The following is a 288,358-nucleotide window of genomic DNA, read 5'->3' on the forward strand; positions in this document are numbered from 1 at the left end:
CATCTAGGATTTTAACATTTAGATTGTATACTATACAGGCAGCATCAACTTTAAGCCAAAAGCACACAACCGTAGTTTTAGTCACTATGCTGCCTATGTCTGACTAGTAAGGGCCGTAACTGAGGCCATGGTCTGGGTGTTTTGTGGGGCTAGCACTGCCCCAGCAACAACACAGGACTAGGCTGCCAACATGCCTCAGCCATGAGATGGCACCCTGGGCCTGGTGGCGTTTGAGGAGCCCTACAAAGATAAGTCTGTAGCCAAGCTGAACCTTTTTGTTGCTACCCTGGTTTTTGGTTTTAAAATGAGGGTCTGGGATGTAACAAATAATTTTTTATTGGCCAGGCCCTGAAGGGTTTATGATGGCGAAAAGTGCCGAAGGATATACATAGGCCTGTTTCTTTTCAGTTACGTGAACATGTGAGGGAGGAGTTTGATTGCATTTGTCGTAATCAATTCAAGGTAATTTAATTTCATCTTGCCTTTAGAATGAATAGTTAGATGGGAATCCCATCGTTTTAAATCTTATATTTGTTGACAATTGTTATGAGGTACTTTAAAGGGGAAGTGGGGTCGGAAGCTCATATACAGTTTGACCTGTTCAATTTTTCCTACTTGTGATATGTTCGTGGACTGTATGTTTTCTTATTTTGCAGGTTGCGCGCTGACTCTAATTTGATTTTCGGGGATTCATTCATGCATCGGGGTGCGAAACAGACAAAAGTGCGGCCTGGTTTTTCCAGTGAAGCTGCAATCATTCGCTGGTTAGGATTCCGTGGTGTGATCTACTGCTGTATGTTGCCAGACGTACACCATTGTGTTTGACTTGAAAGGGCTTCAGACATTTTAGTTTTGTACTGTGGGGGAAATTATTTGGGAGCTTGTACTTTATAGTAATTAATTTGGGATATTCGATATAACATGTTACATCTCTGGTCCCTATTCCCAGGAAGGATTATACTATGATCAGAGACTGTTCCTCTTAAAGCATGGCATATGGCTAGGTTGGTCAAAAATCTCAATAAGGCCCATGTAAAGGTCAATTGAGAGATTTTGGCTTTCATGGCCCCTAATAGAGGAGTTGGCATGTGACAAATGCGTTTAGAGTCGAGGTATGGGAATTATTGGCTGAATGATGGGGCTCACTTGAATTCAGTGGGTATCGACCTATGGGCATTGGCAATTCAAGAAGGGATTGAGCGAGCTTTATTATTGTGGGGTACCTCGCAGGCTTGAGGTGTCAAGTCGTGCTCGCTGTGGCAGGTGGGGGTCCTTGGAGTCAGTTCTAAATTAGTTGGAGAGGAGTAAGGTGAAGTATGCCCCCCCCCCCTTTTTGGGTCTGGCACTTTATGGCTCTGATAGGATGGAAACCCTCAGAGCTGGTAGCCTTTATAAAATTAGGCATCTATAATGGCCAGTGATACTTCCAAGCTTGTGGGGTCAGCTGGGGGTAAAGGTAATACGTATGACCAAGTATTTTACGTGCCAGATTTTGGGGCTCCAAGGGCCTCCCCTCGTATTTATGTGTTGGTTATGTAACGTTTTTTTGCAATGAAATATATACATACATACAGATAACAATATACAGACAGGGTGTGATTAATTTGCACTTAAAGCAGTGCCAGAACAGGATGAGCAGAGAGGTAAATACTAAATTAGTCCACTGATGAGGGATGCAAAAGTTTTATGGTCTCTAAATTGGTGTCAGGGGGTCACCAGGCCAGTGTGTTATCTCTGCTCCAGATTTCTCATATTCTTCACTGATGTAAAAAGCTCCCTCCTAGGTTCAGTCCATACTTGATAGTGTCAAAGATGGTTATAAACTTGTGCTCCCAAATTCTTCTGTGATGTAGAGATTTGAAATAGTCTTTTAGTGTCGTAACCTTTATGTGTTCTATATTGTGTCTGTGACTAGAAAAATACTTCGCCACAGGTAATTCTGTATTAAAAAATAATAATTTCTATTCATTTTTGAAAACCTTGATTAGCAGTAATAACTCACTGTGAAAATTGGTGTGTGGACTTTGTACATTTAGCATCTATTTGGATAGGCACTGCCATAGGTATTTTGTTTTATCTTGGTCTCAGCTCTATTTGGCCCAGATATTTTTAATTAACAGGAGACTGCATTAGGTCAGCTCAGTTGTACAAAAAGCATAAATATTTTGCTGTATTTCTGCACCACAATCCGCAATGAAATCTGCACATGATTTTGTTGCAGTGGATTTAGCTCAGTACATTGAAATGAATAAAAACTAGAGATGAGCGAGCATACTCGTCCGAGCTTGATGCTCGTTCGAGTATTAGGGTGCTCGAGATGCTCGTAACTCGAGATGAGCACCACGCGGCACTCGTCTCGATTAAACGAGCACTGACCATTGAATTCAATGGAGCCGGCAATACAGCCGGCTGCATTGAAAGCAATGGGCTGCCGGCGATCGCGGGATGAATTGTCGGGAAGGGCTTAAATATATAAGCCCTTCCCTGCAATTCATCCAGAAATGTGTAAAAATAAAAAAATATATACTCACCTTGTCCCGGCAGAACGATGTTAGCCCATTGAATTCAATGGAGCCGGCAATACAGCCGGCTCCATTGAAAGCAATGGGCTGCCGGCGAGTGCGGGATGAATTGTCGAGAAGGGCTTAAATATATAAGCCCTTCCCTGCAATTCATCCAGAAATGTGTAAAAATAAAAAAATATATATATACTCACCTTGTCCCGGCAGACAGAGTTCAGCGCGGCTGGCCTGCAGTGGGTGTGAAGGGGGTGTGAGTCAGACATGCCCCTGATTGGCTCAGCGCTGAGCCAATCAGAGGCAGATCTCACTCACACCCATTCATGAATTCATGAATGGGTGAGTGAGTGTTTCCTCTGATTGGCTCAGCGCAGCTCTCAGCTGAATGACAGCAGTTCAGCACCACAGTGCAGGGGACAGCAGGAGAACACACGGCTGTGCCCCTGGCAGCTGAAGGGAGGTGAGTATCTATTTTTTTTTGTTTTTTAAATCACTTTTAATTCATTTCCAGGGAATGGCTTATATGTAAAGTCCTTCCCTGAAAAAGAATTCAGGTGTGCCAGCAGACCATTGTCTTCAATGGAGTCGCCGGCAGCAGCAGCGGCTCCATTGAAGAGAATGCCTGCATTTTTATTCTTTTTTACACTAAAATCTTTCTTTTTCAGGTAAGGGCTTATATTTTTAAGCCCTTCCCAAAAATTAATCCCGCGCTCGCCGGCAGCCCATTGCTTTCAATGGAGCCGGCTGTATTGCCGGCTCCATTGAATTCAATGGGCTAACATCGTTCTTCTCTGCCACAGCTGTTACAGCTGTGGCAGAGGAGAATGATCTTTATGCTGACAGTGCGGGGGGGGGGGGTCTCACTCTTGCCACTATTGTGGCTTAATAGTGAGACCTCGGAGCCTGAAATGCAGCCCTGCATGTTGCTCCTCGCCTGCCCTATCCATTTCTGTGTTTTTTACATGACTTTGGTGATTTGCTAAGATTTTCACAAATGAAAACCTTAGCGGAGCACCAGTCATATACAAAAATGCTCGAGTCGCCCATTGACTTCAATGGGGTTCGTTACTCGAAACGAACTCTCGAGCATCACTGAAAGTTTGACTCGAGTACCCGAGCATTTTGGTGCTCGCTCATCTCTAATGAAAACCCATTTAAATGCAATTTGCAATTAAATATCCACACCAAATAAAGCATGCTGTGGATTTGATAATCTGCAACATGACTTGAGTCTGTACATTTTTTTTTTGCTGCTAATGAACAAGGGTTTGAAAAAATCCCCTTTGCTAACATTGCACTGTACTTAATTGTGGATTTTTGGTGCAGAATTTTCCAGAGCTAGTACGCAGTGTGTCAAACCAACCTTAGGATGCTTATACACCTGAGAGAAAACTCAACCACAGAAGATTCCATACCAAAATCCATATCTAAGAGTTTAAACACACGGGCACATATGCAAACACGCTCATCACTATGAAGCATAGTTGCACATAAACCCGTGATTTTTATTGTTTTTTGAAACTATTCAAACTCTGTGCTATTGTGCGCAAGTAAAAAAAAGACGAAAGATAGGTCCTGCCCTATGTTTTCTCACATGCAGAAAAACTACAAGCAAGAAAGATAGGGCAAGTCCTATATTTTCTTGCCCGTAGTAATATCGCGCAAGAATCACACTAGTGAAAGCAAAACTATTGAATTCAATGGTTTTATTTAGTCACTTTTTGCGGCTGTCATTTTTTAAGCCTTAACAAGAAGATTTTGACATGAATTTGTCATGAAATTGCTTCTTATTTCGCCCTTAGCAAATCCATCACGATCCCATGGCAAATTCACAGCAAAAGTGTTAGACATGCGGATATTGGTGCAGAATTTTTCACCAAGTTTGAAAGCATCCTAAGGGTGCCTACCCACTGGCAATTTTTTTTCCTGCGATGCTAAATTGCGTTTTGCGTTTTTTCTGAAGAGCAATTAGCATAGAATGTGTTCTTGTCCATTTGGGGTTTTTTTTTTTTCGTTTCGTTGCAATTTTTCACATAGGAACTGTCAGTTGCATATGTCTCCTTATTTTTCTCTTAATGCACCCATGATTGTCAATGGAAATTAACGAAAAACGCCGCAAAAAAGGCGCGGAAAACGTGCGGAAACCGCGCGAAAAATGCTGCATTTTTCACGCACGAAAATCGGCAAAGCCAGTGGGTAGGCGCCCTTAGTGTGATTCCACATAACTCATTTCTTTTTAAAATGCTACTGAAGCTTTTGAATCAGTTTTGGAGTTAAAGACAGAAATGGATCCAGCAGGAAGGAGAAGTATAAGCCCTTCCTTTATATTTCTGTGTCTCTTAAATCTTCTTTTGGCTTTGGCTAAAAATAAAAAAGGCATGAAAAACTGGCCAAAAAGTGCATTGTTTTTTTTTATTTTCAAAAAGGTTTATATTGAGTATTTTCACAGAATTAGAGTGGCATATAACATGGGCAAGCGCGATATGGGACCATGAATCCCACCTCCATATCACGCTCCCAACTAAGAGAAATCCGAATGGATGTGAGGTGTTTTCATGTGAAAACAGCCTTGCATGACTTCGGGGATGCAGGGATCCTCCGTTGCGGCTGTCACAGCTGCGGCAGAAGATCGCAAAGTTTCTCCCATTGAAAACAATGGGGCAGCAATGCGAGATCTCGCAGCCAGATAGAACATGCTGCAATTTGTTTCCCATGGGGCCATGCAGGAAAACATTACTTATGTGTATGACCCTATTCAAAAGAAACTTGAACTGTCTGAAGACTATTGAGCAGATTTATGAAAACAGTCTAAAAGAAAAACTGTCTTTGTTGCCCATAGCAACTAGTAACCAAGCAGCTTTAATTTTTAAAGAGCGCTATGAGAAATGAAATTGAACTGTGTTTGGTTGCTATAGGCAACAAAGATAGTTTTTGCTTTACACCCGTTCATAAATTCCCCTATAATTGTTGTATTATCAATTTCATTCCCAGAAATTTCTGCAAATGTAATGTGGACTGTAATATGTGGGGTCAACTCATCAAATAAAGGGGTTCTTAGATGTGATCCTTATCTCCATCCAATAGCCACACATTACATTCAGTGTCTTTTGCCACACTTTTTGCAGCAGGGAGGTAGAAATACTAGAAGGTGCCCCCAAGTTCAGTCACATTCTGCATGTAGGCAGTGTAGCAATGTACCTTTACATAAAGTGCAGCAACAATTCACCAGTAAGTGCATGTCACATACAGTAACTTTTAATCACACTACTACTTTGCTGACCCATGTATATGTAGGGAGACCAGGTTTGAGTTTGTACTTTAATGAGCTCTGTTATAGTTCCTATAATTATGTAATTTGGATGGAACAAGGACAACCTCTATTGGCCGTCATACATTACTACAGTTTGTGTTTTTCTTTATGGACTGTTATATGTGACTTCCCATTGACTGCAGAGGTCAGGTGGGAGATCTGGAGGACTTGAGATAATAGAGAGCTGCAAGCTAGAGAGCACTTCCAGTGGTACTAAGCCTTAAGAGAGACTGTATTGCTGGAAGAGAGAGCTGCCAAAGGAGTTAGCAGTCTGCTTGGGGAGCTATGGAGGATGTGACCTGAAGAATTTGTGCCTCTTACAGAGGGACAATGACACAAGAAAGGAGGCAACTGGTATTTGAGAAGCACAACTCCATGACACTCCAGAACCGATATGGCTGAGAGAACAAAGCTGCAGGGAATACAGCTAAGCAGACTGCTATAAAGGATTAATATCATCCTGTAGCTCTGCGAATTGGGTTACCCCCATCAGATGTCTAAAGATGTCACCTACATTATGGTACCAAACATTCTGGAGATATGTAAGTGAAGTGTGTACTGAGGAAAAGTTGTAATGTGTGCACACGGGTAGTGACTTAAACGCAGGCCTAGTGGTTAAAATATGAGCTTGAGCCCACACCAGAGGAACACATGTTCATCTGCAAGTAGACAAGTTATTGAACAACAGCTATGTTACTTTCAGACTGTGGAAAGCCGACTGCCATTGCTGGGTTGAAACGTTCAGTAGAACTACCACGTGTTCTACAGTTGAAGTATGTTGCTGATCTTTGTGATTTATTAAAGACTGTTACCATACCCTATCATAAGAGTTGTGCATAGTGTTAGTTAGGTTTTCTAATGTTTCTGAATGCCTGCATATTGCTTATCCATTAACAGTAGCTTCTACTGCCAACTTAATCTCCAAACCCAATCTGAGCTTTTAGCAAAGTTCTACCCCAAAACATTGTTCTACAGGTTTGGTTCACTCTAAACTAGGCATGAACACTTACAATTTCAATTCTATCCGTTCAGTCGTGTCCGGCTCTTGAGTACTCTGTAAGCCAGTCCTCTCCATGTTTCTCTATTCCCTATGGATGCTTTCAATTGATGTCTATTCCCGTGTCCTTCTTGGTGGTATCCAACCAATGTGTCTTTTGTCCTCCGTTTCCTTTTACCACTGACCATTCCAAGTAGCATCTCTTTTTGCCTGAACACTAGTGTATAACACTGTCTAAGAACCATAAAAGCCCTGTATAACACTCTCAGAGTCTTATACAGGGTTTTTATGGATTTTAGACAGTGTTATACACCGGCAGAACTGAACTTTTCAAGCGTTTGTTCATCACTACTGTGGATCTAAAATGTGTAGCATACGTCAATTTCTGTTCTAATTTTTCTCTGCGGCACATGGATAAGAGTTGTTAAAAGACCTATTGAAAGCCAGAGGCATTCTATTTTTCTATAATCTCATTAGATAGACTATTTGGGGCAATCTTAAAATTGGTGTTAGTACTGCTTGACTCTAGTACTCTACTCTTATATTTTTGGATTCATGGAAAGTCACATGTACCCAATAATGATACAGATAAAAACTACAGCTCGCCCTGCAAACAACTAGCCCTCATACAGTTCTACCGACAAAAAATAAAGTGTATGCTGATTTTGTTGAACAAAAAACTCTGCAACAGCCGTCTGGAGGGGTCAAAGGATACAGCAACGGTGTATCCCATTGATGGCTCTGGCAATCAGCTAACCGTCTGGGGTAACTGCACCACTCCTTTCATTTTTTGATTTACTGTATACTTTATTCGTAGTACAACACTTACCATTTACCTGACTCTTATTTTGGTGAGAAGCCACTCCATAGTCTAGTCAAAGGATCATGTGAGTGCAAGACATAGTCATATCCTTGTGGAAGTTTCTCCAGTTGCATTCTGTTCTGTTTTCAAGGGACTCGTATCTTTGTGATCTGTAAAGAAGAGTCAACAAAAGTTGAACTCTCTACTTGTTTATAGTTAACCATATCTTCCACAACTCAAAATACTTCCCATCACTTTACAGTTTTGGTATGGTGCCATCATTAGTGTTGAGTGAACCAAAATAATGGAACACTGTTTTGGGTCAAACTTTGCTAAAAGTTCCGTTCAGCACAAGCTCGAACCAAGCTTTTAGTAACGTTTTGGCCAAAATAGGGTTTTACTAGTTTGGTTTATTCAACACTAGTCCTGAATACTGGTGAATAGCACTGTCTAAAAACCATACAAGCCATGTATAACACTCCCAGTTGGATACATTTTTAGTTTGCTTAGAATTAATTCAGACTGGACCAAACTTTTGCAAAAGTCCGGCGCACAAGCTGAACCAAACTTTTCAAAAGTTCTCTCCGCCTAGTCTTGTTGCTTTTCCATAACAAAATAGCTCTAAATGATACAAGAAGATGTATTTGAGCAGAGACTTCCACTCCATCCCATAGAACTATGCTGCTCTCTGATGTACTTTAAGAGGTCTGCAATACTTGTCATGGAAGATCTCCCCCCTTCTTTGAAAGAAAATATGACAATCTACAAAATGTTTCCTTCATACCTACTATGGCTAGCCTTTTATTCTGTGTTATGTTAATACATATTGTAAGTATATAGTCAGCTTGTGCAATTAGCATAGGTGGTTATACCTCCAATCCAGAGCTGCTGTTGGCTCATGTATCACTTTTATAATGTAAGCAAGTGACCAACTAGTTTATGAACTAATACTGTATATAATGTTTCTTCTGTCTTCCCTAATTTATCCTAATAATCCTCCATGTTATACATTCTTCACCCTATACTGGCATGGCCTATTTTGAACTTGAGGATGCAACAATTGAATTGAGTTCATCTCAACTTTTCAAAAGCCATAACTTTTATATTTTTCTATTGGCATGGTCATGTGAGGGCTTATTTGTGAGTGGTAAGTTGTAGTTTTTATAGGTACCATTTTTGGATACATATAATGTATTGTATACCTTTCATTATTCTTTTTTGGAAGGCAGGGAGAAAAAGCACATCAATTCTGCCATTGTTTTTTTCCCACAGCGTTACTCATGCAGCATAAGTAACATGATAAATTATTTCTGCGGGTTGGTATGATTAGGGTAATACCAAATTTATGCTTTTTTAGGTTTTTCCACTTATGCACAATGCAAACTCTTTTTATAGAAAAATATATATATTTTAAACTTCACTGTATTCAGAGTCCCATAATTTGTTTATTTTTCCATCGACAGACCTCTGTGAGGGCTTGCTTTTTTGTGTGACCAGCTGTACTTCTTATTGGTACCAATTTCAGTACATATGGCTCTTTTGATCACTTTTATTGCATTTTTGGGAGGCAAAATGAACCAAAAAGCATTTTAGCTCTTCCTTTGCTTTTTAAAATTGCATTTGTTATGTAGGATAAAAAGTGTGTTGAATGTATTGTATGGGTCTTTATGGATGTGACAATACCAAACATATGAGTTTATATTCTAAGAGGAGAGTTCACAGAAAGAGTTTTTATTTTTTTACAATTTTCTTTATGTTTTAAAACCTTTTTTGTTATATCTCTGTAGGTGTGCTATGATAATTCATATACTGCAATGCATTATCACTTCTCATAAGGATCACAAGCCATGGCTGAACTGGACACCATTGTCTGGCATCCGGCTGCCATGACAATCTATCAGCCCTACACGATTACATGGCACCCTCCCTCTATGAACAGTTTACATACCGTGATCAACATTGATCACTGCATGTAAGAGGTTAAAAGCAGGAATCAGTGTTCTCACTGATTGCCTCTGTTGCAGTGGGAGGCCGGCGATCATTCACAGCTAGCACCCACTGCAGATGACGTGGGCACAGAAGCTGAGCCCATGCCATCCATAGGACGTAACTTTTTACGCGGGTACCCCTTCCCAGTCAGGACATACATTTTCGACCTTGGGAGAGAAGGGGGTAATGATAATGATAGCAGTTTATTGTTCTTGTGTTCCCTTGATGTTGGGCATCCTCAGGGTTTGGTCTTGGGTCCTCTCTTCTTTTCTGTTGACACAGCTCCTATTGGGCAGACCATCAGCAGATTTGGCTTTCATTACTATCTCTAACCTAATGACACACCATTATAGATGTAGCAATCTTTAACATGACTAGCGTTTCATGATAATTTCATTTACAGCATTGTAGTAGATCCTAGCTAAGTTATCATAAAATGTTAAATGGCAAATTAATGTATGCTACATCTGTATATGGTTCTTCCGGTGAAATCATCCCATGATTACCGCAAATACCCTACCTGATGTTTCTATTTCAGTGTATTGCACTACCATAACTCCGAGGCAGCACGGCTGCTGTTTTGGGATTATATTTAATTCAGATAATTCCTTCATTCTCTGTATGCAATCACTTGCTTGCTCATTTCACCTGCACCTCAAAACATCTCCAGAATCTGCAGTTTTTCATTCATTCTCATCTTGACTACTGTAACTCATTAGTGATCGGTCTTCCCCTCACTAAACTATCGCTCTCCAAACCATCCTGTAGCAGCCAAGCTCACCTGTCTGCAACCTTTCTGCTACACCAATGCCTCTACCCTGTGCACTGGTTGCCATCCACTGTAGAATATAAACTCATCACTCTCATACATAAAGCTCTCCGCAGTGCTGCACCACCTTATATCTCCTCCATCATCTCTGTCTACGATCCTACATGTGCTCTCCATTCTATCTGAGCCTCTCCCTCCCATCGCCAACACTTTTCCTGAGTTGCACCAGCTCTCTGGAATGCGTTACCTTGGACAATCAGGTTAATCAAAAATGCCCACAATTTTAAGTATGCCCTAAAAACACATCTCTTTGGGGAAGCTTAGCACATTCTTTAACCTAACTCTTCTCCATCTACTTGTCTTCTAGATTCTTCCTCAGGACCTCATCCCTTTATCCAACAGTAGCCCCCATGTTTCATGTACTCAAAGGCATTTCATCTCTGTATATACACAGAAACCGGCTGGTGACTAACGCATGCAGATATATATATATATATATATATATATCCCATTTATATAAAAAATGGCTGAACCATTGTCCATAGATTGTGAGCTCTTGTGAGCAGAGCCTTCATTCCTCTTCCCTCTAATTTATAAGGTGCTGCAGAATATGTTGGCCCTTTCTAAACAAAGATTATTATTTTTGCCTTTTCTTATTAATGAGCACTACTTCAATAAGCAGACGTATAATTTAATAGTGTGCAATGAGTCACTGTTCTCCTATATACATGTTGTGTAGATTGCAGTACATGAAATTTACATAGCTGATAATAGAAATATGATTGGTAAATTGTCCTTGACAAATCTATGCAAAATGTCATTTAATTACACAACTTTATCTTTTAGAAGCCATATTTTCCATTCACTGATATATGGTTCTCATTGTGCTTTGCTTTGTGAATCTAATGACTGCAGGATGTACTATTAAGCCTGCTATTTACATTATAGTGGGTATTTTTTCCAGAAAAATCATTACAGATTCTGAAGTCTCTTTCATTACTTGAAAATTATTAGCTACACCCACTTTCCTATTTATTCTTTCCCAGTAATTGAAGACTAGTTCTATCATTATATAACAATTATTATAAATCTAATGTGACCCTTGTTATATTGTTCCTATGAATTATCAACTGGATTGTTTCTAATAAAGCTCTACTTTATTTGGAGTGCTGGAAATAAGCAAAACTTTTTCTGTATTTTGGCAAATTCAGCTTTTCTGTTCTGTACTGTTCTGTGGTATTTGTAGTGCGCAAAGTGTGGTGAATAACATTTATTTTATGCATGTACTGTATTTTGCAGTTTTTTGCCTATCGGTTTACAGCATCAAGGTCTTTTACATATATAAATGATTGCAAGGCCTTTCAAAGATAGAAAACAACAGCGCAAAAATGTTCTTATCAGTGCATTGTGCTCTGCTTGTGTCTCAGATAGAAAAAAAACTGGAATTTTGTGACTGCAGAGCACCAAACTACACTATTTGCATTATGCTATCAGTGCTGCTTACCCTGTGCACCAAAACTATATAATTATTTCGCAGTGTGTTATGTCTGTACCAAAAATGGAATACTGTGAGCATAGTGCACCAGAATTATGCTTATTACTTACAGGTATTGTAGAGGTGCATTACATGGAATGACCTGTAGAGGGTGATAGACAGGCATTCTGATACCTGAGGTGAGAGAAATTACCTATGGGTGAGGCAGGAAGTGAGATAAAAGGATCAGTTCCTGCCACACTCAGGGGAAGGTTAACAGCGCAGCAGAGGTGCTGCAGGCTGGTGGTCTAAGGTGGATCAGCAGAGGCCTGCATCTGACAGGGACGACAACCCTGGACTCACACCCAAGTGGATTGCAGATAATATGGGCTTTGTGATATACTGTATATGTTTGCTGTATTGTGAATAAATGCTAGCAGGCACCAGATTTAAAGAATGTCAAGTCTCCTGGAGATGGTTTACATGTGCGGTGCCCATTTTCCTAACCGAAAGATTGGTGATCCGCAGGCAAGTGACCCCAACTTGCCCCAGTACCCAAGACTCATTAATGTATGCAGGGAGCAAAGTCTAGCCAAACTGATCTGACCTGTCAGAAGAACTACTGTAGAACAAAATGTTAAAAAAGTTACTGCTACTTATGACGGAAAAGTGACAATCAGGAAAGGTATCGTTTCTCCTTAGGAGAGCATCTAGGAGGTGTGAGAAGACTTTTAAGGCCATCCATGCTCCTCTGGGAAATATGCAAATGGGAAGATGAAATCCTATCTCTATAGCACTACCTATTGGAACATAAGTGTAGTCGGCAGCAGCACTCTAGGTAACCTCCAATGAGAGGGGAAGCATAAATCAGGGTAAAGCATATGCACGCTCTGTTAATGGATTAGGACTTGCAATCCACATAGATCCAGAAATATTCTATTTCAAGAGCAGCATCCGGGGTGCCAGACGAATCAATACTCACATCCTATACGGACATGTTCTTTATTTAAATCCACAGAAAGACAACGTTTCAACCGCAGTCTGCGGTCTTTGTCAAGTCAAATATGTGAGTATTGATTCGTTTGGCAACCCAGATGCTGCTCTTGAAATAGAATATTTCTGGACCTATTGGAACATAGATAGCATTCTTGCAAGTCAATGTCAGACTTTTAGAAAGGTGTTAGAACACAAAGAGCGCCGCAGCTTGCTGCACATGGGGTTTTGTAGCCACGGACCAGCCATAGTACTCATGCTGACCCTTGTTTATCTATGAAAGTGACTATTATGGACACATGGGCATAATAACTTGATCATGAAGCAATTGAAGAAGTTGGCCTGTTGTGATGAATCACATTTTTTTACACTATGCCCGGGTGCTTGTGAGTTTACTACCTAAATATGGGATGGCACGACAGGAGGAAGACAAGCTGTTAGAGACTGTATGATGGTTTGGGTAATGTTCTGCTGAAAAGCCTGAGGTCCTGGCATCATGGGGATATTACTTAGACATGTACTATACCACCTACCTAAACTAGTACACCCCTTCATGGCAACGGAATTTCCTAAGGGCAACCGCCTCTTTCAGCAGAATGTTGTGTCCTGACACTATGCAAACATTGTTCAAACACGTTCAGTGGTCCTGTAGCGTTCATGTTTGAGGGGTCACAGCTGTTTTGACGACATGAAGAAGACCCAGACAATATTAGGTAAGATGGTTTTAATGTTTCCCACTGTTTCATTGATTGGCCTGGCTGGGATTCCCTAAGTTATTCTTACATTGTATGAGAGTGACTGGCAGTAGTGTAGCTAAAGGCTCATGGGCCCGGCTGCAAAAGTTTATCTTAGGGCCCCCAACTTCTCTTAACCCGTTAATGCAGAGGCGCAACGTGAAGCTCCTGCGCTCCAATGCAAAACCTGTAACGGGGCCCCCAACTTCAATGCTTTATTCATAGTACCGGGCTCCCTATATGGAGAAGAGAGGCCTTATATGCCCCCTAAAGTTCCTGGGCTCGGGTGCAACCGCAACACCTGCACCACCTATAGTTACGACAGTGGTGTCTGGGACTTCTTATTCTAATCTCTCTCCTAATATTTTCATTTTACAGAGGAAGTCCTGGGAAAATTGCAACCTGCAAAATCGAGGTCCTAAATTCAAATCTGATCAAGATGGCATCTGAAAGGACTTTGCACACTGCCCTTATGCTTGTGTGCGTTCTCTTAGTTTATTCATTTATATAACACCAACATTCTATAGAGTGTCATCACTCACATTACTTCCTGTCCCCACTGGAGCTCACAAACTAAATTCCAAATGAACCTATAGGTATGTTTTTAGGAGTGCCCGGAGGAAACATATGCAAACACTGGGAGAACATACAAACTCTATGCAGATATGGTCCTTAGCTAGATTGATACCCAATACCCCAGCAATGCAAGGTAACAATGCTAACCAGTAAACCTGTGTGCTAACTGCCTCTTCTGGGTACTTTCCAAAAACATAAGTTAATAAGCTTCATCTAAATGTGAGACCATTGGTGTATGTAAATAATTAGATTAGTTGCAATCTGTGTATCACCTTACAGAACACGTTGACATTACATAAATATACAGATAATAAAGCCTAACAGAATATCTACAACTGTGTATCTCAATCTGCATATTCCTGGTAAGCCCATATTGATCTCCATGTGAAATATTTTATGTGTGGTCATTATTTTTTTCTTCTAGAATGATTTTCAGAGCACTCAAGAACTTATTAAAAGATTTTCTAACTATTAGAATTAGAGCATGTAGCACTTCATTTTAATGGGATTTACTTAATTTGTCATTACAGGAATGATATTGTCATTAGACATTACTTTATCTGCTCTACTGTAAATGAGATGTTTGGTTAACTACATGTAATACCAGTGATAACCACAAGAGGGAGTTCCTTGATAACGGTTTGGGAGATGGAATATTTCTCACTTTCTAAACTCCAGATCTTGCTCATCCAATTTGTTTTCAAATTCCAAATTGAAATTCCAGAGCAATGAGTTGGCATCCACGTGTGAGCGCTTTGTTACAAATCACAATAGGTGATGCTGTGGCCCATTTATGAGCATTACTGCAGCTCAAGATGCACCCTTATGGTTTTATTTCTCCGCAGAGAATTTGATAATACTTACATATAGTGTTTCTACAGGTCTCTTAAATTTTACCATAACCTACAGTACATCTACAGATGCAGCAAATGTTAACTTGACATTTACCATTTATCTTAAATACAATGTACTACAATGCTGTAAATTGAGTTCAACAATTGTTAAATGCAGTTAACAGTCTGTAAATGCAGGCAAAAACATAGTTTGATCCATTTGCATCTCATATCAGCATTAGATTTTTTTTTTTAAGTATAGATATAGCAAAGCTGAAATTGTGGTTTCACTATGTAAATGTCTATATCGCACACTGTGGTATTCAACTGAGTTTGTACTGCAGTCACACAGTAAGGGAAGATGCAGATAATAAATTGTGGCATCATGATGAATTGTGTCAAAGAAAAACTAAGAGATGAGCTAACCTTTTCCAAATTTGGACAGACTCTGCTACATTTGTGTGTCCATGTTTGATGCTACTTTTCAGTGTAAAAAGTAACCCCTTTGATCTTTTTCATGTTCTATTATTAGTAACATTGTATCACAAATGTTTTAACTAAGATCAACAGAAAGTAAAACCTTAAAGGGGTTGTTCCGCGAAAGCAAGTGGGGTTAAGCACTTCTGTATGGCCATATTAATGCACTTTGTAATATACATCGTGCATTAAATATGAGCCATACAGAAGTTATTCACTTACCTGTTCCGTTGCTGGCGTCCTCGTCTCCATGGAGCCGTCTAATTTCAGCGTCTAATCGCCCGATTAGACGCGCTTGCGCAGTCCGGTCTTCTCCCTTCTGAATGGGGCCGCTCGTGCCGGAGAGCTGCTCCTCGTAGCTCCGCCCCGTCACGTGTGCCGATTCCAGCCAATCAGGAGGCTGGAATCGGCAATGGAACGCACAGAGCCCACGGTGCACCATGGGAGAAGACCTGCAGTCCACCGTGGGTGAAGATCCCGGCGGCCATCTTCGCAAGGTAAGTAAGAAGTCACCGGAGCGCGGGGATTCGGGTAAGTACTATCCGTTTTTTTTTTTTAAACCTCTGCATCGGGTTTGTCTCGCGCCGAACGGGGGGGCTATTGAAAAAAAAAAATAACGTTTTGGCGCGGGACAACCCCTTTAAGGCCTCATGCCCACGGGGAAAATCAGGCCCACTACGTATTCTCCATGGAGAATCCATAGCGGGTCCCTCCTGCCCCGCGGACATGAGGGCTGAAAATAAGAATAAACTTACCTGCAGCGGACTGTGCAGATCTTCTCCTCTTCGGGGCCGGATCTTCTTTCTTCGGCCGGCGGATGTGCTCGGCACGCCGGCAGATCCGCCGGGCCGAAGAAAGAAGATCCGGCAGAGAAGAAGAGAAGATCTGCACGGTCCGCTGCAGGTAAGTTTTATTCTTATTTTAGGTCTCCCGCGAATCTGGACGACTTCCATAGGCTTCAATAGAAGCCTGCGGGAGCCCTCCCCGCGGGAGACCCGCACGAAAATGGAGCATGTCCGGATTTTTTCATGCTCCATATTTTTTTTTAATTCACTTTTATTGACCATCCGCGGGTATTTATCTACCCGCGGGTGGTCAATGCATCCCTATGGGGTGCGGATCCACGTGCGGGAGAAGAGTTAAAATCCACTGCGGATTTTAATTCTTCTTTTCCCCGTGGACATGAGGCCTTAGTGTCAAAGTGAAAACAATTCTCCACAAAGTCATCTACATTCATTTAAAATATTGCATACAAGATAAATGATTGCATAACTTTTCACCTGTTCATATCAGTACTTAGTAGGGGCAACCATGGGATGTTTGTATGGGTTTTGGTTTGTTTTTATGGGTTTCAATTGGCTTTACACATGTGGATATTATATTTTTCCCTCCTTTCTCTTTTACATAATTCCTCCAGCTCAGTCAGGTCCCAATCCATTGTGATTGCTGTGATTTCCTGAAGCACAGGGTGATTGTTGTCTGAAATCTGACTGTATAGACAAGTACAAACTGACCGCATACATGGGTTCGTGTAATGGCTGCAACACTCAGACCCCCGAGGTTCTACTGAACCAAATGTAAATCACTGCAGGTCATTAGTGTTGAGCAAACTAAATCAGTAGAACCCTATTTTGAGTCAAACTTAGCTAAAAGTTCATTTTGGTATGAACCTGAACCAGGCTTTTAGTAAAGCTCTATCGAAAACGGGGTTCTATTGGTTCAGCTTGCTCAACACTAATCCTGAACACTGGTGTATAACACTGTATAACAGCCATAGAAGCCCTATATGATATGTATATCTCAGAGTGTTATACAGGGTTTTATTGCTCTTAGTCTTATACACTAGTTTTAGGGGTTTTATTGAACTTCCTGTTCGGTTTGAAATAATTCGGACTGAAACAAACTTTTTGCAAAAGGATATGCCATGAAACACTCATAGATTCAAGACAAACCTCTGGGTTTTTATCTTTGGACTCCACCTTGACCCACAGTCTGAGTAAATATGGCAGCCAGAAGTGGTCAGGAATTATGAAAACAGACAAGCAGGCTGCACTGCGCTGTTTCTGAACTCCCTTTGACCGGTCTCACACAACCAGATTTGAATTGCGGATTCCGCAATCGTCATCCGTGCGGGCGATGCGTGGTAGTACGTGGGCATTGAAAGGCATAGACTTTTGCTGGTTCACTCAGACATGCAGGTAGGAATTGCATATTTTTCGAGTGGAAGAAAAATTGCAGCATGCTCTATTTTAGTGTCGACTCTGTGAGTTGATCTCTATAGATACGTGCCATCTGCAGTGCATACACAATTAACATTGCGTATGGATGCCAATTGCTTGCAACTTGCTAGGAAGAAAGACAAAGACTCACAGCGGTCGTGAGAGTGATGTTCTACTTGCTGATGTCTTTCCCTGCTTGCCATCTTTCTTCTGCACCGACGATATTCTGTCCATATGCGTACACCCACGACCATTCGCAATTTGTTTCCGTGATCACTCGCAGGTCTTCTGCTGTGGATATCAACAAGCAGAATCCGCCCCGTTCAGGTGAGCCGGGCCTTACACATATAGAGAAGTTATGAAAACTATGTAAGGCAGTTCACTGAGCTATTTCCGTAACTGCAGACCACCCAGGCACCTTATTTACAGGAATATTCCCATCATGTTGGCCAAGATGGGAATAACCCTTTTAAGGGTGGTCCGACTCTCCCCCTTTTAACATCACACTGTTTTTAAGTTCAGTATTCTGTAATGATTAATGATTTTACCTTAATAGAGGTTAGACATCCATTTTTATGGTTCAGAGCTCCAAATACCCTGCATAGTCCTAGTGTTAAATGCTAGATGTTTACAACCATCACTAGAGGAAGATTAGGAACTCTTTGATCATAAATAAAGGAATGCAGCCACAAAACACTGTTGACCTAAATATGCATCATTCTGGTGATCTCCTCATGCTTAGAATCATAGAATGGAGTTGGAAGGGACCTCCAGGGTCATTGGGTCCAACCCCTTGCTCAGTGCAGGATTCACTAAATCATCCCAAACAGATAATTGTCCAGCCTTTGAACACTGCCAATGAAGGAGAACTCACCACCTCCCATGGCAAACTGTTCCACTCATTGATCACCCTCACTGTCAGAAAGTTTTTTCTAATATCTACTTTGTGTCTCCTTCCTTTCAGTTTCATCCCATTGCTTCTAGTCTTTCCTTGTACAAATGAGAATAGGTCTGATCCCTCTGAACTGTGACAGCCCTTCAGATATTTGTAGAGACAGCTATTAAAGGGGTTGTCCCGCGGCAGCAAGTGGGTTTAAGCACTTCTGTATGGCCATATTAATGCACTTTGTAATGTACATCGTGCATTAAATATGAGCCATACAGAAGTTATTCACTTACCTGCTCCATTGCTGGCGTCCCCATTGCCATGGCTCCGTCTAACTTCAGCGTCTAATCGCCGGATTAGACGCGCTTGCGCAGATGGGTCTTTTCTCTTCTGCTTGGCTCGGCATCATCGGCGTTCTGGCTCCGCCCCCTTGTACGCGTCATCGCGTAGCTCCGCCCCGTCACATGTGCCGATTCCAGCCTCCTGATTGGCTGGAATCGGCACATGTGACGGGGGCGGAGCTACGCGATGACGCGTACAAGGGGGCGGAGCCAGAACGCCGATGATGCCGGAGGGAGCCGAAGAGGAAAGACCCATCTGCGCAAGCGCGTCTAATCCGGTGATTAGACGCTGAAGTTAGACGGCACCATGGCAACGGGGACGCCAGCAACGGAGCAGGTGAGTGAATAACTTCTGTATGGCTCATATTTAATGCACGATGTATATTACAAAGTGCATTAATATGGCCATACAGAAGTGTATAACCCCACTTGCTATCGCGGGACAACCCCTTTAAGTCTCCTCTCTGCCTTCTTTTTTGCAAGCTAAACATTCCCAGATCCTTTAACCGTTCCTCATAGGACATGATTTGCAGACCGCTTACCATCTTGATAACTCTTCTTTGAGCTTACTCCAGTTTTCTATGTCTTTTAAAATTGTGGTGCCCAGAACTGGACACAGTATTCCAGATGAGGTCTAATCAAGGAAGAGTAGAGGAAAAATAGAACCTGTGTGGGAAGACCCCAGTGGATTTCAAGTCCATCTAACATCTATAAAGATATATTAGGGAAAAAATCTGTACAAACTTTTGCTGTTATTCAAAGAAAAAAAAAAGCTGGATATTTAGTTTACCTGTCTTAGACCTCTCCATGTATATATGTGACACTGTGTTATTTGTTGTTGGAAATATAGTAATTCGCACACCTTCTAGGTACATGTTTAATTTATTCTACAATCACATGGAACGCTTTGACTGCACACTGGGCGATCTTCACTTGCCTAATTACTATATTTCTCCAACTGTAAGACTCACCCTCGGCTTAGACAACAGAAAATTGAAACAAATATTTCATACTAAAGAAAACTTTTCTGGTGATCTAAGGAAGTGGAAAGGTCAACATCATTAACTCTGGTGGCCTAGTACATTGCCTCCTTTCTTGGCACTCTAGGGTTTATTGGTTAACAGCCGACTCCTGTTAAACTTAGTATAGTGTGTCCTCATCTTTTTATTCCTGATTGCAAATTGCCCAAATCTATGTAGATAATTAATTTCAATTTGCTATCCATGTACATGTCTGCATAATGTATCTGCGTGCTTTGCTTTATTTTTTTACTTTATTATACATGTTTTCTGTGATTCTAAGTATTTTTTACTCTGTGACATTATCCATGATTGCTGTGCTGAAGTCAGGAAGAACAGCAGGAGACACAGGTCTCTCTAGAAGCTGAGTGTCAAGCTTCAGCACTTTTCCAAACCTCTGGCATCATGGTGCCTAGGATGTGAGTGCTGATGCCAGGAGAATGGGCGTTGATGTTGCAGCTTCTGATTGGCAGGAAGCGGTCACCAGACTTCCGCTGTAGTGATACATTTATTATACGTCAACCCACAGCTTGTATGAATACTGGGTTGGCTGCACCCAATTTCCCATGTGTATACCTCTTTTACTACTTTATCACCAGGATGCATAATTAGGATAAGTACTTTTCCACAACCGCTGCACTTAACTGCGACTAGAGTAGCTCCACTGCTTTTTCTACACCATATCCACTAACATGACTTCCGCTGTTGACAGAAATCAGAGAAATCATAAGGCTGTAGCTCTTGCTAGGGTTGAAGACAGGTGAATACCCTTTGTTTTATTGTTTTTAGCCATTTAGCACTAATTTTAAAATATGACTTTATAACAATACAATCTTTTTAAAGTCTCCAAGACATACATAGTAAGATAGTATGTAAGGCCAAAAAAGAGCACGTCCATTCAGTTCAGCCTACTCCCCCCCCCCCCCCCGTTGATCCAGAAGAAGGAAAAAAACTAGAATGGTAGAGTTGGAAGGGACATCCAGGGTCATCGGGTCCAACCCCCTGCTTAGTGCAGGATTTACTAAATCATCCCAGATAAACATTTGTCCAGCCTTTGTTTGAATACTTCCATTGAAGCAGAACTCACCACCTCCCGTTGCAACCTGTTCCACTCATTGATCACCCTCACTGTCTAATATTTAATTTGTGTCTCCTCCCTTTCAGTTTCATCCCATTACTTCTAGTCTTTCCTTGTACAAATGAGAACAGGGCTGATTCCTCAGCACTGTGACAACCCTTCAGATATTTGTAGACCGCTATTAAGTCTCCTCTCAGTCTTCTTTTTTTGCAAGCTAAACATTTCCAGATCATTTAACCGTTCCTCATAGGACATGATTTGCAGACCGCTCACCATCTTGGTAATTCTTCTCTGAACTTGCTCCGGTTAGTCTATGTCTTTTTTAAAGTGGGGTTCCCAGAACTGGACACAGTATTCCAGATGAGGTCTGACTAAGGAAGAGTAGAGGGAGGATAATGACCTCACGTGATCTAGACTCTATGCTTCTCTTAATACAAAATTGCATTTGCCTTTTTGGCTGCTGCATCACATTGTTGACTCATGTTCAGTCTATGATCTATTAGTATACCCAAGTCTTTTTCACATGTGCTGCTGCTTAGCTCAATTCCTCCCATTCATAAACGGATGATGGGAGATCTCTGTATTGTCACTTGATATATTTATACATCGTTATTAGGTCGTCCCTCAGACTTCTTTTTTCTAAACTAAATAATCCCAGTTTTGATAACGTCTCTGGGTATTGTAGTCCGCCTATTCTGTTTATTATTCTATTAGCCCATCTTTGTGCCCACTTAAGCTCTGTTTGTGCTTCTTGAGTACCGGTGCCCAAAACTGTTCATAATATTCCATGTGTGACCACTCTGACCAGTGACTTGTAAAGAGGAAGAACATTGTTCTCGTCATGTGCCCCTATACCTCTTTTTAATGCACCCTATGATCCTATTTGCCTTGGCAGCAGCTGCCTGACACTGGTTGCTTTAGGTAAGCTTACAGTTAACTAAATTCCCCATGCCCTTTTACATTTCAGTGTTACCCGGTGGTTTCCCATTTAGTGTGTAATGGTGACATGTATTTCCCTGCCCATGTACATAACGTTACATTTATCAGTAGTAAACCTCATTTGCCACTTTTTTCCCCGAACCCCGAACTTATCCAGAACCTCCTGCAACCACATTCTGTCCTCTCTTGTGTTAATTACTTTATATAGTTTTTATCCTCTGTAAATATTGACATTTCACTATGCAATACCTCTACCTGGTCATTAATAAATATACTAGTACCAGTGTTTCTAGTGGTGCAATGCACCACTTACTAATATAATATAGTGAAAGGGATTGGGGTTAATCAAAATATTTCTGTGCAATATTTATGAACTTCAGCAGCTTGCTGAGGAGACATGTTGGCTTGTTGCTTTTGCATATCTGCTGCACGAGATATACAAATTTCAGCTGTTGGCTGAGGTGAAATCATGGCTTGTCGCTGTGTCATATAAGTTGCATTAGCTTCACAGCAGCATTGAGTCCTTTGTAGTGACATGTTTGCACAACAGTGATGGTTTCTTTCAACACTGGACAATGGTTGACGATTAGATGAAGGCTGGCCTGGTGTTGGCGGCATTAAACATTTTGAAAAAATTTTTAAAAACTGATCAATATTTGACCTTTATAAAAAAAATATTCAGAAGCAAATACCAATGAAAACATTGATGACATAAGGTTGTAATGTCATCTGGAACACGTCCAATATGCGGATCCGGATTACGAACATGTTTCAATACACTCAACTGAATGGCAAAAAGCAGCGATTCAATTAAAGAAAAAAAAAAGATAATTAAGCAAACAAAATGCCACACAGGGTGCCTTGTTGTAAATATAGCCATGATAAGGGATTAGGAAAATGGATTTTCTAAACTTGACAACACCTTTGAAGAGTTTTAATTAATTTTCAAGAGTATCTTTATTTAGATTCCTTTACCTGTTGAAAAATAAAACCAAACCATGTCCATATGGTATACTATTTACTATTATGTAGACGATATACATTTTCTGGGCCAGTTGATTGGTGGATATAAAAAGTGTCAACCATTTGCAAAGAAAAGTGCAGGCTGAAACTGCTCTCAAATAAAAATACATAATGGGAGTATATAAAATCTAACATTGTGTCTCCTCCTGAATGAGTTCATCCAACAGAAATGATTGTACATGATAAATAAAAACATACTTCACAAAATTCCTTCACTTTGCAGGCTTTTAGTATCGGTGGAATTACAGTAATTCAGCCATCTCTTTCTTTTCAGATCACTAACGTTCATCTTTTAATCTCTACTGATGCACATTGTGATTACACCTCGAAAGATGTGATGTCGGAGAAACATTAGGTATGTTCACATGAAACACATGAACCATTTCAGATTAGGAGAAATCCACTATTTTATGGATTTTAAACCAGTCCATTAACTTTGTATTGCATAAAACTAGCAGGTTGGGTTTTTAATTGAATGGGTTTGCACTTTGAAGTCTTCTATAACACTTGCTGTCTCAAGTAAGAACAATAGAAGTTAATTTTATTGTGTTCTCCAAAATATAATATTATAGATTGAGAACATTTGCTTATGATTAATCAGCAAGAACTATTCCTTCCTAGCTATAGCTTATATTGTTACCTTGTCATCTTTGTCTATAAGCGTCTGATCATTGAACCAGCTATTGCTAATCTGGAAACAATGTAGTAAAGTTACCTTTCAGTGGGTTTTGTAATGTTTGTAATAAGCAGCAATGATGCTTTTAGTCCCCTCGTTTTTCCTTTGCTTTCATCTGCGTTCGATAAAGAAAATTGGTCTTGTATTTTAGAACCATTGGTTTACAAGTTTTAAGTGTTTGAGTGTATATCATAACTTTTTAAGATCTCTTTCACATAGTTTTACCTGCATTTTATAACAGATGTAAAAATGGTGTTTCAATGGCTTTTTTTTAACCCCTTCCCACCACAGGACGTAAATGTGCGTCCTGGCAGGGTGGTACTTAACACAACAGGACGTACACTTACATCCTGTGGATACCACAAGATCAGGAGGGATCCTGTGCTATCTGGCAGTGGGAGCCAGCTGTCACCGATAGCCGGCATCCTGCTGCAACAGTCAGGGTCTATTGGGACAGCAACCCCCACTGTTAATCCCTTCCCTGCCTTGATTTATGTGGATCACGGCAGGTAAAGGGTTTGCAGAGGGAGTACGCTCTCTCTGTGATGTCATCCGACTCTTGCAATAAAAAATTGCGGAGAGCCTGACAGGTTGGCATGGTAACAGGACGCCAGATACAGGCGTCCTGCATTGCCATTGACTATGAACGCTATAACAAGCGATAAGGCATTATAAGACAGAAGTCCTGCAATGCCTTATCATAGCGATCATAGATGCTATTGTACGAGTCCCCTACAGGGAGATAGAAGGTGTAAAAAAAAAAAAAAAAAAAAAAATGTAGAAAAAGAAAAATCCTTTTTTGAGTTTTTTCCCATATTAGCATAATTTAAAAAAAAAACGCATATTTGGTATCGTCGTATCCGTAAGGACTAGAGATGAGCGAACGTACTCGGATAGGCACTACTCGTCCGAGTAATGTGCCTTATCCGGGTACCGCTGTGCTCGTGCTCAAAGATTCGGGACGCGCCGCGGAGCGGGGAGCTGCAGGGGAGAGCGGGGAGGAACGGAGGGGAGATCTTTCTCTCCTTCTCTCCCGGCCGCTCTGCCCCGCTCCCCGCTCCGACTCACCTGTCAGCAGCGGAGCGCCCCGAATCTTTGAGCACGAGTACAGCGGTACTCGGATAAGGCACATTACTCAGACGAGTAGTGCCTATCCGAGTACGTTCGCTCATCTCTAGTAAGGACGCGTACAAGAAATTGAACATGTTTTTCATCCTGCACAGCAAAAATGTAAACAAAAACTTCTAAAAAATGCTTATTTTTTCATTTTGCCTCCCAAAAAAACATGATAAAAGTCATGAAAAAAGCTGTATGTACTCCAAAATGGTACCAATAAAACCTACAGCTAGTCTCACAAAAAAATAAGCCTTCACAGAGCTCCCTCCATGGAAAAATTAAAACAAGTTATAGGACCTTGAATGCAGCAATTTACAAAAAAATAATAATTTCCAAAAAAAAAGATTTTTATTGTGGAAAAACCTAAAAAAAAATAGAAGAATTTTGGTACCGTTGCAATCGTACCGGCCCGCAGAAAAAATGTATTGTGTCATTTATGCTGCATGATTAACACTGTAAAAAAAAAACCTGTGGCATTTCTCTCCCTGCTATCCTTAGATTAGGCAGTCAATAGTAGATTAGCAGTGGTATGCTGCCTTAGACCCAAGCCAATCTGCTGTTCCCCAGGCCAGTACACTCATGCATTGAGCTGATTTCTGCAGGAAGCAGATAGCTCCATTTTCACTGCAGTGGCCAGGCTAAGTATTACAGGCAAAATTCCAGTTCACTTAAGTGGGAGTTTGGCCTGCAATATTAAGTCTGGCCTCTGCAGTGAGACCTCAGCTGTCTGCTTCCTGCAAAAATCAGCTCAGTGAACAAGTGCACTGGCCTGGTAAACATTTCATCAGAGGGAGTCCTGGGCAGTAGACCGATGCTAATCCACAGGAAGCAGACAGGTCCGTACATTGTGCAGTGGCCTGAGTTGGTTTTGCAGTCTGAGTCCCATTCACTTCAATAGGACTAAGCATGCAGTATTAACCTGGGTCACTGTGCAAGCTGTTTGTGCACCACTAGATGTGGGACAACCCCTTTAAAGATTGCTAAGACATGTTTGAGCAGTGATCCCCTAGCAAGGAGTCAGAATGCAGATCAAGTGGTATAACCAAAGGACTAGGACAAAGTTGACATTTCAGTAGCAAAGATGTTGCTAAGAAAATTAGCAGCACAGCTATTAACAACTGACCACATAATGAAAACTTTTCCCAGAGTGCTTAGAATTTGCAGATCATCCATAAACTTACATTTGAGGGAACTACAGGAAAATAATTGAAAAAAAATGCCATTATGGGGTTTTTTTTCATTTTTTTACTGAACAAAATAAGAAAACTCTTACTTTTAGTCAAAGACTCTATTAATAAAAAGGAATTATCACTAACTGGCTCTGGCACTCTTTGTATTCAGAGCACTGGATCGGGGGAGGAGCAGCAACATCATGCTATGCAACATCACACAAACGTCGGAGACTCAAGTGGGCTGGCAGCAAGTGCGGGTGAATGTGCTTTCATTAAGCCCCTACCACCAGCTGGAATATTAGGAGTGGCGCTGGACAGCCATAAACATGCACTAAGGCACACAAGAGGTCTTACTACTAAGTGGAGCCACAGAGGTTATTTTTTTATTACTAATGGTGTACACAGGGGTCGCTATTACTATTTGAGGCTGCAGAGGGGGTCATTATTACTATTTGGGGCCACAGTTGTCTCACTATTAGTATTTTAGGCCACCAAGGGGTTCCTGTTACTAAGTGGGGGCACTTAGGTGGTCCTCTTTTTACGTGGGGGCACCCAAGTGGTTCTATTGCTTAATGGTGACTTTAGATTAAGGAAAAATAAAAATCTAAGGCATGAGCTGGTGTGTACTTAAAGGAGATGTCCCGCGCCGAAACGGGGTTTTTTTTTTTTTTTAACCCCCCCCCCCCGTTCGGCGCGAGACAACCCCGATGCAGGGGTTAAAAAAACCACCCGCACAGCGCTTACCTGAATCCCGGCGGTCCGGCGTCTTCATACTCACCTGCTGAAGATGGCCGCCGGGATCTTCTACCTTCGTGGACCGCAGCTCTTCTGTGCGGTCCACTGCCGATTCCAGCCTCCTGATTGGCTGGAATCGGCACGTGACGGGGCGGAGCTACACGGAGCCGCTCTCTGGCACGAGCGGCTCCATAGAAGACTGCTGAAGACCCGGACTGCGCAAGCGCGGCTAATTTGGCCATCGGAGGCCAAAAATTAGTCGGCTCCATGGAGACGAGGACGCTAGCAACGGAGCAGGTAAGTATAAAACTTTTTATAACTTCTGTATGGCTCATAATTAATGCACAATGTACATTACAAAGTGCATTATTATGGCCATGCAGAAGTGTATAGACCCACTTGCTGCCTCGGGACAACCCCTTTAAAGAGATTACACACTGTGGGTATGATGTCAACCTGGGTTGGCTGCTCCTGACCTGCTTTATGCCAATTAATTATATCATTGGGAAGATCTCTCTAGTCCCAATGATCCTGCAAACATTAGAATCTACAAAACAATACCCCTTTTTTAACTGAGGATGCTCCTCTCCTCTTTTTTTCATCCTATCACTATTACTAAGTGAGGGCACATAGGGGACCTTATTGCTAGGAGGTCTTATTATTAAGTGGGGCCACATTGTGGGACTTTTTATTAAGTGGGGCAACATAAGAAGCCTTTCTACTAAGTGTTGCCACATAGAGGGTCTTATCACTAAGTGGAGCCACATGGGGAGTCCTACTACTAAGTGGGAAAACACACAGTGTCCTGTTATTTAGTGGGGCCACAGAAAGGGTCACTATTAATAAGTTGGATTATAGTAGGGGCACATTGCCACTTTGGGGGCACTGAAAAGTTGATTAAACTGTACAACAGCAGGATGGGGATAGTGTTCAAAGGTGAGTCATGGCTAGAAGAAGTCTCAATGGCGGTCTGAGCCCAGAGAAAAGAAAACTGAATGCGGACAACTCCATTACATCACCTGTCATCACCAGTGATTACATCACCTGTAATCACTGGAGGCAACTGCACTCTAATTACTATCACTGTGTAAAGCTGGTATTTGAGAATATTATATAGGAACTATTATTATTAACCCTCGGAGGAGAATAAATGCAGTCTCAGACAGTTTCTTAGTACCACGGGTCCCTAGGAATGGTTAGAGCCCAGCAAACTTTACTTGGAAACTTTGAATAATTATTACAAGGCAGTTTACTTATATACTTCACAGTGCAGGTAGGATGTTAGTCTTCAAAGCGTAGTACCTCCACACGGCTCTCACAAGCTCAAAGATGCACATGTGTGAACAGTGGTTATTTTCTCTTGTAGTACCTCCACCCAGTCTGAAAGACGCAAGGGTGTGTCAATTAAAGGGTGTACCTCTGCGCGCTGATCTAGGCTGAAGACGGCCACATAGGAAAATCAGACCGTGAAGTACTACCTCTGCACTGGCCTTGAGAAGAAGTAGTTACTTACAATTTGCTCTCTCTCGGGGGCTCATTCCACTGACATCCCACATTCAAACAGCCTGGGATATCTCTCTTCCTCCTCCATCTTCACCACAAGAAGGCTGAAGGTGCCGCCATGTGGCTCTGTGTTTGGTGGTAGCAGACAAGATGGAACTTCTTTTCCCCCTCTCAAACACTCCTATTTATACCTTCTCTCATACCATGTGACCTGACAGACTTGTTGAATTTACATGCAGGCTTTGAATTTTAGAGACGTTAACCTCTCAAGTGCCGCAGCTGTGCAGCACACATACTGTAAATGACAAGACAAGCTTTGCACAGTGCATCAACATAGGACAAACATGTATGACATTTATGGAGGGGACCAGGATGATGTGCTGGACCACTGCACTTCAATATGCAAACAGCCAAAATGCTAAATGAAGGAGCATTGCACAGGTGCAAGGTACTGATGAACAGCCACTCACACACCTTCCTTATACTGTGCAGTTCACCATGCACTGATACATATTGATAAATACAGATAAATACGAGGTATTGATTATTATTGTGGCCGAAATACAGAAGCTCACAAGCCATGCCAAGGTTCCTCATTTACTTGTGTAGGGACTCATATTTATCAGTATGTATTAAGTAACATACAGTGCAGCTTTGCACTTTGGGGGAGCCCAGGGTGGCAGTGCCAGTGTAGTTCACCTTTGGAGTGCAGGGCAGCCTGCTGGATTTAAATATGGTGTCATAAATAGGTTGTAGGCCTGCATGGTGAACTACATGTACTGTGTGGCCTGACACCCTGTATATGCCTTTTTTTGTGCAGGAATAGTGCCCTACACCTATCCTATGGAAAATTGATAAAAGTCAACTATGAAATAAACCCTTTAAGAAGGAGCTAAAACTGGAAGTCCAATTTAAAGGGGCTATTAGCCCTTTTTAAAATTGATAGCCTATCCTTGGGGAAAAAAATGGCAATATCCGATTAGTATCTGTTCAGTTGAAAAAAAATGTATAAAAGGTAAAAACAGATCAAATACTGTTGGCATACAACTGTAATGTTATCTGGAACACATCTGTAATACTGTCGACAGACAGACAAATAGACAGAGCACCAGTACAGCTGGTTTAGTTTAAACTGCCCCTCGGGATGCTGTCTGGCAGTCCCCTCTCTCCTAGGTCTCTTACCAGACTCTACCGGAGCAGCGGTGCCTGTCCAGACATTTGACAGTTCCCTGACTCTAAGGTTTTCGTCACCAAACCTGACCCGAGCAGGAACACCTAGTCAAACTACCCCAACAGGTCCCTTACTCTAAGGTTTTCGTCACCAAACCTGACCCGAGCAGGGACGCCTGTACAGGGTCTTCCTTTCCCTTAGGGCAACTCACTGACCTCGCCAACCGGCCAGTACTCTCAAGACAACAGGTTGTGAACATTCCTTTTATATCTTATGACAGGTTCTTATCGAGTGATCGAGACTTAAAGAAATACCTATCGAGCGGGTCCAAACTGATCGGCCTTGACACGGCCCACAGGCAAGCCTGAACTTAGCCACACAGGTATAGATAATTAATTTATCTTACCGTGTTCTGATGATTTTGTTGGGCCCGCTAAGTCCAAGGTTGCCTATGTCCGCCGTATCTTCTGTCCGAGATGTTTGGAACCTATCGATCACTCCCCGTACGGGCCACCAGCTGTCGTGGATTTCCTTTGTGGAACCACGGCTTACTCTATTTGGAATGTTTACACCCTTCCAGATTAATTCTGAATTGATAATGCGCATAAGAAGTTTTCACACTGACACAGGTTCAGCATGTACAAGCTTCCTCAATTCTGCTTTAATGTTGTGCGCGCAGCCTCTTTTAAAGAGTGTAACATATCTGCCCATCTGGGCTGGTCAAAGATTACATAGATACAACGTATTGTTCAATTATTGGATAAGCATCTTGCAATTCTTCCATCCTCCGGTCATCTGTGATTGGCCATCAGGTGGTGGATGAAATGAGTGGGTTGTCTTGGACCCACGTGTGGTTCCTTCGATATGATTGGATGTTACATCATGAACTATAAATTGCACAAACCTCCCATGTTATTTGCATACGTTTCCAGTAAAATTGCTTGGGTAATTATTGCGGTAGCTGTTTCAGACTGCGGTTATCTATGTCTGAGTTATACTTCTAAATTTACAACACAGATGGAAAATGTAACATGTTTACACTATATATTATCTTGTCAGCGTTTTGAGAACAGAAGTTTCATTAAAGGAAGTATTGCATATTGCGTAAATGTAAGAACAGAAGGCAAACATGACATTTGGTTATACAGAATGTTAAATTCACAAATGTCCACTACCAAAGGCCCACAGTCCGAAATATAGAAATATTGGGTTTCCACTACAATACAGATCCTTGTTTCGAATGTGTTACAGTACGCTTGTCTGAAACTGGTCTGATAAAGAAGTTTTTTTTCCCTGACTCACCATTTGACTATTCTAGCCAAGTTGATGGAAGAATTTAGTTTGATTATTTTCTTAAATTTCTCAAAAGTGAATTGCATGTCTTCGAGTACCCGCTACCCACACATGGTGGGAAAATCCACACCTAAATCCACATACCTTTTTTGAATTTGACATGGCTTTTCGGGAAAATTGCTGCAAACTTGATAATCTGCAGTGATTTTGCAGCAAATTCATGTCAAAATACACAAGTTAGACACATGAATTTTGGTGTGGATTTTCAGTGCAGTGCATATACAGTGCCACATATAACAATATACCCTAAGGCCAGGCTCAGATAAGCGTACCTTGCAGTGTGTGGGCTGCGAGATAGATGTGACTGGCACACAGCCATCTGGGTTATGGGCTGCCCACGCACATGGGCTATGGGCCGCCCATCGTCATGTACTATCTTTGCATCTATGCGTGCGCAATACGTGCCAAAATAGAACATGATGTGATTTTTCTAGGGCAACTAATATACAGAATTCATATGAGCAGCAACATGGCCACCTATGTGATATTGGTGCACGCAAAACCCACACATATAATGCACAATTACCATAAACTCGTGTAAGACAGCCTTTAGTGTGGCTTCACACAGTTTTTTTATTTTGTTTTTTCAAAGCAGCTGTTTTTGTGGCAGTTTTTCTTGAAATCCCTTGAGCCAAAGCCAGAAACGGATTCAGCAGGAAGGAGAAGAATAAGTTCTTCCTTTTCATATTACCCATATTTTTTGAATCCTCTTCTGACATTAGTTCAAAAAACTGCCACAGAAACTGCAGCCTGAAAAAACCTGTGTGTCTGAAACTACCCTTAGAAATCCATCTACCAATGAGTTAAAATGAACATCAAACCAAAATCTATAGCAAATTCCCAAAACTCAAACTAGTCAAAAGTATTAGGTTTTCTGTACTTTTAAACAAGCGCAGCTTATTACATACAAGGAAACAGAACTTTTTGATCTTTCAAAGTGCAAATCAAAAGAAAAAAATGCCCATTTTCCTTTGCCGTTTTCGAAATGTGACATATATGTAAGTCACATCACAGGGGTTTTTGTATGGAGCCAGCTCAGGGATTCAATTCTCCCCATTAGTGGTGGGTTCCAGGTGTGTTATACATCTGAAACCCACCTGCAAGTGTCAGGGCTGGAGCTAGCTTCTATCAATGCTGTTTAACCTCTTAGATGCTGTGGTCTATAGAAACCAATATCGGTATGTGGTTAGGGTAAGTTGTTTTACAAAGAACAACTGTCAGAACAGTCATCACAGTGATGATCACTCATTGAATGGAGGTGGATCGTGCTAGAGATCTTTTCTGGTCAACCACCTCCTTTCCAAAATAAACAGGCAGTCCTTCATAGATGAAGGACTGCCTGTTTACATGGGCTGACAGTCACTCAGTTTTTAGATGAGCTGAAAACTGAGCAACTACAGCCAGTGGTTGAATCTTGCTCACTTGCCCTGCCCTGCAAACATCAGCTGTGATGTATTTGTCCCCTGCAATGTGATTGTGGAAGACTAATAGATTCCTATGGCTGCCAGGGCCTTGAAACGGCCAGAATCAGGGTTTAATGGAGAATTGTGAAAGACAATACACTGCTATACAGACGTATTGCAGTGTATCATACCAGTGATCAGGAGATTGCATGGTAAAAAGTTTAAGAACATTTTCAACAAATAAAAAAAGAAAAAAAAAGTTAAAAATACCAGAGAACCCTTTTTCTATTGATGACATAAAACAATCTAAACAAAACTATTCACATAAACAAAAAAAAAATCACGTATCATCGAATCCATGAAAAGCCAAACTACCCTCAAAAATAAACCCTTACACTCCATTTGATGGAAAACTTAAAAAATATGGGTGTCATAATGTAGTTTTCTTAGATTTTTTTAACCCCTTAATACTACAGGACGTAAGTTGACATCCTGGCTGAATGGAACTTTACATGACTGGACGAAAATTTATGTCCTGTGGATGGCGTGGGATCAGAAGCTGAGCTCACACCATCCCATAGCAGGAGCCGGCTATTACTGATAGCTAGCCTCCTGATTCAACAGCGGGGATAGATAAGAACAGCTCTTCCTGCTGTTAATCTCCTACATGCCACAATCTATGTAGAGCGCTCCCTCTGTGATGTCATCGGCCCTCCGCAATGTAATTGAATACTGTTAGAACTGATAAACCAGTTGAGTTTATGTGATCTATAAAGAATGGCTAAGGCCTTAGTCACACGGGCATTTTTTCGCGCGATTTGCGGATCGCATGATGGATGTGCATCCGCAAATCGTGTGACCGGGGCCCAAAAATCGCCCGAAAATCTGCTCCTAGCTGTGTTTCATTAGAAACGGGCCGGAGCTGTCCAGCGCATTGCATTCAATGGAGCCGGCAATACAGCCGGCTCCATTGAAATCAATGCGCTGCGGGCGAGCGCGGGATGAATTGTCGGGAAGGGCTTAACCCCTTAGTGACCAAGCCTGTTTGCGCCTTAATGACCAGGCCAAATTTTGCAAATCTGGCACGTGTCACTTTAGCATGGAAAAACACCAGAAAGGTTTTGCATATCCAAGCGGTTCTGACATTGTTTTTTCGCCACATGTTGTACTTCATCTAGGCGGGAAAAAAAGACCGATAGAATTTGTTTTTATTTATTAAAAGCGCCAAAATTGGGAAAATTTTGAAAAAATCGTCATTTTTTCACATTTCCAACTGCAATATCTCAAATATGTGCAAACATAATATAGAAACTTTTGTTAAGATATATATTTCCATCCGTTTACTTTATTTTTGGTGCACATTGGAAAAACTTTCATTTTTTTTAACCATTTAGGAGACGTACAAATTTAACATTACTTTTCAGCATTTTGAGGAACACTTTGTTTTCCTACACCAAACCAAGATTGGAAAGGCTCATAGGAGTCAAAATGATAGATACCCCCACAAGTGACTCCATTTTAAAAACTACACCCTTTAAGGTATTCACTGAGGGGTGTCATGAGTATTTTAACCCCACAGTTTTTTTTTAGGAGTCAATGCAATTTAGAAGAGAAAAACTAAAATTTCATATTTTTGCAAATATGTCATTTTAAAGACAGGACTTTTTTCTATAGTACACATGAAAATTAGGATTTGCACCCCAGAATGGATACCCCTGTTTGTCCCGTGCTCAGAAACATAGCCATTATGGCCCTAATCTTACGTCTGGATGCACAATGGGGCTCAAAATGAAAGGAGCAACCGGTGGCTTTCAGAACAGAAATTTTGCTTGAAGGAGATTTAGGCCCTTTTGCACACTTGTAGAGCCATTCAGTGACCAAAACGATGGGGAACGCCCACAAGTGACCCCATTTTGAAAAGTAGACCCCTTAAAGAATTTATCTAGGGGTACGATGACTTTTTTGACTTTATAGTTTTTGAATGAATCTAAGCCAAGCCAAAGGAAAAAAATAACGATTTTCATTTTTTCGGTAATTCTGTCATTTCAAAAGCAGTTTTTTTTGTACCGCACATATATGAATGAAGGCTTGCACCCCAAAATGGATACCCCTGTTTGTCCCGTGCTCATAAACATACCCATTGTGGCCCTAATCTTACGTCTGGATGCACAATGGGGCCCAAAATGAAAGGAGCAACCGGTGGATTTCGGAACAGAAATTTTGCTTGAAGGAGATTTAGGCCCTATTGCACACTTGTAGAGCCATTGAGTAAGCAAAACGACGGAGAACGCCCACAAGTGACCCCATTTTGAAAAGTAGACCCCTTAACGAATTTATCTAGGGGTACGATGACTTTTTTGACTTCACAGTTTTTGAATGAATCTAAGTCAAGCCGAAGGAAAAAAATTACGATTTTCATTTTTTGGGTAATTCTGTCATTTCAAAAGTAGTTTTTTTTGTACCGCACATATATGAATGAAGACTTGCACCCCTAAATGGATACCCCTGTTTGTCCCGTGCCTAGAAACATACCCATTATGGCCCTAGTATTACGTCTGTATGCACAATGGGGCCCAAAATGAAAGGAGCAACCGGTGGCTTTCGGAACAGAAATTTTGCTTGAAGGAGATTTAGTCCCCATTGCCCACTTGTAGAGCCATTGAGTGACCAAAACGATGGAGAATCCCCACAAGTGACCCCATTTTGAAAAGTAGACCCCTTAACGAATTTATCTAGCGATATGATGACTTTTTTGACTTCACAGTTTTTGAATGAATCTAAGCCAAGCAGAAGGAAAAAATTATGATTTTCATTTTTTTGGCAATTGTGTCAATTTAAAAACAGTTTTTTTTTGTACAGTGTACGTAGGAATGAAGACATTCACCCCAAAATGGATACCTCCGTTTGTCCCGTGTTCAGAAACATACCCATTGTGGCCCTAATCTACTTAAAGGAAACATAGCTAGGCCTATAATGGAAGGAGCACCTGTTGGATTTCAGGGTACAACGGAATAAATTCCAGTCCCCATTGTCCACTTGTAGAGCCATTGAGCGGCCAAAATGATAGAGAACTCCCACAAATGATCCCATTTTGAAAACTAGACCCCTTAACAAATTCATCTAGGGGTGTACTGCGTATTTTGACCCCACATTATTTGAATGAATCTAAGCAAAGCAAAAGGAAAAAATTACGATTTTCATTTTTTTGGCAATTTTGTCAATTTAAAAACTGGTTTTTTTGTACAGTGTACATAGGAATGAAGACGTTCACCCCAAAATGGATCCCCCCATTTGTCCCGTGTTCAGAAACATACCCCTTGTGGCCCTAATCTACTTACAGGACACATGGCTAGGCCCATAATGGAGGGAATGCCCGCTGGATTTCAGGGCAGAACTGAATAAATTCCAGGCCCCACTGCCCACTTATACGGAAAAAAATTTGACTTCCTAAAAATAATCCCCCCTTCCCTCCTGCCATCCCCATTTTTTGGCATTCCCTAAATATTAGATAAAGGTAATAATATAAACTGCGTTTTATGTCCGAAGACAGGGGTAATTACGGAGGCTGGTTGGGTTGGGCACATGGGGCAAGAAAACCGGGTATCCCCCCTCCTCTCATGTATTTTGGGGGGTATTTCGTGACCTCAGTGGTGGGGATGGGGTGTAAAAAGTGGCGGTCTGTGAGGCGTTCATGTGTCCGATACCATTGCAAAGCAATGGTTTTAAAAAATCGCCGGACGCATGCGCATGCTCAAATCGCGCGAAAAAACGCCCGTCTGACTGAGGCCTAATGCTGATGACAGGGAGTATATGTCGGTTGCACTCTTTTTCACGTATTGAGTTCTCCCTAATTTTATCCTCTCTTTTTGGTGAATTGATAATTCACTCTGTTGTCCTTTCTGACAACGCACCCATTTCATTGGAGATTCAATTGGTCCCCTCTCAGTGCCTATCAAAAATATGGAAGTTTCCCACATATTCAATGGACTCTGAAGATTTCTCAGCCTATTTGAAGCTCTAATAGAGTAATCATGCAGATAAAAATAGGGAACATGAGGAGGACATTGCGCTGTTCTGGGCAACCTCCAAAACTGTCATGCGAGGCCAAATTGTAAGATATGATTCCAACAGAAAGAAAAATATATAGAGGAATTTACTAAATTGTACATCTCCTTATTGGCGGTGCAGAAAGAATACACAGACTCCCATACTATACATTCTTCCCATTTACTGGATGCATTCTTACAAACCAATTCACATTGGCTGGTTAGACTAATGAAAAATAGATTTTATAGATGGGGTAATCGCATAGGCTGCTTGTTGGCAGGTCTCGCTAAACAACGGCAGCCTCAGAAACCTATTTTAACCTTGAGACACCCAACCACAGGTGAACTCATCAGTAAAAGCAAAGAAGTGGAGCAGATACTTCAAGACTATTTTGAGGATCTTTATAGGGTGGACCCAGCCAATATGCAGGACATACATACTTTTCTAGACATTAGAATGCTTAACCTCATGGCAGGACAAGCACACATGTTGAACACTGAGATACAGTAGGAGGAAATGTGCAACGCGATTGCGACAGAGCCAGATGGGTTCTCAGCAGAATATTATCATTAAAAGCCATATAGCGCTCAAAGCACTACAACAGCCAAGATCAAATGGAAGGATTAACTTTGTACATATCAAAACCTATAATTTGGGGGGACATGCCCGAATCATCCAAGACTGGCTATGCTCCTCATCTAACTTTACGAATCTAGCTTTGCAACAATGACTATTGTCTCTATATTCGTCCTTCACCTCCTCTATACAGAATTGTAAACCATTTACTGCATGCAGGGCATGGAACAGGTTACACCCTGATAGCCGGGCATCTTCTCTTGTGTCTCCTCCACCTATCTTTTATACACAATTCCAATTTTCAGAATAGTTCGTACCAGATCTTTTATAGCATATACTTTGTTTCAATTTGGTAGTGAAACTGCTAAACAAAAAGGAAAAACGCATTATGACATACATGTAGATTAGACAGAAATTACTCTCAATTACCGATACCACTCTTTTCTTATTTACAGGCCAGACAGTATGTTCAACGATGCATCCGAGAGCTTCGGGATATACACTGGAACTCAACAGGTGGCAACTGTATGTCTAGACCAACAGGCACACAGGGTTTAATCACCAGGCTATATTCGTAGTTTGCAAGAGTAGGACGACACTGACTCCAATGTTGGGAAATGCTCAGTAGACACCCCTGAGTTAACCCCTTCATCAATCCTTAGATCCATGGAGCCTGCTCACAGGTACCTGCCCTTGGTCAGATTTTTGAAAATGAGGCTGCAAGTTTTTCATAGGGCATATTTAACACCCTTATGGGAATATCATATGGACGTATATAAAACTCCAAGTTGCTTTAAATGCAACAAACAAAATACCAATCTAAATCATTGCCTGTGGACGTGTCCAGTCAAACAGGCCATCTGGACACGGATTCATACTTACAGTACTTCACACTTAACAACCTTTTGTCCACAAGAACCCTTATGGGCCAGCTTTTGGTATTTAAACCCTAGGAAATACCACTGTATCGGGAGGGGGTCAGGAAATGGTTGGACTTCATAGGTGCAGTAGGACTGAAGGCTATCCTGCAGACGAGGTTCCAGCCAACTACACCCCCTTTTAGGCTATTTCTTGACAAACTAGCATTTGTGTTCCAAATGGATTAAACTGAAATGTCACTTTTTAAGGAAAGAATTTTGGAATCTTTCTTTGCCATGTGGAGGAGGTTCATCCAGGTGCTACCTCAGAGAATTAGACATAAGCTCAGGGACTTTTTTTATTTCACGTCTTAGTGGCTGGGAGAACCACCTCTTTGATAATGTTTTGAACAGATGCCTTGGGTTGTTGTGGGAGTTCCGCCTCTACATAATCAATTGTAAGGGTGAAATTATTTTACTTAGTTTGTTTCTTATCGGCTACTGGGAAAGTAGTTAAGGTCCTCCTCTCTCTTTTAGGCCAAAGGAACATTATATTGATGATATAAAAGTAGGTTTGACTATTTGTGCTCTTAGTTTTGTTTAAGTCTTTGTTTGTATTCATATTTTGCTCTAGTTGTAAGCACTGAAATGGCTATGAATGCCTGCCAAGTAATAACAATGAAGTCCTTCTCACTCCTTCTCACTATGCTCCGCTCTATTGGTCTAAAGGACACTGCTCTCTCCTGGTTTTACTCCTACCCCTCTGACCACTCTTTCATCTTCATTCCAGTGTCTGGCACAATCATAACCCCCAGACAGCATGCCTGCTGCCTTGGGGTCACTGGACTCTGACCTCTTCTTTATCCCCCACATCCAATCTCTGGCCCAAACATGCCTCATCCACCTCAGAAATATTGCTAAAACATGGCCGTTCCTCACCATGGACACGCTGAAGACACTCGTGGTCATCCTCATCCACTCCCGACTCGACTACTGCAACTTGCTATTCCTTGCCCCACCCCCACCCCCCCGCGTACCAGACTCGCCCCACTCCAATCAAAACTAAATGTGGCAGCTAGGCTCATTTTTCTATCCAGCCATTATGCAGATGCCTTCGCACTATGCCAGTCATTGCATTGGCTGCCCATCCACTGCAGAACTAAATTTAAACTCCTCAACCTCAGCCACAAAGCTCTGCATGGCACCGCGCCACCATACATCGCCTCTCTCCTGTCCATACACCACCCAGCCCGCTCACTCCGACCTGCTAACACACTAAGACATAGCACCCCTCTAATATGAACCTCACATGCTCGCCTACAAGACTTCACCAGAGCAGCACCCATCCTTGGAATGCTCTACCCCAAGGCATCCGGACAATTCCCGACGCACAAAATTTCTGATGCGCCTTAAAAATGCACCTATTCAGGGAGGTATCCCAAATCCCCTGACCTAGTCTCCTGCCCCTCCCTACGGCTCCCCACACCTTCCACCCTGCCTATCAGATACAACCTCTACCCCTGCACCTCCTTACCGCCCCACCCGGTTTGCTTTCTAATAACTGATTTCCACATGAAATCCCCTACTGCCCTTGTTCCCCCATGCCTCGCTCCCCCCACCCCTTGTTCCCCCTGTATCACCCCCACCTCGTTTGTTTCAAACTGATTGTATCTCACATTGTAATTGTTGTACTGTTTGCATTTAGCCCATGCTTGAAAGCGCTGCGGAATAAGTTGGCGCTATACAAATAAAGATTATTGTTATTATTATTATGGCAGATATTTTCCAAATTGAGTATCAAAAATCTGATGTGGTGTGTGATTTTGGGAAGAAAAATTACTTGCTTGGAGCCTAAAACTTGTAAATTCAATATTTTACTGAAAATCATATATTTTGAGTGCAAGAATCAGTTTTCTTTGCTTTATTAATTACTAGAGATGAGCGAACGTACTCGGATAGGCACTACTCGTCCGAGTAATGTGCCTTATCCGAGTACCGCTGTGCTCGTGCTCAAAGATTCGGGACGCGCTGCGGAGCGGGGAGCTGCAGGGGAGAGCGGGGAGGAACGGAGGGGAGATCTTTCTCTCCTTCTCTCCCGCCCGCTCTGCCCCGCTCCCCGCTCCGACTCACCTGTCAGCAGCGGAGCGCCCCGAATCTTTGAGCACGAGTACAGCGGTACTCGGATAAGGCACATTACTCGGACGAGTAGTGCCTATCCGAGTACGTTCGCTCATCTCTATTAATTACATGTAAAGTGATTAACTAATATGCAGCATTGAAGTAAAGCTCCACCTTCAATTAATTTAGCTACATAGTTATCAAATAGGCTAATCTAGCCTCCGCTGACAAATTTCCACTTTGAACAATCTCAACTTAATAGAAGGGCACCTTGACCACCCACAGCCAGTTCTAATGTGAGGGGAAACTTGTCAGTAAGTGTCCGATTTTCCTGCAGTGCTACCACATAAAATTTGCAGTATTTTACAATTCAAATCAATGGCTTGTGTAATGCAAGAGAGTACAGGTCATTGAGAGTAAGAAATGTTTTTTTATAATTGTTCTATCTAGTTAAAGGATGAGACTCTTGAGCATAGGATCCCCTCGAGTAGCTCACTTTATTAGGGGTTATATGGGTCATATTAAAACTATTCCTATGAGAGTCAGTATGGGTTTAATGCACTTTTGCTCTGCCAATATGCTCTCTACCTGTTTGGGGCCCACCTCTATGAGTCACTGTCTCTGTCCATGCTTATATGTATATTGTCCATGCCTGTCCATGCATTTGCATGGCCACCTTGCAATGTGGCCTCTCCTCATGTAGCATTGCCACATGTCTTGAAGGACCTGTTGCAATATTTTTCAGCTAAAGTGGGGTTATGTTCATGGGATAACCGTATTTAAGCTTCGCCATGTTGCAGAATACTTAATTAGCATTAATTTAGATTCTAATAAAAAATATTTTATATGTCAAATTAGTTTTCTGTTTCCAGAAAAAGTCCTCAACTGATACTTTTAGTAGAATTGATATGCACATATAGTTATAAAGTTGCAAAGGAAGCACAGACTCGGTGTTCATGGCATGTGCCTTAGGGGTTGCTCTTTATAAACTAGTGGCTTCAGGCCTGTCATTTATTATGTGCTGATAAAACTGAAAGGGCATTAAATGTGTAACTTGTATTTCTTATTTTACAGTGACCTGGATTTTTCTGGCATTTTATATGTATATATTTATGATTGTTGAAGAGACAAGCCAGAGACTTAGAATTAAATAAGTGATTGCAGTTTTGTCTGTAGCAGGCATGATGCAAAGGTCCTGTCTATAAGCAGCACACATCCCAGGTCTAAGTGCATTTGAAGGTAGAAGAGAGTGTGATAAAGTAGAACGACAAGAAGAGGGAATCTACGGATAGGATGGAAGAAGAAATTCTACAGCACAGTAATACTGTATTTTCCCTTCCAATATTGCGATATCAATTTACAAAAATACATTTTAAACTGCTGCTAGAAAGTTTGTGATCCATTTAGACTTTTTTTCTGCATACATTTGACTTAAATGTGCTAGGATCATAAGTATGGATAAAAAGAACTCAATATAATAAAGTGTTCATTTATTTATAGATTTAATTACCCAACATTAAATGCTTTTCTTGAAAAAAATGTATCTGCTTTTACACTTATGTAACCCCCTTGAGTAACAATAATGTCAATGAAACATTCATAGTAACTGTTTATCAGTTTTGCATATCGACTTGAAAAAACTTTTACCACAAAAAAAACATCTGCTAAATACACGGATCTTGGGTACCTTTAATGCAAAAAGAACATTCAATAATAATTTAACTAAAACATTAAAGGAGTTCTCCAGCTCTTAAAAATTGATTACCTATTTTACCTACTTTAAATATAAGCCCTTCCCTGAAAATCAAGTAAATGAATGACAGGCTGGAGCTGCCTGTGATTGGCTGAGCATCTCAGCCAATCACATTCAGCTGTTTCAGCAGGCGGGGATTTTAAATCCCCGCCTGTTGATAGATCAGCACCACAGAGCAGGGGACAGCAGGAGACGACGCGGCTGTGCCCCGGTAGCTGAAGCAAGGTGAGAATTTTTTTTTTCTTCAAACCACTTTTACTTGATTTTCAGGGAAGGGCTTATATTAAAAGCCCTTTCCTGAAATCAATTGCCGGCAGCAGAATCCTTTACCGCAGCTGACATGTGTGACAGCTGTGGTAGAGAATTGAAGAATTCCTCTGCTGCATTTGTCACAGATGTGGCAGCAGGGAGTTCTTTTAACTAGCAGGAAAGAAACATCTGCTACACGCAGCAGATGTGTTCTTCATCCCCGCAGGGGTCACGGCAGTGGCGGACAGGTAAGTACCGGTATATATATATATTTTGGTTTTTTTTACACTAAAATCTTTCTTTTTCAGGGAAGGGCTTATATGTAAAGCCCTTCCCTGAACAACAATGCAGGGGGTGCCAGCAGACCATTGTTTTCAATGGAGCTGCCGGCAGCAGCCATGGCTCCATTGAAAACAATGTTCGCATTACCTATGGTGCATGCATGTCCTATCTTTGCAGGCACACGCCTGTAAAGCACAGACATGTGAACACACCATAGGGAATGCATTGTTGCAACTAGAAGTGTGTTTTTGTGCGTGCATATGCACGCACAAAAATGCACTCGTGTGAAGCCACCCTTATGCTGCAAAAAAGAACTTCACTTTCTTGCCATGTGGTTTGAGTTCATGCCAAACCGAAATTTAGCAAACTTCAACCCAAAACAGAGTTCAACTGTTCCAGTTCACTCAACACTACATAGCACTCTGGTGCAGCATACAGCATCTCCCAATAGTATTCTGAAATGGTAACCAAATGGGACCCAAGAAGCTCCAGAATGAAACATACTGAGAGTAACGCACAACTTTGTACCATGCATCAAAATCTAGCTTATACTCTACATCTAGTTTTGCATTAGATAATCCAGAAGGTGGTGCTATCAGGTCTGGCAGACGTGGGTGTTGTCCTGCTTCCTGAGTCTGCTTCACTTTGTTCCAGGATCCCTACAGTTACTTAGTCTGGCTTCTCAATCCAGCTGGAGGTGATTTGCAATCAACCTCCTATTTAACCCCCACCAGACTTTTCCCAAGTGTTGTTGTGTACTTTGTTTCATGACTGCCTGTTAGCTGCTGTTAGTTAGCTGCTGCAGCTATTCTGTCTGCATCGAGTTCCATGTGTGTGTTTATGCTGGATGGTATTCTGCTCCTGTGTGAATCCATCTTTCTCCATGTTCTGCTGCTAGTTCCTGCAGCTTGTTTGCTATTTCTCCCCTGCGTCTCTTACTTCTGTTTAGGCTTGTGTCCTATCCTTTCCTCACGTTCATTTCTCCATACCTGCTTGGCTCGGTACAACTCCCTCTGGCTTCCATTCGTCACAGGTAGGTAGGGAGGACTAGGAGTTATGGATAGAAGAGGTGGCCTGGACCTCCCCACCTTCAGGGGTACCTCCAGGTAAGGGACACTTAGCCCCTTCTCAGTTCAGAGTGAGGTCCATTCACGTCCCTTGTACTGAGTCCCAGCTTTTGCGCAGTCTCCTCCTTAGAGTCAGCTGTCGATCCTGCTGGGTGGTTTAACTCAGCAGGATGACACGGTGGATCCACAACCGCATTGTTACAGTGCCATTTCTGCGGGTAACTTTATCAAATTAGGGGCGTTGTGCAGGATTGCTAATATAATATCCTTTCTGATCTGACCAGTATTTCACCAACAAATTTTAGCTAATTAATACTTTATTTGATTAGATTGACTTATTACCACTTCATAATCATAGTAAGAGGAAATATACAAGTCGTACTCTTCTGAGAAATGTAATACTTAGGTTTGATTATACATTTGTTTGTCATGACTGTTAGAACTGTGATTCTCAAAGTGTAGCTGTACTAGCGGCCTTAATCCAACAAGAGAAATCTCCATTCATAGTCTTGTTATATAAACTGTAAATTCAAAGCTGATTTTTTTTTGCTTTTTCCAAGGAAAGTTCCTCTTTTTTGGCTAAGGCCGGCTGCACACGGCCATAATGGGCTCCGCCACGGAATTCCGCAAATAGAGCATGCCGCGGGTGAGTCCGGGTGATTTTACGGTGCGGAATTCTGTGGTGGAATTCCGCACTGTAAGCATTCAGTTATTAGGTTCAACAGAACCTAATAGCTGCGGGCAATGCAGCGGATTTCCGCCGCGTAATATGCGGCGGAAATCCATCCGTGGGAAGGAGGCCTAAGTCTTATTGTGTAAATAATTTATTTTCATAAAAAAAACAAGCAAGAAACAAAAACAAACAGAAAACAGATGTTACCCTTAGGCTGCCTGCAGACAGCCGGGTCGGATGCGGTCCCCTGCCCCTGCAGACGGCCGGGTCGGATGCGGCTCACCCGCTCCCGGCGTCTTCATTCTCTGCTATGCGCCGACCCGTCGGCGCATGCGCAGAGAGAAGCTGGCCAGTCACCACTGACATTTCTGTGCAGGCCTCTGCGAGACCTGCACAAAAACAAAACATGCCGCAATTTGTTTTCTGCGTGTGATTTCACGTGGAAAAATCGTGTCCGTCTGCCTGGGATTGTGTTTTCTAATGAAATCCTATGGCAGCGCCCACGGGCAGAAATTCTGTGGGAAATCCCGCCGCGGAATTTCCGCCTGTGTGCATACATTGCAATGCACTTGAACTGTTATATATCTTGCACTTGAATCCTATAGATTTGAAATGTATACACATGTAGCAAACATTAACTTGACATTTAATGTGTTATGATAACTAAATTACAATGTAATACAATACTGTAAATCAAGTTACCGCAATGCACTAGTCATGTTATAGATTGCAACAACTGTGTTGTGAGGCTATTCATAGTGAATTGAATCACTGCAGCATTGGTAAACTAGTTATCTATTTAATTATACACTCTTTATAAAAAAAATCAAGCACCTAGAAGTTGTCATTTTGCTGCAAAATTCAGCATGCAGTTACATCTCAGGCAGATATCCAAAGTATTAACTGAACAGTCTTCCTATCTGAGGCCCAAAAAGTGGTTTCACTCTAGGCCTATAAAAAGGCTTTCAGAAGATAGTGAATCTCTTTTTTCTTTTTGTAGAGCTTGTTGACCACTAGTCATGCCTCTATGATGCAATTGAAGATATTTGGCCCAGTTAACAAAATTTGAGAGAGGGTGCAATATTGGAATATGAGAAGCTGGAATATTGGAATGCGAGAGTTGTATTGAGAAATTGCGTACCATTCTGCCATTCTGACCAGACTGTTAGGATTTGTTGGGACCAGTGGATGGATGAGGGCACGTACACAAGACAACTGGGCTCAGTACACCCTCGACAGACCAGCAGTAGAGAGGATTGTATAATCATCCAACAGGCACGAGCAGCTCCAACTGTTTAATTGCTCACTATCCAGAGGTGTCGTGGATTTCCTTTTGTGTCCACCGACTTGATCAATTTGGAATGTTTACACCCTTCCATATTAATTCTGAATTGATAATGCGCATAAGAAGTTTTCACACTGACACAGGTTCAGCATGTATAAGCTTCCTCAATTCTGCTTTATTGTTGGGCGCGCAGTCTCTTTTATAAGAGTTTAACATATCTGCCCATCTGGGCAGGTCAAAGATTACATAGATACAACGTATTGTATAATTATTGTATAAGCATCTTGCAATTCTTCCATCCTCTGGTCATCTGTGATTGGCCATCAGGTGATGAACGAGATGAGTGGGTTGTCTTGGACCCACGTGTGGTTCCTTCAATATGATTGGATGTTACATCATGAATTAGTAATTGCCTAAATCTCCCATGTTATTTGCATACGTTTCCAGTAAAATTGCTTGGGTAATTATTGCGGTAGCTGTTTCAGACTGCGGTTAACTGTGTCTGATCTTTACTTCTTCTAAATTTACAAAACAGGTGGAAAATGTAACGTATTTACACTATATATTATCTTGTCAGCGTTTTGAGAACAGAAGTTTCATTAAAGGAAGTATACATATAGAAATATGTTCTTACATTTATGCAATATTTGTATCAGAACATGTTATACAGAATGTTAATTCACAAATGTCCACTACCAAAGGCCGACAGTCCAAAATATAGAAATATTGGGTTTCCACTACAGACCCCCCTTGAAACTATCTGTTTCACTAAACTCTCCCTACTCCGTCCCACCCCAATCCCCCACCGCTGACCCTAGACTTGCATTGTGCTGTAGACTGGGGCTATCACTGCCGTGGGGGTATAGGATGGTTCGACATCATCATATTCTGGATCCATGATGACGACGTTTGCGCTGACAGTGGGGTTTTTTGTTGGACACCAGAGTGAGACAGGTGGACCAGGCAGTCATCAGGGTCGGAATACACTGTATGCAACAACAAACGGAAATTAGGACAATTATAATGGCAACAAATATAATTAATAACTTCTTTATCAGGATAAACTCTAGTGTAGAATGTTTTGAAAACTCAGTAGAGTGGCGGTCTTTCACAACTTTCGCTTAGGCTGTAAATGCCCCTCCGATACCTAGCTGTGGGTTCATGGCAATCGGGTCTTTGGTACATGTGGAGGTCTAGGCTACCACCTGGAATCTCTAGGCATTAGGTTAGGAGAGGTGCGGCTTTTACTATTTCAGGTAAACACTGCATAACTTGTGTGGAACCCGCCTTCTTGACGCTACCTCGATTCATCCACAAAGACTGCAAAATTAGGGCTATCTAATGCCTGATCAACATGACCGAACCCCTGTCTCATTAGTAAGTGCATGATCATATCTATCAGTCTGGAAGGACAAACTACAAGGGGATTATTCCCACTTCCCTTTTCCAGAGGCGGCAAGGTAACAGGACCAGGGGCGTTGTAACAGCGGCATGTTGCGTGGCATGAGCAGAGTGCACTGCTGATAAAATAAAGCAAAATCTTAGCGAAAAACCTATCACAGTGTTCTAAATACACAATGTTTTAAAACTTATTTTTTCTATTCTGCTGTTAGGTATGTACCTAACTGAGGAAACAGACTAAGGTTAGATCTTTTTAGTTAGTGCGGTCAGCTTCCTAATGGCAACTGCATCTTTACCCGCGGGTCACATTTTGTCTGGAATGTAGGTACAAGTCTCCCCTATCATCTTACAGACACTTCCCTTTTTGGCTAAAGTCGTACCTAGTGCCATTCTATTTTGAAAAGTCATAGTCGAGGTAAGTCCTATTGGTCGACTAGTCCCTATAAGGCATCTCTAGTATAATTTATAAACCGCTGCTAATTATAATAAACATAATTAATCCAGTCAACATTTTATTTACCATAATGATCAGGAAAATGGACTCGAATCTAGCTTTAACGTGGTCTCTAATTTTTAAAAACTCGTCAGGTACCCCTTTGGCTGTCCTACGACGTCAATGTACACGTGTAGGTCAAAACTACCACCAGGAGCCTCTCTTCTCACTCTAGTGTGCTGTTACAATGCTAGTAGTGTGCACAGGTACGCACGGCGTGGGACTCCCTGATCTTCACCCACACCAATGTCCCTCCTGGAGATAGCCCGGATGGTGGACACGTCCAGGCCGCCTACACTGACCCTACACTACCTAGTGACAACACTGGAAAGAACCGCCATACCTATGCAGACTATAATGATAGACCAACATGACAGAATAACTACAGAACACAGCAGAGTTGGATCAAGATAGAGTAACTATTTGGTGTAACCTCATTATCCTCAATGCTGCCTGACAGGATGTGGAGGAGCATAAGGGTTTTACTAAGGCACACTCCCCTGTCCAATTACCTTCCAGACATGATGTCACATTATTTCACTTATGAAGTGTGTACCTTCGTTTACCTCATTCACTTCCGGTACCCTGTATCTGTAGATTACCTCATTCATGAGCTTCTGTGTGGCTACCTGCTCATTTACCTTAGTATCAGGGTGGGCCTCCAACCTGAAAAAGACTCAAGCAACAACAAGCACATATTCATACTCCCCAACAGGTGTGAGCTGAATATGGTCAAATTGGCAATCTCTGAAATGGGTAGAGTGGTCCAGGCAAGTGTTATATGGCCACCTTACTTCTGTCCTAACTCGCATATGGCAAAGATCATGTAAACTGGACAAATGATGCAGCAGCTACAGGGAACCCAGGTGTCACCCATTCTCGTTCAGTGTCGACATCATTGCTGCTTTTGATTCTGTGTACCAGTTGGGCCATCATGGGGGACAGGGACCTCTGTAGGCAAGTCCTGTTGATTGTTCGCCATACGCCGTCCAGTTCTGTTGCTCCCATCTTTTAGCCCATTTTGCTTTCCTTCCTCGTTGGCTTGTAACTGTAGAGTCCTTAGCATATCAATGTCCAAAGTTTTGTCAATGTCCAAAGTCTTTATCAAAGTACAAAGGTTTTATCAATGTCCAAAGTTTTTATCACTGACTCATGCTGTCAGTATCTTTTCTTCTTTCTTCCACGGCTTGAGGGCCGCTGCCTTTGCTGTGCTGTTGGCAAGGGTGTCGTCTCTCGCTTCTCCATTGTAGAAATCGGTGTGAGCTCTCCATTGCCAGGTAGTAGTAGTACGGTTTCCATGAGACTCTGCACCGCTGCACCATTCTTAATTGGCTGTCCTACTGAGATAACAAGCTGTCTGGCCTTCCATATTGGGCCATAATCATGAGCTATGCCAAATGCATACCAGGAGTCAGTGTAAAGAGTTGCAACCTTACCTTCTACCACTCTACACGCCTCAGTGAGGGCCTTCGGTTCTGCTTCTTGCACTGAGACATGCGGAGGCAGAGCTTCTGCGTTTAGGACATCTTATTGTGTGACCTCTGCATATCTGGTTCGGAGTCATCAATCCTCACCCTGGTACCATCTACAAAAGAAAACTCAAAATATGCATCATTAACAGTAGATTCTAATAACAGTTTTTGTCAGAATCTTGTTGCACAGAATTTTAAAAAATTTAAAAAAATAGCTGATCTGCCATACTCAGATCACCTATGCCTCCCCTCCCCCGTTTGAACCAGAATACCTGATTAAAAGAAGAGTAGCCGGGTTCAAGGTAGTACAACATTGGAAAGAAATATTGGGGGAGGCATGGAAAGAGCACATTGTAGCCGGATCTAATAGGCCAGAGATAAGTGCTTGGGTTGCACTTGCATGAGTATGTTCTGGATGTCATTTGGGGTGTGGACCACTAGGGGGTAGTCCAATACCAACTTAGAAGATTTGTCAGCCATTGCCTGTACTGCTGCCACCGCACAAACACATGAGGGAGCTCCTCGAGTCACTGGATCCAACCTCATGGAGTAGTATCTCAGTGGCCGTGGTTGTCCTCCGTGCTTTTGTGTCAATACTGTCGTATGGGCGGCAGTATGAAACAAGGCCCAGAAAGGTGCGGAATTTGGCAACTGGTGTAGGTACAGGTATGGCCTGGCCAGGAGAACAACCTTTCTTGCAGAACTTGGTTAGTCTTTGGAGGCCTCCAGGCCTTACAGCTTCTGCAAGGGAAATTAACAGTGAAATTGTGGCTGGTCGGCAGTTTTTCCAAAGCATCAGCACACAGCACCTAACATGCATGGCTGACCCTTCACCCCCCTTTTTTTTTTTTTAACCTAGGGGGATACTGTTTAACCCAGGGGTGTGTATCTGGGTCTCGCATATATTATCATGGTGGGTACATTCAATTTCCCTACGTCTGCCTTGTAGGTGGCCCATAATTTGTCAGGAACCGTGGAAAGCTGAGTTTGAGACAGGAGAAAAAAACAAAACTTTTTCTTCCTGGCTAGCTATGATTCTTACCCCCCTCCCTTATACAAGGGATGTCCCATTTACGTATACTTGCATCATCTAGCTCCACCCCTCTGAGTGTGTCTGTATACCTACTTCCTTATTTTCTCATTCAACGTTGGCAGTCCTCGGATACATATCACAACCAAATAAAGTCTTATGCATCACACAATTTACATTTTACAAATTACGGGTCAATCTGCCCCGTTCCTCCTGTGGATACCTGGCCTTATCATTACCTGCTTGCTTCCCATTCTTCAGCTTCTCTGCAGCAACCTACTTCCTTTACACCTTACTCCCTGTAATTTAATTTAACTTTTATTAAATTTTACTATTTAAACTAGTTTAAACTATTTAAATTTAACTTCCCTGGGACTGCAGCACCAGTAACTTCCTCTTTTTACAATCTCTCTCTCCTGTGACAGCCCCTCCCTTTTCTAACACAGAATGGAAAGGCACAGAAACAGGATTATAAAGGAGAACGTGGCTAATTTTCTTTTACAACAGTTTTTGTCCCAGACTCGTTCCTGGTCGTCCTTCCGGTGACCGGGCAGATGCAGTCTTAGATAACAGGCATCTCCATCTGATTGGTAATGTACTCTTATTCATTTATTGTGTGCCAAAGGTTGCTGAGTGACTAAGATATTATTCTATCTCCCTATTTACTGAACTGTTATATTGAACGCTGGTGTCTTTGGCATGCATTGGTACTGACGCCATTCCAGCCCGCCTTCTCTCCCTGTGACTGACATACAGGGAAATTCTAACGTCTAATGTATAACTACTATGTTGTAACTTTACGGTCACAGTTGTGATTACAATTGAAGTGGGGATTTGGCAAACATAGATGTATTTTCTTGTGGGCATGGTGGGTTATGCAGTTTGTTACAGTTTGTAACTTTGTATTCTTAAAAGCCCCCACAGGATGTGAGTGGCATATAACTTTTTACATTTGTATGACGGACACATAACAAAGATTAGATTACATAACAAGACATACGAACAGTAGTTATTTGTCACAGCACATGAATTTACTTTCTCTTCTATCATTTCTTACATTCAGTGTTACAGCACTTCCTCTTTTTAAATGAAGTAAGCAGCCTTTTTTTTTCTCACTAAACAAATTCAGTTAACCCTTTTTATACATTCACTTACGGGCACAAGGCTATACTTTCAACTTTCAACAATTCACAGTTTAGCAGTCCGCCTTTATTAGAAGGGATCCAATCATGAACATCTAACCTATAAAGTCCAAACTCTCAGCGCGCCGCTGTGTACAGTGCATTAATCTTGGCTATAACCCAGCCAATGCGTTCTCACTGCCGACAATCCCTTCTTACAGTTGAGCAGGACTGATGCTAATTCTACATGATAGACAAACAGACTATTTCTATATAAACAACTCAGCAGGATTAGCTCTACACAACAGACAAGCACACTAACTTTATATAAAGGACAGGTAGGACGTTTAAACGATAAACAAATATTTTTGGATTGCCACCCTCGAGCAGTGGACCATAACCACACCGGTGGGCGGGGTAGGGATTATTCTGACTACAGATCTCCCATCCGAGGGTACTAATCGTCAATAACAATCCTTTTTGGCAATTTGGGCAAGACATGGGTGTACACACACAGATAAACAGAGCACCAGTACGGCTGGCTTAGTCTAGCTGCCCCTTGGGATACGCCAGACTGAACTACTTCAGCCTGGATGTCTGACAGCCTCTCTCACCCCTGGGCCTCTCCACAGGCCCCCCCCTTTCCAGGGCAGAGTCCCTGCTCAGACGCCTGTCAGCCTCTCCCCCCTCCTGAGTCGCACCAGAGAGTCAGTAGTATCCTAACTTTACACACTTCCCAGGATTAGAGTCCCTGTACAGACCACCTGTTAGCCTCTCCTCCTTGAGTCCCTACACGGGTCACACCCTTAGGCAACAAGACTTCACCAACTCATCAATACTCTCAAAACAACAGGCATGTAAACATTCCTTTTATATCTTATGACAGGTTCTTATCGAGTGATCGAGACTTAAAGAAATACCTGTCGTCGTGCGGGTCCAAACCGATCGGCCTTGACACGGCACACAGGCAAGCATAAACTCAGCCACACAGGTATAGATAATTAATTCATCTTACCGTGTTCTGATGGTTAGTTGGGCCTGCCAAGTCCAAGGTTGCCTATGTCCGTGTCTTCTGTCCGAGATGTTTGGAACTTATCGATCACTCCCCGTACGGGCCACCAGCTGTCGTGGATTTCCTTTTGTGTCCACCGACTTGATCAATTTGGAATGTTTACACCCTTCCATATTAATTCTAAATTGATAATGCGCATAAGAAGTTTTCACACTGACACAGGTTCAGCATGTATAAGCTTCCTCAATTCTGCTTTATTGTTGGGCGCGCAGTCTCTTTTAAAAGAGTTTAACATATCTGCCCATCTGGGCAGGTCAAAGATTACATAGATACAACGTATTGTTTAATTATTGGATAAGCATCTTGCAATTCTTCCATCCTCTGGTCATCTGTGATTGGCCATCAGGTGATGAACGAGATGAGTGGGTTGTCTTGGACCCACGTGTGGTTCCTTCGATATGATTGGATGTTACATCATGAATTAGTAATTGCCTAAATCTCCCATGTTATTTGCATACGTTTCCAGTAAAATTGCTTGGGTAATTATTGCGGTAGCTGTTTCAGACTGCGGTTAACTGTGTCTGATCTTTACTTCTTCTAAATTTACAAAACAGGTGGAAAATGTAACGTGTTTACACTATATATTATCTTGTCAGCGTTTTGAGAACAGAAGTTTCATTAAAGGAAGTATACATATAGAAATATGTTCTTACATTTATGCAATATTTGTATCAGAACATGTTATACAGAATGTTAATTCACAAATGTCCACTATCAAAGGCCCACAATCCAAAATATAGAAATATTGGGTTTCCACTACAGAGGTAGGTGCCATCATTTTTACAGGCCCTTGTGTCTGTCAGAACCATTTCCAGAAACTTGGCTGAAGGACATTTGGTCTCATGGCACCCATTACATGTACTGCCTTTGACACCCACCCAACATTGCCTTTTTACAGTGATAAAACTGATAAAACAATAAAACTGGACTGTTTAGTTTGGCACTGTCGATGTCTGTATTCGTGTCTGCAGACTTAGGGGGGACTAACTTAACCTATGGTGTGGAGTGTCACACTGTTCCCACTGCTGGTGTTATGGTCATGGGGGGGAGATTGAATATGATAGTCGGTCACCCGTAGTATAGAACTAGGGACAATGACAGCTCAGTGATATATTCTGGACATCCTGCAGACACATGTGTTCCTCTCATGGCAGGCCAGAGGCATTTTTCAGCAGGATAATGCTCAGCCGCACACACAAGGGGGTCACAGGAATGTCTCCACGACATTACCACACTTCTGAACGCCTTCCAGATTTATTGCCAATAGAACATGTATTGGACGATCTGGGGTGCCAACTTCACCAGCCTACAATATGCACGATATAGAGGCTCAGTTACAGCAAATGCGGACTGATATGCTGCAGGATACCATACGGAACCTGCATGCCTCCATTCCTGCCCATATCACATCTTGCATCCAAGCTAGAGGTGGCACAACAGGGTCCTAGAGCCTCCCTTCAAGTGATCAGTTTTCTGCAATAGCTACTCCGAAGCATGGATCATGCATAGCCAGGCATCAATCACATAGGAAAGAAAGTTGTCCAGCTCCATGGTTAGTAAGTAAAAGTATATTTATTGGAGACAAAATTCCAAAGCAGCTTGTCTTCCCACATGCAAATGAGTTTCAATTCAGACACTTTAGAGACATCCTTCTTCATTGAAGCTAGACAACCCTCTTTTTCCTTAGTGAGACAACCCTAAGGAAGGGATTAACTTTATTGCATAGTTGCTGTAAGGTAACTAACCATTGTCACTATCTTCCTTCCTCCCCTCCCAACCCCACAGTGCTCCTATCAGTCCCTGTACCCATTATTGTTCACAATCCAATTTTGTGATCTCAAGCATACTGTTCATACATCAATGCAATATAGTGTCAATTTGGCATGAAAACAATTGCTTTAAACTATGTTTTAAGTCCAAAACTTTATTTTCATCTTTCCCTTCCATGCCCTGCACATAGCACAATGCACAAATTGTAAAGAATTTAATCATTCCCTATCTCCACTAGAGAACAAAATCTAATTGTTTGACCTTAAACATACATACACACATATGTGCTACTGTCAATTTCATATGGAGCCAATAACTTTTCACTAATTTTTCTTAAAGTGTAAAAGGAAACAGCATTACACATGGAAAACATACAAATTCCACAGAAATACTGGTATGGTCAGATACATACATTACCAGTGAGAACATGATTGTGCTACAGTACAGTATTTTGCTTATTTTTATGATGCCAATTATTATTGCCCCATACTTTTTGCTGGATTTCTTTGTTCTCAAGGGAGAAAAAGGTTTTATTATTCGAACCATGTTTGGGACTCCTTTTTTTTATTGCTGTCACCTTTATTATGGAGCCAATATGGTATTCCTTCCTGTAAAGTTGTTTACATAGGAAATATTAGAGGCATTATAAGAGAGCGATCCCCTAAACAGCTGCAAATTTGTGAAGTGATTTACACATTTAATCTTTTGTATATGCAATTCCCCTTAGATGAACAGCAACAGCTGTAATGTCCTATGTGTTATTGGGTAAGTCATAGGAAACCAGATTTATTTGGTTGATATACTTTAGCTGTTACAGTCACTAGAATCGCATGTTGAAGTATGTATTTTTACATGGTATTGTTCAAATGAAGAATATAGCATATTTTATGAATTTTCGCATCTGACACTTCTACTTGTCTTTTCTAAATTACAATTAGCTTATTAAAATCTATATTTGAGTAAACTGGCATATTTCCATTATTTTTTGGATAGTTGAACACAATATAATATGTGACATTTACTAAAAGTTATTGTTTCACTTGTACAAAATTGGTTTGCGGGAGTCACCCCTGACATCCAGTACTTCAGGTACATCCCTGGCAACCCTCATATTCATACCAGCTTTAATTCCACATAGCATCTGTTCTGATTAATCACTTCAGTGTTATCCTTTATTAACCCCTTTGCACCAGCAAGTACCCAATCGTGTAAATGCAGTAGAGATAGGGAGGGCACAAGAGGTTTGCCTGCAATGTGGGTGTCCTCTGTCTACTACTGCTGAAACTCTGCTGCAATGACTAGGTCTCAAAGATACAGCAAGAGGGCATTCAAACAGGCCATACAATCACACACGTTTAGTATGTTGTAAGCCATACAAAACTCGCACAAAAGTAGAGTCCATTCTTTTCAATGGGTCTATTTACATAGGTTATTTTTCTCTCGCAATGATGGTGCGAGATGGAAAAATTGCAGCATGTTTTATTTTCATGCGAGGAAATTTCAAATCTCAACGTCACAGAAGAATTTTGGAAGTACAAGTTTATAACCATCTTTGATACTCTCAAGAAGGGAATAAACGTCAAAGTGGTCTTTTTGTATCAGTGGAGAATATGAGAAATCTGGAGCAGAGATAACACACTGGCCCGGTGACCCCCTAACACCAATTCAAAGACCATAAAACTTTCACATCCCTTATCTGTGGTCTAATTAAGTATTTACTGCCCTACTCATCCTGTTCTGGTATTGTTTTAAGTGCAAATTAATCCCACCATGTCAGGTTTGAAAGTTCACTATAGCAGCCTGTATTTTTGTTAGGCATTAACCCCTTAGTGACCAAGCCTGTTTGCGCCTTAATGACCAGGCCAAATTTTGCAAATCTGACATGTGTCACTTTAACATGGAAAAACACCAGAAAGGTTTTGCATATCCAAGTGATTCTGACATTATTTTTTCGCCACATGTTGTACTTCATTTAGGCGGAAAAAATAGACCGATAGAATTTGTGTTTATTTATTAAAAGCGCCAAAATTGGGAAAGTTTTGAAAAAAATCGTCATTTTTTCACATTTCCAACTGCAATATCTTAAATATGTGCAAATATAATATAGAAATTTTTGCTGAGATTTATATTTCCACCCGTTTACTTTATTTTGGGCGCACATTGGAAAAACTTTCGTTTCTTTTTAACCATTTAGGAGACGTACAAATTTAACATTACTTTTTAGCATTTTGAGGAACACTTTGTTTTCCTATACCAAGCCAAGATTGGAAAGGCTCATGAATGTCAGAATAATAGATACCCCCACAAATGACCCCATTTTAAAAACTACACCCCTTAGTGTATTCACTGAGGGGTGTCATGAGTATTTTGACTCCACAGTTTTTTTTCAGGAATTCAAATTAGAGGAGAAAAAGTAAAATTTCATATTTTTGCAAATCTGTCATTTTAAAGACAATTTTTTTTCCTATAGTTTACATGAAAATGAGGATTTACACCCCAAAATGGATACCCCTATTTATCCTGTGTTCAGAAATATACCCATTGTGGCCCTAATGTTATATCTGAGTCCACAAAGGGGCCCAAAATTAAAGGAGTAGTCAGTGTCTTTCAAAACAGAAATTTTGCTTGAAGTCCTTTTAGGCCCTATAGCACACATGTAGAGTTCTTGAGCGCCCAAAACCATAGAAAACCCCCACATATGACCCCATTTTGAAAACTAGACCCCTTAAGGAATTTATCTAGGGGTGTACTGCATATTTTGACCCCACAGTTTTAGAATGAATTCAAGCCAAGCAAAAGGAAAAAATTGTGATTTTCGTTTTTTTGGCAATTCTGTCATTTTAAAAACAGCTTTTTTTGTACAGCACACATATGAATGAAGACTTGCACCCAAAAATGGATAACCCTGTTTGTCCCGTGTTCAGAGACATACCCATTGTGGTCCTAATCTTATGTCTGGATGCACAACGGAGCCCAAAATGAAAGGAGTAGTCAGTGGCTTTTAGAACATAAATTTTGCTTGAAGTCCTTTTAGGCCCCATTGCCCACTTGTAGAGTTCTTGAGCGCCCAAAACCATAGAGAACCCCCACAAATGACCTCATTTTGAAAACTAGACTCCTTAATGAATTTATCTAGGGGTGTACTGCGTATTTTGACCCCACAGTTTTTGAATAAATTCAAGCAAAGCAAAAGGAAAAAATTAGGATTTTTGTTTTTTTGGCAATTCTGTCATTTTAAAAATAGCTTTTTTTGTGCAGCGTACACATGAATAAAGACTTACACCCCAAAATAGATACCCCTATTTGTACTGTTTTCAGAAACATACCCATTGTGGCCCTAATATTATGTCCGCATGCACAACGGGGCCCAAAATGAAAGGAGTAATCGGTGGCTTTCAGAACATAGATTTTGCTTGAAGTCCTTTTAGGCGCCATTGCCCACTTGTAGAGCTCTTGAACGGCCAAAACCATAGAGAACTCCCACAAATGAAGCCATTTTGAAAACTAGACCCCTTAACGAATTTATCTAGGGGTGTACTGTGTATTTTAACCCTACAATTTTTGAATAGATCTAAGCAAAGCAGTAGGAAAAAATTACGATTTTCATTTTTTGGGCTATTGCGTCAATTTAAAAACAGGTTTTTTTGTACAGCACACATATAAATGAAGACTTTCACCCCAAAATGGATACCTCTGTTTGTCCCGTGTTCAGAAACATACCCATTGTGGCCCTAATAGACTTACAGGACCCATGGCTAGGCCTCAAATGAAAGGAATACCCGTTGGATTTCAGGGTACAACAGAATAAATACCAGGCTCCATTGCCCACTTATAGAGCCATTGAGCGGCCAAAACTATAAAGAACCCCCTCAAATGACCCCATCTTGAAAACTAGACCTCTTAACGAATTCATCTAGGGGTGTACTGTGTATTTTGACCCCACAGTATTTGAATGAATCTAAGCAAAGCAGAAGGAAAAAGTTACGATTTTAAATTTTTTTGGCAATTTTTTAAATTTAAAAAGTTTTTTTGTACAGTGTACATAGGAATGAAGACGTTCACCCCAAAATGGATACCTCCGTTTGCTCGTGTTCAGAAACATACCCATTGTGGCCCTAATTTACTTACAGGACCCATGGCAAGGCCTATAAAGGAGGGAACACCCATTCGATTTCAGGGCACAACTGAATAAATTCCAGGCCCCATTGCTTATTTGTACGGAATAAAAATTGACTCCCTAAAAATCCCCCCACACACACACACACTCCGCGCCCTTTTCGGCATTCGCAAATCTTAGATAAAAGTAATAATGTGAACTGTGTAGTACTTCCGAAGACAGGGGTAATTACGGAGACTGGTTGAAATTGGCCCATGGGGCAATAAAACCGTGTATCCCCCCTCCTCTCATGCTTTTCGGGGGTACTTAGTGACCTCAGTGGCTGGTATGGGGTGTAAAAAGTGGCGTTCCGTGAGTCTCCGTAAGCTTGCGGAGGTGCGGCGGTCTCACACAGAAGGCGCTCAACGAGCTGCTCCTGGAACTGCATGAAGGCAAGCGTTCCCGGGGCTTCTTGTAAATTACGTATTACAGGTAGCGGTCTGAATAACGCCGTGCTCACGCAGCCATAGGCAGAATCCGCTTGCGGAGGCCCGCAGCAGATCTCATCTGTGAGCCCGGCTGTGACCCTGCGTACGGCCGCGTAATGTACTGCGCATAACTGCCTACTCACACAGGCGGTCATGCGCAGTAGACCTTTTTTGTTGTTTGCATTTCCCGAACCCTCGCTTAGCGATGACGCGGGTACCCGCAGCCCGTATACAAAGTAGTTGCGCATGGGCTGCGGGTATATCCGCGAACCATGGAGCACAATGGGCTCTATGTTGCAGATAGCCGTGGTAAAATAGAACCTGCTGCGTTCTCTTTTCTGCGAGTAGATTACACAATTCCAGCCCACTAATGTGGGCGGAATTGTGTAATCCAATGCGATTGATCTGCGTATTAGCGCGGATCAGACGCATGCGGAATCCGTAATTCCTATCCGGTCATGTGAGACTGACCTATGTTAGAGCGCTACTTTTTTATAACGTGACCGGCGACCGCTCAAAGAGGCCACCTGTCACTGCTCCAGGCTCTCGGCGACCATTGGTCGCTGAGAGCAAGGAGATTTTAAATTTTCTGGGCTCCCCGACTCCTGCGCATGTGTCTGGCTTTTTGCCGGCAATCGCATGTGCAGAATTCGGGAAGGTTCATGGAGGAGGATCGTGTCGGGGTTCAAATACGCAGGCCTCTGGTAAAAAGTTTCATCTCCTCTCACCGATCGCATCGGTGAGGGGAGATGAAACTTCAAATTTTTTTTTAAACTTTTACGTGATTGCCATTATTGGATAATGGCGAACACGTGATCAGGAACCGCTCACCGCGGCCCCCCGTGAAATCTCCATGTTCTTGGCTACGTTTTGTAGCCAGGAGCAGGGAGAATTTAAATTATCCTGGCAATCCACAGCTTTTGCGCATGCGTCCGCCACTTTGGCGACGAGCGCGTGCGCAGAAGCTGGGGTAAGGTCCGCGGATAAATCCGGGGACCTTATGTACGTACTTTCATCCTCCTTCACGGATATGATCCGTGAGGGGAGATGAAACGTACGCTTTTTTAACTTTTTTTTTACTTTTTAAAACTTTTTTTTACTTTTTTTTTTTACTTTTTTACATTTTATTTTACTTTACATGATCACTGCTATCCATTGGATAACAGTAATCATGTCCCCAGTATAATCTCTCTGCTCCTGGCTACACATGGCAGCCAGGAGCAGAGGGATTTTGAATTTCCCGGGGCTCGAGCCCCTCTGTGCACGCGCCTGATGTCAATCATCAGGCACGCATGCGCAGAGGGGGACTTCGGGTCCCAGAACACCGGGGACATCGGCGGACCTGAGGTGAGTATTTTCACCTCCCCTCATGGATCCGATCCATGAGGGGAGGTGAAACATTTACTTTTTTTTACTTTTTTGCACTTTTCCGCGATCGCCGGGCCTTCTACGCATGCGGCTGAGGTAATGCCGCCGGGCCTTCTGAGCATGCGGCTGACGTAATGCCACCTGGCGCGCATGCGCAGAAGACCGGCTTTGGGGCCCGCAGCGGCAGGAGAGCGGGGAGCAGTGCAGCGGACCTCGGTGAGTAATTTCAGCTGCCCTGATGGATCCGATCCATCAGGGCAGCTGAATCTTTAACTTTTTTTGTACTTTTATTTACTTTTTTGCGATCGGCGCTATCCATTGAATAGCGCCGATCGCAATGCCGGGGGGGGGGGGGGGGGTCCGTACAGCCCGGGATGACAGCTCCATGCTGTCGGCTACCTGCAGGCACCGACAGCATGGAGCTGTCACATCCACATCCCAAGGGGCTTTATTCTCTGCAGGACACATGTTTTTACATCCTCAGAGAATTATGCCCACTTGGGAGAAGAACGTAAAAACACTATGGGCTGGTCGTTAAGGGGTTAAATGGTATCATATCTACAAGACTATGTGGCTTCTCTTACTGAGAACAATCACATTTTGCTTTGTGCTAACACGGTACCAAACTTTTTTGTTTTTATACCTAATAGAGGTAATGGTACCAGAATATACCATACACAAATATAACTGAAACATCTTCTGAAGAAATTGGCACAACTGGACAGCACCTTTTTTTTTAAGCAGATGCAAGAAGGAACATTTAATTCCCAAAGGCCTTTGCCTAAGAAATCCCATTCCACACACTTATAATACCCTTTATGCACAACATGTTTGCTACAGGGCTTCTTAGAGACTGCAGAACCACCTTATCCATATCTTCTGCAGCAACAAGGAAAAGGCCCTTATCTATACAAACTTTAGGCAACACACTTACAGAGGACTTGAAACTGGAAATGTAATGCTATTACACAACAATATGGTTGTGCCTAATTAAGAACAAGGAAAAGAAACCCCAAAGACTTTGACTCAGAGCAGGCCTGTATCCAAACACTGATCAGGAACAGAACTCCCAACAGGACACAGGACCATTTGTCATCTTCCAACCCCACTAATGTGGAGCTCAGTGTAATCTCCAGGGGACTTTCATTCTGTCCTACTAAAACGCTTGACAAAACAAAACTCTACAGTTGATATGAAGGAATATTTCAGGAGACTAAGACTGAAAGAGTTCTTCCATGACAAAGAGGACACAGGACTTTCAAGCACTCAAACACAGGAGAAACTAGGGGCCAGGAAGAGGTTTGATTGGACACCCCCTCCTGGCCACAACCCCATTTTGGACAAATTTATAGACTCCTTTAGGCATGTGGTGCAATCTACTATACTGGATAAGCAGAAAAAGAAAGCATTAAATATCAAAATGCTGGAAAGAAGGGCCATCTATGCACTCAAAGACAACAAAGAGATCAACATTAAGCCTTTAGGTAACGGTGGTGCTATAGTCCTCATGAATACATCTGACTACACGAAAGAGGCAGACAGACAGCTCACGGACACCAGATACTACATCAAGCTGGATTAAGACTCGACTCAAAAATATGTGAGGGAATTGAAAAGGGTCATCAGAAGCCTGTCTGTGGGCTCCACAAAACTTTTGGACTTGATACCGAAGAACCCTAGGATTGGTATATTCTACATGCTTCCCAAACTTTGTAAAGCTGGCAACCCAGGGAGGCCAATTATCTCAGGTGTGGGAACCCTCACTGAAAAAATCAGAGGATGGGTAGAAGGTGTCCTCAAACCACTGGTGAGAAATACATCTAGCAACTTGCAGGACACCACGGTCCTACTAAACAAACTGTCAACAATAGGTCCCCTCCCCAATGGCACCATCCTGGCCACCATGGATGTGGAATCCTTAAACTCCAACATCCCACATGAAGATGGACTGACCGCCTGTCAGGCACACCTTGAGGCCAATGGGGTTGCCTCTAAATCAGTATTACAACTCACAAAAATGGCAGAACCACGAGATTTCCAGCGAGATTCCGCCCTGTGACAACCCAGTCATATGCTATAACTTTGATACATGCAAGCAATTGAATTGTTAGGTCCTCTAGCGAGGAAAACAAAGAAAAAAAAATATGTAAAAAATACAATTTATAAAAAAGTACACAGAATTTGTTTCAATGTAACTGTATTAACTTGTAAATAATGAATATATGTATGTATAAAACTGATGTGTTATTTATGTGTTAAACAGTTAATATTTTAAAATGACCAAAAATATGGAATAACATTTTTTTCATTATTCCTCTTCTCCCAGGAAGGAAAAAAAGTTAATATGTACACTCTAAAATGGTACCGATGAAATGTATAGTTTGTTCCACAAAAATGGCCCTTGCATAGTTCCTTTAATGGAAAAATAAAAACATAATGGGTCTTGTAAAAAGATTTAAAAAAAAAAAAAATTTAAGATGATTTTATTGTACAAAAGTGAAAAACCATTTTAAAATCCTGTATACATTTGGAATTGCCTTAATAGAAGCAACCTGCAGAGCACAGTTAAAATGTTATTAATAGCACTTGATGAATACCAAAAAACAAACTAAAAAACAGTGGTGAATTACAGTCACAATTCTTATTCTTTCTTCCCCAAATAAATTGATAAACGTTCTTAAATACACTATATGTACCTGTTAAGAAAATTGTAGATCAATGTATCAGTTAATTGTTTTTCTATTAGATTGTAGACTACAAAGATATCGCATGCTGCTAGTATAAGTAGTGAAGGGGTTAAACGAAACATTTTCTATACCAGTGAATGGTACGGGATGAAGACAGACAAAAGATAAGACAATCTCCCAGACTTCCCCCTTGCATTCCTTTTCACTAAATTATAACAATTTCTTTGTATGTTATAGTTACACCCTAAAAGATGTAACTTATGTAAAATATTTTAGTTGTATCCCATCATGTATTCTTATTAATCTTGAAGGTATATACTTTTGTTGTGATGTCATTCATGGTATATAAACCACATGTACCTTTAAATACATTAGAAATCATTTGATACCGCAACAAGGCTGGTGTGATTTGTATTTCTCCTGGGTCCAGACTTCTACACAAGATCTAATTGTCTACTCCTTGGTAAACACATAAATTCTCCTTACAGTACCCTAAAATAGAGCCATTAATGATGCAGCTTGTCAAGCAAAAAAAGCTCTTGAATGGCTACATTGATGGAAAAAATTCAAAAGCTATGACATCATCATGCTGTGATGAAAAAAAAATTACTCAGACATCAAGGCCCAAAATAGCTGCATCCTCAAGGGGTTAATATTTAATAATATTCCACGATGCCAATTGTAGATGCCATCTGTGGCAATGTCCCAAATGTTTCACAAGATTAGACTAATAAAGATATTATGGGAGCGTGGTGGATTAGGAGATGAACATTTCAAAAACTTACACAGGTAATCCAAAATGAAAGTAACAAAGCCGTAGCGCAACACTGGAAGAGTCACTATAGATCTTAAATTCTTTCATTTACCTCTCCTCCGAGAATTATTCCAGAGAAAGCTTAAAATTATACTGTAAAATGTCAACCCAGGTAAACTAAATATAAAGTAACAAATCAATAGGGAATTGTGCATTATAGTGGTGTTAATATTTAATTTCAACATTGCTGAATTCTTTTAAGACAATTCTAGAGAACATTTTAAATAGTACAGATTGTTTCTACTGCACTTATTTGTGCTTTTTGTCCCACTCATATAGAAAAAAAAAATTAAAGGGCGCTCAGGTGTACCACAAATTTAATGTTGATGGAATGACAAGTATATAGCACAGAAAAAAACTTATGTGAGGGGGCAGTAGAACCAGGGGCGTAACTATAGGGGATGCAGGGGATGCGGTTGCACCCGGGCCCAGGAGCCTTAGAGGGCCATAAGGCCTATCTTCTCCATACAGGGAGCCCAGTACTATGACTAAAGCATTATAGTTGGGGGCCTTGTTATAGGTTTTGCATTGGGGTCCCTATTCTTCAAGTTATGCCTCTGAGTAGAACCTTCTATCTGCCCCCTTCCAGGTCTGCTTCTCACAAGCACTTGCTCCAATATAAAGAAACCAGGCAGCATCGGTTTATAGATGAAGACTTCATCAATTGTTTTATGTGCTAAAATTTATAAAGCTACACATGCAACCTTTTCGAGAGGTTTTCAATGATTGCCTCCTTTCTCAAGCTGTAGCTGCTTAGTTTCTTTGCATGAGGGCTAATGACTATAACAATTGGACCTGGAAGGGGGCAGAAAGGTTTTACTGCCCCTCACATAAATAAGTTTTATCTGTGCTATGTACTTGTAATTCCATGTATACGTTATATGATTTTCCTGCACCAAGCACCTTGGTTCTGCGGGTATTGATACTGGCACTGTTTAGTTTGATGGCCAGAGTGGATGGAGGATTGCAACTGACCACTGGCATTGTCACTTTTGCTCTTGCGGCTATTCAGTGTGAAGGTGGGGCTACACTAGGCTACCACTGTCATACCAGGTTATTCTAACTATACCTTTTTTTCTCTATTGAAGCCCTGTTTAATCTTTTTCTATACAGTACTATGCAAATGTTTTAGGCAAGTGAGAAAAAATGCTGCAAAGTAAGAATACTTTCAAAAATAGAAGTGTTACTAGTTTATTTTTGTCAATTAACAAAATACAAAGGGAATGAATAAAAGAGAAAGGTACATCAAATCAATATTTGATATGACCATCCTTTGCCGTTAAAATAGCCTCAATCTTCTAGGTACACTTGCACACAGTTTTTGAAGGAACTTAGCAGGGAGGTTGTTCCAAACATCTCTGAGAACTAATCACAGTATAGTAATGAGTGTCTGTAGGCATATTAGAGGTACATTGCAAGTTTGGGGCTGTATTTCAGCAAATGGATTTGAAGATTTGGCCAGAATTATTGATGATGTCTGCAATTCTTAGGAATACAGGATAAGTTATGTTCCGTAAATCTGCCAGGGCTTCTACCTTGGAATACAGGTATATATTCTTCATCCCTCTACTGCCACCAATGATTTTAATATTGGAAAACCCCTTTAAATGGTCACTGAGCTTTCAATAAATTTTGCATACATCAGTAGTACAGGTGAATAGAGATGAGCGAGCACACTCGTCTGAGCTTGATGCTCGTTCGAGTATTAGGGTACTTGAGATGCTCATTACTCGTGACGAATACCACGCGGTACTCGAGTCAACTGCATTTCCTTCCCTGCATGTTTAGCGCCATTTTCTAGCCAATAGACATGCGGGGAAGGCATTACCACTTCTTGCTGTGACGTGCCAGCGCTATCCCAACCCCCTGTAGTGAGTGGCTGGTGAGATCAGGTGACCACCGAGTACTTAAACTGGTCCCGCCCGCGGCTCACCTCAGGCGCATGCTGGCAGAGGTTAGGGAAAGTGCTGCTGCATATACAGGGATAGTGTTAGCGTAGGATCCTGTCTTCAGGAACCCCAACGGTCCTTCTCAAGGCTACTCCTCATCATGTGCTTATAGTTGTGGCTGGCTTGAAGCAGTAGTGCACCAATTTTTTTTTAAAGCATCTCGGGCTGTGCAAGCCATTTCAGCTATAGCGTTCTCAGTCTGCAGTGTATTACGCAGAGCTTAGGGACAGAGCTGCCTATATAGGGAAAGTTTTACAGGACTCCTCATTCTCTGTGCAAGAACCCCAACGGTCTTTCTTAGGGCTATATCTGACCGTGTGCATTATAGTTGTGGCTGGCTGGGAGCAGTAGTGCACCAACTTTTGTATTACACATCTAGGCCTATTCCCAGCCTTGCAGTTATATCGTTCTCAGCCTGCAGTGCCTTACAAGGAGCTCTCACCGTGAAACTGCACTGTAATATTTCCTGGGCCACTGCAAACTATTTCAGTTATATCACTCTATGTCTGCAGTGCATTAGACAGAGGTCTCACCGCTAAACAGTACTCTAATATTTCCTAGGCCACTGCAAAGTATTTCAGCTCTGCCACTGTGCAGAGCATCTCACAATACCCTTTCCGTGGTGGGGTTGAGATAGCCGCAATTACCAGCACTATCCACTAGCTTTAGAGTCTTCTCTCACTCCATACAGCCTCTCTTATCTACAAGTTTCTCTGAGCGGTGAATTACCCCTAGGTATCAGCGCAACACAGCGGGTTAATTTTTTTCTAGTCACAGCATAGAGCCTATCTACAAGTTTCTGTGTGTGATGAATTAGCCACAGTTGGCAGTGCTGTACAGTGGGGTAATTCATTTGGGCCCTGCTCTATTCTTAATCCACCATGATGAGAGGTAGAGGTAAGGGTCGAGGACGTGGACGTGGACGCGAATGCGTATGCGGACGTCCAAGTGAGGATGTGGGCACAGGCCAAGTTCCTGGGCGTGGTGAATCACAGCCGGCTGCTGAGGGATCAGGTTTCTTGGCTCCCCAGCTTCATATCCCAATTTGCGGGTCCGCGTGGTAGACCTTCATTACAAACAGAGCAGTGCCAGCAGATCCTGTCATGGATGGCAGAAAATGCATCCAGCAATGTATTGACCACCCAGTCTTCTACGCAGTCCACTACTCCCAGCCTAGGGACTGCAACTCTGAATCCTCTGGCTGCTTCTCCTTCCTCCCAGCTTCCTCACTCCATGAAAATGACATATTCTGAGCAGGCAGACTCCCAGGAACTGTTCTAGGGTCCCTGCCCTGAGTGGGAAAAAATGGTTTCTCTCTCACCTGAGGAGTTTGTCTTGACTGATGCCCCACCTTTGGAAAGTTCCCAGAGTCTGGGTGTTGAGGCTGGGGACTTCCGGCAACTGTCTCAAGAGCTTTTTGTGGATGATGATGATGAGACACAGTTGTCTGTCAGTGATGTAGTAGTAAGGGCAGTAAGTCCAAGGGAGGAGCACACAGAGGATTCGGAGGAAGAGCTGCTGGACGATGAGGTGACTGACCCCACCTGGTTGGCTAAGCCTACTGAGGACAGGGCTTCAGAGGGGGAGGCAAGTGCAGCGGCAGGACAGGTTGGAAGAGGCAGTGTAGTGTCCAGGGGTAGCGGCCGTGCCAGAGCGAAGAATCCCCCAACTGTATCCCAAAGCACCCCCTTGCAGAGGGTTAGGTGTTCAAAGATGTGGATGATTTTTAGTGAGAGTGCGGACGACCAACAGTGGTGTGCAACCTGTGTCACACCAAGATCAGCCAGGGAGCCATCACTACCAGCCTCAACACCACCAGAATGCGCAGGAATATGATGGCCAAGCACCCCACAAGGTAGGATGAAGGCCATTCACCGCCTCCAGGTCACACCACTGCCTCTTTCCCTGTGCCACAACCTAGCACACAGATCCAATCCCCCTCACAGGACACAGGCACGAGCGCCTCCCGGCCTGCACCCACACCCTCACCTCCACCGTCCTCCTCTCTACCCAGCAATGTCTCTCAGCGCAGCATTCAGCTGTCGCTAACACAAGCATTGTCGCCACCCACCCACATGCACAAGCATTAAACGTGCACATTGCCAAATTAATCAGCCTGGAGATGCTGCCTTACAGGCTTGTGGAAACGTAGGCTTTCAAAAACATGATGGCGTCAGCGGTCCGGCGCTACTCAGTCCCCAGTCGCCACTAATTTCCCCTGTGTGCTGTCCCCGCCCTACACCAGCACGTCTCCCGCAACATAAATCGTGCCCTCACCAATGCGTTTACTGGGAAGGTCTACTTAACCACGGACACGTGGACAAGTACTGGCAGGCAGGGCCATTATATCTCCCTGACGGCACATTGGGTGAACTTGGTGGAGGCTGGGACCGAGTCAGAGCCTGGGACCGCACATGTCCTACCCACTCCCAGAATAGCGGGTCCTACCTCGGTGCTGGTATCTGCAATGTTTTTTGCCACCTCCTCCAAACCCTCCTCCTCCACCACGTCTACCTCTCAATTAAGAAGTGTGAGCACGTCGCCTGCAGTCGGTAGCCCGCGGCACGGCAGCACAGCGGTAGGAAAGCGTCAGCAAGCTGTGCTGAAACTAATCAGCTTAGGTGACAAGAGGCACACGGCCCCTGACCTGTTGCAGGGTCTGACAGAGCAGACCGACCTCTGGCTTTCACCTCTGAGTCTCCAACCAGGCATGATCGTGTGTGACAACGGCCGTAACCTGGTGGCAGCTCTGCAGCTTGGCAGCCTTGCACACGTGCCATGCCTCTGCTCCATACAACTATTGGGTGTCAAAGCTGGACACGTGGCACGAACTTGCACTGTACGCCATGGAGGTCCTGGCCTGCCCTGCCGCTAGCGTCTTGTCAGAGAGGGTGTTTAGTGCAGCTGGGGGAATCATCACGGATAAGCACACCTGCCTGTCAATTGCCAGTGCCGACATGCTTACACTCATAAAGATGAACAAAGGCTGGATTTTCCTAGACTTCTCTTCTCCACTAGCGGAAAGCAGTGGAACCTAATGATTCTTCTCGCTGCAACAGGAGAAAAATGCTTCCTCTATCACCACAAAAAGGGGGAATTAGCTTTGTCAATCACTCTTGGATAATATTACTCCTCCTACTCCTCCTCCTAAAACAGCATGTCATTACGCTGAACTGCCAATTTTTCTGCAGCCCAAAAAGCTCTGTTTAAAAGTTTTTTACAATTTTTCAAAGTTTCAAAAGTATTTATACTTTAACAGAAATCAATTTTTTTCACAGGGCTGCCTCAAGTCTCTGTTACAAATTAAGCAACAGCGAGCTGTATCTTTAAAAAATGTTTATGGGTTTCACCTACCCTCGCGGTTGAGCAATTTTACAGGGGTACACTTGTACTCTTGGTACACCAATGTTTCAGGGGTTCGCCTACACTCTTGCTACAGAAATATTACAGGGGTTCGCCTATACTCTTGCTACAGAAATATTATTGGGGTCCGCCTATACTCTTGCTACAGACATGTTACAGTTGTCCGCCTATACTCTTGCTACATAAATGTTATTGGGGTCCACCTATACTCTTGCTACAGAAATGTTACAGGGGTCCGCCTTTACTCTTGCTACAGAAATGTTACTGGGATCTGCCTATACTCTTGATACATAAATGTTATTGGGGTCTGCCTATACTCTTGCTGTTGCTACGGACTGTTAGGTGGGTACAGAGAAAAGACTGGGAGTCCCTAAAAACCACCCACCCCTCTTGCCCTACCTACTTGCCTCGACCTGGCTAAACCTAGGGGGACAACTGGGCAGCGGTCCCTATACTGTCTAGGGATAACCTGATACTACTGGGGAAAAAGGAGCAAAAACTAAGGAAGATACTACCACAGAGAAACACAAAAGGGTTAATCAAAACTACAGCAAGGGAAAGCAAGGGTTAAAGCACAAGGACTAAGAGGACCAGAGAGACCTAGCTAACCTCACTAGATACAAACAAACATTGGCAATAAAACTTGCCAGCTGCTGCCTCTTATCCCTAGCAAAGGAATAGAGCCAAATGACATGCTGGTGGGTGGAGGAAGAAGACCCACCCACTCACATCAGAAAAGGCTCCCAGATCCGCGTGGCCGCCCTAAGGGAACCGGCGCTGGACCCGGAAGGAAGAACGCAGCTGGACAGGCATACTGCCGAGACCAGACCGTGCTGCTGGTAAGTTTCCTCCTAGCACAGACATGTTACAGGGGTCCGCCTATACTCTTGCTACAGAACTGTTATTGGCGTCCGACTATACCCTTGCTACAGAAATGTTACAGGGGTCCGCCTGTACTCTTGCTACATAAATGTGATTGGGGTCCGCCTATACTCTTGCTACAGATATGTTACAGGCATCCGCTTATACTCTTGCTACATAAATGTTACTGGGGTCTGCCTATACACTTGCTACTGAAAGGTTTGAGGGGTTCACTTATACTCTTGCAACAGAAATGTTACTGGGGTCCGCCTATTCTGTGGGTGCACAAAGGTTTCCCCCTTGCGGTGTTCAGCTGCCTGACACCTACACAGAATTAATTGTGTGGGGACACATGGATTTCCCATAGCTATTTAACTCACCGCACCTTGGGTCACACAAGGTGGAGGCTGGGACCGAGCCTGACCCAGGGCCCGCTCATGTACTTCCCTCACAGAGTATTGTGTCTTCTACCTCAGTCATGGTTTCTCGGCCTTATTATGCCACTTCCTCCTCCTGCTTGGGGTCTGGGGATCAGCGGTGGGCAACATGTATTTTCTCTCGAGTTACCACAGTTATCTGAGACAGTGGTTTGGGCCAAACAAAAGGAGCAATACTGCATTAATGAGACGTTCACAGCTGTACTAGCATCTGTGTCTGCTTGAGACCCACGATTACTGAGGGTGTGGGCAGAGGCCAAGGTCCTGGGGGGGAAGAATCAACTGTGCCAGGTATGGCCTGTGGAACATCTTTGTTGTTCATCCAGTCTTTGGAGTGAGGAAAGCAACAGTTACTGATTTAAAGAGACATTCACAGCTGTACTAGCATCCGAGTCTGCTTTCTGCCCACGATTACTGAGGGTGGGAGCTGAGGCCAATGTCCTTGGCGGGGTGAAACTGCCTTGTTTGGGTGCACTGATTTCTTTATGTGTAATACCATCTTTGAGTTTCATGGACTCGCCTATGCTGTGCACAAAAACTTCCCATTGCATTGTTTTACCTATCTGGCAGAAATACACTGAGTGACTTGGCTAGGGCGCAGGTGGCTTTCCCATTGCAGTGTTTTACCTATCTGGCACAAATACACTGAATGACTAAGGCAGGAGTGTGGGCAGAGGTCCTGGGCGGGGTGAAACTCTGCCATGTTTGGACACTCTCTTTTCTTCCTGTTTAATTTTGTCCCTGGGTTCCAGGGGCTCGCCTATACTGTGGGTGCACAAAGGCTTCCCCATTGCATTGTTCAGCTATCTGACACATACAAAGAATGAATTGGGCAGAAATGTGGGCCGAGGCGGAGGTCCTTGGCGGGGTGAAACTCTGCCATGTTTGGGCACTCTGATTTCTTCCTGTGTAATACCATCTTTGTGCACCGACAGCATAGGCGAGCCCAAGGAACTCCCATTGCGGTGTTGAGCTATCTGACACCTACACAGAATGAATTATGTGGGGACACATGGATTTCCCATTGCTATGTAACTCGTGGCACCTTGGGTCACACAAGGTGGAGGCTGGGACCGAGCCTGACCCTGGGCCCACTCACGTGCTTCCCACACAGAGTATTGCTGCATTGCGGAGATGTATAGAAGTGCTGGTACCTGAGTCCTCTTTATGCCCACATTTGCGGCTCCTGACAATTTTGTGACGGAGGTGGGACGGCATTGGAATGATGATTGTACGTCAATTTATCATCAATTCTCAACAGCATTGTGGGCCACACTTTCAAAGAGGGTCGCTGCCTAGCCCTGCCAACCCTCTGCAGTGTGTGCCTCCGGTTCCTCCTCATCCAGTACGCACTTATAAATAGACATGAGGGTGGTGTGGCTATGAAGCGAGCGTGTGGCATGAGGCCAGCTGAACACTGCGCAGGGAAAATTTTGTGTGCGCTGTGGACGCAGGGTCATGCGGAGGGTTGGACAGCAAAGCCAGCATGTAACCCAGGAAAAGAGGCAGCGGTGTCACCCGCAGGCAGTGATTGTCCTTGGTTGCAGGTAGTGTGGTGCTTAGCTAAGATGGGCCAGCGCGTGTGCCTTGCTAATGAGGGTTTGTCCCAAGTAAATTGTTAGGGAGGTGACCGCCAGGCTCTTGCCCCCATTTTGGTTTAATAGTGGGAGCCTCAGATGCAGCCATGCATGCTGCCCCTGCCCTTCCCTATCTGTTTCTGTGGTGTTTCCATGACTTTCGGATGTTTTTTTCTGGTGTTTGACAAGTCATCACCTATGCGGAACATCGGTCCCATACAAAAATGCTCGAGTTCCCTATTGTCTTCAATGGGGTTTGTTACTCTAAACGAGCTCTCGAGCATTACGAAAAGTTCGACTCGAGTACTGAGCACTCAAGCATTTCCGTGCTCGCTCATCTCTACAGGTGAACTTTGCCTTCCATTCTAAACTGTACCCTAACTCTCAAAAATACTAGCCAAATCCATCCGACAGGCCAAGTTATATGGCAGGAGATTTTTCAAAAGCAGCATCCTGGGTGCATTAAAGATCAGCTTCATTCCTCCATTAAGTAATTGAGTCAGTCTTTCTCAAGGCCAGATTACATGCTACCCATAGACGTCGATGGAAAGAGGAAGGTGGAAGAGGAGCCAAAAGAGAGAAAAACAGAGAGACACACTGAGATATGCAGTTTTAGCTAATGGCAAGTATTTTGCTTTTAGCTTTTCTGTATATTCTGTGGTTGATTTTTCACGCACAAGGTTATTGATAGATATCAGACCCGTCATGTCATTAAACACCTAGCATGAGTTTCATCTTGCATTAGTTATCTGATTAATGGCCCAGGTATCCTTTTTCAATTTTGACATTATTAACACCTCAGAGATGCTTGGTTTATTGCTGATTGTGTAAGGGTAGCGGAGTGGATTTTTAGAAGTTCTATGGAACATTTTGTTAAAGTTCAGGCACTCTATCTGTGATTACATGACAGTAGTTTAGGGACTCTCTTTCAGGTAGATATTGCATCACAGAACTGACAGAATGGATAGAGAATGGCCCTTGTGCCTGATCCATAACAGTCATTGCCTGTTACATACATTTCAAGATTCATTCCAACTATGAAGATAATCGAAGCAGCCGACAGTTACCCTGCAGCTGCATGGATTTATGATGCTACTGTCAAGGAAATGAGCCGAAATGACACAGTAGCTGGCTTTAGCTGCAAATAATGTGATAGGCTGTACAGAAGTACTGTAGCAGCTGCTGTCATTGCAGGTAATAGGCTATAAAGAAGGCTGATAGCAATACCTGTCATTTTTTAATGGCTGACTTCACTGAAGAGCTTTTGTGGCCTTTAACATGGAGATAATATAAGATACAACAAATTTTACAGCTTTCATGTTGCATTCATAATTTATCTTTAGAGTACAACCCAACAAGGACAGTATTTGCCAACACAAGAAAGTGCTCAGCTGCTCTATAACTGTCTATTCTGAATATATGCTTAGTGGTTATTAAATCTTTATCTTACTATTACTTAACAAGAATCATAAATCCCTAATATGTGTTACAAGGGCTTTATACTGTAGAACATATTACTGAATAGCGGCACGCAAGAGTGGAAAGCTGGATGTAATGAAACGGTCAAGCTCAAAACTGTATGGGTTTGGAATAAAAGTCAGCAAAAACATAGAGAAAGGTAATTGTGAATGGTGCATTTTATGGTGATTGTGTTTAGTTTGGGATTACATACACTGAAATCTAGTTCTGTTATCTGGTAATTATCTAATATGTGTGTTATATCAATCTCCTGAAAAACCATAAGACATGCAAAAGGGGTTGAGTAGCGTTGGAGAAAATCCTAATAATGTTCAATATCACCTATTAACCAAAAAGAGAATTCTCAACTTTAGATTTTTTTTTTCTCATTAGAGAATATAGTTTTACTGCAAATGTAAATCTCTGTTATAGCTTCCATTGTCTTGAATGATAAAAAATACAGTTACAAGAATGGGAATAAACAATTTTCACCGATAGGTAAATCTTTGAACCAGTAAACAAGTCATCTCTGGTAGTCATTGAACTATTCCTTCTTAAAGGGGTTGTCCCGCGCCGAAACGTTTTTTTGTTTTTTTTTAACCCCCCCCCCCCCCCCCCCCCCCGTTCGGCGCGAGACAACCCTGATGCAGGGGTTAAAAAAACAAACCGGAGAGTGCTTACCTGAATCCCGGCCGTCCGGCGTCTTTATACTCACCTGCTGAAGATGGCCGCCGGGGTCTGCTCCCTCCGTGGACCGCAGCTCTTCTGTGCGGTCCATTGCCGATTCCAGCCTCCTGATTGGCTGGAATCGGCACGTGACGGGGCGGAGCTACACGGAGCCGGCATTCTGCACGAGCGGCCCCATTGAAGACAGCAGAAGACCGGGACTGCGCAAGCGCGGCTAATTTGGCCATCGGAGGCCGAAAATTAGTCGGCACCATGGAGACGAGGACGCCAGCAACAGAGCAGGTAAGTATAAAACTTTTGATAACTTCTGTATGGCTCATAATTAATGCACAATGTACATTACAAAGTGCATTAATATGGCCATACAGAAGTGTATAGACCCACTTGCTGCCGCGGGACAACCCCTTTAAGACCTCCTGCACACAGGTGTAATTGCATTGCCAAGTCGATGACAGGCGTCCGCTTCCAGACTCTGCAGCAAATACAGCCCACAGAATTCAAAGGCAAAATGCCATTTCATCTACATGAGCAGAAATCAATTGCGATTTTCCGCTCGCGGAGAATAAATCGCAGCATGCTGTGATTTTGTGCAGGTAACGCTTGGCCGGCTTCCATTGAACTCAATGGAAGACGTCTGTTCCTGCAGCACTTCCGCAGTGAGCACTGCGGAAGTATCGCGGGATACATGTCACCCCCCCAGCGCCGGCATCTTCTGTACATGCACAACGGAGTGCAGGTAGGCACATCTGCAGCATGTGCAGAAGCCGACGGACAGGTAAGCTAGGGTCAACGGCTGGGCACCAGGCTCTGCTGCGATAATCCCACATGTGGGGTCCGACCCACCCATGTAGAGGAGGCCTAATAAAGATTAAAGGGGTATTCAGCCTTTAAAAATTGCTTGTCTACTCGCAGGATAGGCCATCAATATCCAAAGGGTGGAGATCTGCCCCTTGGGATTTCCGCTGATCAGTTGATTACAGGGGCTGAGATGCTGGTGTATGCCCTGTAGCCCTTTCAAAGTTTACAACTGAGCATGGACCTGTTGATATTCAGAATGCCATATTATTTCTAGTGTCAGGTCTGAACTCTACATTCTTCTCCCATTAAAGTGAATGGGACAAGCCTGCAGTACTAATAGTCCCTAGATACTATTTAGTGCCTATATAGTACAGTTTTCTGAGTACAAACAGGTTTGTGCTCAGATGTAAAGTATGAAAATAATGAGGTGGTTGCACAAGCTCCTCAACCCCTTCAGTCGTCTAATCGGCTCGGATCCCGAGGAGCGGATCCCCACCAATAACATATTGATGGTCTATACTGAGGGTAGAACAGCAATTTTTAAAGGTTGGATAACCCCATTATTATACATTGTTGACTCAGCAGAATGGGCATGTTCATAGGGAGATCAGGGATGTTAGTTAAAGTGCCGTGCATATTCCCTTATGACTTGAAATGATATACGGTAGTAATCAGTTTCTATAGGTGAAGATTACTTGCCATTTATTTTGTTTAGTGCTTGCTGCTTTTTAGCTCAGCTATGTTACATAAGAGCTGTGATCTGTGACTACAGTTAGTGTACAGGGAGTCTGAGACACACCCATGTCCCATTATTAGTTCAGGCGACCGCTCCCACTTCTGCAGCTTCGCCTGTGTAAGCATAGACCCATCACGAGCATCATAGATTATCACACTGATGCAAATGAGCCTATGGCCACTCTCTCACACATCTCTTTTTAGTGCGATTATCGCGGCGTCCCGAGTGCCACGCTAATGGCAGCACAACACTCTCATTGATTTTACTGGTGCTTCTCCAACCTGCACTTGAATTTGATGTTTGTAATGTCAAGCGTTGTCTGTTCTATTTTTCAGCACTCTTGCGTTTTTTGACGCATCCCATCACAATGATGGGGTGCGTTAAAAAATGCTGTAAAATGTGTTCAAAAATGCAGCTCGAAATCGTAGTAGAATGCCATGGTTCCGAGCGACGTTTTACTGAATTCATATGTGAGTGTGGCCTAACTTAACACGTTTAGAACTGAAATATGTTTCAAATAACATATCAGTATAGTTTCAAATTAAATTACTAATAATTTTGATAAGTTTTGAAAAGTGTAACTCTTTCAATAAAATGAGTGCTAAATGAGGTTTCTGGTTCTGTAGCCTCTTAAGGGTATTTTCACATGGGTGCAATATGAGGTAAATTCTACACCAAAATCTGCAGAGCTACCTGTGGATTTTGATAGGTAATTGAATATAGATTAAATCTGCCTGCAATTTAGTTAACCCTGCAGATTTTAGTGCAGAATTCCATGGTGACAGCTAAGGCTGTGTCTTTTGGTGCACTGTGGTAGAATATTTCCACACTTGTGAAAGCACCTAAGAAGTTGTGGCGGATTCAGAGGCGTAACTTGAAGCTTCTGGGCCCAATGCAAAACCTGTAACAGGGCCCCCAACTGTAATGCTTTATTCATAGTACTGGCCTCCCTATATGGAGAAGAGAGGCCTTATGGGCCCCCTACGTCCCCTGGGCCCGTGTGCAACCGCATCCCCTGCATTCCCTATAGTTACGCCTGTGGCCGGATTTAAAAAAACAATCTCCATATCTTAAAAAACATAGCCACTCTAGTTCAGATGTTTTGTCACATACAGAGCCAATGCTGTATCTGTAAAACACAAGCAACTGCTGCTGTATAAATGTGGTACTACAAGTTGACCATGTAATACATGGTCATGCCAAAATCTTCAGAGTGAGAATAAGTCCTTATGGTTCCAAGTGTGCTTTGTGTCCTCTATAATATATATATCCTAACAGATCCTATGAAAATGGGTTGTCCTTATGGTTTTGAAAGGGATACCAACTTGTATTAGAGGATTAAAAGAAATTAATGTTAATTAAGAATGATAATGCACATAAGGACCAGAATTATGACATATTATTAGGTTTTCTGGACTACTGGACGTCTATATTAATACTTAGCCAGGTAAATACTGTGTGATTAAAGGAATCTAACTGTATTATAAACCAACAGAGGACTTATTCGTCATTTATTAAAAGGATATCATGACTTTAAACCTTCTCACATTTGAGATACGTCTCATTTTTCGAACAGCTTGATGTAGTGGAATATAAAGGTCTTAAGAATCGGAGAAACATATCCTGTCTTAAAATGTGTATATTTGCTCCAAACATGCTCCATAAATCTTTGAATCCTTTTTTATTAATGCAAATTTGTTTTTAAATGCTGTTTCAACATTTTTGTAAATAAAGAACATATCAAGATAAAATGAGCCAGTTATCTAGCAGTGTAGCTTAGTGTTGCCTCAATTTGAGCTTTACGTATGGCAGTTTTCATTCTCTTTAATCGTTTTCTCAAGTCATTCTTTATAATCACATTTTTATAAAATGCAATAACTTTAACTTTCTCATTACTTTCTCTACGATTTGCACTATAATGTTCACTTTGTCAAGATTTAAAGTATGTGTGTTCAGTCTTGGAAAAAAAAAAGTGGCCAAATAAAAATGCAAGAAATTCAAGGCATCTTTGAAATGAGTGCACTGCAGTTGTTTATTACTGCATGTTCTAGTATGCTACTAAAAGATATGTATTTGTAAGAAGAAATAATTATTCAGCAGAAGAGCCGAGGTAATGCAAAGAAACTGTCAGTTTAACATCAGCTAATCACTGTGGAATTGCTATCCAGGACTAATTTACACTTATTCCGCATTTAAAAGTGAGTTTACTGTGCAAATTTAGATTATTAGAATGACGTCCCTTGAGCAGGGGGCTGGACCCGATGACCCTGGAGGTCCCTTCCAACTCTACCATTCTAGGATTCTATGACTATAGCCAAAAATAGCTATGAAAGTAAATCTATTTGTATGGCAATTCGTACTGTGTTGATCCAGAAAAAGTACATGGATCAACAGAGGTGAGCAGCCCTTTCCCTTTCCATTAGTCGTACTATATCACAGTGTAGAAGAACTTGCTTTTGTAGTACTCATACTCACATTTATTGAAAGGCTTACATTTAGGGAGCACTTGGGCTGATTGTAAAAAAGGCTTCACACTGTGTAAGGCCAGCTTCACATAAATGTTAGTCCAATTTTGTGTACAATAAAAAGCATTTCGAGGCAAAGAGCATCTTCATTAGTGAAGCTAGAATACAGGCATTTATTGCCTTGACCAATGTTGCAAGGGGTAGTACCGTGTTTCCCCAAAAATAAGACAGTGTCTTATGTTAATTTTTGTTCAAAAAGGTTCAACTTTTTTACATGTATAACTGCCTGGACACTATTTAAATTGGCTTTTTTAATTAACTGTTAGCAGGGCTTAATTTTGGAGTAGGGCTTATATTTCAAGCATCCTCAAAAAGCCTGAAAGATCATTTGCATCCTCATAAATTCTGGAAAATCATGCTATGTCTTATTTTCAGGGTATGTCTTATTTTCAGGGAAACAGGGTAGAACAGGCACCAGCAAATGCTGCAGTTGTTGCCTAGACCAATGTTGGAGGTAGTATAACTGATACTAATTGTAATGTTTACACCACAACAGCATTAACACTGCAATGTGTGCCTGTTCTACTACCTCCTGCAACATTGGTCTAGGCAACAACTGCATCCCAGCTTTACCGACAAAGAGGCTCTCCACCTTTAAAAATACTTTATTGCTGGTATTCTACATAATAAAAAGAATGATCTTCACTGACTTGCCTAAAGTATAGTCTTTGGAAGGCTGAACCATACACCAGGCTCTTTTTTTCACAGTTGTCTTATGTTATTGTCTTGTCATGCATGTACAGTTTATGTTTTTCCTATAGACTGTAACTCCGTTAGAGATTACTGGGTGACATAAACAGAAGCACAGTCATACTTTTCTTTCTTATGATCATGCTACATTATGGCAACATATGTTGTTGTGAATTTAAGACTACCACTTCCCTCTGGTGGCATTATTGATGGAAGTAGTGAGGTAGGACAGTGCTAACACCGGTAAGAGACATCAGTACAAGCTGCAGTATATGAGTGGAACGGGCAGGTACAGATGGTGACGTCACCACTTTTGGCTTCTCCGCGCAATTCTGAAAAGGGAATCCAGAAAAACAGCCACGGGGAAATGGAGAAAAAGGAAGAATTATTTTTTGTATGCCCACAGGAAGCCCACAATGACTTTCTAGTTAAGAGATTAGATAGTTGCTAAGAGCCTCTATACAATATACTTCCCAATTACATTATCTATAAATATTTACCAAAGATGACCCTTGCATAATTATATATCCATTTATCTGACCCTTTTCTATACTGTTTGATAGTTTCCCCATTCTCTTATCAACCATTAAAGGGGTTTTCAGAGTTATTTATTTTATATAGCTTGGGCTCCTCATGCCTAAAACTATATAAAATAAATATACTCACCATGACAAAGGTCGCATCTGACAGGTGATGTCACCAAACCAGAAGGCCCGGTGACGTCCTGTAAACCTGTCACACGGACCTCTAATGTAGAAGCTCCCGGAAGGTTTACGGGACATCATCAGTGACGTCCCTATCATGCGTTATATTAGCTGTAGCAGTCACATGGATGAACAATCCATGTGATGGCTGCAGCAGTTGTAAACAGAAGACTGGTGGCCCGGGAGAGCATGGTAGGGGAGCATCATGCCAGTGATAGGTGAGTAGTGTGCTTTTTTCTGTAGCCTGCTCTCCCTACTGCCACTAATGACCTCAGACAACCCCTTTAATAAATTGACACACCTATACCTCTCTAACATCTGAAAGGATTTATCAGGCTTTGCATGTGCACTCTATTCAATCCATTTGTAGTTTCAAAGGTTTTGCTGGAATTGTGAGCTAATCTGAGTATTGTATATTATGTCATTTCAGATAAACCGACCATAATAATAACGCGTAACAGTGACAAGTTGTAGATAAGTTACGTATGAAAATAATATGTCAGAGAAAGATAGTAGAATGTAGGCCTGCACTGAAAAAATTACTGAACGTCAAGGGCAACATGGCAGTGCAACCCTAACTCGATTTCTGTACCAGTGATTTGCAATGATGGCTTGGCTTGGCCAAGATTAATTTAAAAAAAACAAAAAGAACTAATTTTTCTAGAAATAGTCCAGCAGTGGTCCATAGGCTGTGGCTGACATTTCAGCTCATTCCCACTCAAATCAATGGAGCTGAACTGCAGTACCATTCCCAGTCCATGAACAGATGTGGTGCTCTTCCTGGTAGAAAAAAAAGCAAACTTCTTTTTATCCTTCACCACTCCTTTGATGACGGAAAATATGTTTTAAAAATTCAATTCTAAGGCTCCTAAATATGTTTTCCTAACTATACAATGGATGTGTAAAATAATCTAGACACTCAGTGTGTCTGCGCAGTAACAGAATCTGATGTATTCAGAGATTACATTTCAGCATGCAGTTTTTCTGTTTATCTATCATGAATTTCCTCATCTATACTTCTGACATCAGATGATTTTATCGATGACTGATTTTCTTCTCGGCACACAGTGTCTGCATCACTAATACCTTCATAGTCTCTTCAGCTGCCAGTCACAATTTAAATTACATTTAAGCCCTTCCTCTAAATAATAAAATGCTGACTACAGATAATGACTCATGGATAAATGAGTATGATCATCAAGAGAAAACATGATCGCTAGATAAATAAATGGAGGGATAGATAGAATGCAGAATACCGTATATATGTATTTATTAACAATTTAAGCAGGATTATTCTTCATGTTGCTGGGGACAATGGAATACATAGGGGATGTATTTAAAATGTATTTAATTCTTATTTTGAACATTAATTTTAAATATGTGTATAATAAAAAAATACTTGTGCTATGAAAAATGTCTACTATATTGTAAGGTCTTTATTAAAGGATAATAACTAGAGATAAGCGAACGTACTCGTCCGAGCTTGATATTCGTGCGAATATTAGGGTGTTCGGGATGCTCGTTACTCGTAACGAGTACCACGCGGTGTTCCGGTTACTTTCAGTTTCCTCTCTGAGACGTTAGCGCGCTTTTCTGGCCAATTGAAAGACAGGGAAGGCATTACAACTTCCCCCTGTGACGTTCAAGCCCTATACCACCCGCCTGCAGTGAGTGGCTGGGGAGATCTGATGTCACCCGAGTATAAAAATCGGCCCCTCCCGCGGCTCGCCACACATGCCTTGTGAGTTAGCTGAGGGACAGTGCTGTTCTATTGGAGTTGCTGTAGGGAGAGTGTTTGTAGTGAGTGTAGGCTTCAAGAACCCCAACGGTCCTTCTTAGGGCCACATCTACGTGTGTGCAGGCTGCTGTTAGCAGTGGAGAAATTTTTTTTTCTTCTCAAAATCGGCAGTGCAGAGCATTGCACCCGGCATTAGGGACAGAGGTGGTGCTTAGGCAGGGAGAGTGTTAGGAGTGAGTGTAGCCTTCAAGAACCTCAACGGTCCTTTCTAGGGCCACATTTAACTGTGTGGAGTACTGTGCAGGCTGCTGTTAGCTGTGTTGCTTTTTTTTTTTTTTCTCAAAATCGGCGGTGCAGAGTATTGCACCCTGCGTTGATACTACAGGCACAGAATTGTGTAGGCAGGGCCACAACACAGTTATTAGTCATTGAATAGGCACAGTGGGCCTTTCCTTTTAAACAAAAGGGAAAAAAGTATATTTGCCCTGCCTCTGTCAGTCCTAAGGGCTCTGTGTACGTGTGTGCTGCGTGGAGAACGTAAAAAAATCAGACGCAACCAGCTGCGGTTGAGTGCAGCCTTGCGCCAATTTCTTTCCTGCCTGGGAAATACCTGCTCTGCCACAGTTAATAACTCTGCAACAGTAAAGTTCTGTGACACTTTTGCAGGGCCGCAACACAGTTATTAAACTTATTATTCATTCACTAGAGGCAGTGGGCCTTTCCTTTTAAACAAAAGGGAAAAAAGTATATTTGCCCTGCCTCTGACAGCCGTCAGGGCTCTGGGTACGTGTGTGCTGCGTGGAGAACGTAAAAAAATCAGACGCAACCAGCTACGGTTGAGTGCAGCCTTGCGCCAATTTCTTTCCTGCCTGGGAAATACCTGCTCTGCCACAGTTAATAACTCTGCAACAGTAAAGTTCTGTGACACTTTTGCAGGGCCGCAACACAGTTATTAAACTTATTATTCATTCACTAGAGGCAGTGGGCCTTTTCTTTTAAACAAAAGGGAAAAAAGTATATTTGCCCTGCCTCTGACAGCCGTCAGGGCTCTGGGTACGTGTGTGCTGCGTGGAGAACGTAAAAAAATCAGACGCAACCAGCTACGGTTGAGTGCAGCCTTGCGCCAATTTCTTTCCTGCCTGGGAAATACCTGCTCTGCCACAGTTAATAACTCTGCAACAGTAAAGTTCTGTGACACTTTTGCAGGGCCGCAACACAGTTATTAAACTTATTATTCATTCACTAGAGGCAGTGGGCCTTTCCTTTTTAAAAAAAGTTAAAAAATTATATTTGGCCTGCAGGCTTGCGCCAATTAATTTCCTGCCTGTGAAATCAAATCACTGGTAATACAGCATGCTGAGGGGTAGGGGTAGGCCTAGAGGACGTGGACGCTGCCGAGGACGCGGAGGGCCAAGTGAGGGTGTGGGCACAGGCCGAGCTCCTGATCCAGGTGTGTCACAGCCGACTGCTGCGCGATTAGGAGAGAGGCACGTTTCTGGCGTCCCCACATTCGTCGCCCAATTAATTGGTCCACGCGGGAGACCTTTATTAGAAAATGAGCAGTGTGAGCAGGTCCTGTCCTGGATGGCAGAAAGTGCTTCGAGCAACCTATCGTCCAGCCACAGTTCTGCGCCGTCCACTGCTGCAAATCCGAATCCTCTGTCTGCTGCTCCTCCTTCCTCCCAGCCTCCTCACTCCACTACAATGACACATGCTCAGGAGCGGGAAGACTCCCAGGAACTGTTCTCTGGCCCCTGCTCAGATTGGGCAGCAGTGGTTCCTCTCCCACCAGAGGAGTTTATCGTCACTGATGCACAACCATTGGAAAGTTCCCGGGGTCCGGGGGATGAGGCTGGGGACTTCCGCCAACTGTCTCAAGAACTTTCTGTGGGTGAGGAGGACGATGACGATGAGACACAGTTGTCTTGCAGTGAGGTAGTAGTAAGGGCAGTAAGTCCGAGGGAGGAGCGCACAGAGGATTCGGAGGAAGAGCAGCAGGACAATGAGGTGACTGACCCCACCTGGTGTGCAACGCCTACACAGGACAGGTCTTCAGAGGGGGAGGCACGGGCAGCAGCAGGGCAGGTTGCAAGAGGCAGTGCGGTGGCCAGGGGTAGAGGCAGGGCCAGACCAAATAATCCACCAACTGTTTCCCAAAGCGCACACCCTCGCGCCATGCCACCCTGCAGAGGCCGAGGTGCTCTAAGGTCTGGCAGTTTTTCACAGAGACGCCTGACGACCGACGAACAGTGGTGTGCAACCTTTGTCGCGCCAAGATCAGCCGGGGAGCCACCACCAACAGCCTCACCACCACCAGCATGCGCAGACATATGATGGCCAAGCACCCCACAAGGTGGGACGAAGGCCGTTCACCGCCTCCGGTTTGCACCGCTGCCTCTCCCCCTGTGCCCCAACCTGCCACTGAGATACAACCCCCCTCTCAGGACACAGGCACTACCGTCTCATGGCCTGCACCCACACCCTCACCTCCGCTGTCCTCGGCCCCATCCACCAATGTCTCGCACCGCACAGTCCAGCCGTCGCTAGCGCAAGTGTTGGAGCGCAAGCGCAAGTACGCCGCCACGCACCCGCACGCTCAATCGTTAACCGTCCACATAGCCAAATTTATCAGCCTTGAGATGCTGCCGTATAGGGTTGTGGAAACGGAGGCTTTCAAAGCTATGATGGCGGCGGCGGCCCCGCGCTACTCAGTTCCCAGTCGCCACTACTTTTCCCGATGTGCCGTCCCAGTCCTGCACGACCACGTCTCCCTCAACATTGTACGCGCCCTCACCAATGCGGTTAGTGGCAAGGTCCACTTAACTACGGACACGTGGACAAGCACAGGTGGGCAGGGCCACTACATCTCCCTGACGGCACATTGGGTGAATTTAGTGGAGGCTGGGACAGAGTCAGAGCCTGGGACCGCTCACGTCCTACCCACCCCCAGAATTGCGGGCCACAGCTCGGTGGTGGTATGTTCGGCGGTGTATGCTTCGTCCACTAAAGCACCCTCCTCCTCCTCCTCCTCCTCAACCTCTGTCTCGCAATCTAGATGTGTCAGCAGCAGCAGGACGTCGCTAGCAGTCGGTGTCGCGCAGCGTGACAGCACAGCGGTGGACAAGCGTCAGCAGGCCGTGCTGAAACTACTCAGCTTAGGAGATAGGAGGCACACGGCCCACGAACTGCTGCAGGGTCTGACAGAGCAGACCGACCGCTGGCTTGCGCCGCTGAGCCTCCATCCGGGCATGGTCGTGTGTGACAACGGCCGTAACCTGGTGGCGGCTCTGCAGCTCGGCAGCCTCACGCACGTGCCATGCCTGGCCCACGTCTTTAATTTGGTGGTTCAGCGCTTTCTGAAAAGCTACCCACGCTTGTCAGACCTGCTCGTAAATGCGCGCCGGCTCTGCGCACATTTCCGCAAGTCCCACACGGACGCTGCCACCCTGCGCACCCTGCAACATCGCTTTAAGCTGCCAGTGCACCGACTGCTGTGCGACGTGCCCACACGATGGAACTCTACGCTCCACATGTTGGCCAGGCTCTATGAACAGCGTAGAGCTATAGTCGAATTCCAACTCCAACATGGGCGGCGCAGTGGGAGTCAGCCTCCTCAATTCTTTTCAGAAGAGTGGGCCTGGTTGGCAGACATCTGCCATGTCCTTGGTAATTTTGAGGAGTCTACCCAGGTGGTGAGCGGCGATGCTGCAATCATTAGCGTCACCATTCCTCTGCTATGCATCTTGAGAAGTTCCCTGCAAACCATAAAGGCAGCCGCTTTGCGCTCGGAAACGGAGGCGGGGGAAGACAGTATGTCGCTGGATTGTCCGAGCACCCTCATGTCTATATCTCAGTGCATTCAGGAGGAGGAGGAGGAGCATGAGGAGGATGAGGAGGAGGGGGAAGAGACAGCTTGGCCCACTGCTGACGGTGCCCCTGCTGCTTGCCTGTCATCCTTTCAGCGTGTATGGCCTGAGGAGGATGAGGAGGAGGAGGATCCTGAAAGTGATCTTCCTAGTGAAGACAGCCATGTGTTGCGTACGGGTACCCTGGCACACATGGCTGACTTCATGTTAGGATGCCTTTCTCGTGACCCTCGCGTTGCACGCATTCTGGCCACTACGGATTACTGGGTGTACACACTGCTCGACCCACGCTATAAGGAGAACCTTCCCAGTCTCATTCCCGAAGAGGAAAGGGGTTCGAGAGTGTTGCTATACCACAGGACCCTGGCGGACAAGCTGATGGTAAAATTCCCATCCGACAGCGCTAGTGGCAGAAGGCGCAGTTCCGAGGGCCAGGTAGCAGGGGAGGTGCGGAGATCGAGCAGCATGTACAGCCCAGGCAGTGCAACAGTCTTTAAGGGCCTGGACAGCTTTATGGTTCCCCACAAAGACTGTGTCACCGCTCCCCAGTCAAGGCTGAGTCGGCGGGAGCACTGTAAAAGGATGGTGAGAGAGTACGTAGCGGATCGCACGACCGTCCTCCGTGACGCCTCTGCCACCTACAACTACTGGGTGTCGAAGCTGGACACGTGGCCTGAACTCGCGCTGTATGCCCTGGAGGTGCTTGCTTGTCCTGCGGCTAGCGTCTTGTCGGAGAGGGTGTTTAGTGCGGCTAGGGGAATCATCACAGATAAGCGTACCCGCCTGTCAACCGACAGTGCCGACAGGCTAACACTCATCAAGATGAACAAAGCCTGGATTTCCCCAGACTTCTCTTCTCCACCAGCGGACAGCAGCGATACGTAAGCAATACGTAGGCTGCACCCGCGGATGGAAGCTACGTTCTCTCTCACCATCCAAAACGGGGACATTTCTGCTTCATCAATCTGTGTCTAATATTCCTCCTCCTCCTCCTCCTCCTCCTCCTCCTGCTCCTCCTCCTGAAACCTCACGTAATCACGCTGAATGGGCAATTTTTCTTAGGGCCACAAGGCTCACTCATCTAATTTTTCTAAACAAATTTTATATGTTTCAATGCTCTTAAAAGCGTTGAAACTTTAACTTGAACCAATTTTTCATTAAACTGGGCTGCCTCCAGGTCTAGTTACCACTTAAGCCACATTAACCAAAGCGATTAATGGGTTTCACCTGCCATCTTGGTTGGGCATGGCCAATTTTTCTGAGGTACATTAGTACTGTTGGTACACCAATTTTTTGGGGCCCTCACCTACAGTGTAATCATAGCAATTTGTATGTTCTTCGCCTGCACTCATGGTACAGAAGTGTGTGTGGGGTTGGCCTACACTTTAGCTACATAAATGTAACTTGGGCCTTGGCTATACTGCAGCTACTGAAATGGAACTAAGACTGCGCTCCCACTATACCGCTGCTTCGGAATTGTTACTGGGGCCTGTCTTGAGTGCTACTATTACTGACATGGAACGAAGACTGCGCTCCCACTATACTGCTGCTTCGGAATTGTTACTGGGGCCTGTCTTGAGTGCTACTATTGCTGACATGGAACGAAGACTGTGCTCCCGCTATGCTGCTGCTTCGGAATTGTTACTGGGGCCTGTCTTGAGTGCTACTATTACTGACATGGAACGAAGACTGCGCTCCCACTATACTGCTGCTTCGGAATTGTTACTGGGGCCTGTCTTGAGTGCTACTATTACTGACATGGAACGAAGACTGCGCTCCCGCTATACTGCTGCTTCGGAATTGTTACTGGGGCCTGTCTTGAGTGCTACTATTGCTGACATGGAACGAAGACTGCGCTCCTCCTATAATGCTGCTAGTGATATGTTAGTGGGGCCTGTCCTAATGCTACGGCTGAAATGTTACGAATTATGGGCTTTGCCTATACCGCTGCTAATGGTATGTCTCTGGGGTGTGGAAACAGAGGCTTCCCAAAGACATGATGGCGGCGAGGCCATTTCCCACCAACGCGGTTACTGTTAAGCTGCATATAAACACGGACACGTGGAGAGGACACGTAGTGCCTCAAAAACATCCCCCTCCTCCTCCAACAGGGAAAACATTCTTGGCAAATGCCTTTGCATTGGTTCGTCTGGTGGCAGTCCAAGAATTTCACCTTTACCGACACTACAAGAGAGCCCCCCCACCATCCCCCCGCCACGGCCCACTTAATCCTGGCCACATTCCGAAAACCAACAAAATAAAACCGCGCTACTAGGTCCGCAGTCACCACCACATTACCACCAACGCGGTTACTGTTAAGGTGCATATAACCACGGACACGTGGAGAGGACACGTAGTGCCTCAAAAACATCCCCCTCCTCCTCCAACAGGGAAAACATTCTTGGCAAATGCCTTTGCATTGGTTCGTCTGGTGGCAGTCCAAGAATTTCACCTTTACCGACACTACAAGAGAGCCCCCCCACCATCCCCCCGCCACGGCCCACTTAATCCTGGCCACATTCCGAAAACCAACAAAATAAAACCGCGCTACTAGGTCCGCAGTCACCACCACATTACCACCAACGCGGTTACTGTTAAGGTGCATATAACCACGGACATGTGGAGAGGACACGTAGTGCCTCAAAAACATCCCCCCGCCACGGCCCACTTAATCCTGGCCACATTCCGAAAACCAACAAAATAAAACCGCGCTACTAGGTCCGCAGTCACCACCACATTACCACCAACGCGGTTACTGTTAAGGTACATATTACCAGTCTGACTGGGGCATGCAGATACCTTGACAGAATAAATAGTGTGTGGCACATAGGTTCCCCATTGCTATGCCCACGTGTGCAGCTCCTGATGGCGGTGGCACAGGATTATATTTCTCATTGCTTCTGTACAGCATTGTGGGCTATCGCCCCACCACTTTTAAAGAGGGTCGCTGCCTAGCCGTGCCAACCCCTCTGCAGTGTGTGCCTGCGGTTCCTCCTCATGGCAGACGCACTTATAAATAGACATGAGGGTGGTGTGGCATGAGGGCAGCTGAAGGCTGCGCAGGGACAGTTTGTTGTGCGCTGTGGACACTGCGTCGTGCGGGGGTGGGGGGGGGGTTGGGCAGCATGTAACCCAGGAGAAGTGGCAGCGGAGTGTCATCCAGGCAGTGATTGTGCTTTGTTGTAGCTAGTGTGGTGCTTAGCAAAGGTATGCCATGCTAATGAGGGCTTTTCAGAAGTAAAAGTTTTTGGGATGGGGGTGGCCCCACTCTTGCCGCTATTGTGGCTTAATAGTGGGACCTGTGAACTTGAGATGCAGCCCAACACGTAGCCCCTCGCCTGCCCTATCCGTTGCTGTGTCGTTCCCATCACTTTCTTGAATTGCCCAGATTTTCACAAATGAAAACCTTAGCGAGCATCGGCGAAATACAAAAATGCTCGGGTCGCCCATTGACTTCAATGGGGTTGGTTATTCGAAACGAACCCTCGAGCATCGCGAAAAGTTCGTCCCGAGTAACGAGCACCCGAGCATTTTGGTGCTCGCTCATCTCTAATAATAACATTATCGTTTGTGGCCTCCCATCCAAGGCTGCCTGAACACGGCAGAGCCGGATTCCACATATGGAATCCAGCAGCGTCATCTGGCCCTGGCAGCAGCAGCGTCCGCGCATACTTGTCTTCCTTTCTCTTCATCTGCACTGCGAATGGTCCACATGGCTTTTCCTAAACTCCTGCTTCTCCCACGTCATCGCCTAGTAATGAGGCAGAATCTGCGACCTTTCCGCAATGTCAATTGATTTAAATGGAAGCAGTCCGCACGGAATCTGCTCAAAAACAGAACATGCTGCGATTTTTCCTCAATTGGTTTCTGCTCGTGTGCAGCAAGAATCACTTTTCCATAGCATGTTATGGATGGTATTTGCTGTGGAACCCTGAGGCAGACACCTGCCCCAGGTTCCACAATGCAAATCTGCCCGTGTGCAGGCGACCTAACACTCTTGCACCCCTCCACTTCATCCCTAACTCAAGCCCGGCTAATCCACCTCTACCTTTAGGGACCTGACTGCCACCCTGACTCTCCCTAGTGGGTGACAGGAAATGTGGCAGAAGATAGATGTTACTTGAATTAACGTACCATAAATGTACAAGGAACTAGATATAACAACACTCCAGATTAAGTGTGAAAGCAAGACATGATTTATCTGAGCAGAGACCCAGGACTGAACCATAAGCTGCCAAGTTAAAAACCCCTTCAGACTGGTGTCTTCTGTGAGGAGGAACCAGAATAAATGTGCATCGACTGATTGGCAGCTGGGATACACACCTCCTGCCTCAGTGCTGACATGTCCAACAATGTAGTTTGCTGTTCTGAAACAGTGATCGCATAGGAGGAGGGAAGGGAATACCTACTGGGTTTACACTTTTAAAGTGGGTTCCGGGAATTTTATTATTGATGACTTACTCAGGGTAGGTGATTAGAGTTGAGCGAACATACTCTGCCGAGCTTGATGCTCGTTCGAGTATTAGCGTACTCGATGGTGCTCGTTACAAGAGAGAGAGAGAGAGAGAGAACACGAACCAAGAAAAAAAAAAAAAAAAGCTTGGGAACAGGTGTCCCACATACAAAAATGCTTGAGTCTCCCATTGTAGTCAATGGGGTTCGTTTCTCGAGTAGAGCTCTCGAATTTTATGAAAAGTTTGACTCGAATAATGCGGATCCGAGCATTTGGGTGCTCGCTCATCTCTATACGTGATCAATAGCAGATTGGCGGGGGTTTGCTGCTTGAGAACCCAACAGATCAGCTGATTGCCGGCCCTGCTGTTGGTCCAGACAATGCTGGACCCCAACCATTGATGGCTTATTCTGAAGATAGGTCCTAAATAGTAAAAGTTCCAGACAGACCTTTTTAAGTCAGAGCAACATGACCATGCCAAAGTTGAAAAAAATAATGAATCTTCTAAAGCTCCAGTTACTCTATAGTCAATACAAAAAAATGAAGACCAAATAACAGTAGAAACAGAAAGAAGTTATCAACCATTTTCACTTATATTTTATACAATTTTATATATATATGATTTCTGAATTTTTCTTAGGTCTAAATACAGCCTGGGTGTAGCTTAGGAATAGTAATTCTAGGAACATCAACAAAAATTAATGGTTTTACATAAGTCTCATTAGTGATCTGGATGTCATTGAAGTACATTTTTTGAACTTGACTGTCTGTCCCTCAGATATGAAATATATTCCATGTGATTATGTAAACTTGAATGGAAAACATGTCTTTTTCAATGACATATCCTTCCCATTTCATTCTAATGAGTAAATGTTTCAAATTCAGCATCAGTTCCCGGACGGCTCACTCTGTAACCTTTACATTCAATTTGAAATATATCTTACAAACCAAGAGCGATACACCATAGGTAGGCTTTGTACTGTGCATGTAAAGGAAGACCCATTATTCTTAACTAATTAACACCAACGTGATGTATAATACTATATGAATAGTACTGTATAAGAGGAAGTAAAAACATTTATGTTTCTAATAGTTTCCTTTCAATGACCTTAAATATGTTAATTTGTCTTTGATGAAGTGAGACTGTCAAGCAAAATGGTCAACATCCTCATTATTTATGGGATTGCATTTTTCTAGTAACAATCCTTAATCTAGATGAGGCATAACCTTGTCTACAGCAGTTCTCTGCTTAGTATGTCTAAAATAATGTTGATGCTGCTGTGCTATGCATGTCATTATGGTCCTGTTTCAGTAGCATCCTACCAGCTTTCATCATTTTACTCATTCTCACAAATTTACAAATTTGATGTGGTAATTAAATATACTATTGTCTATTGTATTATAGAAAAGTGTAAGCTATGCAGTATTTTTGGGAAAAACACCACCACTGTTTTTGATGTAATTTTTTAAGCTGAAGTTAGAAGTGGATCCAGCATAAATGACAAGTATAAATTCTATCTTTATATCTTTAATTCCTTTTGAATTCATGTCTGGCTTTGACCAAAAACACTAAATGAAAGACAGCCATAAAAAAATACAAAAAAAACCTGCTGTGTGTGAAACCACCCTTGCGGTGCTGAAATAACAGTTCCATAAAAGCCCAAATAATATTAGCGTACATTCCCAAAGTGACAACATACAGTGTTTAAATGCTAATACTTCATATAATGCCAAAATAAGTACTTAGCAATATCTAAATGAAATGCAAACTAATATACATGGATGTCTTAAATATTTTTACAATTTTATACTACAGTAATATACTATATACATTTGGCAATTGTTTTAGCCTTTATGTGGCAGATGGGTTCACAACAAAAAGAAAACCTCAAATTCATTCAATTGAATGTAGTATAGGGGCATTAATGTGGAATGAAACGGTATATGAATATATACAGTGTAATGAATTTATGTATTGTAATGAACATATATATTGAACTGTATATGCATGTCTTAAAGGGGTTGTGCCAGGAATGCAAACCCTGTTCATGAACATCACAGTATGAGGTCCGTCATTCAGGATTTCTCTCTATGACCTACAATAGAGAACTGCTCTAGAAATAAGCCATCCTTGTGCAGATGTACAGCAGCACTAAGCAGTTTAGATGTGAGTTCCGTAGCTGTGAGACAGTAAATACCTACAATAAGTTTTTATCTACAGCTTTATTGCACCTACTGTAATGTGCAAATGTTTTAGGCAAGCTTGGAAAAAAATACAGCAGAGTAGGAATGCTATCAAAAATAGTATAGAAGTGTTAATAGTATTCTTGTCAAATACCAAAATACAAAGTGACTGAGCAAAAGAGAATTTTAAATCAAATCAATATTTGGTGTGCCCACCCTTTGTCTTCAAAACAGCATCTATTTTTCTAAGTACACTTGTGCACAGTTTTTGAAGGAACTCTGCTGGGCGGTTTTTTATGTTAAACATCTTGGAGAACAAACTACAAATCTTCTGTAGATATCGGGATGCTCAAATCCTTCTGTCTCTTCATTTAATCCTAGACAGACTCGATGATGTTAAGATCAGGGCTCTGTGCAGACCATACCATTACTTCCAGAACGTGTTTTTCTTTTCACTGAAGAGAGTTGTTAATGACATTATCTGTATGTTTGGGATCCTGCAGCAGAATAAATTTGGAGCCAATCAGATACCTTCTATTTTTTTTTTTAAAATTCTTATTTTAAGGCATTTTTCCACACCTGCCTAAAACTTTTAGTACAGTATTGTACATTGCAGATGTTATTCTAACTTAACTCTTAACACTTTAAGAAAATATTCTGTGCTGTAGTTTTTTCAAATTTCAATAGCTTTTCAATGTCTACCGTTGTTGTAAGATAAGGCAACACCGTTTTTAATGGTTTAAGATAAGATAACTTGCCGTAGAATGTTATCATGGTCACGTTAAACTTTGGTACATCTGTACAATAGGTTAGCCATTCATCCAAATGGCTATCCAGTAATACTACATTTCCTGTTCAGCATTTGCCTGTTAGTCAAGGGCGCTGGAAGCAAGACCCACACGGACCAGCTGTTTGTCCCTGGTGCCGCATTCTGACAGTGAGTTTACAGGGGCAGTATAGATCCACGTACAAGCTTTAGAACAGTTTACTGCATGGACCTTAAAGCTAATAATATTAAAATATAACTTTTATTAGGGAAGATTAAAATAAGAAGAGGGAAGAACAAAACATACGAATAATAGATCGTGTGAGAATGATACTATACAGAAACAATTGCCACACGTGTATTCAGACCAATTAGGTTTGAGTCAAATTGAAGGACTCAAACTACTGAGTCTAGTTCAAGAACCATGACCCGGTCTATAAAAATAATTGGTCAAGGAAACATGACTGTAATGGTAAGTCTTGTTTGTCGTGTGTCAAATCATTAGCGAAAACTTGACACACGTACGTCTGTCGTGTTGATGAAACCACTGACACACGTAAAAAAGGAATAAGCGTTACCCTTCGCGTTTCCCCCACCTTGTGGGTTCCTCAGGGGTACCAATACGTTATTCCAGTGGTATACTGGATTGTGGCTAAAGGATAATTTCTGACGAGAACACAGAGTACTCTAAAGCTAATAAAGTTAGATACCCAGGGCTCAAAATGTGGAACTGTCTGTGTGTGGCTATGATAACACAGCCAACTTGCAGTTGTGGATTAATTCACAAATGCAAGATCTTCAAGACAGACTTAAGCAAAATGCCCAAGTCGTGGTGAAAACCACACACGTGATTGCTTGGCAGACGTGATGATGATCACGCATAAGATTGCTTAGCAAGCATTTACTATTCTCAGAGTGGAGAGGTTTAACCCAGGATGATGAGCCTAGGTTAAATAGCCGTTTAGATATTAAAGAGAATCCTTAAAGTACTCTAATATAGTGCAGCAGATGAATTCTATCTATGATAGTCCTTTTAGTAGACTAGAACCTGCCTCTAGAGTCTTAGAAAAAGATTTAAATCAAATAAATGAAAAAAACGGTGGCATGTCAGTCCTTGTGGTGGGCTGACAGCAATGGCTTTAAGGCTCACCAGGTTCTTTTTTATTTGTACTGTAGATGACTTTCAATCACATTGGATTAGCACCTGGTATTTCATTTTAGGAAATACTGACAAAGTCTTTGCTTTACTTTTGTGTGTATTTATAGTTTCACAGGGGCTTTACACATTAAATAAAGACACAAAGACTGGCTATTGACAGTGTTCTTCTCAAGAAATATTGGTTAGTGTGAACATGTATTCTTCTTATTCTCCTCCTCTGGAGAAGAAAGAAGTGTGGTGGCTCAGTTGTTAGCACCGTTTTCTTGCAGTGCTGGAGTTGTAGTTCAAATCTGACCAAGGGAGTATGGAGTTTTTTAAAGTCTATGCAGATGTTGTCTTTGATTAGATTTGAACATAGGACCTCCATTTGAAGACAATAGTGCTAACCACTGAATCACATTAATTGAACAGGCACCTCCTCCAATTTGGGGCTATTTGTCAGCATTAGGGACCTTCTGTAGGCCAAATTAGTGAACTTGATTTTTACTACCATTGACCTTAATGTAAATGGGGATCAGGTAATCCTGACTCCTTATTATTTTTGTAAAATCAGGCCGACTACTTCTGACCCAATTAACACTGAGGAACACAACATTTGGTGCCTAAGATGTTAGAACATTTTTTGGATATTTGTAGGTCGTAGATTCTGAAAATGGCATTTGTTTTTGCTGATCAGGCCTCCTTTTCACTACAAACTATTTTAGTTCAATATTATACCACCATTAACTGTTAATAACTAGAGATGAGCAAACACGCTCGATAAAGGCAGATACTCGAGCGAACATTGCTCTTCTCAAGTAACTGCATACTCGTCCGAGAAAAATACGTGAATGCGGGGGGGGGGGGAGAGATCCCCCCCCCCTCCACTCCCCCTGCCCCCCGCATTTGCTCGGACGAGTATACAGCTACTCGAGAAGAGTGATGCTCGCTTGAGTACCTGCGTTTACCGAGCGTGCTCGCTCATCTCTATTAATAACTATATTATTTAATAATATATGTTATGGGAAGGATATATTCCATGAAGCTTAGAAAACAAACTACAAACAAAAGTTTCTTCATTGGGACTTGTGACTGAATCCTCGTTACTGTGATTTCCCATGATGTAATATTTCTGGACATTCACATTGGGTGCTCCAGTGTAGATCTTTAGCTCTGCTGTCCCACAGATATAGAAAACATGGGTACTTCATGTACCCGCCCTGCCCTAGAAGGAAATTCACCATTTTCAAATCCCCACAGATGATCCATTGTGATCGTCATACACTATTTTCTGTAGGTCTGTGGCTATTGTTACCTGATCTTCCCACATACTAACTTAGTAATCAATAGGAATTGACCTGAATCTGTTTCCGTTATGTAGAAGTACACATTTCAGGCTGTATTTGGAGCTATCTAAGAACAACCACCATTCACTAGGTGTGTATTTGTTCACATTCAGTTCCATGAGTAAGCCTTGCACATTGTTGCAGAAAACAAAATTAGTTTCTTTTGTGAAGAATGACAGAAACCCTTCTTCTGTGTTGCGGTATACTGTGATTTTAGTTCCTGGTAACAGTAAACGTTTTTCTGCTAGCTAGGAGGCTAGCAACTCAGATGCTTTCTTTGGAGGACTTAGGTCTCTTATGAGGTCACTCCATTCTAGCTGATGAATGTCCTTCAAAATCACTGTCATGTTGCTCAGTATAGCTGTCTTTCTCACCAGCCAGTTGATCTCTTTCTTCGGAGAGCTCTGGAAGGCTGCCCAAGGCTTGTCTTGGTCCCCCAGTTTCACTGTGAGTAAGCTAAATAAGCTCTTTTCACAAAGTCTGTCATAGCTGGTCCTTGTTGAGGAAATGTGTATTCCCCACAGATGAAACAAAAAACATCAGGATGATGTACACATTTTCTTCTTGATGTAGCCATATCTATGTCTGTAATGGAAACAAAACACATATGAACATCAGCAAAATCAAGGATATAATGTACATGAACAATAAACAAATTCTGCTGCAAAAATTAAGTGATAATAATTAATAATATTAGCATTACCCCAAAAACTAGAGCTTATACAAAGAAAAGAACAGCATTTCTGGAATCAGTGGCACAAAAATACCCAGAAACTTGTTGTAAATTCCAGGCACCAAAAAATATATATTTTTTGTTCCCTAGTGTAATTGTGTAATTGTTTTTGTGCAAACAACTTTGAGAAGACCTCAGAAAATGTGTTAGATGTATAAAGCTGAGAAAGGCCACAAAAGACCTCATCAATCCATGAACAAATTATCTACAAATGGCCAAAATTCAGGACTGTTGCTATGCTTACTAGGAGTGAGCATCCTGCTAAAATAACCCCAAGACCACAACAGGCAATACAGAAAGAGTTGAGAAAGAACCCAAGAGTAACAGCAAAAGATTTACAGAAGACTGCAAATCGCAAAAATGTCTGTTCTTTTGTCTGCTAAAAAACACTGAACAAGTGTGGTGCTGTTGTAAAAAAATAAAAAAGCATTGTGGCCCATCTCAGATATCTATAGACCACCTAGACATTCCACAGTGTTTCTAAGAAAATGTTCTATGGACAAATAAAACAGAAGTGGAAATTAGCACAAATTCACAATGTCACCAAACCAAAAACTGTGAAGCATGATGGAGAGAACATCATGATTTAGGACGGCTTTGCTGGCTCAGAGCCTGGATGCCATGCAGTCTTTGAGGGAACGAGGAATTATAAGATGTAGTAAAACATTTTCCAGGAGAATGTAAGGGCAACAGTCCATGATCTCAAGCTGAATGACATTGGATAAAGCAACAAAAAATGACATAAAGCATGCAACTCAACTAAAAATGGTTGAAAAAGAAAAAAGATTTGTATTTTGGAATTGCCAAGTCAGTTTTGACCTTAACCCTATCCAGTCGCTATGTCATGAGTTGAAGAGGTCCGTGTATAGAAGGTATTCCAGCAATATTGATGAACTGAAACACATTTGAATAGAGGAATGGTCCAAAAGTCCCTATCAGCATTTTGCAAGTCTTACTTGCAATTAGAGGAAAAATTTAGTGGAAGTGATGACTGCTAAGGGTGCATCTACAGAAAATTGAATTAAAGGGTTCACTTACATTGTCTCCTTAAGGCGCATTTAGACGCAACAATCATCGCTCACAATTCGTTAAAAATGTTGCAACTGAGCGATAATCATTATGTGTAAATGTGCGCCCATCGTGCACTTTTCGTTAGTCGTTCGTTCATCGTTGTCTTTTAGTCAGCTTAAAATCCATTGTTTGGTAGTTCGCTTATCATTTGGTTCAAATGAAAATCGTTCAGTCGTTTAACCTTTTGGAATCCAATTATGGATTCAGGGTTTCCTAGGGAATTTTCTCTTTCTGCCATTATACAATATTGCCATCTGCTGGATAGAGCCAGTACTGCAGTATGTGACATGCTGGAGAGGCCCCAACAACAGAGCAGCCAGTAATATACAGTAAGAATGCCATGCCGGACGTCTTCTGACATCGGAGCTGTACAGCCTTTAATCAGAACGTTAGAAGATGTCAGACAGTGGATTGGAAAGGGTTAACGATTTTTACCTCATTTTTTTACCTTCACTGATGCACATGCCACTCAAACAAAGTATCGTTGAATTATCGTTTATCGTCTATTCTCCAACACCAATTGTTACCTTTAAATGGTCGTCTTTAAAAGCAAAGCCCTCAGTTTCGACACTTTTAACGAATGTTGAGCGATGATCGTTGCGTCTAAATGGACCTTAACACTGTGGATGATTACCTAATATGCTTAATAAAAAAAAACTGTATGTGTGCTATTATTCTAATTGGTTTACATTTGCCTATAATTGTAACTTACTGTAGATAAGAATACAGACAAATCCAAAGGGTTTACTTATTTTTTTCTGTATGTGTAATATTTTTAAATACTGATTTAAATATAAAACAAAGTGATCATTTCAGACTGTAAATATACATCTAAACAATATAGATGATTTCTTGCTAGATCTTTCTTTACATATGTGTTTTCCTATTTTCTTACAGTAAAAGCCGTCTACTTGGAAGATAATGAGTCTCTGCTGTAGAAACAACAAGCAATGATGAAGTCAAGAGTGGTAGAGGAAATCTGTTATGGGACTTATATCTAATTCTTGAAATTATTTATCCCTTAAAGCTAAGTATATAAAAATAAATGGAACTAAAGAGCAGGAGGTCTCAGTGGCCTTAACTTGGAAAATCTATTGTTGAAATATATTATCCTAAAAGAGCTAAGGGACTTAGTAATCTTGGAACATACAATTACTAAGACTAAGAAGGCATTGTCTCAGAAGAGAAAATGGTTCAATTTTCCATCATTTAATGAAACATCTTCAATGAAGGGCTCTGGAACAGTTTATATTTGTGTAAGGGGCCATCATAAATCTGGTCATCCCCCTCATGACATAGGACCAAGACAGTTCTCTGAATGCCTGAGGCATAAAGAAGCTGGTCATCCCTCCGGTGACTATAGGCTAGTCACAAGTCTGCATGTGCCTCAGGCATTATATATTAGATTGAAAGCTTCAAGGGGTAGATATTCCCTGTGAATGAATAATTCCGTATACCAATCTGCTTAGCCTGTCACAGCTATATAAAGACATAACAGTCATTGTCTTGGTCTCCAAGGCTTTTTATCCTACTTGACAAATTGTTCCTAATTATTAAATAACAAAAAAAGCTCTCTGCAGGATTAATTTCTTCATTCAGTGATTCCACTCTAAAAAGTAACTTATTTTTCATCAAATTTTAAGACCATGATATATACTAGGTCAAAGAGTGACTCCCAACAAATATCAATGATACTTTAAATACAGTCATTGAATGTAAGGACACAATAAATGTGATAATTAAGTATTTGTACTTAGACATAAATAATGTGCTCAAAGAGTTTCTGTAAAGTTGCTAAATAAAGTGTTCAATTAGAACTTATTAGCATGTCACGTGCCTTAAAGTATAAGCAACAGATCCTTGGAGATGTCAGCCATTGTTTGTGATGGGAACAGCACACTATTGGATATACAAGTTATGCCATTGCAGACAGGTCATCCATCACAAAGTGCAATGCAATGCATTGGATAGTTGAGTAATCAAAGAACATTCTATAGAGTGAATGGTATAGTTGGAAGGGACCTCCAGGGTTATCTGGTCCAACACCCTGCTCAATGAAGGATTCACTAAATCGTCCCAGACAGACGTCTGTCCAGCCTTTGTTTGAAGGAGGACTCACCAACTCCCATGACAACCTGTTCCACTTATTGATCACCCTCACTGTCAGAAAGTTTTTTCTAATATCTAATTTGTGTCTCCTCCCTTTCAGTTTCATCCCACTGCTTCTAGTCTTTCCTTGTACAAATGAGATTAGGGCTGATCGCTCTGCACTGTGACGGCCCTTCAGATATTTGTAGACAGCTATTAAGTCTCCTCTCAGCCTTCTTTTTTGCAAGCTAAACAATCCTAGATCCTTTAACCTTTCTTCATAGGACATGATTTGCAGACCGCTCACCAACTTGGTAGCTATTCTCTGAACTTGCTCCAGTTTGTTTATGTCTTTTTGAGATTGCAGTGCCCAGAACTGGACACAGTAATATTTCAGATGAGGTCTAAATAAGGAACAGTAGAGTGGCAAATCATGTTACTCCATCTTCAAATCAGATGGATCCCGTTAGTGGGCGTAGAGGATGCCTGAGGAATGCCTTTTGTCTGAGTGTGTTGTGCCAACAGTTAAGTATGACAGAGGTTCTGTCATGGTCTAGGGATATTTTATGTGGCATAGCCTCGGGTTCATTGGTTGCAGTGGCAAGAACCAGGAACACGAAGGTGTGCTTTGTCATTCTATACAATAATGTGCTGCCAACAATGAGGCAATACTGTGGAAATGGTCAGCAATACTTCCGACAAGACAAGGCGCCTTGTGACAAATCCAACACTATTTTACCTTAGTTTGAGGATATGGATATTCCATAATTAGATTGGCCTGCACAGAGTCCCAACTTGATACTTTGGTATGAACTGTAATGTGAAGTCGGGAAATATGAACAGCGTCCATCTCCAAGAAGTAGGCCACAGAAAGCAACCAATGTCTTTAGGGACAAAAGAGGCTCCACTATATATTAACATATGTAAATAAATACTACTTTTGACTCTTGATCAGGTGTCCAATTACTTTTGGTAGGGTAGTGTGTGTGTGTAATGGGGTTGACTGATTTAGAAAGCCATTTTCAAGTAGCATATTAAGCACTCTGGAGGGTCAATCATCTGATACTTTCTTCAATTAGTCAAAATAGATGACAGCTGTATAGAGAATCTCTTTCTTTGGAGATCCTAGCATTAAATGGACACCTAAGGATTATAATATGCACCATTTGATGCTTCATTACCCCTGTGTTGGTGCTGCATTAGAATTAGAATATTTTCTGAGATTCCAAGCTTTTGGGACAACCTGTGATCAGCCTTTATTTTGGGACTGTTCTAATAAAAAGGGACTGCTAGACAACCCCCTTCAACAGTGTTTAGGAAAAGCTAAGGGGGACCTAGCTGTAAAACTGAATGGAAACATGATTGGTCTTTTAGTTATTTATACAATGAATATTGCATGCAATCTAATTCCATCTACTGAAAATCTCTTTTTTAGCGTTGTCTATGTATTATAAGCGCTTGCTCAATTTGATTCGATTTTTGATATTGCATATTCTAATTGTAACTGTGTAAATGAAAAGCATATAGTCTTCTATCCAGGCCTTACTTCTCCCTCACTTAGATACTGAAATTTCTATCAGAAATGTAGCACAAAGGTATGGAGGCTTTATGGCAATGCTCCTTGGGAATGTATGCAATAGCTCTGCTCAAGAAGGAAATTTGCTATCTCTCTAGTGCCATATTCTAATTTTTCTCTCCTCCTCTTTAATCACTTGAGCTTATTCCTAGATTCTAATTGTCCACAAATCCCCAAAGTGCTTAAATTATTTCCAGTATTCCATAATGTTAATTTAGATCTAGATTTATGAGTGACTAATAGCATTTCAGCAGACAGTGACATGTTTTACATTACTGATGGGAAAATCTAGTCATATTGGTCACTTTTCTCAGTGGACCCACAATTATATATTTCTCCTTTATGTTCATCCGCAGACATTTTCAGATGAGGTGAATTACTCAGAATATTACTGTATGTTCCTGAAGGTTGGAAGAAAGCATAGATTTTGCAAGAGGTAGATCTAACCCATAGTGCCAGCCCCAATAAACAGTAGTGCTAACCAACGTGCCGCTGATCTGATCAGCAAAGAGCCAAGTCTATGTCTCTAAACCTAATACTTTTCTTTTTCATTTACTTAACCAATTTTACTGATGATTACAAATAAACAAATGTCAGATTTTTTCCTTGTCTGCAGGCAAATGATTAAGTGTTCACCCAATGTAATTCATCCGAGTGGGTGAAGTTATCTAGTTTGGCATTTTAGCGTGCCAATTTTCTTTTTTCCAAACTATTAAGCCTTAGATTTAATATAATAGTTCTCAAAAGTGCATTGTAAAAACAGAGTATAAAACACTAACAAGGTTGTATAAACCCAACCCATGATTCTGTTGCAAAGCTCAGTGAAAGGTGGCCTAAACTCAGATTAGCCTTCTCTACCAACCCTGCGAAGGGCTTCCCCTTTCCACCTACCTCTAATTTGCCACAGCAGAAAATTCCACAGCAAAATCCACTATATTTCCGCTATGTGTTCAGCTTAATGTTCACAAAAGTAATTGATGCTAAAAAATCTTGGGAAAATATCATATCACAAGCAAATTACCAGTCATAGTGAAGAGGGGCAAACGGGAGGTAGAGAGAAGCAGGGAGAGGCGGAAAGTTAGTGAGAGTGCTCCCTTCATGAATGCAGCAAACACATAAATATGATTGCACTTGATTGTTTTATTGCTCCCACAACATTTTGTTTTGCCATTTTAGCTAACAGGAGTATGGATATGTATCTGAAATATGATGTTATTATAAAGGGTTGCATATTCAGCTGACATATCCACTTTATAACTGTACTAGTAATTATTAGGAAATTATAGTAGCAGTGTTTCTGGTGGCGCAATGCGCCACACAGCTCTGCTGCATGTACATCACACACACTGCTCTGCTACATGTATGTCACACACACAACTCTGCTACATGCACGTCACACACTCACACAGCTCTACTACATGCATATAACACACACACAGCTCTTCTACGTTGCTTTCGTATATCTGCTGCACAAGATTTACAAACTTCATCTGGTGGCTGAGGGGAAATGTTGGCTTGTCGCTGTGTCATGTAAGCTGCATTAGCTTCATGGCGGCGTTGAACCCTCTTTGGTGACATGTTTGCATGACAGCGATGGTTTGTTCCAACACTGGACAACGGTTGACAATTAGATGAAGGCTGGACTGGTGTTGGCGGCATTAGCACTTGAGATGACATGATATCACATTTAAGAGATGTGAAGATAGTGGGGAAAGACAAAGCTTCAATGTTGTTAGTCAATATGCACCGCCAGCTATGTATGTGTAAAGGACCTGTGATGACATCACCATGATGTGATCAGGGGGTGCAGCTAAGAGCTGGTATGTGTAAATTTGTGAGGTGTCATTTATTGGAGGTTTGCAGCAGTCTGACAACCAGGTACAAACTGGCAGACTGAGTACTGCTGTATCCATAGCAACTGAGGCTGCAGGGGTTTGTGGAGGATGTAGTCCGCCCATAATCCCTCATTCACTGCAGAAGGAAGATAAAGGACCTGTGATGATGTCACTGTCATGTGACCAAGGGGACGGACCTAAGCCAGTAATAACTGACATCACAGGTGCTGTCAGGCTCTACATGTAACTCACACATCACACACACACATTGGATGGACAAGTGGTCATTAGTAGTTTGATAGTCGCCAATTTATTGACAGTAATTGGAATGCAGCTTTGGCTTTGACTGGATAATAGAGCAAGCTACATAAGGGCGCTTTGACATGTACTGCAATTTGCAGCGGAATTTGATGCAGCAGTAATCTTTACCAAAATCAACATGTCTAATGTGATGCAAAATTGGCAGAAGAATCAAGCTATTTTCAAGTCTACCTCAAGGTCTGTATGTCAGACATATGGATTTTGGTGCAACTAATTCCGATGAAAATTGCAACACATGTGAAAAAACTCTGAACCAGAATGTTTTCAAATGCACTTAATTATGTATGAATTTTCAGTGTAAAATTACAGATATAGAACTTTTTGTTTTTAGAGATGGTCTTTGCTATCTTTCTACATAATATACTATCATTAATTACTTCCGAAGGGTTGGTGATCCGTGGATTATTCTGGTTGCCAAATTGGAGTCAGGAAGGAATTTTTTCCCTTAAATGGGAAAATTGGCTTCTACCTCAGGCCTCATGTCCACTGCTAAATTGTAATTTAAAATCTGCAGCATTTTTCCTGCAGCGTGATCTGCGCCCCATAGGGATGCATTGGACACCCGCAGGTAGTTAAATACCTGCGGATGTCATTTTCCCCTGAGGCGCGAATCCGCGTGCGGGAAAACCCCCGCAGCATGCTCCATTTTTAGTGCAGGTCTCCCGCTGGGACGGCTCCCGCAAGCTTCTATTGAAGCCTATGGAAGCCGTCCGGATCTGCGGCACACCTGTACCTGAATTTCTGTCCCAGCGCAGTAGCGAGGGAGAGCAGGGGTTAAAAAAAAAATGTAGTGCCCAGTGCATGTGCGCGGCACACTGCCGGCATGCCGAGCACATCCGCCAGACTGAAGAAAGAAGATCCGGCCGCGACGGAGGGAAGATCCGCAGCGTCCGGACAGGTAAGTTTAATCTTCTTTTTATCCTCATGTCCGCGGGAAAGGAGGGACCCGCTGCGGGATTCTGCATGGAGAATCCGCGGTGGGCCGGATTTTCCCCGTGGACATGAGGCCTTAAAGGGGTGGTCTCGCGAAACAAAGTGGGGTTATACACTTCTGTATGGCCATATTAATGCACTTTGTAATATACATCGTGCATTAAATATGAGCCATACAGAAGTTATTCACTTACCTGCTCCGTTGCTAGCGTCCTCGTCTCCATGGTTCCGTCTAAATTCGCCGGCAGCTTGCTTTTTTAGACGCGCTTGCGCAGTCCGGTCTTCTCCATTCAGCACGAGCCGCTTCAGTGTGCTCCCCGCTACAGCTCTTCTGCGCATGCGCAGACGAGCTGTCACTGCTCGGGAGCGCGCTGGAGCGGCCATTCTGTACCTTCCTCTGTTAGAGGAAGGTGCAGAGCTGCCGAGCTGTCCGGAGAAGCCGTCCAGCTGTCCTGGTAAGTGATGGGCCGGGGGGGGCTGCCGCTGCGCCGGGGGAACTAGCGCTGGGCCGGGGGGGTCTGTCGCTGGGCCGGGGGGGCTGCCGCTGTGATGGGGGAACTAGCGCTGGGCCGGGGGGGGCTGTCGCTGTGATGGGGGGGGGGGGGCTGCGCCGGTTACCTTCTGCCTGGCGGTGGGTGACAGGTCGGCCGTGTTCACTCCAGGGGTCCGGTCGGCGGCTGCGGGGCGTCTGGTTGCCATGGAGACACAGCTGGTAGCGTCTCGGGAGCGCGCACGTCGGGCTACAGCAAGCGATGCGAAAAGAGCTGGCGGCCATCTTGGGAAAAAGTTTTATAAGTTGCTGAAACGCTGGAACGGTAAATAGAAACCAGCTAGGAAAGTAATTTACAGGGGTAATTAGTAATGTATGTTTACTTAGGGGGACTGGGCAAAAAAAAAATTCACTGCTTCCTCGAGACATCTCCTTTAATGGTTTTTTTTTTGCCTTCCTCTGGATGGAGAATCAATTCTATTAAATGAGGGCTCTTTCCTACGAACTCATAAGCATCTGAATGGGCGTTTTTCCGCGATCACGGCCAGCGTTTTTTCGTGAATTCACACAACTGCAAGTATAATTTTTGCGAAAAAATACGCTGTACCCCAGAAAACCCTCGCTCTGCCAAAATCCTCAGCATGCCTTCCAGTGCCTATATAGAGGCACCTGTAAACTCCCCCTCTCTTCTCTTTCCCTGCTCCCATAGGAGTCTATAGGACCCGCCAGTGTATATTGGCCAGAACATATTTCCTATGTTTTCGCTGAACGTAAATGCGCCGGCCAGGTATATGTCCTAGTTTTCGCGCTGCTGGCATATGTACGTGCCGTATATTCACCCGTGTGAACAGCTGCATTGGAATCCAATGCTTTACATGGGTACTGTATATGCACTCGGGCATGAAAACGCAACGTATATGCGCTCATGGGAAAAAAGCCTTAGGATGCTTTCACATGGGACAAGTATCAGGTGTCTAAGTGCCTAAGAGCCGTTCCAGTGATTATTACTCCTGTGTTTTCACACAGGTGAGATGATCGCTCACTGAATAGAGGTGCAGCTCGCTGGAGATCACTTCTGGCTGCCCACCTCCATTCAGAGTAAACAGGAAGTTTTTAGATAGATTAAGTGGTTTGCAGCCATAGTACACTTGAGCTCATAGACTAAAGGGACTTTTACATGGGACGCCAACCGCCTGCAATCCCTTTTTTGAACAATTACTTGGGCGACTATCACCTTTAATTTTGGCTGCAAACAACTTTGGCATTGCATGAAGCTATACTTCATCACCTATAGTAGTCGATAGAGTCATAATCTACCTGACTATGCTACCAGTTTTCTCCAGAAATTGGATTACGGAGGTATTCCTCATTACAAGCATTTCCTATTTGGAAAAATCTATGAAATCTATGAAAAATATATGATATCTGCACTATGGTGCTACATGGAGACACCCACAGAAGCTCGCGAAGGTCGGTAGCCCCAAATGGAATATGTGTATTAAGCCTTAGTAATTGTTTGCTGCATATTACAAAATTGTCTAATTGTTATCAGGATGGTTTTGCCTTGTTATATGGAGCAGTTTTCATAATCAGTGTCGGAGTTGGGTGACTTTGTAACAAACCATAAACATGACACCATGAATGTCCCGGTTGCCGTCCATATCTCTCATTACAGCTCTTTAGTATGACTTTCACAAATGACCCATAATAATTGTGCATTATGCATGAGTATATATATTTGCTAATCACTCTGTCCTGTACAAGATTTAGACTTGTCAAGCTCAACTATCCCAGTGCTTTTAGAGACTCTTTATTGCGTTACATTTTCTTGTAGATAGTGTGTTTTGAGAACTTCAAGTATTTCTTTGATTTTGACTGAAAAATTAGCACTTATATTGTCAGATAAAACCTGCAGTTACTGAGCTAGAAAGTGATTTTCTTCTCCTGCAGCTGCAAAATCAAGTGCCTTAGCTGAGTTAATGCTTTTCATTTCTTTTGCATGTGTCAGCATTAATAGAGGGAAGCTTCAATACAGACTACCATGTGAAGATGGTGCTGAGTAGTCTAGATTCTATTCTGTTGAAAGCGTTTTGCATTTTTTGGAATACCTCACAAAGGGAGACTTCAAATCAGGCTGAACTTCAAGCAAAGGTTAATGCTATTCTCTTTTGGGTTCAACCACCCACTTTGCTTTAGGTCACTGGTTGAGGCTAATGCATCACACAAGGGCTACTGCAAACTTGGCATCTACTTGATTAGGCTCCCTGCTGATCTTATACACATACCAGCTCCCTTGCCAAGTCAAATAACACATTTAGTGAATTGGAAATAAGATTTAAGTGGGCTAGCACAATGCAGCTTACCCTCTTATCTTTTACTGAATTCTTTCTTTTGAATTGAAGACTGTGAAAACTGCTCTTGTTAGAGGACTTAATCTTCATTTTTGCTCTACATTATTTGGAAACAGGTCAATTGAATGTTGGAACTACTAACTCCGCCTTCCCACAGAAAACATAGTGGATGACACGCCGATTTTATGAGATAAATTAGAGGCTCGGTAAAACGAAATGCATTTTAAGAATACATTTTCTTGTATTTGTATCTATTAGGCAATCTAATGGACTAATTCTAGTGCTGCAATAAAATGCATGCAGTCATAACTTACAATTAAAATATGGATGTGACTGATGGCATGAGAACACTCATACTGTAAACTGAGCCAGACAGTAAACTTTTGTATGAGAGGATATAACTTGAGAGGAGAACAACATATAGTATGTAGTTGGGATGTAATATTTTTTGTTCTCTTGGGTATACTGGCCTACCAAAAATAATTGGACACCTGAGCAAGGATCAAAGGTAGTATTTATTTAACTATGTAAAAACTTAGTGGGGCTTCTTTTGTCCTAATGACATTGGATAGTTTCTGTGGCATATTTTCTATTAACGTCTGATACACTTCAGCTGGTATTTCTCTCCATTCATCCTGCAAATGTCTGGTAAGTATTTGCCAAGAAAATGCATTGACTGATTTACATTGGTGCTAGGAGCATCATCATTGGACAGTTGAGCAATGGACAAACTTACTATGGAGTGAAGACTCATGATGCTTTATCTTCAAATCAGATGGATGTACCTGGGGTGTAAATGATATCTAGGGAATGCCTTTTGCCTGAGTGTTGTGCCAATGGTTAAGTACAGCAAAGGTACCATTATGGTGGGGAGGTGTTTTATGTGGCATGGTCTGGGGCTGTTGGTTGTAGAGGCAAGAACCATGAACACAAAGGTGTACCTTCACATTCTAGACAATAATGTGCAGTTGACAATGTGGTAATACTCTGGGAATAGTCAGCAATACTTCCAACAAGATAACATGCCTTGTCACAAATCCAACACCATTTTATGTTGATTTTGGGGATATGGATGTTCCACAATTGGACTAGCCTGCACAAAGTCCTCACCTAAACCGTATTGAACATTTTTTTGGCCAAAGTTGAACTCCAGGTCAGGAAATATGAACAACATCCATCTTATTTGAGAGAACTCGCCAGTTTAAAGGATGATTGGAGGGAAATACCAATGTAACTATATCAGACGTTAGTAGAAAGTATGTCATAGAGTATCCGATGTCATTAGGGTCAAATCAGCCCCACTAAGTATTAACTTATGTGAATAACTTCTACTTTTGCTTCTTGCTGAGGTGCCGAATTAATTTTGGTAGGATAGTTTAATATTGGATTGGCTGCCTTTTCGGTGAGAAATTGTTCACAACAATGTAAATAGAGTAATCCCATTTAATCTGGGTGTTTGGCTAGATAGAATAGAAGAATGGCAGTTACTATTCTGAGACAGAAATATATTCAGGACAGTTGACAATTTACTATCCTGACTCCTCTTGGCTGGTCAGACAAAGTGTACAGCTCATTGCACAGGTAAACCACCTCCAAACAGTTCAGTGGTCCCTCAAGTTACAAGAGCCTCAGTTTACAATATGTTCAATTTACACTGGTCTCTCCTGGGCTGTTGTTTGAGAACGCCAATCTATGTCACAAATGATTTGATGTGATTGTTCTCAGTAAGAGAAATCAAGTAATCTTGTAGATATGATACCTTTGCTAATTAGTTAGAACATGTGTTTCACTGGTAAAATTAGTGATTGACCATAGTGAACAACCAATAATGGGGTCAGAGGTAGAACCAATCAGCAGTTATTGCAGTGCTGAAGTACATGGCTGCATAGTAGCATCTCTCTCTTGTACTATGCTGTGTTTATTGCATTTCACAAACCCTTTGCCTGTGTTATACATGCTGCACTGCTCTCTACCTATACTATATGTGATGTCTACTTCTGCTGCAGGTACTATACTGCTGTGTACCAGAGCTACTTTATATGTACTGCACTGATGACTACCTGTGCTACAGGTACTGTACTGCTCTGTACCTGTACTACATAGTAACATATTATGCTAGGCTGAAAAACCACAAATGTCCATCCAGTTCAGACTCTTTCCACCAAACTCCCTTGTTGATCCAGAGGAAGGCAAAAAAAAATTCCTGGATTAACATTTGAGATCAACAACCCTTCTGGTTATTTAGTGTCTGTATCCTGTAATGTTGTAGTGCTCTAAAAAGATGTCTAGTCCCCTTTTAAACTCCTCTATCGATTTTGCCATCACTGCATCCTCAGGCAGAGAGTTCTACAGTCTCACTGCTGTTACAGTAAAGAACTCCCTTCTATGTTGCTGATGAAACCTTCTTTCCTCTAACTGTAGAGGATGCCCCCTTGTTACCGTCTTAGTCCTGGGTATAAACAGATTATGGGAGAGATCCTTCTATTGTCCTCCAACGTATTTATACATACGGGTAACTGTATTTTTTCTAGGGTGAATAATGCCATTCTTGATAGCCTCTCTGGGTATTCCTGTCCTCCCATTCCGTTTATTAATTTAGTTGCTCTTCTTTGAGCCCCCTCAAGCACTGCAACATCTTTCCTGAGCACCGGTGACCAGAACTGTGCACAGTATTCCATGTGAGGCCTGACAAGTGCCTTATACAGTGGAAGAATAATGTTCTCATCCCTCGCCCCTATTCCTCTTTTAACCCTTTCCAATCCAATTTCTATCCTGGTTTTCCTAGGGTACTTACTCTTTTTCTGCTGGTATACAACTGCGCTATATGCTGGCTAAAGCTAGTACTGCATGAGCAAAATAATATAGCTCAGAAGCGGTGCTCCAGTGGTGTACAGAGAAAGAACAGAGAGGATTGATGTATAGGGGGACTCACCGCAACTGAACCGGTCCTAAGGTTTAGGTAGTTAGTTGGTCAGTTAGTTGGTCCACGTGAGCCTCTTATATCAGAATTTGGTTGTTTTCCAGGTCAACGGTCCTAAGACATCCCAGGGGGAGAGCAGCAGAAGATAACTCCAAACATATGCGTTTAAGGAGGAAAAGGATATGCAGTCAAAACAAGAAAAAAATAAGAAAAAAATACTTCAGCGCTCTGTTAAGCTGTATCAGTGTGTATCAGGATCTTGCTTGTTTGGGGATGCCCGATCTCCTGGCACCCCTCACATCCAAAGGAGCAGAAATCCAGTGGAGAGGAACGTATCTTTATAGGTCAAATTTAATATATTTAAAACAAATTTACAAAATGCGACGCGTTTCGGCTTATGCCAAGCCTTTCTCAAGCATACAGAACAAGTTACAAAAATGCCTCTATTTATAGCAAGCAAACAAAATGGGAAAGAGAGAGGGGGAGGGAGGGGGGAGGAGGGGGAGGAGAGCAATTTATTCAGTCACTCCCCTCTTGGGCATTAGTTTCCAGTTGATAATATAATAAAGTGCATATAGCTCTCAAAAATATCTTACCCCTAGAATGTTGGTATCCTCTTGCCAGCATTGATCGCACATTGGATGGTCATAGTACTGCATGAGGTGACACATTGGTAGGCTCCGACAGCAGAGAGGCTGGCAATATACAGTAAGAGAACCCCGATGGATATCTTCCAACATCGGAGCTGTACAGCCGTAAATCATATTGTCTTCAGAGGTCAGACAGTGGATTGGGAAGGGTTAATGCACCCCAAGACTTTATTTGCCTTCGCAGCAGCTGACTGGCATTGGTTGCTCCAATTGAGTTTACAGTCCACTACTACCCCCAGGTCTTTTTCCTTATCACTTTTCCCTAGCAGTACCCCATTTAGTGTATATTGGTGACATCCGTTTCTCCTGCCCATGTGCATAACCTTACATTTATCGATGTTGAACTTCATTTGCCATTTTTCTACCCAAGCCCCCGGCTTATCTGGGTCCATTTGCAGCCACAGATTGTGCTCCATTGTATTGATTATCTTGTATAATTTCGTATCATCTGCAAATATTGATATTTTACTGTGCAGCCCCTCTATCAGGTCATTGATAAATATGTTGAACAAAATAGGGCCCATTACTGAATCCTGTGGCACCCCGCTAGTGACAGTGGCCCAATAAGTATGACACATTTATTACCACCTTTTTCTTTCTATCTCTCAGCCAGTTCTTTACCCAGATACACACGTTTTCGCACAGACCGAGCTGTCTCACTTTATGTATCAACCTATTATGCGGCATGGTGTCAAATTCTTTAGAAAAATCCAGATATACGGGATCAATAGACTCTCCCAGTTCCAGCCTAGAACTTACTTCATCATAGAAGCTGATCAAGTTGGTTTGACACGATCGCCCCCTCTTGAACCCATGCTGATGAGGAGTTATACCATTGTTTTTCTTGAGGCATTCCAGGATAGAATCTCTCAGAAACTCCTTAAATATTTTTCCAATTATTGAAGTGGGACTTAACGGCCTGTAGTTACCAGACTCTCTTTTTGACCACTTTTTGTATATTGGAACCACATTGGCAATGCACTAATCCAGTGGTACAACCCCGGTCTCAATAAAGTCCCTAAATAAAAGAAATAGCGATCTATCACGCCACTTTGTTCCCTTAGAACTCTTGGATGTATTCCATCTGGGCCTGTGAATTTGTCAATTTTAATCTTTTTTTAACTGACTACACTTCCTCCTGCAGGTGATATTTAGTGGGGGGTTCATATTATTCCTTTGCATCTCAGGTGACATTTCTTTTTCCGTCATGAATATACTTGAGAAAAAAACTATTTAATAGATTTGTCTTCCCTCATCATCTTCTATCGTTTCTCCTGCATTATTTGTTAAAGGGCCAGTGCTCTCAGTGCAATTTTTTTACTGTTTAAATTAATTGAAAAATAGTTTAGGGTTGTTTTTGCTCTCTTTGGCAATCAGTCTTTCTTTCTCCTCCTTAGCAGTTTTTATCTTTACCTTACATATTTAGTTTTTTTCCCTATATGTTTTCAGTACTTCTTCACTGCCTTCTTGTTTAAGTAATTTAAATGCTTTCTTTTTTTCACTTATTGCCCCCCTTACAGTCTTGTTAGACCACATTGGTTTCCTTTTATTTGTAGTTCTTTTATTTTTGAAAGGTATGAACTGCTCACATGAGGTATTTACTATATGTACTGCGCTGCTGACTACATGTGCTGTAGGTACTGTACTGCTGTATAGCTCTGGTACTTCTTTTGTACTTGGGGTCAGGATGGCTCCATTTTATTTTTACTGTACACTGCGTACTGGACAAGACTATGCAAAACATAAAAATTGATTACCCTATAGTCTAGCAGCACTTTCTAACTACATAAATTTCTAAATGAGTTAATTTAAAAAAAAATAAATAAATGTAAAATTTCTCACTTTTATCTTCTGTTATGTTTTATCGTGACTTAAATATCCAAATCACAGCATTCTTTTTTTCTTTATAATTTGCATTTTACACAGCGTCCCAACTTTTTTGGAATGTGGGTTGTACTATATTCTATCAAGAAATTATATTTGCATGTTGTATGATAAAGTTATTAACATATATCAGATAAACAAGTCATCCTATCCATCATTTATTTTTGTAATGGCAATATGGCACAAAATGTAGTTGTAAGATGTGTAATAAATGCTTTATATTGTAGGAAGAAGGATGGGGGAAATTTCCTCTATGAAATTAAATCTGCATTATTTAAAAGGAGAGGAAATTCCCATTTAATATATATGTGCTTTGGAAAGCAATTAATCCAGCAATAATAAGAATTTCAATGACATTTACACTTTTCCTCAAATAGGTTTAAAATAGTGGTCTGAGCCTTGTTTGAGCATTTAACTGTACTAAATTGGGAAGAAACCTGTATAATATTTCTGGACACTGTCTAGAAAAGGTACAACTCTGGAAACCTAAGCTAGTGTAGCAGTATGCATTTCATGATAAAACATATGTAAAAACAACTTTTTTATCTAACATATCCCACAGAGTACATATCACACGTTCCTTAGGCTGCATTCAGACGAACGTATAACGGCTCGGTTTTCACGCCGAGCCGATATACGTTGTCCTCGTGTGCAGGGGGGGGGGGATGGAAGAGCCGGGAGCAGGAACTGAGCTCCCGCCCCTTCTCTGCCTCCTCTCCGCCCCTCTGCAATATTTGCAATGGGGAGAGGCGGGGCAGCGGCGGGGCTAAGTTCCGAGAATTAGCCCCACCCCCGCCCCGCCTCTCCCCATTGCAAATAGTGCAGAAGGGTGGACAGGAGGCAGAGAGTGGCGGGAGCTCAGTTCCTGCTCCTGGCTCTTCCATCCCCCCCCCCCCCTGCACACGAGGACAACGTATATCGGCTCGGTGTGAAAACCGAGCCGATATACGTTTGTGGGAATGCACCCTGACAGCTGTAATATGCCAAGACTTGGATCAGCTTTACTGAGGGTTGGCAATACTTGGACTTTGGCAGTATTATGAATGTCTGAAATGGACCATAGGTTTGAAATACTGTTTTATCCCAGTTAAACAAGTAAAATGAAAAAAAAAAAATGCATGAAAGCTTACATATCCCGTAACATGGCTGATATATTTTCAGTGTCTTGACTAATTTGGTTCATGCATGTTGCAATAACAATAAATTAACACACTGAGAAAAAAAATTAAACTTGCTAATTAAACTGTTGACCTATTCTCATGAGTTAAACAGAACATTATGTATCTACTTATCATTCCACCGCAGAATTCTGCATCGTGAAAGAAAACGCAGCATGTTCTATTTGCCGCGGGAATACGCATGGCCGGCTTCCATTGTAGTACACAGCGTAAGTATCGCGTTAATACGCATCCCTGCCCACCGCCAGCGGCATCATCCGGCACTGCCGGCGCATCATGCAGTGTACTGTGCATGCACAAGGGCCCTCCATGTGGGAGGCATACAGCAGATCCGGAGTGGTGAGTATGAGGGTTTTGGGGGGCACCGTGGCGGACTCCACTGCGATATTCCGCTGGCGGAGTCTGTCATGGCCATGGGCATGAGGCCTAAATCTCCCCCTTTGAGTTTCACAGACTCCACAGTAATAGCGGCTGCAGGCTCCAGAAGCAAGCAACAACCAACTCTTTTTTGGGATGATGTTTTTAAGAGAGTGTATCAAAAAGTAAAAAACTACTTCACCTACTTCTCTAGATGGACACTGCCACATGTTTGCCCCAGAGGAAAAGCGTGGACTTCTGAATAAAAAGGTGGCAGATATTAGCGCAAAAACCTGCAAAATAACTTAATGTGTCAAATTTGCTATTGATAGCAGCTGCTTTGGAAATCAGGTCCCACTCAGGCTAAGGTAATCAGATGATCTCAGCTTCATTTCTAACATACAGCACTTTAATAGCATTTTAAATCAGGTATATTTTTAGCCAATAATCGAGATATCAGGAAAATTGTAGAAATTTCTTAGAATGTTATAAGACCATGGGTGTAACTCTAATAGGTGCAGAGGTTTGCGCTTGCACCAAGGCCCTAGAGCCCTAGTGGGCCCATAAAGGTCTCTCTTCACCATATAAGGAGACCAGTACTGTAAATGAAGTGTCCTAGTTAGGGGCCCTGTTACAATTGTGCACCGGGGTCCGGCAGCCTCAAGTTACGCCTCTGTATAGGACATTAGCTCTGCTATGTTATCTAGTTTTTTCAACATAAGAGCACATGCTATGACGTCAATTGCTTCTTAGTGCTTCTTCTGGCCATGTTATCTAGATAAGGGAGCCAAAGCAGTTACACCCTGTAGCTAAAAACCTTCTTAATATTTCAATAAATGTCTTCTTAAAGCTACACACACAATTTGATCACAACAAAGATGTGCATACAGACATTATATTAGCACCACAATGAGTATGTTTCCGCACACAGGACAAATGGGGGTATCTATTTTTGGTTGTAAATCCTCATTTTCATGTGCGCTATTGAAAAAAAATATGTCTTTAAAATGACATATTTGCAAAATAATGAAATTTTGTTTTTTGTCCTCTAAAGTTCTCCATAAACTCCTGAAAAACAACTGTGTCAAAATACTCCTGACCCCCTCAGTGAATACATTAAGGGGTGTAGTTTTTAAAATGGGGTCATTTGTGGGAGGTATCTATCATTCTAACACCTATGAGCCTTTGCAATCTTGGATTGCTGAAGGAAAACAAAGTATTCCTCAAAATGTTGATAAGTAATGTTAAATTTGTACGTCTCCTAAATGGTTAAAAAAAATCTAAAGTTTTTCAAATGTGTATCCAGAATAAAGTAAACAGATGAAAATATATATCTTATTAAACATTTGTACTGTATGTTTGTACATATTTGAGATATTACAGTTGAAAATGTGAAAAAATAAATTGTTTTCAAAATGTTCCCAATTTTGGCACTTTTAATAAATATACACAAATTCTATTAGTCTATTTTTACCACCTAAATGAAGTACAATATGTGGTGAAAAAAACATTGTCAGAATCACTTGGATATGCAAAACCTTTTTGGAGTTATTCTATGTTGAAGTGATACGACAGATTTCCAAAATTTGGCTCCACCACTAAGGCACAAAGAGGCTTCATCACTAAGGGTTTATATTGTACATCTCTATGGTGTTTACATTATTTGTTACCATGCACACATATTGTGAACCGATTTCTACAAACATGGTAAATGTGGGTGGCAATACGGTCCATTTACATATATTCACAGTGTTGCAAAAGGCATGGCTAGCATACAACTATGCCCTGCCCGAATACTAAACCATCCAATGTGTTTTCTAACAATTTGCTTCAATATGTGTAGAATTTCTACTATCAGTCATGGACCCTTCAGATTTGGGTAGCCAATACTGATATGGGTATATAGGTGGACCAAAAATTACAGAGAGAACTATATACTTGCACATAAGGTCAGAATTCCTTATTGTAAAATATATAAGTTGCCCACACATTCTTGACCATCCACAATGCACCCTCTGTACCATAATAATATATTCACATCTCTTACTCCAATTACTGCCTGTCATCAGCTTCCAGTTGCGACTATTTCTGTTCTTCTCCTGTTCGGCAGTTTACGTATGCAGGATTGTAACCCTAAGAGGTTGGACTGTGCAGGTCCAAAAGGAAAATTGTAACATTCAGTCTCTCTACCAGTGCCACTTGAGGTTGCGATCAGTGGACATGATTTCGGCAAAAAAAAAAAAAGATCAATAGGTGGGTCACATGACTGAGTGCAGTATAAGCAAGTCGCTGGATATGTGCATGAATTGATGGCAGCTTTTTTTATATGGCTGAGAAAACGCCTTTAATATTTGTACTGTGTGGTAATAACACTACGGGGATCAAGTAAGTGCTAAGGAGTAGAGATGAGCGAGCACCAAAATGCTCGGGTGCTCGTTACTCGGGACGAAATTTTCGAAATGCTCGAGGGTTCGTTTCGAGTAACGAACCCCATTGAAGTCAATGGGCGACCCGAGCATTTTTGTATATCGCTGATGCTCGCTAAGGTTTTCGTTTGTGAAAATCTGGGCAATTCAACAAAGTGATGGGAACGACACAGCAACGGATAGGGCAGGCGAGGGGCTACATGTTGGGCTGCATCTCAAGTTCCCAGGTCCCACTATTAAGCCACAATAGCGGCAAGAGTGGGCCCCCCGCACTGTAAGCGTAAAAGATCGTTCTCCTCTGCCATAGCTGTAACAGCTGTGGCAGAGAAGAACGATGTTTGCCCATTGAATTCAATGGAGCCAGCAATACAGCAGGTTCCACTGAAAGCAATGGGCTGCCGGCGATCGCAGGATGAATTGTCGGGAAGGGCTTAAATATATAAGCCCTTCCCTGCAATTCATCCAGAAATGTGTTACAATAAAAATATATACCGGCGTATAAGGCGACGGGATGTATAAGACGACCCCCCAACTGTCACCTTATACGCCGGCAATACAGTGGAGCAAAGAATAAAAATCATTACTCACTTCTTCTGACGTTCTGCGGTGCTCCTGCAGGCTGTCGCTCCCTCCTGGTCCACGGCAGAGCATTGCTTTCTGGACGCAGGGCTTGAAATCCCCGCCTCCAGAAACACAGCCAATCACAGCCATTCAATGACATCATTGTCATTGGCTGTGATTGGCTGAAGGCACGTGTGTTTCTGAAGGCGGGGATTTAAAGCCCTTCGTAGAGAAAGCAATGCTCTGCCGGGAACCAGGAGGGAGCGACAGCCTGCAGCAGCACCGCAGAACGTCAGAAGAAATGAGTAATGATTTTTATTCTTTGCTCCACTGTATTGCCGGCGTATAAGGTGACAGTTGGGGGGTCGTCTTATACGCCCCGTCGCCTTATACGCCGGTATATATTTTTATTGTAACACATTTCTGGATGAATTGCAGGGAAGGGCTAATATATTTAAGCCCTTCCCGACAATTCATCCCCGCGCACGCCGGCAGCCTATTGCTTTCAGTGGAACCTGCTGTATTGCTGGCTCCATTGAATTCAATGGGCAAACATCGTTCTTCTCTGCCACAGCTGTTACAGCTGTGGCAGAGAAGAATGATTTGTTTTCTATATGTTCTCAATGGGGTCGGCGCTGCTGCCGCCGGCCCCATTGAGCGCATATAGAGAAGAGAACAGAAATCGCAGATCGCACATAGGTGCGATCTGCGATTTCTATGGCCTTAAGAAGGACCGTTGGGGTTCTTGAAACCTAAAATCACTCCTAACGCTCTCCCTATAGCAGCTCCGGCACCAGCAGCACTTTCTCTGAACTAATGTCAGAATGCATCTGTGGCGAGCCGCGGGAGGGGCAGATTTTAATACTCGGGTGACACCTAATCTCGCTGGCCACTCACTGCAGGGGGGTGGTATAGGGCTTGAACGTTGCAGGGGGAAGTTGTAATGCCTTCCCTGTCTTTCTATTGGCCAGAAAAGCGCGCAAATTTCTCAGGGAAGAAAATGAAAGTAACCTGAACACCGTGTGGTACTCGTTACGAGTAATGAGCATCTCGAACACCCTAATACTCGAACGAGTATCAAGCTCGGACGAGTATGCTCGCTCATCTCTACTAAGGAGTCATTCAGACTGACAGTCTGTTCATATCAGTACAGTTTTGCATTTTGAAGCGTGTTAATGGTTTCCATGTAAGATATTTCTTTACATTCCTTACCAAGAAGAAAAAAACTACACTGCTCCAAATAATTAAAGAAACACTTCAATCACAAAATGAAATTTTAAGGGTAAAAACCTACTGATATAATTTGTATAATTTATTGAGAATAAAAAAAATATTATTCGAAACCAAAATCCTCAACCAATTAAGGGCTGGATTTCAAATCACCTAGAAAATCGATTTCTGCTGTGAATGCCAATCAAGCTGCACAGTGCTGGGATGTGAATACAGGTTCTATTACAGAACATCAAGCCCTCATGCGACCCTCATGAACAGGGCGGTATACAGAATTGTGCCATTGGAACACTGGCTCCAGGCCTCCTGATTCCCTGTGTTAACGGAGCACCTGGTTACCTGCTCTTCAACAGGCACAAAACACTGGTTCTCACCAGTTCAGCAGATCTTATGAGAAACAATGAGGCATAATTTTCAGTTTGTTAGAAAAAAACTAGAGATGAGCGAACGTACTCGTCCGAGCTTGATACTCGTTCGAGTATTAGCGTGTTCGAGATGCTCGTTACTCGAGACGAGTACCACGCGATGTTCGAGTTACTTTCACTTTCATCTCTGAGACGTTAGCGCGCTTTTCTGGCCAATAGAAAGACAGGGAAGGCATTACAACTTCCTCCTGTGATGTTCCAGCCCTATACCACCCCCCTGCAGTGAGTGGCTGGTGAGATCAGGTGTCACCCGAGAATATAAATCGGCCCCTCCCGCGGCTCGCCACAGATGCATTCTGACATAGTTCAAGGAAAGTGCTGTCTTGCTGGAGTTGCTATAGGGAGAGTGTTAGGAGTTATTTTAGGCTTCAAGAACCCCAACGGTCCTTCATAGGGCCACATCTGACCGTGTGCAGTACTGTTGAGGCTGCTTTTTGCAGTGTTGCACATTTTTTTTTTTTTTGTAAATCGACCGTGCAGAGCATTGCGTCCTCAGTCTGCAGTAATTTTACATAGTATAGGGCCAGTAGTGCTGAGGCAGGGACAGTGAAAAAGGTGAAAGACATATACTGTCTATATAGGCAGTGGGCTTTTCCAAAAAAATTTGGGAAAAAACATTCTATTTGGGCTGCCTGTGACCGTCCTGAGTGTACTGCGTCTCTGCTGGGGGTAGTAGTCCTAATTAATACGCAGCCAGCTAAGTGTTACAGCAGGCTTGCGCAAAATTCTTTCCTGGCTCTGCGTTGGCCGTTGCATCACCGCTGTCATCCTGTCCAGAGGGAAACAGTCTGCAGTAATTTTACATAGTATAGGGCCAGTAGTGCTGAGGCAGGGACAGTGAAAAAGGTGAAAGATGTATACTGTCTATATAGGCAGTGGGCTTTTCCAAAAAAATTTGGGAAAAAACATTCTATTTGGGCTGCCTGTGACCGTCCTGAGTGTACTGCGTCTCTGCTTGGGGTAGTAGTCCTAATTAATACGCAGCCAGCTAAGTGTTACAGCAGGCTTGCGCAAAATTCTTTCCTGGCTCTGCGTTGGCTGTTACATCACCGCTGTCATCCTGTCCAGAGGGAAACAGTCTGCAGTAATTTTACATAGTATAGGGCCAGTAGTGCTGAGGCAGGGACAGTGAAAAAGGTGAAAGATGTATACTGTCTATATAGGCAGTGGGCTTTTCCAAAAAAATTTGGGAAAAAACATTCTATTTGGGCTGCCTGTGACCGTCCTGAGTGTACTGCGTCTCTGCTTGGGGTAGTAGTCCTAATTAATACGCAGCCAGCTAAGTGTTACAGCAGGCTTGCGCAAAATTCTTTCCTGGCTCTGCGTTGGCTGTTACATCACCGCTGTCATCCTGTCCAGAGGGAAACAGTCTGCAGTAATTTTACATAGTCCAGGGCCAGTAGTGGTGAGGCAGGGACAGTGAAAGAGATATACTGTCTATATAGGTAGCGGGCTTTTCCCAAAAAATTTGGGAAAAAACATTCTATTTGGGCTGCCTGTGACCGTCCTGAGTGTACTGCATCTCTGCTGGGGGTAGTAGTCCTAATTAATACGCAGCCAGCTAAGTGTTACAGCAGGCTTGCGCAAAATTCTTTCCTGGCTCTGCGTTGCCCGTTACATCACCGCTGTCATCCTGTCCAGAGGGAAACAGTCTGCAGTAATTTTACATAGTATAGGACCAGTAGTGCTAAGGCAGGGACAGTGAAAAAGGTGAAAGACATATACTGTCTATATAGGCAGTGGGCTTTTCCAAAAAAATTTGGGAAAAAACATTCTATTTGGGCTGCCTGTGACCGTCCTGAGTGTACTGCGTCTCTACTGGGGGTAGTAGTCCTAATTAATACGCAGCCAGCTAAGTGTTACAGCAGGCTTGCGCAAAATTCTTTCCTGCCTCTGCGTTGGCCATTACATCACCGCTGTCATCATGTCCAGAGGGAAACAGTCTGCAGTAATTTTACATAGTCCAGGGCCAGTAGTGGTGAGGCAGGGACAGTGAAAGAGATATACTGTCTATATAGGCAGTGGGCTTTTCCAAAAAAATTTGAGAAAAAACATTCTATTTGGGCTGCCTGTGACCGTCCTGAGTGTACTGCGTCTCTGCTAGGGGTAGTTGTCCTAATTAATACGCAGCCAGCTAAGTGTTACAGCAGGCTTGCGCAAAATTCTTTCCTGGCTCTGCTGTGCGTTCCGTAAGCGAAGTCAGCCTCCAACCACAGGCCAATAAGCGGCACATTTAATTACAGCGTTCTGTTTTTGCACTACTGGTAATACACCATGCTGAGGGGTAGGGGTAGGCCTAGAGGACGTGGACGTGGACGCGGGCGAGGACGCGGAGGCCCAAGTCAGGGTGTGGGCACAGGCCGAGCTCCTGATCCAGGTGTATCGCAGCCGACTGCTGCGGGATTAGGAGAGAGGCACGTTTCTGGCGTCCCCACATTCATCTCACAATTAATGGGTCCACGCGGTAGACCTTTTTAGAAAATGAGCAGTGTGAGCAGGTCCTGTCGTGGATGGCAGAAAGTGCATCCAGCAATCTATCGACCACCCAGAGTTCTGCGCCGTCTACTGCTGCAACTCTGAATCCTCTGGCTGCTGCTCCTCTTTCCTCCCAGCCTCCTCACTCCATTACAATGACACATTCTGAGGAGCAGGCAGACTCCCAGGAACTGTTCTCGGGCCCCTGCCCAGAATGGGCAGCAATGGTTCCGAATCCTCTCCCACTGGAGGAGTTTGTCGTGACCGATGCCCAACCTTTGGAAAGTTCCCGGGGTCCGGGGGATGAGGCTGGGGACTTCCGGCAACTGTCTCAAGAGCTTTCAGTGGGTGAGGAGGACGTTGACGATGAGACACAGTTGTCTATCACTCAGGTAGTAGTAATTGGAGTAAGTCCGAGGGAGTAGCGCACAGAGGATTCGGAGGAAGAGCAGCAGGACGATGAGGTGACTGACCCCACCTGGTTTGCTACGCCTACTGAGGACAGGTCTTCAGAGGGGGAGGCAAGTGCAGCAGCAGGGCAGGTTGGAAGAGGCAGTGCGGTGGCCAGGGGTAGAGGCAGGGCCAGACCGAATAATCCACCAACTGTTTCCCAAAGCGCCCCCTCGCGCCATGCCACCCTGCAGAGGCCGAGGTGCTCAAAGGTCTGGCAGTTTTTCACTGAGAGTGCAGACGACCGACGAACTGTGGTGTGCAACCTTTGTCGCGCCAAGATCAGCCGGGGAGCCACCACCACCAGCCTCACCACCACCAGCATGCGCAGACATATGATGGCCAAGCACCCCACAAGGTGGGACGAAGGCCGTTCACCGCCTCCGTTTGCACCACTGCCTCTCCCCCTGTGCCCCAACCTGCCACTGAGATCCAACCCCCCTCTCAGGACACAGGCACTACCGTCTCCTTGCCTGCACCCACACCCTCACCTCCGCTGTCCTCGGCCCCATCCAGCAATGTCTCTCAGCGCACCGTCCAGTCGTCGCTAGCGCAAGTGTTGGAGCGCAAGCGCAAGTACGCCGCCACACACCCGCACGCTCAAGCGTTAAACGTGCACATAGCCAAATTTTTCAGCCTGGAGATGCTGCCGTATAGGGTTGTGGAAACGGAGGCTTTCAAAGGTATGATGGCGGCGGCGGCCCCGCACTACTCAGTTCCCAGTCACCACTACTTTTCCCGATGTGCCGTCCCAGCCCTGCACGACCACGTCTCCCGCAACATTGTACGCGCCCTCACCAACGTGGTTACTGCCAAGGTCCACTTAACAACAGACACGTGGACAAGCACAGGCGGGCAGGGCCACTATATCTCCCTGACGGCACATTGGGTGAATTTAGTGGAGGCTGGGACAGAGTCAGAGCCTGGGACCGCTCACATCCTACCCACCCCCAGAATTGCGGGCCCCAGCTCGGTGGTGGTATCTGCGGCGGTGTATGCTTCCTCCACTAAACCACCCTCCTCCTCCTACGCAACCTCTGTCTCGCAATCAAGATGTGTAAGCAGCACGTCGCCAGCAGTCGGTGTCGCGCCGCACGGCAGCACAGCGGTGGGTAAGCGTCAGCAGGCCGTGCTGAAACTACTCAGCTTAGGAGAGAAGAGGCACACGGCCCACGAACTGCTGCAGGGTCTGACAGAGCAGACCGACCACTAGCTTGCGCCGCTGAGCCTCCAACCGGGCATGGTCGTGTGTGACAACGGCCGTAACCTGGTGGTGGCTCTGCAGCTTGGCAGCCTCACGCACGTGCCATGCCTGGCCCACGTCTTTAATTTGGTGGTTCAGCGCTTTCTATATTTATGTACCGCCGGTGGCTTCCTGGCACCCACCCATGCTGTCGGTCCACACGGAGTTGTAACTGCATGTGTCCACTTCTAAAGAACCCCAGTCTGACTGGGGCATGCAGTGTGGGCCGAAGCCCACCTGCATTAAACATGACATTACCTCAGCTGTGATGGGCAATGCAATGGGATATATTTATGTACCGCCGGTGGCTTCCTGGCACCCACCCATGCTGTCGGTCCACACGGAGTTGTAACTGCATGTGTCCACTTCTAAAGAACCCCAGTCTGACTGGGGCATGCAGTGTGGGCCGAAGCCCACCTGCATTAAACATGACATTACCTCAGCTGTGATGGGCAATGCAATGGGATATATTTATGTACCGCCGGTGGCTTCCTGGCACCCACCCATGCTGTCGGTCCACACGGAGTTGTAACTGCATGTGTCCACTTCTAAAGAACCCCAGTCTGACTGGGGCATGCAGTGTGGGCCGAAGCCCACCTGCATTAAACATGACATTACCTCAGCTGTGATGGGCAATGCAATGCGATATATTTATGTACCGCCGGTGGCTTCCTGGCACCCACCCATGCTGTCGGTCCACATGGAGTTGTAACTGCATGTGTCCACTTCTAAAGAACCCCAGTCTGACTGGGGCATGTAGTGTGGGCCGGAGCCCACCTGCATTTAACATGACATTACCTCAGCTGTGATGGGCAATGCAATGGGATATATTTATGTACCGCCGGTGGGTTCCAGGGAGCTACCCATGCTGTGGGTCCACAGGGAGTTGTTACTGCATGTGTCTACTTCTAAAGAACCCCAGTCTGACTGGGGCATGCAGTGTGAGCCGAAGCCCACCTGCATTTAACATGACATTACATCAGCTGTGCTGGGCACTGCAATGGGATATATTTATGTACCGCTGGTGGGTTCCAGGGAGCCACCCATGCTGTGGGTCCACAGGGAGTTGTAACTGCATGTGTCTACTTCTAAAGAACCCCAGTCTGACTGGGGCATGCAGTGTGGGCCGAAGCCCACCTGCATTTAATCGGACGTTACCTCAGCTGTGATGGGCACTGCAATGGGATACATTTATGTACAGCCGGTGGGTTCCAGGGAGCCACCCATGCTGTGGGTGCACACGGAATTCCCATTGCGGAGTTGTACCTGCCTGTGACTATTTATAAAAAACCGCGGTCTGACTGGGGCATGCAGACACCTTGACAGAATGAATAGTGTGTGGCACATAGGTTCCCCATTGCTATGCCCACGTGTGCAGCTCCTGATGGAGGTGGCACAGGATTGGATTTCTCATTGCTTCTGTACAGCATTGTGGGCTATCGCCCCGCCCCTTTGAAAGAGGGTCGCTGCCTAGCCGTGCCAACCCTCTGCAGAGTGTGCCTGCGGTTCCTCCTCATGGCAGACACACTTATAAATAGACATGAGGGTGGTGTGGCATGAGGGCAGCTGAAGGCTGCGCAGGAACCCTTTGGTGTGCGCTGTGGACACTGGGTCGTGCGGGGGGGGGGGGTTGGGCAGCATGTAACCCAGGAGAAGTGGCAGCGGAGTGTCATGCAGGCAGTGATTGTGCTTTGTTGGAGGTATTGTGGTGCTTAGCTAAGGTATGCATTGCTAATGAGGGCTTTTCAGAAGTAAAAATTGTTAGGAGGGGGGTGGGGCCCACTCTTGCCGCTATTGTAGCTTAATAGTGGGACCTGGGAACTTGAGATGCAGCCCAACATGTAGCCCCTCGCCTGCCCTATCCGTTGCTGTGTCGTTCCCATCACTTTCTTGAATTGCCCAGATTTTCACAAATGGAAACCTTAGCGAGCATCGGCGATATACAAAAATGCTCGGGTCGCCTATTGACTTCAATGGGGTTCGTTATTCGAAACGAACCCTCGAGCATCGCGAAATTTTCGTCCCGAGTAACGAGCACCCGAGCATTTTGGTGCTCGCTCATCTCTACTGTATACAGTTAGTCCCCGACTTGCGAACATGTTCCGTTCCAGGAGCCTGTTCACAAGTCGATTTGTTCGCAAGTCGAACAAATGCTTGTATGGAGCAGGATCGCGTGTGGATCACGCTCCATACAACGTCGGGTGCAAGCTGTTTCTTACAGCGGACACCCGGCGTCAGCAGTTCCGATGAGCCGCGCCGCTTGTCGGAACTGTTAACACTTTAAATACCGCTCTGACAGTGGTATTTAAAGTGTTAACAGTTCTGACGAGCGGCGCGGCTCGTCGGAACTGCTGCCGCCGGGTGTCCGCTGTAAGAAACAGCTTGCACCCACATTCAGGGGGCCCGTACAGCGTCCCATGATGAGATCGCGGGACGCTGTGTGGTTGCTAGGCAGCCGGGGACCTCCTGAAAGGCCCCAGAGCTGCCTATGCAGAGTGGCCATCAAGCGCACGGCTTGATAGGCGCTCTGCATAGACAGCCCTAGGGCCTTTCAGAAGGCCCCCGGCTGCCTAGCAACCGTGATCTGACTGGACAGGCTTCTATCAGGCTTGATAGAAGCTTGTCCGGTCCCTGCACAGTATGATGTAATGCCATAGCATTACATCATACTGTGCAGGACAAATTGTTCGTATCTTGCGAAATTCGTAAGTCGAATGTTCGCAAGTAGGGGACTATCTGTACCTGTAAGCTGCTCTGGACCACTCATTTATCTTCATTGTCTTGCTAGTGCTAGGCCAGTGCTAGTCATGTGTCACATTGACCTCCACATATACCTCCAGCCCTCACCGACCCTGAAAGGCAGGAAGGGAATGAAGATGAGTGAGTGGCCTAGAGTGGCTTGCAGGGGGCTTTGCAGTAAAGGGTAACTAGCAGTAAAGGGTGAAGAAGGGGCAGCCTTACTATCTGGGGCTGAAAAGATGGCATTAACAAGTTTGGGGGCAGAAAAAGCAGCATCAATAACTACAGGGTCAGGGAAGGTGGCATTATTACCAACAGGAACAGAATAAGCATCATTATTAATTACAGGGGCAGGAAAGGCAACATTAAAAATGGGGCAGAAAAGACAGCATTATTGCCTACGGGGCAGAAAAAGCAGCATTATCGGTAACAGGGGCAGGAAATGTGGCATTATTAATTAGAGGGGCAGAAAAGGCGACATTATTGCCAACAGGAGCTGAAAAGACAGCGTCTATTATAATGGGGACAGTTTACCTGCATGGGTACAAAAGGTGGCATTTTAACCTACAGAGGTAGAAGTAGTGGCCTTATCTATTATAGGGGCAGAACGAGTGGCATTATGTATTACAGGAGAGAAGAGGGGCTGTAGTAACCTCCCCAAAATTATTTTTGAGACTATAGTCATTTCATAGATGGGAATTTTTCTACAAAGTTTGAGTTTGATATGATCTGCCAGTAGCATACTAAGGCTGGGTATACATACATTAGTTGTGTCAGGGCAGCCTTATTGTGCTGGAACGGTCAAAACTGATGCCATTTTGATGTATTTTAGGGTCTTGTCTGGTGTTTCTAGCCAGACAAAAAAATGCTGCTTTCAACATTTTTTCTGTCTGGTGCAGGAAGGCATCTGGCATCAAAACTGTTGTGCCAGATGCGATAAGCTGTCCCATAGACAACTATGGGATCGATTCTGGCACCAGTTTCCCTCTGGCATTTCACTACAATGCTGGAGGGAAATCGGCCAGCTGGCTAAGTTTATGAGAACTAGGACTAAAAGATGATTAGTCTAAAAATTGCTTCCACAATTACAAAATTCTTAGCGCTAAACCATGAGAGCATCTTCACAATCAAATATGTGTGAAATCATAGGATAACATATCATCAGGGGAACTTCGGATGTCACTTTCCTGGCGTGCTTTTTTTACCCCTCTCCAGCGCAAAATACACCAAATTTATCACATTGTTTCACGATGTTGATACATTTGTTGCATCTTTCAATATGTCCCTATACTTTTTGTGCCACTCATGTTCTGGAGTTCAATTGCTCAAAAACATTGAGACATTTTAGATTGTCTGAATTGATAAAACTTTCTAAAAAATCTTCTCATGCCCCACCCCCTTTTCTAGACACATTTGAAAAGTGTCTAATGAAGCTTATCTTCTTTTTTTGGTGCAAATCAATAGTACATTTGTTTATATTGACTTTAATCAACAAGATAGCACAACTTAAGCCAGAATTCTGGGACAGCACCAGTAATAAATGTGTCCCATTGACATTATCGACATTGTAGGATAATAGAATAGACTTTTTCTCAGTATAGGAAATCAATAGCAGATTGATGACCCCCGCAGATCAGTAGTTTGCCTGGGCAGTATTTATGTGCATGGAACTGTTTTTCTGTGGAAGCAGAGAGCTCCATATACTGCACAGTGGTAAAACAGTTATTGCAGTCTGAGTCCCAATTCACTCCAATGGGACTCAGCATGCAATACCAGCTAGAGCCACTGTGCAGTGTATGGAGCTGCCTGCTTCCAGCATAAAAACCGCCCCTTACATATAGTGACTGGTCAGAGGGAAAAGTGGGGAAACCCCTGCCAATCTGCTATTGATGACCTATTTGGAGTAAAGGTCCTCAATACCTAAAAGTGAGAGAACCCTTTTAAATCTGTCTAGAAAACCCACTCCACTGAAACCTCTCTATTTTACTTGTCACCTTTGAAAAGTGTAGTGAGAGGCGTAATATTTGTTCTTTTTCATAACCAGTTAATTTGTTTAAATTGATATGCACCAAAAAAGGCGCAATTTATGCCACAATTCTGTAGCAACGCCAGTAATACATGTGCACCGATATCATTACATAAAACATTCTTCAACCGAAAAAATAAAAACACTTAACTCACATATTGTTGGAATCTCTTGAACAACTGTTCTTTCAATGCAAAACGTTAAGCCACAGAATACAGAAACACAAAAAAGCGTAGACACATTTTAAAAACCCTGGACGGTATTAGGTCAACTGTGATAACCATGAATTTGTAATTAGCACTTTAAATTCCCGAAAATGTATTTATCACTTAACAACTCAGTAAAATGTTTACATATTTATGTGCTTTGAAAAGGAATGACTGTTTAATATACTTTTTTATATGCTGCTTGATAAATCATGCCCTTTTAATATTCTGTACACTGCCGAAATTCAAGTTAAACTATGGAGATTCTGCTGGAATGCATAAATGAGTCTTAATTGCATGTACAAAGAGCCAGATCCCTGAATTAGTGTGGATTAAAACATCATTTCACAGCCAAACAGAAACATGTTCCCAATCGCTGCACTTGAATTATTGTTATGTAGCTTGGGGCTTGTATTAAAATCACTGAATAATTGCAATCAGATTACTATAATCAAGTACTGGAACAGTAATTATAGGTTACAATCAGTTTAAGCTGCCCTGGAAGTCCAATATACTGATCATATGCATATTAAAAGTTTATGTTAGTGATAAAATTAATGAACAGGATTATAAGCTCCTGTCTGTGAGATATGTTACACATGTCTCGCTCTACACAGTTTGCTATTTGCATAGACAGGACATCTAATATGTTTACACGTTTAAAAGCTCCTGTACAACCAATCAATTTCTATAAGCAGTCAAGTAGGACATCAGTGAATCACCTGGAACATAATTACATTTCTCCTTAACCCATTATTTACTACACTCCGAGTTAATAATGTGTGAAAAGAGGCACTCTTAACCTTACGATGCCCATTTACAGGCAGTGCATTATCAATTATGGTCACATCTGCTGGATAAATATGAACAACATACTCTATATGAGAAGCGGCAAACAAAAAGCAGGATTTTTCTTATTTTGTCTCTTTAAATTTACTATTTATGGAAGTGATAAATGACTTTAGCAAATCGTATGTTTTATAATCCTTTTTCAGTCAATGAATCAGCTGCTAAGACTGCCGTATTGATGCAGAATAGAAAATACTGGAGATAAAGGAATAGAAACAAAGTCCACAAAAAACATCTCACTTCCTCCCATAAGGGCTGCTAAGCACTGTGTGCACAGATCAAATCCCCAGCAATAGGGATCCATAATATGGCAATACTTGAAAAAAAAGCAAAATCCAGCAATCACCAGTGAAGGTATTAAAAACTTCTGGTTTATTGGAAATTTTCTTTAAGGCTTCTTCACACAGGTGGTGCGATTTTCGGCCAGCGATCGTGGCTGCATCTCTCATTTTGTTGCCCATTCAGATGACCGGGCCTGAAGCGTATATATTCTGCAGCCCGGAATACTGTCAGGTGAGGGGAGAGAGTTTAGCTCTGCTAAACTCCCTACCCCTTCCCACCTTTTACCAGCTGCCGGCAAAGGAGGAGCGGGACGGGGCGGTAGCTATTGTGCTAATCTCCCACCCCATCCCATCCCCTCCCTTTACCAGCAGCCGTCAAGGAGTGGAGAGGAGGAGGGAGTTTATCAGAGCTGCTGCTAAAGTCCCTCCCACCTCCATTTGCCAGCAGCTCTCATAGGCTCCCATAGGAATCTATGGGATGGACAGTGTATTCCTGTTAAAAGACAGGTCCAGACCTATCTTTTCTGGTCAGCCTAAAAGTGGCCGGCCGGAATGTGCACCATATGTGTTATCTTTTCCAGATGGCTGATTTTACGCTCCCAAAAATTGCCCATCTGAACAAGTTTATTGGTATCCAATGCTTCAGATGGTCACGAGTTTCGGACAGCGTTTTATTTTGGCTAAATTGCCGCGATTAAATGTTCGTGTGAATAATGCCTTAAAAATGTGTAATAAACAGCATTAATCGAAGGACAGACATGCAGCTACGCATTTCGGCATTAAGCCTTCTTCATAATGTCACATAGGTGCCCATACGTACTGCCTAAAATACACACATACAATAATTACATGATTTAAATTTAACACAAAAAGATAAAAGCATATACGGGACACAGAGAAAAAAACAAATGGATTGGACAAGCAATGTGTGACTCATAAATCATTCATAATGTAAGGATATATCTTGTCTTATATTTAAGCCCTTAGGAACCCGCATTTGTAATATCCAGATCCACTTGGCTTACTGGCTTAATAACAGCCGCTTCATATCTCCTCATCTTTTAAGTTTAAACACCTTCTCAATACCTTGGAATACTAAAGTTGAAGTATCTCCACCATGAACTGAAGAGAAATGTCTAGAGGCTGCAGACTGCAGTTGAACTTTCGGCATCAGACAAATGTCTGCAGATCCGGACCTTTAACACAGTAGAAGTGTGTCCTACATATTGCAAATTACAAGACCTACATGTAATAAGATATATCACATTAAATGAGTTACAATTTATAAAGGAGGACATTTTATATTCCCAGTGTGTTACAGTAGATTTGAAAGAGGTGGATTTTAAAGCACATTTGCTGCTTCGCAAAGTCACTCACTGTCCACATGGAAAAAACCCATAATGGACAACCAAGTACCAAGTGCTAACTATAGTCTCTGAAAAGAACATGCTTGTTGACAAAAAAGAACCAAGAGTGCGTGCCCTGCTAGATAGAAATCTCAGGTTCCCTGGAAGTATTTTTTGTATTAACGGATCTTCCAAAAAAATGGTAATTGCTTACGAATAATTATTATAATATATCTAAATTGCATACTATATTCTGTGGAAAAAGATAATGGCTGATATTTCCAAAAATTGGTCACGCAGTTTTTAAAATTTTTTCAGGGGGGCCGCTATGCAATAAATTCTGTGCGTGCATTTTATTTAATAAAGTATGTGCTCTATAAAGAGTCCGTAAATCTATTAAGTTTGGACATGACTGTTGTTCCACTTCACAGTATGGGTCATTAGTACAATTTTGCTTAAATCGTATAAATTTTCCAACAGGAATGTTTTTTATTATCTGAGCACGATGACAAGATTTTGCTGCTACTACCAAATTAGAAGCTATTGATTTAAAAAAGAGACTAAGCAAAACCGTATTAAACGTAGAATAACCAGAGAGAGTAAAGGCCCTTTTAGACGCAAAGAAGATCGCTCAAAAGATGGCTTTTAAACAATTATTTTGCATAAACTACTAATTGGTACTAATGCCAATTAGTAGCTAATTAATGCATGTGAGCTGTCGGGAGCTGTATTCAGAGAACAGCGTCTGGTCTGTTCTCTGAATACATTCCCTTTGTTCTGTCGTAGGGCTGACAACTAAGACAATGTTATCAGTGCTCCCCTTGGAGAACACAGCGTAAAGTCCCTGCTATCAGCTCCTCTGCCAAACATTTACATGAAATGAGTATTACTCAAGAGATGGCTTTTGAGCACATTTTGAGCAATAATCGTTCTGTGTAAAAGGGCCTTTACATCCAAAAAATTAATTTGATTGGAATTCACATACCATGTAAAATATAAAATTCTGATTTATGGAAGTAAAAAAAATCTTGGACCCATACCAGAAGTAGCTCATCAATATAATTGCCATACCATCTGATATGGGAGGAAAATGGACTATCAAACAAAACATCCTCCTCCTAAATGGACATACATTTGTTAGCCAATAAGGGAAACATTTTCTTCCCATTGACACTCCACAAAAAATTGTCCATCGAATGTAAAATACTCGCATTTCAACAAAATTTCTACTGCTGACAAAATAAAATCATTGGCTGCTGGAGAATATTGACTGTAGGATTTCAAAAATCTGGATGGATATAATGTGATTACATCACAAAGAAACAATTCTAAAACTCCTGCCAGACCAACGTGTTAAAAATAGATACAACATGTTTTGTATCTTGAAGGAAACCTGGCAGTTCTTGTACTAATGGCTGTATGTGATGATCTATCCATTCTCCTAATCTCTCTCCCAAAGATCCAATACAAGAGACAATAGGTCTCAAGGGTAGGGAAAAAAACCCTTCATGGATCTTTGGGAGAAAGTGAAAAACTGGAGTTATTGCATGTTTTACATAAAGATAAACTCAGTTTTTGTTATGAATAGCAAATGTCTGTACTAGAGATGAGCGAACACCAAAATGTTCGGGTGTTCGTTATTCGGAACGAACTTCCCGCGATGTTCGAGGGTTCGTTTCGAACAACGAACCCCATTGAAGTCAATGGGCGACCAGAGCATTTTTGTATTTCGCCGATGCTCACTAAGGTTTTCATGTGTGAAAATCTGGGCAATTCAAGAAAGTGATGGGAACGACACAGCAACGGATAGGGCAGGTGAGGGGCTACATGTTGGGCTGCATCTCAAGTTCACAGGTCCCACTATTAAGCCACAATACCGGCAAGAGTGGGCCCCCCCCTCCCAACAACTTTTACTTCTGAAAAGCCCTCATTAGCATGGCATACCTTTGCTAAGCACCACACTACCTCCAACAAAGCACAATCACTGCCTGCATGACACTCCACTGACACTTCTCCTGGGTTACATGCTGCCCAACCGCCCCCCCTCCCCCCCACAGCGCACACCAAAGTGTCCCTGGGCAGCCTTCAGCTGCCCTCATGCCACACCACGCTCATGTCTATTTAGAAGTGCGTCTGCCATGACGAGGGACCTCAGGCACACACTGCAGAGGTTGGCACGGCTAGGCAGCGACCCTCTTTAAAAGTGGCGGAGCGATAGCCCACAATGCTGTACAGAGGCAATGAGAAATAGAATCCTGTGCCACCGCCATCAGGAGCTGCACACGTGGGCATAGCAATGGGGAACCTATGTGCCACACACTATTCATTCTGTCAAGGTGTCTGCATGCCCCAGTCAGACCGGGCTTTTTAATTCATAGACACAGGCAGGTACAACTCCCTATTGTGAAGTCCCTGTCGACCCACAGCATGGGTGGCTCCCTGGAACCCACCGGCGGTACACAGAAATATCCCATTGCATTGCCCAACACAGCTGAGGTAGTAATGTCGTGCTTAATGCAGGTGGGCTTCGGCCCACACTGCATGCCCCAGTCAGACTGGGGTTCTTTATAGGTGTACAGATGTAGTAAAAACTCCGTGTGCACCTACAGCATGGGTGGGTGCCAGGAAGCCACCGGCGGTACACAGAAATATCCCATTGCATTGCCCAACACAGCTGAGGTAGTAATGTCGTGCTTAACCCTTTCCAATCCAATTTGTATATGGTTTTCCTAGGGGGCTTACTCTTTTTCTGCCGTTATACAACGGCGCTATATGCTGGCTAAAGCCAGTACTGCATGAGCTGACACGTAGGATAGGCTCCGACAGCAGAGAGGCTGGCAATATACAGTAAGAGAACCCCGACGGACGTCTACCAACAACGGAGCTGTACAGCCTTAAACCCTAATGTCTTCACAGGTCAGACAGTGGACTGGAAAGGGTTAATGCAGGTGGGTTTCGGCCCACACTGCATGCCCCAGTCAGACTGGGTTTCTTTATAAGTGGAAACAGATGCATTTATAATTCCCTGTGGACCCACAGCATGGGTGGGTGCCAGGAAGCCACCGGCGGTACATAGAAATATCCCATTGCATTGCCCAACACAGCTGAGGTAGTAATGTCGCGCTTAATGCAGGTGGGCTAAAAATTCATTTGATTACACTGTAGGCGAGGGCCCACAAAAATTGCTGTATCAACAGTACTAATGTACATCAGAAAAATTGGCCATGGCCAGCCAAGAGGGCAGGTGAAACCCATTAATCGCTTTGGTTAATGTGGCTTAAGTGGTAACTAGGCCTGGAGGCAGCCCAGTGTAACGAAAAATTGGTTCAAGTTACAGTTCCAACGCTTTTAACCGCATTGAAACTTATAAAAATTGTTCAGAAAAATTATTTGAGTGAGCCTTGTGGCCCTAAGAAAAATTGCCCGTTCAGCGTGATTACGTGAGGTTTCAGGAGGAGGAGCAGGAGGAGGAGGAGGAATATTAGACACAGATTGATGAAGCAGAAATATCCCCGTTTTGGATGGTGATAGAGAACAATGCTTCCATCCGCGGGTGCAGCCTACGTATTGCTTACGTATCGCTGCTGTCCGCTGGTGGAGAACAGAAGTCTGGGGAAATCCAGCCTTTGTTCATCTTGATGAGTGTTAGCCTGTCGGCACTGTCGGTTGACAGGCGGGTACGCTTATCTGTGATGATTCCCCCAGCGCACTAAACACCCTCTCCGACAAGACTCTAGCCGCAGGACAAGCAAGCACCTCCAGGGCATACAGCGCTAGTTCAGGCCACGTGTCCAGCTTCGACACCCAGTAGTTGTAGGGGGCAGAGGCGTCACAAAGGATGGTCGTGCGATCGGCTACGTACTCCCTCACCATCCTTTTACAGTGCTCCCGCCGACTCAGCCTTGACTGGGGAGCGGTGACACAGTCTTGGTGGGGAGCCATAAAGCTGGCCAGGCCCTTAAAGACTGTTGCACTGCCTGGGATGTACATGCTGCTCGATCTCCGCACCTCCCCTGCTACCTTGCCCTCGGTACTGCGCCTTCTGCCACTAGCGCTGTCGGCTGGGAATTTTACCATCAGCTTGTCCGCAAGGGTCCTGTGGTATAGCAACACTCTTGAACCCCTTTCCTCTTCGGGAATCAGAGTGGGCAGGTTCTCCTTATACCGTGGATCGAGCAGTGTGTACACCCAGTAATCCGTCGTGGCCAGAATGCGTGCAACGCGAGGGTCACGAGAAAGGCATCCTAACATGAAGTCAGCCATGTGTGCCAGGGTACCTGTACGCAACACATGGCTGTCTTCACTAGGAAGATCACTTTCAGGATCCTCCTCCTCCTCCTCCTCCTCCTCAGGCCATACACGCTGAAAGGATGACAGGCAATCAGCCGGTGTACCGTCAGCAGCGGGCAAAGCTGTCTCTTCCCCCTCCTCCTCATCCTCCTCATGCTCCTCCTCCTCCTCCTGTATGCGCTGAGAAATAGACAGGAGGGTGCCCTGACTATCCAGCGGCATATTGTCTTCCCCCGCCCCCCGTATCCGAGCGCAAAGCAGCTGCCTTTATGGTTTGCAGGGAATTTCTCAAGATGCATAGCAGAGGAATGGTGACGCTAATGATTGTAGCATCGCCGCTCACCACCTGGGTAGACTCCTCAAAATTACCAAGGACATGGCAGATGTCTGCCAACCAGGCCCACTCTTCTAAAAGGAATTGAGGAGGCTGACTCCCACTGCGCCGCCCATGTTGGAGTTGGTATTCGACTATAGCTCTACGCTGTTCATAGAGCCTGGCCAACATGTGGAGCGTAGAGTTCCACCGTGTGGGCACGTCGCACAGCAGTCGGTGCACTGGCAGCTTAAAGTGATGTTGCAGGGTGCGCAGGGTGGCAGCGTCCGTGTGGGACTTGCGGAAATGTGCGCAGAGCCGGCGCGCCTTTACGAGCAGGTCTGACAAGCGTGGGTAGCTTTTCAGAAACCGCTGAACCACCAAATTAAAGACGTGGGCCAGGCATGGCACGTGCGTGAGGCTGCCGAGCTGCAGAGCCGCCACCAGGTTACGGCCGTTGTCACACACGACCATGCCCGGTTGGAGGCTCAGCGGCGCAAGCCAGCGGTCGGTCTGCTGTGTCTGACCCTGCAGCAGTTCGTGGGCCGTGTGCCTCTTATCGCCTAAGCTGAGTAGTTTCAGCACGGCCTGCTGACGCTTGCCCACAGCTGTGCTGCCACACCGCGCGACACCGACTGCTGGCGACATGCTGCTGCTAACACATCTTGATTGCGAGACAGAGGAGGAGGAGGAGGGTGCTTTAGTGGAGGAAGCATACACCTCCGCAGATACCACCACCGAGCTGGGGCCCGCAATTCTGGGGGTGGGTAGGACGTGAGCGGTCCCGGGCTCTGACTCTGTCCCAGCCTCCACTAAATTCACCCAATGTGCCGTCAGGGAGATGTAGTGGCCCTGCCCGCCTGTGCTTGTCCACGTGTCCGTTGTTAAGTGGACCGTGGCAGTAACCGCGTTGGTGAGGGCGCGTACAATGTTGCGGGAGACGTGGTCGTGCAGGGCTGGGACGGCAAATCGGGAAAAGTAGTGGCGACTGGGAACTGAGTAGCGCGGGGCCGCCGCCTCCATGATACTTTTGAAGGACTCCGTTTCCACAACCCTATGCGGCAGCATCTCAAGGCTGATTAATTTTGCTATGCGGACGGTTAACGTTTGAGCGTGCGGGTGCGTGGCGGCGTACTTGCGCTTGCGCTCAAACAGTTGCGCAAGCGACGGCTGGACGGTGCGCTGAACTACACTGCTGGATTGGGCCGAGGACAGCGGAGGTGAGGGTGTGGGTGCAGGCCAGGAGACGGTAGTGCCTGTGTCCTGAGAGGGGGGTTGCATCTCAGTGGCAGGTTGGGGCACAGGGGGAGAGGCAGGGGTGCAAACCGGAGGCGCTGAACGGCCTTCGTTCCACCTTGTGGGGTGCTTGGCCATCATATGTCTGTGCATGGTGGTGGTGGTGAGGCTGTTGGTGTTGGCTCCCCGGCTGAGCTTTGCGCGACAAAGGTTGCACACCACTGTTCGTCGGTCGTCAGGCGTCGCTGTGAAAAACTGCCAGACCTTAGAGCATCTCGGCCTCTGCAGGGTGGCATGGCGCGAGGGGGCGCTTTGGGAAACACTTGGTGGATTATTCGGTCTGGCCCTGCCTCTACCCCTGGCCACCGCACTGCCTCTTGCAACCTGCCCTGCTGATGCCCTTGACTCCCCCTCTGAAGACCTGTCCTCCTGAGTAAGCGTTGCACACCAGGTGGGGTCAGTCACCTCATCGTCCTGCTGCTCTTCCTCCGAATCCTCTGTGCACTGCTCCCTTGGACTTACTGCCCTTACTACTACCTCACTGCAGGACAACTGTGTCTGATCGTCATCGTCCTCCTCACCCACAGAAAGTTGTTGAGACAGTTGGCGGAAGTCCCCAGCCTCTTCCCCCGGACCCCGGGAACTTTCGAATGGTTGGGCATCAGTGACGATAAACTCCTCTGGTGGGAGAGGAACCGCTGCTGCCCAATCTAAGCAGGGGCCCGAGAACAGTTCCTGGGAGTGTTCCCGCTCCTGAGCAGGTGTCATTGTAGTGGAGTGAGGAGGCTGGGAGGAAGGAGGAGCAGCAGACAGAGGATTCGGATTTGCAGCAGTGGGCAGCGCAGTACTGCGGGTTGACGATAGGTTGCTCGAAGCACTTTCTGCCATCCAGGACAGGACCTGCTCACACTGCTCATTTTCTAATAACCGTCTCCCGCGTGGACCCATTAATTGGGCGATGAATGTGGGGACGCCAGAAACGTGCCTCTCTCCTAATCGCGCAGCAGTCGGCTGCGACACACCTGGATCAGGAGCTCGGCCTGTGCCCACACCCTGACTTGGCCCTCCGCGTCCTCGGCCGCGTCCACGTCCTCTAGGCCTACCCCTACCCCTCAGCATGCTGTATTACCAGTGATTTGATTTCACAGGCAGCTAATAAATTGGCGCAAGACTGCAGGCCAAATATAATTTTTTCCCTTTTTTGAAAACGAAAGGCCCCACTGCCTCTAGTGAATGTATAATCTAAGTTTAATAACTGTGCTGTTTTCCTGCTAATGTGTCACAGAACGTGAGGGTAGCAGAGTTATTAACTCTGGCAGAGCAGGTATTTTTTTTTCCAATTAAGGAAAGCAAATGGCGAAGCCAGCAGTAAACCGTAGCTGGGTGCGTCTGATTTTTAAAGGTTGCACACGCAGCCGACACGTGTCCACCGCCCTTAGGACGGACAGAGGCAGGACAAATAGAAATATTTTCCGTTTTTTTGCACCAAAAGGCAGCACTGCGTATATTCAATGAACATGAGAAGTTTAATAACTGTGCTGTTTTCCTGCTAATGTGTCACAGAACGTGAGGGTAGCAGAGTTATTAACTCTGGCAGAGCAGGTATTTTTTTTCCCAATTAAGGAAAGCAAATGGCGAAGCCAGCAGTAAACCGTAGCTGGGTGCGTCTGATTTTTAAAGGTTGCACCCGCAGCCGACACGTGTCCACCGCCCTTAGGACGGACAGAGGCAGGACAAATAGAAATATTTTCCGTTTTTTTGCACCAAAAGGCAGCACTGCGTATATTCAATGAACATGAGAAGTTTAATAACTGTGCTGTTTTCCTGCTGATGTGTCACAGAACGTGAGGGTAGCAGAGTTATTAACTCTGGCAGAGCAGGTATTTTTTTTCCCAATTAAGGAAAGCAAATGGCAAAGCCAGCAGTAAACCGTAGCTGGGTGCGTCTGATTTTTAAAGGTTGCACACGCAGCCGACACGTGTCCACCGCCCTTAGGACGGACAGAGGCAGGACAAATAGAAATATTTTCCGTTTTTTTGCACCAAAAGGCAGCACTGCGTATATTCAATGAATAATAACTGTGTTGTGGCCCTGTCTATACAATTCTTTCCCTGCAGTATCAATGGAGGGTGCAATGGTCTGCAGAGGCGATTTTGAGAAGTAAAAAAAAATGCAGCACAGCTAACAGCAGCCAGCACAGTACTGCACACGGTTAAATATGGCCCTAGAAAGGACCGTTGAGGTTCTTGAAGGCTACACTCACTTCTCACACTCTCCCTGCCTATGCAGCACTTCTGTCCCTAATGCCGGGTGCAACGCTCTGCAGAGGCGATTTTGAGGAAAAAAAAATTGCCACTGCTAACAGCAGCCAACACACAGCTATCAGTGGCCCTAATAAGGACCTTTGGGGGGTCTTGAAGCCTACACTAACTACCAATTCTTTCCCTACAGCAGCTCCGGTACAAACAGCACTGTCCTTCATCTAACTCACACGGCATCTGAGGCGAGCCGCGGGAGGGGCCGACTTTTATATTCGGCGGACACCTGATCTTCCCAGCCACTCACTGCAGGGGGGTGGTATAGGGCTTGAACGTCACAGGGGGAAGTTGTAATGCCTTCCCTGTCTTTCAATTGGCCAGAAAAGCGCGCTAACGTCTCAGGGAAGGAAGTGAAAGTAACCCGAACACCGCATGGTGTTCGTTACGAATAACGAACATCACGAACACCCTAATATTCGCACGAATATCAAGCTCGGAAGAACACGTTCACTCATCTCTAGTCTGTACACATGTCTGTAAATTCAATAAATTATGAAACCTAAGGTAAAATGAAATGGTTGGATCTGTTGTTAGTGGAAGATAAGTGTCCTTATCAGACAAAATGCTGAAATGTAATTTTTTTATAAAGTGAAGCATTAAGGACAAAAGACCCTCCTATCTAGTAGACTGTCTTGGCATTGGCTTAGCATTTACTCCAGTTGGTTCACTTGTCATATACTCCTTAAGCAGCCTCTAGTTCACTGAGTATCCAACACTTCCAGTGGACTCAGGCAGCATTCAGTTAACGTCTCAGAATTCATAGGGCAATTCCCTGCAATGCTAACTTTGTCTGCTCTCTTAGCAACTGCTGCTGTTCTACTCATCACACTCTATAAGAATTGTTGCTGGAAACAGCGAACCTGGTTAATAATCGTCCCATGTACACAGGCTGCCAACAGGGCACTGAGAGGCAAATCATTCACGTGTCGAAGTTGTTTAATTTTTAGTAGGGCTTAAAATCAAGCAACAGTGAACCTATGTAAACAGAAGCTGCTCAATATTTGAGCAACCCCTGTTTACTGTGAATGGAGGTGGATGGGCTGGAACAATCTTGACCCACTCCACTTCCATTCACTTCACAAATATTGCTGATTTGTAGGCACAGGAGCTATAGTTGGGTGGAAGTCTATGGGACTGTTTTTCAGGTGCTTATGCTCCCGACAGTGCTCCTTGTAAAGGTGCCTTAAATGATGAAACACATAGCTGTCATGCTTCTCCTTCCATCCATGCTGTTTATTACACATTTTAAAGAACATTTCCAATAAACCCAAAGTTTTCACCGGTGGCTACGGGATTTTGCTTTTTTAAAGGTTATAAAGGGATGCCTTTAAACAATTATCTAAAGAGTAAACTGCCTTTAAATAGTCTGATAAGCAGGCTGTTCTGTCTGACCTAATGTATTGATTGTGTCCTAAAGGATGCATATACAGTATATACACACTTGAATATACAGTATATACACATTTGGATACAAATGTGGATAACACAAACATGTCAAAAGGAAACACAAAAATGGGAGAAAGGGAACACTTAACCTTTTGATACAAGAGACCCTCCCTTAAAGCGGAGCACTCACCCTGATGAGGACGACCCCAGGTCAGGAATCTCTGTCAATTCTAACTTTTCCTAGATCATGACGTGGAATGATGACAAATTAAAAATATAAGCCCTTCCCTGAAATTCATCCAGAAATGTGTAAAAAGTAAAAAAATATATATTCACCTTGTCCCGGCAGACGGAGTTCAGCCGCGGCCGGCCGGCAGTTCTCCTGAACTGCTCTGAGTAGTATTCAGCAGCCGGGGATTTAAAATCCCCACCTGCTGAATGAGCTGCCTCTGATTGGTCACAGCCTCACCAATCAGAGGCAGCTCTCACTCACCCATTCATGAATTCATGAATGGGTGAGTGAGTGCTGTCTCTGATTGGCTCAGCGCAGGGACCAATCAGGGGCAGCTCTCAGCTGAATGACAGTTGTTTCTCTATCACTATAAGGCCCGTGTGACCGAGGCCTTATAGTGATAGAGAAACAACTGGCTGTCATACTCCACTGGTACTGGATTATCTTTCGGCAGTATAAAGATTTTGAAATCTGACATACTTGATTCTCAGTTCCCTCAACATCTGGGGAATTGTTCAGATGCACCTATATACTATACATTTGATTATTGGCAGATTGGGTTATTGCTTGCATCTCTCTACAATACATCTGTCACATCCATGCAAAAACCAGCAAATAGATGCAGAGAGCAGGGACAAGTAGATTGACATGTAGAGCAAAGGATGTAACAGAGTGGGAAGGCGACTCACAATGGACTGAGATAGAAATGGAAACCAGACCTAGATACTTCCACTAAATCTGCCTTTACTGGACCTGCTAATAGAGCTGAGCACTCACCTAAAAAAGGGAGACCCCACGGCTGGCACCTAAATTCTTTAACCGTCCATGTATATAAAATAGATGAAAAGGAAGATATAGGGGCTGGGTAAGACAGAAAAGGCAAATTAAATAAAGGTCAGAAAGATGAGAGCGACATTAAATTGTTCCAGAGGTAGAACTAAACAGATGAAGCCCTAAGTCCAAAGTCTGCAACAGAAGTTGAGACAAGAAGTACATAGAAGCACACGGACTGAAAGCACCTTACAACACAGCAGTTCTAGAATACTAATACATTATAAGAGTATAATAAGAGTATTGCTAGCATTCTGTGTTACACTAAGCAAGTGACTGATGGGCTGGCTGGGATGTTAAACATTTCAGTCAGCCAGTCTGCACCAAAACAGAAGGAAGGGGTTTATTTCTCAGCGTCTAACTGCTCATGCGCTGGTGGGTGCATCACGTGGTCCGGCGCTGAAGCCATGATGTCACACCGCACCCATGCATGCGCCCGGTGCTTGGAACGGTGGCAGCTCTGTGGCGACTTCAGTATGTTTGGACAGTTTAAAAAATAGCCAAAGTCTAACAAAGGCTTAAATGTATTCCATCAGTCAAATTGATATAAAGACACTTAAGATTAAGAGCTTAAGATTGCCTCCTCTACCAATACATAAGTTATGTCTTCTCACTTTTTTATTGGTTGTTATACATATTTTTCTTAAGTCTTAGTCTTACTTATGTGTCAATATTTTGGACATGACTAATACATTTAGAACATTTTGATTCATATGTTCTATAATCTAAATGTTATTTTCTCCAGGACATGTCATTCATGTTGGCTTAATCCTTCAGATTTGTCCATCCACTAAAAATCTATTTTTCTGGCAGGCAACTTTTATCTAAATTGTAATTTTATCAAGTTTTATGATAGTAGAATAAGGAAAATGCTTAACTCATATTTTCATTTGAAGTATATCTTTATTAAATAAATCTCAACTCCTTTGGCAGATGTATATTGAATTTAGTGTTGGCTTTATAAACTCTGATTTTCCATCTCCATGCTTGCTTAGGTCTCGTTCAGATAAGCATGGTTTACACGCTGCTACAACAGCGTGTAAATCACGCTTCTATAGCAACCAATAGGTTGCTATGGAAGTGCTCACACAAAGCTTTTTTACTAGCGCAGAATCTGTGTTGGTAAAAAAGATAGGACAGCGAGTGCAGACTTGCCTGCCAGCTCTGTGCTTTGGCGCTGTCTATGGTGCTGACCACCGACTCCTATTGGAGCCATGGCAGCACTCTGCCTCCAGCATGGACATGTGAACAGGCTGCTCAACGGAGCATTGAGCAGCTTGTTCACCACAGAATTTCTGCATGTCAGCAGCGTGCTTTACACACTGCTGTAGCAGCGTGTAAACCAAGCTTATCTGAATGAGGCCTTAGTGGGCTACCTTCTCCTGGTGTGACATAAAAGTTGTATGTGCTTTGACCACTTATACATCTTCTACTGTTTCCTTCTTTTTTAATGTTGTTTCAGTGAAACAATAATGGAGAGAAACTGCAACTGCATCCCCCTCCTCCATGTCTAGTGTTAATGTTTAATAGCCAGATTTGTTTTGGAGAAGTTACAGAAATTCTGCAGACAAAGAAAATGGGGACTCTAGGCTGCTCAAAGGTGAGGAAGATTACAGATTTCTCTAAGGCTGCCTGTCCACGGGCGTTGCGGTGTCCCGGGAGCAGGGCCCAGGAGCAGGAGTCGGCAGATGGATGTCCGCTTTCAGCCTATCTGACATGCTGCAATGATTCTCTGTTCGTGGACAGGGGGAGGGCCCTTTTCACAGCATTGCTGGATTATCGCCGCGGGGAACGCAATTCAATAAAGCCCATGGACAGGCAGCCTAATAAAATATCTGCCAAAAATTAATATTAGTGTTGAGCGAACTGAATCAGTTGAACACTGTTTTGAGTTGAACTTTGCTAAACGTTCGGTGTGAACCTCATGCAGTTCATCTCAGCCAAACCCACTAAAAATCTTTCTTTTTCTTTGCTCAGTGGTCTGCACTGTTGCCTTGCAGCACCGGGGTCCTAGGTTCAAATCTGAACAAGGACAACATCTGCATGGATATGTTGGTTTCTACAAGCATTAATTCAAACTCCATACAGATGTTGCTCTTGGTTAGATTTGAACCTAGGACCACAGTGCTGAAAGGCAACAGTGCTACCCACTGAGACAACATGCTACTACTTTCTCCTATTTCTTTCTTTTCATTCCAGAGGTGGAGGAGAAGTAGAACAAAGAGAAAAGAAAAAGAAGGAGGAATTGTATGACTCTTAAACAGTGCTATACACTAGTTTTAGGGGTATTTGTGAAGTTCCAGTTCAAACTAATTCAGACTAAACCACACTTTTTGTTGCAGTTTGTTAAATTAGCCAAACTAAAGTTTTTAAAAGTTCGCTCAACACTAATTAAAATATTTACATGTATAATACCATTGATGTATGCAAAACAAATTTGTAATAGGTACAATTTAAAGTAGAATAATTACACTATGACTATACAATTTTAAAACATCTATTTCTATTCAAACATATTATGTGTAACACTTTGTAAACTTTGGGTGGAACTAACTTCAGCTGTTTTTGAGGAAAGCTATATACAGCCTGCCCGATGCTTACCATGGGCTATCTTTGCAAGAGTGAAATGTAAATGACTCGAGACCCTTTCACACCTGCATCTGGGCTAGTCTGGGCTATCCATCTCTCTGCTGCACTTTTTAATCCATTTTTTTCCCATTGATTTCAATGGGGTTTCAAGAAGTGGAAAGCAAATGTAAAGGTTTGTATTTGTTTTTTTCCGTTCGGTTTCCAGATTTTTGGATGGAAAAATAGTGCAGTCTACAGCATTTTTGTCCAAAAAATGGAAACCAAACAAGATGGAAGATAGAGGAGGAGAACGTTTTTTTATTTTTTTTAAATCCAATTGGAATCAACAGGGGAAAGATTGATCTTTTTTTTTTTTCCATTTGAAAGCAATTTCTCTGGTTCAAAATGAAGCAAAGAGACAGAAAGCCCAAAGAGAGCTCAGACGCAGGTTGGAAAGGGCCCTTATTTTCTCTTTTGTTTTATAACTTTATTTATTTAAAATGTAAAAAATAATAGTCATAATAACAATTAAGAATCAAAGAATAATACAGAGACAGTGATTTTCTGATTTTTTTAGATAGTGCTGCAAAGTAAGCATAAGTTAGATGAGAAAGCGAATAATTATCCCTACACCATGTGTCACAATAAATAATTTTAATTGGTTTAACTTCAGGGACCATTACTGGCCTAATTAGATACATGAAAATACTACAAGTATTAAGAAATATCCTGAAGGGAAAAAACATTAGCAATTCTGTCATATGCATTTTGAGCAAATGCAAAGAATGAGACACTTTTTAGCGAACGATGTGAAAGGTTCTTCTATAAAGTGGTATGTGAATATGAGCATTTCAGATCCATCTTGAAAGTCATATTACAATACACAAGCCCTATATTGTGACCATACATAAATATTGTGCCCTATATTGTGACCCTATGAATATTTAATTAGAATTCCTTATTTATGTCAGAACATATTTTTAGGTCTACTTACAGCTATAATGCATCTACTTAGGCGCTACGGAATAAATTGGCGCTATACAAATAAAGATTATTATTACTTTGTTGTAATGCAGTGTATTACATTTATATTAACATGTGCAGAGCTATTACATAATGTTATAAGCTGCTTTAATTGACTAAAATAGTTAGCATTTGCAAAGTTAGTTGTAGAGGGCACCTTCAAATTTTTGGAAACTTTTTTCTATGTAAAAATAGCCAGGCTACAACTGTATAATATTATTACTAGGGATGAGCGAGTATACTCGCTAAAGCACTACTCGCTCGAGTAATGTGCTTTAGCCGAGTATCTCCCTGCTCGCCCCCTAAGATTCGGGAGCCGCCGCAGCTGACAGGTGAGTCGCAGCGGGGAGCGGGGGAAAGCGGGCGGGAGAGAGGGAGAGAGAGATCTCCCCTCCGTTCCTCCCCGCTCTCCGCCGCAGCTCCCCGCCCCGCGCCACCCCTCGAATCTTCAGGGACGAGCAGGGAGATACTCGGCTAAAGCACATTACTCGAACGAGTAGTGCTTTAGCGAGTATACTGGCTCATCCCTAATTATTGCATATTTTCCTGATCGGAATATCTGTCATCCATTAGTTTTCTGGTATGATTGATAGCAAGAGTGACAGTAGTCTATAATTTTGTCATGAAATACACTGGAAACCATGAGAGAAGTAAGCCAACTGTAAGCCAACAGTAAACTCACCAGATGGGCCAGTGGATTCTGGACCAGCCACCACCATAACATCATGCAAATTATTTAAAAGGGATACAAGGTCAGAATGGTCATGCCTGATGTTTTGTAGGATCAACCGATATATGAAGTGAAATTGCAGAACCTTCACAGCGCCAAGATATATTATATCCAATTTATTGTAATCCACAAAATTAAAGAAAGTCCATAGTGACGTGTTTCAGAGTTGAAAGCTCCTTCTTCACTGTGTCACAATGTGAACATGTGTACGATTGAGGAAAGGGCTGTCCACTCCACAATGCATTTCTATGGACATTCTTTAATGTTGTGGATTACAATAAATTGAATATACTGTATCCTGGCGTTGTGAAGGTCTTGGCATTTCCACTGAATATCCTTGGGGGAGCACAACACCATTATCAAGATTCGTTGTAAATCATGAGCAAATTAGGATTAGACCCAATAGTACTTGTGTAAACATAAACCCTAATCATGTCAACCCAGCTTAAAAAAGGGCAACTCGTAGTATAAAATCCCTAAACATCCTTAAAAAATTGCATTAAGGTTAATATTTCATATATAGGGATTACAATTTAATTACACTGCAAATTGTCTAATGAGGTTAATATGAGCATTTTCATATTAACTTTACTGTCTCGTGAGATCTGAGATATGAGACTCCTCAAACTATATAGGAAAGGTATTTTAATTGTAGTAAAATAAATTAAAATACTAGGACAATATAGAATATACTACAACTATCATATGTAATGTGATGTACTGTATATTTTCCAAAATTATTTCTAGACTATAAGTTATGCAATCTTATTTTTGAAGTCTGAAATGCAGTGAAAAATCTGTACATTAAAGGTCACATGTGAATGATAAGAAAGATGTCATTCTATAATCAGAGGTCTTAACCACTGAGCCACTGCACATAATCTCTTTCTGGCTTCTTTTTGATAAGCAAGTTATATTGATGAACTTCAAACAAGATAGGTTGAGATTGACCTTTTGGTGAACCCATCCGCATTTAGCTTTGTGTTACTAAATGACTAAGTAGGCTTATATTTACAGTTCAGGTAAAGGTCACTATCGGATAATAAACAAGTCATGGTGTGCCATTATGATGTAGTCACGTTATTGTACTTTCCTTCAAGCTGTACGGTGCATTTGTGACTTGCTCCAACTTTAATGGGAATCACAAGTTGCTGCAGTATCACAGATCATAAAAATTGCTCAAAGTGAAAATGACAAGTCATTGAATGCTTCATTACTAGATATGTAGGTGTGATTGCTGCTATTGGCTTCCACACTCATCATAAGCTTGTCTGCCCCTGTTCCATGCATTCATCCACCTATTTTTAATGTAATAATAATTTGCGAATGCTTTAAATATTTTTTTGTCATTAGGTAATATAATACAACAAATGAATTGGACCTCTACTGAGTAATAATAATAATCTTTATTTGTATAGCGCCAACATATTCCGCAGCGCTTACATAGACAGGGGGAATACAGAAAGACAAAAAGTACAAAAAATTACAGAACCACGGTTACATAGTAATCAATTAATTGAAACAATAGGGGTGAGGGTCCTGCTCCAAAGAGCTTACATACTACTAGTAATGGGGTGATACAGAAGGTAAAGGGCTGGAGATGTGCACAGTATGGCGGGGTGGAGAGTGAGGGATGCTATACACATAGACAATGGTCAGACATTTGGCCGTGTGACGGCAGAATCGGTATGACTGCAGGAGCGGTTTATGATGGCTAGCAGGGGATTGTAGTCAATAGGTCAGGGAGCATGTTATCAGGTGGAGTACAGAGGGGTTTGTTTAGGGAATGCGGGATGCCTCCCTGGAGAGGTGCGTTTTTAGAGCACGCCTGAAGTTCTGCGAGTCCTGGATTGCTCGGGTAGCCTTTGGTAGTGCGTTCAAGAGGACCGGTGCTGCTCTGGAGAAGTCTTGGAGGCGGAAATGAGAAGTTCAAATTAAAGGGGTGCTCAGTCTGGTTTCGTTAGCAGAGCGGATGGGTGATGGATTGAGATGAGGGAGGCAATATAGGGGGCGCTGCGCTGTGGAGGGCTTTGTGGATGAAGGTAGCGAGTTTAAATTGAATTCTGTATTTGACAGGCAGCCAGTGCAGTGACCGGCACAGAGTAGAGGCGTCCGAGTAGCGGCTGGACAGGAAGATGAGCCTGGCTGACGCATTCAGGATGGATTGGAGAGGGTAGAGTCTGGTGCAGGGGAGGGTGCTCTGATAGATAGCTTACAAGGCAGGAGTAAACCAGGCATTCTAGTAGTTTGGAGATGAAGGGGAGGTTTGAGATTGGTCGGTAGTTTGCAGCATCAGTCGCGTCCAGAGTCGGCTTCTTTACCAGTGGGAATATGATGGCGTGTTTGAAAGAAGAGGGAAAGATGCCAGAGGTCAGAGAGAGGTTGAATATAGTGGTGAGATGGGAGATGACCACTGGGGAGAGGGATCGGAGGAGGTGTGAGGGGAGGGGGTCGCTAGCGCAGGTGGTGGGGTGAGCAGAGAATAGCAATTTGGAGACTTCTTCCTCTGTCGTTGGTCTGAGTACAGACAGTGAGCAGGAGCTAGATGCAGTGCTGACAAGACTAGGGTCAGGGCTAGTCTGGGATTGGTAAGTTATTTCCTGACGGATGTCATCAATTTTCTATTTGAAGTAAGCAGCCAACTCTACAGCACTGAGATCCATCACAGGAGGTTGCAGTTTAGGGCTGAGAAGGGAGTGAAAAGTATAAAGAGCCGTTTAGGGTTGTGCAATAGTGAGGAGACTAGAGAGGTGAAGTAGACTTGTTTGGCATGGTGGAGGGCGGGGTTGTAGGTTCTGGGCATGAATTTGTAGTGGAGGAAGTCTGCGGACGTTTGCGACTTCCTCCATAGCCGTTCAGCACTTCTAGAGCAATGCCGAATGAAGCGTGTTTGAGGCGTGAGCCAGGGTTGCCGCATTCTACATGGGATGGCTCAGGTCCTGGGGGAGCGCCGCTTCATCCAGGGCATGTTGTAGTGAGCGGCAGCCAGGTTTGTGCCGAAGAGGAGAGAGATAGGGGACAGAGAGGACTGTAGGGATTCAGTGAAGTCCTGGGTGTGAATGGGCTTAAGGTTCCTGTAGGTACGGTAGGTAGGTGGGTCTGGAGAGATGTTAGGGAGCGTGACAGAGAAAGAGAGGAGGTTATGATCCGAGAGCGGGAGAGGGGAGTTTGTGAAGTTGGAAGCAGAGCAGAGACGGAGGAAGACCAGATCAAGAGTGTTGCCATCCCTGTGAGTGGGAGAGGCTGTGAGTTGAGAGAGACCAAGGGAGGAGGTGAGCAAAAGAAGCTGAGAGGCAGATGGGGAGTTGGGGTAATTAGTGGGAATGTTAAAATCACCTAAGATATGGGTTGGAATTTCGCAGGATAGGAAGTGCGGGAGCTAGGCAGCAAAGTGGTCCAAAAACAGGCGAGGAGCACCTGGGGTGTGGTAGATAACTGCTACTCGCATGGACAGTGGACAGAAAAGCCATAGCATATGTACCTCAAATGATGGAAAAGTTAGTGAGGGTACAGGGGGATGACCTGGTAGGTACATTTCTGGAAGAGAAGAGCACCTACTCCTCCGCCACACCTGTCATCTGGTCTCGGGGTATGGGACAACTGCAGGCCATTGTAAGACAGTGCAGCAGGGGAAGCAGTGTCAGATTGCTGTATCCACGTTTCTGTGAGAGCAAACAGATTTAAAGATTTAGCAGTAAAAAAGTCATGGATGGTGGGGAGTTTATTACATGCTGACTGGCAGTTCCAGAGCGCACATTTAAAGGAGTCAAGGAAGGGTATGCATGGGCTAGCAGTTGGGCTTGGGGATTTTATTAGTGAGCCAGGTAGGGGGTGATAGCTAGGAGCAGTGGAGGGTGGGCCAGGATTGGGAGAGATATCCCCAGCAGCTAGTAGCAGCAGAATAGAGAGGGTTAGCAGATGGTTAGGAGATTTATGAGGATGACTGTTATGATTGTTAGGGGGTTTGAGGCTAAGCAAGAAGGTAAATGCATGCGAGCTGTGCATAGGTGAGGACAGGAGAGAGGGGCTAATGTGAATAGAGTACCCCAGAATTTGGCACTTGAAAGAAGTTCTGAAACTGAGAGCAAGGATGAGAACAGAGGTGACAGCATTAGCGACAGCTTTGAAGTGTAAAGTATTTAGGCAGAGTTTAAGGCCTACCTATCTCCTACCCTGTCTTCTGCCATGGTCAAACTGCATCATACTTCATCTAGCCATACTTAATACAGTATTATATTCGCATGGCAGCCACCCACATGGCATGCATGCTTACACTTATATTATAGTGAAAGTTTAAGGTATGACTCGGAAACAGCTGGGAGTGGCTAATCAGGTTCCAATTGACTAGCCAGCTGACTTTAGCATTGCAAACCTAATGCCCGAAAGGAGGGGGGGGAGTGAAATTTATTGCTCCTTAGATAAGGAAAGCATCTCAGCAAGGATGGGTGAAAGATGCCATTTGGGGGAGGTGGATGGCAGAAATGACTAAAAGTAAAGTTTCATTTAGCCATAAATGAACGTACCAATGCAAATAGATGAAATTCAAAATACAGAATTCACAGCAGGCAAGCAGCACAGCTGATTTACATATGATGAGTACATATCAAGGGACATATCTGGAACGAATCAAACATATTTCCTTCCACAATTTTTATAGCTGATTATGCCTGGATAATATGTACTGTACTTTATTTCTCAGTTATATCCAAATCAAAAGTTTGACAAAAATTTATGTAATGCTCTGCAATATGTCTAGGAAAGAGTTTTGTGGTTCATTTTAATGAGAAGTGGTTAATTTATTTTTTATTTGTATTTTAAATACAATCAAAAAATAAATTACCTGGCCGAATGCTATTGATGAACTATCATAAGCGAAAAGGATGTGAAAAAAACTGGTACGGAGGTACAATCCTCCAAGCTACTAGAAGATGAAGATAAAGGTCCAATATGTGATGGTGAAAGCACTTCTTTTTTATTATTTCACAAATTAAAAACCAGCAATAGAATACGCGTTTCGGGGATGAACCCCTTCGTCAGTTCGGCTGGATAGGACTGGGTGATAAGTACAAATAGATAATGGAGGAGTGATTAACAAAGAAAGGGGAGGCAAAAAAAGGGAGGAGAGGGGAAAAAATAAACAAAATTCATATACATAATGAAATCTCACAAATGTGTCAATAAAAACGATAAATACGTAATAGAAACATCGATTTGAATAGTGATAAAATATATATGAGACAAAAACCAAAAACATAAATCTAAAAGAGAATATGGACATCCGTACATGTAAAATAACATGAAATTTCTACAAAACAAATATGTTAAAATAGGATGAAGACAATCCCGAGTTAGATACCAATCTTAAAAATGCGGATGGACTGAAAATCGTATGGTTGCTTTCAGCTGACCAGAATGACTACAGAATTAAAATGCATGTACAGCCTATTGGGAACATGATATGATAGCTACACCCAAGGGGGTGCATGTGAAAATGAGAAAAAAGACATCTATTGGAAAGCTACTTCAGAATTGTGTGCATTGACAGTATTGGGTTCACGTTATGTAAAGCGAAAAAAAAGGTTTGGTAGTGTGTTAACCAGTAGAGCAAAGTGTGACCAAGTAATCTTGCAGATATGATACCTTTTAATGGCTAACAAAAATACATGATGTTATAGCAAGCTTTCAGATCTTCAATGGATCCTTCCTCAGGCTTAATCCAACTAATTTGGATGGGATATATATATATATATATATATATATATATATATATACTTAATCAGTACACTGCTAAGGAATGTGACAATTTTATGATGTGTGTCATCTCTCCTTCAGACCTTCATATAAGGGAAATGGAACAATACTAGAGATGAGCGAGCATACTCGTCCGAGCTTGATGCTCGTTCGAGTATTAGGGTGCTCGAGATGCTCGTTACTCGAGACGAGCACCACGCGGTGCTCGTCTCGATTAAACGAGCACTGACCATTGAATTCAATGGAGCCGGCAATACAGCCGGCTCTATTGAAAGCAATGGGTTGCCGGCGTACGCGGGATGAATTGTCGGGAAGAGCTTAAATATATAAGCCCTTCCCTGCAATTCATCTAGAAATGTGTAAAAATAAAAAATATATATATACTCACCTGGTCCCGGCAGAACGATGTTAGCCCATTGAATTCAATGGAGCCGGCAATACAGCCGACTCCATTGAAAGCACTGGGCTGCCGGCGATCGCGGGATGAATTGTCGGGAAGGGGTTAAATATATAAGCCCTTCCCTGCAATTCATCCAGAAATGTGTAAAAATAAAAAATATATATATACTTACCTGGTCCCGGCAGACGGAGTTCAGCGCGGCAGGCTGCAGTTCTCCTGAACTGCTCTAAACAGCTGTGAGTAGTATTCAGCAGCCGGGGATTTAAAATCCCCGCCTGCTGAATGAGATGCCTCTGATTGGTCACAGCCTGACCAATCAGAGGCATCCCTCACTCACACCCATTCATGAATTCATGAATGGGTGAGTGAGGGCTGTCCCTGCGCTGAGCCAATCAGAGGCAGCCCTCACTCACCCATTCATGAATTCATGAATGGGTGTGAGTGAGGGATGCCTCTGATTGGTCAGGCTGTGACCAATCAGAGGCATCTCATTCAGCAGGCGGGGATTTTAAATCCCCGGCTGCTGAATACTACTCACAGCTGTTCAGAGCAGTTCAGGAGAACTGCAGCCTGCCGCGCTGAACTCCGTCTGCCGGGACCAGGTAAGTATATATATATTTTTTATTTTTACACATTTCTGGATGAATTGCAGGGAAGGGCTTATATATTTAACCCCTTCCCGACAATTCATCCCGCGATCGCCGGCAGCCCATTGCTTTCAATGGAGTCGGCTGTATTGCCGGCTCCATTGAATTCAATGGGCTAACATCGTTCTGCCGGGACCAGGTAAGTATATATATATTTTTTATTTTTACACATTTCTGGATGAATTGTAGGGAAGGGCTTATATATTTAAGCCCTTCCCGACAATTCATCCCGCATACGCCGGCAACCCATTGCTTTCAATAGAGCCGGCTGTATTGCTGGCTCCATTGAATTCAATGGGCTAACATCGTTCTTCTCTGCCACAGCTGTTACAGCTGTGGCAGAGGAGAACGATCTTTACGCTGACAGTGGGTGGGGGGGGGTCTCACTCTTGCCGCTATTGTGGCTTAATAGTGGGACCTGGGAACTTGAGATGCAGCCCAAAATGTAGCTCCTCGCCTGCCCTATTCGTTTCTGTGTCGTTTCCATCACTTTCTTGTGTTTTGCAGATTTTCACAAATGAAAACCTTAGCGAGCATCGGCGATATACAAAAATGCTCGAGTCACCCATTGACTTCAATGGGGTTCGTTACTCGAAACGAACTCTCGAGCATCACTGAAAGTTCGACTCGAGTAACGAGCACCCGAGCATTTTGGTGCTCGCTCATCTCTAAACAATACCTCTGCAGAGCCACCTATTGGATGGCAGCATTCCTTCAAATCAATTAATTAGTTTTTTATTTTAAAGAAGAATGATTGGTAAGAGAGACAATGCCAAGAGGACATCCCTCTTGACTCCCTTCAGACCTTTCATATTCTCCCGTGATGCAAGAATCCCATTCCAAGATTTGTATTTAGGTCAAGAGGGGTGTCGTCTCTGCATTTGTGTATATATATATATATATATATATATATATATATATATATATATATATATATATACCCCATCCAGATCAGTTTGATTAAGTCTGAGGGAGGGTCCATAGAAGACCTGAAAGCTTGCTGTAACATCATGTATTTTTGTTAGCCATTAAAAGGTATCATATCTACAAAGATTGCATGGTTTCTCTTACTGAGAACAATCCCACTTTGAACCTATTTTCACTCTACAGGCCTCTGAGTGTGCACTTAACAGCAATCTCTGCTGTTTCAGTGTTAATATACTGTATAGTTTACTCCAGTGATCTCTTATACTCGCGACTGAGCCCTTACATTATGGATACTGTGCTTATTTGTTCTATTTCCTATATTTCAATAGTCAACCACATGCAGGGTTCCAAAACTGGTACAGAAATAGTTGCCCTCTCAAGGTCACTTAACCAAACAACATAACTAGCTAAGTAATAACCAATTTTACATATGAAGATGGTTCCTTCCCCAAATTCCCACTGTATTCTGAACCAGTTCTTAGGCCTTTGTGCAACATCTATAATATAGTCCTCCAACCTTATATGCAGGAATTTACCATGATTAGAAGAAACATTGTTGCTTACTTCCAGAAAATGTGGTATGCCTATACAAAAGCTATGTCTGCTATTGCAGCTCAGTCCTTTTCACATCAAGTGAGCTGATCTGCAAGAGCAAACACAACTCATGGAAAGGTGTAGCATGGTGTTTGGAAGAAAGAGGCCATGTTTTTCTAATTCTAAAGAACCCCATTTAATAACATTAGTATCATGTAATGTAATAGAAGAACTGTTGGCCGGCATCGGGTACTATTTCCCAGACGCAACTGCAACATTTGCACCTCATATATTTACATATGTGGTTTTTAGAGATGAGCGAATGTACTCGTCCGAGCTTGATACTCGTTCGAGTATTAGCGTGTTCGAGATGCTCGTTACTAGAGGCGAGCACCACGCGATGTTCGAGTTACTTTCACTTTCATCTCTGAGACGTTAGCGCGCTTTTCTGGCCAATAGAAAGACAGGGAAGGCATTACAACTTCCCCCTGCGACGTTCAAGCCCTATACCACCCCCCTGCAGTGAGTGGCTGGCGAGATCAGGTGTCACCCGAGTATATAAATCGGCCCCTCCCGCGGCTCGCCACAGATGCATTCTGACAGAGATCAGGGAAAGTGCTGCTGATGCCGGAGCTGCTATAGGGAGAGTGTTAGGAGTGATTTTAGGCTTCAAGAACCCCAATGGTCCTTCTTAGGGCCACATCTGACCGTGTGCAGTACTATTGAGGCTGCTTTTTGCAGTGTTGCACATTTTTTTTTTTTGTATATCGGCTGTGCAGAGCATTGCGTCCTGCAGTAATTTTACATAGTCCACGGCCAGTAGTGGTGGTGAGGCAGGGACAGTGAAAGACATATCCAGTCTATATACGCAGTGGGCTTTTCCAAAAAAATTTGGGAAAAAAAATCTATTTGGGCTGCCTGTGACCGTCCTGACTGTACTGCGTCTCTGCTGGGGGTAGTTGTCCTAATTCATATGCAGCCAGCTAAGTGTTACAGCAGGCTTGCGCAAAATTCTTTCCTGCCTCTGCGTTGCCTCTTACATCACCGCTGTCATCCTGTCCAGAGTGAAACAGTCTGCAGTAATTTTACATAGTCCACAGCCACTAGTGGTGGTGAGGCAGGGACAGTGAAAGACATATCCAGTCTTTATACGCAGTGGGCTTTTCCAAAAAAATTTGGGAAGAAAAATCTATTTGGGCTGCCTGTGACCGTCCTGACTGTACTGCGTCTCTGCTGGGGGTAGTTGTCTTAATTCATACGCAGCCAGCTAAGTGTTACAGCAGGCTTGCGCAAAATTCTTTCCTGCCTCTGCTGTGCGTTCCGTAAGCGAAGTCAGCCTCCAACCACAGGCCAATAAGCGGCACATTTAATTACAGCGTTCTGTTTCTGCACTACTGGTAATACAGCATTCTGAGGGGTAGGGGTAGGCCTAGAGGACGTGGACGCGGGCGAGGACGTGGAGGCCCAAGTCAGGGTGTGGGCACAGGCCGAGCTCCTGATCCAGGTGTATCGCAGCCGACTGCGGGATTAGAAGAGAGGCACGTTTCTGGCGTCCCCACATTCATCTCACAATTAATGGGTCCATGCGGTAGACCTTTATTAGAAAATGAGCAGTGTGAGCAGGTCCTGTCGTGGATGGCAGAAAGTGCATCCAGCAATCTATCGACCACCCAGAATTCTGCACCGTCCACTGCTGCAACTCTGAATCCTCTGGCTGCTGCTCCTCCTTCCTCCCAGCCTCCTCACTCCATTACAATGACACATTCTGAGGAGCAGGCAGACTCCCAGGAACTGTTCTCGGGCCCCTGCCCAGAATGGGCAGCAATGGTTCCGAATCCTCTCCCACTGAAGGAGTTTGTCGTGACCGATGCCCAACCTTTGGAAAGTTCCCGGGGTCCGGGGGATGAGGCTGGGGACTTCCGGCAACTGTCTCAAGAGCTTTCAGTGGGTGAGGAGGACGATGACGATGAGACACAGTTGTCTATCACTCAGGTATTAGTAATTGGAGTAAGTCCGAGGGAAGAGCGCACAGAGGATTTGGAGGAAGAGCAGCAGGACGATGAGGTGACTGACCCCACCTGGTTTGCTACGCCTACTGAGGACAGGTCTTCAGAGGGGGAGGCAAGTGCAGCAGCAGGGCAGGTTGGAAGAGGCAGTGCGGTGGCCAGGGGTAGAGGCAGGGCCAGACCGAATAATCCACCAACTGTTTCCCAAAGCGCCCCCTCGCGCCATGCCACCCTGCAGAGGCCGAGGTGCTCAAAGGTCTGGCAGTTTTTCACTGAGACTGCAGACGACCGACGAACAGTGGTGTGCAACCTTTGTCGCGCCAAGATCAGCCGGGGAGCCACCACCACCAGCCTCACCACCACCAGCATGCGCAGACATATGATGGCCAAGCACCCCACAAGGTGGGACGAAGGCCGTTCACCGCCTCCGGTTTGCACCGCTGCCTCTCCCCCTGTGCCCCAACCTGCCACTGAGATCCAACCCCCCTCTCAGGACACAGGCACTACCGTCTCCTGGCCTGCACCCACACCCTCAACTCCGCTGACCTCGGCCCCATCCACCAATGTCTCTCAGCGCACCGTCCAGCCGTCGCTAGCGCAAGTGTTGGAGCGCAAGCGCAAGTACGCCGCCACGCACCCGCACGCTCAAGCGTTAAACGTGCACATAGCCAAATTTATCAGCCTGGAGATGCTGCCGTATAGGGTTGTGGAAACGGAGGCTTTCAAAGGTATGATGGCGGCGGCGGCCCCGCGCTACTCAGTTCCCAGTCGCCACTACTTTTCCCGATGTGCCGTCCCAGCCCTGCACGACCACGTCTCCCGCAACATTGTACGCGCCCTCACCAACGCGGTTACTGCCAAGGTCCACTTAACAACGGACACGTGGACAAGCACAGGCGGGCAGGGCCACTATATCTCCCTGACGGCACATTGGGTGAATTTAGTGGAGGCTGGGACAGAGTCAGAGCCTGGGACCGCTCACGTCCTACCCACCCCCAGAATTGCGGGCCCCAGCTCGGTGGTGGTATCTGCGGCGGTGTATGCTTCCTCCACTAAACCACCCTCCTCCTCCTCCTATGCAACCTCTGTCTCGCAATCAAGATGTGTCAGCAGCAGCACGTCGCCAGCAGTCGGTGTCGCGCGGCACGGCAGCACAGCGGTGGGCAAGCGTCAGCAGGCCGTGCTGAAACTACTCAGCTTAGGAGAGAAGAGGCACACGGCCAACGAATTGCTGCAGGGTCTGACAGAGCAGACCGACCGCTGGCTTGCGCCGCTGAGCCTCCAACTGGGCATGGTCGTGTGTGACAACGACCGTAGCCTGGTGGCGGCTCTGCAGCTCAGCAGCCTCACGCATGTGCCATGCCTGGCCCACGTCTTTAATTTGGTGGTTCAGCGCTTTCTGAAAAGCTACCCACGCTTGTCAGACCTGCTCGGAAAGGTGCGCCGGCTCTGCGCACATTTCCGCAAGTCCCACATTGACGCTGCCACCCTGCGCACCCTGCAACATCGGTTTCATCTGCCAGTGCACCGACTGCTGTGCGACGTGCCCACACAGTGGAACTCTATGCTCCACATGTTGGCCAGGCTCTATGAGCAGCGTAGAGCTATAGTGGAATACCAACTCCAACGTGGACGGCGCAGTGGGAGTCAGCCTCCTCAATTCTTTACAGAAGAGTGGGCCTGGTTGGCAGACATCTGCCAGGTCCTTGGAAACTTTGAGGAGTCTACCCAGATGGTGAGCGGCGATGCTGCAATCATTAGCGTCACCATTCCTCTGCTATGCCTCTTGAGAAGTTCCCTGCAAAGCATAAAGGCAGACGCTTTGCGCTCGGAAACAGAGGCGGGGGAAGACAGTATGTCGCTGGATAGTCAGAGCACCCTCCTGTCTATATCTCAGCGCGTTGAGGAGGAGGAGGAGGGGGAAGAGACAGCTTGGCCCACTGCTGAGGGTACCCATGCTGCTTGCCTGTCATCCTTTCAGCGTGTATGGCCTGAGGAGGAGGAGGAGGAGGAGGAGGATCCTGAAAGTGATCTTCCTAGTGAGGACAGCCATGTGTTGCGTACAGGTACCCTGGCACACATCGCTGACTTCATGTTAGGATGCCTTTCTCGTGACCCTCGCGTTACACGCATTCTGGCCACTACGGATTACTGGGTGTACACACTGCTCGACCCACGGTATAAGGAGAACCTTTCCACTCTCATACCCGAAGAGGAAAGGGGTTCGAGAGTGATGCTATACCACAGGACCCTGGCGGACAAACTGATGGTAAAATTCCCATCCGACAGCGCTAGTGGCCGAAGGCGCAGTTCCGAGGGCCAGGTAGCAGGGGACGCGCGGAGATCAGGCAGCATGTACAGCACAGGCAGGGGAACACTCTCTAAGGCCTTTGACAGCTTTCTGGCTCCCCAGCAAGACTGTGTCACCGCTCCCCAGTCAAGGCTGAGTCGGCGGGAGCACTGTAAAAGGATGGTGAGGGAGTACGTAGCCGATCGCACGACTGTCCTCCGTGATGCCTCTGCCCCCTACAACTACTGGGTGTCGAAGCTGGACACGTGGCCTGAACTCGCGCTGTATGCCCTGGAGGTGCTTGCTTGTCCTGCGGCTAGCGTCTTGTCAGAGAGGGTGTTTAGTGCGGCTGGGGGAATCATCACAGATGAGCATACCCGCCTGTCAACCGACAGTGCCGACAGGCTTACACTCATCAAGATGAACAAAGCCTGGATTTCCCCAGACTTCTCTTCTCCACCAGCGGACAGCAGCGATACCTAAACAATACGTAGGCTGCACCCGCGGATGGAAGCATTGTTCTCTATCATCATCAAAAACGTGGACTTTTTAGCTTCATCAATCTGTGTATAATATTCATCCTCCTCCTCCAGCTCCTCCTCCTGAAACCTCACGTAATCACGCCGAACGGGCAATTTTTCTTAGGCCCACAAGGCTCAGTCATATAATTTTTGTAAACAATTTTTATACGTTGCAATGCTCATTAAAGCGTTGAAACTTGCACCTGAACCAATTTTTATTGTAACTGGGCTGCCTCCAGGCCTAGTTACAAATTAAACCACATTAACCAAAGCGATTAATGGGTTTCACCTGCCCTCTTGGTTGGGCATGGGCAATTTTTCTGACGTACATTAGTACTGTTGGTACACCAATTTTTTGGGGCCCTCGCCTACAGTGTAATCCAATTAATTTTTTGCCCACCTGCATTAAAGCTGACGTTACATCAGCTGTGCTGGGCACTGCAATGGGACATATTTATGTACCGCCGGTGGGTTCCAGGGAGCCACCCATGCTGTCGGTCCACACGGAGTTGTAACTGCATGTGTCCACTTCTAAAGAACCCCAGTCTGACTGGGACATGCAGTGTGGGCCGAAGCCCACCTGCATTAAACATGACATTACCTCAGCTGTGATGGGCAATGCAATGGGATATATTTATGTACCGCCGGTGGCTTCCTGGCACCCACCCATGCTGTCGGTCCACACAGAGTTGTTACTGCATGTGTCCACTTCTAAAGAACCCCAGTCTGACTGGGGCATGCAGTGTGGGCCGAAGCCCATCTGCATTAAACATGACATTACCTCAGCTGTGATGGGCAATGCAATGGGATATATTTATGTACCGCCGGTGGGTTCCAGGGAGCCACCCATGCTGTGGGCCCACAGGGACTTCACAATAGGGAGTTGTACCTGCCTGTGTCTATGAATTAAAAACCCCGGTCAGGTCGGGGCATGCAGTGTGGGCCGAAGCCCACCTGCATTTAATCTGACGTTAGCTCTGCTGTCCAGGGCACTGCAATGGGATACATTTATGTACAGCCGGTGGGTTCCAGGGAGCCACCCATGCTGTGGTTGCTCACGGAATTCCGATTGCGGAGTTGTACCTGCCTGTGACTATTTATAAAAAACCGCGGTCTGACTGGGGCATGCAGACACCTTGACAGAATGAATAGTGTGTGGCACATAGGTTCCCCATTGCTATGCCCACGTTTGCAGCTCCTGATGGCGGTGGCACAGGATTATATTTCTCATTTCTTCTGTACAGCATTGTGGGCTATCGCCCCGCCCCTTTTAAAGAGGGTCGCTGCCTAGCCGTGCCAACCCTCTGCAGTGTGTGCCTGCGGTTCCTCCTCATGGCAGATGCACTTATAAATAGACATGAGGGTGGTGTGGCATGAGGGCAGCTGAAGGCTGCGCAGGGACACTTTGGTGTGCGCTGTGGACACTGGGTCGTGCGCAGGGGGGGGTGGTTGGGCAGCATGTAACCCAGGAGAAGTGGCAGCGGAGTGTCATGCAGGCAGTGATTGTGCTTTGTTGGAGGTAATGTGGTGCTTAGCTAAGGTATGCATTGCTAATGAGGGCTTTTCAGAAGTAAAAATTGTTGGGAGGGGGGGGGGGCACTCTTGCCGCTATTGTGGCTTAATAGTGGGACCTGGGAACTTGAGATGCAGCCCAACATGTAGCCCCTCGCCTGCCCTATCTGTTGCTGTGTCGTTCCCATCACTTTCTTGAGTTGCCCAGATTTTCACAAATGGAAACCTTAGCGAGCATCAGCGATATACAAAAATGCTCGGGTCGCCCATTGACTTCAATGGGGTTCGTTACTCGAAACGAACCCTCGAGGATCGCAAAAATTTAGTCCCGAGTAACGAGCACCTCCGAGCATTTTGGTGCTCGCTCATCTCTAATAATAATCTTTATTCGTATAGCGCCAAGTTATTCTGCAGCGCTTTCAAACAACACAGACAATACAACAATTACATGTGATATACAATCAGTTTGAAACAAACAGGGTGGGGGTGATACAGGAGGTACAAAGGGAGAGAGCGGGGAATAAAGCATTGGGGGAACACAGGCAGTACGGGAATTACATGTGGAAATCAGTTATTAAGGTAAGCAGGGTGGAAGGTGTGGGGAGCCATAGGGAGGGGCGGGGGGACTAGGTCAGGACTAGGTCAGGAAAGGTGCATTTTTCAGGTGTGTCTGCAGTTTTGTGTATCAGGAATTATCCGGATGCCTTGGGGTAGAGCGTTCCAGAAGATGGGTGCTGCTCTGTTGAAGTCCTGTAGGTGAGCATGTGAGGTTCGTATTAGAGGGGTGTTTAGTCTGAGTGTGGCAGCGGATTGGAGTGTGTGGGTTGGGTGGGGTGGTGTACGGACAGGAGGGAAAGAATGTATGGTGGTGCGGTGCCATGGAGAGCTTTGTGGGTGTGGGTGAGAAGTTCAAATTTAGTTCTGTAGTCGATTGGCAGCCAGTGCAGTGACTGGCATAGTTCAGAGGTGTCTGAGAAGCGGCTGGATAGAAAAATGAGCCTAGCTGCCGCATTTAGTATGGATTGGAGAGGAGTGCGTATGGTGCGGGGAAGGCTAATGAATGGTGAGTTGCAGTAGTCAAGTCAGAAGTAGCTGAGGGTGATAACGAGTGTCTTTAGCGTGTCTGTGGTGAGAAACGGATGGATTTTAGCAATATTTCTGAGGTGCAGGTGGTATGTTTGGGCCAGAGATCGGATGTGCGGAGTAAAGGAGAGGTCAGAGTCCAGTGTGACCCCAAGGCAGCAGGCGTGCTGTCTGGGGATTATAATGGTGCCAGACACTGAAATAGAGATGTTGAGGGGAGGTAAGTTGGAAGGTGGAAAGATGAGAAGGTCAGTTTTAGAGAGGTTATGTTTGAGAAAAAGGGAGAGCATAGAATTAGAGACAGCGGGCAGACAGTCGGTGATATTTTGGAGGAATGGTTCAGAGATGTTACAGGAGGAGGTGTATAGTTGGGTGTCGTCAGCATTGAGATGGTATTGGAGGCCGAATTTGCAGATGGTTTGTCCAATTAGAGCTGTGTAGACAGAGAAGAGAAGGGGACTAAGGACCGAGCCCTAGGGGACCCCAACAGCAAGAGGAAGCAAAAAGGAGATAGAGACAGCAAAGAAGATGCTGAAAGAGTGGTCAGAGAGGTAGGAAGAGAACCAGGAGAGAGCAGTGTCCTTTAGGCCGATGGAGTGGAACATAGTGAGAAGGAGGTCATGGTCGATGGTGTCAAATGCAGCCAAGAGGTCAAGGAGGATTAATAGGGATTAGTCGCCTTTAGACTTTGCCGTCATCAGGTCATTTGATACTTTTGTGAGGACAGTTTCGGTCGAGTGTAAAGGGTGGAAACCAGATTGGAGGGAATTGAGGAGAGAGTTATCAGAGAGAAAGCATGTGAGGCGGGAGTAGACCAGGCTTTCTAGTTATTTGGAGATGAAAGGGAGGTTTGAGACGGGTCAATAGTAGGCAGCGTCGTTCGGGTCGAGGGTTGGTTTTTAGCAGTGGGAATATGATGGAATGTTTAAATGAGATAGGGAAGGTGCCAGAGGCTAGGGAGAGGTTGCAGATGGTGGTGAAGTGGGTAATGACAGCTGGGGAAAGGGGCCGGAGGAGGTTAAAGGGAAGAGGGCTGCTAGCGCAGGTCGTGGGGAGAGCAGTGTAAAACAGCCTTGAGACCTTTTCCTCTGTCATTGGTTCTAACATTATAAGTGAATAGGTGATGGATGCAGTGCTGGGGATACTGGGATCAGCGCTAGCCATGCAGTTTTCGGAGATTTCTTTTCGGATTTTGTCGATTTTTTTCTTTGAATTAGGCAGCTAGTTCTCCAACACTCAGATCCATCACAGGGGCCTGTTCCTGTCGGCTGAGGAGGTAGTGGAAGGTGTCAAAGAGTCATTTGGGGTTGTGGGATAGTGAGGAGAAAAGACAGGTGACATAAACTTGTTTGGCGTGGTGAAGGGCTAGGTTATAAGTTTTAAGTATGAATTTGAAGTGGAGGAAGTCTGCGGGCAGCTTTGATTTTCTCCACAGCCGCTCAGTGCACCTAGAGCACCGCTGAGTGAACTGGTAAATCAATGCTGCGGCTCAGACAATTCACAAATCCTGCCTCCACAATGCAATGGCTGTGATTGGTTCTTTGACCGCTGCTCAGCCAATCAATGCAGTGCTCAATGAACCATTCACAGCCATCGCATTGGTTCATCAAGTGCTGCATTACTTGGCTGAGCAGCGCTTGAGAACCAATCAGAGCCATCACTTCCTGGAGGTGGGATTTATGAATCCTGTAACCGGGAAGTGATCTTCTGTGGGCAGCCGAGGATTGCAGGAAGCCTGCTGGAGCTCCGGAGAACAGCGGGAGGGGTGTCGACCAAGCCCACTAGGTAAGTATAATAAGACATCCCCTGAAAATAAGACCTAGCACCTATTTTGGGATGCAAATTAATATAAGACAGGGTCTTATGTTTGGGGAAACACAGATTGTATTTGATTTTTTGTTTGTTCTTTCATGTTTATTTATTGTTTCTCTCATTTTTTCATTGGCCCAGCTGAAAAGTACACAGGCAGTTGTTTAAGCATTTGTAAGTATACTCTAACAAGAGGCAATTTGACTAGACAGCACTAGGGTCTTGCAAAGGATCACAAACTGTCTGTCAATATTAATTCTAGACATATTCACATGACATGAATAGAAACGATCTTGTAGCAATTTTTAAAAACAGACAGCCCTGTTAAAGAATAATATAAGGAAATCTTCAAGTTAGTTTGCACAAAAACTCACAAGTGGCACCCATACAAATGACCAGTTCTGACTTTGACCTGGACACTACCATTTTCCTTGAATGTCTGAATCATTTTCCCGACAGTTCATGCACTCATTGGCTGTCTTCCTGAGTGTTCTTGATTGAAAGTCTTGGCCACCTTACATGAACTTCTGCAACTGGCCATTTTTTATTGGTGCCACTTGTGTGTCTTGAAGATTCTTATTACTGTTGACTCACACCATACTTCAGTGGCAGTCGCCTAGTGCTTTTGTGTGGACTCTTAGTGAAAACAGATAGAAAAGTTGATGACACCTGGGGATAGGAAATACTGCTCAGATGACAAGTTCTCAGTTTGTTTTGGACACTGACATTTTTCCTGAACTTCTGAATCAGTTTTCTGATAGTTGGTATACTCAATTGCTCTCTTGCTGCGTATTCTTGATTGCAAGCCTCGGCCGTCTCACGTGAACGTCTGTTACTGAACATCAGGATGATCTCAATTCTCTCCTGGATTGTTAATGGCATCTTTTGGTACCTAAAAAGACATAGGATTAATGTTTTCTATACAGCATTATTCAACATAACAACTTTATCAATACTCAACATGACATCATCCATAAATCAAAAATGGTTGTAGGTATTGCATCAATTTTTAATGAAATTCTACTTTTAAATCATGTATCCCATGACCCTCTTTCCATTTAAGTTTTTTTTGCTGAATTCAAGATCGCTGCCTCCAAGATGGCCGACAGGCACCACAACGTTTTTTCCTGCCCAACCAAGGTTTTTACAAAGTTTCCTACTTGTATCACTTTTTGTTCCGAAAGTATCCTGGGTGGCCCTGACCTTTAAATCACCAATTCTCATCATTTTCTTCCAATATTCCACAATTCAGGCCTCATCCTCCTACATCTTTTTCCAATAATCCAATCCTTATCCTCCTCTAAAGTGCACTACTATAGTTCTGCAGTTATTTACCACTGATAGAGCCTGCCCAGGTACACCTTCTGTCTCGCCTCTCTACTGCACTTACACTGACAGACAGTCCAGACTCCAGAAACCACAGCACCTGGCTCTCTGCCTGTCAGAGTAACGCTGCTGCCACATACTGTCGGGATGAAGGTCTTCTTCGGCCCGCTCACTGGGTGCTCTATGTACTGCTGTCCATTTGCCAACAAAGGGACCTGTGTCTTTGGCAATGCCACAACTGGTGTCGGGGCTTATTAGGACAGGAGTAAGGACTAGAGATGAGCGAGCACCAAAATGCTCGGGTGCTCGTTACTCGGGACGAAATTTTCGCGATCCTCGAGGGTTCGTTTCGAGTAACGAACCCCATTGAAGTCAATGGGCGACCCGAGCATTTTTGTATATCGCCGATGCTCGCTAAGGTTTTCATTTGTGAAAATCGGGGGAATTCAAGAAAGTGATGGGAACGACACAGCAACGGATAGGGCAGGCGAGGGGCTACATGTTGGGCTGCATCTCAAGTTCCCAAGTCCCACTATTAAGCCACAATAGCGGCAAGAGTGCCCCCCCCGCACTGTCAGCATAAAGATCGTTCTCCTCTGCCATAGCTGTAACAGCTGTGGCAGAGAAGAACGATGTTTGCCCATTGAATTCAATGGAGGCAGCAATACAGCAGGTTCCACTGAAAGCAATGGGCTGCCGGCGATCGCGGGATGAATTGTCGGGAAGGGCTTAAATATATAAGCCCTTCCCTGCAATTCATCCAGAAATGTGTTACAATAAAAATATATACCGGCGTATAAGGCGACGGGGCATATAAGACGACCCCCCCAACTGTCACCTTATACGCCGGGAATACAGTGGAGCAAAGAATAAAAATCATTACTCACTTCACCGGTGCTTCTGCGGTGCTCCTGCAGGCTGTCGCTCCCTCCTGGTCCCCGGCAGAGCATTGCTTTCTGGACGCAGTGGTTGAAATCCCCGCCTCCAGAAACACACGTGCCTTCAGCCAATCACAGCCATTCAATGACATCATTGTCATTGGCTGTGATTGGCTGAAGGCACGTGTGTTTCTGGAGGCGGGGATTTAAAGCCCTTCGTAGAGAAAGCAATGCTCTGCCGGGAACCAGGAGGGAGCGACAGCCTGCAGCAGCGGTGCAGAACACCAGGAGAAGTGAGTAATGATTTTTATTCTTTGCTCCGCTGTATTGCCGGCGTATAAGGTGACAGTTGGGGGGTCGTCTTATACGCCCCGTCGCCTTATACGCCGGTATATATTTTTATTGTAACACATTTCTGGATGAATTGCAGGGAAGGGCTTATATATTTAAGCCCTTCCCGACAATTCATCCCACGATCGCCGGCAGCCCATTGCTTTCAGTGGAACCTGCTGTATTGCTGGCTCCATTGAATTCAATGGGCAAACATCGTTCTTCTCTGCCACAGCTGTTACAGCTGTGGCAGAGAAGAATGATTTGTCTTCTATATGTTCTCAATGGGGTCGGCGCTGCTGCCGCCGGCCCCATTGAGCGCATATAGAGAAGAGAACAGGAATCGCAGATCGCACATAGGTGCGATCTGCGATTTCTATGGCCAAAGAAGGACCGTTGGGGTTCCTGAAGCCTAAAATCACTCCTAACACTCTCCCTATAGCAGCTCCGGCATCAACAACACTTTCCCTAAACTGTGTCAGAATGCATCTGTGGCGAGCCGCGGGAGGGGCAGATTTTAATACTCGGGTGACACCTAATCTCGCCAGCCACTCACTGCAGGGGGGTGGTATAGGGCTTGAACGTTGCAGGGGGAAGTTGTAATGCCTTCCCTGTCTTTCTATTGGCCAGAAAAGCGAGCAAATTTGTCAGGGAAGAAAATGAAAGTAACCCGAACACCGCGTGGTACTCGTCACGAGTAACGAGCATCTCGAACACCCTAATACTCGAACGAGTATCAAGCTCGGACGAGTATGCTCGCTCATCTCTAGTAAGGACACATCCAGCTCCTCACTTCCCTGGACACCACCGCTTCAAAAATCTGACTTCACTTAGCCAGAAAAAAGAGGGAAAGGCAGAGGGGTTTCAATGCCGCTGCCACTGGACCCCAAAGGACTCAAAGATATAGGGATTGCGCATAGTAGGCCAATTCTGGGATACTATTTTTTTCATTAAGAATGTCCTGTACCTTAGTTTTGTATTTTTTTTTGCATTTTTATATACATCTTTTCAGTAAAGGTATTTTCACAACTCCCTTTTCATACTTTGCCTAAAATAGGTCTTGTCGTTCTTTATAATACCTAGGTATTCTGGTACAATGACTAAGGAAAGAATATAGCAAAAAGACCCATTTTGTACTTTACCTCACACTCATGCACTCTAGAAATAGCCTTGGCATTCTATATAATGTACACGTTACCTGTAACATGTATGTTATTTTATATTTTTTACACATATGAATTTTACATTTCTTTATGGTGTGTATGAAACATAGTCACACTGTTTAACTGTTTTGCTCAATGTGTACTATTGGAGGTTTTGCCTATCATGCACCAATCTAAATTGTGATGTTTTACTTTTGAGTTAAGACTAGACACATTATATTGGTCTTTTCCAGCTTGAGATTGCTGCTTACAGTGCGAATTTCACAGTTCATTGCAAATTATAAAACAGCTTTTTTAAAATCCTGCTGACACTGAGGGAAAATAAGGAATAAAGATATATAAACTAAATGATTACATTAGGATTGTGCAAGAATATTCTCCTCAAGTTCACTGACTTCTAGGTATTAAAATTGACTCTGAATGTATTTACTTTCTGAAAACTTAACATTCTCAATAGATTAGTATACAATTGCATTCTACACTGTACATGATGATATGTTATTTGGCTTTAACCCGGGGCAGATTGGGAAATCAAAGTGGCCCTGGAAAAAAATTACAAAGTGGCCCCATGTTGTAGGCAGGCTCAAACCAGGAGCAAATGGGGCTAATATAAGTAAGTGTCAGCAAATCCTAGGAAGGTGTGACACTGCACAAAATGCGGGGAAAAGACCACATCATTAGCCTTAAATAGCCATTAAATCCATGAAAAGGATGTGTCACACGCCCATGTGAACTGGCCTGTGAGCGCACAAAGTACTGCATTATGTGCTGACACATGCGCAAATCAACCTCTTCACACCTCGTTCACGCTGTGCTGCGGTGAGTGTCTTTGCGCATAGCCTTGTGTGATGCCGCCCTTATTCAGATTTTGTGATTTGACTATAAGGACTCATTCAGACTGGTGTGGTACATTTCTGCATGCTATCTGTGTATTCAACGGACTTCACACTTGCAGCACGAAGACCTGTAATCCCATTAGGCTATCCACACATATATTTTTCACATGGATGAGAATATCCCATTCAAGACATCCATGAGAATCACACAGCATATGAACGGCATATGTGTGCTGTCTAATGTTTTTGGTATCTGATTTTGCGGACACTCTACAGACTTCCCTGTGTGAATAAGGACTAAGAATAATTGTAATGTCATCACTGTGTATTTTCATAAGCATATAGATGTGTCCTTCCTTATCTGTCCTCCTTACTTAACAGTGCTATGATCAGCAGAAATTCTGCTGCATCATTATCTCCTACTTTCTGGATTGTTGTTGGAGCAGTTTGCTTGTAATTGCTCGGACAGTTGACTGGTTGGAGGGAATTAGCTGATCACATTGCTCAACCTCCTTACAGACAGAAATGTCTTGCTCTTTTTCCAAGTCTTAAGTAGTTTGCCTAGGCAGTGTATTGTGCTTCTTGGTTTAAAGTCTAGTTTGTGTTTCCTAGTTTGTGTTCTGTCAGATCTTTTCTTGTTTTTTACTATCTGCTCTGGGTCATCCCAGCATTTGTTTCTTTAGCCTCTTGCCTGGCCCTACTGCCCTCCTATTCTCAAGGATAGCATTTTAAACAGGGTCATCCGTAGGGAATACATAGGGCTGTTTAGGGACAGTGGAGACTAGTGTTAAGGAACAGTGTCAGAGAGATTAGGGAGAGACATAAGGAGAGGCAGTAGTTATAATCTCACTTTCATACCATCTGTTCCAGTCTCCAGTCTCTGTCATCATCCTCCAGTGGTGATTTCCTAGTTGCATTAGTGTTCTACTTGTGTTTATACCTCTTTCATATCTATATTTCTTGTGATGTGTCATTGATAGACTTTTCGGCTCTATTGTAAATTCTGCCATTTAGCATATAGCCAGCATCAATACAGACACGATGCTGGCTATATGCTAAACCTTTACCTTTCCTTGATGCAGGAAAGTGGCATGAGATGTCCAGCTTTGAAAAATATATATTTATGCTACCTTGTAGGACTAGTGGAAAAGTTATGTTTATTGTATCGACCCAAGTGGAATTATAATGAAAACCACTAGAGATGAGCGAGCACCAAAATGCTCGGGTGCTCGTTACTCGGGACGAAATTTTCGCGATGCTCGAGGGTTCGTTTCGAGTAACAAACCCCATTGAAGTCAATGGGCGACCCGAGCATTTTTGTATATCGCCGATGCTCGCTAAGGTTTCCATTTGGGAAAATCTGGGCAATTCAAGAAAGTGATGGGAATGACACAGCAACGGATAGGGCAGGCGAGGGGCTACATGTTGGGCTGCATCACAAGTTCCCAGGTCCCACTATTAAGCCACATTAGCGGCAAGAGTGCCCACCCCTCCCAACAATTTTTACTTCTGAAAAGCCCTCATTAGCAATGCATACCTTAGCTAAGCACCACACTACCTCCAACAAAGCACAATCACTGCCTGCATGACACTCCGCTGCCACTTCTCCTGGGTTACATGCTGCCCCCCCCCCCCCCCCCGCACGACCCAGTGTCCACAACGCACACCAAAGTGTCCCTGCGCAGCCTTCAGCTGCCCTCATGCCACACCACCCTCATGTCTATTTCTAAGTGCGTCTGCCATGAGGAGGAACCGCAGGCCCACACTGCAGAGGGTTGGCACGGCTAGGCAGCGACCCTCTTTAAAAGGGGCGGGGCGATAGCCCACAATGCTGTACAGAAGCAATGAGAAACATAATCCTGTGCCACCGCCATCAGGAGCTGCACATGTGGGCATAGCAATGGGGAACCTATGTGCCACACACTATTCATTCTGTCAAGGTGTCTGCATGCCCCAGTCAGACCACGGTTTTTTATAAATAGTCACAGGCAGGTACAACTCCGCAATGGGAATTCCGTGTGCACCCACAGCATGGGTGGCTCCCTGGAACCCACCGGCGGTACATAAATATATCCCATTGCAGTGCCCATCACAGCTTCGGCCCACACTGCATGCCCCAGTCAGACTGGGGTTCTTTAGAAGTGGACACATGCAGTTACAACTCCGTGTGGACCGACAGCTTGGGTGGGTGCCAGGAAGCCACCGGCGGTACATAAATATATCCCATTGCATTGCCCATCACAGCTGAGGTAATGTCATGTTTAATGCAGGTGGGCTTCGGCCCACACTGCATGCCCCAGTCAGACTGGGGTTCTTTAGAAGTGGACACATGCAGTTACAACTCCGTGTGGACCGACAGCATGGGTGGGTGCCAGGAAGCCACCGGCGGTACATAAATATATCCCATTGCATTGCCCATCACAGCTGAGGTAATGTCATGTTTAATGCAGGTGGGCTTCGGGCCACACTGCATGCCCCAGTCAGACTGGGGTTCTTTAGAAGTGGACACATGCAGTTACAACTCCGTGTGGACCGACAGCATGGGTGGGTGCCAGGAAGCCACCGGCGGTACATAAATATATCCCATTGCATTGCCCATCACAGCTGAGGTAATGTCATGTTTAATGCAGGTGGGCTTCGGCCCACACTGCATGCCCCAGTCAGACTGGGGTTCTTTAGAAGTAGACACATGCAGTTACAACTCCGTGTGGACCAACAGCATGGGTGGGTGCCAGGATGCCACCAGCGGTACATAAATATATCCCATTGCATTGCCCATCACAGCTGAGGTAATGTCATGTTTAATGCAGGTGGGCTTCGGCCCACACTGCATGCCCCAGTCAGACTGGGGTTCTTTAGAAGTGGACACATGCAGTTACAACTCCGTGTGGACCGACAGCATGGGTGGCTCCCTGGAACCCACCGGCGGTACATAAATATGTCCCATTGCAGTGCCCAGCACAGCTGATGTAACGTCAGCTTTAATGCAGGTGGGCAAAAAATTAATTCGATTACACTGTAGGCGAGGGCCCAAAAATATTGGTGTACCAACAGTACTAATGTACGTCAGAAAAATTGCCCATGCCCAACCAAGAGGGCAGGTGAAACCCATTAATCGCTTTGGTTAATGTGGCTTAATTTGTAACTAAGCCTGGAGGCAGCCCAGTTAAAATAAAAATTGGTTCAGGTGCAAGTTTCAACGCTTTAATGAGCATTGAAACGTATAAAAATTGTTTACAAAAATGATATGACTGAGCCTTGTGGGCCTAAAAAAAAATTGCCCGTTCGGCGTGATTACGTGAGGTTTCAGGAGGAGGAGCAGGAGGAGGAGGATGAATATTATACACAGATTGATGAAGCTAAAAGGTCCCCGTTTTTGATGGTGATAGAGAACAATGCTTCCATCCGCGGGTGCAGCCTACGTATCGCTGCTGTCCGCTGGTGGAGAAGAGAAGTCTGGGGAAATCCAGGCTTTGTTCATCTTGATGAGTGTAAGCCTGTCGGCACTGTCGGTTGACAGGCGGGTACGCTTATCTGTGATGATTCCCCCAGCCGCACTAAACACCCTCTCTGACAAGACGCTAGCCGCAGGACAAGCAAGCACCTCCAGGGCATACAGCACGAGTTCAGGCCACGTGTCCAGCTTCGACACCCAGTAGTTGAGGGGGGCAGAGGCGTCACGGAGGACGGTCGTGCGATCGGCTACGTACTCCCTCACCATCCTTTTACAGTGCTCCCGCCGACTCAGCCTTGACTGGGGAGCGGTGACACAGTCTTGCTGGGGAGCCAGAAAGCTGTCAAAGGCTTTAGAGAGTGTTCCCCTGCCTGTGCTGTACATGCTGCCTGATCTCCGCGCCTCCCCTGCTACCTGGCCCTCGGAACTGCGCCTTCGGCCACTAGCGCTGTCGGATGGGAATTTTACCATCAGTTTGTCCGCCAGGGTCCTGTGGTATAGCATCACTCTCGAACCCCTTTCCTCTTCGGGTATGAGAGTGGAAAGGTTCTCCTTATACCGTGGGTCGAGCAGTGTGTACACCCAGTAATTCGTAATGGCCAGAATGCGTGTAACGCGAGGGTCACGAGAAAGGCATCCTAACATGAAGTCAGCCATGTGTGCCAGGATACCTGTACGCAACACATGGCTGTCCTCACTAGGAAGATCACTTTCAGGATCCTCCTCCTCCTCCTCAGGCCATACACGCTGAAAGGATGACAGGCAAGCAGCATGGGTACCCTCAGCAGTGGGCCAAGCTGTCTCTTCCCCCTCCTCCTCATCCTCCTCCCCCTCCTCCTCCTCTTCAACGCGCTGAGATATAGACAGGAGGGTGCTCTGACTATCCAGCGACATACTGTCTTCCCCGCCTCTGTTTCCGAGCGCATAGCGTCTGCCTTTATGCTTTGCAGGGAACTTCTCAAGAGACATAGCAGAGGAATGGTGACGCTAATGATTTCAGCATCGCCGCTCACCATCTGGGTAGACTCCTGAAAGTTTCCAAGGACCTGGCAGATGTCTGCCAACCAGGCCCACTCTTCTGTAAAGAATTGAGGAGGCTGACTCCCACTGCGCCGCCCATGTTGGAGTTGGTATTCCACTATAGCTCTACGCTGCTCATAGAGCCTGGCCAACATGTGGAGCGTAGAGTTCCACCGTGTGGGCACGTCGCACCGCAGTCGGTGCACTGGCAGATGAAACCGATGTTGCAGGGTGCGCAGGGTGGCAGCGTCCGTGTGGGACTTGCGGAAATGTGCGCAGAGCCGGCGCACCTTTACGAGCAGGTCTGACAAGCGTGGGTAGCTTTTCAGAAAGCGCTGAACCACCAAATTAAAGACGTGGGCAAGGCATGGCACGTGCGTGAGGCTGCCGAGCTGCAGAGCCGCCACCAGGTTACGGCCGTTGTCACACACGACCATGCCCGGTTGGAGGCTCAGCGGCGCAAGCCAACGGTCCGTCTGCTCTGTCAGACCCTGCAGCAATTCGTGGGCCGTGTGCCTCCTATCTCCTAAGCTGAGTAGTTTCAGCACGGCCTGCTGACGCTTGCCCACCGCTGTGCTGCCGTGCCGCGCGACACCGACTGCTGGCGACGTGCTGCTGCTGACACATCTTGATTGCGAGACAGAGGTTGCGTAGGAGGAGGAGGGTGGTTTAGTGGAGGAAGCATACACCGCCGCAGATACCCCCACCGAGCTGGGACCCGCAATTCTGGGGGTGGGTAGGACGTGAGCGGTCCCAGGCTCTGACTCTGTCCCAGCCTCCACTAAATTCACCCAATGTGCCGTCAGGGAGATATAGTGGCCCTGCCCGCCTGTGCTTGTCCACGTGTCTGTTGTTAAGTGGACCTTGGCAGTAACCGCGTTGGTGAGGGCGCGTACAATGTTGCGGGAGACGTGGTTGTGCAGGGCTGGGACGGCACATCGGGAAAAGTAGTGGCGACTGGGAACTGAGTAGCGCGGGGCCGCCGCCACCATCATACCTTTGAAAGCCTCCGTTTCCACAACCCTATACGGCAGCATCTCCGGGCTGATAAATTTGGCTATGTGCACGTTTAACGCTTGAGCGTGCGGGTGCGTGGCGGCGTACTTGCGCTTGCGCTCCAACACTTGCGCTAGCAACGGCTGGACGGTGCGCTGAGAGACATTGGTGGATGGGGTCGAGGTCAGCGGAGTTGAAGGTGTGGGTGCAGGCCAGGAGACGGTAGTGCCTGTGTCCTGAGAGGGGGGTTGGATCTCAGTGGCAGGTTGGGGCACAGGGGGAGAGGCAGCGGTGCAAACCGGAGGCGGTGAACAGCCTTAGTCCCACCTTGTGGGGTGCTTGGCCATCATATGTCTGCGCATGCTGGTGGTGGTGAGGCTGGTGGTGGTGGCTCCCCGGCTGATCTTGGCGCGAGAAAGGTTGCACACCTCTGTTCGTCGGTCGTCTGCACTCTCAGTGAAAAACTGCCAGACCTTTGAGCACCTCAGCCTCTGCAGGGTGGCATGGCGCGAGGGGGGCGCTTTGGGAAACAGTTGGTGGATTATTCGGTCTGGCCCTGCCTCTACCCCTAGCCACCGCACTGCCTCTTCCAACCTGCCCTGCTGCTGCACTTGCCTCCCCCTCTGAAGACCTGTCCTCAGTAGGCATAGCAAACCAGGTGGGGTCAGTCACCTCATCGTCCTGCTGCTCTTCCTCCGAATCCTCTGTGCGCTCCTCCCTCGGACTTACTCCAATTACTACTACCTGAGTGATAGACAACTGTGTCTCATCGTCATCGTCCTCCTCACCTACTGAAAGCTCTTGAGACAGTTGCCGGAAGTCCCCAGCCTCATCTCCCGGACCCCGGGAACTTTCCAAAGGTTGGGCATCGGTCACGACAAACTCCTCCAGTGGGAGAGGATTCGGAACCCTTGCTGCCCATTCTGGGCAGGGGCCCGAGAACAGTTCCTGGGAGTCTGCCTGCTCCTCAGAATGTGTCATTGTAATGGAGTGAGGAGGCTGGGAGGAAGGAGGAGCAGCAGCCAGAGGATTCAGACTTGCAGCAGTGGACGGTGCAGAGCTCTGGGTGTTCGATAGATTGCTGGATGCACTTTCTGCCATCCACGACAGGACCTGCTCACACTGCTCATTTTCTAATAAAGGTCTACCGCGTGGACCCATTAATTGTGAGATGAATGTGGGGACGCCAGAAACGTGCCTCTCTCCTAATCCCGCAGCAGTCGGCTGCGATACACCGGGATCAGGAGCTCGGCTTGTGCCCACACCCTGACTTGGGCCTCCGCGTCCTCGCCCGCGTCCTCGCCCGCGTCCACGTCCTCTAGGCCTATCCCTACCCCTCAGCATGCTGTATTACCAGTAGTGCAGAAACAGAACGCTGTAATTAAATGTGCCGCTTATTGGCCTGTGGTTGGAGGCTGACTTCGCTTACGGAACGCACAGCAGAGCCAGGAAAGAATTTTGCGCAAGCCTGCTGTAACACTTAGCTGGCTGCGTATGAATTAGGACAACTACCCCCAGCAGAGACGCAGTACAGTCAGGACGGTCACAGGCAGCCCAAATAGATTTTTTTTCCCAAATTTTTTTGGAAAAGCCCACTGCGTATATAGACTGGATATGTATTTCACTGTCCCTGCCTCACCACCACTACTGGCCGTGGACTATGTAAAATTACTGCAGGACGCAATGCTCTGCACGGCCGATATACAAAAAAAAAAAAATGTGCAACACTGCAAAAAGCAGCCTCAACAGTACTGCACACGGTCAGATGTGGCCCTAAGAAGGACCGTTGGGGTTCTTGAAGCCTAAAATCACTCCTAACACTCTCCCTATAGCAGCTCCGGCATCAGCAGCACTTTCCCTGATCTCTGTCAGAATGCATCTGTGGCGAGCCACGGGAGGGGCCGATTTATATACTTGGGTGACACCTGATCTCGCCAGCCACTCACTGCAGGGGGGTGGTATAGGGCTTGAACGTCGCAGGGGGGAGTTGTAATGCCTTCCCTGTCCTTCTATTGGCCAGAAAAGCGCGCTAACGTCTCAGAGATGAAAGTGAAAGTAACTCGAACATCGCGTGGTGCTCGCCTCTAGTAACGAGCATCTCGAACACGCTAATACTCGAACGAGTATCAAGCTCGGACGAGTACGTTCGCTCATCTCTAATTATTATAATTACTCTACTTTATCAGAAAAATACAGAAATAATTTCATAACCATAACATCATGGACAATAAATTTAGACTATAATTCAGGACAATTGGTGTACAGCATAAAAAATTTGCCATCAAATATATGAGTAGCACCTAAAGAAAACTTGTCTTGCAAAAATAATGGCTCGAGCAACTGCATCAACCTAAAAATATTTGTTATGTAGCAAAATGTATCACTTTTATTCTGTATTAAATTTGATTTCACAAATATTTCTGGAATTACGGGATGGTTTTTCTTTTGGATGAATGTCGAAATATACACTACCGTTCAAAAGTTTGGGGTCACCCAAACAATTTTGTGTTTTCCATGAAAAGTAACACTTATTCACCACCATGCGTTGTGAAATGAATAGAAAATAGAGTCAAGACATTGACAAGGTTAGAAATAATGATTTGTATTTGAAATCACATTGTTTTTACATCAAACTTTGCTTTCGTCAAAGAATCCTCCTTTTGCAGCAATTACAGCATTGCACACCTTTGACATTCTAGCTGTTAATTTGTTGAGGTAAGCTTGTGAAATTGCACCCCACGCTTCTAGAAGCATCTCCCACAAGTTGGATTGGTTGGATGGGCACTTCTGGCGTACCATACGGTCAAGCTGCTCCCACAACAGCTCAATGGGGTTCAGATCTGGTGACTGCGCTGGCCACTCCATTACCGATAGAATACCAGCTGCCTGCTTCTGCTGTAAATAGTTCTTGCACAATTTGGAGGTGTGTTTAGGGTCATTGTCCTGTTGTAGGATGAAATTGGTTCCAATCAAGCGCTGTCCGCTGGGTATGGCATGGCGTTGCAAAATGGAGTGATAGCCTTCCTTATTCAGAATCCCTTTTACCCTGTACAAATCTCCCACCTTACCAGCACCAAAGCAACCCCAGACCATCACATTACCTCCACCATGCTTAACAGATGGCGTCAGGCATTCTTCCAGCATCTTTTCATTTGTTCTGCGTCTCACAAACGTTCTTCTTTGTGATCCAAACACCTCAAACTTGGATTCATCCGTCCACAACACTTTTTTCCAGTCTTCCTCTGTCCAATGTCTGTGTTCTTTTGCCCATCTTAATCTTTTTCTTTTATTGGCCAGTCTCAGATATGGCTTTTTCTTTGCCACTCTGCCCTGAAGCCCAAAATCCCGCAGCCGCCTCTTCACTGTAGATGTTGACACTGGTGTTTTGCGGGTACTATTTAATGAAGATGCCAGTTGGGTACCTGTGAGGCGTCTGTTTCTCAAACTAGAGACTCTAATGTGCTTATCTTCTTGCTTAGTTGTGCAACGCGGCCTCCCACTTCTTTTTCTACTCTGGTTAGAGCCTGTTTGTGCTGTCCTCTGAAGGGAGTAGTACACACCGTTGTAGGAAATCTTCAATTTCTTAGCAATTTCTCGCATGGAATAGCCTTCATTTCTAAGAACAAGAATAGACTGTCGAGTTTCAGATGAAAGTTCTCTTTTTCTGGCCATTTTGAGCGTTTAATTGACCCCACAAATGTGATGCTCCAGAAACTCAATCTGCTCACAGGAAGGTCAGTTTTGTAGCTTCTGTAACGAGCTAGACTGTTTTCAGATGTGTGAACATGATTGCACAAGGGTTTTCTAATCATCAATTAGCCTTCTGAGCCAATGAGCAAACACATTGTACCATTAGAACACTGGAGTGATAGTTGCTGGAAATGGGCCTCTATACACCTTTGTAGATATTGCACAAAAAAACAGACATTTGCAGCTATAATAGTCATTTACCACATTAGCAATGTATAGAGTGCATTTGTTTAAAGTTAGGACTAGTTTAAAGTTATCTTCATTGAAAAGTACAGTGCTTTTCCTTCAAAAATAAGGACATTTCAATGTGACCCCAAACTTTTGAACGGTAGTGTACATCTGGAAGACACAATAGAGGAATGAAAGATTTTATGTAAATAGTAAGAAACATTGTATGATGGAAAAAAAGATTAATTTTATGAATCTTTTATTAATTGATAATAATTAATATAGTTAATAATTTATGAATTAATAATTTTATCAATTTATGCACTAGTAGTCTAATTAATGGGGTTGTCTAGGGTCCAAAACCTATTTTGAGATCCCCAAGGGACTTTCTTTACACACAGTTTTTTGTTTGTCTTTTTCTTTAAAAAAAGCAAGTGAAAATACCACTGTTTCTTACATGCATTTCCATCTGATGTGTTATAGTACCTGCATTTTTAATGTATTTTTGGTGAAATTTTTCATGGTAAAAATCACGCAATTCAAAGATAATATGACTCTTTGATTCCCATTATTTTCAATGTGAAAGAGGCCACAAAAATTAGACTTTTTAATAAAAAGAATAGATGCCAGACAAAATGTATGTACAGGAAAAATTGTATGCATAAAAAAACTGCCACCCAAAAATGCATTTGCCTAACAATCTGATTGCTTCTTTAGGCCTTAGTCAGACGGGCGTTTTTACGCGCGATTTGCGCATGCGCATGCGTCCTGCGATTTTATAAAACCATTGCTTTGCAAGAACGATGTTTGCCCATTGAATTCAATGGAGCCGGCAATACAGCCGGCTCCATTGAAAGCAATGGGCTGCCGGCGTGCACTGGATGAATTGTCGGGAAGGGCTTAAATATATAAGCCCTTCCCTGCAATTCATCCAGAAAAGTGTTAAAATAAAAAATATATATATACTCACCTGCTCCCGGCAGCCAGAATTCCGCGCGGCCGGCCTGCAGTGGGTGTGAAGGGGGTGTGAGTTAGACCTGCCTCTGATTGGCTCAGCGCTGAGCCAATCAGGGGGCAGGTCTGACTCACACCCCCTTCAATGGGGGTCTGAGCCAATCAGGGGGCAGGTCTGACTCACACCCCCTTCAATGGGTGTGAGTCAGACCTGCCTCTGATTGGCTCAGCGCTGAGCCAATCAGGGGGCAGGTCTGACTCACACCCCATTCACACCCACTGCAGGCCGGTCGCGCGGAACTCCGGCTGCCGGGAGCAGGTGAGTATATATATATTTTTTATTTTAACACTTTTCTGGATGAATTGCAGGGAAGGGCTTATATATTTAAGCCCTTCCCGACAATTCATCCCACACTCGCCCGCAGCGCATTGCTTTCAATGGAGCCGGCTGTATTGCCGGCTCCATTGAATGCAATGCGCTGGACAGCTCCGGCCCGTTTCTAATGAAACGCGGCTAGGAGCAGATTTTCAGGCGATTTTCGGGCATCGGTCACGCGATTTGCGGATGCGCATCCGTCATGTGATCCGCAAATCACGCAAAAAAACGCCCGTCTGACTAAGGCCTAAGGCTGCAGTCAGACGAGCGTTTTTTGCACGCCTATGTGTGCAAAAAAATCGCGTCTATTAGAACCATTGGTTTCTTATGAACTCTTCATATGTCCGTTTTTTAGAGGTGAAAAAGATAAGACATGTGTGTCTATAATATGCGCCGGTAAAGTCCATGCTGTGCGTAAAGACAATAGGATGCAGGCTGGCAGCCCTCGCTGCAAAGATTTTTTTTGGGGGGGGAAGGGGGGTTGAAATATAAGCCCTACCACGAAAATCTTCCCTAGCTGTAGAAAAAAAAAAGTTAACTCACCTAGACGCACTATCCGGCTCTTCTCCCTGTCCCCAGTAGTCTTCTTCTGTATTCTGGTGGCCAGGGATTGAAAAATCCCTGCCTCCAAAAAGCGCTGCCTGTGATTGGCTGAGCGCTGTGACTAATCAGAGCAGCGCTCAGCTGACATTCAATGGCTTAGCACTGTCTCTGATTGGTCACAGTGCTCAGCCAATCAGAGGCAGCGCTTTCTGAAGGCGGGTATTTTTTCAATCACCGGCCACCAGAATACAGAAGAAGACTGCCGGGAATGGGAAGAAGAGCCAGACAGCGCTTCTAGGTGAGTTACATTTTTTTAAAATTTTTCCTACAGTTAGGAATGATTTTCGGGACAGGGCTATTTCAAGCCACCCCCTCTCCTCCTCCCTGAAAATCATCACTGCAGGGGTTGCCTGCATCCCATTGCTTTCCATGGGGCAGCAGCAGCGCCGGCCCCATTGAAAGCAATGGGATAACATCACGGTCCTCTGCCACAGCTGTGATAGCTGTGGCAGGGGATTCCTTCATCGCCACGGGAAGTCCCATCATCACTGAACACTGTGACAGTGCTGTCAGTGTTCAGTGATGAGGGGACCTTCGTGGAGCAGCTGTGCTTCTACAAGCACAGCTGCTCCAGTGAGCGGGCATATGCAACTTTGCCTGTTGAAGGCCTGAACACACTATTTTGGACACATGTTGAAAACATGGAGCTTCAGTCACGCACATTTTGCACATCTGTGGAGCACATTTTTTGGTGCACATAGGTGCGCAAAAAAAACACTTGTCTGCCCAATCCCTAAACAAGCACTTTTTAAAGGTCAAAAAAACACCTGTAAAATGTGGATTTATCAAATCATCAGTTAAGGGAGAATAGTGGCAGTACAAGGCCCTCATTTATTAAGTAAAATGGAAAATGGGTAGAGAGTGGCTACAAAGACTGCCTTTCATTCTGTTAATTCTGTTGTGCAGCATATGGACAGCCCATTGATTGAAGTATTGCTTCATTTCCCCTGTGTTGGCACTGCCAAGTTCTTCCACAGTTTACAGCAGATTGCTGGTAGTTTCAACCACTGGACACCATGTGAACAGCTTAGCGGACAACCCCTTTCAATGTTTTATAGTATTTTATTGTCTTGTCTCATTTTTGCTAATTATTTCTAAATAAATGAATGAACTAGATAGGTTTAGCAATGAGCGCAGCATTAACTTAGTCTAAGACATTACACTCAATTGCAAACAATTAAAAGCAGAATACATGAGGGTCAATGAAAGACGTAAAACATTTTCAATAGTATCCTGAGAACAATTTGATCAAAATTAGCAAACCTCTTAGCTTTAAGCATAAAAGATAAACCAAAGCTAAAACTTCACAAAGAAAGGAATTAGTTCTATATTTGATCATACATTTACAGATTTATTTCCAATAAGTCTAATGAGAAGTAGTTGCTTTAAAAGCACTCGCTTTACAGCCATGGGCAAGGGTAGATTTTATATATAGGTCATAACATTTATAAAAGTGGCATAAATAAGATAACTGCCTCTAATGTTTAATAAAATAGAAATGTCTCATTGTATCTTTGGTTTTCATTTGGTTTAAACTAGTCACCTGCTTGTATACTGTAACTGATTACCGGAAAATATTTGTCAAGCAATGGTCATTGACATATCTTATTTGCCCCTGCTGACCTAGTTTTGCACCTGTGAAATATTCCTTTTCTTCTGGTGTTCAAGGGGTTAATAGTATAGTCAGCGAGGTTATTACACATTTCTATTCCAGAGTCAAATATAAAAATTTCTATTATAGGGACAATTAATTACATCTTAAAATGGCAAATGTGCATCCTTGTCAGGTAGAGTGTACTCTGATGGCCTTTCCTCAAACACTGAATGTGGAGATTTGATCTCTTCTAATGGTCCTGAGAAAAGGGTAATTACGCTATGGTCAAAGCTAATTTGCTTTCTGCCAGATGAACTGTTGTATTTTATTGTACGCTGACATTTTAAAGTAATTACAGCACTGTTGACCTTAGACAATTCTAGTTGTATCGCTGTCTACAGCTGCAGTGTTCTACCTTTGGCTGCCAGACAGAGCCTGTAACGAGGTAATGACACGGACAAAGAGCACCATATGGGTCTCCTTTGAGGTATACAAAGCCCAGTGAAAGGAAACAAGAAAATTCATCTTAACATCATCATTACAGTCACACATCTATACAGCTATAGAGAATGCCATTTCAGGGGGAAAAAAAAGATTCGGAATAGTTTGTGTCCTTAAATTTCTTTCTCTTTTAAATGGCAGTATGCATCGAGAAGCCACAGAGGTCAGGTAGAGCAGAATGTGATGGACGAGTCTTTTAGTCACCTGAGTTCAAAGGCTAAAGACTATTGATTGGGATAAAAGCCTCGGCTCTTATGTACTGTTAACAACAATCCAGGTTGTCTGAAACCTGTGCAAATTATTATGATAACAGAAGAAGACCAATCCGGTTTAAGTTGCACATAAGAATAGAGATTGACTAAATTAGATATTCAGAAATTGAAATTAGAGTATAATTAGCAGGAATGTTCGAATGGAGGAAGTGCATGCTTTTACGATTGGAAAATAATTTTATCTCAAAGTATGGTGTATATTGATTGTAAAGTAGAAAAACACAAATGTGACATTTGTGCAATGCAATCGCGGAGAGGTCACCGTAGGAGAATTAATTCAGTTGTCAAGTAATTATTTTCTTTCGCTGAGATACACAGGGGACAGTAATTACAACACAATTTTTTACTTAAATTGCAAGCAAGGGCAAGCGAGTTGTAAAAGAGACTTTTCAAAAAGGAGGAGGATTTTTATTAAACTGTTTTCAATCTCAGTAGAACAAGACATCATCATGATGTATATTATAAGATCTCACAATATTTTTAACTAAGGTACTCTTAATTATGGTTGTGTCTTGTTTTTGCCACCATTTTTCTAAAACTACAATGTGGGAATAAACTCTACATCTACTGCCAACTTCTTTCATATTGAAGCAGCTGATTTTGCAGCCAGAAACTGTGGCCAGTCAGCCCACTCTAGCCGAAATGTTTCCCCTAACTCGTGGAGCGCGGAGTACTTTTTTTCTTTTTTTGAACTCCTATTTCCCAGAATGGGCTGCAATTACTACAAGGTCATATCAACAGTGTAAGCTAATTAAAAACATTAGACCAATCTATCGTCTATCTTTAATAAAAATCAATGAGAGCAGATGCCTCTTATTACACTTCCAGCTCTTCATTGTGGTCAGGACTGGACATCCAGCCCTGACTGCAACAAGGAGCTGAAAGTGTGATAGGAAGCATCTACTCCCATTTGTTTCAATGGGAATAAAGATGGCTGTTATATTTCTAGTGCTGACCAGTAATAATGATGTCTGGCTCACTGCACTGCCAGCAGAAAGATCAGCAAACCGCTGTCAATCAACTATTGATGACCTATCCTGACGATAGGTTATCAATAGTTAAAGTCTTAGAATAGCTCTTCAAGTGATACCATTGATTACCACAACTTGTTCAAAAAACAGGGCTTAATAGGAAGACATCCATGCAGACTCCCCTTCGTCTGTCAGGCCAATTAAATGTCATTGTCAGTATTGACAGTGGTATCTAAATGGCAGGGTTTATCTCTAGTCATGGCTATTGGGGCTAGAGGTCAGCCGTCAGAAACATTAAAATTACATGACTGTTATATTTACTAACCACATAAAAAAGAAAGGTTATTAACACACATTTTGATCAAAATATGTAAGCCCAATTGTCATGTTGAGGTAACCTTGTGTATATGGGACTTTACAATGACAGACCCACCTATCTTGCTTCTTCCCTTGTGTTGAATGGACCAAGATTTTAAGAAAAGTATTTAGATCTGATCAGAATAGGAAAACATGGATAACTAAAATTGGACATCAACAGGAAGACCGCAAACAAATATACATACTGTAGTGTACAAGTGGTAACTAAAAACAGGAATTATGTGACCTATGTGACCAGGTGCTGGGGGAAAATTCTTAAAACTGTTGTTTCATACAGAATACCAGTCTTAAACTAAAGAGTAAAATGTTCTAAATATATTAAAAAGTATGTGCCTTTTAATAAATTTGGGGCATGTTATTCTGTCTTAAAGCCACAAAATGAAATCAAATCATGCTAATAGTAGGCCTAGATTTGTGCCACCTTTTGCACCATTGTTTTGTTTTAAACTTCATCCATTTTTCAAGCTATTGTTGACCATGTCCCCGACCGCTAAACCCCAGCCACTTTTCTCATATTTAAAAAAAAAAATGATGAGCGCTTAATTTATGCCTTTTTTACACCACAAATATGGTGTAAAATTGGATAATAAATGATCTCCATTGAGTCTTATAATTAGAGATTAGTGAGTGACCTTTTCAAAAGTTCAGTTCAGGTGGGGGGCCAAATTTCGTCAAACAGTTCTGTTTAGTCTGAGTTACACTACCAGTCAAAAGTTTTAGAACACCTCAATTTTTCCAGTTTTTATTGATATTTAATGTTTAATTATAGCACTAGGCACAATTTAAACAGGAAAAGCATCCTGGATTACGTGAGCATGTAATGGAAACCACCATAATCCAGGATGCTTTACCTGTTTTAGTTGTGCCCAGTGCAATCTCCAGAAGGGCCCCTGTTTCATACATCCCTGTAAGGAAGGTGCAACAAGATTAAGGGCACTTCACCTGTGACACTTGTTATGTTATATATCTAATCAAATGTGGATTCAGTTACATTGGTCAAATGTCACAAAAGATTAAAGAATGTGTTTTCAAACACAAATCTGCTATCTGGACCAAATGCCTTGACCTTCCTATTCCCTACCATTTTATTTCACATAATCACAAAATAGAACAATAATGTCCATGGGCAAAAGAAGAATTAAAAACTGCAGCGGATTTTAACTCTTCTCCCGCCCGCGGATCCGCACCCCATAGGGATGCATTGACCACCCGCGGGTAGATAAATACCCGTGGATGGTCAATAAAAGGGAATAAAAAAAAAATGGAGCATGAAAAAACGTGACATGCTCCATTTTCGTACGGGTCCCCCATGGGGACGGCTCCCGCGGGCTTCTATTGAAGCCTATGGAAGCCGTCCGCATCCGCAGGAGACCTAAAATAAGAATAACTTACCCGCAGCGGACCGGGCCCGTCTTCTCTTCTTCATGACCGGATCTTCTTGCTTCGGCCCGGCGGATGTGCCTGGCACATGCGCGCGGCATGCCGCCGACGTGCTGAGTACATCCGCCGGCCGAAGAAAGAAGATCCGGCCATGAAGAAGAGAAGACGTGCGCGGTCCGCTGCGGGTAAGTTAATTCTTATTAATTCTTCTTTTCAGCGCTCATGTCCGGAGGAAAGGACGGACCCACTACGGATTCTCCATAGAGAATCCGTAGCGGGCCTGATTTTTCCCATGGACATGAGGCCTAAAGGTTCCAGGTGATTGAGTAAATTCCTCCATCCAGAGGGGGCAGTGATTGCCTTGGTGTTCGACATGACCATGAATTAAGATGGATTAAGGAACTGGACACTTTGCACCATAACAGACTCAATCATGATTATCTATAAAACTGTTTAGATTTATTAATGTTGTCTCTTTCTCCTATGTAGGTCTCTTCCTCCTCGCTCTTCTTTGAGAAAATTGCCCCCCGTTCAGGTGAACCCTATGTTCCCCTTCCCTCACATTTGTTATTCCCCTTTACCTTTCCCCTCCTGCTTTTTTTCTTCCTTTTTTAGGTCTTGGGGTCTCTTCTTTCCCCTCTTTTCTTTACCCTCTTTGAATTCTTTTTTTTCATTGTTTGATGTGTCATACACATTAAATATCATAAGTTAAATTTGTTTCCCTCTTGCTTCCCTTTTCTTTCATGCAGAGCCCATTCCTCAGGAATTACTAGGTAAAGTCTAACGCCTTTCTATATATTTTCTCATTTGTTACTATTGCCCCTACTCTTCACCTATTCTACATTTTATTGCCTTTTCTTCTTTCTTATTTTCTCATTCTCCTTACATGTGTTGTCTTTGTCTTTACTCCGCCCAAATCTTCTTGCTTTCTTTGAGTATTTTCTTACTTGTAACTATTGTCCATGTCCTTCATCTATTCTGCTTCCATTGCCTTTTTCTCTTTTATTATGCTCTTTACTTTCCCTTTGTATTGCTTCCCTCTTTATTTCACCCATTACTCCATACTCTTCCTTGTTTGTTGCATTATACACCACTCCCCTTCTCTCTCAGACATGCACCATCCAACATATGGCCGCACTTTACACAGGGCTTCACCACTTCCGGCTTCATGGCTCTAGACCATGATGTCATTTTTGATCCACGTCAGCATGATCACATATAATTGGAATTTTCCTCTATACATCGAGCATTCCTACACTCCTGGCAACCAGTAATCCTATTCTCATTACAGGCATCTGATAGTTGACTTATTTTTTATTCGCTCCACTCTGCTATTCTTTCAGATTATTTTCCTAACTCTACTCCCTTGGTTCCAGCCTACCTTGTGCAAATACTGTAATTAACCCTTTGTATACTTCTGTGGCTGTCGATGTCTGTTTTTTTCTATCTGTGCTGGATGAGTTCCAAGATTCTCCTTTGGTTTAAATGGCTTTCATCTGGTTTCCTCAGGTTTTAGCAGAACTTGCACTTCCTAATTTTGTGTTTATCTATTTAATTATAGCCTCCTTTCAATTGGGATGTTAGATCACAGCCCATGCTCCGGACCTTCACTACTTAGGTGCGACTTGTTATCCAGTCCAGTATAATCCATGACTTTTTAATACAAGTATTTTCACATGCATATATATTACTATGTATACTAGCTTTCATGTTAGGTTCATTGTATCCTTGTTGGCTTGTAAGACTTGTTCTGTTTCTATAAAATTGAGATGTTAACGCAATTTATTTCTCTTTGCATTGTTCTTATATAGCTTAAAAAGGGTTGCTAATAGAGATGAGCGAACGTACTCGGTAAGGGCGATTTCGCAATCGAGCACCGCGATTTTCGAGTACTTCACTACTCGGGTGAAAAGTACTCGGGTGCGCTGTGGGTGAGCGGGGGGTTGCAGCAGGGAGTGAGGGGGAGAGGGAGAGAGAGAGGGCTCCCCCCTGTTCCCCGCTGCTACCCCCCACTCCCCTCTGCAACCCCCCGCCCCACAGCGCGCCCGAGTACTTTTCACCCGAGTAGTGAAGTACTCGAAAATCGCGGTGCTCGATTGCGAAATCGCCCTTACCGAGTACGTTCGCTCATCTCTAGTTGCTAACCAAAAATGTTGTCTTCTGGAGTTGCAGAATAAAAATTACGTATCTGCATTAATATATGTTGGTGCTTGATCTCTCTATTTTTTATGTTATATAAACCTTTTGCCAGTGTGGCTTTTTAGCTGAGCACCACATTCACACAATTTCTGTGGTTGTGCTACTCTATCTCTTAAGTTACACACTCAGGAATCATTCTTTCTTTCACTCTAGGGCATACAAAAACCCAGCGCGATGTACCAAAGATGTCAAACTTTGATTCATCAGTTCAGAAGACCTTTTTCAACTCTTCAGTAGTCTATTGCAGGTGCTGATTGGCCCAGTCAAGTCTTTTTTTTAATTTTGAAATCTTTATAGTGACTTTCTTACTGATACTCTACCTGTCTAACCTGCAGATAGAAATCTTCTCTTCACAGGTGAAATGGAAACTTGTTTAATTTTTTAGTTTCAAAAGGTTTTTATTAGAATAGCGTAATCTGGACCAAATATAGTTTATGCAACAATAATCCCCACAGAGGGGTTTTTAAAGTCAAATTTTCAACTGCTAAAACAATCAGTTATATATGCAATTCTAATATACATTTTCTTCAATTTTCTAGACTTTAATGTGAAATATAAGCTATACTTTGTATTATAAATTTCAACAATAAAACGTAACTAAATCAAACTAAGTTCATTATTAATTAGCTAAAGACTTTCAACGGGTTTATGATAAAATATCTATCTGTGACCTAACAACCAGGCCGCTTTAGGTCAAAAGGAGAGTATGTTGGAATCCTGGGATATCTACTAACTCTATCCATGGTCCCCACACTTGCCCATATCTTTCTAACGTATCTGACCTTTAAGCATGTAGCCTTTCGTATAGTGCAGTCTGCGAAATTCTATTCAGCACATCTTGAAAGGAAATCTGTGGCTGTTTCCATCTGGCTACATATATGCACTCTAGCCACCATACAGATATTTTGAATCAATTTATGTACTTGATCTTTACTCTTTGGCAGACGATCTCCTAGGAGAAACACTGATGGAGATTTTTGGAATGGACCTATAAGAAGTCTATGGATAGGCCTATCCATCTGAGTGCAGAGCCAAGCCGCCTCAGGACAGGTCCACCAAATATGTATCTGAGTTTCTATCTCTGTACACTTCCTGAAACACAAGGGTGATGATGTTGGGTAAAATTTGTTTAATCTGACAGGTACCAAATGAGTATGGTGCAGGATTTTTAAGAATGTTTACATCAGGGTAACCTGGTGGCTGCCTTTAGAGATTGTTTCACAACAGTGGTACCATCTTTCCTCTGACAAGTTAATTTCTAAATCCGTCTACCATGTTAGCGTAAACATTTGCCTTCACCCATTGGGTTATTCAAAATACTGTAAATTAAGGACAAAGTTCCTTTTGTCCTACAAGGCTTTTTACAAAGGTTATACTTAAAATGAATGTTTCTCCATATTCACAGTGAATAGTAAGTAAGTGGGCTAGTATTGCACAGATTGGAAACCAAAGGACTATTTGACCACATGAAATCAGGAAATATGTGCAGAATTATTCTGGATGCCTCGAAATCCAGCCACAGCCATATCTCCCCCCAGAGTCTCAATCCATTGTGCAGTTCTAGCAGCTGTGTAATATTTCATTAAGTTTGCGATAGAAAGACCCCCTTGTCTTTTATGGTAATGCGTTATAATATTCTTGATTCTAGGGCATTTGTCAGCCCATATAAATTTAAATATAAGTCTCTGAAATTAGTTAGGACAACCCTGGGGACTGGGATAGACAGAGTCCAAAAGAGATATAATATACGTGGAAGCAGATTCATTGTAATAGAATTTTGAATCCTTCCCACACAGGACAAAAGCGGATCATCCCATTTAATTAATTCAGAAGACACCTTCTGTATTAAGGGGAGTAATTTTATTTATATAAAGTAAACAGGGAAGTGGTCAGGTTGATGCCCAAGTAAAGCATATAATGGACCCTATGCTGAAAGCCAAAATTCATTTCCACTAGTTTTATTAAGGAGGACGTCCCATCAGATTTGGCATAGATGTTAATGGCTGGGTTAGTGTAACCAGTAGATCATTTGCGAATAAGCTTAGCTTATATTCCCCCCCTCCCCCACCACCCTTCCAGGCTAACTCGTTTTATATTGGGGTTTTGTCAATCGCTATTGCCAAGGGTTCAATCGCTAGCGCAAAAAGGGGACACCCTTGACGTGTGCCCTGTCTAATTGAAATAGGGGTTTCCTTATTAGTAGGGAGATTTAAAAGAGTGAAGGGTGTAGAATAGGGCGACTGAATGGCTTATCTGAATGCCCCACCCAAACACCATTTGTTGTCATATATAGTACAAATAGTCCCACGACAGGGAATCAAATGCCTTCTCTATATCTAGAGCCAAGAGAGTCAGGGGAATGTTGCTATTTTGTGCCTGATCAGTAATATTTAAAATGTTTGTAATATTATCCGGGGCTTGTCTATGTGGGATGAACCCCACCTGATCCTTATAGATCAAATCAGGAAGAAATTGATTTATATGGGTCACCAGAATAGTCAATATTCATCAGTGAAATGGGTCTATAATTTTTAGGAGGAAGGGGATCTTTATTAGGTTTAGGGATCACCATTAGATTGGAGTTTAGGAATTCTTGGGGTGGGATGTCTCCATTAATCAAGGTCTGGAGCATGTTCTGTAGAGGCTGAATAAGTATGTCCTTATATTTTTTATAATAAATGGCTGTAAAGCTGCCCAGGCCCGGAGTCTTTTCCAATTTCAAATTGTCAATGGCCGAGCTATTTCTTCAGATGTGATGTCTGTGTTCAGCAATTCCCTTTTGGCTTGAGAAATGGTGGGTATTGGGAGGGACTCCATGAAATTGCGCGCCATAATCTCAACACCTCCTTTATGCTCCTTGTATAGTGATGCGTAGTATTTAGCAAAAGTGTTATAAATCTTATCTAGGCTGTTGGTGGTGGTATTATGAGGAGTGTATAGCTTAAAGACCGAGTTCAACCTTTAACTATCTCGCAATTTGGTTGCTAGTAACCTGACCAGTTTATTTGCATATTTGTAGAACTTATATTTAGTTCACTGGATTGCCAGCTCCACCCTTTTTGACAAAAGGGCATTGAGCTGCAACTTAATATTTTTGATCTCCTTGGTCGTCGCCCGTGAGAGAAGGCATTGGTTATAGTTTTCTAACAAAAACAGCCTTATTTCCAGAGTCAGAAAAGCTTATGACTTTTCCTTTTTCCTTTGAGAAGACAAGCGTATAAGTTGTCTTTGGATATAGGCCTTATGAGACAACCATATCTATTGAGGTTGCATCTCGGGGTTAGAATTAAGATCACAGAAATCAGAGATCTGATTGGAAATTTGACCCAAAATGGATAAGGGCTTTGTTCAACCTCCATCTAAATACAGTTCTAGTTGCCATGTCACAATTAATCTCAGAGAGTATGAGGTTGTGATCCGACCAAACAGTCTGGTGGTCATTAGATGGGGCATGAGGGATTTAGATATCAATATATAATCGAGTCTCAAGTATGTCTGACTCACTGGTGAAAAGAAGGTGCATCCCCTCTTATTTCTATGAATCTCTCTTCAGCTATCTGCTAACATCAGCAGGGACAATTTATTCTCCCAGTCCTTCTGTTGTTACACAAAGAATCTGTCTTAGTATTTGAACTATCCAGGGTTGAGTTCAAGGGGAAATTAAAATCTCCTGCCCATAACTTCTTATATTGTGGACGCGTTAGAAGCTTTTTAGCAATTAACCACATTGTGGGCCAGGGATTCTCCGAGGGAGCATGCATATTAATTATGGCCAATGATTGATCATGTAATTTGCCCAAAATAATACAAAATCTCCCATCCTGATCACTTTCAATATATTTATCAACGAACTGAAAGAGGGGCTGCACAGTAAAATATCAATATTTGCAGATGACACAAAATTATACAATATAATCAATGCAACAGAGGACAAGGCACAGCTACAAACGGGCCTAGATAAGCTGGGGGCTTGGGCAGAAAAATGGCAAATGAAGTTTAATGTTGAAAAATATAAGGTTATGCACATCGGCAGCAAAAACGGATGTCACCAATATACACTAAATGGGGTACTGCTAGGGAAAAGTGATATGGAAAAAGACCTGGGGATACTGGTGGATTGTAGACTAAACTGGAGTAATCAATGCCAGTCAGCTGCTGCAAAAGCTAATAAAGTCTTGGGGTGCATTAAAAGAGGTATAGGGGCAAGGGACGAGAACATTATTCTCCCATTATATAAGGCACTTGTCAGGCCTCACATGGAATACTGCATACAGTTCTGGTCACCGGTACTCAGGAAAGATGTTACAGTGCTGGAGGGGGTTCAAAGAAGGGCAACTAAACTAATACATGGAATGAAGGGACTGGAATACCCAGAGAGGCTATCCAAATTGGGATTATTTACTCTAGAAAAAAGACGGCTAAGGGGCAACCAAATAACTATGTATAAATACATTAGGGGACAATAAAAGGATCTCTCCCATGATCTGTTTATACCCAGGACTGCGACGGTAACGAGAGGGCATCCGCTACGTCTAGAGGAAAGCAGGTTTCATCACCAACACAGAAAAGGGTTCTTTACTGTAAGAGCAGTGAGACTGTGGAACTCTCTGCCTGAGGATGTGGTGATGGCAAAATCCATAGAGGAGTTTAAAAGGGGACTTGATGTCTTTCCAGAGCAGAAGGATATTACAGTATATAAATAATAGGTTAATTGTTAATCCGGGTATACAGGCAGACAGGAACTATTAGGGGTTGATCCAGGGATTAGTCTGATTGCCATTAGGGAGTCGGGAAGGAATTTTTTCCCTGAAAAGGGCTAATTGGCTCCTGCCTCTTGGGATTTTTTGCCTTCCTCTGGATCAACAACACTGGAGGATTACAGGATGGACTAGATGGACATTGTCTTCATTTGGCCTTACATACTATGTTACTATGTTACTTTCTGTCTGCTCGACTTGAAAGGGAAATGAATTATGCAACAGAGTTAGAATACCTCTATGTTTTGGGGGGGCTGTGGCCATAAAGTGTCTAGAATAGTGCTGATTGAAATATCTAGGGGCAGAGTTGTGAGAAAAATGGGTCTCCTGGATATAAATCACATCTGGCTTATGTTTTGAGTATGTCAAGAAAGTCCTCTTTTTTTACTTGGAGAGTTAAATCCTCTTACATTATGGGAGATTAAACATACCATGGGATGTCCTTACTCAAGCGCACTTTAGCCATTCCTCTCAAGACCTTCGGCCATCCCCGCAGTTGTCCTTCAACCTGACCTGTTGAACCACTGATGACCTGTAACCTCATCAAAGATATAACAGCAAACAAACAGATGAATGATGCAACTTCCCTCCACCTTACATGGGGAGATATCACACCCAAAACAAGAACCAATATAAATATGGTCCTAGGACCTTTGTAGACAAGTATGGAAACAGTCTTCCCTATTAGAAAAGCAAGGCCACCATGCGTCCATCCGAACTGGGGCTATTGTGCCTGGTCAGCGACAATTGTGCCAGCTCTGCACCTTATCAGACACAGCATTGTTGGCTCTTTTCCAGTGAATAATGCTTTTGTTTTCCCTCTCAACTCTGTGATTTCAATGTAGTTGACAGTGAGATAGTGTAGGTTCTGACGGACGTGTGGTGGCCTTGCTGTCGGCCCATCAGCTTATGCATCTTGGCCAAAATGCAGAACTAACATCCACATTTTATTAGTGTGTATCAGTATTTCCTTTATGCAGTTTGCTGTAAACTTCTGGGGGAGCCCAAGATGTCAGCCAGTGTGGCCCACTGTTGAGATACAGGGCAACCCACTGCTATGTCAGTGTGAGTTGTTATCCTGTATTATGGGACACACTCATCCATTGTCTGGCTTTTATGGTATTGTTTACATTGCAGACTAGGTTGGTCTGCAGTCACTCCTCCCCAATCTTGGCTGGGTTGAGTGGGTGGCTGCATATACATCTGCAGTGAACAATTTAGCTCCTACCCTACGGCAATTGTGCCTGCTCTGCACCTTATCAGTTACTGCATTTTTGGCTCTTTTCCAGATCTCATAATAGTGCAATTTTAAAACCATGTTTCTTGGAAGGTTTGGGTTTGGCAGGCGAGCCAGTGCTCTGTGGATCCGATCAATCTGCAGGGATATTTGATCAATTTGCGGCAACAGAGCTGAGAAAAGATTAATTGCTGTCTCTTTAAGGGCTGCAATGGACTCTGGTAGACCTCTGATGCATATATTAGAGTGCCGAGACCTGTTCTTCAAGTCCTCATACATGGATTGTAACTGCTCAATGTTAGCTTCCAACTCCACCACAAGGTTGCAGTCGGCCTCCAAAGCCTCAACAATATTGTCCGCCTTTTTTCCAACTCATCCGTTCTTTGACTCAAGTCCCGGATCTGCTTAGAAAACTCTCACTGCAGTTGAAAATTCAGATTTAAAGATCGCCTTCATCTGTTCAAGCAAATTGGAGTGATCACTGGACATGTGACAAGCCTCCAAGGTCAATGCCCCACAAGAGTCTGAGATAGGGACCTCTGGCTCTGAAGGGCTTTGAGAAGCTGTTGGGCAGGGAGGGTCCGTGTGAGATTGAGTTGTGCACATTTCTAGCAGAGTAGCCCTGAGGGTGACTGAGAAAACTTAAAGGAGTTGTCCGGCCACACAGGGTAAAAATTTTTATAATGCTGCTGCTTTCCTTTCAGTAAGGATAGTAACAGACAGCATACAGGGGCTCAAACCGGCCGGCAGATCAGCTGCAATGTCAGTTTCTTACCTTAGACTCTGATGTTCATTGTAGCTTTCAAAGATGGCGCCTCTGTGTGCGCGCTCCCGATGGTAGTAAGAGACATGAACAGGCAAAATTTCATGGCCTCCCTCAGCTCACGTCCTAGCCCCGCCCACGACACGCCCACCTCTATTGAACTGCTCTACAGTCTCTCCCCGCCCAGGCCCCGCCCCCTGCTGCATACTATAATCAGAGGGGGTGTGGCCAGGGGAGACTGAGTTATACACTCATGTCAGGAGGGGGGAGGGGAGGGGAGCGAGCGGCAGTGATGTGTGTCTGTGCAATGTCAGGATGGATGGATGGATGTGTGCAAGTGGCTGTCAGAAGTCCCGGGGGGGGGGGGATGGATGGATGTGTGCAAGTGACAGCCACTTGCACACATCCATCCATCCTCCCCCCGCCTGGACCTCTGACAGCCACTTGCACACATCCATCCATCCATCCTGACATTGCACAGACACACATCACTGCCGCTCGCTCCCCCTCCCCCCACCCCCCCGGACCTCTGACAGCCACTTGCACACATCCATCCATCCATCCTGACATTGCACAGACACACATCACTGCCCCCCCTCCCCCCCCCCCGGACTTCTGACAGCCACTTGCACACATCCATCCATCCATCCTGACATTGCACAGACACACATCACTGCCGCTGCCCCCCCTCCCCCCCCCCCCTGGACCTCTGACAGCCACTTGCACACATCCATCCATCCATCCTGACATTGCACAGACACACATCACTCCCCCCCCCCCCCCGGACCTCTGACAGCCACTTGCACACATCCATCCATTCATCCATCCATCCTCCCCCCTCCCTCCTCCCCCCCCCCCACGAGAGCCCGCCCCTCCTCTCATTCTTACCTAGGAGTTGAAGAGCCAGCAGCCACGCCTCCTCAGGCAGAACTGAGCTTCCCAGTCTGAACTTCTGCACATGCGCAGAGCTGTGCTGGAGAGGCGCGTCCCCGGTCGTCCCGACAAGAAGAGGAGAAGAGACTTGTCGGAACCAGGAACCATGGCAACCGAGGAGCAACACAGGGGGGGGCAGCCAAGAGGTAAGTGAATAACTTCTGTTTGCCTAATTTACAATGCACAATGTATATTACAAAGTGCATTGTATTGGGCAAACAGAAGTAATGAGACCTGATGTTTATGGCCGGACAACCCCTTTAAGTGTTTTGCCTTTGTTCTTAGCCATGATAACTTTAAAAACTGCACAAGAGGTGACAGAGGGTGCTAGAATATGTTGAATTAAATGTTAGATCATATCAGAGTGCTGTCGTCCATATGGAGCAGACCTTAGGGATATATTCTCCAATGCATCCTGGCCTGCATAAGCTGCCATACCCTGTCTGGACAGTAGGTGGCAGTATGGTCCCAGAGAGGACAGCGAAAATTCAGCAGCAGCTTTAGCAATGTGGGGGGGTATTCCAGTGTCCAGCAAACCTGTGTTGACTACCCCTGATTAAGAGATTTGGACACCCCCTGCTGGCTGGGCACTTCTGTTGCTCACAGTCACCTCTGGCTGCCAGCCAGCAGCAGATTTATCTCCCCTTCTTCTCCCCTGGGGTTCTGTATGTCTATCCCTGCCAGGAGCTGCTGGGCTTGCTCAGCACTTTCCCCTCCCTAGCTCTTTCCCCCTTTCCAGGGACTCCTTCATCCTCTCTACTGGTGCCTCTTCAGGAGGGAAGTAGCGGTGCCTTAAGCCCTCAGCCCTGATGCCACTGTTGCTGGGCCTGCTGCGTACCATGGCCACCCAACTTCCGGTGCCTCCAAACCCTTCTCACCTCCTTTTTCCTCAACGTCAGCACCTCTCCTACCAGCGGCGTCCTCTTCTCTCCTTCCTTCCAGCTAGGAGCTCTTCACAAGTGGCCACGTCCTAAACTCCAGCCTGGGGATGTACCAGGTCAGGTAGGCGTCAATTGGTCACCACCACTAAAACACCCACAGAGGGTCTCAATCGGCTGCAATCTGTGACAGCTGCGGTAAGGAATTCTTTATTCCCCGCAGGGATGAAGAATTCCTTTGCTGCATCTCTCACATCTGTGACAGGTGCAGCAGGAAATTCTTTATTCCCCGCGGGGATGAAGAAAACATCTGCCGCATGTGGCAGATGTGTTCTTCATTCCCGTGGGGGACACGGCAGCAGCGGATCGGGAAGTATATATATACTTTTTTTTTACACTAAAATGTTTGTTTTTCAGGGAAGAGTTTATATTTAAAGCTCTTCCCTGAAAAACAATTCAGGGGTGCCGGCAGACCATTGCCTTCAATGGAGCCGCCGGCAGCAGCCGCGGCTCCATTGAGGACAATGCGCACACCTGCATACATGCGTGTTTTCGCGCGTACAGGGGTGCGCATATATGTACACACCCTTGTACGCACAAACACATGCTCATGTGAAGCCACCCTAAGGACAATATCTGCACGGAATGGTCAGGTTTCAACCTACAGATTTGAAGGCAATGGTGCTAACCACTTAGCTACATCCGTTGAACCACCACGCTTTTAGATCATGTTTAGAGATGAGCGAACGTACTCGTCCGAGCTTGATATTCGTGCGAATATTAGGGTGTTCGGGATGCTCGTTACTCGTAACGAGTACCACGCGGTGTTCCGGTTACTTTCAGTTTCCTCTCTGAGACGTTAGCGCGCTTTTCTGGCCAATTGAAAGACAGGGAAGGCATTACAACTTCCCCCTGTGACGTTCAAGCCCTATACCACCCCGCTGCTGTGAGTGGCTGGGGAGATCTGATGTCACCCGAGTATAAAAATCGGCCCCTCCCGCGGCTCGCCACACATGCATTGTGAGTTAGCTGAGGGAAAGTACTATCGTGCTGGAGCTGCTGTAGGGAGAGTGTTAGGAGTTAGTGTAGGCTTCAAGAACCCCAACGGCCCTTCTTAGGGCCACATCTACTAGTGTGCAGTACTGTGTTAGCACAGTATTTTTTTTTTTTTCCAAAATTGGATCTGCAGAGCATTGCGCCCAGCAATAGGGACAGAAGTGGGGGTTAGGCAGGGAGAGTGTTAGGAGTGAGTGTAGGCTTCAAGAACCCCAACATGCCTTTCTAGGGCCACATCTATCCGTGTGCAGTACTGTCCAGGCTGCTGTTAGCAGTGTTGCATTTTTTTTTTCTCAAAACCGGCTGTGCAGAGCATTGCACCCGGCATTAATACTACAGGGATAGAATTGTGTAGGCAGGGCCAGAAGACATACATTATTCATTGAATACACGCAGTGTGGGTGTTCCTTGTAAAAAGCAGGGAAAAAATTCTATTTGGCCTGCCTCTTACAGTACTCAGGGCTCTGTGTACGTGTGTGCTGTGCGCTGAACGTTCAGAAAAAATCAGACGCAGTCAGCTACGTTTTACCGCAGGCGTGCGGCAATTTTTTTCCTGCATGGGAAATCCCTGATCTGCTGTAGGTAGCGAATTACTTTGCATCACTGCAGTTCTGGGACAAATTGGCAGGGCCACAACACAGTTATTAAACTTAGTATTCATTGAATACACGCAGTGTGGGTGTTCCTTGTAAAAAGCAGGGAAAAAATTCTATTTGGCCTGCAGGCTTGCGCCAATTTATTTCCTGGCTGTGAAATCACTGGTAATACAGCATGCTGAGGGGTAGGGGTAGGGCTAGAGGACGTGGACGCGGCCGAGGACGCGTAGGCCCAAGTGAGGGTGTGGGCATAGGCCGAGCTCCTGATCCAGGTGTGTCGCAGCCGACTGCTGCGCGATTAGGAGAGAGGCACGTTTCTGGCGTCCCCACATTCATCGCACAATTAATGGAGACCTTTATTAGAAAATGAGCAGTGTGAGCAGGTCCTGTCCTGGATGGCAGAAAGTGCTTCCAGCAAGCTATCATCCACGCAGAGTTCTGCGCCGTCCAGTGCTGCAAATCCGAATCCTCTGTCTGCTGCTCCTCCTTCCTCCCAGCCTCCTCACTCCACTACAATGACACATGCTCAGGAGCGGGAAGACTCTCAGGAACTGTTCTCGGGCCCCTGCTCAGATTGGGCAGCAGTGGTTCCTCTCCCACCAGAGGAGTTTATCGTCACTGATGCCCAACCATTGGAAAGTTCCCGGGGTCCGGGGGATGAGGCTGGGGACTTCTGCCAACTGTCTCAAGACCTTTCAGTGGGTGAGGAGGACGATGACGATGAGACACAGTTGTCTTGCAGTGAGGTAGTAGTAAGGGCAGTAAGTGCGAGGGAGGAGCGCACAGAGGATTCGGAGGAAGAGCAGCTGGACGATGAGGTGACTGACCCCACCTGGTGTGCAACGCCTACTCAGGACAGGTCTTCAGAGGGGGAGGCAGCAGCAGGGCAGGTTGCAAGAGGCAGTGCGGTGTCCAGGGGTAGAGGCAGGGCCAGACTGAATAATCCACCAACTGTTTCCGAAAGCGCCCCCTCGCGCCATGCCACCCTGCAGAGGCCGAGGTGCTCAAAGGTCTGGCAGTTTTTCACAGAGACGCCTGAGGACCGACGAACAGTGGTATGCAACCTTTGTCACGCCAAGATCAGCTGGGGAGCCACCACCAACAGCCTCACCACCACCAGCATGCGCAGACATATGATGGCCAAGCACCCCACAAGGTGGGACGAAGGCCGTTCACCGCCTCCGGTTTGCACCGCTGCCTCTCCCCCTGTGCCCCAACCTGCCACTGAGATACAACCCCCCTCTCAGGACACAGGCACAACCGTCTCCTGGCCTGCACCCACACCCTCACCTCCGCTGTCCTCGGCCCCATCCACCAATGTCTCGCACCGCACAGTCCAGCCGTCGCTAGCGCAAGTGTTGGAGCGCAAGCGCAAGTACGCCGCCACGCACCCGCACGCTCAATCGTTAACCGTCCACATCGCCAAATTTATCAGCCTTGAGATGCTGCCGTATAGGGTTGTGGAAACGGAGGCTTTCAAAGCTATGATGGCGGCGGCGGCCCCGCGCTACTCAGTTCCCAGTCGCCACTACTTTTCCCGATGTGCCGTTCCAGCCCTGCACGACCACGTCTCCCGCAACATTGTATGCGCCCTCACCAATGCGGTTAGTGGCAAGGTCCACTTAACTACGGACACGTGGACAAGCACAGGCGGGCAGGGCCACTACATCTCCCTGACGGCACATTGGGTGAATTTAGTGGAGGCTGGGACAGAGTCAGAGCCTGGGACCGCTGACGTCCTACCCACCCCCAGAATTGCGGGCCCCAGCTCGGTGCTGGTATGTTCGGCGGTGTATGCTTCTTCCACTAAAGCACCCTCCTCCTCCTCCTCAACCTCTGTCTCGCAATCTAGATGTGTCAGCAGCAGCAGGACGTCGCCAGCAGTCGTGTCGCGCGGCGTGGCAGCACAGCGGTGGGCAAGCGTCAGCAGGCCGTGCTGAAACTACTCAGCTTAGGAGATAGGAGGCACACGGCCCACGAACTGCTGCAAGGTCTGACAGAGCAGACCGACCGTTGGCTTGTGCCGCTGAGCCTCCAACCGGGCATGGTCGTGTGTGACAACGGCCGTAACCTGGTGGCGGCTCTGCAGCTCGGCAGCCTCACGCACGTGCCATGCCTGGCCCATGTCTTTAATTTGGTGGTTCAGCGCTTTCTGAAAAGCTACCCACGCTTGTCAGACCTGCTCGTAAAGGTGCGCCGGCTCTGCGCACATTTCCGCAAGTCCCACACGGACGCTGCCACCCTGCGCACCCTGCAACATCGCTTTAATCTGCCAGTGCACCGACTGCTGTGCGACGTGCCCACATGGTGGAACTCTACGCTCCACATGTTGGCCAGGCTCTATGAGCAGCGTAGAGCTATCGTGGAATACCAACTCCAACATGGGCGGCGCAGTGGGAGTCAGCCTCCTCAATTCTTTTCAGAAGAGTGGGCCTGGTTAGCAGACATCTGCCAGGTCCTTGGAAACTTTGATCAGTCTACCCAGGTGGTGAGCGGCGATGCTGCAATCATTAGCGTAACATTCCTCTGCTATGCATCTTGAGAAGTTCCCTGCAAACCATAAAGGCAGCCGCTTTGCGCTCGGAAACGGAGGCGGGGGAAGACAGTATGTCGCTGGATAGTCAGAGCACCCTCCTGTCTACATCTCAGCGCATTCAGGAGGAGGAGGAGGAGGAGCATGAGGAGGATGAGGAGGAGGGGGAAGAGACAGCTTGGCCCACTGCTGACGGTGCCCCTGCTGCTTGCCTGTCATCCTTTCAGCGTGTATGGCCTGAGGAGGATGAGGAGGAGGAGGAGGAGGATCCTGAAAGTGATCTTCCTAGTGAAGACAGCCATGTGTTGCGTACGGGTACCCTGGCACACATGGCTGACTTCATGTTAGGATGCCTTTCTCGTGACCCTCGCGTTGCACGCATTCTGGCCACTACGGATTACTGGGTGTACACACTGCTCGACCCACGCTATAAGGAGAACCTTCCCAGTCTCATTCCCGAAGAGGAAAGGGGTTCGAGAGTGTTGCTATACCACAGGACCCTGGCGGACAAGCTGATGGTAAAATTCCCATCCGACAGCGCTAGTGGCAGAAGGCGCAGTTCCGAGGGCCAGGTAGCAGGGGAGGTGCGGAGATCGAGCAGCATGTACAGCCCAGGCAGTGCAACAGTCTTTAAGGGCCTGGACAGCTTTATGGCTCCCCACCAAGACTGTGTCACCGCTCCCCAGTCAAGGCTGAGTCGGCGGGAGCACTGTAAAAGGATGGTGAGGGAGTACGTAGCGGATCGCACGACCGTCCTCCGTGACGCCTCTGCCACCTACAACTACTGGGTGTCGAAGCTGGACACGTGGCCTGAACTCGCGCTGTATGCCCTGGAGGTGCTTGCTTGTCCTGCGGCTAGCGTCTTGTCGGAGAGGGTGTTTAGTGCGGCTGGGGGAATCATCACAGATAAGCGTACCCGCCTGTCAACCGACAGTGCCGACAGGCTAACACTCATCAAGATGAACAAAGCCTGGATTTCCCCAGACTTCTCTTCTCCACCAGCGGACAGCAGCGATACGTAAGCAATACGTAGGCTGCACCCGCGGATGGAAGCTACGTTCTCTCTCACCATCCAAAACGGGGACATTTCTGCTTCATCAATCTGTGTCTAATATTCCTCCTCCTCCTGCTCCTCCTCCTGAAACCTCACGTAATCACGCTGAACGGGCAATTTTTCTCAGGGCCACAAGGCTCACTCATCTAATTTTTGAAACAATTTTTTATGTTTCAATGCTCTTAAAAGCGTTGAAACTTTAACTTCAACCAATTTTTCGTTAAACTGGGCTGCCTCCAGGCCTAGTTACCACTTAAGCCACATTAACCAAAGCGATTAATGGGTTTCACCTGCCATCTTGGTTGGGCATGGCCAATTTTTACTGAGGTACATTAGTACTGTTGGTACACCAATTTTTTGGGGCCCTCACCTACAGTGTAATCATAGCAATTTGTATGTTCTTCGCCTGCACTCATGGTACAGAAGTGTGTGTGGGGTTGGCCTACACTTTAGCTACATAAATGTAACTTGGGCCTTGGCTATACTGCAGCTACTGAAATGGAACTAAGACTGCGCTCCCACTATACTGCTGCTTCGGAATTGTTACTGGGGCCTGTCTTGAGTGCTACTATTACTGACATGGAACGAAGACTGCGTTCCCGCTATACTGCTGCTTCGGAATTGTTACTGGGGCCTGTCTTGAGTGCTACTATTACTGACATGGAACGAAGACTGCGCTCCCGCTATACTGCTGCTTCGGAATTGTTACTGGGGCCTGTCTTGAGTGCTACTATTGCTGACATGGAACGAAGACTGCGCTCCCGCTATAATGCTGCTAGTGATATGTTAGTGGGGCCTGTCCTAATGCTACGGCTGAAATGTTACGAATTCTGGGCTCTGCCTATACCGCTGCTAATGGTATGTCTCTGGGGTGTGGAAACAGAGGCTTCCCAAAGACATGATGGCGGCGAGGCCATTTCCCACCAACGCGGTTACTGTTAAGCTGCATATAACCACGGACACGTGGAGAGGACACGTAGTGCCTCAAAAACATCCCCCTCCTCCTCCAACAGGGAAAACATTCTTGGCAAATGCCTTTGCATTGGTTCGTCTGGTGCCAGTCCAAGAATTTCACCTTTACCGACACAACAAGAGAGCCCCCACACCATCCCCCCGCCACGGCCCACTTAATCCTGGCCACATTCCAAAAACCAACAAAATAAAACCGCGCTACTAGGTCCGCAGTCACCACCACATTACCACCAACGCGGTTACTGTTAAGATACATATTACCAGTCTGACTGGGGCATGCAGACACCTTGACAGAATGAATAGTGTGTGGCACATAGGTTCCCCATTGCTATGCCCACGTGTGCAGCTCCTGATGGCGGTGGCACAGGATTCTATTTCTCATTGCTTCTGTACAGCATTGTGGGCTATCGCCCCGCCCCTTTTAAAGAGGGTCGCTGCCTAGCCGTGCCAACACCTCTGCAGTGTGTGCCTGCGGTTCCTCCTCATGGCAGACGCACTTCTAAATAGACATGAGGGTGGTGTGGCATTAGGGCAGCTGAAGGCTGCGCAGGGACACTTTGGTGTGCGCTGTGGGGGGGAGGGGGGGTGGTTGGTCAGCATGTAACCCAGGAGAATTGGCAGCGGAGTGTCATCCAGGCAGTGATTGTGCTTTGTTGTAGCTAGTGTGGTGCTTAGCAAAGGTATGCCATGCTAATGAGGGCTTTTCAGAAGTAAAAGTTTTTGGGAGGGGGGGGGGGCCCACTCTTGCCGCTATTGTGGCTTAATAGTGGGACCTGGGAACTTGAGATGCAGCCCAACATGTAGCCCCTCGCCTGCCCTATCCGTTGCTATGTCGTTCCCATCACTTTCTTGAATTGCCCCGATTTTCACAAATGGAAACCTTAGCGAGCATCGGCGAAATACAAAAATGCTCGGGTCGCCCATTGACTTCAATGGGGTTCGTTATTCGAAACGAACCCTCGAGCATCGCGAAAAGTTCGTTCCGAGTAACGAGCACCCGAGCATTTTGGTGCTCGCTCATCTCTAATCATGTTCAATACTAGTTTTAGGGGTTTTATGAAATTCCAGTTTTTCCGAAATCTAAAGCTCAACCCAAATTCAGTTACTGCAGATTTAGTTCGCTTATCTCTACTCATTATAAATAAATACATTAGAAAATGTAAGTTTGCACTGTAGTTGTTATATAAACTTATTGTAGATATTGCTGAGAATGGTTGCTATGCACAATACCACTGTGTTTTGTTTGTATTCATCACCATAAATATCCTATTTCATTTTCCAGCTGTAACAAATAGAATTCTCTTAACAGCAGCTTGTATGATATGTTCCTTTCTAAATAAAGTAAAATATGTTATCTATCAGCTCAGCCCGGCCAAGATTTATATACGGTTTTGCATCTCCAGTATTATAAACATGTTGGATTTATTTTATAAAGTTGTTCAATCTCCTTCTCTAGACGCTACCTTTGAACTGTCATGTACTATTTGAATTAATGAAGCATTTTAGGTCTAAGGTCCCTTGCAAGACCTATTCAGATTATGAACTATTAATCCCACAGTGATCTGTGCAGCATTATAAAAATGACACCACTAGTTTCTGTATATTTTATTGTAGCTTGGTATTTTGTAGACATCATGAGTTTTTCCTTTGGGAAATATACTATAGGAAAAAGTATTTTACTGTGCACTCCGGTAGAAAGCTCATATTTATGGAGAATAGAATTTGAAATATTCAACTGCTAGACAATAGGATTCAGTGGTAACATTGTTTTATTAAAATACATTTTACATTTGGAAACTAATGCAGGCCTCTTAGATTGTCAATACAGCTATTGACCTTTCTAGTCTATTCATTCTATAGCTTTCAATCTGTGCAATAGTAAAGCAGAACCATAATACATCTGTTTCAAATCAGCATTGGACATAATATTTATCTATTGTGTAGTATACAATCAATATGTGCACTGCTGAATATTGTAAAGTTAATAGGAATATTCTATACAGAAGGAAGATCAATGAAAGCCAAGGAAATTGTCTTATCCTAGTTTCAAGTATGAACATATAATAAAGTGTGTCTTTAAATTCTAGATTTAATCCTGTTTATGATCAAAGAATGGACCTCTTAAAGGAAAGGAACATAACTGCTTGGGCACCGAAACACCTGAGTTCCCAGACTATCCACATAAAATGGAAATGTGAAGCAACATACGGATACCTCTTCAGACTTGGATGTTTTGTATATCGTAATTTAACCTGCTTTTTTAATGACGTATATTATTTCATCAAGAGGAAGCAATACAATGTTGTACAAAGCAAGTAGGAGTTTGTATTCTATTTTTATCATCAGAGCCATCCATATAAATTACTAATCAAACTGTCAAGACTTTGGCTATTTGGGGAGGTTCAAAAGGGCATTACATTAATGTGCATTTTTTTATCTTCTGAAATGAAATCTAATGTCTGGTATTCTTTTTTTTTTATTCGTTTTTGTTTGTAACTGTTTTTGCTTTAGATTTTGTCATTTTTTTTGTAAATACTTTCTTTATTAAAGCGTTAAAGAAAAAGAAAATGACATACATGGTATAGGCATTGAAAAGATAGTCAGCATGGTTATAATGCATGTTCATTTCAAACAAAGTCCAAATAATCACTTTTTTTTAAACATTTTTAACAATCCAGTAGCATTTAGATGTGAAAGTGTTGAACAGTCCTAAAGGAGTGAATAATAAAAAGCAATATAAGTAGGGGAAGAAGATGTAGGTTGAGTGGGGGTAAGGGGGAGGGGGAGGGTATGGGAAGGGGAGGGATTTTGCTCCTCGTTCTAAGAAGGGGATGTTCACGTGTAAGCATCAGTAACTATGTGTGGCTCTGGGATACCGAACTTTTTATTAGGGGTCTTCGATGGACATGGGGTCCCTAGGTTTTATAGTGGTTGGGGGACATTTTTGTCACCCATGGATTCCAGGTTAGTAGGAAGTTGCCATGTGTTCTGGAGGTCTTACTTGTAAGTTCCTCAAATCTGCAAAGTTCATTTACTTTGGCTAGCCATTGATTTATTGTAGGTATATCAGGTGTTAGCCATTTTGTGGGAACTAGTGCCTTGGCAGCTGTTATGAGGTGGGTAATTAGATTAGTCTTACTAGGTTTGTAGCTTGAAGAAGGTTTGGCTAAAATAATATATTCAGGAAGAAGTTTGAAGGTGCTAGCGATAATTTCTTGGATCCTAGACTCTATTTGGTCCCAGAAGGGCCTTATTACTGGGCAGGTCCACCTGGCTACAACCACACCAACAAAGATTGGAGTCAGCCAATTTATAGGCGAAGAGCCACTCTGGGGTCCTGTACCATCTTGTTAATAGCTTGAAATGATTTTCTTGAAGCCTAACACACATGGAGTGACCATATGAGCTCCCCAACACTACTCTCAGGTCCTCATCCGAAAGCTTAATGTTGAGCTGCTTCTCCTAGGAGAGAATGTAAGCTGGTCTGCTTGTTACTTGTGGTGTGATAAAATTCTTTTTGATTTGAGAAAGTTTCCTGCTGGAGTTGCTGCGTGTTGTCATCACTCGCTCCAGTTCTGTGTATGAGCGTGAAGAAGGGTAGGCCTGGTTAAATTTCTCTATAATTTTGTATATATGGTGGTAAGATAAGGCGTTGAGTGGTGGTAATGTTGTCTGTGAGAGTAAGTTTTCTATATATTGTTTACCTTTGGGTATACGAGCTACGCAGAGGTCGGTAATAGATAGCGTCTCGAAAGCGGACCATAATTTCTCTGTGTGAGGGTCTAAATTTACTCCCAAATAGTCTGGTATCAGGAATAGAGGGGCCGCCGGGGATGGGTGTGGTGCTAGGTCGGCTCGGAGAGTATCCCAAATCTTGCATGCACCTTTCAAGAGTGGATCAAAGGTGGACTTCCAATAAGATTTTTGTATGGGAAACCACATGTCTCTTACGAAATATTTACCATAGGTGGCTTGTGCTAAATTTCTTACTATTTTATTTTTTGAAGGGTTAGTTAGCTCTAGCCATCTGGCTAGTTGAATTGCGTTATAGTATCGATACATGTCCGGCAAATTTATACCCCCGAATTCTCTCTTCTGTGTCAGTAAGTTGTGGGTAAGACGGGGTCTCCTATGTTTCCAAATAAATTTGGAGAATTTTGATCTGATCTGTTTAAAGAAGGAGTCCGGGAGGTAGATTGGGAGCATTTGCATTTTATATAAGATCTTAGGGACAACGTATGTTTGTAGGAGGTTTCTCTGGCCAAACCATGAAATTACTGGTAGGTCGTAAGTTTGCAAGGACGAGGAGATATTTTCTATGAGTGGGGCAAAATTGCTGTCGAATAGGTGATCAAGATTTTTTGTTATCCTGACACCTAAGTATTCTATAGAGGTCTCTGACCAAGTAAAACCTGATGTTCTTTTTAGTTTTTTAGCGATTTCAGGGGATAGAGATACATTTAGTATGGTTGACTTAGCTTCGTTGACTTTAAAGTTGGAGATGTATCCATAGAGGTCAAGGATGTTTTTTAAGATTGGGAGGGCTTGTTCTGGGTTGCTGAGAACGAACAGGATATCGTCAGCAAAGGCTACGGATTTAAGTGACAGGTGCTTTAGGCGGATTCCCTGAATATCCTCACTCTGACGTATCAGCTGAAGCAGGATTTCTAGTGAAAGGATAAAGAGGGTTGGGGAAAGAGGGCAGCCTTGACGAGTTCCTTTGGAGATCGAAAAGGGTGGTGAAAAGGAATCATTTACTTTAATTTTAGCATAGGGGTTTGAATATAGAGTAAAAATTGCTTCGATTAGGCAGGGGGGGAAATTAAATTTTATTAAGGCTGCTCGCATAAAATTCCAATCTACCCTATCGAACGCCTTTTCGGCGTCTATACCTAGAAAGACTAAGGGGATTTTTTGTTTTTTGGCATAGCTAATTATGTGAAGGAGTCTAGTCGAGTTGTCTTTGCCTTCCCTTCCTGTGACAAAACCGGACTGTTCTTCATTTATCAAAGCAGGGAATAAATCTGTTTATTCGCTTGGAGAGGATTTTTGCCCATAGTTTGATATCTAAATTTAAAAGAGAGATTGGCCTATAGCTTCCACATGATAGTGGATCTATCCCTTCCTTGTATATAAGTGTGATATAGGCATCTTGCGACTGTTTCAGCAGTAGTGCTCCCGTTAATAGTGCGTTGAAAGATAGGGTTAATTGTGGTAGGAGTATGTCTAGGAATTTTTTTAATAAATTAGGGGAAGTCCGTCCCAGCCTGGGCTTTTGTGAAGAGAAAAGCTATTTATTACAGAAGTAGCTTCCTCTAATGTGACTGGCGCGGTTAGGGAGTCTGCTTCCGCTTGGTTTAAGTGGGGAAGGTCCAGGGAGGCAAGCAGCTCGCTTAGTTTCCTGTTTTTTGTTTCGTTAGTTTGGCCTTCTCCTAGGTTCAGGTTATATAGTTGTGAGTAAAATTTTTGAAAAGTTTTTGCTATCGTTGGGGTTTCACTGTGTGTCTTTCCTTCTGCGTCAGATATTTTATGTATGTGTGTTTTTCCTCTAGCTTTTTTTTATTAAGGCGGACATGAGTCGGCCTCCCTTGTTACCGTGGGCAAAAAGTTGATGTTTATAATATAGGAAAGATTTTGCGAATTTACTATTTAGTATATCTTTAAGGAGTTCTCTTAAGCTTGTTAGTTCTGGTTGGGATTCTTTTACTTTGTTTTGTTTAGATACCTGTTCCAATTTGGAGATTTGTGCTAGAATGTCCTCTATTCTTTTGAGTTTTTGTTTTTTCTGTGCGGAGCCGATAGAAATAAGGATGCCTCTTATATATGCCTTGTGGGCTTCCCACACTAAGGGATATTTTTCTGAGTTTAATTGATTTTACTTAAAATAGTTTTTCAAATGGGTGGAGATATTCTCCAGAGCTTCTTGGTTCTCTAGGATTGTTTCATTTAGTCTCCAGCTCCAGGCCTTGTGTGATGGAGGGGCCAATCTGATAGAGCTTGTGACCGGGCATGGTCGGAGACTGTTATGTTTCCTATGTTAGCATATTTTAGGTGTTGGATTAGTGATGTGGAAGTGAGAATGTAATCAATTCTTTGAAAAGATTTGTGGGGGGCAGAATAAAAAGTATAGTCCTTGCCTGTAGGGTTCAAGGTCCTCCAGGTGTCAGAGATTTTTAACTCGCTCAGGGCCTTATGGAGTCTTTTTCGCGCTCTCGGAGAGATCTGAGATCTCCCAGAAGATGTGTCTAAAAGAGGGTCTAGTGTCAGATTAAGGTCTGTTCCTATGACTATTTTGCCTTCTGCAAAGACTGAGAGTTTTCTTAGTGCTTCTATCAGCCAGGACACTTGGTTCTTATTAGGTACGTAGAGATTGGCAAGGGTAAAAGTTTCTGACAGAATCTTGCCCTTTAAAAATAACAAGCTGCCTTCTTGATCAGAGAGGCTCCCTGTCTCGATAAAGGATACTAAGGGATGTAGTGCAATTGCTACCCCCTTTGAAGCACTCTTAGGATGGTTGCTGAAGAACCATCTGTCAAACATTTTGGGGGGGAATCTCTGGGGAGCCGCTTCTTTGAAATGGGTCTCTTGAAGAAACGCAATAGAGGTTTTTAGTCTCCTCAAGAGCCACATCACTCTATTTCTCTTTTGAGGAGTGTTCAGTCCTTTAGTGTTTAGAGAGGTAAAGATGAGTTTGTTTGTCATTTTAGTTACCGAGTCTTGTTTGCATGTAAATGGTAGGTTGTGATTTTGGGAAATTTAGAACGAGAAGTCTTTCGGTGTTGCTTATAGGGGAGGAGGGGGGGGGGAATAAGGTACCAGTTAGGGTTGGGTTAAAGTTAGTAATAGAGGTTAGAAGTTAAACTTTAGGAATTGAGGTTAGACGTCAGACGTCCGCAACTCCAATAGATTATAATTAGGTCCGCAGGGAAGTGGGTAAGGTAGCGGATAAAACGGTACAGTTAACACGTATCTAGTACTAAGTTTAAATTAGCTTGTTGTGCACCTACCTAATGCAGGTATGCGACTAGCTAAGCATAGATTTAATAATGTGAACACAATGGCTAGAACAAAAGAGTCAAACAGCAAGCAAGCAAGGGCCCGAGGGGGACGAGGCAGACCCCAGGACGCAAAGCACCCTCCAATCAGTTACGGGTGTTGCGAGCTGGGCGCCCCCGCCCTCAGGGGAGCTCAGGGGTGCCTCAGTGTTTGGGAAAGTCTCCCCGGCCCGCCATCCAACAAGAACTCTAGGAGTGTCAGGTGACGGTCGGGCACGGGGATCCCAACCCAACAATGAAAGGACCTTCAGCAAAAAGCCCCTCCGTCGCTCCATCACCCCATCGGTCCCCCCCAGGGACCAAGCCCACCAACGAACCCCGCGGGATCCGACGGACGGCCCAGGCCCCGGGGGAGACCCGCGGGCAGAGAAGGAGGCGCCAAGGCCAGGCTCCCGGATCCAACATCAAACATAAGTCTCTAACCTATTAATCAAAGCAAGACAATTTACCTATGCAAATAAATGGGTACTTATAGTGTTGATGAAATTGTCCTATCAGAGGGCGGCTGGCATAGAGTCCTCCACATCTTACGGCTCGAAGTTGGGGCATTATAGGGTCCATTTAGACATGCAAATTGCCACCGGGCCAGCTCCACACCAGGATCCTAGTGCAACAAAAATAACTAAAATGGAAAAGAGAAAACGAGAACTGGTGCACTCGAAGAGTTTATCTCCTTACTGTCCTGGTGTTGGTAGACCATCCGGACGCCGGACGATCATAACTAAGCGTGGGCTGCGGCCGGGGGCCTCAAACATCAAGTTAGGGTAATGGCTCAATTTGGTTTGAGTGGTGTTGCCTGCGCTTCTGGTTGGTTCTGTGGAGAATCCAGTCTCTTGTATGATCTTCTATTTTTAGGGGACTTGGATCGGGCGACTTTGCTCCATGGAGTAAGGGCAGCTGCTTTTGGCAATATTTCTTTTTCACCTAGCGGCATCCAGGATGGGATTTGGATTGGTGGAATCTCCAGGATAGACCATGCTCTGTCTAGGTCAGCTGGGGTATTGATGATAATGCGTTTTCCATCTTTATGGATCAGGAGGCCGAAGGGAAACAGCCAAGAGTACTGTAGATTTTTGGTTCTGAGGACTTCTAGCAAGGGTCTCATCTGTCTCCTTTTCGCTAAAGAAGACGGGGCTAAGTCCTGATAGAGCTGGATCGGGGTGTCTTGATAGGTAGACTGTCCCTTTTCTCTTGAGGCAGATAAGATTGCATGTGTATCGTTGAAGGAGAGGAGGCCACAGATTATGTCACGTGGTGGTTCCCCTTGTTTTGGTTTTGTGCATACTGCTCTGTGGATCCTTTCGATTGTAATTGCATTCGCTCTCTCTTTTCCCAGCAGGTCTGAGAAGATGGCTAGTCCTATGTTTCTGAGATCGTCTGGGAGATAGGTCTCCAGCAGGCCTTTTATTCTAATATTGCGTCTCCGACTCCTGTTTTCCTGGTCTTCTATTAGCACTAGAGCTCTGTCAATTTGGTCCCTCTGTTGTGTAATATGATCTGTAAGCTTGTTTATTTTGGTGATAACTTCTGAGTACGAATTTTCAAGTTCTTCCACTCTATTACCGATATGCAGGATTTCGGTTCTAATAGCGCTAAGTTCTGAGAGGACTGGTTGGATAGCTTGAGCAAGTGCATTCTTCAGGAATTCTTTTGATATATTAGTTTTCAGTGAGGTGCTCTGTTCCGTTTCATTTTCACTCTCAGCTTCAGATTCTGTAGGGTTTTCGCCCTCATTTGAGTAAGTTAGAGTCTTTTTAGCGGTTCCTGCAGGAGAATAGGCACTTCTCTTTTTTAGGTAATGCTGAAGATCTGCCTGATTTTTGGATGTGGAAGGGTGGCCAGGGGTCTGGCTAGTTCTTTCCTTGCTGGTCTTAACCATTATGTCGTTATGAATGTTATGTCGTTTGCTGCGTAGGGCACAAGGTCTGCTTAAGAATTAGGGCATATCAACAGCCCGGGTCCCTTTTGGTAGGTAACTGTAGCAGAGGGGAAGATTCAATGTGGTTTGAAAAACAAAACAAAAAAAACCCAGAAGGGCGCAGGTTGAGTGAGGGAAGCAGGGGGATGGGGGGTTGTGGACAGACGCTTTCAGGGACAGGAGTCTCTTTATATTGCCCAGCGGGTCAGCGAATTGAACGCTTGGGTCTCAAGTGAGTCCTTTCTTCGGTACAATAATCGTGCTGGCAAAGATGTTGCAGGTGTTATAATATGTCTGGGCACAGTTCACTGGTTACTGATTACTAATTATTGAGCACTGAATACTGAGTGGACAGTAACATTCTATCCCTTGTGAGGGCTGCAAGCTCCGATGTGGTAGAATTTCAGTCTCTGAGCTGCAATCGCCCGGGAGCTGCGGCGCTGTTCTCCCTGGTGTCTGCTTGCCGCTCGATGTGTTCGGCTAGGCTTCCTATATTGGGCTCCTCTGCGTGGGAGAGTCGGCTGCTATGTGTCTCTCCAGCCAGGAGAAACTCGAGGGAGAGATGTGCGGACGCGCGCTGCCTCACTACCTCCGCTCTGCCACCTGCACTGCACGCCGCGCTCAGCCTTGGTGGTTTGTGACCAAGATGGCGCCTCCGGCTCTGTGACCTACCCGGCCTCAGACAGCGGTGTCTCAGTGGAGGGTACGGATGAAGTCTCGCTGTGGCACAGAACCTCTCCTACTGCTGCGGGTAGCACTCCGCGGGAGCGGTGAGCCTTCTGAGGTGTAGCTGTCAATCCTATTCCCTTAGAATTGTGTTTGATGGCGGGGAGCTCTTCTTCTTGCGACCTCACTCCCCGGCGGCTAGACCACGCCAGACCATGCCCCCACAGTTCTCTTTAGTTTTTATTAACACCTTTGTAAGGCTGATTTATGGAGTCCACGTGATATTGTGAACTGGGAAGTGTGGTAGTGTTCAGCTCACTAAGGGATCTGTATTCTTATGTTCCCGGTGAGAGCTGTGAGCTCCGATGGAAGGAGATTCACAGAATCAGAGAGTGTAGCTGTCATCTCCAAGAGGTGTAGTGCTGTTCTCTCTGTTATCAGAGCTCTGATCGTACAGGCTAGTGGGCTCTCCCTTGCTGAACTCTCCCTGTAAGGAGATTCAGCTTCTGCTGGATTATGAGCACGGAGAGAGCTCTGTGGGGGAGGTTTGCAGTTTGATTTTATATCACTGCTGTCTCCCTGCTTGCTGTGATGGAAGGAGATTCACAGACTAAGAGATAAGAGCTGTCGGCTCCAAGAGAGGTGTAGCGCTGTTCTCTCTGTTATCAGCACTCTGATCGTGCAGGCTAGTGGGCTCTCCCTTGCTGAACTCTCCCTGTATGGAGATCAAGCTTCTGCTGGATTATGAGCACGGGGAGAGCTCTGTGGGGGAGGTCTGCAGCTTGACGTTAGATCGCCGCTGTCTCCCTGCTTGCTGCTCTCGGCTCACAGCCACTGCTGCCCGATCCAAGATGGCGTTCCCGCCTCAGTGTCCTACCAGGTCTCAAGCTGCAAAGTCCCTACAGCGTCTCAGATGGGTCTGTGGTGTCTTTCTGTCCCTCTCTGATGGCTGCAGAAGGCACTCCGGAGTCTGGTGAGCTCTTTTTCTGAAGTTTCAGCTGCCTGTATAGCGCTGGATTGTGTCGGCAGCAGGAGAGCTTTTTCTCATGCGTCTTCCCTCTTCAGCGTCTAGACCACGCCCCCAGATTTTATGTCATTTTTACATTCACTTTTTGTAACTTTTATCAGCATTGCCCCTTTTTATATTAAAGCTTAAACTTTAACCCCTTAATGACATGGCCTATTTTGAGCTTAAGGACCAAGCCTTATTTTTCAAATCTGACATCTGTCACTTTCTGTGCTAATAACTTTTGAATGCTTTTACTTATCAAGGTGATTCTGAGACTGTTTTTTCGTGACATATTGTACTTTATGTTAGTGTAAAAATTTCATCAATAAATGTTGTCCTTATTAGGAAAAAAAATCCAAATTTACTGAAAATTTGGAAAAATTCACAATTTTCAAACTTTGAATTGTTTTCTTTGTAAGATAGAAAGTCAAACACCACAACATAGTTATTAATTAACATTTACCATAGGCCTACTTTACACAGCAATCATTTTTAAGTGTTCTTTTACTTTTTGCAGACTCCACAAAGTATATAAATTTAGCAGTAATTTTTCACATTTACTAGCAAATTTCAAAATCAAAATTTTTTAAGGACCAATGCAGTTCAGACATAGTTTTGCCGAGCCTGTATATCAGAATCCCCCATGAATTGCCCCATTTTAAAATCAGCACCCTTCAAAGTATTCAAAATGGCATTTAGAAAGTTTATTAACCCTTTAGATGTTTTACAGGAATTAAAGGAAAGTGCATCAAAAATTAGAACAGTTCCTTTTTTCTACTGATTTTCAATATAAAACCTTTTTTTTATATAAAACAGTAGGAGTTAGCAAAGAAACAAAACTTGGAATGTATTACCCAGATTCCGCAGTTTTTAGAAATGCCCCATATGTGGACGTAGCCTGTTGTATGGGCACATGGTAGGTCTCAGAAGGAAAGGAGCGTTTCTTGTCTTTTTGAATGCAGATTTGGCAGGAATAATTTTCAGACCCCATGTAGTGTTTGCAGTGCCCCTGAGGTAGCAGTACATTTGAAACCCCCAATAACTGACCCCATTTTGGAAACTACACCCCTCAGGGAATTTATTAAGGGGTGTAGTGAGCGGTTTGAACCCACAGATGTTTGAGGAATTTTTTTTAACAGTTTGAGTTCAATACGAAAAAATCCAATTTTTCACATAATGTTTAGCTTTAGGCCCAGATTTTCATTTTTAACCAGTGGCAGAAGGAAAAACGTACCCCATGATGCGTTACCCAGTTGCTCTCGAACACGGAAATGCCCCATATGTCGACGTAGCCTGTTGTATGGGCACATGGCAGGACTCAGAAGGATAGGAGCGCTTCTTGGCTTTTTGAATGCAGGTTTTGCTAGAATAATTTTCAGACCCCATGTAGTGTTTACAGTGCCCCTGAGGTACCAGTGCATTTGAAACCCCCAACAACTGACCCCATTTTGGAAACTACACCCCTCAGGGAATTTTTTAAGGGGTGTAGTGAGCGGTTTGAACCCACAGGTATTTGAGGAATTTTTTTAACAGTTTGAGTTCAATACAAAAAAATCACATTTTTCACATAATGTTCAGCTTTAGGCCCATATTTATATTTTTTACCAGTGGCAGAAGGAAAAAACATACCCCATGATGCGTTACCCAGTTGCTCTCGAACACGGAAATGCCCCATATGTGGACGTAGCCTGTTGTATGGGCACATGGCAGGACTCAGAAGGATAGGAGCGCTTCTTGGCTTTTTGAATGCAGATTTTGCTGGAATAATTTTCAGACCCCATGTAGTGTTTACAGTGCCCCTGAGGTACCAGTGCATTTGAAACCCCCAACAACTGACCCCATTTTGGAAACTACACCCCTCAGGGAATTTTTTAAGGGGTGTAGTGAGCGGTTTGAACCCACAGGTATTTGAGGAATTTTTTTTAACAATTTGAGTTGAGAACGAAAAATTCACATTTTTCCAATAATGTTCAGCTTTAGGCCCAGATTTTCATTTTTCACCAGGGGCAGAAGGAGAAAACATAGTCCATAATGCATTACCCAATTACTCTCGAGCACGGAAATGCCCCATATGTGGATGTAAACTGTTGTTTGGGCACATGGCAGGGCTCAGAAAGAAAGGAGCGCTTTTTTTGAATGCAGATTTTGCTGGAATAATTTTCAGACACCGTGTAGTGTTTGCAGTGCCCCTGAGGTACCAGTGCATTTGAGACCCCCAACAACTGACCCCATTTTGGAAACTACACCCCTCAGGGAATTTTTTAAGGGGTGTAGTGAGCGGTTTGAACCCACAGGTATTTGAGGAATTTTTTTTAACAATTTGAGTTGAGAACGAAAAATTCACATTTTTCCAATAATGCTCAGTTTAGGCCCAGATTTTTATTTTTTACCAGGGGCAGAAGGAGAAAACGTAACCCATGATGTTACCCAACAGGGAAATGCCCCATATGTGAATCTAAACTGTTTTTAGGGCGCAGGGCTCAGAAGGGAAGGACTTAGCATGTGGCTTTATGTACAAACTGTGCGAAGTACATCAGGGTAAAACGTCAGGGCAATAAAAAAATTAAAATTTCAGGGACGTGTGGTAGATCTTAAAACACTCATTTATACAGAGGCCGGGTTGTGTGGGGCACGTTTCACACTGGTATATGGTGTCTTTTCTTATCCCCTGTTTGTAGCACACTCTGCACCTCTTTTGGGTCCTTCCCTTCGTCGCAGTGGAGGGAATTTCACTGAGAAAATGCTGCCCTGGTACAATTCTTGTGGCCTCGCTTCCAGAAGTACTGGGCCTCTCCCCCACCTCCTGGTCCCCAAATATTAGGTCCTTGATAACTTCCTCTTGAAATTCAAGGAATGTCCCCCTGTGGCCTGCACCTCGGAACAGCACGTAGGCATTATACAGTGCCATCTGTACGAGGTGCACGGCCAGTTTTTTGTACCACACCCGTGTTTTCCGCATGGCTCTATAGGGCTCCAGTATCTGGTCTGATAGATCGACCCCTCCCATGTACTTATTATAGTCGAGGAGGCAGTCTGGTTTGGGGGTCTCTGCACTGGTACCTCGTACTGGGCAGGGGGTACTGCTGTGGCCGTGTATTGTCGTCAACATAAGGACATCCCTCTTGTCCTTATATTTAACGCACAATACATTGTCGCTGCATTGGGCCCGGCTCTCACCCCTTCTGAGCAGTTGCCCAAGCAGCGTCTTAGGGAGGCTTTTTTGATTTTTCCGAACAGTGCCACATGCCACTGTTCCTCTGGAAGCGAGGCACTGAAACAGGGGGACACTGGTATAAAAGTTATCCAGGTACAGATGGTAACTCTGGTCTAATAGTGGGTGCACCAGTTCCCACACTATTTTCCCTGTTACTCTCAGCACGGGGGGGCATTCTGGGGGCTCAATTTTAGTGTCCTTCCCCTCGTAAATACGGAACTTGTGGGTGTACCCTGATGTACTTTCGCACAGCTTGTACAACTTCCCACCATACCGTGCCCGCTTACTGGGCAGGTACTGGCGGAATTTTAGCCTCCCCTTGAAGTGTACCAGGGACTCGTCTACTGCAATGTTTATCTGTGGGGCATACGCCTGGGCAAACTTGGCGTTAAAATGGTCTATTACGGGCCTGATCTTATACAACCGATCGTAATTGGGGTGATCGCTGGGGGGGGCACAGCTGGTTGTCATTGTAGTGCAGAAATTTTAAAATACACTCAAAGCGCGTCCTCGACATCGCCATGCGGAACATTGGGGTGTGGTACAAAATATCGGTAGACCAGTACGCCCTGATTGTTGGCTTCTTTATTAGCCCCATGGTTAGTATAAGCCCCCCAAATTTTTTTATCTCTGGTGCATCCACAGGGGTCCACTTATCGGGTCTGGCATAGCTGGAGGTGGGATTTTCTTCTATAAAATTCTGGGCGTACAAATTCGTCTGGGTAACAATATGGGCAATGAACTCTTCAGAAAAAAAAAACTTGAAGAAGTCCTTCCCTCTGAGCCCTTCCGTGTCAAATTGAATCCCTGGGTTCCCAATAAAATCAGGGATCTGGGGTCTGTAATCTTCCGGGGTACTCCAGTGAGCATCTGATGCATTGGGGTCAGTGGCGGTCCTTGGACGCCTTCTCGGGGGTGCAGGGAGCTCAGACTCGCTGGATGAGGATGAGGATGAGGAGTCGGAGAATGCCAAAAAAGTGGGGTCGTCATCACCACTACCTGAGTCCGAGTCTGATGCAATGATTGCATACAGTTCCTCTGAAGTGTACCTCCTGCGGGCCATATTTATATAAAATGGGGCACACGGGGAAAAAGTTTTATTAGATGGGACACTGCAGGATGGGGTGACCACGGGACGGGGGTCGGAAAGAACGCGGAAACTTATGTGGTGTATTCACGTAAGTGTTTTTTTTTCGTTTTTTTTTTTTACACAGACGAATACACTGACACAACACGGACTAACGACACACTACACACTAGACAGACTAACGACACGCTACACTAACTAATGACGGGTGACGGGACAGGTAATGAAATGGGAACAACAGGAACTTTTTTTGGTTTTTTGTTTTTTTTTTTACACAGACGAATACACTGACAGTACACGGACTAACGACACGCTACACACTAGACGGACTAACTAAACGCTACACTAACTAATAACGGGTGACGGGACAGGTAACGAAATGGGAACAACAGGAACTTTTTTTTTTTTTTTACACAGACGAATACACTGACAGTACACGGACTAACGACACGCTACACACTAGACGGACTAACTAAACGCTACACTAACTAATAACGGGTGACGGGACAGGTAACGAAATGGGAACAACAGGAACTTTCTTTTTTTTTTTTTTTTACACCAAGGGATACACTGACTACACGCTGCGCTACACTGCTGATTGCACGCTACAGCTCACTCACTACACTTCTGATTACACACTACAGATCCCTCACTCACTACACTACACTGCACTTCTGATCACTCACTCCACTCTGCTACACTACACTGCCTGATCAATCACTCACTACACTCACTACACTACACTGCCTGATCAATCACTCACTACACTCACTACACTACACCACACTGATCACTAACACTCACTCCACTACACCACACTGATGACTAACTCCTCTCCACTACACTGATCACTAACTCCACTCCACTCCACTCCACTCCACTCCACTCCACTACACTACACTACACTGATCACGCACTCCCTGCCTAATCTACACAGTAATCGCTCTTTTTTATCACAAATACCACAGTAGGTGCTCTATCTACAAGCACCGGAAACACACTGCGGTGCTTGCACATGGAGCCCCTACTGTAAACAGCGAGAAGTCCGCTGCTGCGCTGTGATTGGTCAGGGAGTTTTTCCCTGACCAATCACAGCGATCGTGGGGGAGGGACCGCTCTGATTGGTCCCCAGCCCGGACGCAGCACTTGTCTGCTGTGTCGCCGCGATTGTCACCGCGGCGACACTTTAATGACATGACGTACCAGGTACGTCATGTTGCGGGAAGTATCCCGCTACCATGACGTACCAGGTACGTCCAGGAGCGGGAAGGGGTTAATAAGCTCAGTTTTTTTTGTTCTGTAAGTACCTATAGTCCCAGATAAGAGTTTTAACTGTGACCAGTATGTTACCAAAGCTTAGGCATCCGACTTGCCTTGCCGTAAAATATCAGTGGTGTATTTTTTCGGGGTGTAGAATTGTGTTATGGTGCAACCTAACTGTTCCATTTTGCAATGAGTGCAGAATTAAGGGAGAGGAAGTAGATCAACCCCTAACAATCGTGCTACCATTACATGTTATGAAGGCCCGGTTTGTGACAAATTGGTACTTTTCCATCCCCCGTTTGCATATTCTTCTCCTATGGAGCAGTGTATGGCCTATATAAAGACTCCCGACGTAAATCCAGCACTCTTCTCGAGGAAATATTTAATAAAAACTACAAAAGATAGCAATAGTAGGGTTTGTTGGTTAGGATCATTGCTCACAGCCTAAAACTGTATTATATGGTTTTATCTAGAGTTCAGTGGTGAGCTCAACATATATATATATACTGTATATATATATAAATATATATATATATATATATATATATATATATATATATATATATATACTAGGCAGTGAACCTAGGAATACGATAGAGATACAATGCAGAGATATTAGGTTATGTATAGGTGCGGAAAAAAAGAAATTGCAACTCACAGGTAGAAAAATGACGTGACCGGGTGCATTTGCACTCATATGACCTATCTTTTGCAGATGTAATTTTTTTATGCTTCAAAAAAAAGGACATGTGACTGCTTCATTTGAAAAGCATTAGAGATGAGCGAGCACCAAAATGCTCGGGTGCTCGTTACTCGAGACGAACTTTTCGCGATGCTCGAGGGTTCGTTTCGAATAACGAACCCCATTGAAGTCAATGGGCGACCCGAGCATTTTTGTATATCGCCGATGCTCGCTAAGGTTTCCATTTGTGAAAATCTGGGCAATTCAAGAAAGTGATGGGAACGACACAGCAACAGATAGGGCAGGCGAGGGGCTACATGTTGGGCTGCATCTCATGTTTACAGGTCCCACTATTAAGCCACAATAGCGGCAAGAGTGGGGCCCCCCCCCAACAACTTTTACTTCTGAAAAGCCCTCATTAGCAATGCATACCTTAGCTAAGCACCACACTACCTCCAACAACGCACAATCACTGCCTGCATGACACTCCGCTGCCACTTCTCCTGGGTTACATGCTGCCCAACCCCCCCCCCCACGACCCAGTGTCCACAGCGCACACCAAACTGTCCCTGCCCAGCCTTCAGCTGCCCTCATGCCACACCACCCTCATGTCTATTTATAAGTGCGTCTGCCAGAGGAAAAGCAGGCACACACTGCAGAGGGTTGGCATGGCTAGGCAGCGACCCTCTTTAAAAGGGGCGGGGCGATAGTCCACAATGCTGTACAGAAGCAATGAGAAATCCAATCCTGTGCCACCTCCATCTGGAGCTGCACACGTGGGCATAGCAATGGGGAACCTATGTGCCACACACTATTCATTCTGTCAAGGTGTCTGCATGCCCCAGTCAGACCGCGTTTTTTTATAAATAGTCACAGGCGTGACACCGACTGCTGGCGACGTGCTGCTGCTGCTGACACATCTTGATTGCGAGACAGAGGTTGCGTAGGAGGAGGAGGGTGGTTTAGTGGAGGAAGCATACACCGCCGCAGATACCACCACCGACCTGGGGCACGCAATTCGGGGGGTGGGTAGGACGTGAGCGGTCCCAGGCTCTGACTTTGTCCCAGCCTCCACTAAATTCACCCAATGTGCCATCAGGGAGATATAGTGGCCCTGCCCGCCTGTGCTTGTCCCCGTGTCTGTTGTTAAGTGGACCTTGGCAGTAACCACATTGGTGAGGGCGCGTACAATGTTGCGGGAGACGTGGTCGTGCAGGGCTGGGACGGCACATCGGGAAAAGTAGTGGCAACTGGGAACCGAGTAGCGCGGGGCCGCCGCCGCCATCATGCTTTTGAAAGCCTCCGTTTCCACAAGCCTATACGGCAGCATCTCCAGGCTGATCAATTTGGCAATGTGCACGTTTAACCCTTGAGTGTGCGGGTGCGTGGCGGCGTACTTGCGCTTGCGCTCAAACAGTGGCGCTAGCGACGTCTGAACGCTGCGCTGAGAGACATTGCTGGATGGGGCCGAGGACAGCGGAGGTGAGGGTGTGGGTGCAGGCCAGGAGACGGTAGTGCCTGTGTCCTAAGAGGGGGGTTGGATCTCTGTGGCAGGTTGGGGCACAGGGGGAGAGGCAGTGGTGCAAACCGGAGGCGGTGAACGGGCATCGTCCCACCTTGTGGGGTGCTTGGCCATCATATGCCTGCGCATGCTGGTGGTGGTGCCTCCCCAGCTGATCTTGGCGTGACAAAGGTTGCATACCACTGTTCGCCGGTCGTCAGGCGTCTCTGTGAAAAACTGCCACACCGTAGAGCACCTTGACCTCTGCAGGGTGCCATGGCGCGAGGGGGCACTTTGGGAAACAGTTGGTGGATTATTCGGTCTGGCCCTGCCTCTACCCCTGGCCACCGCACTGGCTCGGCCTGTGCCCACACCCTGACTTGGGCCTCCGCGTCCTCGCCCGCATCCATGTCCTCTAGACCTACCCCTACCCCTCAGCATGGTGTAGTGCAGAAACAGAACGCTGTAATTAAATGTGCCGCTTATTTTTCTGTGGTTGGAGGCTGACTTCGCTTACGAAACGCCAGGTAATAATTTGGCGCAAGCCTGCTGTAACACTTAGCTGGCTGCGTATGATTTTGTAGAACTACTATACCCAGCACAGACAGACCCAGAACACTGAGCACAGTGACAGGCAGGCCAAATAGATTTTTTGCCCAAATTTTTTTTAGCAAAGGCCCACTGCCTATATTCAATCAATAATATTAATATGTCTTCTGTCCCTGCCTACGCACTTCTGTCCCTGGAGCATTACTGCAGGGCGCAATGCTCTGCACGGCCGATGTACCAAAAAAAAAAAATGTGCAACACTGCAAAAAGCAGCCTCCACAGTACTGCACACAGTTAGATGTGGCCCTAAGAAGGACCGTTGGGGTTCTTGAAGCCTACAATAACTCCTAACACTCTCCCTATAGCAGCTCCAACACGATAGCACTTTCCCTCAGCTATGTCAGAATGCATCTGTGGCGAGCCGCGGGAGGGGCCGATTTTTATACTCGGGTGACACCTGATCTCGCCAGCCACTCACTGCAGGGGGGTGGTATAGGGCTTGAACGTTGCAGGGGGAAGTTGTAATGCCTTCCCTGTCTTTCAATTGGCCAGAAAAGCGCGCTAACGTCTCAGAGATGAAAGTGAAAGTAACCCGAACATCGCGTGGTACTCGAACGAGTATCAAGCTCGGACGAGTACGTTCGCTCATCTCTAAAAAGCATTGGTTCTAATAGAGACGATTTTTAATCATGCCTATACATGCGTGAAAAAAAAACGCACGTCTAACCGCGGCCTTAGCTTTCTAATATTGAATGAATAAAGTTATTTATTATAGAGACTTCACCATTTATGCTGCCACTTCTTGATGAAAGACCCTGTGAGATCCGAAAGCTCACATTAACATCATGTATTTTTGTTAGCTATTAAAAGGTATCATATCTACAAGATTACTTGGTTTCTCTTACTAAGAACAATCAGACTTAATTATTATGCTTAATTGAATATTATACATTATACTTAAATTTGTCAGACTAGGGCTGCCATGCCTTCTTGAACTAAGTCATGTCTAAATATAGGAAAAAAAGTATAAAATTGAAAAAAATCACATTTTTGCACCAAAATGTGTACTTTTCCACTTCACTTTTACAATGATGAATTTCTCTTAAAGTGTTTTTTTTTTGTATACTGGTATAAATTTGCTACATTCATTTTCTGTACTATATTAATATTTTTCTTAACAGCACCACACATTCTCTAAATTAATCTGCTTTGATGAAAGCTTTAAACCCCCCAATCTCAATTTTTCACATCCCACTCACATACTTAATTGAAGAACAGGGGGCCATTAGAAACTGATACCATTAGTGGTAATTTTTGCATTGATTCACAAATTATCAGATTATCCAATTGATCAAAAGAAGTGGATGTAATATTTCTTGTCTGCATGAAAAAGCTTAAAAATCAATCTAAAAATATGCCACTGATCTTTGAAAATCTATAATAAATCAATAACATAATGGCCAAGCAATCCACCTGCTGATACATGGCCAAGACGGGTCCTTGTTCTTGCGTAGTTTTATGGTTCAAAATGTATTTTATTTATTTATACATTTGTTAGCTATCACCATTAGCCATTGAATACAATCTTATTATATTACACTGATTTCTAAGCAATAAAACTGTTTTACACACATAAATCTCCAAATCTAGTGTAACAAACATTTACACCCAACAATACAACGCCTAGAGTTCCATTCAGCCAAAAATCGTATTTTGAAACAAAAGAGATTAAAAAAAATATCACTACTCTTAAAAGACTAAGGCGAGAAAGAAGAAAATTAAGATAGAGATTTGGAAAGAAATAGGGGATATAGGGAAAAGGGAGGTAAGGGCAGGACAGGGCAATCAACCTTTTTGTCACCTCGATACCACTTATCTATTTTCTGGTATGATAAAGGGGAGTATGACTGAGGAGGGGGGGTGGTATGCTTCCATTTGAAACCCACCCACGTAGTCACATCCAGGGTGTCATGGAGTTTGTACCAAATGGTCCACATTGCCAGGTACGTGTTGTATCTCATCTCGTCCCTAGCACACAATTCCTCCATATATCTGATGTTGTCAAGCACCTCCAGCCACATTTTCCTAGTAGGTGGAGATGTGGATTTCCACTTTCTGGGGATCACCTGACATACCGCCAAAATAAAGAAACTCAGCAATGAATTCTTGCCCTGGGCCAGTGACAAAGGGAACATTGACAGTAACGCCAGCTCCGGGGTCAGCCATAGCTGATCTCTACAAACCCATGAGTAGAGGGCGCCGACTTCCTGCCAAAGGGGGCAGACCATTAGGCAAGACCACCAGATGTTTTTAAAAGTACCCTTTCCATCAAGCATCTCCAGTAGGTATTCGGGTATTGGGGGGTAGATTCTGGCTAGTTTCTCCGGTGTTTTGTACCATCTAGTCAGGATCTTGTAATTCAATTCCTGCAGCTTATTCGAGATGTTAATCTTATGTATCTGGATATAAGCTTTCTTCCATGACTCCTCGGGTGGGGCACCACCTAGCTCCCTCTCCCATTCCCTTTCAAGGGCTACCCCTCTGTCCCAGATATCCTCCTCCACCAAGAACCGATACAGGTCAGAAATTTTGCCCTGGGTTGCATATGTACCATATGTGTATAGGCTTATATGCATATGAGCCATCTCAAAAGGTGTCAAGGAGGACCCTATCTGCTGAGTTGCCCCCAGAGACCTGACATTATGGCGCAATTGGAGATACTGATAGCATGCTCCAGCTTGGGGCCCCCGATCACTGAGCACCTCCCCTAATGTCCTGAATCCATCCCCCCCAAGCATATCCCCGACCCTAGGGATCTCCTCTGGATGATCCACTGTCAGAATATTCACTATGGTTGAACCCTTAAAGAATGTGGGAATATCAGTGTTACCCACCAGTAGCATCAAGGGTCCCGGTCTCGTAATCAGTCCCGCCTTGGTAGCTGGCCCAATCTATGCTCAAAGAATGCCCTCCACGAAGGCTGATATTCCCAAGTTTCTATGTTTCTCGTGACCTGGTAACCATATAATGCCTGCTCCCCTATAAGGGGATGAATCTTACTCCATTGCTACCCATCTTTTCTGTGACCTACTATGAATCAGATCTGAAATCTGCTGCATAAGTGTGGCCTTATAATATAGGAAAATATTTGGGATGCCCATTCCTCTGTGCTCCCTAGGGCCAGTGAGGACCCTCCAATTGCATCTTGGCCTCTTACCTCCCCATTTAAACTGACATCTGAATCCGAACCAGGAAAGCCCCCGGGAGTCTTAAGGGTGTGGTTTAAAGGGCATATAAAAATCTAGGTAGGATGTTCATTTTTATAGTACTGATCCTGCCAAACCAGGAGAGGGGTATTGTCCACCACCTATCCAGATCCCCCTCAAGTTTCATCATGAGTGGTTTGTAGTTTTTTTTGGAAAAGGTCTGCTATTTCTGGTGTGATCATTATTCCCAGGTATTTAATCCCTTCCTTTTTCCAGGTGAACAGGAAGGCGAACCTCAGGGCCTCCTCCTCAGCCCCTGATATATTGATATTAAGAATCTCTGACATTCAGATTTACTTTGAAGTTTGAGAATTGCCCGAATCTCCAAAATTCCTCCAAGATGTTAGAAAAGACCACTCTGGGATTTGTTATATAGATCAGCAAGATGTCGGCATAGAGGGCTATTTTCTGTTCATCATTAGCAACCTGAACACCCCTAATAGTAGCATTTGCCCGGAGGGCATTCGCCAGGGTCTCCATTACAAGAATATACACGAAGGAAGACAGGGAAAACTTTGCCTCTTACCATCTGAATCCGTAGCGATAGCTTTCCATTTACCCACAACCGCGCGGAGGAGTTATTATAAATCACCGTGATCCTTCCCAGAAACCTGGGACCAATCCAATCTGTTTAAGCGTCACCTTCAAGAACCCTCAATTCACTCTGTCAAACGCAGACAGGAGGCGGAGGGGGTTACCTGATCCAAAGGCTTTTGCCATGTTTTAGAGGCAAGTACTTGATTGTTAGAATTTTTTAGGCATGACGGCCTTCAAAAATATGTTACTACTTTAAGCAAAAAAATAGTAAATCTGGTGCAATACTGCACTTATTTAAAAAAAAAAAAAAGACCTTTTGTATATATAGTAGGTAAATGAAATAAGAAAAATAAATAGAAAATGTGTTAAAGTATTCTGACTGATCATTAATTAGTTAAAAGTAGCAGGGAGAGTATTACCCATATCCTCCTCCCATGTTCCCTACCCCTAATGGACTATCTATCTATCTCATATCTATCTATCTCATATCTATCCGTCTATCTATCTATCTATCTATCTATCTATCTATCTATCTATCTATCTATCTATCATTCTGTCTGTACTTTATTAATTTCATATATTTGATGTGGATGAGTAATAGTTTATGCTGTTCTGTTCCATGTAGCAGAATAACATTTTCATAATAAGAGGCTATTTCAGAGCAATTATTGTGATCTAATAACGACAGACACTTGTGACACTTCAGGCATGCAATCACCAACAGTTCAATTACAACAAAAGAGCTCCCAGCACCACACATTTAAATACTCCAAAGAGTTGTGAATTCACAGCTTTGCACAGCAGGTGTGGCAGCACATTTTTGCACCCCTAAATACACATGCTCATCTAATCTGACAGACTAGACAATGGCACAAAACACCATTGGTGATGTCTAAACAAAAGCTTCATCTCCAAAGAGACAAAGCTTCGCGAAGAATGTGTTGTCACTAATAAGTTCCTAAGAAAGAAAACAATGCATATTTTATTAACGCCAAACAAATTGAAGTGGGACTAGCTGATTCTCATTCTCAACTCTTCATTTTACCTTTAAATACATCTTCATTATTTCTCGATGTTTTTTTTTTAATTAACTATGCTTTATGCACCCAGCCACCTTGTACTCAGGGAGATTAAAGGCAACATTGAAAATGAAGTGCATTTTGTTATTTTCAAGAAATGAGATAATGTTTCAAACATGATATTTTTAATTAGACGCTGGAATATACAGTATATTCTGGATTAGCACAATTTTATAATCACCCATGCTGAAGTGACACAGTAATTGAATTTGTTTGTAGAAAATAAAGTGAAAATCTAATTTTCTCTTCAACACACAACAGCAGAGAATTACAAAGTACAGCTCGGGCTGTGCTTATTTACCACAAAGGGATGGATGGGCATTAATGAGCTCTGGAGGTTTATTTGAAGACAGCTGCACTTATGATGAATAAGAAAGAGGAGATATCAGTCCTGGTGTGCTGTAGGTCACTCAAAGACTTTGACATCAGAGAGCTTTAAACCTCTAACGTATCTTAAGCTTCTGAGTCTTAAAACACACTCCTAGTGTTTTCCTATAATTTAAAGATTAGGTAAGGTGTGTAGCGTAGGTGCCTGGCGAAAATAATAATTTGTAGATAAATGCAGTAAATGTTCTATGGTCACTGTCTTTGCCTGGTATGATCATCTTCTGAAACACTTCAAACAGAAAATAGTAGTTTTGTTAGCAGCAGGGGGTCGTGGAAAGCTGCCAAGTAAAACACAGCTTTATTCGATAAAATTCTCCCTGCTGTAAGAAGCGGCGGAATATATCGTAACAATTTATTACAGATATTTTACACTGGTCGATGGAGGTCTTTTACTGAACACTCTAAGCATTAGGATTATTAACCATGTGGATTCCATGAAAGAAAGAAGCACTGATAACTTTTTGCCAAAGTGTAGGAATGTATTGCATCATTTGTCTCTTTTCAAATTTTTGACTCCCTGGATTACAGAGCAGTCATTCCAGTAGATGCAATTCTTAAGATCAGAGAGTACTCAACTTTGGCCACTAGTAGGACTGGTGTTAGAGAAAGTGTGGCAAAATTATAAATAGGCCCCAAATACTGCATTAACAACATAGTCACGTTCAAGATATTCGGGAGTGTAGAGTGATGTAGTGAGGAACTCTAGTACTTCCAGGGGTGTTGGTAAAGTTTAAAAAGTTTATTCTATTTTTAGTTAACAAATAATACCACAATACCAGAACTAAATATTACAGTGATTAAATATTAATAATAATAACCTTTAATAATAATAATAATAATAATCTTTATTTGTATAGCGCCAACTTATTCCGCAGCTTTATGTGTATAGCGCCAACTTATTCTGCATACTGTTTCTGAACAAAATGCACCATATAATGACTAACATTACCAATGATACCACCCCACCATGCCCTCTACCAGGAGCACTATATAGTGAGTATTATTATCTGAACATAGGGGAGACAGGGGTGTGGAAGAGAGGAAAAAGCAGCTTGATGAACTGAAATGAAAACTTAAAGGGGTTATGATATCAGACAGACTTCCTATAAGAATGCATCACAGAACACAAGCAGTACCCAGCACACCCAACAAACAGCTGACTTTGTATGATTTTGAATGAGGGGGCCATGCCCAGCCAGACATTTTCCTTGAAATTTATAATATATATATATATATATATATATATATATATATATATATATATATATATATATGTACACACACACAAACTTTTTTTACCCCATTCACATCACATGATAAAGTGTGTTGGGCTATAATCCGTCCACTGCTGGAAGGGGAACATGCTCCTCACACAGCAGTGAAAACAATTTGAATTTTAAGGGTTAACGAATGTAAGCACTCAGTGGCCCCTGAGCCGTGTAGCAGGTATAGCACATATACAAGGGCTGTAAAGAGGAGGGTGCATTACACAATGAGCCCTGTAGCAGGGATAGCACTACAGAAGGGCTGTGAGAGGGGCATACTGTGACTACTGAGGGATTTTTAACACATGACAGCTAAGCAGCCTACTGCCGTGACAGGAAGAGGCACCACATTGTATGTTATTTGCAAGCTCATGTTAGCTGTGAGGGGGGCTCTTGGGGCCTTCTAACTTATGAACCCCACAATTTTGACCTCTAATTCTACACTACTGCTCAGGGAGGGTGCTGCAACCTTTCTGTACACTTGTACATTGGCAAGTACAGTCGGTGCCTCAGATTGTTTGTGGGCCCCGCTTGGTAATGGCACCCGCACGGCTCACTGCAATATCATTGCAGGGGCTGTATGGGACCCCCGAACATCTGTCGGAGGGATTTAAATGCCGCTGTCAGACTTGAGCTGTTGCGGCTGGCTGCTTGCTTTAAGAATCAGCTGGCATATATATGGATATATGGAGCAAGATCACCCCAGCATTTCCCTCCATACATAAGGCCCATTTAGATGGGACGACTGTCGGGCAAACGATACCCGACACTCGTCTCTGTGTGTACTCGCTCCCGTACTGTTGCACAGGAGCAAGTATCATTGGCTCGCTCAGCAGAGGGCTGGGGTGGCTGGAGGAGATTTCTCTCCTCGCTCTCCCCCGCCCCTCTCTATCTACTTAACACAGCAGCCATTCGGTACTGAACGTCTGCTCTTTATAATGAACAATCAACGTTCAGGATTTTAAGCTGCATAAAATCCTAAATGATGATCGATTGCCCGACATTGGTTCCGTGTAAATGAGCCTATACCCTACAGCTGCAGGATGTAACTGTACTTCCTGTGATGTTAAGAGGTTAGAAAAATCTATTTTAGCGTTTCTGGAAAAGCATTGGTATTGTCATAATCATACTGGCCTGTGGAATAAGAGTAATCCATTAGTTAAGATGCACAGTCAACTACGTAAATTTAACCCCTTAGTGATGGCGCTATCGTAAAACTACGTCCTGATGTTGCAGAACGTGTATGGAGGGAGGTAGCGCCGCTATCTCCCTCCATACAGCGCGGGCGTCAGCTGTTTATTACAGCTGACACCCGCGGGCAATAGCCGCGCTCGGCCGATCGCGGCTATTAACCCTTTAAATGCTGCTGTCAATTCTGACAGCGGCATTTAAATCCCCCGAACGCTGTTTGGGGGTCCCGCACGCCCCCCCCCGCGGTGAGATCGGGGGGGCCGTGCAGGTGTCATGGCAGCCGGGGGGCCTAATGAATGGCCCCAGGGCTGCCTTAGCAGACTGCCTATCAAGCCATCCACAAAGGGTGGCTTGATAGACTGCCTGTAAAAAAGCAGTATGACGTAATGCTATAGCATTACGTCATACTGTAGGAACGATCAAAGCATCGCATGTTAAAGTCCCCCAGGGGGACTTCAAAGTAAAGTAAGAAAAAAGATCAATAAAGTTTTTTAAATTGTAAAAAAAAAAAAAAGTTTTAAAAGTTTAAATCACCCCCTTTTGCCATATCAATTATTTAAAAAATCTAAATCATAAAATAAAAATATGTATTTGGTATCGCCGTGTCCGTAAAAGTCCGATCTATCAAAGTAGTGCATTATTTTTCCTGCACGGTGAACGTCGTCCGAAAAAAAAAAATAAAGAACGCCAGAAATACACTTTTTTAGTTACCCTGTCTTCCAGAAAAAATGCAATAAAAAGCGATCAAAAAGTTGTATGTATTCCAAATTGATACTATCGAAAACTACAGGAAATCCCGGAAAAATTGAGCCCTTGCACAACTACGTCGACAGAAAAATAAAAAAGTTATCGCGCGCACAAAATGACCGCAGAAAATAATTGAAAAAAATTAAATATCTTAAAAAAAATACAAGTACTATAGCAAAAAAAAAACTATATAAGTTTGGTATCGTAGTAATCATACTGACCCATAGAATAAAAATATCAGGTCGTTTTTGTTGCAGTTTGTGCGCCGTAAAAACAGGACGCACCGAAAGATGGTGGAATGTCGTTTTTTTTTCCATTTCTCTCCCCTAAGAATTTTTTAAAAGTTTTTCAGTAAATTATATGGTACAAAAAACAAGCCCACATACAGCTACATCGATGGATAAATAAAGGAGCTACGATTTTTTAAAAGGGAGTAGGAAAAAACAAAAATGGAAAAAAGCAAAAAGCTCCGTCACTAAGGGGTTAACATTAGAGATGAGCGAGCACCAAAATGCTCGGGTGCTCGTTACTCGGGACGGAATTTTCGCAATGCTCGAGGGTTCGTTTCGAGTAACGAACCCCATTGAAGTCAATGGGCGACTCGAGCATTTTTGTATATCGCCGATGCTCGCTAAGGTTTTCGTTTGTGAAAATCTGGGCAATTCAAGAAAGTGATGGGAACGACACAGCAACGGATAGGGCAGGCGAGGGGCTACATGTTGGGCTGCATCTCAAGTTCCCAGGTCCCACTATTAAGCCACAATAGCGGCAAGAGTGCCCCCCCCCGCACTGTCAGCGTAAAGATCGTTCTCCTCTGCCATAGCTGTAACAGCTGTGGCAGAGAAGAACGATGTTTGCCCATTGAATTCAATGGAGCCAGCAATACAGCAGGTTCCACTGAAAGCAATGGGCTGCCGGCGATCGCGGGATGAATTGTCGGGAAGGGCTTAAATATATAAGCCCTTCCCTGCAATTCATCCAGAAATGTGTTACAATAAAAATATATACCGGTGTATAAGGCGACGGGGCGTATAAGACGACCCCCCAACTGTCACCTTATATGCCGGCAATACAGTGGAGCAAAGAATAAAAATCATTACTCACTTCTTCTGACGTTCTGCAGTGCCGCTCCTGCAGGCTGTCGCTCCCTCCTGGTTCCCGGCAGAGCATTGCTTTCTGGACGCAGGGCTTTAAATCCCTGCCTCCAGAAACACAGCCAATCACAGCCATTCAATGACATCATTGTCATTGGCTGTGATTGGCTGAAGGCACGTGTGTTTCTGGAGGCGGGGATTTAAAGCCCTTCGTAGAGAAAGCAATGGTCTGCCGGGAACCAGGAGGGAGCGACAGCCTGCAGCAGCACTGCAGAACGTCAGAAGAAGTGAGTAATGATTTTTATTCTTTGCTCCACTGTATTGCCGGCGTATAAGGTGACAGTTGGGGGGTCGTCTTATACGCCCCGTCGCCTTATACGCCGGTATATATTTTTATTGTAACACATTTCTGGATGAATTGCAGGGAAGAGCTTATATATTTAAGCCCTTCCCGACAATTCATCCCCGCGCACGCCGGCAGCCCATTGCTTTCAGTGGAACCTGCTGTATTGCTGGCTCCATTGAATTCAATGGGCAAACATCGTTCTTCTCTGCCACAGCTGTTACAGCTGTGGCAGAGAAGAATGATTTGTCTTCTATATGTTCTCAATGGGGTCAGCGCTGCTGCCGCCGGCCCCATTGAGCGCATATAGAGAAGAGAACAGAAATTGCAGATCGCACATAGGTGCAATCTGCGATTTCTATGGCCCTAAGAAGGACCGTTGGGGTTCTTGAAACCTAAAATACTCCTAACACTCTCCCTATAGCAGCTCCACCAAGATACCACTTTCCCTGAACTAATGTCAGAATGCATCTGTGGCGAGCCGCGGGAGGGGCCGATTTATATACTAGGGTGACACCTGATCTCGCCAGCCACTCACTGCAGGGCGGTGGTATAGGGCTTGAACGTTGCAGGGGGAAGTTGTAATGCCTTCCCTGTCTTTCTATTGGCCAGAAAAGCGCGCAAATTTCTCAGGGAAGAAAATGAAAGTAACCTGAACACCGCGTGGTACTCGTCACGAGTAACGAGCATCTCGAACACCCTAATACTCGAACGAGTATCAAGCTCGGACGAGTATGCTCGCTCATCTCTAGTTAACATGCAAAAACAATGATAGAATTGCTATTTTTTGTTCCATTCACCTGTAAAAAGATTAATACAAGTTCATCAATGATATATATGTACCACAAAATGGTTGTAGTAAAAATAGAAATTGTTGTTGAAAAAGAAGCCCACATACTGATGGAAAGACAAAAAAGTTATGGCTCTTGGAAAACAGCAACATAAAAAGTAACGTTTTCCTTTTGATGTGATATTGTTGGGCAAAAAAACCAAAAACAAACAAAAAAGACTATACATGTTTGGCATCACCATACAAGCCCATAGAATAAAGTATTAATTATAATATAAATTATGTTGCATGGTTCCTGGTGCAAAACTTAAAATGAAAATTTTTTTGTGGAATTTCAGTTTTTTTTCATTCGTTAGTACGTTATATGCATCCTAGAATTGTGCCATTGAAGAACACAACTCATCCCACAAAACAACAAGCCCTCATATGGATACAAGGCTATTAATTTTAATACTAGGTCCATTGAGCTATGCTGCAAAAAGGCACAATTTGTGTCTACCATATACATGAGAGAATCACACTGCTTGCCCTTCACTGCCTCCTTTTACCCTCTTCTTTGTCACAAATGGCTGTATAATTTAGAATAGGTGAGAGCAAGGAGAGGGTAGCAGGCAATATGCTATCCTCATAAATACACCAGACTTATACAAATGAGCTCACCCTATTTTTTTCTAATCAGCTATTATGCAAACAGCACATTTTTTGCCTTTTACAATAATAGTTTAGCAGACATGCTTTTTGAATATATTCTCTATGCGGATGATACATCTTTGATGACTGAAAGCGAGGAGGAGCTGAGGAGCCTTATTACCAAGGTGAAAGAAGAAAGTGCAAAAGCTGGGTTGCAGTTAAACATAAAAAAAGCCAAGATTATGGCAACCAGATTGATTGACAACTGGCAAGTAGAAGGAGAACACGTGGAGGCAGTGACAGACTTCATATTTCTAGGTGCAAAGATTACTGCAGACACGGACTGCAGCCAGGAAATCAGAAGAGGTTTACTTCTTGGGAGGAGAGCAATGACCATTCTCAATAAAATAGTTAAGAGCAGAGACATCACACTGACAATGAAGCAATGGTATTCCTCATAGTAACCTATGGATTTGAGAGCTGGACCATAAGGAAGGCTGAGCGAAGGAAAATAGATGCTTTTGAACTGTGGTGTTGGAAGAAAATGCTGAGAGAGCCTTGGACCGCAAGAAGATCAAACCAGTCCATACTCCGGGAAATAAAGCCAGACTGCTCACTGGAGGGAAGGATATTAAAGGCAAAACTGAAATACTTTGGACACATAATGAGAAGGCAGGATACCTTGGAGAAGATGCTGATGTTGGGGAAAGTGGAAGGCAAAAAGAAGAGGGGCCAACCAAGGGCAAGATGGATGGATGATGTTCTTCAGGTGACGGAACTGGACCTTGGTGGAGTTTGGGGTGGCAACAGCCAACAGGAAGCTCTGGCGTGGGCTGGTGCACAAAGTCACAAAGAGTTGGAAGAGACCGAACAAATAAACAAACAAACAGCCTTGAAGGGATTAACTGGAGATAGAAAATCATCTTTTCTATGATGAAGTATGGGTCGGAGAGTTGGACACTAAGAAAAGCCGACAGAAGGAGAATCAATGCATCCAAAATGTGGTGCTGGGGGAAATTACTAAGAACACCATGAACAGCCAAGGTAACAAACTGAGAAGTGTTGGATCACATACAACCAGGGACATGGATAGAAGCTAAAGTCACTAGACTGTGACTGACTTACTTTGGCCATGTTGACTACTGGCTACTTCTATTTCACCCCTTTTTGGCATGCAGACCCTGAACCTGTTGGAGACCAGCCTCACTTACAATTTTTTACATGTGAGCCATCACTACCAGGGGTGTAGCTATAAGCGGTGCAGAAGTAGGAGTTGCTACCGGGCCCTAGGGGGCCCAAAGACCCCTCCATCACAAATAGAAGATACCAGTATTATAAATAGCACATGGTAGGTAGGGGGCCCTGCTACAGATTTTTCATTGGGCCCAAGAGCTTCCAGTTATGCCTCTGATTACTACTACTGGCCCAGGCTTGTCTGGGGTCAGGAGCGCGACTCTAACATGACTCCCTTGGATTCATTTAGCAGTCAATATGCCACACCAGGTTGGGAGACAAAGCACAGCTGCCTCTTGGCTCCTGGCAGGAGGCACACGCAGCCCTCCTAGCTCTCTTCACATTACTCTCAGCAGCAACTCAACTCCCTCAGGTGTCCTTGCAGTCTCTGCCCACCTTCTCCATGCAGCTCCTCTAACTCAGACTTAGTCCCTACACTGTTCCATTGTACAGCAAAAATTGTTCTTTTTTTTTTATAACAGGCCATCATTCACTCAGAAAATAAGGCACAATTTTTGTTGCACACATCTATATTGGCACAATTTGTGGTGCATTTTCACATCCATCTCCATTGTAACTTAAACTTAACCCTTTAAGTTGAGTCCTTTACACTTTCTTGGTGGTTACACTTTTTATAGACAAAGTAAGATTACTCTTAATGGTTCTCTTACAGAAGGACACAGTTCTTGTATAACAGCAACAACAGAACAGTATACAAAACTGTGGTGGTTCCTTTCCCTGCCTAAACCAGGTAACAGATGTTGCCGGCCTCACAGGCCTTTTGTACAGAATGAACTTCTACTATGGCACGGTTGAGCTGGGCATCCATAGAGTGCTGGTGGCATACAGCAAGCCTTTCCTTTTGTAGCTCCTGCTCTCAACCTTACTAGAAGATAAGCAGTAGTGGTTCTATCTTGAGGCCTATTACACAGAAGGTTTAACAATGGGACACATTGATGTTGTGTTATTGCTCCTCAGACTGCAACTAAGCTAAAGAGTATGATGCTGCTCTTCCCTTATATAATTCTTATCTGAAACATTGTAGCTATCACGGCCGGTCCATTCCCCCTTTTCCCTACTAACGAAACCTTGCTCCCATAATATCAACCTCCTGAAAATCTGAACAAGCTAAAACAAAGCTTTCTTAGCACATGTTCACAATGAAGTGCTGTTAAACATTACTAAAGGCAAAGAAACTACTCTTACCAAGAATTCATAACAATTGATTTAATAAAAATAGTATAATTTAACAGTTTTCTAAAACATTATAATAACCTAAACTGACCAGAAGTCATAGTCCACACCATATTTTGCCTATTTCTTTTGCGTATACATTGGTAAATTCTCTAGATTAGCTAGCCAATTAACTATCATTAAGACATAAATGGATCCAGTCAGCAATTATAAGCACCATAAACTAAGTTATGGTACTTACAGTTTAGATGATGGTGGTCCAGGGAGCTGTATCTCATAGAGATAAATGGGAGATGCATGCATAGAAAGAGTCCACCTGCTCGCATGCGCTGAATTAGCAGAAGTACATTGCAGGAGCAAGGGACCAGGTAAGTATGAGACAGCTTCTTGGACTCCAGTTCACATTATCTCTACTCACTATAACTTAGATTTCGGTACTTATAGTTCCCATTGAACAAGAATTTACTTTCGGTATACATTTGGCTAGTACAAAGCTATGTTCACATCTACACCAGAGACTCAGTTTAGAGCCTCCAATGCAGAACCAACGGAAATCTCAGACAAAATAGTACAGCATTCTGCACTATTTATCTGGGAAAATTCAAGGCAGCATCCTGGAAGCTAGACAGACCATATTATACTTTATGGGGTTCTTTGGGCCCATCTAGCGCTGTCTGGGTCCAGAATATGCTGAATCCAGCACTACCAGTTTTTCTGTTGTTCAGCTCATAGGATGGAGCCGAACAACAGAAAAAGTTAACGCTAGTGTGAACCCAACCTAAGTTATTATATCTTTGCCTTGACTGAATTGAAAAGCATACTAGCTTATATTTTCCAACTGTTTTCTTAAATGGGAGCCAATGTTAGATTTATGTACCGTAACTGTGGAGGCATGTGTCTTGGGCATATCATGAATGGACCATTTTAAGCAGTTCTGCTGAACATAATGCCGAACCCGATGTCATCCTAGCCTAAGAAACATTGCTGACATAACCAGAAAAGCAAAGAAAGGAAATATTCTCTTTTATGCTATCTGAAATATAACAATACAATATAGAATATTAGACATTCATGGCATAAAATTACTAGTGCATGAAAAATTACAATGATATTGATTTCTAGTAAGCAGAATACTATTAAATGTTAATCATATTGTATTCGCCATTGAAAATGGAAGAAATAGAAGAAGAAAAAAAATTTCAAAAACAAAATAAAGAAATCTCTTTTGCTTGTTAGGAAATATCTTGACTGCCTGTTGTCTGTAATGCAGTGTGTAAGTAGAAATCAATGAAATCCTATGTGGTTTTGTGCAAATTCTCAATCAATGTAAACTGATTTGTCTTTTCAGAAGGTTAAGGTAGTTTAATGGTTGAAAGCACAGTGCTGTTCAGCAAGATGCAAAAGTCAAAGGGTTAGAGGATTAGGAATTTATTTCCTTTCAGACTTACCATGCCTTTTCATCCAAAGACACTTTTTAAATAACATTGTACCATGATTTAAGATGAGCCACAAACTTACAGAAAATGGATGAAAGACAGAAAAAATAAACAGCATCATGCCTCTACTTGCCTGTATGTCATAGGCCATTGTTTATAGTGCTTACCAGCAGACGAAGTTTTGATGTCTAGTGTTCATTTGTTTGTCATTGTTAATAACATGCCACTGTATTTGTCTCATATTTTTTAAATCTTTTATGTTGACTAAAAAGTTATATTTCTATTTTTAAACTTTGTTATCCACTTTAAATCTGCATCTGATGTTGTGACTTTGTAGGCACTACTTCTTATATTTAGACACAAATATGCTCACAGTAGATGTCCCTCAATGAATAACAAAAGGGAAAAAAGTATTTTAGTAAGAGAACTCATACACTGGTGTTAATTGGCACTGATATGGCTTTGTCCTAGTGCCAAGTTTCAACATTATGACATCACTGGTGTCGCTAGTGATCTATAATATCTGCAGTTGTCAATAGTTGTGAAGCCACAGGCATGGGGCTTAAGAGCTACTGGTTGGGAAACAGTGGTCTACATAATGTCTGGTAAAAACATTGGGTCTCCCACCATTAAACAGAGCTGCATATGCTTTATACAGGCACTGAGCCAGCATGTACTACAGTGGGAGTCCTGCAGCCTAAGAGCTAAGAAGTAAGAAACAGATGTTTCAACACATCTTTAGATATGAAGGCAATCAGTATCATTTTCTAGAAACCAAAGAAAAATTTTATGGCTGTTGCATGTTGTCAAAGACAGAAAAAAGACATAATCAGTTTCTAATCCAAACTGTTCTCCATCTACTATGCTTCTGCACTCCTCTTTTGGACACCTGACCGCTTTCTTCTGACTGCATCCTCCACACACCTCATTGCACCACTTACGTGCTTATCCATAAACTGAAGCTCCTGTCAGAGCCGCACCAAACCCAAAAGAAGCTGTCTGTGGTCACATGCCATCATTGTGCACATGACTGCTCAGCTAATCACATGCTTCAGTGATGGTAACATGCAAAATGAATGGCACATGACCTCAGCCAGCTTCTGCCCTGTTCATTGCGGTTGGTACTGGGGCTCCGTTGCTGGACAAGGAGCCACTGAAGAAGGTGAGTATAGCTTTTTTCTTTCCTTCATGGCATTCCAGGGCCATAAGAATTTTATTTTAGTTCTGGAAAACCCCTTTAAGCCATATGCACCAGTTTTGTGGCATAAAATAGTCACAAATAATGGCGTATATTCCATTTCCTCCATGATTTGTAAATTATTTCTCCTCTTGCCACTTTTGAAAGGTTTCAAGGAAATTGGGCAGTGTTATAATGGTGTTTAGACAGTAGGTTTCCAACAGATGTTTCATTTATAAAGATCTATCTATCTATCTATCTCATATCTATCTATCGATCTATCTATCTATCTCTCTCATATCTATCTATCTATCTATCTATCTATCTATCTATCTATCTATCTATCTATCTATCTATCTATCTATCAATCTATCTATCTATCTCTCAAATTAACTGGAAAAACAAGTCCAGTCCATGCAATTTACAGAATGTGTAGGATCTGTAAAGGTGTAACGATCAGTTGCAGGTTCGGAGCAGGCCGATAGTGTGGTCAGGGGAATCCAGAGGTTGGTACACAGGTAATATTGCTTGCAGTACAAGGGAGCAGGCAGGTAGCGGAGTTGGGGGAAGACAGAGGTCAGTACACAGGTAATTTTGGTTGCCATACAAAAGAGTCGGGGAAAGCTAGAGGCTGGTACACAGAAGCAGCAATTGTAAAAGGAAGAGTAGATAAGTAGAGGTGCTTGACTACAGGCTGGGAGAACAATCATGCAAGGGAGGGAGGTACGGGGCCAGGTTTAAATAGGAAATCCAATTAGGAAACAGAGTGGAGCCAATCAGGAACTGGGTTGCTGGAACAAGGAACTGGGACACAATTCAGTAGGGGAGCTGTCCAGCAGGCCGGACAGTTCACTGGGCAGAGCCGTCTCTAATGTCTTTTTGGCACGAAGCACTAAATAAAGCATGATCTTTTGTCACGTGAAGCCTATTTCAACTTCAATTCTTTCTTGTCCAGTATACTACTGGGACTGAGCGATGAAGCCAGAGCTCCGTGGACACGTGCCTTTACAAAACTAACACCACATGGATGCGGTGAACTGGAGCAACCTTTTTTCTTTACCCTACATAAAACAGAATAGGATTTGTGACAACTTGGATTGTCGTGTTGGACGTATTGCTGTCCATTTCCAGAGTATTGCCACATTGCCAGCAGCACATTGTTATCTACAATGTCAAGGTACACCTCTGGGTTCATGGTTCTTGCCTCTACAACCAATGGACCAAAACCATGCCATGTAAAACATCCCCAGACTATAACATAACCTCCGCTCTACTTAACTGTTGGTGCACCACATTTGGGCAAAAGGCATTCCCCAGACATCTCCCACACCCAGATATGTCCATCTGATTTGAAGGTGCTCAACTGTTCACGCTTTTGCACCATTGTAGACAGGTAATGCATTATGCTTCATGAAGGAAGGCTTATGTGCTGTGGCATAGCCTGTATAACCAATAGCGTGCATTTCCTGTCGCAAATTATAGCTGACATATCCAAGGGTCTGCATCATATGTAGCAGGACACGTGACATGCTAATAAGACACAATCTATTCTACTGATAGGGCTGTCCAAATACATTTAGTAGGATAGTATAGCTCTAGCATTACTTTGTGCTGGTGCTTATATCTGTTCCCACCTCATATGTTAACAACCAATAGAAATAAAAAAAAATCATTAACCCAGTAATCCACACATTGGGAGGACTATGGTATATAACTTAATCCTGTGATTTCAGAGCTGTATTGTCAATCACAACTACTGTCCCACCCATGGTGAGCCATTCAGTAACAATGGGGCCAACACAGTAGTGATCAGTACAAAATACTTTGTTTTCCAGGCAAATGTGCAGCAGTCCTTTTATTGTAGTATGGCAAAAGCCAACAATTTTTCATATTTACTAATAATTATTAGTAAAAAAAAAAAGCAAAAACCTTAGTTAATACTGGAATCATTTGATTATATGTTCCTTTCCCAATGTTTAAGCAGTTTGATTTTCTATCGTTCCCCTGAGGTGACATTCATTATAGTTCGCAGCTTTTGCAAACTCTAAGAATGTTCTCAGTAATGTTGCTTCTCATTGGCCATATTATTCCAGAAGTGCATTTATTGTTTTTTTTTTAATTTAGTCTTTGATGGTGTCTGATTTGACTATAATAAAGTTGGATAAAATACTTTTTCTTAGTTATTATTAAAGGATTTACCCTACTGGTAAAAGAACTGAAAGTGCAATTTATTGTTCTTTCTGAAATGACATGGAAAGAAAAGCTCAAAGCTGGGCATGCTGCTTTTTGAGTGGCCATTTCAAGTCCTCTGACGAATAGTATGTCCCACTGGAATTCTCTATACACAAGTCTGAAAGGGAATGGATTAGGGCTCTTTTTGTGGATGTAAATGAAACAAAAAACTTTTATGATGTAGCAGCATAAAATAAGAGGCTTCATTGTAATACTGATTGCAAGGATTCTTTGTATGAAAAGTCTATGTTGCTGGACGTTATTCTTCAGAGACTTGAAATCTGTGTGGAGTAGATGTATCTCAAGTAGAAATCCTAACATTGCTCTCATTTCAGGCAAGGAAGAGTTTATTGGTTTGTTTTACTTCATTTTACCCACACCTACCAAAAAAGAGGACTACAGGGAGATTTTACTCCTGTGAAATCTGCTTCTAATTAAAACAAGTAATTAGTGTTCCTCCAGGCTTTGCGGTTTCACTCATTTTTGCCCGCCAGACCACATTAGTTTTAAAAGCAATCCAATTTCTAGTAATAACAGACTGTAAAAAAAGTAATTTAACAAGTATATGAACATAAGGTTACTTTTCGGTCTTTGATTTACTTTTCCTTTCAGTAAACTTTACTAGCCCTACATCTGTGGAATTTTGGAGCCTTTCTACAGCTGTATTATTTCATATTATTCTAATTAGCTACTTAAGTGATGTTTGGAATTTTTTAGAATTTCCAATTCTGAAATACATTGAATGAACTCATTCCGGTGGATATATTGCTTAGGTGTGAAACAGGACATTATAGACTTTTACCCATTTGGGTGTTTTTGCAATATCAGTAAAGTTTTAAGCAAATGCTGAGTAAGGCTGGCTTTACATGGACGATCCGGATTGCGCATGTGGGGGGCCACAGCGGAATCCGGCTCTGATCTCTGATGGTGAACCTTCACTCTTCTGTAATGCGGATGACCACAGATGCTTTCTGTCGGTCATGCGCAGTACAGATTTTTATCGTAATATTTGTTTTCCACGCACCGTGACTAGGCGATGACGCGGGTACCTGTGGCCTATCTGCAATGTCAATAGCGGATGGGCCATGAGTCAGATGGCTTCCATTGACTTCAATGTAGGCCATCCGTGTGGATCCCGCTGAAAAATAAAACATGTTGCGTTGTTAAATTGACTTGTGAAAATCGCAATCGCTATCCACCCATGTGAGCGGACATGCGAATATTCTATTCTTTCAATGTGTGCAGAATACCGCGGATCGTCTGCATGGGTGATGATCACGGATTCCCCAATTCAAATCTATCCGTGTGCAACCAGCCTTAGAATTTTTTTCACGGTGCGCTCTCCAGTGCTGGCTCCATCTCGGATTTTCGTCTTCTATACAGAAAACTGCACAGGGACAGAAACTAGAACAGAACTGGCCATAGGGTTCAATGTGTGGGACAGAGCTGTCTTTGGTCTCTATTTCACAAGATTTTCATTCCTGGTAGTCTATTTAGATGGATAGAATAGTACTGAGAGAAGAGCTCAATGTGAAAAGAGCCTTCCTAAAAATATATTAGTTAGGGTACTTTCACATGGTTGTAATATGGGTGAACTTTAGCAACTGCATTATGGCAGCAAGTAAACTTGGATTACCATATGGCCTGTGGAGAATGAGCCTTAGGATCTACCCAATGGGAAGTTGCTTACAGAGCTTTATCTATTCGTCCAGACATATAGTGTTGTTATCCCACATTATCTGGACTTTCAACAGTACAATAAAGACGTACCCTAACATTAAAGGGAATCTGTCACCGACTTTTAGCCCCATAAACTAAACTTATGTGCTGAAAATTGGTGACCCGCTGACTCCAGGGATGTAATCATTATACTTACCTCCTCCGTCATTCCCTCTGCATCACGTGACGCCGTTCTAATTTTATAATGGGCAGACTACTTAGCTCAATGCACTGCAAAAGTGGCTTCCAACACTCACACTAAGGGAACCGCCGGACTCTGCGTGATACTCGGTGAAAACACAGTTGTGGACATAAGCCCTAAAGTAAGTTTAACAGGTCTGTATTTAAAAACAAATTTTAAAATCCTGCATTTTTGGTCACTGACCATGGTGCTTAATGATAGGATGATGATTCTTCGTGGCCTGTAGGGAAAGCTTTTCAGCAGCTTTTCTCACTAAGATCACAGGTAGGATTACAATGAAAGGTAAACACCTATGTGTAAATATCACAGGTTCACCATTGACAAGAAGTATAGGCTGTGACTTTCTACTCCCTCTCCCTGCAGAATGACCTCTGCACAGGTCACAGAGCATATCTAGAACAGTCTCCCATAAAAGACAATGGGTCTCCTCCTGTCTATTGTGTGATTAGCCCATTAAGCTGATGTAAAGCATATCTCTACATTCTGTTAATGCTGCTAAATGTAGCTCAGGAAATATGGCTGCCCTCATAGCCATAGACAGGAGAATTTAAAAAAATGATAAAAACAGATTAGAGATATGGAAAATTTTCACAATCTGGTTTTAAATAATAGTAAAAAATTGCAAATATAGTTCCTTTAAGTGCTTGGTTTCTAAGAATATATGGCTTATCTCCAAGCAATAGGGCAGAAAAAATATATGGAAGGTCTCAATACTAAGGATATAGGGGTACAGGCTCTGTTTCAAAAGCTAACAGCTGTAGCCCAGTGTCTGGGTTCACACCTGGGAACTCCTGTGCTCTAGGCGGTGTCTCTCCCTAGTGAGCTATTCAGCTTGTTTGACAGCTTGCTAGCTTAGCTTTGCCCAGTACCTTGCTTCTGCAACCCAGATCCTCCAATCCAGCTCCTGATTGGCTCCACCCCACGCAGATTGGACTTCCTATAAAAACCTGGTTCTGTCCCTCCCTCCTGGCATGTTTATTGAGCCCTCAGCCTTTAAACCAGCTTCTCCTTATACCTGCCCCCTCTAGAGAAGATTGTAGTGACCGTTGGCTTGTCTCCTGACTACATCTCTGCTTAAGTCCTCTGTACAACATCACCATCTCTGTGTACCAACCCCTGGCTTGCCTGACCACGTTGCCCACCCTTGCTGGCTATGACTCGAGACTCCAATCTAGAGCCAGAACATGACACCCAGGGCCATTAATCAGGTAAGTTATTCCCAGTTGATCAACAATCTCTAAGGCAATATGAAGAAGATGCATGCTTTTTGCAGCAAAATAATTAAACATGCATGCAGACTTTTTATGTCATACATAATATATCTAATTGTTTGCAGTGGATTTTAGCACTTTCTCATTAATCTTATTATAGTTAGGTCTAATTAGCCTGTACGCTTAGGCCTGTAATACAATGCACAAAATGGAAGATTACTGTAGGCAGCATTGCAGGAAACTGAGTTCTAAGTGAGGTTATAAGCTATGGATCAAGTTTTCTTCCAGAGGCAATGCAACCAGTGTGCCAAGTGTAAAACTATGTCCACTATGCAGCATGCAATACAACAGGGGTTTAGCTATAGGGGGTGCAGAACTAATAGGCACACTAATTCACATATTCAGTATCTACGCTATGCAAATCCCAAATGCAATTATGTTACATTTGCAGATGCTATTTCATAGGAATTATAACAGACATTGTGCCAATATAATGTTACTACTTATCTCCCATCCTTTATTAAAAAAGAACTCGTTTGTATCCATCTGAAGAGGCGTCTCCAGCTTTCTTTTTCATTCCGGACACCATAGACAACAACTAGAAGTCCAGCATTTTTAGCGGACCATCTGTGAGTTTATAGAAAAGCGGCATGGATTAGGTTTTCTGTTCTATTATACATGGGTACAGTACAAGTATGCAATTTCTGCAAAGTGAAATCCTGTGTTTCATCAGATGACAGCTATCACTTGTTACTCCCTTTAAGTGGTAATCACAAAGGATCTTTTGTATCTTTTGAAACCATAAAGAAATAGTTTCTATGAAGTTGTATTAAAACGGTGGGGCTGATTTACTAAGCAGAATGCACAAGAATCATATCACAAATTGTGACATTAAAATGAGCACCTTAAATACAATTTCTGCTGTGGACTTTCACCGCTGATCTCACCCCTTTTAATGCAGAGAAGAGAATCCACTGCGGAATCCCAAATAAAATCTGCTTATTACACTGGCTGCCTACCTGGAAGAAAGCAAACGATGGGTTTGATACAAGCATGCTTGTAAAATGTCCATAAGCAACCAAAATGTTGTGTTTTCATGATGAAGAAATAAAGGAGTATTGTAACCGACAGCTGATTTGGATGCAGTGAGTGATCAATGTGATATCAGCAGGGCGTGGAGTGGAGAGTACTGGGTAGGTGGCGCTGGACTGGAGGCAAAGAGGATGAGTATTTTTTTTAATGTCTTTTGACATTACATACCCTTGGGCTACTTTTTGTAAGTAACAGAGAACCTCTTTAAGGGCTTCTGCAGACGGGCGATTTTGCATGTGTTTTTGTGCAATAAACTGCAGAGAATAGGACCTATTGATTTCAATGGGTTCCCTCACATTCTGCATTTTAACACTCAATATGTGCCCTAAATGCACAGAAAATGAAGTCAGATACAAGATATATACTGCAGGGAAGGCTCAATCACCATATACCCTGGTAGCATGCGGCAAGCCAGATTGTAATATAGAGGAGCAAAATGTTCATGTGAAGGCTAATGTGCAGCCACCCAACTTAACCCAGAGTAGGGGAGGGGTGACTGCTAACAAACCTAGTCTGCACAATAGGAACTGATACCAAGCTTACGTGTTTTGGGCCAAAATACTAACTAACACGCATTTATCAGTGTGTGCATGCGGCTTGCTATAGATGCTGGAGGAGCCCAGGATGGCATGCTAGTGTGGCACACTGTTACTACAGGACAATCCACTGCTTTGTCAGTGTGGGTTGTACTCCTATATTGTGTGGCACACTTATCTATGGCGGCCATTCTTGGTATCGGTTTCTATTGTGCAGACTGGGTTTGTTAGCAGTCACCCCTCCACCACCCTGGGTTGAGTTGGGTGGCTGCCCATTAGTCGGCACATGAACATTTTGCTCCTCTATATTACAATCTGGCTTGCCGCATGCTACCAGGGTACATGGCGATTGAGCCTTCCCTGCAGTATATATCTTGTATCTGGCTTCATTTTCTGTGAGTTGTGACTTTTTTTTCTCACCTTTGTGATTTTTAATAGGTGCACCCAAGACACCATAGCAGTCTACGTGGGTGCACAAATGTGCACCCCGTCCGCACAAAGTCACGCACTAAACTGAGCAATTTTGCATGAATAACAATGGGGACTAATTAGGCTGCCCAGCTGGTTTAATCACGGCACGGGTGTGTCCCACGTTGATGTGATCGGTCATGGCAGTGTTGACAAGTACAGTAGATTCGCGCGCAAATAGCCAGCAATAGTGTTCCCTTCACAGCGCTATAACAGCACGCTATCATAAGCATTTCTACGCATACACACGTCTGCAGAGCCCTAACAGAGGTGTTCCTGTTATGGCATGGATAGTATACACTAAAAGTGGTCAAAGAAGGAGAATCAGTGAACCTGCACCAGCGTTATGGGCACCCAAGGCTTATTGATGTGTGTGGGGAGCGAAGGCTTGCCTCTCTGGTCCAATCCATAAAACAAGTACTGTATGAATTGCTGAAAAATGTAATGCTGGCTATAATAAAAAAGTATTAGAACATATGGTGCATTTACTGTGTATGGGCAGTGGACCCCTGTCTACTGCCAAAAATGCCTACAACAGGCATATGAGTATCAGAACTGGATGATAGTACCATTCGGATTTGGCGTAAGCTGCATCTTGTGCTTCGGCTTTTTTCCTTGTTTGGGTCTTAAGACAGAGCTAAACAAGGGAAGCCCAGAGCACTAGTGTGAATTTAACTTTATATGTTCTGTAAATCCTGTAGCTGCATGGTTGCCACTAATTTTAAGGCTGCAACTTTTCCCTGGTGATAACAGCTAATCACCAAGAAAGTCAGAGGGCAGATTTGCAGTTTTCAGTTAATCAATGGATGGGTTTTAACTTAAAAAGGGGTTATCTTACTGAGACAAGCTCTTTAAATTAAGCAAATTATTTCACTAGGCCAATAGACCCTAAGGTTTTGTTCATATCGCAGCATGTCAATTGTTTGCAGTGGATTTTAGCACGTATTTCACCCTTTGCAGCAGAAGCCACTGTAAAATCTACACTATAAGGCCTCCCTGCTTTGCCCATTAAAATGAATGAGCAGCGGTTTCAGCACTGCTGAAAACACGGAAAAACTTGGTCCCGCGTTTTTGGCAGCGTTAACCGCACATCGATTTTCAGAGGGAGGCCTACCCTGAAAATTAGTCCTAGCTACACTAGATAGAAAAAAAAAAGCAATACTCACCTAGCCACTGCCGTCCGGATCGTGGCCGCTGGTCCCCGCCGCTGCTTCGGGCTTTACTTGCACTGACAAATCTATTGCCGTAGACCAGGTTTGAGAACCCCGCCTCCAGCAATAGATTGCTGTGATTGGTTCTCGGTGCTGGCTTGATGCCCAATCACAGGCCTTCATTGATTGTCTCAGCCAATCAAAACCGGCAAGCTAGGTGAGTATTGATTATTTTTTTTTTTCTTTCAGCATGCTTGGCTGCGTTTTCAGCCAAAATGCTGGCATAAAGAATTCCAGCGCTGCTGAAACCGAGTTGATTCTGCAGTAAACGCAGCGTTGAAAAACGCTGCGTTTCTGCAAACACCTGTGTGAGGGAGGCCTAAAAGTATGGTCACATAAGCTAAATCAAGTGAGGATTTTCCACTATGGAAAACTCAAAGTGAATCTATGCAGATTTTGCCCCATATTTTGCTGTGGATTTGCTGCATCTTTTGTATTGCAAAAAGTAAACTCCACACAAACCCACAGCAAACAATTGACATTCTGTGGATTTATAATCTGCAGGATATGTCAGTATCACTGCGCATTCTGCACCAAATTGTTCTGTACTATGTGGAAGAGACTTGCTAAATCTCATCCACATGGCTTGTACTCTTAGACTAACTTCACACTGGCAAGCGCGATGCCGGACCAAGAATCCCGCCCCCATATCGCTTTGCCCAACATGTGAATTCCCCGAGGATGCGAGGTGTTTTGATATTAAAACAACCTTGCATCATTTGGGGAAGACGTTATCTTCTGCCACGGCTATAAGTTGCGGTGGAGAATCGACCAGTTTCTCCTATTGTTTTAAATAGAAGATCTCACATTGCATTGAGTGCACTTAGCCCGTGGTGCCATGCTGCCACCATCCCCATTGAAAACAATGGGTGCTGCAATGCGAGAGCACGCAGTAAGATAGAACATGCTGGAATTTGTTTCCTGCATAGCACCGCATCGTGGTGCCATGCAGGAAAACATCGCTCATGTGTGTGACCCCATTCAAAAGAATGGGTTCATATTTGTGCGAGATTTGTGCGAAGGCAGCCTTAGGTGCAGATTTTCGTATTATGGATTCGCTGCGGAAAACTCATAGCGAATATGGCCCATGAGAACATACCTTGAAATGGAAACTGCTTGCCAATCTCATAAAGTAGTATCAGATATTAAAATGTCTTATTCGTGTTCAATAAAAACTATACAATGTAAAAAGAAAGGTAAACATAAAGTTTTCTTTATCATTCATTTTTATTATTAATTACTTTTCTTTTTGTATTAGTTTTGTTAACTTTGCTGCCATGTCTGCTGGTCAGTACAATTTCTTCTTTTCAAATACTCCAGGATCTCGATGTACTGGACTTTTTTCTATCTTAGTGGGTTTCAAAGTTTGTTTCTCTTTATTATGCAAAAAAATACATTTTTACACTTTTTTTCTGAACACCATCTGTGACATTTCGCCCCTGAGATACCCAATTACCACTGCATGTTATTCATCTTAGCACATTGAGATTACAAATATAGTTGTTTTCTTTCCCCACCCAAACATAAATCCTAATAGACATATTAAAATAAAAAATATGATATTTGTAAAAAAAAGAATTGAACCCATGAAAAGATTTCTTTGACAAAAAATAACAAATAACTCTAAAGGGTAATGCGAAAAATAATTGCGGCCCTATGCATTTATGTAAACCTTTAAATGTTGAACATTATTCGGTGATGGGATAATGTGTTTCCTAGGTATTTAGAAGATAAAAGTTTTTACGATAATGGGAAACAGTATTTATGTGTATTAAAGATGTAATCATGCATTTTATACAGAAAATAACACTTTGTACAAACGTTGCATTCAGTTTTAATGGTGGTATTATAAAGTGTTGAACTTTGATTTTGGGAATTAGATGTATTCATGACTGCTGCGTATATATTCTAGTTTAAAACAACAGTAACAACAACACATTAAAGTGCTCCCATACAGCAAAACCATCGGATATTCGTGTGTTTGCTTTATATTGTACCTTCAGTTTTGATAAGTGTATGACATTACAAAGAGTTCTGTCAGAAGATTGTATTGACATATGAGCGGCTCTGTCAGTTGAGACCCTCACTGATTGCTAGAATAAAGGACCATTGGCACTCCTCAAGCTGTAGCAGCATACTCTTTTGACTTTTATATCTGAGATTCTTGAATCTCAAAGACCTCTGAGCTAAATGTTGGTACTGTACTTTCATAGACTTAAATAAGGGTGCTACTATTAGGGCTCAGTCACACGGGTGCATCAGCACCCGTACACAGGCGCCGATGGGCCCGTGTGACTGCGCCCTTCTTGCAGGAAGAAGACGGCCGTACCTTAAGACGGGCGTCTCTCTGCAGCGCTGAAGAAAGAACACATGACCGGCAATGAAGCCAGTCACATGTTCTTTCTCCTGGCGCTGCAGAGAGACGTCCGTCTTGAGGTACGGCCGTCTTCCTCCTGCAGAAACATGGGCGCCGATGTGCCCGTGTGACTGAGCCCTTAGCCTGTAAATTTAAGGCTAGGGGCAGAGGCGTAACTTAAAGCTTCTGTGCCTCTATATAGAGAAGAGAGGTCTTATGGGTCCCTTAGGCTCCTGGGCCGAGGTCCAACCGCATCCTCGGGATCCTCTATAGTTACACCCCTGGCTAGGGGCACACCAGCCATAATTGCAAGTTGCGCCCGAGAGACTCAGGCGCAACTCAATTCAGACAGCATACAGACACTAGTCAGTTTGCTGTCCGATATACATAGATGCAGCCAGGGCCGTCTAATTATGGGCCTCTGGGCAAAGCAGTGTACTGGGGCCCCTACGACAACTACTCACCAGAATTAAAATGTAAATCATCAATAAAATTAAACATATATTTATTTTATGGGCACTTCCAGCAAAATTGATGTTGAAACATTAAAAACATGCTGTGCAGCATCAACTAATCAACATGATAAACATTTGAACAATAAACAAGGTTTTAAAGGGTTAGTCACATGGAAACATATATTATATGGGGATATGGCAGGCACGCAGCAACGTCGAGAAAGCTCAGGAGGACGATCGAGTTAGTAATCGGCAACCTAGACTGGAGAACCAGAAGTCTAAGGGCCTCATGTCCACGGGGAAAATCAGGCCCGCTACGGATTCTACATGTAGAATCCGTAGCGGGTCCCTCCTGCCCCGCGGACATGAGGGCTGAAAATAAGAATTTAAAAGAATTTACCTATCCGTAGCGGGCGGGGAAGGTCTGCTGTTCCTCACGGCCGGATCTTTTTTTTCGGCCGGCGGATGAATTCGTCACGCCGGCGGCACGTCGCCGGCACGTCGTTGACGTGCCGCGCGCATGCGCCGGGCACATCCGCCGAGCCGAAGCAAGAAAGATCCGGCCGCGAGGAAGAGAAGACCTTCCCGATCCGCTCCGGATGGGTAAATACTTTTAAATTCCTATTTTAGGTCTCCCGCGGATCCGGACGGCTTCCATAGGCTTCAATAGAAGCCCGCGGGAGCCGTCCCCGTGGGAGACCCGCACGAAAATGGAGCATGGTCCAGATTTTTTCATGCTCCATTTTTTTTAAAATCCCTTTTATTGACCATCCGCGGGTATTTATCTACCCGCGGGTGGTCAATGCATCCCTATGGGATGCGGATCCGCATGCGGGAGATCCGCTGCGGATCTTAAATCATATTTTGCCCGTGGACATGAGGCCTAAGTCTCTAGGGTTCTTTTTCCTCTTGTGCTGTAGACATCTCTTTGTTCATAGTGCCAGGCTATTTTACACTAGAAAGTTTCGAGATGATGTGTAGTGGCCCAGAGGGTCCTCCACAATAGCCACACATTCATTGTCCTCTCACACTTTGCTATGTGCTTCTAGGAGACATAGAAAGTGCTGTATGTCAGAGAAACTGTTTCCCTTTTCTCTTTAAGCTTAAAGCTTGACAACAGCTGGCTGCTTATTGGCTGTATGTCATGTCCTCACTGATTGGTAGAGGGAGATGGTGAGAGTTCAGAGCAGGAAACTACTCTGTGAACCAGTAGGAGTGGAGAAAATGCGAGAACAAGACAGGAAGTGAAGGAAGAGTCAGAGAAGTCTGCAGTGGGTAATCTGCAGATAGAGTCATCGGAGGAGGTCGTGTAGGAGGTAGTCTGCAGAGCAAGCAGCTACAACACGCTTTTCATCAGGGAAGCCTGGATTCACCAGCTACCTAGTCTACTAGCAGTGAGGAGGAGAGAAGCTGGGACCTATTCCACTAAAGCAGTGAGTTACACAAAACCTGGTGAAGTCAAAGCCAGGGACAGTAAAGAGGTCCATCTTAATTTCGACTCTTATAACTGCCAAATCAACTTCCAGTAAGCCCAACAGATAACTAGGCCTGTGGGAATTTCTACTGTGTAGCCTCTAAATACAAATAAAGAGAGCATTGAAGAGAAATCTGTATTTTATCCAAGTTCAACTGTACTATGCGTGGTGTTCTGCTGCTTAATCATTTGCTCTGTCAAGATTCCACAAGACTGCCATTGTTCTGTTGTATTTTGTTACCAAAATTTAAGTTGAAGTAAAACTGTACACTTCCAGTTTACTAAATCAAAAGCTATCAGGACTCATGGTAAATTATTTCTGCCATTGACCCTTGAAGTCCCGGATAAAGTGCTGCTGTCACGTGACAAACCACCATTAATTGTAAGGATATATAAATTATTTGTGCCACTGTGCAGTGACTGAGTTGGCCACCCTTTCTGCCATTGCCGGGAGAGATTGCTGAGCCACCTGTGACAACCACCTTGCAATCCCCATGGTCTCTCCACTTTGCCGCGCCTCACTCGGACACTGCAGATGTACTACACTTCACAAGATGATCCACACATCCATTCTGCGGGAAATCTCTCTTTTTATTAAAGAAATTATGGATCATTTGCAATAGAAGTTATGGCTAATTTACAAAAGAAATTATGGGTAATTTGGAAATAAAACAGAAAGTGATAAAATTAAAGTCTTCACACATGAAATAGACAGATTGGAGCCAAGTTCATATCCCACCACACAACATTATCATATATGATACAAGGTGCATTGCAATGTTAGCATACATTGATTAGTATGGAGCCCCCATCCTTGTGGGACCCCCAGGCAAGTGCCCATCATGCCCATGCGTTATGATTGCACTAGACGCAGCACAATCACATGCATTTGCATGTCCTATTTTTCTTTTGTAATAGAGACAGAAATAGGACATGCCATGAATTTTTTTCACATAAATCATGGGTCCATGTGAAAAATGTCTATGTGCATAGCCTCATAGGCAATAATGGGTCTGTGTGCTGCCTGTGTAATCACGCGGACAGCACACAGTTCCAAATTACACTGGTGTACATATAGCATAAAGATAGAAAAACCTTTCATCATATTCACTCAGTCCATACTAAAACTGGGCACTATGCATTGAACCCATACTTAATTAAAAGATGGCTAAATTCTATAGTATATTATATCTGGCTCCAGAATTTTTACCTAATGCTCTATAAAAGTCCATAATAATTGGACACCCATTACCTCATATCTCAGACCCTGAAAGAGCACTGTTAAATAAAGATATAATGGGGGAAGACATACTTGCGGATATCAAGAACCTTTAAGTTAAGGAAAGCCAGCTAGCCCTTCTTACAAATACTATAAAACCCAGAGTGGGCACTACAATAATGTACCGGTCACTTTATGTAATCAGGTGTGTATATCCTTACAGAGGTAAAAATGATGTGTATATAGCTTTAAATGTGCTAATTAGGTGTTCTTTCAAGCAAACCTCATGTGACTCAGGCAAATTCACCCTTACCTGCTCCTATACCTGTCAATTACCCCTAGCTAGTACAAGGATTGGATAGTTGGCTTTCCCCTGACCTAGGATTGGTTGAGTAGGAAGGTAAAAAAGGTAGAGAGTGGGCAGGGTTAGGCAGTCCATGCTAGTAGTCTTTCCAGTCCTGTTGGGAGGAGACTGAAGGAGACTGGGAAGTAACCAGGAGAAAGCTAGTGTGGTGGGAAGTGGAACATTAAATTGTGAGTAACCAAGGATAAGTTGCACTGAAGACTTAGCAGTGTAGAAAGATAGAGAGATAAAAGAGTTTGGTTAAGAAAAAACTGCATCAAGAAGCTAGTACAGACAGCCAAAGAATTAAAGCTGGAGTGTAAAATTAGGAAGTCAAGAAAGGGAAAAGTTAATCCTCTCAAATCTAATCTGTGTTTTTCTAATATTAAGTTGTCTTCATCTTCCTCAAGTAAATGTAATTCAAGTGTGTAACTGCTCCCAAGTAAAGCTGTCTCTTTCTTTCTGCCAACAAAGTGCTAAAGTGTTTTACCAGAAAAATCATGCTTCCTTGAGTAACTTCTCACTATCTGCACTGAGGTACCACACTATACACTCCAGGCAAGAACTACAACCCCCATTTTTGTTTAGTTCTCTACTTTTTATTATTTTTGTCCGGAATGGGTCCCTACCCTTATACGGACTGGCGTTACGACAAAATAACATCTTCCCCTACACGACTCCGCAGGCATTGCCCCACTGGGGTATCACCACATTACCCTGCCCAACTCCGTGGGCAGCATGAAGAGAGAACTGACAAATTTGGCCACTGCGTAGCACCATGTTTACCACCTTCCCAAGAGGAGCAGCAGAGGCACCATGACTGCAATCTTCATTTCCCTCGCTGCTTAACCCCTCCTACGTCTGGCCTGTTGTACTTTATCTAGTACACTTTTTTGAATAATCTCATCAATGGTACTAACCCATCTTCCGCCTTTTGTTAGCACAATCATTGCCATGCTGAAAGCCCATAAAAACTCTTCTAACCCAGCTAAACACTGTCCTATTTTTTAAAATCAGATTTGGACTTTAAACGTTATACTTCTGTTTTAGCTAGTTAATAAATTCTTACCTGATTAAGGTCGGGCTTACATGACCGTACTTGAATTGCGGATCTCGGGATCGCCATTCGAGTATATGATATGCGGTAAATGCATTAACTTCCACAGTTTTGCTCACACTTGTGTGTAAGGCAAAGGTAAAGTCTCCTGGTGTAAGCAGCGAGTCAGTACTGACTCCTAGGGTGATGTCACATCGTGATGTTCTCTTGGCAGACAGTTTTTGTGGGGTTCGCTATTGCCTTCCACAGTCATCTTTTAACACCCCCCCCCCCCCCAAAAAAGATAGGTACTCATTTTACTGACCTCGATGGAAGGCTGAGTCAACTTTGACCAGGCTACCTGAACCACACAGGGATTGGACTTGCAACCTTCAGGCCGTGAGCAAGAGTTTAGGACTGCGTTTCTGCTGTCTTACCGCTCTGCGGCACACAAAGGCTCCTTGTGTGTAGGAACTGCGTATTACAGGAGCAGAAGAAAGAGTGCATTATGCTCTATTTTACTATGGATTCTGCCAGTATGAGCCCTATTGATTTCTATGGATGCGTTTGAAATGCGGTGCACACACAATTAACATTGCGTATTGATGTGGGTTTGTACACGTGTTTCTAGGAGACCAAATACAAATAGAATAAAGAAAGTAGGAATTTGTGAGCACGACAGAGTGGGGAGCAACACACCCATCCAGACTACTGTCTGCAACGTCCACTTGTTCTTCTAGACTCTTCCTCCACAAGAAAGTGTTGTTTTTTTTAAAAAGTGGTTTGTACTACTTTCAAAAAAATATATTATAAACCAGCCAAATCTAGAGAGCAATATCCTGTTTTAAAGGCATGACTCTCAGAACAGCTCTCACCATGACCGCACAAGAGAATGTCACCTACGTGGTCACCTAAGCGATAGAAGGGTGTTTCCACAACTTTCTGATGTCATTCCCTGCTTGCGTTCATTCTTTTGTGCATACAATATGCTGTCCATGTGCTATACATTTGTGCAGAAAATTATACGCATATGCAACGATACACAATTCACTTTGGCGGTCATACAAAGGTCATATGCTGTGGATATACGCTTGCAAAATATGACCCTGTCGTGAAAATCTAGCCTTAATTAACAATGATAATGTTTTATTTACACTAGGGAGGCAAGTCCAAGACAATGTCCATAAAGCTTAAAATAATATTGATTTTCCTAACAGAAATACCCCATTAGCTGCTCTCACCCTCGATATCGAGAAAGTGTTTACTAGTCTTTCTTAGCCCTACTTACCCCATACTCTTCAGTCTATGGGCATCTGTGCTTTTGTTTTAGCCATTAAATCAATTTTTTCCTCTCCTTCAGCTCATCTAAAATTCCCTTTCTTGATTTCTGCTCCCATCAATGTACATAAACAGATCAAGGAGGCATCTTTTCCCTCGCCCTATTTGCCCTAGAATGTGAAGCTTTGGCAATAACAATAATAAATAATCCTAGCATAACAAGCTTTAGCTCCCTGAGTAAACTTTTACCAAAAGAACATAAATTTGAATTAGCCTTAATAGAGTACTTATGCTTATATAGAAGTAATCAATAGGAGTCATCATTGTTCTTATATGGTCCCCTGAATAATGTTCCTCCTAACACTAAACTACCATTTGTCCCAAAGGGAATTGGATTTAGGGTTTTAATTTAACAAAGATAAATGAAAAGCTATATGTACTGCTACTAGCTGGTGGATCACTGTTATGGAGACTTCCATAAGAATTCTTCATAGGACATGCATGGTGCCAGAGAGGCTACTCACCATTTGCTCTTTTGTACCTGCTATACTGTATGTTTAAGGGAATATCAGGACTAAGGCTTTCATCTTGACATGTACCGAGCTTGTCAGAAATTAGTCGGATCTGGGTCATTATAATTCATCTAGTAGGCACTGTATTAGGGAAAATGTTGTCACTCCCCCCATCAATTTGCTTAAAATAAGGGTCGTATTAATAAAATGAATAAGATTCTCATAAATTAGAAACTAAATGCCAGATTACAGGATAATATCACAAAATTTGAAAAAACATGGACTCCTTGAATAAACTACCTAAGACCCTCATATGCAATTCATTACTTATCCCCCTGCTCAGCCTATCTGCAGTAATAGATGGGAGTTTGAGTCTTTCTGCCATCTCCTTATATTTTGTTTTGTGGAGACTATTTATTTGTTTTACAAAACATTATAAAAATGACATCACATAATTTGTCCAGTTTGATCATATTTTTAGTCATACTAGTGATAGTTTACAAATTAAGACATGCGATCTTCAGTTTTCATACTTTTTACAATTCTATATTAACAAAGCTGAATATCCTGTCATGTGAGGTCTGCAATTTAACACTCTTCATATTTCTTGTCAGCTAAAAGTCTATAAATTTGGTTGAAATGAAAAAATATCTGACACCTACATGCCCCCTTTAAGACCTTAGGAGCTTTGTGGAAGTTTAGAGTTGTCATTTGATACAACGTGCAATGACTCCAGTTTGTGCTATCTATAATTTTCCTTATGATCTTTGCAGTTATCTTGAGTGAGTCATAACTGAAAGAAAATGTAAATTTCCTGAAAAAGAAACTAGAAAATGTGATAACAGCATGACAGAGATAGCCTTAACCGTATATACAGTACAACTTATAGAATGCTTCTACATTTGATACATTGTAAAATAATTACTAAAAAGAAGTATGCTTTTCATCAGTTTCATGTTGAAGAGATCAGATAGCTAGTTTGCAATTAAACTGTCCAATAATGTTCAACTTTGAAAGCATTTCTTTACTGAACTCTTCCCTTAGTGATCTTGTTCTGAATCTCCTAAACACTTCCGATTCCTCCTTTTGCTGTCACTGCTTTTTCAGGTTTTCAATTAGCTTGATCAGACAGCAGATTAAAAAATGTATAGGCATAGTCTTCTTCATATAGAAGACTGTGCCTTTATTCTGACTCTGCAACCACCAGCACTAGAGGGAGCTAGAGAGTTTAGTGCATACTATTTACACATTCAGCAAAAAGAGTATGCATCCCTATGGATGGTTTAAGGTAGCCAGAAGCTTTTCACTTCATGTCTTTGCAAAGGAACAGAGGTCCAACTACCATTAGGCTAGAATAGGAAATTATTTAACACAGAATGTTGGACTTACATGGCATTAACCCTTTCCAATCCTCTGTCTGACATCTTCAGACATTCTGATTGAAGGCTGTACAGCTCCAATGTCAGAAGATATCTGGCAGAGTATTCTTACAGTATATTACTGGCCGCTCTGTTGTCAGGGGGCCTCTCCAGCATGTCCCATACTGCAGTACTGGCTCTAGCCAGCAGATGGCGCCATTGTATAATGGTAGAAGGAGAAAACGCCCTAGGAAACGCTGAATCCAAAATTGGATTGCAAAGGGTTAAAGGGTGGACATTCACTTAAAGGATACAGCTAATCTAGCTAATCTTGGCTGTAAGTACAAGAAAACATTTTTGGTTTTGTTCCTCCGATCCCTGTGCATTATGAATAGTGTGTTAGATTTACTATATGGTCATTAGAGTTTGAAGGTGGTCAAACCTAATCTGTATAGTCTGTAGGAAAGAAGGGAGGGGAGGCATGATTAAAACCTTTAAATATATTTAAGGTCAAAATAAGCTTCTGGAGGAAGTATATTTGTGAGGAAAACAAACACTAGAACAAGGTGGCACAATCTGAGATTATTTAGGGGAAAATCAGAAGCAATGTCAGAAAATATTATTTTACTGAAAGGGTAGTAGATGCTTGGAACAAACTTCCAGCAGACGTGGTTGCAAACTCAACAATAAATACATTCCAGCATGGCTGGGATAAGCATAGATCTACCCTAAGAGAAAAATAATAAGAAAAAAAAATGAGCAGACCAAATGGACCATGTGGTCTCTTTCTGACGTAAATTTTCTATGTTTCTAAAGAAGTGTACATTATTTCCTGCATATGTCTATTAGACTATTTGCTTGTATATCATTCAATACAAATGTATTTTGTACAATTTTCAAACAATAAGTAGATTTGGACAGTCCTGTGGTCTTTTCAAAGGAGCTTGAGCTCACTGCCCCCCATATATAATTGATGCCCAATGACCATACCCCAGGACTTTCCAGTGATGGCTGTATTTACTACATAGAAGGTGTTAAACTACAAGGATAAGAGGTTACTTTGATCTTTATCATCAGAAGGAAAATGCAGCTGCAAGGCTTTATAGTAACAGTTTTCTTATCACCTTGAATTAGCTTGACAAAAAAATCCTAAGGAAAGAGATTATAAAATGCCTAGTCACTATTACTGACAAGAAATGAAGAAGTCACCGGGTAAACAAAGAACACATAGATACATACTATCACAATGGGTGTGTATATAAGGTTGCTTTGGACAAAGAAAGTGGGACCAACTTTGGAACTGTGTAAGCAACTCTTATTCCTGGCTGTTGTGAAACACAACCGTGGACCTCAGCAATATAAGACGCTATACAGGCTAAGTATACTAATGTCCATATCTTGTGCTATACCATTTCTATATCCTGAATGCATATTTTAATATGATTTTATTTCATTTTGCATATATATACACATAGATAGATAGATAGATAGATAGATCTATATATATATTCATATATATACACAAATGAGATTGTTTGATACGTTGTATGCTTTTGACTTTGTAACTTTTGTATGCTTTTCTCTTTATTACCTAGTTTGAACCTTTTTATGACGTTCCTCCTGATTATAGTTTCATCCCAAATGTTTTCTAATGTGTTCGTTTCAGGGATTCTCTGTAGACAAGTCAAATAGTTCCATACTATTTATTTTATGTGACGTTACATTATATTAAGTCAAACCTACTGCAGTTCTTAATTTTATTATACTGTAATCTGAAATAGTAAAGTATCTATTTTACATCACAAGAATGTGAGGCATAAAGTCTATATTTGGATGTGTTAGATTGGTTTTCAGTTTTTATCACTGTGAAATGCAAAACGTGGATAAAATATATCATGCAGTAGCATGTAGACGAGAGTGATCGCTAATGCTTCAAAGATGCAAACAAAAATGATGACAACATTGAAAACTAATAAAAAAAACATTTTAAAATTCTCTTCCATAAATCCCTACTTACCATACTGCTGTACTATACCACCAAGGTAAAATAATGCAATGGATCGTGACATGGCTGAAAAGTTACAATATACAGTAGATGATTATGGTGTATTCTATATAGTCTATATATTTGGAACGGTAAACTCTCTAAATGTTTTATATTTTACATAATTTAGGCTGACTGTTGTATCATTTTATATATCAGAATGTAATAAATGTATCTTCCACAATGTTCCTTTTACCAAGTTCATTTTATAAATACCAGTTTTAACAATGTCGTTCTCTGCACAGCATCTCATATTTACCTTCTTCTTTAATTGCATTAATGTCCAACAACACTGCCCTCTTCTGGCTGTACGCTCCCTTTTATTGAATTCAATACTATCCCATTAGTTCATAGATATCTAATAGAATAAGATGTTCAGTGAGTCAACATTAATTAAATACATTTTTTTATGATGTATGTATATCTAATCTATCTATAGCTATATATACTGTATCTAGATATATCTGTGTGGCACTTTTGGGCACTGTTATTCTTGATCATAATAAGGAATGTGAATTGTTCCCACTTCTTCTGGAGCAGACTCTTATTGATTTGATGTGACATTAGTAGCACATCTTTCTTTCCCTGATTAACTGATAGGAATACTGAGAGCAGGATAAAGAATGAGGTGGCGTGTAAAAGATGTGTGGGCAAGTTGACAGGGATGATACATGAAAATAGGGAGATGGGATATCCATTTATTTTAAGCTATGAGGACAGAAGCCCATTTATCAAGACGTCTATGGGGAAAAAAATCTTAGCCTACGTGGCAATTTCCATTTTATTGTATCATGTCACTTTAAAAAAAAAAAAAATCGAAGTATTGGTGGGAGGTCCTGATTACATCTTCAACATATTTTCGAATATTAATATTTATTAAAAATAACTTCTACAGAATTAGATGAATTATGAAGGCCTAATACAATTCTAACATACCAAGTAACTACTGTGGGGCCTAATGGCATTAACCCCTTAAAGACCTTCCATTATTTGTTTTTCATTCTTGCATTCTTTTTTTGCACCTGCACTCCAACTGCTATATCTTTTACACTTTTCCATCCATAGTACCATTTAGGGGGCTTATTATTAGCACGACAAGTTGTATTTTTTAAAAGTACCGTTCAAGGTAACATATACTGTATAAAAAAAACTTTTGGAGGGGTTTTGTTTTTATGGCATTGATGTTGCTATAAAATTGAGATGTTAATTTTATTTTTAGGGTCAGTATGATTACAGTGATACTAAAGTTTAAAAAATTTTTTTTCCTTTAAAAAATCACTTTTTTTTAATTGTCAGCACGTTCTGACACCCATAACCTTTTTGTATTCTTCCATCGATGGGGCTGTGTGAGGAGTTATCTTTTGCAGGGTGAGCTGTCATTTTTATTGTTATCATTATTCATTTTTTTTGTGTAATAGGTTGACCAAAACAGCTTTCACCTTGTGGGATAAATAAGGCAAGTATTTTGATAGCTCAAACTTTTACGGATTTAGTAATACCAAATTAGCTTTTTTTTCTGTAGATTTTTATATGAAAAAATGTTTTTTTGACATTTATTTTTTTCTAATATTTAAAAAAATTACACTTATTTTCATTTATTTCAGTATATTGCATTTCTGCAAGCATTATATTAAGCCATGCAACTGCTACAGCTTAAGGCCTTAGTCAGACGGGCGTTTTTTCGCGCGATTTGCGGATCGCATGACAGATGCGCATCCGCAAATCGCGTGACTGGTGCCCGAAAATCGCCCGAAAATCTGCTCCTAGCCGCGTTTCATTAGAAACGGGCCGGAGCTGTCCAGCGCATTGCATTCAATGGAGCCGGCAACACAGCCGGCTCCATTGAAAGCAATGCGCTGCGGGCGAGTGTGGGATGAATTGTCGGGAAGGGCTTAAATATATAAGCGATTCCCTGCAATTCATCCAGAAAAGTGTTAAAATAAAAAAATATATATATACTTACCTTGTCCCAGCAGCCGGAGTTCAGCTTATATATTTAAGCCCTTCCTGACAATTCATCCAGCGCTGTCCGGCAGCCCATTGCTTTCAATGGAGCCGGCTGTAGTGCCGGCTCCATTAAATTCAATGGGCAAACATCGTTCTTCTCTGCCACAGCTGTTACAGCTGTGGCAGAGAAGAATGATTTGTCTTCTATATGTTCTCAATGGGGTCGGCGCTGCTGCCGCCGTCCCCATTGAGCGCATATAGAGAAGAGAACAGGAATCGCAGATCGCAGATAGGTGCGATCTGCGATTTCTGTTCTATAATTTATCGGACGAGTGCATAAAAAGCGCTCATGTGTCCGATACCATTGCAAAGCAATGGTTTTAAAAAATCGCCGGACGCATGCGCATGCGCAAATTGCGCAAAAAGACGCCCGTCTGACTAAGGCCATATAAGGAGAAATATATATCTTTACAAGGACCCAGGCTGCCATGACATACAAACAACTACTCACAATCTCATTGCTGGTGAAGCCTGTGCGATACAAGAGTACTACGCTCAGCATGGCGTCAGGTAACATACACACTGCTGGAAATAGAAGCACACCACGCTATGCTGAAGAGTAGCACCACTCCAAGGAGGAGGAAGTCTGGCGCTAACCTTGCAGGGGGGTGAAGGGTCCCGACCTAGAAGCAGAGTCATCGCCTCAATAGAGGTGGTCCCATGGTCTTCTTCCTGGGCCCTGATTGTCCCTATAGGAGCCCCTGGAGAGATGAACCGACACAGCAAGCAATACAAATGAAAACAGAAATACAACTGAAGAGGAAACCGCAGCATTTTTCTGGAAATAGTAGCAAGATACTCGTGCTCGTGTGCCGCATGGACGTGACACCCACATGGTCCATCTAGGCTGCCCTTGTATCATTTCCTTATTATCTCTCTCCTAGGATAGATCCATATTTATCCCAGGCAGCTTGAATTAGGATCACAGGACTACCCAAATCTACTTACTGTTTGAAAATTGAACAAAATACCTTTGTATTCAATGATATGCAAGCAAATAGACTAATAGATACATGCAAGCAAATAATGTACACTTCTTTAGAAACATAGAAAAATAACGGTAGAAAGAGATCACATGGTCCATTTGGTCCGCTCATTTATTTTTTTCTTTCTTAGGATAGATCTATGCTTATCCCAGCCATGTTTGAATTAATTTATTGTTGATTTTCCAACCACGTCTGCTGGAAGTTTGTTCCAAGTATCTACTACTCTTCCAGTAAAATATTTTTTCTGACGCTTCTGATTTTCCCCCAAATAATCTCAGTTTGTGCTCTTTGTTCAAGTGTTTAGTTTCCTAATAAATTATTTATACCTTTAACATATATAAAAGTTTTGATCATGCCCCCCCCCCCCCTTTCCCTTTTTTCCTCCACGATATACAAATTAAGTTAAGTCTTTCCTAATAAGTTTTGTTCTTGAGACCTTCCACCATTTTTGTAGCCCATCTTTGGACTTGTTCCATTTTATCAATGCCTTCCTGTATGGGAGGTCTCCAGAACTGAACACAGTATTCCAGATGTTGTCTCACCAGAGCTCTACACAGCGGGATCATAATCTCTCTCTTTCTACTGGTTACACCTCTAGCTATGTAGCCGAGCATCCTATTTGCTTACTTTGCTGACTGACTGCACTACAGACTCATTGTTAGGCTATCAGAAATCAAAACTCCTAAATACTTCTCTTCTAATGTTCTGCATAACACAGAGGACACCCTATGACACTCAATGACATCATTGGAACTCCTTAAAAGTCTGTGTGAGAAGTTATTTTAGTTATTCCCCTATTTATAATTAGTCATATAAAAATGCTTACTACATGGTACAATAGTAAGATGGCAGAAGTATAAGCTTGCATTTTTGGTCTAGAATGGGTAATGAGGCCAACAAATTCTGAGATTCTGATAATAGAACAGTTATCATCAAAATGCAGATTTTACACTAAGATGAAAGAAAGAGATAAAAAATACATAGTATGTATAATTTATAACTAGTTTCTAATATTTAACCTTAGCTGACCTTAGCTGATGTCTATGCTGCTATGCATTATACATAATAGAATAACTATAGGAAAAATTGGTAAAATTAGGCATTCATCTAAAATACTCCGAATGATAAGATTATTCGGATACAGGCCAGCTAACCATCACTCTCAGCAACTCAAACAATAACCAATCTGACAAACCATATGTTAGGTTGTGCTCCTGGGACTTGTAGCTCTATGGGTTTTCAGGAGCACACTGCCACAAGTGTGGGATGTTTGAGCTGGATGAGTGTGGAGTTCTCCAGCCAGCCAATCACCACTGATCTGCTGCACATAAATACCAGGCCCTCTGGCTAGAGGGGGCTGGTTTCTTTATTCCCCTCTGGGTTTGTACACTTTCTTTACAGACTACTGAGACTATTTGTATAAGGTACAGTAGTACTGCTTAGAGGTGCACGATAAATTACTCCCTCCTGTTTATGATGTTCATGCGTTGGTGTCAGGCCTGTAGTTTATAAATCCTGTATGATGGAGTGTCTGTTGTAGGAGTTGCTAATTTATTTTTTTATGCCTTAAGGGTCCATAGGCCCCTTTTTTTTTAAAGGGGAGGTACTGTTAGGTTGTGCTCCTGGGACCTGTAGTTCTATTGGTTTCCAGAAGCACACCTTCACAGGTGTGGGATGTTTGAGCTGGCTAGCTGTGGAGTTCTCCAGCCAGCCAATCACTACCGGTGTGCTGCACATAAATACTACTGGTTTCCTCATTTCCCCCCTAGTATCCTTGTGTTTGCATTCATGCATTTTGTTCTGTTGGTGTGAACAGCGACATGTTCTGCGTGTCTGTGTAGGTGGCCACACTTGATGTGAACAGTCCTATTCAGGGTGTATTGGTGTAAACAGAGACCTGTCTGAGTGTCTGTGCAGGTGGCCAGACATGCGGTGTGAACAGTCCTGTTCCATGTGGTATGCATTCCCTTGTGCATTGGTGTGAACTGTGTCACCTATTGTTTAACACCCCAGTATTTTAGGACAATATCTGTTCATTCTGCAGGAAAATTACAGTTTTCAAAGAACAAAGCTCATTCTATTTCAAATGCCTGTAGCTTTGCTTCTGTCAGCTCTACTGACATGCTTTAGGTGTCATTGGTTCTTGGCTTTAAAATGATCCCAGAAGCATGTCGGTGGCACTGAAATAACCGGAGCTCTAGTCATTTGAAATGGGGTCGGGAATACTGAATGTACAGCGTCACTTTTCAGTCACTCATTGGAACAGTTTGATTTTGAGTCATCCTGTCTTGGGCTCCACATCTCCTGGCGAAAAACCAAGCTGCAGAATTTAGGAGCCGGCGCAATCCCTCCGGACCTAGACGTAAAAAGCCAGAGAGTTGACACTGTCAATGAGTTTGTGTACTTCGGAAGTGTTCAGCACACAGACGGGAGGGCGCTTCCTGACACCCTGTGTAGAAAAAAAAGGAAAAATAGGCAGCAGAGTCCAGATCTTCAGGTGCAATAAAGACTTATATTTCCATCAGAACATCACATCATCATGAAATACAGCGACGTTTCGACCATTACATAGATGGTCTTTGTCAAGCTTCATGAAGCTTGACAAAGACCATCTATGTAACGGTCGAAACGTCGCTGTATTTCATGATGATGTGATGTTCTGATGGAAATATAAGTCTTTATTGCACCTGAAGATCTGGACTCTGCTGCCTATTTTTCTTTTTTACTCTGTTTGAATCTATGGGATTAGGATTCAATCCCAGTTAGGCGTGCAGGACACTACATGTGGAAGAAACCCCCCCCCTTATGGGTTATGGTGAGTGCTGCTGAAAAGAATTTTCCTTTACCCTGTGGAGAAAAGCATTGGCAGCCTCAGCAATGAAGTCCTTGGATAAACTCTGGCGGAGGCAGAACATAACACTCAGGACTAAGATTAGATTCTACCAGACCTGCGTAATGCCAATATTATTGTACGGCTCAGAGACTTGGACCTTGCTGTCGCAAACCACTGAGTGTCTGGCGTCCTTTCACATGTGATGCCAATGCCAGAATCTCTGTGTCCGCTGGTTCAACTTCATGAGAAACAGCGAGATACAGGCTTGCATGGGGCTTGAGTCAATCACAGAAACAATAACAAGCAGACGACTCACACTTTTTGGTCATGTTGCACGCTGGTCAGAAGCTGTCCCGGCCCACAGTGCTCTAATCTCAGTAATTGATAGGAAAATCGAGAGATGACCCCCTGCCGGATAGCTACCTACACACGGGTGAGCACGACATCGGCCTGATATCGCACTCACCAATGTGCATTTTCACACTGATGTGAGGCATTTTTCTGTGAAGTAGCAATCCTCCGGCGCAGTCTTCAGGTGCGTTAGGCCCCCTGTACACTTGAGAGTCGGATTCTGCATGTGGAATCAGGCTCTGCCAGCGTCAGCGTCCAAGCATACCTGTCACTTTTCTTTTACTCCCGTACTGTGGATGGTCTGCACGGCGAGCCCGCAGACATGCGCAGTACAGATTTTTATTTTTCAAACTACTGCTTTTCCTTCATCATCACCTAGCGATGATGTGGAATCCGCAACCCATCTGTAATGTGATTGTGGAAGGGCCATCAATTGGATGGCTTCCATTGGCTTCAAAGGAGGCCATCCATGCGGATTCTGCGAAAAAATGGAGCATGCTGCGATTTTTTTCTCAGCTTGTGGAAACCGCAATTGGTTTCCACAAGTATGTCAGCAGAATCGATTTCCAATTACATGCTATAGGTGTTATTTCCTGCGGATCAGCGATGAGAACATCTACCGTGAATTTCGCAGTAAATATTCATCTGTGGGCAGGAGCCCTAAGAGAATCGACTAGTGTTTCCCGTTATTTTCAATGGGAAACCTCACATCGCACTCACATGCACATCACACGCCGTGTGATGGGTTATACTGTTACTTTGAAAATAATGGGTGATGTGTTTCGAGGAATGTGAAAGGATAGGACATTACTGCCATGTGGGAAAACATCATTCATGTACATGACTCCATTTCAAACAATGTGGTTCATATTTGCACCAGATTAATGAGCCTCTGGCCTAATACATAGAGAATAGAACCTATATTTAGAGAATTTATAGTGTAGTCAATGACGCTATTCTATACTCCAAACATAGAGGAAACAATCAGGAACCTTGTAAAACCGGACACCGTCAATACAAGGGAATGGCTCCTCGTTGGATTTTCGTTTAACCACTTTAGGGCTCCCATACGTGATTGTCAATGGGACTTTCTAATGTTAAAAACGAATCGCAAGTTGGTGCTTTGCGATTTTTGTGTGATGCGTTTTTAACATTAGAAAGTCAAATTGACAAACGCAACGTTAAAAAACGCAAGTGGGTAAGAGCCCTAAGTGACGGATTTTTTTGTTATTTATGGGTTAAAAAAACATAACTTTTTTATAAGCAATTTAAATTCTATGATTTTTTCTGTATTTGGGAGTGTAATGTTTTTAAAAATATTCAGTGTTTGGGAGATATGATGCAATAAGATGCAGGCAATCCCAGCAGTGATTTTTGGGGAAGGGCTTGAAATATAAGCTTTTCTCCGAAAATCATCCCTATCTGGTGTAAAACATAAAAAAATATATACTCACCTCTCAAAATGGTACCCTAAAAATCCTCCCTAGCTTGTGTTAAAAAAAATATATATATATATACTCACTTGTCCGCCACTGTCACAATCTTTCAGGGTCCGGCAGGTCTTGCAGCTTGTCTCCCCGACTCTGCACTTAAGATCTTTCAGCTGGCGGGGATTTAAAATCCCCATTGGGTGAAAGCGCTGTCTCTGATTGGCTGAGCGTTCAGCTAATCACAGGCAGCCCTCAGCCATTCCTTAAGTGACAGCGGAGCGCGGCCTGTGATTGGTCACAGCGCTCAGGCAATCACAGTCAGCGCTTGGTCCATTCATTGAATTCTATGATCTTCAGTATAGAGCTGGGGAGACACGGGGCAAGACCCCAACAGCGGTGGACCGATGAATGTGTATATATATATATATATATATATATATATATATATATATATATATATATTTACACATGTTTGGGATGATTTTTGGGGAAGGGCTTATATTTCAAGCTTCCCACCCCCAAAAAAATTATCAACACGGGGTGTCCCCTCCTCAGTGAACACTGTGACAGCACTGTCACAGTGTTTACCGATGAGGGGACCACAGTGGGGATGTAGGGTAGGAATCCTCTGCCGCTGCTGTTACAGCAGTGGCAGCGGATAACGATCTTTTCCCATTGATTTCAATCGGGCCAGAGCTGCTCTTGCGCATTGCATGGCATGTGTTGGAGACAAATTAAAAAAAGTTTCTTTCAAATGCTGTCGGAAAAGTAGTTAAACCAGGACACAAGCAAGTGATGTAACTGCTAGCTGTTGGCACTTGTGCAGAATGTTTAAACAGGCAGATCATCGCTGAGAATCGCTTACTTCTTGCTCACTTCTCATTAAGTGCTCACATTCTTTTCAACGAAAGGTGCACCATGGCTCACGTTTATAAACAACGATTATCATGCACTTTCATTTGTTCGAATGACAATCATTATGTGTAAATGGGCCATAAGAAAGATATAGAGGCATTGTTGAATGCAATCTAGTTTACCTAATCTACATATTCATAATATTTAATTAATTAATTTCTGTGGTCTGTTCTTTACGCACGGCCAAACGACTGGATTTATCTGTACTAAATTTGCCAAAAATCAAACACCTTGGTATATTGTAGACCAGGTTTCAGCATTTCAGCTCTCTCGGGCCTCGTGATGTATTTGTGCGTGCAATATGCAGAATAGAATGCATTGATTTCAATGGGCACATTCACACACGCGCATTTTGGGTGTGCAATTCCGTGGCGCAAAAAAATACGCAATACGCAGTGTGCTCTATTTTAAGGTGCTTTGTGCAGGGAGAGAACACATTTTGAACTCCGTAACCTAATTGGCCATTTCAATGACCGAAAGCATCGATACATACTTTTTCGCATGTGCAATTTTGCACGACTTGCGCACGCAAAAAGTACAGTAAAAAACGTAGCTGCATGCATAATATGAATGCTCAATTGGCAAAAGTGTGGTGCAAATGCTCATACACTCATGTGAATCTGGACTTATCTTAAATAAAGAATATTTGTAGAGATGAGCGAGCACCAAAATGCTCGGGTGCTCGTTACTCGGGACGAAATTTTCGCAATGCTCGAGGGTTCGTTTCGAGTAACGAACCCCATTGAAGTCAATGGGCGACCCGAGCATTTTTGTATATCGCCGATGCTCGCTAAGGTTTTCGTTTGTGAAAATCTGGGCAATTCAAGAAAGTGATGGGAACGACACAGCAACGGATAGGGCAGGCGAGGGGCTACATGTTGGGCTGCATCTCAAGTTCCCAGGTCCCACTATTAAGCCACAATAGCGGCAAGAGTGCCCTCCCCCCCCCCCCCGCACTGTCAGCGTAAAGATCATTCTCCTCTGCCATAGCTGTAACAGCTGTGGCAGAGAAGAACGATGTTTGCCCATTGAATTCAATGGAGCCAGCAATACAGCAGGTTCCACTGAAAGCAAGGGGCTGCCGGCGATCGCAGGATGAATTGTCGGGAAGGGGTTAAATATATAAGCCCTTCCCTGCAATTCATCCAGAAATGTGTTAGAATAAAAATATATACCGGCGTATAAGGCGACGGGGCGTATAAGACGACCCCCCAACTGTCACCTTATACGCCGGCAATACAGTGGAGCAAAGAATAAAAATCATTACTCACTTCTTCTGACGTTCTGCGGCGCTCCTGCAGGCTGTCGCTCCCTCCTGGTTCCACGGCAGAGCATTGCTTTCTGGACGCAGTGGTTGAAATCCCCGCCTCCAGAAACACAGCCAATCACAGCCATTCAATGACATCATTGTCATTGGCTGTGATTGGCTGAAGGCACGTGTGTTTCTGGAGGCGGGGATTTAAAGCCCTTCATAGAGAAATCAATGCTCTGCCGGGAACCAGGAGGGAGCGACAGCCTGCAGCAGCGGCGCAGAACACCAGAAGAAGTGAGTAATGATTTTTATTCTTTGCTCCACTGTATTGCCGGCGTATAAAGTGACAGTTGGAGGGTCGTCTTATACGCCCCGTCGCCTTATACGCCGGTATATATTTTTATTGTAACACATTTCTGGATGAATTGCAGGTAAGGGCTTATATATTTAAGCCCTTCCCGGCAATTCATCCCGCGCTCGCCGGCAGCCCATTGCTTTCAGTGGAACCTGCTGTATTGCTGGCTCCATTGAATTCAATGGGCAAACATCGTTCTTCTCTGCCACTATATGCGATTTCTGTTTCTATAATTTATCGGACGAGCGCATAAAAAGCGCTCATGTGTCTGATACCATTGCAAAGCAATGGTTTTAAAAAAATCGCCGGACGCATGTGCATGCGCAAATCTCGCGAAAAAACGCCCGTCTGACTAAGGCCTTAAACTGATCCACGGAAAACTCGCTCACTTGATTTTATGCTGCACTGCGGGGTCACGGATCTAATTTCTATACAGGGTAGCTCCAATCATGAAAGGTCAGGTGTCTCTAATAAAGTGGCCATTTACTGTATGTCAGCACTGTATAAATAATGACTATTACGTGAATTCCCATCTTTCTATATTATAATTACGTCTGTGGATATTTTTAACTAGCATTTGGCCCATATGCAGAAATAGTAGAGGTGCCATGCAGTGATTAAAAAAAAACAACTTATTTCTTGCACTAGTTAAAAAGTAACAGAATCTGTATTTACTCTCCTCTTTTTTTCTAACACTTGTGTAAAACCCATTGACCAGAACACTGATTTACTCACTTATCCAAAGAAGAAATGTCATGACAGGTCAGTGTCAAGTTTCACTGGGAAAAGAGAAATGAGGAAAGTTCACACTTCTACAGCAATTTACAACTAGTTTGTAAGAAAAATCCACATGCCTACATGCGTTCACACAAATTTACTAGGTCATCTGCTGTTTCCTAAAGTCAAACTGACAGTTCAAATAAGCTGTCTGCCTACAAGTAATTGTGTATAATCACATTATGCTAGCAAATCAACAAACTGGGAAAAATAAGAAAAACGGATCTCCTTCAATGCTTAAAACATTGCAAAAATACATTAATAGGAATATTAAACATTGTACATTTAATCCACAATTCTTGTAACATTTGGATATATTAAAAATTCTAGACAAGCTTTTTTGTTTCACTGTAGGAATCTAAAAGTTGTCAGATTTCCTAGTCACTGGTGGAATAATGTGATGAGCAATGAACACTAGAGGGGGGCTTAACCGTTCAACAGAGATAAATCTCCTGCCCCTCTGGGAGAGGATCAGAGCCATGCTATAGCTACTGACTTAAACAAGCAAAGTTAAGACTTAGGTAACCATGGTTCAAAAGTCAAAAGGTCAAGCGCTGTAGAAAGCCAATTTATAGCGATTTTCTTCAAAAGTCAGCAAATCATAAGCAGAATTGAAAAGTTTCCACATTACACTTGCTGTTCTGAAAGGCCTTTTTAACTGTGTAATGCCAGTAACGTTGCAGCATCCATTTATTATAATGCAAATATAGTTGCAGGGTTAAAAAGAGTTAAGGAAAAAAAAAAATCATAAAATAAAAAAGTGTGATAGCAGCTAAATATTGATAAAAATATCATATTTTACTGACTGCTTAAAAAAGAGAGAAATCCATTAACATCATTGTCTTCCACCCTGGTAGTGCTAGTATTAATTAGCATCTACAGTAATGTGCAGAACTTTTAGGTACCTGTAGAAAGAATGCTGTAAGGTAAGAATGTTTATAGAAATAGAAGTGTTAATAGTTTTTTGGGCAATTAACAAAGTGCAAAGTGAAAGAACAAAAGAGAAATCTAAATCAAATCAATGTTTAATGTGACATCCGCTGTCTTCAAAGCAGCATCAATTCTTTTAGGTACACTTGCATACAGTTTTTGAAGGAATGTGACAGGGAGGTTATTCCAAACATCTTGGAGAACTAACCATATATCTTCTAAGGCCTTAGTCACACGGGCGTTTTTTCACGCGATTTGCGGATCGCATGACGGATGCGCATCCGCAAATCGCGTGACCGGTGCGCGCAAGTCGCCCGCAAATCGCCCGAAAATCTGCTCCTAGCCGCGTTTCATTAGAAATGGGCCGGAGCTGTCCAGCGCATTGCATTCAATGGAGACGGCAATAGAGCCGGCTCCATTTAAAGCAATGCGCTGCGGGCGAGCCCGGGATGAATTGTCGGGAAGGGCTTAAATATATAAGCCCTTCCCTGCAATTCATCCTAAAATATGTAAAAATAAAAAATATATATATACTCACCTTCTCCCGGCAGCCGAGCTCCGCGCAGCCGTCCTGCAGTGGGTGTGAAGGGGGTGTGAGTCAGACCTGCCCCCTGATTGGCTCAGCGCTGAGCCAATCCGAGGCATGTCTCACTCACACCTATTCATGAATTCATGAATGGATGTGAGTCAGACCTGCCCCTGATTGGCTCAGCGCTGAGAGGCAGCAGTCACTCACCCATTCATGAATTCATGAATGGGTGTGTGAGTGAAACCTGCCTCTGATTGGTCAGGGCTGTGACCAATCAGAGGCAGATCATTAAGCAGGCGGGGATTTTAAAGCCCCGCTGGCTGAATAGTGCCGAGAAGCAGTTCAGGAGAACTGACAGCGGCCGCGGCTAGACTCCGGCTGCAGCGGAAAGGTGAGTATACAATTTTTTTTTTTATTTTAACACATTTTAGGATGAATTGCAGGGAAGGGCTTATATATGTAAGCCCTTCCCGACAATTCACCCCGCGCACGCCGGCAGCCCATTGCTTTCAATGGAGACGGTTGTATTGCCGGCTCCATTGAATTCAATGGGCAAACATCGTTCTTCTCTGCCACAGCTGTCACAGCTGTGGCAGAGAAGAATGATTTGTCTTCTATATGTTCTCAATGGGGTCGGCGCTGCTGCCGCCAGCCCCATTGAGCGCATATAGAGAAGAGAACAGGAATCGCAGATCGCAGATAGGTGCGATCTGCGATTTCTGTTCTATAATTTATCGGACGAGCGCATAAAAAGCGCTCATGTATCCGATACCATTGCAAAGCAATGGTTTTATAAAATCGCCGGACGCATGCGCATGCGCAAATCGCGGCTAAAAACGCCCGTCTGACTAAGGCCTTAAGGATGATTTTCAGGTAAGGGCTTATATTTTTAAGCCCTTCCCGAAAATTAATCCCGCGCTCGCCGGCAGCCCATTGCTTTCAATGGAGCCGGCTGTATTGCCGGCTCCATTGAATTCAATGGTCAGTGCTCGTTTAATCGAGACGAGTACCGCGTGGTGCTCGTCTCGAGTAACGAGCATCTCAAGCACCCTAATACTCGAACGAGCATCAAGCTCGGACGAGTATGCTCGCTCATCTCTAAAAACAACCCAAAGTGGTTCTTTATCTTTTCTCTTGTCTAAGCATATCCTTCCTGAGATATGTGACATAAGATGATCAGCTTTCAAAAACCTTGATTTAATGCTCTGGAAAATTGCACAGTTTGTTTTGCCCTGCTGTGGACAAACTTTTAAAGTGCAAATGTTTTGTGCGCAGAATGCAAACGCACAAAAATTTGCATGACTGAAGCGTGCACTGCCCGCTATCCCCTGCTGTGGCTGTGACAGCTGTAGCAGTGGATTCCTTGGATGTGAAAACCCCTGAATGCTGTCAGATCCAGGGGTTTCACCTGTGGTCAACGGGGCTGGTGTCAGCTGCAGTGGCCCCCGTGACATATAGAAAACATCGCAATCCTCGGCAGAGGAATTTTTCATCTCCCTGGGGAGTCGCCTTGTCACTGAACACTGTGATAGCATTGCCACAGTGTCCAGTGACAATAGGACTCCCCGCAAAGATGAAGAAATCCTCTGCACAGCTGTCACAGCTGTAGCAGAGGATCGCAATGTTCTCCCATTAAATTCAATGCAGCCAGTGCTACAGCTGGCTCCACTGAAAGCAATGGGCTGCCAGCAAGCCCTGCAGTGATTTTCGGGGAAGGCCTTTAAATATAAGCCTTTCCCTGAAAATCATCCTTAAAATGTGTAAAAAATAAAAAAATAAATATACTCACCTCTCTGCAGCTGCCGGGGCTCAGTCGTGTCTAGCCGGGTCTTCTCCTGAACTGCTATGAAGAGCTTTGAGCAGGCGGGGATTTTCAATGGGCTGCCTCTGATTGGCTGAGTACCATGACCAATCAGAGGCAGCTCTCATTCAACAGCATCCAGTGGTTTCACATCCAAAAAAGACGGATGCCGCAGTTACCTGAGTTTTAAAATCCACTGCCCTATATTTACCACTGCCATTGAAAAGCATTGCTGCTATATAGATGTGGATTGCAAATGCAGGTAACATGCGCACATAAAAACGCCCGTCTGACTGAGGCCTCATAAGGCTCCTCTGCACATGCGTGCCCCCGACTTCTGAGAGATCGGGAACTTCACTGGCTTGTGGATGACATAAAGGATGTCATCTACATCAATCAAAGGGAAGGGGACTGGCTAACAGAGAATACTTCTGGCGGGGCTGACATGGTCCAGATGTAGTTAGCATACAGAACACAATTTTCTGCTCATTAAGGGCTTCTTTCATTTTTTTGTATTTAATCTCTGTATCATATACCATTTATCTGCACTAAACATAAGTGAAAAAATGTAATAGAAAATGTACAAGCTTTGCCTAGAGTCTTCATTTACATTCTAGCCACATCCCTCTCATGACAAATATCTGTTGGACACCAGTAATGATCTAAAGGAACCGTAAGGTTCTGCACATGTTACCTGCTTAGCAACATGTTATACAGATACAATGAGAGCAATAAAATGCTTAAGTCTACCACAACAAGAGATGGCATATTGCCAGAATGTATCAAATCCTTCATGATTGGTGAGACTCAGACGTTTGTGACCGAAAGCAATCACCTAAACAAAAATGCAAAAGACTTTTTTCCTGCAAAGCAGTGGTGTCATCCAACTCTTCAAGTAAATTAAATAGTGTTGGAGTTCCAAACATGGCCACGATAGGAATACCTCCTTGTATGACATGGCCGGAGTGAATACACTCAAGAGTTGCAACCGGAGGTTAATAAAAAAAAAGACACATGTAGTACGTTACATCATCATAAAATGCTTACTGGCATCTTTGTAGTTCAAGACAATACTGGCATGTAGTATCTACAGTTTGGGGTATCTGGTGCAATTATGATAACATTATCTGCACATACAGGGCTAGGATGAGGGACAGGAAGAGCAGGAAGTCATCCGGGATACCACTGAAGACAGGGGAGCGATTTATGTATGTCAGAGTGTAAGTAGTGGGTTCTAATTTCCCTTGCACTAAAGGCAAGGACTCAACAGTGTGGGAACTGTGCCCGTCATCAAAGAATAAGCTTTTCTTGCCGTACAGGCAACTACTGTAAATAATTAGTGCTTTCCTGTAGAGGAACTTGACTGATAGAAGACACCAAGTGAAGATGGTGAGAGTACATCCTAAAAACCATTGCCTGGGGCATCAAGCTTGTCCCTTTTCTGTGTACAAACATCAGTTAAGACTGAGAACATTTGCAGACTGCAATAGGAATAAGCTAAACAGAGGTTAAATATATTTTGTAACATGGAAAGTTCACAATCTGTCATTTATTTTTTTACCAAAAAAGATAAAATACTGGAGTTTTAAAATCCTCAGTCCCCTGCTGGGTTGCTATGCGTTGTTGAGCGTTTCTTATTTCTTCAGTCAACTTAACTCTGATTATTCCTGCTGAGTGAAAAATCTGTATTTGCCAACAGACATAGGCACTGCTCCACGTGTTTGTGCATGCTTAGTGCAGCAGTACATCACATGGTTCTCTCTGGGGCTCTTTTCAGGGATTAGATATTAGGAGCATTTCTGAATCGTTAACTTACAGAAAACAAGACATTCAATTGTCATGTTTATGTTAAGTTTTTTTAGTAATTATGAGCTGGCCATCTTTGAGGAAATGTAAAACCTATTTGCCCTCTGAGAACAGATTTGAACTCTATAACTATTGCTGTACTATTTGCATATTTACAGACCTGAGTACAATAATAAGTTTTATTCCATAGCATGGACATGACTTCACTATTAAACAGAAAAATAATATCCTGTCAATCGTTTTTTGCTCAAGAACTCCAGTTCTGGAAGCAGTAATTGTATAAGTAGACACTTTGCCATAATCATGACTTTATTAAACTCAAAGTAAATCTTGTTCCAGTTCACCAATTACATGATAGTATGATGTTATTGTGATCGTTCTCAAATGGCAATTTGGACTCTTACAGTTATACAAACTGTGTATATATGGGTATAGAACCTGTTCTATAGGCCTAAGTAGGGTCACGTCTCTTGGCTTCATACACTGGGAATGAGGCCGTTAGTTCTGTAGTGCATATGAAGATTGCATAGACACTCTGCCAAAGTTAATCTAGCCTTATATATAGTTGTTCCTGGCACCAATTTGCTGTCCATTATATTGGTTAATTCTGGAGATGAGCGAGCCTACTCAGCCACGCCCCTTTTTCGTCCGAGTACCTCGATTTTCGAGTACTTCTGTACTCGGGCGAAAAGATTCGGGGGGCGCCGTGGGTGAGTGGGGGGTTGCAGCGGGGAGTGGGGGGGAGAGGGAGAGAGAGAGGGATCCCCCCTGTTCCCCGCTGCTACCCCCTGCGCTGCCACGCCTCCCCCCGCCCCCCGAATCTTTTCACCCGAGTACTAAAGTACTCGAAAATCGCGGTGCTCGATCGAGTAATTACTCGAAACGAGTACGTTCGCTCATCTTTAGTTAATTCCCATTTCTAGTATTGTGGACACCGTGTTTTGACCTCTTTCATGTGCTTTGTGATCCAGATTCTCAATTATTCCCGTAGGTTGTCCTCTGGTAATGATTCTGCCCCATTATTGCTGCTCATCTACCTGAAATCCCAACTTACATTTCTCTTTTCTAATTCTCTACTGTGCTTCACAATTGTTGGCAGCCCACCCATTTGTATCATTTTGATTCTCTTCTCTGCTTCTGACTTAACTAGTGATGAGTAAAAGTTTGAAAACTTTAATTCAACCAGCTCGCCATATTTCAACACAACATTTTGTTCCTTCCAAATGAATTCAAACCAAACTAAAACTTCACTAATCCCCCTAAAGCTGATGCATAAAAGCCATAAAAGCATGGTATAAAACTCTTAGTTAACTTAGGAGTGTATCTAAGTACTTTTAAGATGCTTTTAAAGCAAAGTTAATAAAGAAGAAAAAGAATGAAAAAGAAGAAGGAAGTCATATCTTTTTTAGACACTCCTCAATAAATTCCCTCTTCTTTTTTTCAGTCGCTGGTTTTGATTCAAAATAAGTTTATTTGGGTCAATAAACTACCAAGGATCATGCTGCCCTATTTTGTAGGTCCAAAGAGAAAAGAGATGTTAGCTTCCCTGATTTCAAGCCCTATTAATTAGCATCCCACCTGCTGCAGGTGTTCGACTTGTTCGGCTCAGGTCCTAAAAAGCTCTGGATAGAGATTGAACATGGGGTTCTCAGATATCTCCCTAGCTGCACTCTGTCTTGGCAGCACTTCTTCCATTACTCATGTTATGAGGTCACCCTACCATTAATCTAATCATTGTTTGCTGCTTCTCCTTCATCACAGAAAGAGTCCCTTGTCAATATACAAGCATTTGCTCTTATGTCACTTGGTGATGATAGCGAGGGCTTGCATTCCCCTACAGTGTCTCTTTGGTTTTCCAAGATCAACAATGTGATGTATATGGAAGATTTCAATTTTTCCCTAAACAAAACCTATGGCAGGTTTTATAAAACTTGGTACTATTGGCTAGAGTGTAAAATCTCAATGGATTAGGCAGACCTCATGCCGGATTCAATCTGAATGGTTTTCCTGTATGGTTGACACCTGCGCAGGTCCCAGGCCTGATAGGTTACTTCCAGTCCCCCTACTTTTTTTCCCTTTCTTCTTCTTCATCCGACTCTTACACCCCCCGTTCTTCTTCTTTCCTTGGTTTTCATATGACCTGTCTCTTCTCTCTATGGTATTTTTTGCCATGGTTTTTACAGTGGTCTGGGGCCTCAATGGCTCATTTTGCTCTTGTTGCGAGTTGCTCCTTTTGCATAATTGGTATTGTATTCCATGCTTGTTTTGGTATTTTTGCACTTATCTATACTTTAGACTTTTAACACATCCTAGTTATTGGGTTGTGGTGTCCTGCCCTTTCCAGGCTCTATTGTATTACCTCTGCTTGTTTGTTTGTAAATAATTTTTAAAGTAAAAAAGAAGGAAAAATATTATTTTGCTCTTTTTTTCCTTCTTGTTCTTATCTTTTCTTCTACTGGCTCTTTTCCCTTCTTCTTCTTCTTCTTCTTCTTCTTGTCTTTTCTTCTACTGGCTCTTTTTCCTTCTACTACTCTTTCCTTCTCCTTCTTTTTCCTTGATGTCCTTTTTCCTTGTTATTTTAGCAGGTTCGGCTTAGATGCCCTCCCCGTAGTTTGGGTCTTTGCCAAAACAAACTTTTGCAAAGTTTGATCCAAAATGAGGTTCGATTGTTTCAATTCACTCAGCACTAGATTTGACCTTGATGGCAATACCCAGGCTGGACAGGTATGCTTTAATAAGAAAATAGGAACATTTACGTAGAGTTTTATTATTTGAATGGACAGCTATTTACACTTACTGAGTTTTTGGATAGCTACTACATATTACAATATAACAAATTTAGTCTTCATTCTCCTTCATCTGTGAGTTAGGTCTTAAAAACATGAAGGTATATTTGTCCCATTATGCGGCCGTGATAATCATGGCCACATAACAGGACAAAACAAAGCTACTGATTTCAATTGATTTCAGTGGTTTATTTTCACTAGCAAGATACTTGCCCACTAATTGTACAGGCGAGAAAAGATAGGACTTGCCCTATCTTTCCCATACGTATTTTAACTACATGTGGGAAAGATAGGGCAGGACCTATCTTTCCGCTATTTTTTTTCAAATTCCTGCACTATCGTGTGGAGTTTGAAAAGCCTGAGAAAGGAGAAAAAAAGCCATTCATGTGCTACTATGCTCTGTACCAGCAGCATAGTTGCGCATATGGCCGTATTTGAAAGAGGTAATTGTGATTCATTCTTGTGAATTCATGTGAGCCATTATTTACATTTTCATGTCCTGATCCAAAGTTCTCCAGCCTGTTACTCCCCAACCATTGCAAAACTACAACTGCCAACATGTCCTAACAACCAGAGGCTGCAGATTAGACAACAGTTCCCCAACCAATCTGTTTAACAAATAACATCCATTTTCTTTACCATCTTAGTTCATTATTTATTAATTATTTTTCCTTATCATTTTTTGGTCATTTTGTCTATTGAATGATAATAAAAAAGGTCATATGGGATTTGGCAAAACTAAGGCTATGTGTTCATTTACTTGTACTGTATTTAAAAGTTGCACCTTATAAGTAGTTTTAAAAAAAAATCTCTGTTTTTTCTGGGCTTAGAGGTCTAGTGGGCGGTCCTATCAGTGATTGACAGCCATTTCTGTATGCAAAACCATACACAGATAGCTGCCACTCACTGATAGAACCGCCCACTTAGAAAGAGCAGAGATTTTAGATGAATAAACTACTAATTATACTGAGCCTTTCCTATAAACCTACAAATCAATCTGCTCAGCTTATCCTGCTCTATAACATAAAGCCTGCAGTTTGCACAGTATGTTCAAGTTGACAGGTTCCCTTTAAAAGAAACTAGAGAATCTAACTCACAATGACTCATAACTCATAAGCCAAGAAGCCATATTTTGTTCCTGCTGTCACTGATCGGTTCTGGCCAGTATGAATGGATGAGAGATTACAGCATTACTCACCACACAGGGATGAACTGTTGTCTGTAATTACATTATTTTGTAAGTAAATCTATGTGTTGCTCCATCTAGCAAGGTGATCACCACATTACATAACAACTAGGCACAGAGAAAGAACACTGGAATACAGCATAGAGGAAAAAACAATATGTTATAGTTAATTTTAATTTAATTATATGGATGTTCACTTTTACTTCCTGTTGACGCTGTTAGCTTGACTTTATTAAAGGAGCAATTTTAAGACTTCTAGTAAAACATAACGTTATTGATAAAAGAGCTGAAAATAGCATTATTTTGTATTTAAAAAAAATTTGCAAAGCACGGTAGCATCTTCTATATTTCAAGGCTTGGCTTACACAGTCCTACCTGTCACAAACCTTCTAAAACAAATTGAGGTCCCATAATTAGTTAGTGGTTATCCCATGGCCCTTCTGCAAACATCTGTTCCTTGAAATGTTGATACTGCATGGTTACCATGATTGACACATGGAGAACAGGTTTTTGATTAGCGTCTTATGTAATTGCAGTGTTTTGGAATACATACAACCATTTGTCACTGTGCAGAAGTTCCATTGTGACATACTCTGAGCAACCACAAGAGATATCACGAAGACTCAAAGTAATGGGGAAATAGAGTGAACAGGAGCTCAAGAGGAAAAAAACAAAGAAAAAAAGATAAAGAATACTAATTTATGCTAAAACCATTAAACGAGGTGTAAACTCTATGTTAGCATTTTTTATCTAAACTAATTGGAACATTTCATAGACATATTCTTCAATTATCATAAGCTAAAGACCTAGTCATGTGGATTTTTGGAGAATGATTATGAGTTCAAAATAATAGAATATTCTAATTGTTTTGTAAAATTAAATGATTCCAAGGGACAGTGAATACTTTAAAATTAGAAGTGAAATATGTAACACCATGGAAAACATTTAAAACATGGCTTTAAAAGATCTATATTCAAATGACCAATTAAAGAGGTATTTTGGATTGGTATATCATCTCAGCTGGGGCACCTCCATTCCGAAATAGTGATCAAATTAGATGACATCCAAGGTGTCAGACTTTATTGTGAGATGCAATAAGTTCTTTATTCCAACATGGTATATTAGCAAGGTCTTGACAAGACATAAGGGATCCAGCAACCAATAAATAGAATAAAATCTTCAAATCTTTATTAAAAAAAGGGTATAAAAGTTATCAACAAATACACAAACTCATTGATGCTTTACAGACAATACAATGTCCTTGGGCACAACTGTCAGATAACTACTATTAAAATAAGAAAAATGTGATCAAAAACACCTTAAAAAAACATGAAAAATTTTTATAATTATGAAGGAATGCCGAATGGATTATATGATGCTCCTCTGAAAGCAAAAGTGTCACCTGATTAGAGTCTTGTCTTCTGTCAAAAATTAAAGAGGCAACTTCATATGCGGCAATATTGTGTTGAATTACTAATGGCCCATTTACATGTAACAAAGTACAATATGTGGCAAAAACGCAATGTCAGATTTACTTGGACATGCAAAACCTTTATGGAGTTATTCTATGTCAAAGTGACACATGTCAGATTACCAAAATTTGGCCTGGTCATTAAAGGGGTTCTGACATCAAAAAAAAAAAATTGTACTCACCTTGCCTGGCCTGGCCCGATCGCCAGGCATGTCCCCTCCAGCCGGCATCTTCTTCTGGGCCTTTAAAGCAGAGCAGGAGCGGTCAAAAAGACCACTTCCTGCTCTGGTCTGTCCGTCAGGCACTTCCGAGGTGAACGGACGGACCGCACAGTGCTTGCTGTGGGCGGCCCGTCTGTCCTGCTGAACTCCGGAGTGCTGCGCATGCGCAGTGGAGACGCAGCCCGTCCTGACTCCTGTCAGAGGGCACCTCTCCACTGCGCATGCGCGCGATCCCGGAGTGGCGCGGCTCGTGCAGACAGAAGAGGAGGAACAGCGCCTGCTGGGAGATGACCCCCCCGATGTCAGCAACAACAGAAGAACAGGTAAGTTATCTTTTTATGCTTTAGCAGCCATTAAACCATGGGTTCCCTGGGTCCATTAGGCAGACCAGGGAACAATGGCTGCTAAAGCATAAAAACATTATTTGTGTCAGAACCCCTTTAAGGCGCAAACAGGCTTGGTCACTAAGGGGTTAATAAGAATAGATTTTTTTTGCCCACAGCTATGAAACACAATGTTATTCCTGGCCTTAGGGTAAAAGAAAACCCCACTAGGTCAATATGAGCAAGAGATGGCAACAAAGGTTGGAAATTGTAGGCAATCGTCTTAGTGTATAAATTTACATTTTTTACTTTAAGTGATAATAACTGGACAAGGAGAATTTTTTTTCTAGTTTTATGAAATCTGAACTTCTATTTCTCTGGTCCTAAATCCTTTCCAGAACCGCTTTTCTTAATGGTGCATTGAGGTTTTTCAATATCAAAATCTGTTTCAACTAGCTTTTTTTTTTTAAAGAAAGTGTGAGAAAGCCATAAAGCAGCACAGAGATCTTGAAGAGTAAGGGACTGGGAAGAAAATGAAACTTGCCATTTTTGAATATAATTTTGGAACTCACTTACTGCCTCCCTAGTGCTGTACAATTTGCTGTATTTCAAAGAGAAGATAAAAATGATGTATCCATTTGGAGGGTACGGATGCTCAGGCTATACATCCGCCTTCCACTTTAATAACAACTTTCATAAAAGCTCTTGTGTAAGCAGTTTCAAAAGCAGATGGATTTCTGCTCTAGAATCCGGAGGTTTTGAGGTCTACAAACTCTCTTAAGATGAGAGCTTAAAACATAGAAAAACGGGGATATACTTATGATTCCATTCCACTGCCATCCTTGCCATTAGGCTTTGTTTACTTTGACTGCAGTGGTGATGTCCTGTATAGACATGTGACAACTTCAGCTGGTCACTGACCTCGTAGATATATGGCTTGAGATCGCTGAGGCCAGTGATTAGCTGCATCAGTCATATGTGTATATAGTAGATTTAGTATTATACAGACACATCACCACTGAAGTTTATCAAGAAAAAGCTAGAGGTAAGGACAGTAGCGGAAGCACTACACCGGGAGAGGAATGGAGTGGTGAGTATAACTTAGTCTTTTATTTTTAATCAATTCTGACCTCTGAGCATTTTTTGTATAACTCGGAAAGCCTCTTTAATCCTGAATTTCACTCCATCATGCTACAGAAATTTCTTATACTTGTTACTGATTAATTCACCTTGTATGTCTTGTCAAGAGTAATGCAATGAGATCAGTGCCCCAAATGGCAGAACGTTTGCAGTTGAGCAACTGAATCTCTATACTCTCTATTTAAAGAATAGATCTAATTCGTCCATGTTGTCAGTGCCGTCTAAGCAGCATTATGGCCCCCTGGGCAAAGCAGTGTACTGGGCCCCTACGACAGCTACTCAGAGGAATAAAAATGGGGAAGTAGCAGGCACGGGACAACATTGAGAAAACTCGGGAGGGCGAACGAGTTAGTAAGAGGGGACTTAGACCAGAGAACCGGAAGTCCAAGTCTCTAGGGTCCATTTTCCTCTTGCACTGTAGACGTTTCTTTGTTCATAGTGCCAGGCTACTTTACACTAGAAAGTAAAGGGATAATATACTATACTTCACAAGATGATCCACACATCCATTCGGCGGGAAATCTCTCTTTTTATTATAGAAATTATAGGATCATTTGCAATAGGAATTTTGGGTAATTTACAAAAGGAATTATGGGTAATTTGAAAGTGAAACAAAAAGTGACAAAATTAAAGTCTTCACACATGGCATAGACAGATTGGAGCCAAGTTCATATCCCGCGACACAACATAATCATATATGATGCAATGTGCATTGAAATGTTAGCATACATAGATTATGCAAATAAGGAAGATGGAACAACACCTCTGCAGCACCACCTTTTGGATGAAAGCATTCCTTCAAATCAATGTACAACTCTTTAAACAAGCCTTTGAAACACTGATTGGGAATAGGGAACTAAGCCAGAAAACCATGCACAAACAGCTGTTTCGGGGTGTTTGCCCTTCATCAGTGTGCAGTAGGTTTCTGGCTTAGCTGATGAGAGGCCTGTGACATAGGTTAGGAGGGGTGTCATCTCTCTCCAAGGAGAGCACCCAGAAGGGGTGTGTGGAGACACCTAGGTGTATGAGGAGACTTATAAGGCCATGCATGCTCCTCTGGGTAAAATATGCAAATAAGGAAGATGGAACAATACCTCTGCAGGGCCACCTTGGTTTTCTATTCCCAATCAGTGTTTCAAAGGCTTGTTTAAAGAGTTATACATTGATTTGAAGGAATGCTGCCATCCAATAGGTGGTGCTGCCGAGGTATTGTTCCATCTACCTTATTTGCATATTTTACCCAGAGGAGCATGCATGGCCTTATAAGTCTCCTCAGTCACCTAGGTGCCTCCACACACCCTTTCTGGGTGCTTTCCTTGGGGAAACACAATGAACCCCCCTCCCTGACCCACTCACCATTCTAGGTGTCTCCACACACCTTCTGGGCATTCTCACTAAGGAGAATACATAGATTACTTTGGGCCCCTTATGCTTGTGGGGCCCCCGGGCAAGTGCCCATCAGGCCCATGCATTAAGATGGCACTGCATATTGTCCATGTAAAAATCTGAAATATTTTTGAAGACAGCTTTTTGATTTTGCTCCATGGTAATTGTAAAAATTTTCATCCATTTAATAGAAAGTATTCCGCTATCATGCCAAAGAAACGCGGCTATTATACGTTGGCTTAGACCTCTAAAGGATAAAATTGGCAACAGCAAGTGGAGAAAATTCATACCGTCTAATATTTGAATAAAAGCAGTTTTCAGAAATGGGATCTTTGGAAAATATTTTGTCGATTGTATTAGAGCACACTGAGATGAATAAATAAGTTATGGTAAATAAGAATAAAGCATGTAAGCTAAAAAAATGTCAAGCTGTATGCAGCAGAGACGAATTAATATTCAAAAGGTTAAGGTGTCTCTGAAATGTATGTAATGAGTAACACTCATAGTTTGTTACTATAGGTTCATTGCCTCTAATGTTGAGGACGGCACATGGATAATTTACGATTCCCATTGTCCCCTCTGCGGGGATTAATTCTGAATTATTTATGTACCTATATGCTCACAGAACTGAAACATTTTAGTTAAAGTCAGTCGTTCACATCTAGCCCTGAAATTATTCAGCCCTTCTTGCTAAAACTGATGTTAGCCTCTTGTGATTTAAGTCATAACATTTTATTTTCAATCCCACAGAGGAAGCATTCAGCACAAGAAAAAATACATATGCTTCACTTTGAAATCTAAAAATATGTTTATCTGTATGCAGAATTGCAAATATGCATTTGTTGATTAAAACATTACGAGAGTCTGAGCCGTAGTAGTAATGTCAGAATATCTATATTTTAAAAGCAAGGGTTATGAGTTAAGATGGGGGAAATGGCAATTTATTTGCCTGTGAGAATAAATCTAATTAGAATATTCATGGAGATGATAGGGCTGCTTCACATTGTTTGCCGGATTTTGAAACCTTTTGCTATTACTAATTTTTCCAATACATTGTACCAACATTCAGCTTTTTTTTTTAACACAACAGCCATTAGCTCATAGCATCCATATTCTGTGCTTGCTATTAGGCCAATTTCACACCATCGTATTACAGGCGCATTTATGAGTGGGTATTACAGACCAATTGCGAGTCTCCTGGCCTGAACTCAGAGCAATATGGATTCCTTTGATGAGCCGAGTTCAGGTCAGAAGCCCCGTAATCAGGCTGGGATAATAGTCTATATTCAGCACCCATAATGTGCTTGTTTGAAACTGGTCTCCGTGGGAAAAACTAGTGATATATAAGAAGGATTGAAGCCTTCACCAGAGGGACTATATCTAATTTGGTCCTAAATTCATTGTAGAAGTGCACATCTGGGTGTACTATCAAAAAGACTATATAATTGCTTTGAAATGCAAATATTATCATAGTTTAGATTTTTTTTCTTTGTGAGCTGGGCTTCAATAGGGAATCAATGGACATCCAAGAAGAGCAGGTTGTATTGCTAGTTCTCATGACGCATGTGGGTTGTAGATTCTTTTTCTTCAGGGCTGTAAAGTAATACACAATTAGGTAGCATACACTTGATGGTCTGCTATGCAAAGCAGAAAGCGGCTTTATTTCAACAACTCCAGAATCCAGGGATAATGCAATGTTTTGGGCAAAGCCCTTCATCAAGACAAATGTAGAAATATCATGTAAGGCAATGTCCAGAAAGACCAAGGGAAGAGCAGTCTCTCTCCATTAGATCCAAAGCAGATGAATAGGTTACCTCTAAGGTATGCAATACAGGCTCCCAACTAAATAGCTCTTTCAATAACAGTGACCTACATGTTTAGGCAATATTACCTTTCTGTATTTGTGTTGATGAAGGGCTTTACCCAAAATATTACTGTTATTGCTGCCATCTGGAGTTGTTAAAATAAAGCAACTCTCTGCATTAAGAAATCCAATCATGTGTGTGCTACCCAATTTCTTACTACTTTACGGATATGATGAGCCATTGACTGCGTAGCTCTGGAGTCAGCACCATATCATTTACCAAACGGGAAGTGCTACTGCTTGGGTTTTTTAAGCTGGGCTTCAATAGGGAATCAATGGACATCCAAGAAGAGCAGGTTGTATTGATAGTTCTCATGACGCATGTGGGTTGTAGATTCTCCTTCTTCCGGGCTGTCAAGTAATACAAAATTAGGTAGCATACACATGATGGTGTTCTATGCAAAGCAGAAAGCTGCTTTATTTCAACAACTCCAGAATCCAGGAATAATGCAATGTTTTGGGCAAAGCCCTTCATCAAGACAAATGTAGAAATATCATATAAGGCAATGTCCAGAAAGTCCTAAGCAAGAGCAGTTTATCAAATGAGTAGATGAACAAAGTCAGGATTTGTGTAAGGGGGACCAGAGTCGCCATTGGAATATGGACTCCTCCTGCCTTGGACTTTCTATGTTTCATGGACTAATTCCTCGCTCCCTTCTTTGCAAACAGTGCAGTTCCTCTGGAGAGCGAATTCCTAAATGGGTTCTTATGACCCAAGAGAATGGGACAAACTAGATGTTGGCCTTCTCTCTCCATTAGATCGAAAGCAAATGAATAGCCTACCTCTAAGGTATGCAATAATGGCTCCCAACTAAATAGCTCTTTCAATAGCAGCGACCTACATGTATGGGCAATATCGCCTTACGTGATATATCTATATTTGTCTTGATGAAGGGCTTTACCCAAAATATTACTATTATTGCTGGCATCTGGAGTTGTTAAAATAAAGTACCTTTCTGCATAAAGAAATCCAATCAGGTGTGTGCTGCCCAATTTCTTACTACTTTACGGATATGATGAGCCATTGACAGCGTGGCTCTGGAGTCAGCACCAGATCATTTACCAAATGGGAAGTGCTACTGCTTGGGTTTTTGAGTCTACTCCAGTTCTGGACACAAATATTAATTTAAAAAAGGCAGAGAAGACATAAGATTATCACTACAGGAGAAAAGACACACGATGGACAAAAACAGAGATGAAGGGTGCTGCAAAGAAAGACAAAAGGAGTTAATTATGTGTAACTCTAGTCATATTAAGTCCTCATGCACAGTACCACTGAACTGAACAGTGATGTAATATGGCACCCATAGATATCTATGAGGCCCTCCTGTGGATTCAAAGATGTTGGCAGCCACCAGGGCTTCTCCCAAATACTGCTGTGTGCTTTCCAGCTTTCTGATCAAAAGGCTTAATACCTTTAAATGTGTTACCTGCTAGTTCTCAATAAAGATTTATTTTACAAGACTGGTGTCTCCATTAGCACCATTTCATCGCCAATAGGTCGCGCCAGGTTCATATCTTTTTATGATCACATTCTATACAGTAGACAGGAGGAGACCTATAGACTTCTATGGGGAAGTGTTATGAACTGTTCTGTGACCTGTGCAGAGATCATAGTGCAGGGAGAGGAGGAGGTGAGTTGTGACTATCCCTTATTATGACTGGTGGATACTGGGTTATCTATATATACCGTAGGTGTTACCTTTCATTGTAATCCTGCCTCTGATGATAATGAAATGGCGCTGAAAGGTTTTCTCTGCAGAACAGGACATGCCAGCCTATTATTCCTTGTGGTCAGTGTGAAAACTGCAGGATTTTAGGAATATTTTAACATACATAGTGACATGGAAATTAAAAAAAACAAAACATAAAATTTAAAAATGTATCTTTAACATAAAATCTGATTTAAATAATAGGCTATTTTATGGTGACACATACTTTTATGGGACTTAAATTGAATTACATTTTTGCTAGAATGCAGATATTACTGAGTATATGGTAAAGTACACCCAGATTTCTACATATGTAGCATTGTAATAACATATCTGCTTTGTTATCCTTTTGTTTGAAACATCACAAAATACAAAGTGATACTGAAATGGATATTTTAGTAAAAAGTTTGCTCACAACATAAAAAAATGAAGTTCTTACTATGCATATTATTAGTCGGAGACCCCACTTCCTTCCATTATTTTCAAGTGCTCTGTATCTGCTATATCCAGGTTTAGATCTCTAAGAAAAGCCACACAAATGTATCAGATTTTAAATATTTAAAGAGAACCTGCACTTTCAGAAAATTTATTCATCAGTGGGGGTCCCGCTGTTGAGACCCCTTCTAATTGCTAAATAAGGGGGCCACGGCCTATGTTTACTCGTTTTCATCTTATGGCAGCTGAAAATGGCCTAATACGGTAGAGGTGTATAGAAGCTTCCTTTAACCTTTTCCAATCCACTGTCTGACGTCTGAAGACATTCTGATTGAAGGCTGTACAGCTTCCAATGTCGGAAGACGTCCAGCAGGGTATTACTGTATATTACTGGCTGCTCTATTGTCTGGGGCCTTTCCAGCATGTCCCATACTGCAGTACTGACTCTAGCCAGCAGATGGTGCCGTTGTATAATGTTCGAAAGAGAAAACCCCCTAGGAAACCCTGAATCCAAAATTGGATTGCAAAGGGTTAAGGGGCCGTCTTCAGCTGCATGGAGTTTGTATGTTCTCCCTGTGTTTGCATGGGTTTCCTACCACACTCCACAAACATACAGCTTGTGACAGAACCCAGTGTTAAGTGATATTGTGTAATATGTATGTGCTATATAGGCGATTATTATTTCACAAGTGACACATATTTCAGAAGACATCATCAGGTTCCCACATTTCAAGAAATATCACTACACTGCAGTATGGTGTGTTGCACGCTTTGTTATAAACTTCGATTCCCCACAGTCAAAAGCAGGACAAGCTCTTTTCACAACTTTAGACGGCAACCCCTGTTCTTGGTTCCTGAAGTTTAGCATAAAAATTTAAAACTGTTTTTCTTAAAATCCATGGGCTGGAGCCTGAGGCAATTGCCTATTCTGCCTAACCCTCGTCCCTCACCTCCATACAGCAATAATGATTCTGGGGGGAAAAAAAACTTTGAAAGAAACATATATCTCTCTGCAGAAGTTCTTTTTTTGCTCATTGACATTAAGTATATATACAATTTCGAGTCTTTGTATTCCACTTGCATGTTTTCCTAGTCTGCAAATTTGACACTTACATGGGTGTACTGTATGTAAATTACTTTCCACCAAAATAAAGATTAATCTACTACATGACAAGCGGAATATATTAAGGTGCAGCATGAATGTGTAATACGAAGAAAGATAGTTAACAGAACGGCAGCGGTAATGAACAGTATTTTAAGTCGGCATTTTAACCTTCGTGTCTGTCAGCTGTGACCTTTTACCAACCTCAGCCAAAGCATGATTTCTCACTTTTGCTAGTCTCTGCTGCATGGATGGATGTTGGATTTGACAGCCGAAGGTTTTACATGAAAAGGGAAAGTAGTTAAAAATCATGTTTTGTGATGATAGAGTGCATTTATACACTGTTCATTACCACTCTGGGCAGTAGCAGCGCTGGCGGGATTGATTGGGTATGAGTAGCTTATATTGTATGAAAGAAAAAGGCGTTATTGACCTGCATGGGAGCAGAAGTGACCTAACAATAACCCCCTGTTCACCTGAAATTGACCTTGAAAACAACCTAGATTTCACCCCATGTGTAATAAAAAGTGTTGTAGTACAATGTGGACTATTAGAACTGACAAACTGGCCATTTTTTTTCTTGACTTTCTATAAAGAAATGTGCGCTTGGGGTAGAATGATATTTAGAATTGTTGATTTTGCAGCTGCATTGTGTGGGTTTTTTTCACTCAAATTTATAGAGGATGCCATGCAGACTTTGTTAAGCTTCACGATAAATTTTGCAATTCATCATTATGCCTTCTGCAACAGTCTAAAGTATACTAAGACAACTGCTCTATCTGTTGCTGTGACCATAATGGGCTATAGAGATGATTTAGGCAACAATTTTGGTTATCTGTAATTGCATATAAATAATCCATGAGCCTCCAAACAATGTCCTCTTAAACTAACCTTGCGAACCCTGGCAATTTCAGCAGCCAAAATGGGAATGTTATAGAAAAGAATTATATTAAATATTAAATTGATTGTGTATAGCAGCCATATCCTTGTAGCATTTTACAATTAGTGAAGGCATACAAATAAAATGATTCTGATCAGAATATTCAGCTACAACAAGGAATAAAAGAATGTATAAAAAACAGACACAAAAACTTATCACCAAGAGGTTTCAGTATTGAATGCAGACCTCTTTAGTTCCTTTACACCCCAGAGAATACAGTTAGATCCTGGGAGCACAGGGTTTGTAAGAGTGGAATCAAGAGCTGATCCCGCATTATACATGGCGGGTGCCAGTTGTCTTTGCATAGCAGGTTGGTGCAGACCCCTGCCTGCGATCTACATATTTGTGCTGCAGGTAAGTAGAGGCTAAGACCAGCTTCCCCCTGCAGTAGATAAATAATATGTTTTATAGTCTGGAAGACCTAACCCACTGTGGTGCCCCATGATGACCGAGACACAAAGCCCGTGCTGAGGAGCTGGGAGGGTAGAGTTGGCACTTGTCACGGTGGTTCTTATCAGACTTCCCCCCGGAGGGATGCACGCGACCTCGGCCCAAGTACCGCTAGGGCTCTTCCAGGCAACACTGGGACAGCGATTACCTGTACACGTGTGGTGGACTGTAGACTTGTCACGCTTGACGCCACCGTTCCTTACACATTGGTATGATCCTCAGTAGAGAAATGAAGGAAGTCCACACACACAATTAACTTTAGTACCTCAGTCCCTAGGAATGGGCAGGGGCTGGAAAAACTTTATTTGTAACTCAACAGTATACAGATTATTACATACCAGTGCAGAAAGGACAGTAGACTTGAGGTCACAGAGGAGACACGGGATGACACCAGTCCTACAGTTCACGTTATCTGTAAGGTACCGCTCCTAGAAAAGGAACACTCCAGAGGAGGATGGGGGTAGGATCACTCCACAGACACTCACTTGATTCAGTACTTAGATCTCTGCACTGTGGACTCTTCTCTCCACTCAGCACTCACTCTCAGATGAAGGTTCCTGGGATAAGGACATCAGCCTCCATTCTCTTCACCACATGAGGTTGAAGGTACCCCCATGTGGCCGGCACTCACACTCCTCTTACTACCATTGAAGATCCTGGACTCAACTTACTACCACACCCAAATCACTCATATTTATAGGACACAGACATCACATGACTAGACAGATATTGATACATTTCCAGACATATCCCAGCCACTTTCAGACATTAACCTCTTATATGCTGCAGCTGTGCAATATACATAATAAGAGACTAGGCAATTTGCACAGTGCATCCACACAAAAGACATGACATGTATGGCAATTATGGAGGGGCCAGAAATATAGACTTTGGGCCACTACACCACCCTTGCCCTTTGGGCTACACAGAAGGGTGCACTTGGTACGAGCAGATTTGCTGGCCCAAATGAAGGAGATATAAATGGTAGAAAGGGACCCGAAGAAAGCTGCATGAGTTTTAATAAGGAGGGGTAGTAACAAATAAAGGATTCTCAGAAGGATATTCATTTTGAATATTTGGCAGTGGCCAAGCCAAGTAAACAAGCCCTTTGACCACCTTGTACAGTCATCTTGGATTGATTTATAAGAGGAGATAAATTTAAGAGGAAGCTAGATTGCAGGTCTCTGAGTAAAAGAATACTGAGATATTTAGGATGGGAAGATATCCATCTTAAGCTGAAAGATGTTTCTAGGGTAAGTTGGAGCCTTGACAGGAGAGAGATGTTGAGTGCTTCAGAATTAGAAAAATACATTTTGAAGTTACAAAGCTGAGAGTACCTCCAAAACTATTGGAATAAATTGGGTAGGGAGATTGAGGGGCTAAAAAACCCCCCAAGAGATCAGCTGCATAAGCAGCAGCTTTGTAAAGAGAACCAGATATAAACACCCCAGAAATATTGGAATTAGACCAGATGTAGTGGAAGAAAGGCTCTAGGGTAAGTATAATGAGCAAAGGAGAAAGGAGACAACCCTGACAAGAACCATTGTGGATCATAATATCCTCCGAAAGGACACCATTCATCTGGACCTTCGTGGTAATCCAGCTGAGCATATTGGATTTTAGGCCAATGCACCAAAATGACTCTTCTAGAGCAATCCAGTTAACTCTGTCAAAGGCTTTTTTTTGCTTTCGTTGATAGAAGCATAAGTTAAAGCTTGTACAGGGAAGACCTATGGATAATATTAATGCCGCGAGAAGAGGAGTTAAATGAGTAGCCAAAATCTTGGCAAGTAGTTTCTCTTCCATATTAGGTATCAATATCGGCTGTAACTTGCACATTGAGAGGGGTGTTTACTAGGTTTGTGTATAATAGAAATATGAGTTGTTAGAGAGTTTGTTGGGAAAGAAGACACAGTGGTTCATGGTTGTAGGTGATTCATCTCAGCCATCCCATTACATGTTCAGCAAGGCATATATGCTAATGCCATACAAGGAAAAATTAGTTGCTCTTCCTTCATGTCTTCTTCCTTGAGATACAGCTGCTAAGGTAATTGCTGGAGGCATGGACAGAGGACACATCTGTCCAGTGGGTCCAGGTACTGATGGGCACCAGCCATGACAAAATTTATGATTATTAGGCCAGCTTCCCAGACTTGCCTTCCCTCTGCTGTTTCTGGCAGATGCGGGCATTGTCCTGCTTTCTCTATTACATGAACTGCTGCACACTTCT

Source organism: Eleutherodactylus coqui, chromosome 5 (genome assembly GCF_035609145.1).
Source record: "Eleutherodactylus coqui strain aEleCoq1 chromosome 5, aEleCoq1.hap1, whole genome shotgun sequence".
Lineage (NCBI taxonomy): Eukaryota > Metazoa > Chordata > Amphibia > Anura > Eleutherodactylidae > Eleutherodactylus > Eleutherodactylus coqui.